General features: G+C 34.9%; 5 protein-coding genes across 6 annotated transcripts; 2 read left to right on the plus strand and 3 right to left on the minus strand.

Moving 5' to 3' along the window:
* Nucleotides 1-33183: 33183 nt before the first annotated feature.
* LOC144433647 (BBSome complex member BBS5-like) lies at nt 33184-43414 on the minus strand. The gene is made up of 8 exons (XM_078121991.1): nt 43277-43414; nt 42574-42656; nt 39023-39266; nt 38488-38623; nt 37724-37819; nt 36336-36398; nt 35727-35948; nt 33184-34438 (listed from the first exon to the last, which is right to left on the minus strand). Exons 1-8 carry the CDS (start codon nt 43333-43335, stop codon nt 34301-34303), a joined length of 1041 nt encoding a protein of 346 aa, XP_077978117.1. The 5' UTR covers nt 43336-43414; the 3' UTR covers nt 33184-34300.
* Nucleotides 43415-46709: 3295 nt separating this feature from the next.
* On the minus strand, nt 46710-53736 carry LOC144434254 (uncharacterized). Its single transcript, XM_078122707.1, has 3 exons — nt 53288-53736; nt 48924-49128; nt 46710-47296 (listed from the first exon to the last, which is right to left on the minus strand). The coding sequence occupies exons 1-3, from the start codon at nt 53468-53470 to the stop codon at nt 46710-46712; spliced, it is 975 nt and encodes a 324-aa protein (XP_077978833.1). The 5' UTR covers nt 53471-53736.
* Nucleotides 53737-80955: 27219 nt separating this feature from the next.
* LOC144433514 (ATP-dependent RNA helicase DHX8-like) lies at nt 80956-97735 on the minus strand. Its single transcript, XM_078121823.1, has 17 exons — nt 97392-97735; nt 96039-96292; nt 95474-95565; nt 94582-95062; nt 93720-94037; nt 93018-93203; nt 91185-91332; nt 90289-90467; nt 89464-89658; nt 88425-88821; nt 87689-87870; nt 86907-87047; nt 86127-86420; nt 85135-85263; nt 84268-84464; nt 83931-84110; nt 80956-83438 (listed from the first exon to the last, which is right to left on the minus strand). Exons 1-17 carry the CDS (start codon nt 97492-97494, stop codon nt 83216-83218), a joined length of 3699 nt encoding a protein of 1232 aa, XP_077977949.1. The 5' UTR covers nt 97495-97735; the 3' UTR covers nt 80956-83215.
* Nucleotides 97736-100848: 3113 nt separating this feature from the next.
* Nucleotides 100849-115615, plus strand: LOC144433801 (elongator complex protein 2-like). The gene is made up of 18 exons (XM_078122167.1): nt 100849-101004; nt 101805-101972; nt 102737-102986; nt 103302-103433; nt 103919-104089; nt 104709-104804; nt 105380-105480; nt 106056-106193; nt 106811-106966; nt 107179-107280; nt 107668-107757; nt 108155-108308; nt 109917-110047; nt 110483-110675; nt 111387-111508; nt 111980-112125; nt 112457-112558; nt 113990-115615. The coding sequence occupies exons 1-18, from the start codon at nt 100879-100881 to the stop codon at nt 114150-114152; spliced, it is 2541 nt and encodes an 846-aa protein (XP_077978293.1). The 5' UTR covers nt 100849-100878; the 3' UTR covers nt 114153-115615.
* Nucleotides 115616-116746: 1131 nt separating this feature from the next.
* Nucleotides 116747-210117, plus strand: LOC144433513 (E3 ubiquitin-protein ligase HECW2-like). Of its 2 annotated transcripts, XR_013480786.1 has the most exons (26): nt 116747-116815; nt 118189-118620; nt 156017-156124; nt 157335-157496; nt 157979-158148; nt 160908-161050; nt 164227-164330; nt 164446-166116; nt 182452-182592; nt 182992-183148; nt 184526-184602; nt 186634-186746; nt 187160-187345; nt 187928-188098; nt 188550-188640; nt 189205-189301; nt 190116-190199; nt 190591-190691; nt 191002-191122; nt 191683-191796; nt 192360-192512; nt 195167-195395; nt 197483-197744; nt 203622-203820; nt 204384-209000; nt 209133-210117. XR_013480786.1 is itself a non-coding variant. In XM_078121822.1 (25 exons), the coding sequence occupies exons 2-25, from the start codon at nt 118299-118301 to the stop codon at nt 204493-204495; spliced, it is 5088 nt and encodes a 1695-aa protein (XP_077977948.1). In that variant the 5' UTR covers nt 116747-116815; nt 118189-118298; the 3' UTR covers nt 204496-210117. The 2 variants fall into 2 exon arrangements, 1 of the variants encoding a protein (XP_077977948.1); XM_078121822.1 differs by having other exon boundaries at nt 204384-210117.
* Nucleotides 210118-210952: the final 835 nt, after the last annotated feature.

Below are 210952 nucleotides of genomic sequence, written 5' to 3' on the forward strand. Positions count from 1 at the left end.
GAGCAAGTGTGTGATTTCAAATACTTAGGGGTTTGGCTGGATTCGAAATTGAAATTTTCAACACATTTCCCAAACTTCTACTAAAATATCTCTAAAACTTGGTCTACTTTCTAGAATCTGACACTTTTTGCCGTTGGGACTTAGGAAGATGATGTTCAATACCTTAGTCCTTCCCTATTTCGATTATGCTGCGAATGTATGGTGTAATACGAATCAAAAGTATTTGAAGACACTAGAACTCCTCCATAAATGAGCTGGTCGACTGCTCCTCGAAGTTCCCCTTGATACCAGTACGGTTTGGGTTTATGAAAATTTGGGTTGGGTCAGCTGGCAACACTCGTCTACAAAGCCGTAACAGGTCATGCACCTAGTTGCCTCACTGAAATGTTCAGTCTTTCCAACCAAATTCATCTTCATAACAAAGCAAAGGTAACATATTCATCCCTAAAGTTAAAACTGAATATGGGAAACGGGCATTTCACACAGTGGCGCTGTTCTATGGAACAAGCCATAAGATCGGCTCCGAACCCATCAATTTTTTTTAAAGAGATCTGAAGAAATGTAGTCTGGTAATGTAATTGGATATATTTTTAAAGGACACTATACCCTGTAACTTTTGTGCTTGTTTGTCACTTTTCTGTTTGTTTTCCTATGTACATAATCTTGCGACAGGTTCCATTGGGAGAACAGTGTTTAAGCACTGAAATGGTGTCAGTATATGAAATAATGAATAAATAAATTACACAATGTGGATGCAATCGTATAATTAATGTACTAGTACTTGTAAAACAAAGGGTTCAGACACATGAAGTGGTGTAAACTAAAATTAATTATACTCCTCTGCAACTCTTCCCCATTGTTTCTACTGTGTGCTCTCATTTAGTGGACAGTTTTTCAGTTAACGGGACACTTTTTACACAAAGAAAGTGTCTGCATACCTTTAATCCATGAAAGGGATTAAATAACTGAGAACTACGTGTGAGTATAAAAACGGGTCCGAAATACTGTTCGTATTGGGACTGTAACTGTGTTTATACAGTGCGAGTCTTTGCCAGATTCGTGGATTTCACACTGAACTTTTGGGGAAAACATCGAATTATTTGACCGACACGAGAATAAGTTTTATTTGTTCAACTTCAATAGAGCATCTATCACCTAAACTAAACCCGTTAACTAACGGAACACCAAAGCCCGACATGAACCAACCCGCCAACACCTACTTGCCCGCACCCAATACCTCACACAATAACAACCAACACCTTCACACACACAGTACCAACCAACCAACACATAGACAATAATGATGATATTTCTATTGTCTGCACTCTATATAAACAGCACACCCAGAGAGTAGAAATCAGTTGTCTGATGATCGCACTATGCGTGAAACTCCGAGGTACAACCAAGAAAGAGTTCCAGAACTATCAAAACTATATATATATATGTGTGTGTGTGTGTGTGTGTGTGTGTGTGTGTGTGTGTGTGTGTGTGTGTGTGTGTGTGTGTGTGTGTGTGTGTGTGTGTGTGTGTGTGTGTGTGTGCGGGATGGGATATTTATAATGAATTTTGTAATTAACATGATAATGGATAAGAGGTTATGTAATAGGGCTGTAGATGACAAGGTTGACTCGATCTCTGGCATAAAAAATCCCTAAAAACTCGTCGTATAACTTCGTTATAGGACAAGTCCTCGGCCATTTGCTGTAAATAATAGGACACTTTTGGGTAAAGCTCCATTATTTTGTCCGAGGCGCATATTTTCAGTAAATGGCCTCTGGCCTCTTCATATAACTATCAAATAATTCCTGTGGATTAAAAGTGATAATACTATTCCAACCCACATGGCTTCAATGGAAATACCACATTTTGCGGTCTTCCCCACCCCACCCCACCCCACCCCACCCCACCCACCACCGTTCGACTAAACATAAAGAGTAGATAAATCGAGTTTAGGCTCCATCAATTCAATGCGTTGTTAGGCGTCCATGACAATCGCCAAAAAACCTACCAGGCAGATAGACAGACAGACAGACAGACAGACAGACAGACAGACAGACAGCGAAAAAACAAACTCGGAAATAAAATACAATAGTAGGATGTCACGTAAAATTAACTTTTCTGTGTAGACCACTGTGACAGCTTGTACGCTTAGCCTATTACAAGCATTATAAACACCGTGTGGCGCGATATTGCTCTTTGTGTCAAGCGTTCTGGCCTTATTACTATAGTATTGTGTTCTCTACAGCGCTTATCACTACATCACGACATAAGCCTGTGTATCCTCTGTAATAATTTGTATTGGTAGATTGTGTATATGTCACCAAAATAATTTATTTTAGGGAGCATTCACTGAGAATAACAAGAGGGAAGGGCCGGGAGGAATTAGGGGGTGGGGCACTTTTTTTACAAATTGGTCCTCGGGAGGGGGCCATATTTTAGAAAGTGGAAATTAGGGGATTCTACATTATTTCGTGATTTTAGCATAAAGGTAAACATAGGACAAAAAAAAACACGCTCATTAACATTCTTAAATTTTCCCGTTTTTATTCTCTTTCTTAGGAATTCGCCCCTATTTATATCATTTCGTGCTGAAGTTAAATTGCATTTTCTACGTATCTTCAGACTAAATAAGGTTTATATAAATAATACAATTCAGTTCGTCCGAATATTTCTATGCATTAAATAGTAATGTTTAAAACTCTGCCATTTTAATATTAACTCATGTCAATAAATAGTGACGTCACCATCTACTGCTAAGTATTGCTGTTATAACTTCCGTCATCTTGAAATTGACACAACTTATAAAAGCAATCCACTCGACAGAGATCTATTGTATCTCAGACCACTACAGATTCTATGGACCATCGTGTGTCTAACAATATGCCACACCATTATGTACATGTATGTGTTTCTGTGACTGTGTCTGTTCGTGTATGTGTTTAATTCCCTAACGACCCAAATACTCTTTCCTCGAACACCCAGGATTACCTCGTCTTTATTTAGCAGTCGCCAATGATGCGATTATAAACAGGCACTGATTTGATAAAGGGGAAAAATTGCGATGCGATGCGATGGGTATTTTCCTCAAGATTGCTTAAAGTTTTCTTCGTTTCTTTAAACTAATTTCTCCAGAAGTTGGTGTAATAACATCGGTTAGGTACATGGATACAGCATCACGCGCCTGTCTCTTTGCGAAAATCAAAGATACCCAACTGCTGTGCCTCCATCCAACGAATATTTTGGAATCTGTGTAAGAAATGTTTATGAATGAAAACATAACATACAAGTTGTTACTTTCTAAGTTGTACATTGCTTCCACTGGTCCAGGAAAGACACATCAATGTTTCAGATAGATATATGTCTTTTTAATATATCGCTTTTTTGTTTTCATTTTTCGTGATTATTTCTATATACTATACTGGTAAAGTCAATCACAGGAACACGGAGGAATTATTAAAATATAATTGTTCATGAATTTGTGAGACTTGAACATTGCTTGTGAGTCAAAACCATTAGCTGCTGATTGACTGACTGTGACTATCACCTCTACGTAAAACTGTACATATGTTATAAGACTTACGGGTGCAAATTTCCTGCTCTATCAAAGACCAATAATAGTTGTCATGTTTATATTTGTCTACATCCGGGTACTTTGGTTCCTTGATATCACTCGTACTGATAACATTCTGCACACCGCCATCTTTCAGAATTTTTAGAAATAACTGAAAAAAAAGATGACTGACTTGTGAATGTCTTTTTTGATCTTTGATGGAGTGTGTTATTGCATATATTTACATGATTATATTCTTTATAATTTTATTTTTATATTTGAGGGAGATTTGTGGTCGAGAACAACAAATATCAGCGCATGTACACTATGCCTTTCGATTTCGATGTTGTCACGTGACTCATGGCGCCGCCATGTTTAATTTGATCATGTGACCCAAGAGAAATGATTTCTTCCGCCTGATTTACACGTTGTAATTCACATTGTATGATCTTAAGAATTGATAAAGAAACAAAAAAATGAAAAAATAAAAAATAAACAGAAACATGATAAACAACAACCTTGGTTTTTAATACGAGGAGTAAGATATCAAAGTTAACAGTACATCTGCACACTACCAGTAAGCCTGCATGCCGTGCTAGCACTCGCTATCACTAGGAGTACTGCCCATTTGTTATTTAACTTTACTTCAACCCGTGGTAGGAGGATAATTAAAACAACAACAATAGCTATGTCATTTTCTTCAAATAATAACTATGTACAAATACTTCTTTTTATCATGATTTAATAACACGACTCACCTTAGAATAAAAAGGAATCGCAACATATATACACGCCATGTTGTTGTCTGACATTAACTTGCGTATGTCTTTTACACCCGCAATAGCAGTCTTTTCCAATTCGACCAAATATGCTGTTTTCTCTTCGTTACAATCACGAGGTGGCGCACAACTTGTGACAAAAGTGAAAAAAATATTTAATCTAATGTTAATGCACAACATTTTACAACCTATGTATTGGTAGTATAATTCACCATGAACATGTGCGTTCATAATGTAGAAAACTTGGTTTCGGTGAATAAACAAAACAATTGAAAATCATAATCATCACATAACGATGCCATCCTTCATCCCATTTTAGTGGCGCTTAATAAATATTCTATGAAAATAGAAAAAATGTGTCTCAATAACTCATTAATTTATAGCAAAAGGATCCCAATGCACAAGTAACTGTAGACAGGCTTATAGAATATAGAAAACAGAATCACAACTACAGATAGAATATTCTATTTATGTGTACTCCCCCAAGGTGACAGTAATCTTCTTGTTCACACCACGAGAGTTCCATGTATTCTGGTCACCAGCACCTAGTTTTTGTCTCGTAATTGTTATAATTGTATAAGATCTGTGATCGGATAAGCAAAGACATCCTAAAAAGGTGAAAATTTAAATTACCGTTCTGTCTAAATGAAAGAATCTATCTGAGGGAAAGTTTTGTACACATATACAAGATGGTATGAATATTTTGGCATGCATGTCATTCCTGTAACGAGAGGTAATTTTCATGATACAAAAGTTGTCCATTTGTTTTAGGTTCACAATGCTAAACCTGAATATTCTGTTATTTCACTTAGATCTTCTTCACATAGAGGAGATCAAGAGCCGTCTACAAATGTATCTTTTATTGGCTGTGTACATATTAAGCATATCAAATAAAAATACGACAGATGTGACAACGCCTTTTGGGTGGTCTAATAGTACTAATACTTTTAAAGACATGTTTTCTAACATTAAGACAGGATTTACTTATTGAATTGACCCGAAGTGCAATTCTCTATGTACAGAGGAATAAACCATTCATACATATTACTTTCTAAATTGAATGAATGAATGAATGAATGAATGAATGAATGAATGAATGAATGAATGAATGAATGAATCTGAACATTAAAAAAAAGCTAACGATCTTTATGATGAAATAAATTCAAAAGATTTGCATCTCCAAATTGCATATATTATACTGGTCAGAATTCGCCACGAATTAAAGTAACAGCTGGTTCTCATGGTCGTAAAGCCTTTAGCCTCTTTACGGCGGCGCTTAACAAACGTTATATTGGGAGCAGGCATGATCATATGAGTACAGTAAATAAAACATAATTTTGGAGTTATTTATGTAAACATACCCTTCCCCTGATTTATTTCTCCAATTAAGGGCAAGATATGGTCTACCATCGCAAAGTTCCTCCACAATCTGGTCAGCAGCTTTCTGTACTTCAGGAATCAATACGAGATGCTCAGTTACTACTCTCGACAAATTCGCGTCCAGTTCTTGAGATCCTCCATAGGGTGGTGTCCTCCACCAATTCGGTGTTAGAACGCCAAGACATCGTGTGGAATTGAAGTTGTCAAGAGTGTGAACCTTTCCACTTGAATGATCCGGAACAGGAATATTGATGAAATACTCGTTGCGATAATGTTCCTCCATTCTATCCCATACCTCTGGTCTTGATTTGAACCCCAACAGAACTTCGACTGTATGGTTACACGCACGAATGTATTCTTCAGGAGTGACAAAATCTGCAATCTGCTTAAGTTTATCTATATCAAAGGTCTCACTGGCAGGACGCCCAGTCTTTTGTCGATCTTCTTGATGGAATGACAATGGCCAAAAATATGGGAGCATGAGTGTTCTATTAGAGTAGATTGCACAAGCAATCGCTTTCCGGAATTGTCCGTATTGTACATTGGGACCAGTCAAATCATAGTGTACATATAGCAGGTATCGACGACCAGAGTCAGCAACATTGTCCTTTGTGGTTAGTTGAATATTCTATCAGACGAAAAACAAGTGAAAGAAAACACCAGAGTTAATGTTCACATTTTCCACATTCTCAGTATGACGAGTCTCACCGTAAAATGGTACAGTTACTTCAATAGTGTCGTGTAAGATGTCTTCATCATGTTGGGATTCAATGTTTAAATTTCGTGACAAATTGGGCTGTTGTCATACACTTTTGATGCGATATCTGTACTATTTTAACTTAAGCAAAAACACATCGCAGTTTTATAAGGTGGGTAGTCGATAACATAGTATACATTGTACATATACATCGAAATTAATGCTTTGAGCAACGTACCGTTTGTTCTCCCTTTTCCTTGTCAGTTTTAATTCCTTCTTGTCCCGTTTCGTCATGTTTCTTTGTAACCTCAATATCGCCATGGTCTTCTTCTTGCACTTTGGTTAGTTCTTTGTTTTTCTTTTCTGTCATTAACGTTGTAATTTTTTCATCAAGTTCTTTAACCTTAGCCGTTACTGCATCGTTTGAAAATATAAAATATCCAACTTTTCCAATGGTTTGTGTTTTCCATTCTGCCACCACGAGAATGACAAGTACTGCCATCAGTAGTACAGAAAACTTTGACCGTGTCCGTAGAAGAGTAAAGGACATCGTGAAAACCACTCGTTCAATTCACCAATATGAGTATAGCATGACACGTCTGATAATCAGATCATGCATACTTAGTGAAATTATATTACAAATATAACAGCTTGTTGTCCTCTCTATGATGGTCGTTTGAACCCCATGCAACTAAAAGAACGACTGGTTGATTGGCGTTAAGCTCATCAAATTTTTATTGGTTAGCACGTAAAGTAGTGGGTCATACAGTAACTGTACGGGTGTGAAACGTAAAACAAGACATGTTCATATCAATGTTTGACCCACCAACTAGAAATACATAGCAGTCATGTAACAGGGACAGTTGTCACTGCAATACATATAATAGACTTGGAAGTGAACTTTAGAGGTGTGAGACAGGGAGTATTTATGAGAATATTTCTGCAAGTTCAACACATGAACTTATGAAAACTGAAATACGTGAACTTGAGATAAGGCAATCACAGTAACAACTAGTGTTAGTGATAAAGTCTAGGTCAGGTAGATAGCAGGTGAAGCTAGTAGCTCTTGTCGAATGTTATCATGGGACAATGTTTTCTGGAATGTGAATGCTAAAAATGAAACAGTCCATGTATTAATGACTCGGCTGCAATCTCGCCTGGACTATTTCATAATACTTAAGATGGTAATCTGTATAAAGAAGTAGACATCAAATTGGGCAGACACTTCATAAAAAGGCTTGTATTTCCTAGTAAAATTACACAACAAATGTGACAGCTTGCTGCCCTCTCTAAGATGGCTGTTTGAACTCTCAGCTGGTGTTAAGCTCATCAAAGTTTTATTCTGTTGGCACATATGATACCTTCTTATCATAATTAATTTATGTAAAGTAGCGGGTTATACTTTACCGGTGTGAAACAGAAAACAAGGCATGTTCATTTCAATGTATTTCTAGTTATTGATGATGAAATGAATTTTATAATATTTTGTTTATGACGTTTTATGACTCGTGAGGTGTAGTGTCAGGCATTTATGTGATGGGATGCAATATAAAACTCTATCATCATCTTAAATAATACTATATACATAAGTACATACCAAGTGTAATCATTATCACATTATCACAAATACATTATACATTCGGGCAGCCATTTCATAAGAAGGCTTTATTAAGATTGATTGCACTATTGTTCATAGCTGGTATTGTTACTGTTATTGCGTGGTGTGTCTCATACTTCACTGCCAACTAAACTTGAGCCGATGCAAACTACTATGCACCTAATAACTATCCAAGTTTTCATGTTAATTCAAAAAGGTATCCTTTCCCTCTGAGTGTTTGCCCTAAAATTCCATTTTAAGACCTACTTGGTATATCAAACGATGATCACTAATTTCTTAAAGAATTCTACATCAGCTCTATAGACATCCCTTATATCAATCAAAAACTTTTTCAGACCAATACATCAAACAGGTTTAGAGTTGAGATTTTTTTACCTAAAGTCACATCTTTTCGGAACCAATTTGCATTGGCATCATTTTCTCTAGAAAATTCATCTTCTCAAGAATAATTCTTCATAAAGATATCCCAAGAAACATCCCCAATATATTTTCAGTTCAACCAGCTGATCTAGAGTTTAAGGTTTTGATCAACAATCACATCTTTGCAAACCAAATATGTACATCATCGACGTGGGTTATCCTCACCAAATTCCAAATTTTGACCTGTACCTCGAGTACTTTTTACCTTCCGTAATTACCGTTAAACCAATGTTTTGTTTGCTGCTATCGTTCTTCTTGACATTATCACTGTACACGATGTTACTAAATAGACATTTTCCTCCTATATATAACAATACATTGGTTTAACGGATAACACTTTCAAAACCCGTCATGCAAACCACAAACAATCCATCACTAATAAGAGATACCACAGATCAAGCTATCAATACATGTCTGGAACTTAAAGGGGAAAGGCCAAGAGTATAGCATTGACTGGTCATCAGAGCGCACATGTACTGTAAACGTGTCGATGTAGCTTTTAGCTTAGGAGCAATTTGCATAATTAATGTGGGTTTTTTTTGAAAATTCATTATCTTTTTAAGCTTCAAATTTCATATCTAAGCTTATAGTACTAAGCGGAAGTTCTGTTTGGGGATAATATTAGTTATAATATGAGTTATGTCATCAAAACAGTTCTGCGTGAAAATTGTTGGATGCATTGCTGTCGATGATGTCTGTCGAGTGTTACTCATGTATGAAGCGATTTGACCTGGTCTCTATTCGAGTTGTGGTTATACCATGTGCCATATCTATAATCCTACTATTCAAACGAGAGTTTTGTCTGGGAATATTTTGAGACTTGGTAGAATGGATTACAAAAATATTAGCGGAGTTCTGTTAACAAAACAGTCCAAAGTGAAATCAGTGTCGATGACGACTCGCTGTCGAACACTGCTCATATGATGCTATTTGGTTCAGTATATAATCGAGTTGTGATGTATGCCATATTTATAACCAATGCTGTGATTAGCGAGTAGTCAAAGGTCATACCCAATATTACATAGCCTACCATGGGCGAGCTCTCGTCTATAATACTAAGTGGGAGTTTAAAACGTGGCACATTCTGGCCAACCAAATCATCAATTTGAAATTGCAATACAGTGAATTGAAATTAGGCTAATTGTCACCATCCTCACAGACAATTATTAAACGTATTTCCACAACTTTCAATATCAGAATGAATTATTCCACATAGAAATATAGCTACAATATGTGACGAAATCATTTCAAATTTGACAATTAGCCTAATTTTAATTCACGCTTACACTATATAGCAATTTGAAATTTATTATTTGATTGGCCAGAATGTGCCATGGATTGAGTTTGTCCGGTGTATTTCCCAATTCGGCAGAATGGATTAGGAAAATTTCAGCCGAGTTATGTTCGCGTGACAGCTCTACATGAAATTTGTGGATCGCTTGTCGAGCGCTACTCATGAATGAAGCGATTTGACTTATTCGAGTTGTGCTTATGCCATATGCCAGTTTTTACCTAACGAAATATGTATATTCAATGCGAAGTATGGGTTATTTTCTAGTAGTTTCCTATAATTGACTCTCCAATTAAGGGATACATCATGTATCATAGCTATAGCTCAGAATTGTGCATTCCAACAATGTGTGTAGGAACAAAAACCGATGGATTCGTTCATTCAGTTTACATCTGACCGGTCGAAGACCCGCCACCGGGGGGGGGGGTCTATAATCTTAAGAGTCTATGATGGAGGTCTATGATCTGTTGAAGTAACTAATAAAAAATCCATTCTTTAAAACCTTATTGGCATGGCTCTGGTCTGACCATTTTCCCTTGAATAACCTCCCATCTAGACACTAAAAGTGTGTATGTCTATATATATGTTTATCAAACTCCCTTTCCTCGAGCACCCAGGACCTCACATCTTTATCTATAGCTACGAGTCGCTAGTGATGCGATTCGATTATCAACAGGCACTGATAAAGAAAAAAAAACGATGGGCATTTTCATCCTCAGGAAATCGTAACGTTTACTTCATTTCTTTAGAATAAGCTGTTGAGAGGTTGGTGTAATAACATCATCTAAGTACATGGATACGGCATCACGTAAACGTCTCTTTGGAAAAATCAAATCTATCCAACTGCTGTGTTTCCATCCAATGAATATTTTGGAACCTGTATAAGAAATGAATGAAAACACAACATGCAATATGTTACTATCTATGCTGTACATCGTTTCCACTGGTCCAGGAAAGACACATAGATGTTCAGATAGATATAGGTCTTTCTTTATATCGCCTTTTTTGTTTTTGATTATTTCTATATACTGCACTGATAAGAACTTGTCCTGTCGGCTATAAAGTCAATCACAGGAACAACGTTTAGATCACAACATGGAGGCATTATCAGAACATATTTTTTTTCATGAATTTGTGAGACCTGAACGCTGGCTGTGAGTTAAAGCCATTAGCTGGTTGACTGACTGTGACTACCCCCTCTACGTAAAACTATACATATGTAGTTGACTTACGGATGCAAATTTCCTGCTCTATCAACGACCAATAATAGTTGTCATGTTTATATTTGTCTACATCCGGGTACTTTGGTTTTTTGATATCAACCGTACTGATAACATTCGGCACGCCACCATCTCTCAAAATCTTTAGAAATAACTATAAATAAGAAGAAATTAGCTAGAATATATATCTGTGCACTTGCAGTCTGAATATTAGAGAATGTGATATGAGTTCTTGCAAGCTTATAATTTATCTCCTTTTTCTTATACATATATAATAGTGATATATATCACTAGGAGTACTGCCCATATATTATTTAACTTCAATTCTACTATAGCAGGTGGTTAATAAGAAATGAAATTATAAACTTTGTAGTTTGTTCAAATACTAAATTCGTAGTCATAATTCTTTTTTGTCATGATTTAATAATATGACTCACCTTAGAATAAAAAGGAATCGCAACATATATACACGCCATGTTGTTGTCTGACATTAACTTGCGTATGTCTTTTACACCCGCAACAGCAGTCTTTTCTAATTCGGCCAAATATGCTATTTGTTCTTCTCTACAACCGCGAGGTGGTGCACAACTTGTGAAAAAAAAGTGAAAAAAATATTTAATCTAATGTTAATTCACAACACTTTACAACCTATATTGTTAATGGTTGTATAATTCACCGTGAACATGTGCGTTCATAATATTATGTAGAAAACTTAGTTTTGGTGAATAAACAGAGCAATTGAAAATCATTATAATCGCATAATGATAGCATCCTTCATTCCAATTTTAGTAGCTCTAAGGTGTTTCCACAAACACTTCTGGAGGGGGTTGGGAGATTTTTTCTGTTGCGACCCCTAATTGTGTTGAAATACCCCCTCCGACCCCTCACGAATTGAAGTGCCACCCTCCTGGATTGCATATTGTTTTAAGGACCCCCCCCCCCTCCCCCCCCACACACACACACATCCATCCGTGCCCAATGCAACTCGGCGCAAACAAAAAAAAGAAACATGGAGAAATTGTTTTAAAACCATCCAACCACCCCATTTAAGAAAAACATTTTCCATTTGATACAAGATTGGCTATAATTCTAAAACATTTTGACAACACCCAACACATTGTTTTCCAGAGGGCATACAATGCCCTAAGGAAACAGATTGTGTGGGGATGACCCATAGGCCTGGGGACAACTGTTATATGTGATGTTGATCAAGTACGGACAACTCAATAAATGTCATGCGCCATTTACCTCAATTGCGAGCATATGTTGTCATACGTCATCATTTGTTGTATATATTTGTATATATTCATATATATAACCATATATATGTATATATTCATATATTTCTCATATTCTTGTCGCCTAATGCAAAATACTTAGTTGGAAAAAACAGAACTTAGCAATTTTCAGAATCATGTGTTCTTTCTCATGACACACATTAATACAGTTCAACAGACTGAGGGAAAGTTGTAGGCTAAGACAGTATAAACTGGTAAATGTCCGTTTGATATACCGCCTGTTATCATAAAGTGGTAGGGGTTTATTTGTGGTTTCACTGTTGCCATGGATCTCCTTATAGATCGCATGTAATATAGAACCTCATTACACCCTACAGCAATGATGTGGACCTCCTCATATGCATGTTTGTATGTACAATAGCTTCACATATCATAAAGAACGTCATTCTCAACCTCCTCACAGATCCGCAAACCATATGCACATACATCAAAGATTACACATTTACGTGAATTCGCTGGTTGACCTAGACATTAATATTCATCTAGGTTGCAGTTGTCAGGGGGGTAGTTGTCCTACGGGGGCAATTGTCCGGGGGCAGTTGTCCCGATACCCTTATAATCACAGTATTTTTTCAGGTACCCCCTCACATATTCCAAAACATTTCAAGTACCCCCCCCCCCCCCATTCTCCCGACCCTTTCCAGAGGTGTTTCTGAAAGCACTGTCTTAATAAATATTCGATGAAAACATTAAAACACGATATTGTATCTACCTGCAACCTACACTATGCATACATGTATATGCACGAACGATCATAAATGTGATTCAAATTATGGTGCAGGCGAAACACATAATCACGCCCACATCCAATACCTTTCCTTTGGAACATTGAAATGTGGTTATTTGAAATTTTAGACTAATTTACAGACATATTTCAAACATTTAGACGAGATTTACATATTGAATGGCCTTGACGTGTCGTACTTTATGTACACAGGAATAAGCTATTTATCTATACTTTCTAAAAGGAATGAACTATTCAAATGACAGAAAATGCACCAAAAAAGTCAACGATCGTTGTAATGAAATAAGTTCAAAATCACATCTTCAAATTGGTTACGTTACTTGTCAGAATTGGCCACGAATTAAAGTACCAGCTAGTGTTCATCGAAGTAAAATCATTAGCCTACGGTGCTTAACATACGTTCTAATTGGAGCCGGCATGATCTATAGTCAAAACGTTACATATTAAACATGACAACATGCGATAGTATCAGATACACATTACATTGAAACAATTACGTTTCTATATATGAAGTAGTGTACCAAATTACCAGCTAGTAAATATAACATAGCTTATAGCTATTAAACCTACGCTTCCCCTGATTTATTCCTCCAATTAAGGGCAAGATATGGTCTCCCATCGCAAACCGTCTGTGCAATTTGTTCAGCAGCTTTCTGTACTTCAGGAATCAATACGAGATGCTCAGTTACTACTCTCGACAAATTCGCGTCCAGTTCTTTAGATCCTCCATAGGGTGGCGGCCTCCACCACTTCGGTGTTAAAACTCCAAGACATCGTGTGGAACTGAAGTCATCAAGAGTCTGAACTTTTCCACTTGTATGCTCCGGAAACGAAATATTAATGGTATATATGTTACGATAATGTTGCTCCACTCTAGCCCATAAATCTGGTTTTGGTTTGGACACTAACAGAGCTTCGACTGTATGGTTACACGCACGAATGTATTCTTCAGGAGTGACAAAATCAACAATCTGCTTTAATTTATCCATATCAAAGGTGTCATTTACTAAACGACCAATCCTCTGCGGTCTTTGTTCCTGGTGAAATGCCAGGGGCCAAAAATATGGGAGCATAAGGGTTCTATTGGAGTAGATGGCACAAGCAATCGCTTTCTGGAACTGTCCGTATTGTACATTGGGACCTGTCAAATCATAGTGTACATATAGCAGATATCGACGACCAGAATCAGCAACATTGTCCTTTGTGGGTAGTTGAACATTCTGTCGAACAAAAACAATTGAACGAAATCCGAAATTATATTTCACTTTCTCAACATTCTGATCATCACACGTCTCACTGTAAATGATCGAATACAGTTACTAAAGTACAGATGTCCTTATCATGTAGGGATACAATGCATAGTTTTATTTCACAAATTGGAGTTTGTCTTCCCTTTATGACGCAATTCCTTATTTACTACTCTTAAACTTAATAAGAACACATACAGCGTAGTGTTATAGAGTATCTACTCAGTTAGCCAGTATATATTGTAAATGTATATCGAAATGTATGCATTAACCATTAAACAACGTACCGTTTCTTTTACTTTTTCCTGTTCAGTTTTAATTCCTTCTTGTCCCGTTTCTTCATGTTCTGATCTTTTGTTTGTATCCTCAGTATCACTATGGTCTCCTTCTTGCACTTTGGTTAGTTCTATATTTTTCTTTTCTGTCATTAACGTTGTAATTTGTTCATCGAGTTCTTTAACCTTAGCCGTTACTGCATCGTTTGAAAATATAAAATATCCAACTTTTCCAATGGTTTGTGTTTTCCATTCTGCCACCACGAGAATGACAAGTACTGCCATCAGTAGTACAGAAAACTTTGACCGTGGTCGTAGAGGAGTAAAGGACATCCTGAAAACCACTCGTTCAATACAAACCTTAAAACACCAATATGACACGTCCCATAATCAGAACATGCGCACTTCCTTGCAAAATCATGATACCAATATGACAGCTTGTTGCCCTCATATGATGGTAGTTTGAATTCTTTGCTCGTGTTTTTGTTAGTACATATGGCACCTTATCAAAATGTTATCTTTAGTCATAACAAAATATTGTTTGGTTCCGGTTATACCCGACCCTACATAGCTTTTCACTGCCGACTCTCAACTTTGTTACGTATTCGAGAAAAAAATCGCAAAAATAATAATAATTAATGGTTTATTAAAATTGTTCGTAGCAGTCATAGACTGAATTGCGACAACTTCACATAACTGATAAATTTAAAATATAGCAAACATTAAAACCTTTACATTTCATGTTAAGACAGAATCAAAATAACTTTACACAATTACAACTAACAAAAGGGCACGGCAACGGACACCCACGAAGACACTAACCACTGAACCATTTAAAATGCTTCTAACAAGTGTGTTTGTCATCATTCCATAGTTTAATCATGTAAGGAATTGCACTTTTAGCATATCTCTGTGTACGTATCCTGGTAGAGATAGTTGCCGAGAATTACGTAATTCAAGGCCGATTTCATCGCTACGTTCCTTAGTAAGCCAGTCACTGTGTAATCTAGACTTTTTGAGTGATTTCGCAAAGTTTAAACATATATTATCGCGTCTCTGTTTTATATCTACAATTTTACATGTCTCAAGTGCCTGATGATATGATACATAGGCCATACCCAATATTATTCTACAAGCCCTTTTCTGAATACGTTCTAATGAATCATGTTAACCCAGGATGCCATACAGGTACAGCATATTCCAATAAAGGTCGAATGTACCCGATATAAATTGTGATCAGATCACTTCTACTAAGGCCAAATCTCTTTAGTGAACTTAGCAAAAACAAACGGCCACTCGCACGCCTTGTAATGTCACTGATATGTATATCCCATTTCATGGTTTTAGCAATTTTGACTCCTAGTATATTGAGCACATCTGTCGATACAAGTTCTTGTCCAGCAAGTTGCAAAGACGTTGATGGCGGATGTTTCTTGACAAATGATACATCCATTGAATGGCATTTTGAAGGGTTGAGTGACATATTATTATCTTGTGACCACTTTTCAAATCGCTGCAGTTCAATTTGCATATTATTACAATCATTAACAGATGTATTCTCAATCATAGTCAAATCATCAACATATTTAAGAGCTAACATGTTTCTATCTATTGTTATACTCGCAGCGTCGTTGATCATGCATAGAAAAGTAGCTGGTCCTGTGAGTGTTCCTTGAGGAACTCCAACACTTAAACAGTTCCACTCGGAGAAGGTGTCTTGATATTTCACACATTGGGTTCTACCAGAGAGAAAGTCGGAAATCCATGGAATGATTGATGACCTTGCGCCTATGTTTAATAGTTTAGGTATTGCAACATTGTGATCAACTCGATCAAAGGCTTTACTAAAATCGGTGACCACTACGCGTGTTAGACTTTTGGGGTTTTCAGCATGTTTTAATATGCTATCAACCAGTTTGACCAAATAATGAGTGGTAGAGTGGCCTTTACGACTACCGAATTGGTTTACGTCAATATTTGGTTGAATATCATCCATCAGCCATTCAATAATGAAAGACTCTGCAACTTTAGCGAAATGATCTGCCAATGATATCGGTCTTAGTTTGTTCCAAATTGTGAGGTCTCACGAGAAATAGTGGATGCGGGACTGACATCAACTTAAAAAGACAAAATAAAACTGTTCTTCCAATCTAGATCTGTAATGACTGTACATCTGATAGGAAGAAATAAACAACGCAAAGACCAATTGGAGAACAATGGAACACCTGAACTGGACACTCGCACAGAAAAAAATATAATAAAATAAAAGAACTACATACCCCACCTATTCTAAAATTGATCGTAATCGGAACCACACTTTTTTATCACGCCTTATGTAAAGTAGTGGGTGATATTCCATTTAATAAGTGAAAGTAAATTACACCAACGGATTTCACATCGATCAATTACAATCCACTTTTTATTGAACGTTAATTCATTATGTACCCCCCTCCCAAGTGTTTACCCTAAAATTCCATTTTAAAATCTAATTGGCATATCAAACGATGATAACTAATTTCTTCAAGAATTCTACACCCTTTATATCTCAAGTTTTCAAACCAATACGTCCAGCAGTTTTAGAGTTTAGATTTTTGTACCAAAAATCACATCTTTTCGGAACCAATTTGCATATGAACAATAGGATCATCTTTCTAGAACATTCTTCATCAAGATATGTACGTCCCACTATATTTTCAGACCAACCAGGAGATCTAGAGTTTAAGTTTTTGATCAAAAAGCACACCTTTGTATACCCATCATCGATGTGGGTCATCCTCACGAAATTTCAGATTTCAACCTACCAAGTAAGGGCAGGTTATGTTATGCATTTGTCTGTCTGTCTGTCTGTCTGTCTGTCTGTCTGTATGTCTGTCGAAAACCGCGACATCGATTCCAATGAAACTTCAATATGATAATGACCAAAAACTAATCATTAAATGTTGGTAAATATCCAACGAACCACTAATTAATTATTTGGAGATAGGTGGATTTTAGTAATTAGGCTATATCTTAAGAATGCATACATACAACATTAACCATAACAAAGCTTACATGTCCTATAAAGTTTATTGATGTAAGTTTTAATGAGTAATTTGCTTTAATTATTGATTTTCAGTTATTAGCTATCTCTTAAGAATGCACACTTCACTTCAAATGCCATATAATTGACACATACATCAACCATAACAAAGTACAAATATCCTATGAACCATACTATTTAGGTTTAATGAATAATTGGGGTAATCAACTATTTTCGGCAATTAGGCAAAGTTTGTTGACACAACCTTTACTTATAATGAGTAATTTCCATAATTAATGATTTTCAGTTATTAAACTATATCTTAAGAATGCACACTTCACTTCACTTCAAATTCCATATAATTTGACACAGATCAACCATAGCGAAGCACACATATCCTATAAAGCCAGTCGGCATAGTATTTTAGCTTTAATGAGTATTTTACATAATTAATGATTTTCTTTTATTACACTGTCTGTTACGAACGCAAGGTTCAAATTTAATATAATTTGTCTATTCATTGTGATAACAAAGTGCACGTTTGCTATAGTTTTTTGATATTAGTAAGTCATTGCATAATTAATTACTTTTGATAATTAGGCTATATAAGTTGGTACATATATCAACCATAACAAAACACACGTGTTTGATGAAGTTTTTATACAGTTTTTAATTGTGATGTGTAATTTACATAAAAAATCATTTTTGATAATTAGGCAATATCTTTAGAATGCAACCTGTAAATTTCGATGGTTTAGTACATGGATTGATGGTCAAGAAGTGCATGTGTCCTTCAAAGCTCGTTGATGTAACCATTGTGTAGGGTATATGATGTAGCTTATTATCTTAATGTCTCTTTTACATAATTAATGGTTTTCGAGAAATCCTTAAAATCTCAACTATACAAGCTTCAAATTTTCTCATAGTTTCATATAATTGATTTACCAATTAAATGGTACATCATGTATGATGGTTATATAGCTCAGAATTTTGCATTCCAACAATGTGTGTAGGAACAAAAATCTATGATTTCGCCCTTATAGAAAATTTTAAGTTTACATCTGGTTAAACATAGACAAAGATCCAATGTTTATGGCTTAAGTTAATTCGAAACGAAAACAACTTTTTAGATCTTATTGGTATAACTTTGATCTGATAATTTTTCCTTGAACAACCTCTCAACTAGTCACTAAAAGTATATATGTCCGTGTTTAACTCCCTAACACCCTTTCCTCGAACACCCAGGACACCATATATTTAGCTATGAGTCGCCAGTGACACGATTATCAACAGATATATTGATAAAGAAAAAGAAAAATCCGCTAAGCACTTTAAAATTCTTCCTCAAAGTAGGTTTTCTTCATTTCTTTAGAATAAGTTGTTCAGAGGTCGGTGTAATAACATCGGCTAAGTACATGCTTACGGCATTACGTAAATATCTCTTTGCGAAAATCAAATCTATCCAACTGCTGTGCCTCCATCCAACGAATATTTTGGAATCTGTGTAAGAAATATTTATGAATGAAAACATAACATTCAAGTTCTTACTTTCTAAGTTGTACATTGTTTCCACTGGTCCAAGAAAGACATCAATGTTTCAGATAGACATATCCCTTTTTATATCGCCTTTTTGTTGTTATATTTTTCAGGATTATACTGTACTGAAAACAACATGTTGTGTTGGCTATAAAGTCAAAATTTCATCTATCAAAATGTAAAAACATCATAGGAACAACGTATCAACATGGAGGAATTATAAGGACATACTTGTTTTCATGAATTTGTGAGACCTGAACATTGCATTGAGTTAAAACCATTAGCTGCTTGACTGACACTGACCATCACCTCTACGTAAAACTGTACATATGTTATAAGACTTACGGATGCAAATTTCCTGCTCTATCAACGACCAATAATAGTTGTCACGTTTATATTTGTCCAAATCCGTCGGTCCCTTGATATCAACCGTACTGATAACATTCGGCACGCCACCGTCCTTTAAAATCTTTAAAAATAACTGGAAAAAAAGATGACTGAATTATGAACGACTTTTGGATTTTTGATGGAAAGTGATGTTACATTTATAAATGATCATAAATTTGACGATTTTTTATATCTGATGGAAATTAATGAGCGAGAACAAAATGTTGGCTAGAATATTTGTTACATTTATACATGATTATATTCTTTATATTTTTATTTTTGATGGAAATTTATGGCCGAGAACAACAAATTAGACAGTCTACGAATATCTGTGCATATGCATTCTGAATATTAGAGAAATGGATATGATATCAAGTTCTTGCAAGCTTACATATGTATTAGTAGGAGTACTGCCCACATTTTATTTCACTTCAACTCGTTGCAGGTGGATAATTAAAAATAAAACTATAACTTTGTCGTTCGGTTCAAATACTAAATTCACAGACATCAATAGTTAGAAATGAAACTATAACTTTGTCGTTCGGTTCAAATTAATAAATACATAGAGTGACGTATAATTCCTTTAATCATGACTTAATACAATGACTCACCTCAGAATAAAAAGGAACCGCAACATATATACACGCCATGTGGTTGTCGGACATTAACTTGCGGATGTTTTTCACACCCCCAATAGCAGTCTTTTCCAATTCGGCCAAATATGCTATTTGTTCTTTTTCACAACCGCGAGGTGGCGCACAACTTGTGACAAAAGTGAGAAAATATTTAATCTAATGCAACACTTTACAACCTATATTGTTAATGGTTGTATAATTCACCGTGAACATGTGCGTTCAAAATATTATGTAGAAAATTTAGTTTTGGAGAATAAACAGAGCAATTGCTTCCTTCATCCCAATTTCAGTGGCGCTTAATAAATATTCTATGAAAATATAAAAATTGTGTCTCAATAATTCATGAATTTATAGCAAAAAGGACCCAAAAGCACAAGTAACTGTAGACAGGCTTATAGAATATAGAAAACAGAATCATAACTACACATAGAATATTTTATGTAGGTGTAATCCCCAAAGGTGACGGTAATCTTGTTGTTCAGACATAGAACCTGCAATGCGTGATTGTTGTATTACAGTAACTCTGACGTGGTTCACATTATGGTGCAGGCAAAATACACATAATCACGCCCACATCCAAAACCTTACCTTAGGAACATTGAAATGTGGCTATTTGAAAATTCAGACTAATTTATAAACACGTTGAAAGATTTACATATTGAATTGCCACTTTATGTACACAGGAATAAACCGTTAAAGTTCTAAAATGAATAACCTATTCAAATGATAGAAAATGAACCAAAAAAGCCAACGATCGTTGTGATTAAATAAGTTTAAAAATGCATCTTCAAATTGGTTGTTACTTGGCAGAATTTGTCACGAATTAAAGTTCTGTACCAGGTGGTTCTCATCGTTGTATTAAAAATCATTAACCTCTTTACGGCGGTATTTAACTGACGTTGCATTCGGAACCGATCTGAAGTACCCGCTAGTAAATAAAACATAGCTTATAGCTAACCTACCCTTCCCCTGATTTATTTCTCCAATTAAGGGCAAGATAAGGCCTCCCATCGCAAAGCTTCTCTACAATCTGGTCAGCAACTTTCTGTACTTCAGGAATCAAAACGAGATGCTCAGTTACTACTCTCGTCAACGTCGCGTCCAAATGTCTGGATCCTCCATAGGGTGGCGGTCTCCACCACTTCGGTGTCAGGACACCAAGACATCGTGTGGAACTGAAGTCATCAAGAGTCTGAACCTTTGTAAACTCCGGAAACGAAATATTAATGGTATATATGTTACGATAATGTTGCTCCACCCTAGCCCATAAATCTGGTTTTGGTTTGGACACTAACAGAGTTTCGACTGTATGGTTACACGCACGAATGTATTCTTCAGGAGTGACAAAATCAGCAATCTGCTTCAGTTTATCCATATCAAAGGTGTCGTTGACTAAACGTCCAATACTACGTCGATCTTCTTGATGACTTGCAATTGGCCAAAACTTTGGGAGCATAAGGGTTCTATTGGAGTAAATGGCACAAGCAATCGCTTTCCGGAAGTGCCCGTATTGTACATTGGGACCTGTCAAATCATAGTGTACATAAAGCAGATATCGACGACCAGAATCAGCAACATTGTCCTTTGTGGCTACTTGAACATTCTGTCAGACGAAAAACAAGTGAAAGAAAAAGCGAAAATTAATGTCCACTTTCTCACCATTCTAAGCATCATACGTTTCACCAAATACAATTATAGTAGCACTCTCTTTATCATATAGGGAGGTGATGTCTCGTTTTATTTGACAAATTGGGGTGTTGTATGTCATACACTTTTGACGCAATGTGTTATTTACTATTTTACTACTTAGTAAGAACACATGTATGGTAGTGCTATAGGGTGGGTGGTAATCAAGTAGAAAGTATATACTGTAAACAGAAATTTTGACTTAAGCTTATTTTGCTCGAAAGCAAAGCGAAAAAACAACTAGTGAGTATGTCTTCTTGTATATCAACACAATCTACTAGTCTGGTTATTAGTCAAATGTAGTCTTTGAGAACTAGCTGAAGACTGTAAGGTCGCATTTTCTAGTGGCAAAAATATATAGGTTTACATTACTTGGTCAATGTATATTGAAAAAGCAACGTACCGTCTCTTTTACTTCTTTATGGTTAGTTTTCACTCCTTCTTGTCGCGCTTCTTCATTATCTGATCTTAAGTTTGTATCCTCAGTATCACCATGATGGTCTTCTTGCACTTTGGTTACACGAAGTTCTGTATTTTTCTTTTGTGGGTCTGTATTTTTCTTTTGTGTCATTAACGTTGAAATTTTGTTGTCGTGTTCTTTAACCTCGCCCATTACTGCTTGGTTTGTAGACATAAAAAATTCACCAACTTTTCCAATAGTTTGGGTTTTCCATTCTGCCACCACGATAATGACAAGTATGGCCATCAGTAGTACAGAAAACTTTGACCGCGGTCGTAAACGAGTAAAGGACATTGTGAAAACCACTCGTTCAATTCAAACCTTAAAACACCAATATGCATATAGTGTGACACGTCTGATATTATCAGAACATGCGCATTACCTAGTAAAATTATGTGACAAATATGACAGCTTGTTGCGCTGAATATATGATGGTTGTTTGATCCTTTCATCAAAGTTTTGTTTTGTTAGCCCATATGACACCTTCTTATCAAAATGTATTTATGTAGAGTAGTGGGTGATACTGTGCCAGTGTGAAACATAAACAAATGTACCCAGTTATAATGAAATGAATTTGTATATTTGTTTTTGTCAAGTCACGAGGTTTCAGGCATGTATGTGATGTAATGCAATACAAAACTAAGTCATCATCTTAAATAATACTGTATACATACATACATACATACATACATACATACATACATACATACATACATACATACATACATACATACATACATACATACAAATGTAAGTACATGCCAAGTGTAATCATTATCACGTTATCACATATACATTCGGGCAGCCATTTCATAAAAAGGCTTGGTGAAATTGGATTGCACTATTGCCCATAGCTGCTATTATTACTGTAATTGCCTAGCATGTCTCATACTTCACTTCCAACTAAATTTGGATCGATGCAGATCAATACATCCAGCAGTTTGGAAACAATTTACATCTAAACAATGGGATCATCTTGTCTAAAACAATTCTTCATCAAGACATCCCTAGAAACATCCCCACTATATATAAATGTTGAATACTAGTGATTCATAAAATAAAGCGTATTATCTTTGGATAAATACATGCATACTTAGTGATCGACTAATGTGTAAGTATGTCTGCTAACTCCCATAAGGCAACCCTGGACACACTGCTAGAGCAATTTGGGTAACAAAAAAGTTTCAGTTTGTTGTTTCTTGGCAATCAATGCAATTAATGTGACGTGAAATCAATTGTGACTCTCCAGAACCCAAAGTTTATGAAAATTCCTTAATATCCTGGCGTGATGTTCCCCTTTAAAAATATAAACTCCAAGTGTCAAATAACTTAGAGCACTCATTGATAATAACAAACTTCCTAAAAAATCTTGTCGTTATAGCATTTCTTTTGACGAGTCATTTTCATAATTGATTGTTGTTAGTATATAAATTAATCATAACAAAGTGCATGTGTCATATTCGTATAAATCTTGGCGATATTTTGATTTTAATTAAAACAAAGTGTATATTAATTATATTTACCAATTACAAGGTAAGGAATACAACATGTAGGACTTTCAAACATGAGAGATATTAGTACATTCTGGCATGACAGCATATTGTACAGATATAATATGGATATATTTTGCATATATCTAACTAATTTGCATAACTATATTTACATATTAAAGGACATATCATCATTGCAAGAATTTCATCAAATTTCTTGGATATATTGATATTGATATTGGCAATGCCATGAATTATATGTCTTAAGAATGTTGTGTGTGTGGCTTGCATATAACATCAATTAATTTACGTGATTAATCATATATACATATTAGGAGATTATTATTGATGTAACTTGCATAACATCAATTGATTTGCATATTTAATGAGATTTAAATATTAGATTATTGGTGAAGCTTGCATGTAACATTGATTAATTTCCACAATTAGTGAGATGTTCATATTAGGAGATTACTGATACTGCTTCCATGATCCATATAACATCAATTAATGTGCCTAATTAATGAGATTTACATATTACATATTGTTCCTCCATATTTCTGACAGGTACAATAATTATGTAATATGACAAATATTCAAGAACAAATATAAAACAAGGTCAACACAAGTTTAGTTATAATGATGCTTAACATCAAAAGATGATTAAAAAACAATTCCTGCATTTGTATTGTTTTGTGATAATTTTCTTTTGAATACTATGCCATATAGATATAATGACGCATAAATTATTTAAATATATCACCCTACTTAATGTTACCTAGGCTTATCTCCGATTGTTGTTCAGAATGTCATGACATGGTGGATAAATTTATAATACTTAGATATAGATGGGATGAATATAACTTGCATATTTTATTAGTAATTTGCAAGATTTATTCAATCTACATACCTATTAGCAGATACGTCTTCTATTGTTTCCAAGAATGTCATGAAATGTTTTGAATACACTGATAATACCATGAATGAGTGATTCGCCATATAGATAGGATGAATATCACTTGCATATCTACGAGTAGTTTGCATAATTATTTTTACTTACACAATTAACATAGACAAGAACTAATTAAATTTTGGTAAAGATCCATCGAACCATTAATCAGGTATTTGGAAATGGACGGTTTTTAGTAATTAGGCTATATCTTTAAGAATGCATACTTCAAATTCAATATAATTTGAGACAGCATTAAGCATAACAAAGCTTACATGTCCTATAAAGTTTGTTGATGTAAGTTTTAATGAGTAATTTGCCTTAAGTACTGATTTTCAGTTATTAGCTATCTCTTAAGAATGCACACTTCACTTCAAATGCCATATAATTTGACACATACATCAACCATAGCGAAGAACACATATCCTATAATGCCTGTCGGCACAGTTTTTTAGTTGTAATGAGTAATTTCCATAATTAATTATTTTCTTTTATTACACTGTCTCTTAAGAATGCAAGCTTCAAATTTCATATAATTTGTCTATTCATTGAGATAACAAAGTGCACGTTTGCTATAATTTTCTGATAGTAATAAAGTCATTGCATAATTAATTACTTTTGATAATTAGCCTTTATTTGGTACATATATAAACCATAACAAAACAGGCGTGTTTGATGAAGTTTTTATACAGTTTTTAATTGTGATGTGTAATTTACATAAATAATCATTTTTGATAATTAGGCAATATCTTTAGAATGCAACCTGTAAATTTCAATGGTTTAATACATGGATTGATAGTCAAGAAGTGCATGTGTCCTTCAAAGCTCGTTGATATAACCATTGCGTAGGGTCTATGATGTAGCTTATCATCTAATGTCTCATTTACATAATTAATGGTTTTCGAGAAATCTTTAAAATCTCAACTATACGAGCTTCAAATTTTCTCATAGTTTCATATAATTGATTTTCCAATCAAATGGCACATCATGTATGATGGCTATATAGCTCAGAATTTTTCATTCCAACAATGTGTGTAGGAACAAAAATCTATGATTTCGCCCTTATGGAAAATTTTAAGTTTACATCTCGTTAAACATAAACAAAACTCCAGTTTATGGCTTAAGTTAATTCCAAACGAAAACAACTTTTTAGATCTTATTGGTATAACTTTGATCTGATCGTTTTTCCTTGAGCAACCTCCCAACTACTCACTAAAAGTATATATGTCCGTGTTTAACTCCCTAACACCCTTTCCTCGAACACCCAGGACACCACATCTTTAGCTATGAGTCGCCAATGAGGCGATTATCAACAGATATTGATAAAGAAAAACAAAAATCCGCTAAGCACTTTCCTCCTCAAAGTAGGTTTTCTTCATTTCTTAAGAATAAGTTGTTCAGAGGTCGGTGTAATAACATCGGCTAAGTACATGCTTACGGCATTACGTAAATATCTCTTTGCGAAAATCAAATCTATCCAACTGCTGTGCCTCCATCCAACGAATATTTTGGAATCTGTATAAGAAATGTTTATGAATGAAAACATAACATACAAGTTGTTACTTTCTAAGTTGTACATTGTTTCCCCTTTTCCAAGAAAGACACATCAATGTTTCAGATAGATATATGCCTTTTTATATCGCCTTTTTGTTGTTATATTTTTCAGGATTATACTGTACTGAAAACAACATGTTGTGTTGGCTATAAAGTCAAAATTTCATCTATCAAAATGTAAAAACATCATAGGAACAACGTATCAACATGGAGGAATTATAAGGACATATTTGTTTTCATGAATTTGTCAAACCTGAACATTGCATGTGAGTTAAAACCATTAGCTGCTTGACTGACTGTGACTATCGCCTCTACGTAAAACTGTACATATGTTATAAGACTTACGGATGCAAATTTCCTGCTCTATCAACGACCAATAATAGTTGTCACGTTTATATTTGTCGAAATAACTTGGTCCCTTGATATCAACCGTACTGATAACATTCGGCACGCCACCGTCCTTTAAAATCTTTAAAAATAACTGACAGAGGAAAAAAAGGTGAATGAATTATGAACGACTTTTGGATTTTTGATGGAAAGTGTTGTTACATTTAGAAATTATCATCAATTTGACGATTTTATTTTTATATCTGATGAAAATTAATGAGCGAGAACAAAATATTACCTAGAATATTTGCTACATTTATACATGATTAAATTCTTGAGGAAAATTTATGGTCGAGAGCAACAAATTAGCTAGTTTAAGAATATCTGTGCATATGCAGTCTGAATATTAGAGAAGTGAATATGATGAGGTTTCTCCAAGCTTATGTCTCCTATGTATCAGTAGGGGTACTGCCCAAATATTATTTCACTTCAATTCGTTGCAGGTGGATAATTAAAAATGAAACTATAACTTTGTCGTTCGGTTCAAATACTAAATTCGCAGACATCAATAATTAGAAATGAAACTATAACTTTGTCGTTTGGTTCAAATTAATAAATACATAGAGTGACGTATAGTTATTTTCATTATGACTTAATAAAATGTCTCACCTTAGAATAAAAAGGAATCGCAACATATATACACGCCAAGTTGTTGTCGGACATCAACTTGCGTATGTCTTTTACACCCGCAATAGCAGTTTTTTCCAATTCCGCCAAATATGCTATTTGTTCTTCTTTACAAGGGCGAGGTGGTGCACAACTTATGAAAAAATTGAGAAAAACTTTAACCTAATGTTAATGCACAGCACTTTACAACCTATGCTGTCAATGCTAGTATAATAATTCACCGTGAACATGATTGTGCTTTCATATGTAGTTTAGTGAATAAACAGAGGAATTTAAAATCATAATCATCGTATAATGATGGCTTCCTTCATCCCAATTTTAGTGGCTCGTAATAAATATTCTATGAAAATATAAAAAGTGTGTTTCAATAACTCATTAATTTATAGCAAAATGGATCCAAAAGCACAAGTAACTGTAGACAGGCTTATAGACTATAGAAAACAGAATCACAACTACACATAGAATATTCGATGTAGGTGTAATCCCCCCCCCCCCCCAAGGGGACGGTAATCTTGTTGTTCAGAAATAGAACCTGCACTGTATGGTTGTTGTATTACAGTAACTCTAAAATCCGCGACACAAGGAAATATGAAACACGATACTGTGTCCAATTGCAACCTACACCTTACAAATGATAGAAAATGAACCAAAAAGCCAACGATCGTTGTTATGAAATAAGTCCAAAAATACATCTTCAACGTTACTTGTCAGAATTGGCCACGAATAAAGTACCAGCTAGTTCTCACCGTTGTAAAACCACTGGCCGGTATTTAACTGACGTTGCCTTCGGAGCCGATTTGAAGTACCCGCTAGTAAATAAAACATAGCTTATAGCTAACCTACCCTTCCCCTGATTTATTTCTCCAATTAAGGGCAAGATAAGGTCTCCCATCGCAAAGCTTCTCTACAATCTGGTCAGCAACTATCCGTGCTTCAGGAATCAAAACGAGATGTTCAGTTACTACTCTTGACAAATTCGCGTCCAGTTCTTTAGATCCTCCATAGGGTGGCGGCCTCCACCAATTCGGTGTTAGAACTCCAAGACATCGTGTGGAACTGAAATCATCAAGAGTCTGAAATTTTCCACTTGTATACTCCGGAAACGAAATATTAATAGTATATATGTTGCGATAATATTGCTCCACTCTATCCCACAAATCTGGTTTTGGTTTGGGCACTAACAGAACTTCGACTGTATGGTTACATGCACGAATGTATTCTTCAGGAGTGACAAAATCAGCAATCTGCTTCAGTTTATCCATATCAAAGGTGTCACTGACTAAACGTCTAATACTCTGAAAACTTTGCTGATGAGCTGCGATGGGCCAAAAATATGGAAGCATAAGGGTTCTATTGGAGTAAATGGCACAAGCAATCGCTTTCCGGAAGTGCCCGTATTGTACATTGGGACCTGTCAAATCATAGTGTACATAAAGCAGATATCGACGACCAGAATCAGCAACATTGTCCTTTGTGGTTAGTTGAACATTCTGTCAGACGAAAAACAAGTGAAAGAAAAAGCGAAAATTAATGTCCACTTTCTCACCATTCTAAGCATCATACTTTTCAACATTATAGTCGCACTGTCTTTATCATATATTGGGATGTGACGTCTAGTCTTATTTGACAAATTGGGGTGTTGTATGTCATGCACTGTTGACGCAATTTGTTATTTACTACTAACTTTACTACTTAGTAAGAACACATGTATGGTAGTGCTATAGGGTGGGTGGTAATCAAGTCGAAAGTATATACTGTAAACAGAAATTTTGACTTAAGTTTATTTCGCTCGAAAGCAAAGCGAAAAAAACAACTAGTGAGTATGTCTTCTTGTATATGAACACAATCTACTAGTCTGGTTATTAGTCAAATGTAGTCTTTGAGAACTAGCTGAAGACTGTAAGATCGCATTTTCTAGTGGCAAAAATATATAGGTTTACATTACTTGGTCAATGTAAATTGAAAAAGCAACGTACCGTCTCTTTTACTTCTTTATGGTTAGTTTTCACGCCTTCTTCATTATATGATCTTAAGTTTGTATCCTCAGTATCACCATGATGGTCTTCTTGCACTTTGGTTACACGAAGTTCTGTATTTTTCTTTTGTAGGTCTGTATTTTTCTTTTGTGTCATTAACGTTGAAATTTTTTCGTCGTGTTCTTTAACCTCGCCCATTACTGCTTGGTTTGTAAATATAGAAAAATCACCAACTTTTCCAATAGTTTGGGTTTTCCATTCTGCCACCACGATAATGACAAGTATGGCAATCAGTAGTACAGAAAATTTTGACCGCGGTCGTAAACGAGTAAAGGACATTGTGAAAACCACTCGTTCAATTCAAACCTGAACACACCAATATGCACATAACATGACACGTCTGATAATCAGAACATGCGCATTTAGTAAAATTATGTGACAAATATGACAGTTTGTTGCGCTGAATATATGATGGTTGTTTGATCCTTTCATCAAAGTTTTGTTTTGTTAGTCCATATGACACCTTCTTATCAAAATGTATTTATGTAAAGTAGTGGGTGATACTGTGCCAGTGTGAAACATAAAACAATGTATCCAGTTATGATGAAATGAATTTGTATATTTGTTTATGTCAAGTTATGGGGTTTCAGGCATGTATGTGATGTAATGCAATACAAAACGAGGTGGTCATCTTATAGTGACAGTATATACATAAGTACATACCGATTGCAATCATTATCACATTACCACATACACATATTATACATTCGGGCAGCCATTTCATAAAAAGGCTTGGTTAAATTGGATTGCACTATTGCCCATAGCTGCTATTATTACTGTAATTGCCTAGCATGTCTCATACTTCACTTCCAACTAAATTTGGATCGATGCAAACTAAAATGCCCCTGATAGGTGGCAGTGAATTTACACCAATTGATTTGATCTCATTTACTATCCAAATTTTATCAAACAACGTTTTAATTCATTAGGAATCCTTCCCTCTAAGTGTTTACCCTAAAATTCCATTTAAGACCTTTGGTATATCATAATGGTGATTATTAATTTCTTAAATAGGTCTACACATTATCTCAATCACGTGTTAAGATCAATACATCCAGCAGTTTTTAAGTTGAGATTTTGTACCAAAAATCACATCTGTTCGGAGCCACATATGAACAATAGAATCATCTTGTCTAAAACAATTATTCATCAAGACATCCCAAGAAACATCCCCACAATATTTTCATGTGTATGCATTAGATAAACGATGGATACTCATAATTCATAAAAGCTTATTATCTTTTGATAAATACATGAATATTTAGTGTTCGACTAATATGTATGTACGTCTGCTAACTCCCATAAGGCAAACCTGGACCCACACTGCTAGAGCAATTGGTGTAAATAAGTTTCAGTTTTGTTTTCTTGGCAATCAAATGCAATTAAAGTGACGTGAAATCAATAGGTGACTCTCCAGAACCCAAAGTTTATGAAAGTTCCTGTATATCCTGGCGTGATGATCCCCTTTAAAAATATAAACTTAAAATTTCAAATAACTTGGAGCGCTCATTGATAATAACAGAGCAAACTTCCTAAAAAATATTTTGTTGTAGCATTTATTTTAACGAGTCATTTTCATAATTGATTATTTTCAATGATTAATAGGCAATATCTTAAGAATACAAGGTTAAAATTTCATATAAGTTAGTTTATACATTAATGATAACAAAGTGCAAGTGTCCTATAAATCTTGGTGATATTGTGATTTTAATTAAAACAAAGTGTCTGTATATTAATTATATATACCAATTACAAGGTAAGGGATATAACATGTAGGGTTTTCAAACATGACTCACATGAGAGATATTAGTATAGTGGTGGCACCACAGCATATTGTACAGATATAATATGGATATATTTTGCATATATCTAACTAATTTGCATAACTATATTTACATATTAAAGGACATATCATCATTGCAAGAATTTCATCAAATTTCTTGGATATATTGATATTGATATTGGCAATGCCATGAATTATATGTCTTAAGAATATTGTGTGTGTGGCTTGCATATAACATCATTTAATTTACATGTCAATGAATGTTTACATATTAGGAGATTAGTATGGGCGTTGCCTGCATATAACATAAATTAATTTGCATGTTTAATGAGATTTAGATTATTGGTGTGGCTTGCATATAACATTAACTAATTTCCATAATTAATGAGATGTACATATTAGGAGATTATTGATACTGCTTCCATATAACATCAATTAATTTGCATAATCAATGAGATTTACATATTACATATTACTGATCCTCCATATTTCTGACAGGTACAGTCATTATATAATATGACACATTATGTAAGATGTGAATCTAATTATTTCAATTGCATATTGCTTTGCAAGATCCATATGAAACTCAAACTAACATTTAAAGAGCAAATTTAAAACAAAGTCAACACAGGTTTAGTTATAATGGTGCTTCACATCAAAAGATGATTTTAAAAAAACAATTCCTGCATTTGCATTGTTTTGAGATCATTTTCTTTTGAATACTATGCCATACAGATATAATGATGTATAAATGATTTAAATATATCACCCTACATAATGTTACCTACAAATTAGCAGGTTTATCTTCCATTGTTGTTCAGAATGTCATGATATGGTGGATATATTGATAGTACTATGACTGATTCATCTTATCGATAGGTGGAATATAACTTGCATATTTTATGAGTAATTTGCATAATTAATTCAATCTACCTATTAGCAGACATATCTTCTATTGTTTTCCAAATGCCATGCAGTGTGGTGTATACACTGATAATACCATGTATGAGTGATTCATCAAAAAAGATAGGATAAATAACTTGCATAATTATGAGGAATTTACATAATTAAATTTTATCTGCCAATTAGCAGACATATTTTCTACTTTCATTGTTGTTAAGAGTGTCATGAAGTGTGGTGAATATATTGATAGTGGGTGCTAAATGAATTTGCATCTTTTTAATTACATTCCTATTATGAAAGCTAGATTGTTCAGTCTTCATACCTTCACACTGTACAATTTACTGGCAATTTCACTGATGTACAGACAAAGTTTGCAGGAACAAGTAAAATGTTTTTTTGATCCTTATTGAAGTCATTCAAGATACCGGGTACATCATTTACAGATTACATTTATGAATTGTACTACCACATTTCCTCACATGATATAGTTTATTTCTGACTGCCTCCATAATCCATGATATTGCTGCTACATACTGAAACAACAACGCAAACTCCATATGTTCCGTTTTCTATATTTATTATTCAAATTATTGGGTTTATCCTATTTATTTTTCTTCACGTTATTTTTGAAAGGCATTCATGTGATTTGACCCTTTAAAGCCTGACCCCCTATATCTAGAGTGTGACTGCATAGAGCTACAGAAACAAAGGGTTAGTTTGTTCGGAAAGGCTAGATTGATAGGGTCACTGGTTTTTGGTTTGCTTTTGTTTGTTTTAACAGGAACAGGCCTCTTTTTAGTATTTAAAATGAAGCTGTTTTATAATTTGATAAATTCTGTTCTAACAACACTGCAGGGCCCTTGCCTGCCATATGATGCACACACATGCACATACATACATACATACATACATACAGCAACAATATATAAAAGGGTGGGCTTAAACTTCAACAAAGTCATTTGAATTTCACACTCAATGTCTATAGTATAAATCTGATTGTATCCACCCATTTTGGTTTATTACTTATATTAATTGGGCAAATTGTTTCTTTCATTCTTGTAGACAAGAGGTCATTATTGGCACCCCTCTTCACTTTGAGTGTGTCCCCATATTTGGTTAAATGCACAATTAATTCAGCCACCTCAAGTATTACATGGATGTCAATACAACATATTTTATTCAAAACAATTTATACTGTTTATTGACAGCTTCACACCATTACACATGACAAAATTATAAAGTCATTTTCTTGTGATATTTACAATACATTTCCATTAGGGCTATAAGCTTGATACATGTACACTCAAATAACATTACATTCTATATCAGTTTCTTGACCACTGTCACCATTGTTAACAGATATCAATACATTCTACATCAGTTTATTGACCACTATCACCATTTTTAAAAGTCGTGTAGTATGCAAGTTTGAGTCTAGAGAATTATTTGTTGGTCAAATTGTTTTACACTACATGAAACTCAACTGTATGATATGTATAGTCCTAATGTTACACCTATGTTGTAAAGACTGTCACAGAATTTATTATCTTTATCAATAAATTTATGAATGTCAACAATATACCTTGGGTGTGTGTGTGTGTGAGAGAGAGAGAGAGACAGAGACAGAGAGAGAGAGAATGCAATACTAAGGTTTGATGCTTCAATTTGCACTATATATATACACATAATTAGTGTAACAGGGGTAGACAGTGTTTCATTCTTTGCTTGGTATATTTTGTTTTGAAGGGTGATACCAGTGTAGAAAATAAATCCTGATAAAAATCAACTATGATTCCATTTAATATTATGAAAGGTTACATTTCCCAAAATATTGTTCCACTGTCACAGAATATGTACCTCAGAACTAAAGTCTGAAACTTTAAACTGTTACTTTATTCAAGAGAATCCAACCAATCCTCAGTTAAATTCCGGGGTCACCATTAGCATACATAATGGCTGCCAAATACTAGCTGTGCTAACGCTGTACAATGTATTGGGAGGGGTGGTGAGAATAAAAGATTGTCTGTTCCCTTGAAAACAAGATGGTGAACCTCTACATTTCTTTTTATTATTTCAGGACCTATCTGTCATATGGCAAAGTTTGGTGAAGTTTGAATAGTATTGATTTTCAAAAAAATTTGGCTCCCAAGGTGCATTGTACCTTAAAGTACAATGCATGTACATTGCATTTTGCTTTAACAGAACTAATAAATATTTTGACTATTGTCACCCCATCTTTTTGTTACATGACTGGTATAAAATTACTCTTTTAATGGTACATATACAGAGGCTAAGACTTTGAGGTAAAGAGTTCAGAATTTAGTACATTCAGGATGACTTGTGGTCAATGACTTCCCATAGTCCTGATAAGGTGAAACCATCTTTCAGCTTCTCTATTGCAAGTCCCAATTCTTCAGAATATACAGGTGGACGGTCTTTTTGTTTGTCTCCATCAGCAAAGTAGGCCTGTATGGGGGAAAAAATCACACTTTTTACTAAAATAGTAACTTCATCTTGTTTTCCACCATACTAAATCATGACATACACAGTATAGTAAATTAGCTCATTCTAAATGGATAAACATCATTTCTTACTGAAATCTTGGTAATATTTTATGTTCTTTTGACACTGATGTGGTACTTTCAACATAATATTTTGTTCTTTTGACACTGATGTGGTACTTTCAACATAATATTTTGTTCTTTTGATACTGATGTGGTACTTTCAATGTAATATTTTGTGTTCTTTTGACACTGATGTGGTATTTTCAACATAATATTTTATTTTATGTTCTTTTGACACTGATGTTACGTATACAGTGGTACTTTCAACACAATTTTATAATAATATACATACAACTATTTTTCTAATGACAATCAACTATTGGTGTTTTCTTAATCCCATTTTTCAAGTGAACTGTTATATCATATTTGGCATGTTAAATTACAGGAAGGTTCATCTCCAAAACACCAATACCTCCACATATGAGCACTCAATTTATTTGGGTTTTTCTGCACTCTAGTTGCCCAGATATTTCTAAATAGTTGAGAGCTAGCACTAATCTTACAAATGTAACCCTTATACCATCACATCAAAATACAATACAATGTTTGAATGAAATTACTTTTTGAATAACAAAAAAAAAACCTGTGCAAATCACTAGAGACTAGCAAATCTGCATATACACAAATATGGTTGATTTCAATAGCTCCTTTTAGGTAATACCCATTTCAGGAGAGTACCCAGTGTACCCACAACTTCCTACCTTTCACAATGATAATTGAGAAACAGCCACAACACAGATTAATAATTTGTTTATCTAGGGACTGCTAGGGAACCCCATCATCCTGATTATCAGTATGTACTTTGTACTTACTATTTGTCTTCATTCAGCCAAGAAAAATACGAGTGACCTTACAGGTGATGTGTTGTCACTACAAGTAACTAGACGAGTAGTCACAAACCCTTAAGGCCATAAGTGAATGAATGAATGAATGAATGAATGAATGAATGAATGAATGAATGAAGAAAAATTTGGGAGAGCAATATAACTATACTTATTCAAGCAATGGTTTACAAAAATTGGGAAAAAATAATGGGCCTTGATTCATATTTCAAGAAACACAGAACCAGTAACGTAGACACTAAATTGCCGTGATATAAATGACTCGGTATATATATCCATATTTTCTGTTCAAACCTGTATTGTGCATGGTATAATCAGTATTGTTCAATAAAACTGTCCTGTACTCACAGCAAAAGCATCTGATTGGTCATCATCATTCACAATCTCTACAGCATCAAAGACTGGTTCTACTGTTAGTTCTTCCAAATGTTGTGGTCTGTCTTCTGTCTCATATTCCACACCAAAGATTGGATTAGCACTGTAAACGCGATGTAGACTCTGGATTTCTTTCACTACTTCTTGGAGTTTCTCTACAGGATCTATTCTGAAGCCTAGTACATAACCACCACTCTATCAAAAAAAAAATAGTAACATAGAATTATCGACTTGAAATGTTCTATGGATTGACTATGTTTAACTTTTCTTGCATTTGTGGAACAATAATTTCAAAACTGTATGCTTTACCTTGAATGTTAATTCAAAAGTTCATTTTGTAAAATTGATAGCTGACCTGAAGGTCATGGTCAAAGCTCATGCATATCTGATAATATAAAATGTATTAATTTTTGCTTAATATTACTGCCATTTGGCCAAATTTATTCAGGTAGCAAAAGTGAGCTGCAATGTATCACCTTCAATCATATCAATCCACTCATTTTCTTTCACAGATTTCTCAGTTGCAAACAATCAACACTAAAGTCATTTTTTCAGCCAAAATTTGCATGGCATGAACCTTACCTGTACTGATGTTTCTAAGACTAAGGCCAGACCAAATTTGGAGTCTCGGATCTTTACAGTCCTCTAAAGACAAAAGAAAAATAAGCAGAACATTAACTTGAGCATTTATTTCACAAAGAATACAACTGATTCATCACTGCTTCCAACTTTGTCTGAAATAAGTGATATTAATAATAATGTGTATTTATAATTTGCCTTTTCTCCTGAGAGTTCAAGGCACTCACAATTATTACCCCTGGCATGGACCATGGTGACACAACAGCCCTTTTATACTTCCTCTACTCTCTGGTGAAAGAAGACTTCAGAAGTGGCTCCAGGCAGTAAACCTGTTTTACCTCACTTGCACAGTTACAGAGAATATAGTCTGTTACAAACAGACAACATACACATCAATCCAAGTTAATATTAATATCAAAATTGTTAATTTGACTTCAAAGTGAGTTCATATAATTCATTATACGTCACCTGTCACCAATCTCGCATTCTGATTGGTCGAGAGCCCTGCAGATACACAGGCGTATTTTTCACCAACAGCCGTATTTTTGCTTGTTGTATCACGTGATCACTGCACGTCCCCTTGTAAACAAATCTAGCAGACAACTAGAAATACAGCTATAACCAGCATTTCCAATGCCAAATTTGTTGTCAACCGAACAAAATATCACCGTTGTATAAATTGTAACAAGTCTTTGAACTGTACTTTTCATGTTACAGGGAAAAAGCCAAAAATTCCACACAGAACGGCGAAAGTCCAGTGACGGCGAACTCGCGGTCGTCACGCGATCGTAAACATGAATTCCTAAATTTATGAAGGATATGAAAATTACCACCACAGAGGGTGCAGTTTTTGCCTAACTAGAACAAGAAAGCATATCACGAACATTTTTGTACATTTAATGGAATACAGTACGCAAAACAAAGACGCACTCATTTTTCAGCTGATGGTTATAAGTTTGAAAATATCGCTGAGTGATATGCAAATAGTAAACAATACGTCATACTACTGAGCAAACGCGCACTCTGATTGGATGATAAAGTTAAGGCTGACGTGTAAACAACCGCATTGCAGTTATCGGAGTGGTGCATGATACTACGCTCAACAGTATAACGCGGAAGTGATTTTATTTTAAAATGAAACAGCATTTTTAGACATTCAAAAATTAATTCATCGTCGCAGGTGACGTATAAGTATGTTATTTGCCAAATACTGTTCCACATCTTGCTGCTCGAGTTAATTTTTCCGGTATAACGGCTCGCCTCCGGCTCTCCGTTATTACCGGAAAAATTACCTCTCGCAGCAAGATATGGAACGGTATTTGGCAAATAACATATACTTACATAGATAAACTTTCCAACAGCAGAGTGAAAGAAAGATGGCTAAAACTTACCATTTGTAAATATGGTACACTGACATTAAAGGTGTCATTCATATTTGCATGCCAAACCAATCGTACATTGGTTATGAAAAATGTTCCAAGGTTACCCTTACAATGAGAGAAAATGAAAATGAAGTTAGTCAACTTGTCTTTATCATTAACATATTTGGTTCTTTGTCTTCACTATATGTAGGTGTCTTTCTCTCTTATATTGAGATTTCTACTAATACTTTACTATCTATAGTGCTAGGAATCTAATGATTTAGGGCCAAATCACAGAAAAGTGAAAGTTACTGAATGTGACAGTGTCTTCAGGAAATGAGCTCTGACACTCTTCCTGTTAAAACACTGTAATACTGTCAAGTATTGTCACAGACAAGTAAGTTTACTCACTGTAACTCGAGACTACCGTTTGGACAATGGGAGAGGGCCCATTGCTCATCTGTGTCTCACTTGTCTGTGGTATTGTAAATATATTTATTTTTAGTAGCGTATGAAAATTTTGGGAGAATGGCAATTAAGGATGTGTGAGGCACACTTCAATTGGACAACAGTACATGGGGAAAGTAGACACTAAAAACTTTAACATTTACATTTAAGTAATGTAGCCAATCGGATCACTGTATTCAGTGCAACTGTTGTTGACACATTTCTCAACAGTGGCAAGTAGAAATATGACCACTCATAAAGGGGACTAATATCCATGGAAAATACTTTTTGCATGTATTCAGCTAAAATAAATCCAGTCCTGAAACACCTACACTTACAGTACTTACCTGGTCACTAGATAAATTCCATACACCATTGACTTTATCATATACTTGTTCCTGTGGTAGAAGTCTTAATTGTTTGTTGTTTATTAGTGCTCCTCTCAACTTTAAGTCACGGTACATCTTGGTTGTCTCGTAAGCACTAAATGGAAACATACAACATACACCATTAGTGTATTCTTAGTTGTCACTGAGCTGAGAATTCAAGCAAGTAAACAATAACTTATTGATTTGTGCACAATATACTCCGAGTCTCACTGCTACTTACATGGGTGCATCAGTTAGCTAGTCCATAGACAATAGAGATATGGCTAGTCACATCAGAACTGAAAACACATATAGTCAAACCTCGTTAGTATGAATACCTTGGGACTAGGTTATTCAGTTCGTTATATCTGTATTTCATTGTAACCGTACTGACACTGGGAGCACTCTTCAACATATCTCTCCTACAATGTAGGCTACTTTGTACATGTACAAGATATATGAATACTAATGGTATGGTGACAAGCTAACCAGTCACACACTGTATAAGACTTACCGATGCACTGCTATAACTGATGTAAATAGTCGAGGACTTCCTGGAACCAGGTTTGTGAATATGAACTCAAATCTGGTATTATTACATCTGGTAAGTATATACAAAGCCTCTGTCTGTCCACGTAACTTGGAATTAGCAACTCTTGTTGTGACATTAACAATACAATTGTAACCTACAGATAAGTTAACTCTTGGTAGGGTCTGTGAATGCCAAATAATTCTTAGGTTGGTGACCAATAAACGACCTGAAAATACAACAAATGAACAAGAAATTTAAATATTAAAACCAGAATGCTAAAACTCAGAAAAGGTCAATTATTGACTTTGGATTAAAATTCCAGTGGTCTCCCTAACACAAAGTGACACGGATACTAAACACTCTCATGGCAAAATGAAACCAATACTCCAAACTACAAAAAATGTATCTGTATGTTTCATTTTATGCAAAGATGATATCAAAACAGATACCAGACCCTAGGTCATGATCTTTTCCTTGACTTCAATCATGGACATTGGAGAGAAATGCCAAATACAAAAGGTGTTACAGGTCTCTGAGCCCCTTGGTAAAAAAAAAAATTCTGAGGAGAACACTCATAAAAACCTTAGGTCATTTGCTACTTTATCAGTACAAATATTTGTTTACTTTGTTTTAACTTTCTCATGAGTCTGTTAGAGTCAACATTTTTAGTAATTATCAATTATACTACCGGTAGTCTGTAAAATACAAGTCGTGCCAGGCCTCAAACTAGTCAAAGTCTAGGGTTGACTTGAGGCATGAGGGTGCCCCCGTCAAGGGGAACCTTATAGAATACAATTATCCATAAACATATATCAATTGTCAATCTGAAGGAAAAAATCCTGTTAATAATGTATGCTAATTTTGTATGGCATAAAAGTACATCAAAGACAGCTTGCCAAATCCACAGACTTTGATAAATAATTAGTCTTGATGTAGCATTTATTACATGTAGTTAAAATGGGGATAATCTATGGTGTGTTAACACTGATTATGATGACATACATACATACATTGTATGTAGGAAATCAAGGTTTGTCAATAGATAGTTATTAGAATTAGGAACGCATAGCCTTGTATCGGGTGATTCAATCAAACACACAACAAAACTGTGCATTACATGTAATGTAATGATTACATTGCCTTGTATGATCAGAAATGTATGTATATGTATATGTAATTGTATTGTACTACTTTTACTTGTGAGCTACATATACAATCGACTTTGAACAATGGTCAAGTTGACAACTTAAAAGAAACATGGAATGAACCAAAGTGTGTCCAGTATAAACATCCCTGTTCAATTACTTAGTTTTGGTGGTCTGTTGATACATGTATAATAAACACTTGTTTCCCATGATGCAAGAACCCAGCCATATGTATTCACAGACTGTAAAATACATCATGTCACTCACCCTCACTGTTGTGTGAGGGTGCCCCATCATGGTGTATCTTACAGACTAATGCATTCACAGCTCACAATTTTTAGTTAAATCATGTGACCTTTGTGAATTTGCTGCTCCATAAAAATAATCTCAAGGTGCATGATATGACAGAACCACAGGACACACGAAAGCAAGTGTGGGTATTTGCACGAAAGCTTGCCATGTTCTCTGCAGCCATACTTTCAAGAGCACAGCAAGAGAAAGTGCAACAGAAACACTGTAATATCAGCACAAGTTCAAAGTACCTACATCAGCACTGGAGTATAATGGAACTTTCTGTTATTACTGTGTTACGCTTACTGTATTAGATAATTAGACAATATTCAAATTATCGCACATGTTGTTTATCGATATTTTGTTCTTTTCAGGTACAGCTAATTCATTTAACTATATTCTATTTTTTAATTGTTAAGACAAGAATGCAAACATCTTTAATTGAACCATGGCCCTTTTACTTTATTTCAGTGTTTACGCCTATTTGGGTCATAGCAGCATTTACATACTTTAATCATTGTCTGTACCCACCTGCTGAGTTATAAGAAGCATCATATTGGGGGTATCCATAACCCATCAGTGCAGAGGATGCAGAAATATACCTTGTTCCTACATAAGTTGACGCGAATCAAGTAGGAAAGCAAGTTTTAGACAGCAAGGGAAATATCTTAAAACTAGCAATCATGAGATGACAGATTGAGGTGAAAATGAAACTTTTAGATTGCTTTAATGCTGCTTACAAATTTTACATAGCCTGTATTAAAGTTTAGATACGGGTTTATATATACATGTAGTAAGGGAAATGTCATGAAACATACATGTAGCAATCATAAGATGATAGATTGCATTGAAAATGTAATATTTATGTCACACCATGAAGACACTGTGATGTATGTAAATAAAAAATGCACTTGGCAATCCAAATTAGTGAGGTAACTTTTTGTGTTCTTTGAAAACTGGTACAAAAAAATGTATAGTTTCCCTTGGCACTGAAATGGTTTTCTTGATGCTGACAAATACAATTGAACAGTGGTATCTACTCTCATGTTTATAATCCTCAGGCTCTTTTTTACACTCAAAGATGATTTTAAGGTATAGGAATTTTTATTGTATTGTATTGTGTTTGTGTTTTTGTATATGGGATTGTTGGCCATCCACTCATGTGTATCCTGTGATAAAGTTTTAATAATCAAAACGGTAGTTCTCGGAATTTTGACATAAAATGATAAAGTACATGTACATTAAAAGTTATTGCCAATATTTAGTCTTGAACATCTACGATGTAGATAGTGTACATCTTAAAATACTAGGAATGCAAGGTGTGTGTGAATACTATCACACGGTATTGACATAACAGCTACAGTATGTGTGAACACTATCACTCTATGACATTAAGCAGCTATGTGTGAACCCTCGCATTATATGAAAATACAGCTATGTGGGAACACTATCACAGTTGTATGATGTAGTGATGTGTGAACACTATCACACTATAACATTAAGCAGCTGTGTGAACCCTCGCATTATATGAAAATACAGCTATGTGTGAACAATCACATTATTTGAAAATACAGCTATGTGTGAACAATCACATTATTTGAAAATACAGCTATGTGGGAACACTATCACAGTTGTATGATGTAATGATGTGTAAACACTATCACACTATGACATTAAGCGGCTATGTGTAAACACTCACATTATATGAAAATACAGCTATGTGTAAACACTCACATTATTAGAAAATACAGCTATGTGGGAACACTATCACAGTTGTATGATGTAGTGATGTGTAAACACTTCACTGTATGACATTATAGCTATATGTGAACACAGTGTGAACATGTGCACATGCTGCAGTTATGTGGGATGTGAACACTATCACACTGTATCACTGTATGACATTACAGTTATATGGGAACACTATTACACTCTATGGCATGACAGCTATGTGTGAACACATCAAACTGTAAAAAAAAAGTGTATGGACATTACAGCTATGTATGAACACCATCACACTGTATGATGTACAACTATATGTGAACACACACATGTACAATACTGTGTTAACAGTCAGTGACATATCTTAGTACCTACCTCTGTCTCCATTATTGCCTTTTGTATCTTCCACAGAATCCAATTTGTCTATAAGTGTTTCACCAGAACGAGTTTTCATCTGCCTAAAGTGAAGAAAAAAGATTAAATTGCACATGCCTTTATGAAATAAAACTCATCAGCAACTATTATATGTTCATATCTTTGTCTGTAGTGACAAGAGCCCTTTTATAACTCATACTTCCTTCACCTGGTCACAGTTATGAAACCCATCTATGATCTAAGAATAAAATATATCTATGGGGAACCCTGAGGCCTCCTAAACAAAAACATACAAAGTACGTTCAGGTAACGAGCATTACGTGTAAGTACATCATTATTCGGTATATCAGTATGTTAAATTTACACCACTACTAACAGAGACAGACACTTTTGTGGAATAATCAAGTAAATTTACTTTTGATTCAGAGCCTATGATTATGAATGTCCCCGTCGAGAATTGCTATAGTTAGTACGAGGATTTCAACCACAGTGTTACATTTCTTTCCTATATTTTGCGTTTTTACTCGCAATTCTGTTTACATAACTTGTTATAATTTATAAATACCAATTTTAGTTAAATGTGTACGTTTCTGTGGTAACTAACAGTGTTACTGTTAGTGAACCATTGATGTTGAATGGCTAGAAATTTTAGTCTGTGTGCAAATATAATGATATCAGATATAAAATTGAATCAATTACTTACTGGGGACTTATATCAAAACGGACATCTCTGTCCTCCCATAGTGCGTCAAACGTCGACATGGTATTGCAAACAGAAGACAATCACAAAGTAATAACATCAACAACATATATTCATCGAGTGTAGGTCGCCATCTTAGCCTGTCAAATATTTCCCAGCGTACATCACGAAGGCGCTGCCTCTTGAGGGCGCACTTGATAGACGTTTCATCGATGAGATCGAAAGCTAGGGATACAGCATATAGGATTATTTGCGAGGGGGAGGGGGTCGTTCCACTTGAAAATGTCAGTCAAAAATTTAGGATTACTATACACTGCAATAGCAGTCGCTTCTGCTTGTGTTTATAGACCATGTAGGATAAATCATATTGATATAGTGTGTGGAATGCTAAAATAAATGTGACTGCTTTATCACAAGTTTGTGTTTAATACATGTCATAACAATTTACATCAACGATGAAATTCAAATCTTACACAGAAGTTATGCAAAATTCACTCAGAACTTTATTGTCAAATATTAATCAGTAATATGAAAATTATGCAAATCAGTAATGGGACTGTTTATAGTTTTATATTGATAAAAAGAACAGAAAAAAATTACATTTCTATCAAGAAATTACGTATTGTGTCTTTAATCGACATTCTTGTATTTGCTGTTAAATCACATTAGGATTTCTGAATATCACAAACTCTATCCGTGACAAATCATCCTTAATATTTTGACATTGGGGTTTTTTGATTCCCAATACTTTAAAACTAATATGTACATATCCACTTCATAGTGATATTGTTGACAATATTGTACATTTATATTGTAAAAAAATTTAAAAAATAACCAAAACTTTACAGACAGATCATACTGTACATATTCAAAAATAAAACAATAATTTTAGTTATAAACCTGAAAACCATAGCTTCTGAACTATGGATGACACATTGTACATATCTGCTTCTGCAAAAGTTGAGTTTGGCGTATTTTCACCTCGCCGTAACTTTAACTAGAGTCCACCATTTTATACACTGTAAAAATGTAAACCTCAACTGACATCTCAAATTTCACAAAAAGATGAATTCTTATGTGCTTTAAATGACCATAGTAAAACGAGGCAAAGTCTTTGTGTAACGGTCCATTCCAGAATTTTCGGTAGAAATAGGGGTAATTTGACCCAGAAGTTGAAGCTGACCTGGTTTGACTGCACTGGTGACCTTCCCATGCATGCTTTCACAGCAAACAGAAAAACATGGGAGTGCAACGAAGTACAAAAAAGATTTTCAATTCTGATTGAGAATGAAATAGTGATGAGATCGTATGAATTTATCTCGGTGAATTCTCCAGCATGATTACCCGTTGATGGCGTGATGAGATCTTACGGCCAACACAGCATGCAATGTCAGGGGTTAAAAATTCTTGTCAAAATCTATTAGACCAGGACTAGTGGAAATTGAAATCTACTAGTCCTGCTTGGAAATCTACTATTTAGTTCCTTATAAAGTCTGTTTACGTATGTACGTGGTGGTGGTGGTGGGGGGGGGGGGGGGGGGTTAGTGAATTATTCTACTCGTCTAATTATCCAATAATGCAACCTAAATACTTTAATGCCATGCACTTATTTCAAAGTGTGGTGCCATTTCTATAACCAGGTATGAGGAGAGCTACATGCAAAGAAATTAAGCAATGACAGGTTCTATCACAATCTGATTAAAATCCGATGTAGATGTCGGCTAATCATTCATTGTTAATTTACCTCTGTATTTTTGCTTGAATTGACCTTCATGATACATGTTTACATTTTCGTCTTGATGGCCGCCTCTTTGCTCTATCAGTGCAATTCCACTGATTTTATATGTAACATTCCTGACATCTACTCTACAAATGAAATACACAGATACACTAACCCTACTGCAACTATTTTCTTTGTCCTCATTGACTAAATAACACAATTATTTATAACTATTTAACTGTTAAATTGTAATAAATTCTTTTATGACACGTTTCTTTGGTGGTACACAGTCAATTCATCATCATGACTGTCATCATTTCCAACAGCAATGCTATGAAATCCTCGGTCAGGCTATTTTTTGATGAATACAAAACAAATATCTTCATTGTTCTTTTTTATGCATATATGAAGACACATCGTTTAATTTTCCACTATTTTTACTAACTCATTAACTCATTCACTATTTTACTGACTCCTCAACTTATTCACCATTCTTAACCCCTATCCAATCACAGCATACCCAATCCCTAAATACACCACTAAAATGTTTCACAGATAGAAACATTACTTTTATTACAGACAAGGAAGGCTTTTATAAATAATCTATTTACTAAAGGTTATGTCTAAATGCTACAAATGCAACACTTATAGGCAATTATTGCATAGAAGCTTTAAAAAAAAAACTTTTTGGCAAATCGAGATGTATATGTACCTTAGGGACAATCGCACACATGTCATACAAGCTCAGTAAGTGAACTCTGTTCCCTTAGGGGGAGGGAGTCTGGCATCAATGCGATTGCTGAACTTCATTTTCGCACTTTTAACCAAACTTTCACGCCTTTAATGATAACAGCTTCTGTATTTACTACTGAGATGTTGATAAGTAGCTTCCCGTAGTATTTTGAGGTGTTTTACCATCATCTCAGTGAACAGGTTCATAAGGCTGGAACTTCATGTTTACTATCATGTTTTTACACATATCATGGTTTACATCGTATATAAATGTTTGATGTCACACTTGTAAACGTTTGTTTGTCCAACATTTTGCGATCATCCCTTAGAGTTATTAATTGATCAATATGCAGAAGTGCCTAACTTTCTAGAATACTATTGTCTTTAAATGCATTCTAATTCCTATTTTGAACACAAAAAACTAAGTTTGAATGTGGAAAAAAAATACTCTTCTCTGTACTTGAGATTATTTGTATAAGTATGTCTAATAGCAGTGTTAATTTTTGGGGTGACCTTTCTAATAAAAAACACTTGTTGCACACTATCAGCTGTATTAGGCCAAACCAAAAAAATGTGTGGTTCCAATAATGCCCAATTTCGAAATAGGGTGGGTAGGTAGAATTTTTTTCTTTTAAATCATCAATGTGATAGCACTTTCTGAACGATACACAGAAGACGTCGTGTGATACGCTGTATTCTGCCATGTTGTTTTTTATCATATGAGGCGATGACTTCTTAAATCTCACTATTTCTTCCGCGACTTTGCAATTTTTTTCAATTTTTCAATAATTTTTTTTTGATTTACCTAAAAAAAAAGTTTAAGGTCGGCAATGAAATACTAGGTTGAGTCAGGTTACCGGAACTAAACATTTTTTTTTTGGCTTTACAAACTTTCACAGTAATAACAGCATTTTGTTATGCATTATCAATACAATGAACAGAAGCTAATTTCTGGATCTAGTTGACAGTCTATATCTGTCATAACTAGATAATACTGGTAGGAAGAGAAGAACTGATTGACAGTATGGCTAATACTGCCAATAACACAATATCAATGAACACAATGTCAGCTGCTGAGATATCACAAATGACAGTCTTTGGGGTGCAATGTTGAGGTAAAATATCATCCATTTCTACACTCAATGAATAGTTTGCATTATTTGCATATTCACATGGACCACATGTTGATTTGTCTGGGCAGTGCTCTGCAGGGGTACACCAGCCGTAAACACCAATATAGTAATGTCCAGTGCGGAAGTTAGGATCAGATGGGTCAAGTGAAATAGTACGCCGTACTACTGATGCTAATTTCCATGAATGGTCTTTTATATTTGGCTTTGGAATGGACCACGATACCAACAACTCTGGCCACGAATAACTTGTTGGACATTTACTAGCATCCATGCAGTTTTCTAGTCTAACGTTAACTGACACACACTCTTTGGGAACACAGAAACGATAGTAATGGTAGCCTTCTGCCAGCAGAGTCCCTTGCACAGTTTGACCACTCACATCATCTAGTTCTGGGTGCTCAGTGGGGATACTCTCGACTAACAATGTAAATATGGAATCTGTATTATGAAGGAAAATGGAAAACATTGTTACATGATATAAATGTTGATCTACAAATATTACACAAACTTTATGAAGTACATAGAAACTAAAAAGTGTCACTGCGAATTCCATGATGTAGATAAGGGCCAGTAGCAGGCAAAAACAACTGGCTATACTTCACAATTTCTAGCCTGCCACTTTTTCAGGAATTTGTGTTTAAAAATTCTTTGTTTCAACCACTATATATCCACTATTGGGCAGATTCATGTTTCTCCCTTGCAGGTATTACAGCCTTTTCCAATTTGACTTGCTACTTTTAATATTAGCTACATCCCCGGTGATGGTGCTTTAGCTAGAGAAGCCCAGAACAGAATAAGAGAAACCAGGTACAACTGGATTATTTTCACTTATATTGCACCAAACATTTCACTGGGAAGTAATATAACTTAAATCTGGTAGATTTTACCTACTCACTTTTACTAACTACCTGCAGCAAAAACATTAACAGTATCAAATTTAAGTCAAGACATTGTTGATCAACAAACTTTACTTGACATTACTGTCAATATTTCACCATTTCTGTGTTATTTATTCTCGGTTATTTCCCATGACATTTGCATGACCTGACCAGACTTTGTGAATTAGAATCAGAATCAGAATGTGATGTTTATGTCAAGTATACACTAATGTTCTTTCAGTATATGACATGACACTATGTTGACCAAGTGGTCAGTTTTAGAATGCATAACTGTAGTGAGTTCATAGAGTTCATTTCAGGTTTTATGTTTTATGTTTGCAAGTCAGGATTAGGGTACGGTCTATTTGAAGAAGGTGCCCACATCTCTGACCCAGACCAATAACATCGAAAACAAACGAAAGTATATATGGTAGAACTAGAGGTAAATAAAGTAATCAAGCCATATTATATATCAGACTGAGGTTAGGTATTACACTGCAGTTAGGAATAGGGAATCAGTTAGACTCCCTAGTTTAAACTTGGGAATCAGTTAGACTCCCTAGTTTAAACCTGATTTATACTGTTGTAATGAGGGGACACAGTAGTCTAGTTCCTGTACAGTTATCGTTACGATTTACAACTCCACTCATATGTGGTTTAGTTAGAGACCGCGTTGGCAGCCAGACTATAGGGACACAGTTGTTCTATAGGCCCCATCAAAAAATGCAGATCTCTTAGAACAAGTAATGATCAAGTAGTATGAGGAAGTAATCTTTACAGTCTGAATGTGGGTGTTGTGGTCAAGGTTGTACCGTGGAAGGGCCCAACTCTATAGGAGGGCCTGCAAGTCATTCTACTGAGGTTCGCAAAACTCATATCCTGGCCATAATGGGTTTATCATCATATATACTATGTAGTGGCACAGAAACATCATTTGAATCCCATAACCACATGACTTGATTGTGAAACATTATTTTATGCTAACAAACATAAAGATATTGACAAAAAATGGAAACCGAATCACTGAGCGAACGGGTGTTGACAAACATGCTACTTACCGTATTTGGGAAAACGTGTGCCATGGAAATTGGATATGGAAAATTATTGCATGGGTTTGACGTGTGTTTTCCATTGAATTACATAGGAAGAGATACTGTGTATGTGATTATATTACTTATAGTACTTACTTTCGTCACCAGTATGCACCTCTTCACTGCAGAATGCATGTACACCAATATAGTATGTACCAGCTTCAAAATTAGGATCCCAGGTAGATATTGTCAGGTTCTCATGTCCCCAGTCGTAAGATGACCATGCTAGACTTCGTTCTGTGGGATACAAAACTGGATACCTAGACACATACAGATCTGGTTCACCTTGACTTCTAATGACCTTCAGAAAAAAAAATCAAAATGTAAACTTTTAGGTATTCAGCAAAAAACTGCAAAAAGTGTGACTGCTATGCTATGACTACTATGTCTGCATAAAGTACAATGTAGGTAGGTTGTAGGGTTGCTTCTTCATAATACACCAGAAATATCAAAGGTGCACTGAAAGACTGTGCGTATCAAACACATTCAAACACAAAGTTTACATTGGACAGTTTCACGTTTTTATAAACTTGACTCCCTAGAAGTTCAGTGAGGGTTTGGTGTTATTAAATGCAAGAAGAATCAAACTGAACGACACTTTTCACTTACAAACATGGCAAATTTAATGTAACCCTAACCAGGACTCAAACATCAACCCAAATGGCAAGAGGCCAGTGTTGGCCACATGCAACCCATATCTTTGGTGATTTGAATTATAATTTCAAAAATTCGGCATACATATTTGGGTCTCTTGACAAATGACAGGTCATTGAGTGTAGGTTGTACATGTCACTCACTGTCATGTCATGTCACTTTGTAATTATACTTTTCAGATTACACCATATACTTTGTTTTTGGTTCAGTGCATAAACAATATATTTGGAGTTCTTTCAAACCTTGTCACTTTTGTCATACAAAGGTCCCATGTTGGACACAATACAGAGTTAAAGACGAGTGTGACATGATTTCCTGTACATTGATTTGATAGCCTGTGTTTATCACTGATAGTGAAATGTTGAATGCAATTAACTCCTTTTGTCATTTTAAACACAATTTTAATCTATGCTCTGACTTTTTTTTAATGTACATGTATATCAATTTTTTTATTAATAAAAGCCCTTGCTGACAAAATTAAAACAATCTAAGACACATTCACATTTTAAACCCATCCTAGGATCATTCACCATTCATTTTAATTTCCATATTATTTGTCGTTGTTTTAATCTTCTTAGTGCCATGTCAATTGTTAACACATGTTAATCTTTTTAAGTGTTATCTTAATTTTTCCTCTTGCTTTTACATGTCACTTGTATTATCTTTGCAATGTTTTATTACATATATAATATCTTTCCAACAATCATTAGTTTTCAATTTTATTCATCTCTTATTTATGAGTGCACGTGGAAAACCAATTTCTAATATATAATATAAAATATTATTATGATTTTCAAGCTTTGATCAAATACATTTTTCAACTTCACAGGGACATTTGACAGATCAATTTTCCCCTTTTCAATGTTAGTAAAGAAATTCATTTATTGTTGTACTGTGAAAGAAAACTTACCACACTTTGGAGAGTTTATAGACCATGTTACATGTAAAAGAGTTTCTTTGTGTGAAAAATTTATAACTAGGAAAATCAACAAATTCTTCCTTCTCTAAAGAAGTTGACTCCCCTGCTAACATATTCAAAGGAGAATGCCACTCTAGGAATAAAGGGAAATTGTTGTAAATTATTCATATTCTTGAGTATGGAAAAAATACTGAATCAAGTCGTGTGGGAAATTATGTAAATTTTCTAGGCAACACAATGGAAGGCAGTTCATGAATATTCAATGTGCATGTGTTCCATACTCATGAATATGCAGTGTTCAACCATTCCAAATTTATGAGGTTAGCCCCCATGAAACAACACATGACCACTAATAAGGGTTGCCACTAAACAAAACATAACCAATAATCTTCACTTCGTATTTCTCAGCAATTGCTTATAAAGTGATGTAAAATCATAAAATGACTTTCTACGATCCAAAGTTTACAAACATGCCTTTATTTCCTGGACTGGCGTTCCCATTTATGAATAACTATATTTTTTAGTGTTTTCTGGCGATGGAAATCTGAACTGTAATGCTTGGTGTGAACATGTAACTTAATCTTTGTGACCCAAATAGCAACGACAAAATACAAATTACAATAAAATAGATCTGTAATAGTTTTTTATCATTTACTTGAGAGTTTAGAACTAAGATAAAGTAGTTCAAGGATCAAATATAGTTAAAGCAGTAGCTACTGCAAACAACTAGAAAGGAAAATAAGTTAAAAACATTCTCATTTATATCTGGGAAACAAAATATATCAAAAGATTAACACTGTCTAGACATATCAAATTGACATCAAGATGTTAATTTATGCTAATTTATGCTAATTTAAAAACATTCCATCTCGGACACCCACAATTCAATATTTAACCAAACAAATGATACAAATGTCAGACACTTATAGAGTACAAGTTTGTCACTTTATTTCATGACCTTAACCATTTTGATTGAGCTGCAGCCATATTTTCCATAAAATCTAACATTTTCTATCATAACTCAAAATAAAGTATATACCAGACATAAGTCATTAGAATGACATACTTTTCAAGGTGACATTCATATAATGCCAATAGAGTGTGCACACAAGGACATGCTAGGTGAGTTCTTTAAAATCACAACAGCGTAAACTGTTTCTTTTGTGTCAAAACAGAGGAAAACGCATACTAAAGTTGTTAACAGAGACAGTACAGTTTGATGACCCAGAGTTCCTTCAATCCTTGTGTGTTTGACCACAGACCCCCACCAATGGTTGGTGGAGGGTCTATGGTTTGACCATAGACAGTCATGGTTTGACCAATAAACAACTTGTTGGGGTCAAAAGGTCACACAGTATAGATGCTTTGACCTAAATGCATCCTTACAAAATAATAGAGTTAATTTTTCAAAGTTGTAATTTTGATGCAAGGATACAATCCCATAGCATGCACATCTCAAGGCCATTCACATTATTAGATCAACAGTGACTAAAAAAATAAACAAAATATGACAGATTTTGGCTTCAAACTTCACCTTCTCTAAAATCTTAAGTTGAATCATGCCAACTTTCTACGTCTCTATATTGTGATATTTCATTAATTTTTGTTTGTTCCATAAATACTTGACATTTTCAACTACATTACTGCAGTCTTTGTCAACAGACTCACTGACCATGACTGTTCCCCTTATTCAGAACATGTGATCTGACAGACATGTGAGCCTAACAATGCAGGGGGTCGACCTCTATATGTGCCTACTTCTCTATACAGTTAATGGAAATGGACACTCATGACTGACCCCTTATTCAAAACATGTGATCTGACAGACATGTGAGTCTAACAATGCAGGGGGTCGACTGGTAAATGCGCCTACTTCTCTATACAGTTAATGGGAAATGAAATTATTTGACCAGCTCTGAGCTCTCATCTGAATTATGAAAAGTTAGAAGAGAAGTATTATTTATCCTCATTTCACAAGAATTATATTTGTGTATACATTATACGGATAGAAAAGGTTTTTTCTTTTTTCTTAGTTCTTCAGGCGTGATTGTTCTCACACAAACAACCACACCCTTTTGAGAAAGTTTAAGGAAATGTTTCAAAGAGATATTTGCATTTGTTAGCCCAGTAACTTGGCTACTGATCCGGGTTGACAATGTCATTGACTAGACCACATATTAGGCCAGAATGTCAAGTCCGATAGCAAAGTCTCTGGGTTATTACATTGTTAGAAATGCCCCGTCCTGCGAAAACAGGTAAATCTATATTGAAATAATTGAACTAAAATTATGTTCAGCATTTCATAAAGATAAGTCTTTGCCCTTTATTTCAAAATTATGACTGACAAAAACAAACCAATGAACTGAGTAAAAGTAACGTTTAACTGACACACATAAATAGTTAATATTAAATCAATTTATACAGTGGAGAAGAAAATGCATGCATTCAGACATAATTCTCTCTAAATTTATTAAACTTGAACCGTTCAATTCAACGTAACAATATGATAACAATATGATGCAGAGATAATTTTAATTATGCTTGATGTAAAAATATTTGTATTTATTATTGAATTATACACTTCTCAACTAATCAACTCAAAAGTTTTTATCAAATTATCATAAATTGTACAAATACAAAAATCAAGTGGTTTTTCTTTTTTACATCAAGCATAATTAAAATTATCTCTCCATCATAAGTCGATGTTTTAAAATTGTACACTAAAATCAGATGATAAAACTTCAGCTAGTCTGTCATCATACAGTTCAACCGTCCAAATTGATATCAAATTGCCAAATACTATGCCGCGAGTATGCGACTCCATCCCCCTGTCACAATATGTCCCCATGCCCGCATGTCATCTGGTTGTTGTATCGGATATGCTTACCTGCACTCTGAGGTCTTTACAGGGGTCTGTCACTTCAACTTGAAAATACTTGAAGTAATCACACTCGACTTCGAATGGCCCATTTTCTTTGCCAACCTCTACGACAATGTGTTTTGGCTGCGATGTATCCCCTCCGACTGATACATATAATATTAATGACACGATCGCGATGATAATATTCATAATTTGATTTGCAAAATTATATCTCCTCGTTTTGACAATTACTTTACGAAAATTGACCAAACGTTTCAACTAGTAGTACAAGTAAGCTTTTGAAAATGAAGTCCCCTGTGCTGTGTTCGATGGTCCACTCAACTTACGAGAGAAGAAATCGTATGCGTACAATCAGTGGCATGTGCTAGCAGTCAGTACTGGCTGAGCTCTTGTACTTGTAATTTGTATATGTAACATGAGCAGTTACATGAGCTTGTAACATGTAAAACAGCAAACATGCGCGTCAGTGATTGACCTCGGAAATGACCTCTACTGCGGACCTCGCTCGCAATCGATCTCGGCAAGTTTTGTTCGTCTGCCATAGAGGGCGTCAGTATCGCTGCACATGTCAAATGTATAAATAATGGATCCGGCTGGATCCACGTGCACTGGCACAACAGTTGTAAATGTAAATGTATATTGTTTCCGCGCCTTTTCCATCGCAGCACCGATCCTATGGAATGAACTACCTTTTAAAATCACTCCTAATTGTTCTATTGAATCTTTTAAACACACCCTGAAAACCCATCTTTTTAAAGTTCATTATGGAGTGTAAGATTTTAATTTGTCTCTTCGCTTTGTATATGGCATTTTAATTTTTTTTTTTTTTTTTTTTGTATGACGCATTTTAATACTTTATTGTATGGCATTTGTTTAGTATTTTATTAATTGGTACCTTTTATATGCAATCCTTTTTATTGTGTAAAGAGCACCGAGACGTAGTGTAGTGTGCTTTTAAGAAATTAAATAATAATAGTAATAATAATAATATTGTAACCTGGAAAAGGTGACTTTTGCAAAATTCATGATTTTTGTAAATTCAGCAAATATGTTATATATAACTTATCGTTAAAATATTTTCATATATAACTTGATGGATATGTGACATGTATATGTTGTAAATTTACGGTAGGGAATATCAATTAACATAATTATACAAACGTTTAGGTGATTGTAGTTGCACAGAATACATAAGTAAATGAATTAACAGAAATCTCATTACACAAAGCTCATTTTTGGGGAAACATCACTTTATGTATGTTCACCACTGGGGGCGCTGTGCATTTATGAAAAAAACATTGTGTGTAATGCAATATATGGTTATTCAGCACTTTGCCCACTGGTCTTGAGTAGAAATTTGTAAAGATATAAAGGAGTTACACAAAACAGAACATCTCAAGACAAAAATACTATAACATAGCATGTGGTAGTAAACAGTAATCTAACAAGGTATACCATTCATTATCGACTTGGAATTTCAATGTCGAGTGTAAAAAGCGTGCAATTTTTCTCAAAGTCTGGATATTGTTTTCATACGTCTTGTAAACTTATCAAATTGTGGATGGTTACAGTAATACAATGGAATGAAGTTTTCTCCGATATCTGTATAAAATGTGCTACAGAGTAAGAAGTGAAATTCATCTTCGACTGACGTTTTACAGTAATTATAATATCTGTTCTCTCTTTGAGTGTTGTTGTGTCTACCTCATTCAATCTGCAAGTTGTGCTGAGAGATGGAATGTACACAGGACGTTGCGAAGGTGTGGTTCATCTAAATTTATAAGATAACTCTCAGTAGTAAATAGTGACTTAAAAGTACAAAGAGTCATCAGTTAAGGATGTTATGAACTATGAAATAATCAATTATCAAATGATAATCAAAACAACCATCTGTTGATTGTAGGATGCATACTTTTATTATATACTGACGCAAAAATTGAATACATCGATGCAGACAATAAAATATCTTTGAAAATGAAAGGCACGGTGGAATTATCTTTAAAGTGCAGTTTAAGTCATGATTCTTGTGTCTACTTTCTAAAAGCAATGGCTCTACAAATCTATAACTTTATAAATATATCAAATTCAAAATAATTAAGCATGATCAAACTAAAATCACAGTATAAACAAACAAATAACTATCTTGATGTGTCTGCTCAGTTTAGTTCATGATTATTCTTCAGTCTATGTTTTCACACAATTGTCCAAATATGGCAAAGATATCAAGGAAAGTGAGAGAACAGACTCACTAGTAGAGGACAGAACCTTACTGGTGCATATTGTACCATAATCTTGGTTGAGTACCTGCATAAAACATGATAAACTCAGGTGTCATTTTTTACTACCTTTTGAAAAGTTGTCATAATATCAAAGTGGCCATATGGATGACAAATTGGTATTTGTTTGGATTTTTCATTCTTAACACAATTAATTGTACTATATTTTCCTAAATAAGTTTGTAACTCAATCAATTACAAAAAGCTAAAACGTGTGTAAAAATAATTTCAACATTTTTTAATGTTTTGCAATTTATTGAGTTACAAACAAGAATTTAGTATACATTGTTTCACATTGTTTTTTTTAAAATATAAAAACACTGTGAAGTTATTTCATGAATTTGTTATCCATATGGCCACTTTAAACTACAGGTACACTTGATTCTGTATTATATAGACAAGTTAAATTAGTAAAATTTCAATTCAGACAGACAGACAGACAGACAGACAGACAGACAGAGACAGCAGGCAGGCAGGCATGCATGCATACATATACATACATACATACATACATACATACACACACACATACACACACACACATACATACACACACACACACACACACACACACACACACACACACACACACACATACATACATACATACATACATACATACATACATACATACATACATACATACATACATACATACATACATACAGGAATTCTGTTGACAACTGTCAGCTTTGCTGATAAAGCTAATAACGATGACTAAGTTTACTTGTAGTATTCGTGCCTTATCAGAAAAAAAAAATACAGTACTGGACTTGTCCCTTCATACCCTTCTCCTTTCCTGCAAATATGCTGATATGTGGAAAAAAAACATCAGAAAGAAAATAAGAAATAAATTCAAACTTTTTTTTCTACTTTTGTTGATTTTTAGTTTCCAGAAAAATAATATTATACAACATTTTATGGCAAGGTATATACAGATATGGTTCTTGTAAAGAATATTGTGACTATGTATTAAAACAACACAGGAATATCACTGAATACAAAAAAAAAATTTTTTAAATAAAACTTTGAATAAAAACCAATAAAAGAAAATTTCTACTTTCTGTATCAAATAAATCTTAGGAAAAGTAGAAAAGCTGTTGATTATCATAAAGCAAAACAACATCAAGCTTGAAATTCACATTTCTATCAAGTAGATATGATAATAAAATACTATACTGTTATATACAAAGGAAAAGCTTAGCGTAATGATGCCTGCTGTAATTCTAACTGTCGCTTTCTAAAGACTACATATAAAACAAAACATTTAGATATTTTGGCATAGTGACATTCCACTCTCCAAAATTTGTGTAAATGAAATCTACACTGTTATCAGATTGCTACGGATTATATACAAGGACAAGACATTAATTACATTGAAGTCAAAATAAGTTTAATTTGCATAGTTATTGGATTGCATGATATGGAAGAAAATACTTTTTTTGGTAAAAGATTTTTCTACAAGTATTTGCATAGACAACCTGTTCCCTGTAGAACTTTCTTTGTTGCACAGTAGACAACTTGACAGAGATTTAAGATGATGGAACAACAGAACTTTGTGCTCTTCAGTCAAACATTCTTGGAAGTCTGTGTCTGTATTTTTGGCATAGTTTAAAAATTGTGCCAGCAATGTGAATCTTTGTTCAACAAACGATTGACTTTGTATAAAAATTACTAGTATCACATACATGCTAAGGATAATATTGCTCCTGAGGTATGCATTGAACATATTTACAGTGATTGTCTATACCTTGTTATACAAATGCCTAAAGTTTAAATCTCTGAAAAAAATAGACTACCTTTTGTAAAAAAGTGCAGGATTTTAGTGAAAATGGGATTAAAGCTTTGATTGATTTATTTACTAAAAGTACATCTTGATATGTTAGGTCTGTGATTCCACTTAAAATGATATGTCATACGTTGTTGAGATATTATAATTATTAGTCCACTCAACTATATCTAAACAGAGTGATACATAGTCTGTAAGCATGGTAAGGTACACAGTGACACTGACAGGGCGCCCTCACACATCGGTGAAGAGAAGCAGTGAGGGTGGAGCAACATGACGTGATACACAACATGGACAAAAAACAGAGTCTAAAACCTGATAATCTCACACTGCATGTACTGCCTAAATAGGATTTCTATTCCTACCGACATGACTCTTGAACTTGATATTCACAATAACAACTCACAAGTATATGTACACTTAAACCAATTAAATCATTGGCTACAATTGCGTCAGTGCAGTAAGGCCTAAGGTCATATCTGCTATGCAATTGAATAAGCAGATACGACCTTACTGCACTGACATGACAACATATTATAACAAAGTAACTTAAAAATGGAAATTTTTCTGTTAGACAAATAAAATGATTGTCTGGCTCAGGACGGCTTGATAATGACAAAGTTGACATCATGTGATGCCTTTGTCCAGATATGCTCTCATAATATCATTGTCATAAAAATATGAAAACAATCTAAAACCAATGACAGATTTACAGAATATTAAATAGTATTGAAATTCAAAGTTCATCAGATTTTCACCATGTAAACAGGTATTCATGTAAGAATAAGATGTAGACGATATGTCAGAGCAAATCAGTATTAATACATCAAAATTACAACCCAAGAATTATGGAAAAATAATCTATGGGTATTGAAAAAATACTTCCATTTTTAAAAATGTTTAAGATATGACCATTGAAACAGTGTGTATACATCTCAGGAAAATAGATGATCTCTGATGTCTTATTTTCTAAATTTAGTTTCAAATTGATAGGTTGATAGGTTGCTTGGTAACCATATTGATTGAATTCCAACAACACCTTATATCAGTTCTGTATCTCAAATGTAATGTTGTCATTTCTGATGTATTACTGATCTCTAAAGAGGCAATTGTAAATCTTGCCAGTGTAAACTATTCAGGCATTCTTCCAAAGATGTATGCTATGATTTGAGTAGTCTTTGCCACTTTATACAGAGACTGCATGATGTCAGAATTTATTCTGGTTTATCATATCTTATCTATCTATCAAACTAATGTTATGTTATGCCAAACTCTAACTTTTCATGTATCAAGTTGTTTTCACTGTCAGTGATACCACGGTTTCAGTCTTTGTGTAAAACTCTGTGCGACTACCTGTCTCACTCTTATTAGACTTATTATCTTTATCATTTGCATTGACATCATTTTTGTTCTTTTCATCCTCTGAATCACTGGAATCTTCACTGTCATCAGAAGAAGAAGAAGAAGAAGAAGATGATGATGATGATGAGGATGCCTTTTCTTCATCCTGTTTCTCCGGTGATTTGTCTTCACTCTTTTCTTCATCAACTTCTGTTTTCACTTGACTTACTTTCAGCCAATCACTTACACCACTTGCTGGCCTAGATGAACCGTTCTCCTTCTCGTTATCTTCTTTAGCACTCTCATCTTCTTTAATGCTCTGTTTCTCTTCTTCCTCTTTCTCCTTCTCTTTCTTGTCATCAATATCTTTCTCCTCATCTTTCTTACTGGTTACACTTTCTTGCTCGCCTGTGCTTTCCTGCACTACTTCTCCATCACCAGTCTCCTTTTCTACATCCTTGACAGATGTCTTGCTTCCAGTCACCTTTTCTACATCCTTGACAGATGTCTTGCTTCCAGTCACCTTTTCTACATCCTTGACAGATGTCTTACTTCCAGTCACCTTTTCTACATCCTTGACAGATGTCTTACTTCCAGTCACCTTTTCTACATCCTTGACAGATGTCTTGCTTCCAGTCACCTTTTCTACATCCTTGACAGATGTCTTGCTTCCAGTGTGTCCAGTAGCCAGACCTGTGCAACCACCACTAATGTCAGTATCTTCAATACTGCCACTTTTGGTACTCTCTGTCTCTTTCAATGATGATGAATCCTGTCTATCTCCATCCTTGATACTGACACTCTCCTTAACTGATGAGCTATCATTGTCCTTTCCACTTTTCACACTGTTGTCTTCTTTAATAGACGAGGCATCATTTTTATCTTTAGTGGAAGAAGTGTCGTTACTTGCTTCAGCATTATCACTCTTTTCTGTTGGTGATACCTTTCCATCATCAGACTGCTTTGAACTGACACTTATCTGATTGTCTTCCTGTGAAGATTTTTTCTCATCATCTTCAGTTGAAGGAACCAAACTTGACCATGGTCCACTCTCAGTTTGGGGTTTGTCACTCTTCTCTGCTGGTGAGTCAGCTCCATCTCTGGACTGTGCAGAGCTCTCTGCTACTTGTTCACTGTCACCCTGTGTTGGTTTCCCCTCACTTCCAGCAGGAGTTGTCGATCTTGATGGACCTTGACTCTCATCCTTACCTTTCTCACTATCAGCAGGTTGTGACTGACCACTAGAAGCTGTCGTCTCAACCAACTTATTCCACGTTCCTCCACTTTGTGTCTCAGTTTTATCCTTGTCTTCATCAACCACGTCATCTTCATCTTCTTCAGATGAAGATGATGATGATGAGGATGATGAGTCCGAGCTATCACTGTCACTACTGCTGTCAGTTTCACTATCACTACTACTGTCATTCATAGGACTTGTAACATGTCGACTATTGTCAACATCTTCTTCCTCCTTTTCTTCTTTCTGTTTGTCTTGAACCTTTTCTCTATCCTCTTTGTCTTTCTCAAGCAGATTTCTAAACAGAAAACAGAATTACATCAAAATGAATGCCTTCATTTTCGTTTCTCTTATTTTGTGTGCATAATTCTTCTCAATAGACCTGTTGCCAGTTCCAAGATGCATCACGCATTTCCACCATACAATGCCATGCATTCTGTATGCACAGGAGGGGGTCGCACATGCTACCCAGGGAGATGGTGGTCACCTGACCACACCCTGGGTTCACTCGTAAAATCCTTCGCTGTTGTTGATCACATTTAGAATTTCTTCTATAAAATCACTCACAATTAAAGAGGTCAACATGTCTTTCCATCATTTCACGATGAAAATGTTATTGCAAATGTAATAAAGACAAAACAAGCCGAAAGGTAACAACATAGGCAACATTGTCTCACGCAATGCATCTTGGAACAGGAAAATCGTCTATTGCATATATTCTTATCATCATCATGTTTTGCAATTAGTTACATGTTCCTTTAGCCATCACACTGGCAAGTGTCATATTCTTCAAATGTTTTGAGATTGTTAATAGTCATATTAGTTTAGTAAAGGAAAATGTCCTCACATTTTTTTTTTTAAATCTCCTAGTAATCTCCCAAGGGCTTCAGCATTCACCCAACTGTTTTGCAACACTCAGTCAAGATATTAAAAGAACACACTTCTGTTTTGTTTTTTGAAATATTTTTTTCAAACAGCATGTTTACAAAAACACTATTTCTTGAAGTATTTGATCATAAGTCTTACCCTAGCCAGGTAGATACTCTAGGTTTTTCTCCAATGCCTCCTTTCTTTGCCTTCCTTTCCTCCTCTTCTTTGGTCTCCTTAGCCTTCCTATCCCTTATCTTGACAAACAAAACAGGGGGGAATATTTATAGCTGGTAATCATTCAAATGTAAGGTAATATAAAACAAGGATAATCATACTTTACAGAATGATTGAAATGCAATATAGTGTGTGTGTGTGTGTGTGTGTGTGTGTCTGTGTGTGTGTGTCTGTCTGTGTGTCTGTCTGTGTGTGTTGTGTGTGTGTCTGTGTGTGTGTATGTCTGTGTGTGTCTGTCTGTGTGTGTATGTGTGTGTGTCTCTCTCTGTGTGTGTGTGAGTGTGTGTGTGTGTGTGTGTGTGTGTGTGTGTGTGTGTGTGTGTGTGTGTGTGTGTGTGTGTGTGTGTGGACATGTATATTATGCATATTTATATCACCATAATATATGTAAATGATTTTGCTGAGCACAGTTGTATCATGACCATTTTCCTATTTCAACTGGGAAATCGTCCATCAAAAGTCATAACAATGTCTACATCGTTCTTATCTTACAACCCAACTCAAAATTTCAACCATCCCTAATATCTTTAATCAGTATACACTCTTACCTTCTTCTCTTCTTCATCTTTTTCTTTCTTATAAGCCTGGGCTGCTTTCCTATCATCTGTAATAAATGAAATAACAGTATATCACATCATAGACTGAAAGATACATCATTGTTTGCACTCCACACTCACATAATATACTACAATTCTCGGTATCCAATATAGAATATTACTGCCTAGGCACATCATAAAAATAACGAACATTCAATTTCTTGGTCAACACCATAATTTCCACTACACGCACTTCACATGTATTACTATACACGCGTGTGAGATAAGTCTACCTTCTTGTTTTAGTTCGACCCTCTAGCATGAGGCAAAAAGCTATTTGAGGTACCAAGAATTATTCTCTTGTACTGTACCCTCTCCTGGCAAGGTTTAACTAGGAGAATCAAGGATACCTAATCACACATATTTTTTATAGAAAAATAAACATCAACTCACCATGTTCAACAGCATAAGAAACTGCATGACCAGCATTGAGTATAGCACCTACATGCTTGGATAGTTGTGGGACTTTACCCTACAAAAACAAAACAAGTGGTGTTGTCTTCATATAGAATTGTTGTATTCAAATTATTAGAGTCAATAATAAAACAGAATCCCATGATGAATGAGTGTAAGTCTGGCGTACTTGGAGTATTTGTGTTTGCAGTGTTTTCTGCTGCACTTTCACTTGCTATGCTCATGAAAGTACTGCTGCAGAAAACACTGCAAGCACTTGTGCAAATTCCCCTGAGTACCCACACTGGTACTCACATGGCATAGGCTTCTGTTATTATTACATATGTTTATCTGAAACATCAAAATGTCTGTAAAAATGACACTATGCAATCACACACTTTTGTGTGGAACAAATAATTACATCCTCATTTACATATCATTTGCATGCAATAATGTTTTTGGTATTGCACTGCAGTGAAAATACCACTAGTAGTATGCGTGTGCACTGGTGCAAGTAATCTCTGGTACATATAAGTAATAACATAATGTGTATGATTCATGAATGTTTAACAATCAAGAACAATAGATGATACTCTCAAACTGGTATTACAAAAGACAACAGATGAGGAGACTGAACCCATAAAATCATCACTTATTCTCTGTATAAAATCCAAAGATGTCCACAGGACATACATATTGGGTAATTTCATAAATCCTTTTTATTTGTCACAAGCTGATGTTGCGGCAATATCGATATTGTTTATTACAACTATATATTATTATAAAAATATGAGTGAATAACTTCAAAACATGCAAAGTAACAAGAGTACCCAAAGCAAGCATTGGAATCAATGGGACATACAGTATTTAAATACTGACATGAGTAAGTATAATATCAAAGAAGCCTACCTTATCCAATCGATTGTCATCCTTACAACTTGGTCGGTACCGGAAATATTTATTAATTGTCTTTACATCTAAACTTTCCTGTCAAAAGAAATATATACTGACATTAGTAGTCACCACATGCTTAGAACCACTTGGGGAGTTGAGCTGTAGGATGTAAACATGATTACCATATTAAACATCATGAGTGGAGTCATGATGGGCGAATGATTAGAGTGGCCAGCTTGAAATCTGCAGGTTGCAGGTTCAAGCCCCATCGCTGCCATTTGTTTCTGAGTGGCTAAAGTCCTGGGCAAGATTTGAACCACGACGGTGCCTCAGTCCACCCAGCTGTATAATTGGGGACCTGGTAGGATAGAGGTTGCAATGTGAATGCTTTAATCCTATGCAATGGGTTGCAATGGATTGTATGCTCCCCAGGGAGTTGAGGAAGTATAAAGGGCTGTTGTGCCACTATAGATCCAAGCCAGGGTAATAATTGTACAGCACTTTGAACACAGAGTAGGAAAGCACTATATTATATATAAAAAACTAACATTATAATTATTATTATTATTATCACTCTGGGAAACCATACTGTAATTTTTAGGTTTGAATATAGGACCATTATTATAGCAAAATGCCAGGGGTGGTAGAGGGAAAATGCGGGCAAAATCCCCACTCAGCTGGATTCTAGGTTAGAATGAACTTTTGCTTAGAATCTCAATCCCAGTATAACTTGTTATATCTCTTTAATATTATCACTCAGTAAAATCATTTACAAGTTGAACAGCCGACTTCTAATAATTCAATCTCTACTAACACTGTGTATGATATATCAAAAGGTGCATGATGATTTATATTTAAATGGTAGTTGTTTATACAGAGATCAAAAGAAAATAAGTGAATGTCACTACTTACATACAGTTTATTTGCATTGTCTGTAAGCCTGCTCACTTCTGACTTCCTAACTAAACTTTTTGACTGTGTTTCTGTGTTAAATCGTGGAGAAATCAATGGTTGGTCCTTCTTCTTTTTCTTTGTGGTTTTCTTTGAGTTGCCTTTCTCATCACTCTCTTCCTCACATTGTTTGTCACCTTCCTCATCTTCTTTATCTCTGCATTCTTCCAACTTTGTTTCCTCATTTTGAGATTGTTCATTGGCATCCCTATCAGAATCTTTGATGGATTTCTTCTCCTTATCAGCTGCACATTGTTCTGAGTTTTGTTCTTCCATTGCATCTTGATCTGTCACTTTTTTGTCCTTCTCTGTTTCCCCATCTTTCTTTTTCTTAGATTTCTTACCCTTGTCATTCTCCCTTTTCTTGGACCTCTTTCTCTTTTCTGGTTTGTCAGCAGTGGCCAATAAATGTGCCATGTCATACCTTGCCTGATATAAATACACAACAAACAACAAAATAACAGACTGATACGAAAAATTTCAAAGTGGTCAAATGGATGAAGAATTGGTATTCATTTCAGAATTTTAATAAACAAAACAATTTTACTATGTTTTTCTACTTGAAAAAACAACAACATATAAAACAACATCGACCAAGGTCATGACTCATCTTTTTAATTCAATAAATTGCAAAGAAACCTTTAAAAAATGTGTAAAAGGTGTGTTATCGTATGCTTAGAAATTTATTTATAAACAAAAATCACAAATTTTTTATTACGATATTTTATAACATCTATGCTTCTAAATAAGTTAAAACACAGCCATGTCTGTGGTTAAAATAATCACATAATCATGGTTGCAATAGAACAGTCACTGTATGTACATTATTTGATAAATATCGTTGGAATAGAACTGATCAACTATATGCATATACATGTACAACCCATAACACCACAGTAAAGCATTTTCTGTATGTACCACAATCATTTATAGCATCCATACAGTGTAAAAGTGTACTGTTTCATTTGCTAATTGACCACATTGGAAAAACCAGCATGCTAGGCTTATAAATAAACCAATTGAAACAGTATACTTTTATACTTGATATGAATGCTGTCAACAGTGTAGTACATTAAGAAAGTGCTTTACTACAGTGTTTAATACTCATAATATTATGTGATAAAGCTAATAGTCTACATGCCAACGTGGTATCAAATCATCTCTATAACCCCTAATCTAAGAGAGATCAATGAAGTATAGCACTAGACTAACACCCATACACAAGTTTACACAGTATTCAATGGCTAACTAGGTTTGATTCAGTTTATAATACAAGATAATGTAATAATATCCAGCTATAAGCCTCAGGATTGTTGAGTCTCCAATCACAACAACTATGTTACTTATATGGTGTTGTAATATCCACAGAAAGTAACAACAATGAAATAGCTTGACCTATTACCTCAAGTCCTTATATGCTTTTTTGTATACTACTGGGTATGACTAGCATGCCTTTGGCAATTCCTTTTGGAAGTATTATGTGTACCAACTAAATGAAACAATATCTATTTGTTATCCATTTTTTTAATACAGTTACATACTTTAGCTAAAAAAAAAAGAAGACCTGTGCTATCCCCTACTTCTAACATATGTAACATGCTATGTACATAGGTATTAGTAGATGATTCACACTGAAACTTTCCTTCCATATTTTCTACATGATATGGAACTTCATAGCATAATGACTGCCAAAATTTCAATGCATTGGTTGTCATGGCAATAACTGTGTGGATAAATCAAATTTTTATATTGCGGTTTTGATATCCTCTAAATTGTAATAATTTCACTGCATCGTACTCAACTATATATGTTTGGCAAATGATAAATAAATGTTATGAAATTCAATAAATAAGAAAATAAATGTTAACTGTACTTGGTTGCCTTGGCAATAACGCTGTGGATAAATCAAATTTCTTGTTGTCATTTTGATATCTCTTTGGTCCATTGTTTCTTTTTTTATCATTTTATATCCTTAGAGGGTTTAGGTGTGTCAAATTATCATTACCTCTCTTTCCCCAAATATTTCTTTTGAATTTAATCATTCCACGACTATAAATAATTCAGGCCATTATCTCATGAAATTAGACTTCCTATTCCTAAATGTCCAATAAAAATAGATACAGCTACTTATCAATACACATTTAAGCTACAAAGGAATTCTTCTATTGTCAGAGGTCAAAGATGTTTGATCTTGGTAGTCAAAAGTTACTGATACACAGTGACACACCTTCGCAACTGTTACAATACACGGACTACCTGCCACAGTCATTATATTTTACATGTACTTAACCTGAAGAGCGTTACTGATTTGCCATAATACTCATCACAGATGACTAGGCTATTGTTAATGGAGACTTAGAAATGCATTTATGTGAAAGAATTATTTCTTTGATGCTTTCTCACTACAGTTTTGAATTTATTGTGACGAGTTGAGAATGTCTAAGTCTAGTTCCTATACCTGTTGATGTTCTTTACGATCTCTATCCTCTCCATGGGACTGGTGGAGATGATTGTAGTAATCATAACACATATAGGAAATTAGACTTAGAATGTCTATGATACCACAGCATAATCTGTTTCCTCTACTGATATATCAAACTCTCAATTTGACAACAGGGTTACTAGTTATGATGATTTTAACTTTGACTTTGACACTTGACCCTTAACATATCACTTTCACTGTGAAGATGAGGACGTATGGATGTCAGATATTGCAACGCCTGGAGCAGATTATTTGTTACAAAATAAATGACCCAAGTCATCCACCATACATCTATATCCCATTTCAATCTTCTGTCTTGTGCTACGTGAACACTACCGATTTATCTGTCTATGGTTGTAAATGATAAACAGAGAACAGGTATGAATAAATTCTGCCCCCAATTACTTTAGTAGTAGTATAGGTGTGTAGATATCTTACATACCATTCTGTTTGTTGTACAATGCCTACCAGCTCCCGCGGGATCAAAACCCACCTCCACTCTGTGCACATTCAGCATGTGCTCTCTGTATCAAAAACACAAAAACAATGAAAATCAGTCAATGAGTTGAATGACAACCTGGTACATAATATATCAACATTTTATAGCTAGAGTAAATTTTCTGGAAACTTTTTAAAAATAGTTCAGTTTTGCTAAATATACCATGTACTTGTAACTTATTAACGTGTTCCTAGTTCCCAGTGTAAACCACTGCTGAAGAGATGAAAATATTTTTTTTCAAATTTTGCTTAAAAATTTTCAACCTGGTATGTCATAATAATGGTTGCTAGAAAATTAAATTCTAAGATACATTTTAATATCAAAACATGATAAATCTTTGTTTAATATACCACAATTAAGGTCTCCCCCAAAAAAAGACTTGTTTCTGGTCAGGACATATTGTCTAAAGTGGTGTGACGACGCAATTTTTTTCAACAAACCTGTCACTCAATTTATTACATGTATTTATGGCAGTTATTTTCTTTTTATTTAGTACTTCAGAGAAAGTGTGTATGTGGGACAGATGTCATTTGCTTGTTCATGATTGGCTCTGCAGTTGTGTTCACTGAAGTAGGGAGGGTTATTTTTTGTTTTCCTCATTGATCTGCAGACTGCATGGGCTGGACAAACACGGAAAAAGAAAGACTGATGTGAGGGTATTTAAGTGATGTGCGCTCTCTGACCAGAAACAATTCTTCTTCTTTTTTCAGCCTAAATTTGAACTAAACAGCTAGATTTTCAGAATATGAAGTGGTTGACAAAACATTCATGTACCTAATTAAGATATGACATGAAATTTTATGCTCCAATTACAAATGATGACATGTCTCCTTTTTTCACAAATGAATTATTATATAATTTGTATCAGATCTAATTGAAAAAAAAAGTAATTTCCTATTATTTCATTTGTATAATATCTTAATTTTATTTATCATCCTCATTAAATTTATTATGTGTAATGATATATCATAATGATGTGATACATAATTTATCACATATAAAGTAGATTTTATTTTTAAATTTTTTTTTTAAATTTTTAATTTTGTGCGGAATAAATTTTCAATATTTCACATTTTCAGCAAATTTATTCAGTTTATGTATGTAACCATACCAACCATTGTATAAAATGGAATTACATTGAGAACATATTTTTTAAAATAATATTTAGTTATTTTCTAAAGCACCTTTTTATTTTTTAATATTCAAAAGCACTGTACCTACAATTGATTTCAAAAATGGTAAAACAAACAATATGCTTGGCAATATTCACACAGCTGATTGTGGGCTGAAACAAATATATGTATATGGAACACTGTGCACTGTGCACAACATATCCATTGACATACTTTATGTGGAATTGTTTGCTGAGTCAATAAGTTACAAGTTATGTATCCATGGCTTTCATTTTCTTTTGGTAAAGGATCTGACATTACTCTCTGCTTATGTTTGTTGTGTACACTAAAGACTGACTGATAAAAGGGTATGTCTGTGAGTACTTGTGTGTATAAATGTCGTGAGTCAGTCAGTGTGTATATATATATATATATATATATATATATATATATATATATATATATATATATATATATATATATATATATATATATATATATATATATATATATATATATATATATATCAAGCAAGATACACAGGAGCCGTTACACAGTGTTTCACGCTTTTGTGATCATCAGATGACTAATGGTATAGTTCTATGAAGTTTCTTGCTTGATACTGTGTATCTTATATGATACTGTTATTTACACCGCTCTACAATGTACATACATATGTATTGAACACTGTTTATTCCAGCATAGAGATATTACATATACTGAGTTTATATATATGTGTATATGTATACATGTGTGTGTATGTATGTATGTGTGTATGTATGTATGTATGTATGTATGTATGTATGTATGTATGTATGTATGTATGTATGTATGTATGTATGTATATAAAACCCAGAACACAGAAAACAATATGAGTGGTAATACATTGTCCTTCCAAATTCATTCTCGTTGAGTTAATTATCTATGGTGCTATTTTTATGTCAATGTGGTTAGGTAATTGCTGACAATCAATTAATGAGACCGTCCAATTTGAGGTTTAATCAATACCCTCACAACTTGTATCTTTACAATGGAACACTGTGCAAATGACACTCAAGTCAGTGTTTGGATAAATTTGCTCAAGTTAAAAACAAATTAATTTATCAAGTAGCTTTGTCGTTATCAAACAGTACCACTTTACATTTTCTATGTTTCTTCAAGAGTCCAAACAATACGGTGTCTTGCCATATATAGGTAAACCCTATTTGATCTTAAAATGTCATTTCATACAATGTATTGAAATTTACAATATACATGTATTTGTTTGGAGGCAGATATGTTCCATAGTGAAGAAAAAAAATTGAAACTGGTCTCTATGCGTGATTGAATGATTTTCTATCATAAGACATAACTGAGTTATCATTCATAAAATTAATATTTCAACGAAAGCTCGCTGAGGCAACAACAAAAGCACTTGCTTGTGTTATATTCTGAATATAATTCCTGTCCTTAGTCGAATTTCTTTTACGAATGCGTAATTGGACGGAATTCTTACAGCTGTAATACCCGATTCCTGGGCACGAATAACTGTGATTTGGCATTTGCAAATGTCAGTGGTGAAGCTTCCGTTACCGTACGTGTGTAGTTTGTTTCCTATGGTCTCCCGTGACATTAAAATACAATCTAAAATTCCTGGAGCAGAGCATATTGGTAAAAAAGGATGAAATGAATAGAGAGAATAACTGAGTTCATAAATTTGACAAAAGTTGTACTTACATTTTCCTTGTGACAGACTTTCCAACTCTTGTCGGGTCAGCCATCGTCTCGGGTTGCCTGGCGTCCGTTACCTTTCACTAATTACACTATAAATAATAATTACGATTGACCGAACTTTACTGCCATGCCACCGTTCAACTTACAAAGGCCTTAAGTTTTAGCGCTGTCACAGTTTCCTTTAGTCTCAACTCCTTTTTGAGGCAACAATTCTGTGTGTGCTGTTTGCTGTGACAGGTCACACAAGGGCTTCTTTAGCGACGGCCCCACGCTGAATAGGCCTTGTTGTCATGTAGAGTGGACACCCCAGCTGAACGGTAGGAATGAAGTATGCCTATCGCTGCTTGTGATATCAAACGGTTGTTTTGTTTGACGAATAAGATATTCTGTCAACAACATAGACACTCATATGTCATTAAAATCAAACTTTGATGAGAATAATTCACAAATTACTATGCCCACAAAGTTTCAAAGTTGTTTCCCAGGTTGAGGGGCTTATTTACTTCTCAGATCACGTACTTTACGAGAATATAGTACGAGATGAATAAAGTATGATTCTGTCGATCTACAAATTTGCTCAAATGAACTAGAATGACAAGTTAAACTTTTAAGAAGTTATTCATACCCCCTACTAGTTTCAGTGACATTTCTTTTCCTGATAATGTTAAAACTTTACTGTAGTCGCGTTGTCTTTGGTCACGTGATTTCAAAGGGCCAATTAAAACTACGTTTTACTTCCGGGAAATTTGAAAAGTTCGAAACCAGTCGATAGGAAGTACGTTTATATATGAGGTAATTATATGAAATTTTATTACGTTTTTACGGATCATTTACCTCAAACATATTTCTAAGCATTTACCAAATGTCAAGCTCTCAGAAAAACGACACAGGGAAGTTTTGATATCTTTTAGAAGACGGTGAGTAACTACTAGAGTCTAGTGCACTACAGTCTGAGGTTTAGTCCTGCCATGGAAGTATAACCCACTGCTTACGTACGGGACGTGATTTTGGAGAAGGAAAAGGGACATTGTCACAATCGAGTCCCGACTAGTCTGGATGACCAGACTGGTTTCTAACCCACGAAAGCAACTACAAAACGTTTATATTTTAATTAATTGTATTTCTAGTTAGTTTACTATTGTTTAGGCCAAATAAAAAAAGTTGTCTGGTTCCGGTTACCTCACCTACTAGATACCTAGCTTTTCACTCCGACCCTAGACTTTTTTTTACGTATTCGAGAAAAATAATAATAAAATCGTGAAGTCTCGCAAGAAATAGTGGTTGGGAAACTGACATCAAAGACAATAAAACTATTCTTCCAATCTGTAATGGCTGTACATCTGATAGGAAGATATAAACAACACAGACCATTTTGAAAACAACGGAAAACCTGAACTAGACATTCACACAGAAAAAAATTATATAATAAAATAAAATAAAAAATCTACCTACCCCACCTATTTTAAAATTGAATGTAATCGGAACCACACAATTTTTTTTATGCCTCATATGTTTTGTAGTTACATGTAGATATATTCTGGTATATCCTTGACCATATATTATGTTGTGTAAAATTTAATTTCAAGTCAAATAAAATATACTATACAGTAATTCTATACTATTAATATTATATATGTGTGTGTGTGTGTGTGTGTGTGTTTGTTTGTGTGTGTGTGTGTGTGTGTGTGTGTGTGTGTGTGTGTGTGTGTGTGTGTGTGTGTTCAATGCCAGATAAAAAATTGTTAGCATCATGAAAGTATGAAATTTTTGAAGGGAATAAATAAGACTGGTCGTCATTCACAAATTTCCAATGTTCATCGTTTTTGAAGATAAAGCTGTCCTTCAAAACTAAATTTACAAAGATGATGATTTTTTCTTTTTCGTTATTATAGCTTTGTATTTTGTGAATCACATACACCAAAACGATGGATAGTCGGAGACTCAATGACAGCATACACAGGATTAAACAGAAGATGAAAGAAAAGAGACTGAAACAGAAAAGATTAGGTTCCTCATCCTTTGATACGAGTACAAGTAGAAATAGATCCAGAAGATGTGAGTATTTGCCACTGAATTTGTTGGGTGGAGGGAGGGGGTGGGAGGCATGGAGTTGAAAAACTTTATCAACTGAATTACACCTAGGATGCAGACACATGATGTTAATATTGAATAACACTCTTTTGGGGAAGTATTCTACTGTAACTATACCAATTCATCAGATAATACACAAGATTACATTTATTTTTTGCAGAAGATTATAAATATGTAGACTGAAAGATTGTTTGTTGTGTGCTCTTCTTAATAAATAATTTGTATTAAAACATTGTTGGTTTTTTTAAGTGCTTTCCCATTTTGTGCTCAAAGTACTTTACAATTATTACCGCTGGTATGGATTTATAGCGGCACAACAGCCCTTTATACTTCCTCAACTCCCTGGGAAGCATACAATGAATCCATTACAGTTTCTATAAGCACATAGGATTAAAGCATTCACATTGCAACCTATATCCTACCAGGTCCCCAATTATACAGCTGGATTGATTGAGGCCAAATTGTGGTACAAAGCTTGCCCAAGGACTTTAGCCATTCAGAAACAAACGGCAGCACTGGGGCTCGAACCTGCAACCTGCAGCTTCCAAGCCAACCACTCTAAACATTCACTTGCAACATTTTGAAAGCCTTTATAACTTAATCATCAAGTGATGTAAATCTTATTTTGACTTTTTTTTTCTCTTACTTCAGTAAACACATCTTTCCGAAGCAAGACATTGTATCAAAACAACAAACAGCTGACAATTGTACTGGAACATACAAGAAAAGAAATGAAAGCTGCCCAATCAGCAAATCTCCATTTGTTAAGTGAACGTCAACAACTTTATGAACACATTAATTGTCTTCAGCAATTTGCAGACAAAAAGGCAGATGACATGAGCATTGAAATATCTGGCTGTGTTCAGGTATAAAATAACTCAGTTTTATTTCATTCATATCACCAACAGTATTTTGTCTGCACTAGATGAGTATTATTTTTTTCAATTAGACAACACACAACCAACAATATTACATTACTGAAAATTGTTATAATACAAATAATAAGACACTGTAAAGTATACCTAGACATTAATTTTATCTATAAATAGTACAGTAAGAGGTTGAAATCGTGATCTTAGGGGTACTGATACAAACCCCAAAATCAATTTGATAGTGTTAATTGTACCATGTGTACAGCTACACAACATGTTTACCCGCAGGTGATTCAATATTGTTCAGGTATAATAATATGAGTGTAAGTAATATATCTAACAAAAGCATCACTGGTATGCATGTTTTACCAGATTTCACACTTTGCTACCAGGTTTTCTGACGTAAGCAAAATCATTGCATTACCTGCCAATTCTTGCTACATGTTAATGATGGAAAAGAATAAACTAATAGTGGGATGATTCTAAATGTACATCCATATAATAATCATAGTCATTAGTCCCTAAAGAAGCACTTTCAGCATTCAAAATGGCTAAATACTGGTACATGTTGAAAATTAACACCTATGGATTGCTGTGTTTACAGAATCCAAACAACCAAGCCATTTGAGAGAGTGTGCAAGCCATTTTAAAATGGAAGTTTAACAAGAAATACTTGTATTAGATTACCTCATTAGCTGCATGACTGGAGTGTCGCCATGTACAATTGCTTCTGCTTCAGTGCTTTGCAAGCTAACTGATTATATGATTGTTTAGATGTGTAAAATCATGCAAGCATTCTAGAATTTGAATTTAAAAAAATGAAAGCTGACGTACATGCTCTAAGACATTCCAAAAAGTTCACATTTATCAATTTTCTTTTTTGATGACAGGTACGAATGCAGTCCATCAAAGAAGTACTCAATAAAATCAGTTATAGTCTACTTGGCACTGTAGACAAAATACAAGAAGCTCTCCAGATGTGTGATGAATTTCCTGACTCACTTCATAGAAGAAGTGGGAGTGTTTTCTCTGCTCTATCAGATGACAGCAACAGTAGAAATTCTTTTCCACAAAATGAAAGGTAAACACTTAAATTAATGTGTCATGTATTCATATACAATGTCATTTCTATTTCTTTCATTCTCATCTTGTGACAGTCTGTGTGATATCTTCATGTCATCCTTGCATCAAATCCCCAAAATTTAAGAAACCTATCACAAACATATAAGCCTATTTTGCTATGTTGTATCAGTAGCAATGCATTGTACAATGACAAGAAACTCGAAATGATCCGAAAACAGTGCAATCTTTAAGAAATCATAAACATATAATGGGATACAACTGGTGGATACATCACTACAACTTGTTGACTATAGCCTCCTGATGTCATCACATTTTTTCCTGCAAAACTTTTGTTTCAAAATGCATAATTTCAATATTCAAAATCTTTTATTTTTCTCTAGGCCAACAAACTATTTCAAAAGACCAACAGATATAGCAGAAACATTGACAACCTGTGTGAATGACTTATCAACAGCAACTACCCAGCTAACACAAGCCAATGGATTGGCAGAATCATCAAATCAAAAAAAATCCACTCCCCAGTCTCTGTCTGTCTCTCAAAGTGAAAACAATGCAGAACAGGCAGATCAACATGTAGAGCAGCAAAGTAAGGATTCTGGGCCAACTGAGGAACACAGTGGGGATGTTATAGAACCAGAGAACAAAGAAAAGGAAGATGAAGGTGAAACGTGTGTCATGTATGTGGGGGATACTGATGGTAACTGGAATGGCAATACTGAGATAGAAGAAGTGCCAGATTTGATTGATACAGAGCCAGTTGACATTCCAGAGAGTCCTGGTACTGAAGTCGGAGTTGGAAAGGATCTAAATGACACCAACATCCTCAGTCCACCAGTGGAAGTTGAGTCATTTGGTGCTCAGGCTAGCAAAGGTAAGATAGTAGACAATATATAGGAACACAGTGTGTTGATGTGCAAAAATATTTTTCACAAAAATTGTCAACAAATCATGAGAATCTGATCAATGGAAACCATAGTGATTGCAAAAAGATGCAAAAGGTGTAAAAAATGTTGTTATTGTACGTACAATAACAAACATTTTACACATTGTTTAATGTTTTGCAGTTTATTGAGTTATGAACATGGACTTGGTATATGTTATTTCACATTATATTTTCATGTAGAAAAACATAGTGAAGCTGTTTTATCAAATAAAAATCCAAAATAAATACCAAATTCTCATCCATTAGCCAAATGATCGTAAACTTGTCTTGTAAAAGTAAAACATGTATGTGGTTCAATTATTATTTTCTTTGTTTATGTCATCTACCTGTAGATGAGACCAGGAGACGAAGCAGTAGACTATTAGGAAGACAATCTAGAGATTCTTTGCTTAGATATGTTCACAATGATGAAGAAAATACTCAGTTAGGTGAAATAACAAGAAGTAAGCCAAGTAGGAGAACCATTGTCTTGTCTAAGAAGGATAATAATGTCAACGTACAAGACAGAGAACCAGACAAGAAAGTTGAGAGAAGAGAAACCTTTGTTGTTGATTCAAGTAAAACGACAAAGACTCCGAAGGCATCAGATGGTCCACGTCGAGTCACGTTTTCTAAGCACAGAAGAACAGTTGTGATTGACATAGAAGATAGTAGTACTGAGGCACTGTCCTCATATGATGAAGATGTGAATGAGGCAGAAAAAGAAGGCAGACCAAGGCTGCAAAGAAAAAGCAATAGATATAGGGTGAATAGAGATCAGAGCGGAACAGGTACAGAGGCAGAAATAACTGACGGTGTCTACACCAACAAAGAAAAATCACAAGAGAATGTGAAGAAAAAAGACAAGGCTAATAGAAAGAGTAGGGCAACAAGAATTCCTGTCAAAAAGTTGAAAAAATTGGTTGCAGAATATGACAAATTTATTGAAGGAAAGTCAAAGAAAGCAAATGATGTCATATTTGATTTCCAGGAAACAGCTGAGATTAATGAGGTGCCACAAATAACCAATGGTCCAAACATTAAAAGCAAGAAGACCAAGCCAGATAAGGAAAAGAAGAAAAATAGTAAGAGATGCGATATGTCCATCTTTGAATTGTCAATTGGTAATGATGTTACTCATCCTAAGTTTCCCCAGCCTAGACAGAAAGTTGTGTCATCCACAGGTACTGGTAGTTCATGCAGTCAGATAAATATAGACAATACTGATGAAATACTGATACCATACAAACATAATGAAAACATCACAAGTGTGGATTCACTGGACCAACCTGAAGAGGTACATATGAAGGGTCATGAAAAGAGAAAATCAGTCGCCAACAAAGAGACACAGAAGAAGAAGAAACATAGAAAGTCTAGAATAGTGAATGATGAATCCTCAGTTGAAAAATCTAGTGTGAAGGATTGTGAGATGATTGAAAAGAAGTCCGAGTGTGATCAAAATCATGCCACTGCTGAGATTGAAGTAATAAGTGATGAACAGATTGATGAAATTGTTGACAAAGAAGTCCACAGATTGTCATCTCAGCAGAAATCACTCGATGAAAAGGCGATGCCAACTCAGGAAATTTCATATGTAGAGATGATAGTGAACAAGAGAAGAAGACGACGACAACAACATGACTTTGTGCCTTATCAAGCAGCAAGTGAAGATGACGCTACAAAGGGAGTGAATGATGACACAGCTATGCAAGTTGATGGAGCACCCAGCTGTGATATTGTGGAAGTTTTAACAGCAACAGAACAAGATCAGTGGCTAGGAGATAAGAGAGATAGTGACAATGAGGAAAGTTTTGCAGAAAAGCAGACAAATTTTCCTAAATCACGTTCCAAGCAAAGAAAACAGAAAAATAAAGAACTTAAAAGAAAGAAGAGTAAGTCTAACTCTAATGCAGGTGATGGACCACAGTTAAATGAAGTTGTTTCTCTTAGAAGGGTGTCTGTAACACTGTCCCCTCTAAAGCAACAATGTAGTCAGGAAAAGACCACAGACAGTACCTGTGTTGATGTTAACTTGTCACCTCAAACCACAGAAGTGAGACGAGATTCCGAACATTTACAAAAACGGAAGACTCAAGACAACAAAAGCAATGCACTCACAGACGAAGATTCACCAGTGCCAGCAAAGAGAAGCAGACGAACTGCAGCCAAGAATATTTGCTTCAAAGAACCTGCACTTACAGGGTGAAGTATATTAACATTGTTATTAATTCTTTGTTATGAAAGGACATCACATTTGTAAGTTTTTTTAGAACTTACACAAGGAGAGGTATGATTCATCATTTATAATGATGAAATATCATCATGTTTACAAGCCATAAAAGAACCTTCATTATGTACACATGGCAGATAAAGTATTAGGGTCACCATTGCTTCTTTGTTATCATGAAATGACATCTCATTATTACGTTAAAGTCATGAAAGATCACTTACTGAATAGAAGAGCATTAGTTTTATCTTGCAAAAGTTTACTTGAAAGCCATTTTCATCCAGTGGGTTTCATATACTTTGTGACAAATGCCAGGTATGTGATAATTTGAATTTTGTGAATTTTGGACAAATTTCAGCCTACCGGTACAAACTACATGAACTATTAGGTCTACAACCTGTTTGTAGGAGCACACTAAGTTTGTTCAGTGTATGTCATTGAAGTTTTGCAGGCACTTTTAACAGAGGGACATTTTCACCAAACTCTGTGTCAGTTTCATCAAAGTGTACATGCTATTAAAAAGCACCAATAATGCAATCATTTGTTTATTTATTAACATATCATTTGAAGTCAGCCTTATGAATGTTTTTACAATTTCTTTTATTATTTATTTATCTTTTATTTCCTTTCCCATTTTCCCACTTTCCCACTTCAGGAAACTGCGTAGAGGTGATGACTACACCCTAGGATGGGGACTAAAAGCAAAGAAGAAAGCTAAGGGGTCAAAGGTTAGTTCATTGTAATACCTTGTACAATTATCATGTCAAAATCTGTTGAACTGCAATATTTGTCCAAATGAAAGTCATGTTTGTCTCACACTTGAATAACATGTAACTGTAGAAAACATCACTGGTGGTGGTGGGTGGGTGGGGGTGAATCCTTATCATCCCTTCCCATTGTGGATTAAGAGATGAGAAGAAAGCCCACAACAGCTGATTTTTAGTCTAGGATAACACAAAATACTGAATTTTTAATTCAATAACCACAAACTCTAACATCAAACCTTTTGCACAAGATCTCTTCCATCTTTCATCATTCTTTGCATTGAAATATTGTTTTTATGGTTTCCCAAATTGACTTCAAATCTTCGTCTATTTTCATGCTTGTTTTTTTTTATCATCTCTTATAGGATGATAGGCATGCACTGGATAACGTCACCAACACAGCAACATAAAGACAGTCACATTGATTGTATACCAATGCATGCATTGGATAAAGGTACTAAATCAGGAAGTCATGTCAGCAATATATACCTGTAACCAGCACTGCCAACAGGTCGAAGTGGAAAATTTGTGTATTTTTTTCATTTTGGAGTACATGTACCACAATAACTTTGTGTATATTTTTTTCTTTTTGGAGTACCACAATAATATATATGATATTGCTGCATTTTTACCAGTGCAATTTTGAGTCTGTATGATTTAGGAAACATCTATTTATCCAATTTGTAAATTGTCTAGTGGAGACGAGTAAATGTTTAGAGTAGTTCACAGTTTGCTTTTACATAACAAAGTTTTACAAAGTGCTATGGTTACCCGTTTTGAAGCAGGGTGACATGCATTCTTTCAAAAACATAGAATTTTTAGAATTTGAAAAGTGGAAGTCAAACAGACATGTTCAAAAGGCAATATTATCATCTCCATTTGACTTTAAAAGTTATAAACCATATTTAGTTGTTCTTCATTTAAATATATCAATAATAGCATTAATTTATGTAGACAACACTTTGACCAATGCCATTGATTGGTTCAAAAATGTTCTATGTAATGAATATGTAGAGTATGTAAATGAGCATCTCCTAATATGGTATATTGACTCAAATATGATGAGCCATACTTACTAGCCAGCAGTGATGGAAGCTTTAGCTGTTTCAATCATAGAAATGGGGATGGGTAACCAGCAGTGGTGGAGGATATACAAATGTGTTGATAGAAATGTGGGGTTAGGGGTGTATCACATAGTAATGGAGGCTATATGTGTGGTGATGGAAGGATGGGGTAGTCTGAGTAGACTTTTTAAAACAAATATTAGTTAGTTAAATCTTCTTAGTTTCAGTAATTTGTGAAAACTCATTACCGCTATTTAGAGGGTAGTGATTGAAACATTTGCAGATCATGACTTTGCCATGCAAATGGTGCCATTAGTTTTCAATAAGGTACTGTTAGTTCAACCATTTTGAGTATTTTTATATCAAAGATTTTACAGCACATTCACACTGCCAATCACTGACTTTGTTAGTTCAACCATTTTGAGTATGTTTATATCAAAGATTTTACTGCGCATTCACACTGCCAATTCCTGACTTGGTTCGTTCAACCATTTTGAGTATATTTATATCTATAATTTTACTGTGCATTCACAATGCCAATCCCCGACTTCGTTAGTTCAACCATTTTGAGTATATTTATATCAAAAGATTTTACTGCACATTCACACGGCCAATCACATTTCACCGAGGTATTTCAGACTTTGTTAGTTCAACCATTTTGATATGTCTATGTGTATGATTTCACTGTGCATTCACACTGCCAATCACATTGTTCAACTAACATAATACAACACTAGCGATGAGACTGTATCTTTTTGTACCTACCGGTAAAAATGTTGTTCTGTCTTGACATCATAGCTATGTCTACAGTACATTGACAGTGCTATGACATCCATGCAGCTTTGTGGTGCTATTGCTACAAAGATATAGTACTAGATGAGCTTGAGTGTAAATACCTCGGTGCACTTCACTTGCACTCTCTCGTTGTATGGTTCTGTCATATTATGTAGAACAAGCTACAAGTTATGAAAATGAAAGATGGATCATCACAACTTGATGGGGAATGTTGTTTTCAGAGAATGACATTATTCTGATTACAAAGACAGAAACTTGTGTTATATAAAGTGCCAGATGTACAGGAAGTAAAAACTTAACATTGAAAGATTCCTCACATACAACTACTCAGTTCCAATTTAGATAAAGATTATAAATGCCATATTTATGAACATACTGCCAAATTCATTAAGTTTAGCCTATGGACACACTGCCATTTCTAGAATCCGTCTCTTACTTTGTGTTTGTGTGTGTGTGTGTGTGTGTGTGTGTACACAATATTACCGGTATCCATACGCAGTACAGAAACAAGTTGAAATCGTGATTGCTGTTGAGGGTGCAGATCCAAAAAACAATTTTATTGATCGTGTATACAGCCACAAAATATATGTTTACCCACAGGTGATGCAACACTTCAATGTGTACGATATGACGAGCAAGTTATTGTACCTAACAAAACATTTTCAAAAATGAGTTCCAGTTGCAGCTAGTGCAGCTTTACAGGTTGAAATACCGGTATTCATGAAGGGCATTTTTTTTTAATTGCTTATTTTTTCATTCACATTGATTTTATAATGCTGTAATGACTTTATGAAAATTCAACCTAAGTCAATTCTCAAAAGATTCCATAGTTTCACTATTAAGATTCTTCGAACACTTTTGCTTGGAATTTGTATAAAGTGATGCATAGTCTGCCTTTGTGCAATTTTTTCAACAGGGTTTATTTTTAGTGGAAACAAACCGTGAAAATAAAGTATGTTACAATATTTTGATGTTATGTTGTCTCCGTACTTTATTTTTCAGGTATTGAATATTGTTACGTTTCCACTTATGATTTGTTGTACTTATCTTAGTATTTTCATTTTTATTGAAATACTCACAAAACATGTAAATCAAATATGATCTTAAAAGTAATTGCATGTAATGCCACTTCAGTTTCATCAGATTTTGCTTTTTAAAGAATGGCCTCACGAGTTGGGTATATTTGTAGCCTACCTGTAGACTTGAGAACGGCTATTGCTACACTATTTTGCCATCCTATCAACAATTCAAAATGTCAGTTAGGATTGTGGAATAGTGTAGCAATAGCTATTCTCAAGTCTACAGGCTAAGGCTAGTATATTTGTGTAGATGTCTGAAAACTGTTTATTCAGAAGCTTTGGTACAACAATCACCCTCAAACCTGTAGCTGTGTGCATCAAGACAAAGAGATATAAACTGGAGCTTAATGATCTCATATTCCTGAAAATTTTATTTCAAAACCAGTTACAGAAAGAAAGAAAGAAAAAGAAAAATGTTGTTATTCATAATTGTTGGTCAGATTGTGGTATTAATTTATAACGAAGTGTACTTTGCTTGTACAATACTGAGATTTAATAGGACAAATTCAAAAGCCACTATATATCTGTTTGTTTACTGTGACTTACACATACTGTTTATTTCAAAGTTTTGTATTTACATTACAATAATTGAATAATGCAGGAAGTTACATTTCTGTAATAATGGTCACTGTCTGGGTTTTTTTAATATGGCAAGCATTCTAAAAGATCACTTACAGAAATATGTAAAAACTATAAAGAACTGATTTGATCCAGAGTCAGACTCATAGATCTGCAGATTGATGGATTTATGAAAGAAACCCAGACATTGTTGTAGACTGTATGATCACTTCCATCTCAACTTGGTGGATCATACACATGATAAAATACCTATATTTAGAGTAGTATTTGTCAAACCATGGATACACAAAAGTAATATTGACACTTGCTGTTCTCACTCTCAATTGCCAACATCTCTTTCTAAGTAACTCTACAACCAACCAATAGAATAGGTATGAGAAGAGTGACATAATAATTTGCATTTGGGGCATCATAGCATGTCAGAAATTTCATGACACTCTTATGCCATTAAATTAAAATTTTTGGATGCCACATTCATAAACTGGAGGGCACTGGGTAGAGTTCATACTCCTGTCTGCAGTTCTCCAAACAAAATCCAAAGAATTGGGTGCCCTCACAGGTTGGAACTCGATGGCTGATGATGATACAACTTAAAATGAAATTTCTCTCAAATCCAAATCCAGAATTGGATCGCCACCAAAAACATTTATTAGATGTAATGAAAACATAACCTCTGTCTAATCTTGTTGGCGGTAGTCATTACTCAGCTGGCTCTAAGCTTGTCACTATTTATCCTTCACTAGAAATTAATTAAATCTGTTGGGCTGTGTTCGTTGAATGTACTTTAGACAACTTTGATATTTTAGCTCTTTGGTTATTCTAGTGAACTGTTCTCTCACATATATTGATTTTTTGAGGAATGACAGATATTCAAATACAAGTGTGTGTGAAAAATCAAAATACAGCTTGGCTTTTTAAATCCTGTTCAAGTGAATGAAGTAGGAAATAAGTAGTAAATTATCATTACCAGTGTTACCGTACATTCAATTTTGTCTGAAATGTTACACAGATAATATAATGACTGACAGTCACAGCACTCAAAAAGATAGATAATTCTGTAATAAAATAAACAAGTAAGTCTTTAAAAAAATAACAGTAAGAATGTGTTGGTACATCTTTGTTAAGGAAGATTTCCAATGATTGGAATATCACTGGAATATATTGATGTTACTTAAATAGCAGTGTGGAAAAACATACATAAAACAGTCCTCTAATATGTAAAGTTCACTTTAAAGGCTCACGCAGCGGCCATGAAGCAGCCACGTAGCGGCTCAATAACTAGTATGCATGCGCGTCCTATATACTATGCGATGTTTTTTGGGCAGTTTTACCCAAGGATGCATTGCGGTGCAATGACTAAGCATGCACGTTCTATATACTATGCACATTCTCCACACGGAGGGCGCTATGTACATTATCATCGTGAGGCAGCCAGTCAGAAATGAATCTACCCTGCGCTGGCTTTGCCTAGTTATGATATTATTTCAAGCACTGACTATATCAAAACAGAACTTTACATCTCAGAAGACTGTTTCACCTATGTGTTTCGACACCTCTTTTTTATAATAGTCCTAACAGCATTTATTCACTATATGATGTCAAATTGTATATGACATACAATACAAAGAGATTACAGTTGATGGCTATTTCAGTTTGATATTACAGACTCCTTAATTGTAAGTCATTTGCTGAAACAGTTTTTGTATTTATTCAATTTGCAATTATCATATCTTGAAGCCCATCTTTGCTAAATGTGGACTGCATCACAACTTCTTCAAAATCCATATTGAGTTTTAAAATGTACTGGTATACAATGGAGGTTATGTTAAAATGTATACACCAGTACAATGTAAGTGGTATAAAAACATTTCCAAATCCGTTTTCTCTCTTTGTATTTCTCTGCAGGATATCCAACCAAACTGTGACAGTTTACAATATCAAATAACTAATTTGTTATAACCTAGCCACATGTAATGTCTGTTTCAGTACTTTGTGCAAAGTCAAAATTCCTTGTGAAATTATCCTCCAATAAAGTAAAGTACACGATTGGCAGTTTTCACATCTATCCACATCAATTTCGTCTGTATCTCTGTCTGGAAATACGCCAGGCGTTTGGCTCTTCATATTTGTTGTACAGTGGTTCCAAACGTTGTTGTTTCTTCTGCTTGCTGAGTCTGGTAGGGTCAGCAAATTTGAAGAATGCTGGTGCATATTCCACTAACCATTTGTTGTCTATTTGAGTCACTTCTCTCATATACTCCTTGGTGGTCAATACCAGTTCATGATACACAACCCTGAACACAAACAAAGCAAGTGTTAGCATGGATGATGTTATGGCAACATTTGTATTTGTATAAAGTATAGCATATGTAGTGTAACCTCTTTACAACAAACTCAAAAGGAGACAGGAATAAATGTATGTTGTAGTGAAGGATGTACTTCATTTGCAATAGATAGTGGATGACATGAAAGAGTGTTTTTACAACAATGTTCACTTCAACGAGATTACAGTGTAATTAGCTTTGGACTTTCCTACACATACTATGAGCACTGTATAACTATTACTCCAGGCACAGGCCTACATCTGTATAATGTTATAGCCAGTCTTTCAACGTACTGTACAGCATGCAATCCTTGCTGCAATGGTTCCCGATTACACAGCTGGGTAAATCACAGCAAATGTATGTTTCAAATCTTACCCACAGACTTGTGCCAATACTAATGGTAGAGGTTGTAACGTATCACACTGTGATTCATATGAATTTGATGACCATATCTACACTCACCATTCTGGTTGTCTGTTAAACAATGCACTTGAAGGATGGATGTATACAACTTGGCTATCTACCAGAGTACGATAGCCCTCCTGAGGGTCCTTTTTAGCAGCATTACGAAAGAATCCACTACAGATAGCTTTCTGTACTCTGGCAGTGTTTTTACCACATGACACTACATCAAGTTTGTGCCTAGTAAAAATATAAATACAAAAATAGTTACTAATTGATCAATTTTTCTATCAACAGCAATATCATTTTACACAACTTGTAAACACCGTGCAGCACAGTTATATCTTTAACGGAAATGTACAATTAAAAATAATTTTTTGACATCACATTGACTTACCTATCCATTATACCTAACAATTGCTTTCTCACATCCTGAGCTCTACGCAGTGTTCTGGCTTGTACAAAATTTTCAAAACACCATGGATTAGAGAATTTGTTATTCTTCCAGGAGTTATAGACTGCCAGTAGAGTCAAATGGTCTCCTTCTAGCTGGTGAAACTTGGCTTTCCTTTGATCTGCCAAGGCTTGTTTATCCTGAAAATAACAAATAAAACAACTTTCAGAGTTTCACATTGACATATTAAGTTTTGCCTCTCTTCTATTCCTAAGGTACATTTCCTGTAATTTTTCCTTCCTTTCTAATAGACAATTTACTCATGAAAAATCTGTGTTTCTATCAAAGTTCCTCAGTTATTTTAACATGGTTCTTACCAAAATAATGTAGTAGTGTAAATCAAAATATAAGAGCTTTCCTATATTACCCCTTTGCTTTTAAACTGTAAACTTAAGATATTTTTACTACTAGAAACTTCTGCGATTTTTTAGTCTTCAGCTAGTTCTCAAACAAAGGCTAATTTTTACTAATTACCAGACTGGTACATTGTGTTTATGTTCAAGAAGGCATTTCAGTCACTACTTATTTTTGTGTTTTTGGTTTGCAGTAAAATGGTAAAAATAAGTCTTCAGTGAAAATTTCCAGGTTCACAGTATACCCACTTTGCAATATTACAGTCTCTGTGTCACTGAGCTTTTGAAATCTCAGACTGAACATTCATGACATACCGGGTATTGAGGATCGGTATCTAGCAAGAGATGTTGGAACAGCTTCATTATATTAAACTGGCATGTTGATAATTTGAATTTGAAATTTGACTCCCTAGTACGGTAGGCATTCTCATGTTACTCAGACAATAAGACTCCTTACCTTGGGTCTATAGAAGACATTCTGAACAGACAGCATAGATACAATGGTTAGAATTTCATCACTACAGGCTAGATGTACAGACATAATGAGGGTCTTGGATAACATGGGTTCCAGTGGAAATTCTGCCATCTGAAATTATAACAGAAACATGTAGTTACAGACAGTTTCAAAGTAAACATTTTATACATTACATTGTATTTCATCTTCTTTGTAGAAAGGAAGCAAGAAACTGTATTATTACAACTACAATAGGCATGTTTTTTTAAAAACTTTTTAAAAAGCATTGCAACAAACAACTATTTTACACTAAAGTTTTTAGATGGACAAAAAAGTACACTTACGAAGTAAAAAAATGACGGTACTACCAGTGTTGCAGCCAGCCTTTTGAAAGAGTGGGACATTTTGTGTCCCGAGACTTTCATTTTTCTTGGTTATCATAAATTTTTGGGGGACATTATGAAAAAAGTGCCAATGGCGTTGTAGCACAACTGTACAGTTTTTAAAAATATTTACCCACATGCTGATCCATGCTAGATATTTGCTGAATGATTATACAGTTGTCTATCCAACCCTGTTGTTATCTATGCAATATGTGCGATCATTTGGCTGTTGCTATAGGTGTGGTCATGTTGCTAAACAGATTTGCATACAATTTTAGTGTGGGTCATCTATGAGCAATCACTTCCAAAATTCTGGGTCAGTTCCAAAAATTGTGTGTCAAATGACCCAAAAAAAACCTCTGGCTGCAACACTGGGTACTACACATGGCCAGGACCAGTCACTGTAGTTTCACCAATTTCTACTCATGGAATACTTGGTACATTTGCAAATGTTTCAGAAAGTAAGAAAGAAGGCAGAATTTACTGTTGGTATTATGTACATGTATATTCTCCTTCCTAATCTGGTGAGTAAGCAGTCCTTAGAAACAAGAATGTTACCAAGTTTCTTTCCATTTTATACTTTATAAGAATTATACAGTTTGTGCTACCTACCCTTCTCCCTAATCTGGTGAGTAAGCCTTCATCATCTAATGAACTAAGGGAGTGTAACTGTTCCATGGCTGCAATCAATGTCTCTGTAGGTGGTGGGTCCATGAAATCGAATGACAGTAAATCATTAATTCCCATGGCTTTCAGTGACAATATTGTACTTGCTAAGTTTGTACGCTGGATTTCAGGCACTGCAGTCGTCAACATCTCATCTCGGTATGCTCTCTCTGTGTACAGTCTGTAACACTTCCCTGGACCTGTTCTACCAGCACGGCCTGACCTCTGCTTGGCTTGAGCCTGGTGGAGATGCAATTGTAAAGTAACATTCAATATGGATGTACATGTATCTGGTATGACAAACAGATATACTTAGCATCCAGCTAAGTTAAAGTTGTTAAATAGCTGCTTCCTTTCTTTCAATATAAACCCATAACACCAAAGTAAAGCATTTTCTGTATATACTACAATCATTTATAGCATCCATATCAAATGTAAAAGTATACTGTTTCCTTTGCTAATTGATCACATTATACAGACCACATGCTAGGCTTGTACTATAAATAAACAAATTGAAACAGTATACTTTCACACTTGATATGAATGCTATAAACAAGTGTAGCACATAGAGAAAGTGCTTCACTTCAGTGTTACTCCTTGTAAAGCTTCCCATAACACTGTATATAATGTAATAACATTTACAGTAGTACAATTCTCAGCCACATATAGAGCTTCCACTGCATTATATAACAAAGTCAACAACTATATATACAACACTGACTTTACCTGTGAGATCGGGGTTACTACCAACTGATCCATACCAGTTTTAGAGTTGTACACTTTCTGTTTTACAAAGCCAGGATCAACTACATAGTAGATACCATCAATAGTCAGTGAAGTCTCGGCAATGTTTGTAGCTATGACAACCTGGAAGTAAACATACATAAACTTATTAAGTACAATAATTTGAGTTTGGTTAAAAGCAAAGCACGATTGATATTACTCATAAACTTTAAATGCTGACCAGGCTAATTTACATGAAGTAAAAATGATTTATCTATCCTCATAAATATATGTCTTTTTTTATTTTTATTTAAAAAGATAGAATCAAAATATTAGCATATGCCAAACAATTGGCAATTACGCAACTCTTCCTACATTGAAAATTACCATAATGCCTAGTATACTAATACATTAAAAAAGCCCCCCCCCCCCCATATATAAACTGGGTTTAATGCCAATAAACAATTTGATCAAAATCTGATCATGTCTATATATGCCTTTCTGTCAAACTAAACAATATAATAGTTAATTTTGACATCACACATGCATAAATAAGGACTAAGGACTAAGGCTGAAAGCTAGGATTTATCCAAGTATTTTGGTGCAGCACAAAATCTCTAAACAATATGAATGCAATATATTTCCTATACACAGTTCGCTATCCAAATATACCCAATGCCCTACATAGCCAAAAATACCAGTACTATGTGGATTTATCGACAGTAATTCTTACCTTTCTACTACCAGGAGGAGCTAGCTGGGTCAAATATTTATCTAGTTCTTACCTTTCTACTACCAGGAGGAGCTGGATCAAATATTCTAGTTTGCATTTCACTAGGTAAAGCTGAGTAGACTGGCAATATAATCAGTTCTGGTACATCAGGACCAAGAGATTTCATACGTTCATACAGAATCTCACATCCTGTGTCAATTTCTTCCTGACCAGTTAAGAACACCAAGATATCACCTAGAAATCAAAACAGTTTGATTAACTTTTTATCTTTCCAGACACAGCAAACTAGCATGTATGTCAAGACCTGCATGTAAAGCATACTCCCCCTCCCCATGTAAAAGCCTGCATGTAAAGTAGACTCCCACCCCCCACCCCCCCACCCCTCCCCAGTTTGTCTCAAGAAAGGATCAACCTAAAACACCTTTCAAACTATGATTTTAATCATGTCAGTCAATTCAGTCAATGTCTATGATGCTTAAACATGAAAGTTTACAGGAAATGTTCGTAGAGTGAAGGAAATAATGAAAGGTAACTACCAAGGTCATTATCATGTGAAATGGTTGAATATTTTATATGTTCAAAATGAATGAAAAAATACCTATGTGGACAAAGCACGAGTAACAAATGTAATTATAGTAAACTTATCTGGTGGTGTTGGGTAAGTTATCAACATGAACAGAGCTACATAGGCTAAGAGGGGGACTATCTGTGACAGCTAACTTACCTGGTGATTCAGTGTAGGTATATTTAACACCACTAGAGGGCACTATAAGTGATACTCAACTTACCTGGTGGTTCAGTAAGATGAATCTGCATAACAGTAATCAAAGATGCATCTAAATAATCTGTCTCTGGTTCCTTGGTGTACAGAATCTCTACAGGATACGTCCTACCAGGAATAGTGAAAATAGGCGCCTCAAAGAAATACTGTGAGAATTTGACAGCATCTAATGTTGCCGAGGTTACAATCAGTTTGAGTTCTGGTCTCTTCTTGACTGCTTTCTTCATCAACCCAAACAAAACATCAGTATGGATAGTTCTTTCATGAGCTTCATCCAACATAATGACAGAATACTGACTGAGATCTGAGTCTATCAGACATTCTCTCAACAACATACCGTCTGTCATGTATTTGATTTTAGTTTCTGGACTGGTGCAGTCTTCAAAACGGATGGTGTAACCAACCTATCAAAATGTAAGACAAGAAGATTTACAGACTTAGGTTTTCATATTCAGTTGACACAAAGCTTTTAGTTTATATTTTTGAAATGGTAAAAATCTGGTAAAAAAGAAATGAACCTAAGATATGCAAATCAATCTGAGATGATAAATCACATGTTAATAAAACTTGGGTACAGGTGACAGCAATTTTCAGACTTAAGTTGTACGATTCTTGAAATAAGTGTATCATTAGTACTAGGGTACCACCCACCAGTATTACTAACAATAATTAGCTGTTATTCCCCCAATATTTTTCTTCGTTCAGCCAAGGAAAATAAGAGTGACCTAAGGGGCCTTTATCACTACTCATCTAGCGACTCATAGTGACAAACCTTAGGTCACAAGTATTTTCCAGCTGAATGAAGAAAAATATTGGAGAATAACAATTGAACCAGCACCGGTAATATCAAAGAAAAATTGGGGAAAGTAATGGCAATTTTGAACGTTTTGACTCATATTTCAAATACAGCAGAACCAGTGACGTAGACACTTTGTTATCACATAGAAAGACCAGAGTATATATTCCATATTTTTGTTCAACTTGGCTTATGCATGGTATAATAGTAATATACCATAGACCGATGGAGGGTCTATGAATATGCCTACCTCTTGTCCAAGTCTACAACCAAACTCCTCAGCAACTCTTTTGGCAACTGACATTGCAGCAACTCTTCTTGGTTGAGTACAGCCTATTTTACCTCGTATTGTATAACCTGCCTCAGCAATATACTGTGTGATTTGAGTGGTTTTACCACTACCAGTTTCACCAATGACTATTAGAATCTGGTTATCATGAATGGCCTGTTTGAGAATATATACAGAGGTTAAACACACAAACAAGTATTCTTATATGATCAATACTTGCAATATTAAGGAAGTAGTTTGATATGTCATCATACTTAATCAACTACCGATATAATGCATTAATGGATATGATGACCAGACAAGCTCTGCATTCTTTCAATCTAAGTTTATATTCTATCTAACATGTATAATTTCACAACTGTCAGTATAAATCTTGCAAATAATTCCCAAACAGGAATAAATATACAATAATAGATTTTAATTTGTATTTGTCAAAATTGACAATTCAATTTTAAGATAAATTGAATGAAATCAACAAACAAAGTTTAATGGGTACTGTGGAAACACTGTATATTTCAAGATTCTCTGGACTTAGCAGTACAGATAGACTGTAAGATACATCGTGATGTTTCGCCCTCACCGGCCTCCTCTCACACTAGGGGTTAGCCGATGTTTGAGGGCGCCCCGTCAAGGCGTACCTTACAGACTACAGTACAGAGTACAACTCAGAGATCATAAACCTAATGAGGTGACACACTGAGATCACATCATCCATTCATTCAATTGTCATTTATGAAATACTGTAGAGTTGTAAATTACTGAGAATGAATTTACTGTACTACTTACTTGCACCAGTTGTTCTTTTAGTCTGTATATTGGTAAACTCTGTCTCTGTTCAATGATAGACATCTTTGTCTTCTTACCAAATGAAGCCTTGTTACCACCGAATGCATGACGTTTCCATTCTGGCATGTCTGGTGTAGTAAGACCTATACCTCTCATCTGTGATCCTAACATACGGTCCGCTGTCAAAGAAAACACAACATTGGTGATGTTGATATTACATGTATTTATAAACATGTCTGATTACATCTCAAGTTAGACTGTAAGATAAGTTGTGTCGCTCTGCCTTCACCAGAGGGGTTGACTGATGTGTGAGGGCGCCCCGTCATGGTGTACCTTACAGACTAATCTCAGGTATGTCTCAGAAAAGATATGGATACAAAAGAAACTCATGTGTATAACACACTATAGTAAATATAACATGATAATACTACTCAAGGAAAAACATTTTATCATATCAGCAATGTATTCACTGAACTTGACTACGAACTTTGCTGTTTATATTTGACTACAAGATGGCAAATTTAGTTTGCTGTTTATGCAGTTGCTAGACTTCAGCGAGGCCAGGATTTGGAGAATTTGTTTTAAACTTCCTTCCACACCAGAACATACACCAGGCATACTTCATAAAGAACCATTCTGAATCATAAATCAATGATAAATAACATCAAGTATTAATTTACTAACTAAACATGTGAAATATTTACGTTCTGTGTATTACATAAAAACACTGGCATCATACAAGATTATCCACAGAAAATTACAAGACAGCGATGTAAAAGTTAATTTAAAATTGAATAAAATTAGATAACACCTAAATTTAGAAAATAAAGTCTTATACCACCAGACTAGTAGATACTTAGTATAATGCTGTCAAACACCTAATTTCAAAGACTTACTTTCTGGCATTGGATCAATCCAGCTGGTATTCATTCCTGTGGGAATAGAGTCGGCTTCTGCTCTCTCTGTGGCCTGTTTCATTTCTCTTCTCTCTTTAGACAATGCACTTGCCATCATAGCAGCTTTGGATAGCGTTCCATCAGGGTTCTACAGAACAAACAATAAATTATGATTCTATCAAAGTTCTCTAAAACAAACAAGAAATCAATGACAAACCCACAAGGGCAAACAGCTGACAATTATTGTAAAAAAACAAACATCAATGCAATGAATATTTCATTACTTGTGCACAACCTGTAGCATGATGTTTTTTTTAAGGATGGTGTTTGTTTTACATGAAAAGTTATTTTAAGACCCTTCACCTGGCAACGTGTACATGTCAGCAGCTAGTAACTGAGATCTCTTCACATATCTAGTACATGTACATAATACATACAATTGTGTCATTAAATTGATAAAGAGTCAAAGCAGGGTTCGTACACTTAAAGGAAAACAAAATTCCAGGACTTTCCAGGGGTTTTTCATCAGTTTTCCAGGGGTATTCATATTGATTTTGACCATTTTCCAGGGGTGTTGACACTAAAGTATATTTTTTGAATGACATCTAATTGTCTGATGTGAAATTAACAACGGTTCCCATAATATGTCACAAAACATTTTAAAGACAATCGACACTAAGCAAGACGTTGGTTTCAAAACCATGTTTGCACGCTAAGATTAACGGAGAAACCTCTCTCCTACCCCCTAAGTAGCCGTTTCGTCAAGCAGGTGCATTGATCGTGTAAGATTGAGTCGCAGCATTCGTCAGTCTAATTCAGACATATCCAGAAAATTAAATTAAAAACTAAAGTTTGTCCTCGTTATTGTATGGTTTGATGATACTAGATTTATAAGTCACCTAAAATGATTTTTTTTCTTCAAATTTTTAAATAAAAACGTCATTTAAGTAACGAAATTTCGAGCTATGAATAACTGAATACATTCATTGCTTGCGTCTCGATGTTTATGTACGGACGCCACGAGTTGCGGAACATCGTGATTTCTCAACTCAGCTTGACCACTGACGAATGTTACTGTACCGACAACATAAAACAGTAGTTTATTCTTTTAGAACATGTAACACAAATACCCATTTATCGACGACATAAAAGTCACAACCGTACTTCCACAACCCGGAAATTCAACTGCACTGCCTAGGTCCTAGTATTGTCATGCCTGAGCTTGTAGTATGTCGACTCATACGCCGAACTTGTATTGTAACAATTTCTAATCGTGGTTGATGATGCTTTGATACTCGCTACAATGTTACGATAATCTTGTTAACAGACCCCGACCGGGACTGTTACAGTGTTACAATATTATGTCCCTGAAATGACGACTGGGAGATGTATGGAGTAGCAATGAATATACCGTTATACACAAGATCAAAACAAACACTGCGGCGCCCATTCAACTAATCATATGCATGGTCTGTGGGGCGAAGTGTCTCGTGGAACGATCGTTTGACTGTCTGGGTTCAATCGGCGTGAATTTTGATTCACCACCGTGGCGAAAGACTTTGAAAATATTTTCGCCATTTCACATTTACGAGATTCAGAATCATACGAATGGGTGGCTCGAGCACAGACATGACGATCATCAATATTAATCGATCGATTGATCATGATCATTTTCCAGGGTTTTCCAGGGGTAGGGCGCATTTTTCCAGGGTTTTCCAGGGCTTTCCAGGGAGGGTTTGAAATTCCAGGGTTTTCCAGGGTTTTCCAGGACCGTGCGAACCCTGTCAAAGAAACTCTTTCTCCCTACACATATTTCCTTGCTAATGTAATTACCTTGACTATTCTGACAGGGCTCAAGTCTAAACTTTGTCTACCATGACCTTTCAAAAATGGTGGTTCTTCTTCTACCATTTCAATTTCTACCTCTTCATCAGAATTGTCCTCTTCCTTGGGTAGAAGTCCTGACTCTTCATCAAAGTCAGGTAACTCAGTTTTGTCAATACAACTTGCAGCCAACATCTACAGAGAAAGCAATGCTCAAATTTCAATAGATTGATACATCAATCCAAAGCTGGTGTACATTCAATGAACATAGTATGAACGCATCATGACATAGACACAATAGATCAGTGTTTTTATTATGAGATTGAAAAAGATAAATCTATCTGAACTATATCATGGATCCCAACCCAAAAATTATTGTACAAAAAATCAGAACAATTTCTGAATGTTGTAGAGATATGTCCATCTTTCAACAATGTAAAATCTAACAGATTCCTGCTATCTGTTACTGGGGCTGTGAGTTTATATTGTTTTTCCAAAAACAAAGAATGTATTGTAGAAGTAATTTCTCTTTATATTCACAACACCAAATCTCTGATTGAAGACTCTTGTAGCAGAGAGGTTGAAATCTAATATGATCTAAGTACAATTTGAGAGAAGTATAAGCCAAAACAATAGTTCCAACCAAGGTAGGTTTCCTTGTCTTCCCATTTCTAGGTTTCAGATGTTTTTTCAATAGAGTGAGTAACTTACCTGTTTGATTTCCCACTTTTCAGGAGACGTAAGTCTCTGTACTTTCCTGGTATTCAGCATAGAATCATCATCAGCCCTGACATTGACCAGTGGAATATTAGATGGTCTGTCAGGGTTACGGATCGCCTCTTCAGGATTAGGATGGTGTTCAGTAGCATTCCGTATACTGTTAGGGTTCAAATCCTCTCCTGTTACTTGGTCAACATCTCGCATTGAAAGACTTATTCTGTTACCAACCATTGACAGGACTTTGACCTTGACCTTTTGACCTTTGTGAACGACATCATTGACATCAGACACTCTACCTTCTCTTCTTAGCTATAATAACAAGACAATATACACTTTCAATGTCAACTCATTTCATATGGTCGAATTAAACATCGTAACTTTATGGGGGGGGGGGGGATTTTCACTCACATTTTGATTCAGTGATTGTGGACTTAGCACTCACTGAAACTAAATTTATCAATGACATTATGACTACTACTAAAGTATCACTTCTCACATATTATATTCTTGGGGTATTTTACAATACAACTCAAAATTTCGGACCACAGTAACTTGAACATGATGTACAGTATAACACTTAGCATATCTATATAGTGTTCAATGATATAATGCATCCTAGACTCTAAGATACATCATGTCGTTCTGCCCTCACCGGCCTCCTCTCATGAGGGGTTGACCGATGTGTGAGGGCGCCCCATCACAACATACCTTACAGACTAAATACATCCCTATTCAGACTGATACATCCCCTAAATGATAAATCAACATATTCATTTGATACCTAAACCATAGATATGTATATGTGCATTAATAGCTACAATTATACAGTCTATAACATTAGTTAGATTCTTACCTGTGAAATGTGAACTAATCCATCACATCTTTTCCGAAGTCCTTCAAGTTGAACAAAACAACCAAACTGCATGATACTAGCCACTTTGCCCTCATAGATATTTCCAAGTTCAGGATCTGGTGGTGGAGCCCTCTCTACAAATCTGTCACGATATTTTTCCTTGCCCTCTTTATTTCTGTCCCTATCTTTATCCTTATGTCTGTCTCTGTCTTTATCCCTATGTCTGTCTCTGTCTCTGTCTCTGTCTCTTTCCCTACTTCTGCTACGACTTCTGTCTCTATGTTTGTCTCTATGTCTCTCCCTGCTTCTTGATCTATCCCTCCTTTTCCTAGAATCTCTATCTCTATCTTTATCTCTATCTCTGTCATGGTGTCTTTCTTTCTTTTTGTCTCTGTGTTTTTCCCTTTCTCTGCTGTGACTTCTACTCCTACTACGATGTCTACTTTTCTTCTTGTCTTTGTCGGTTGTTTTTTCTTCTTTACTGTGAAGTCACAAAGTTATATATGATTATTTATCAAAATAAAAATTATAATGGAAACATTTGGTGAATATAGTTAAAACCTACATTGAGATCAGAAGTGGAAATCTTATATTTGAAAAGAACAATGTCATTTTTCCCCTTTTAAAACGCCATCATTGTGAATACTTGCATTACACTATACCATCATTAAAGCATTCCTGGTACAATCACTGTCAGAGTGCCCTCAAAGCCTATTTGACGCACCACTGATGCACACAATTTCTAGTGACACACCAAAATCTGGTGTTCACCTATCTCTTACTGTGTGGTGACTCATAAGAAATGCCATTTTTTCTCATTTTGACTCACATTAACAAAATTTGACTATCATTAGTGGGCACACTGATCACAGTGTAATCATATCATACTTACATGACTACTGGATCTGACACTTTTGTCATGAGAGCTTCCAGTTCATCCATTGCATCTTCTGCTACTTTTTCATCATCAACATCTAGCATAACCTATAGAAAGAAACAAAATCAGACACAGAAAGAAAAAAGTATGGAATCACAATTCGTATACAAGAATTGGAGCATATAGCAAACACAATGTCAAATCATAGATCTCGGAAGGGTTCACTCCACGGTCTATGGTCAAATCCACATTAATGTTACTAACATTTGAATGTCTCCTGTGAACAATTCTATTGTAAACTGTCTACTTAGTACTATAATTGCCCATCATAGTCAAGACACATTCACATGCTCCAAAAATAGTGTTCATCATTAAGAGTTGAAAGCTGATTACATCTGTCATTATGTCTCTTTGCTAAACAAGTGTCACTCTATGTACCTCTTTACAATTTCACTTCCATTGAACTAACCAGTACAGGGATGCTTTCATTCTTCTTTTCTGACAAATCATAAAAAAATAATCCTATAACTACAGAAGACTGTTCTTCTTTCTAGTTTCCATGGTAACACAATTAACTTACCTGGATACTTGGATCATCTGGCATACATAATCCTGGGAAAGCTTCTTTTTTCATCTCTGTCTTTGTTTTTGTTTCTGAAGTCGTGTTTGTATCATCATTTGAATCGTCCTCTGAGCGTTTAGGTTTCATACGCTGAATCAATCTTAATAAATTTGATATGAAAGAGTCAGGAAATTCAGCTTCATTTTCTTCTAAGGCAGCTTTAAAAGTTTCAAAAGTATCATTTTTCTCTGCCAGGTTAATGATGAATTCCGCTGTGGGTAAAAAAGAATACAAATATTACTGAATACAAATTTAATGTACAAATGTGTATGTTGCACTGTACAGAATGGCTAGATTACATATATTTGCAACTGAGATTTTAAAAATTGCACAAAAGTTATTCATTATAAATTCTTTACCTAGTTACCATGGAATAATGCTATTCCACTAATACCAAGTTCTGAAGGGTTGTCAGTTGACGAATTAACCATGGGGCAAGTTAACCATGGGGCAAGTTGACCATTGGACGATGTTGACCATGGGACAACGTTGACCATGGGGCAAGTTGACCGTGGGGCAAGTTGACCATGGGGCGAGTTGACCTTGGGGGGAGGCAAGCTGACCATGGGGAGAGTTGACCATGGGGCGAGTTGACCATGGGGCAAGTTGACCATGGGACGAGAGTCATGAGGTGGCCATCGGATGAATTGACCATGCACCTAACTGTCTGGGATGAGTTGGTTTGGGACAAGTTCAATTCCACCTATTCTGAAGTATACATGTACATATATGCTACTGCTAGTTGTGTCATATGGGTAGAATCAGAACAATTCCTTGTCTCATGATCCATCAATGTTTTTTACCCAGACCTAAGATCCTAAACTATAGAATTTGTTATTCTGAAGGAGATACGTTGACAAGACAAAATGAAAGCGCAGTCGATGCTAAAAACTTTGAACTGCTTGTATGTTATATTTTATAACCTATGTAAATCACTTGATCAGATCTATAATGATAATTATAGGTCCATAGATCTATGGTAACATTGGTTTAACTTTACACTATTACAGGGTTTAATTCATCAACAAGATTGCATAGTCTTTACATTTGTTTAAAGGTATATGTACTAAACTGTATACAGCAATAATTCAATACTGGCGTTAATATCAGTACAAAGTAAATCCTCAAAGAGCTACGGGAATTCTTGTTAACTCGAAAATACTAGTACCAAGTCCAAAATCGACATAATTTCACACCTGCACTGGCTCGTGGATTTTGCTTTTTACAAAACAACGCTTCACTATTGTTTGACACGATCACGACGATCTTGACCTTCAAGTTTCATTGTAGACTAAGCATTCCTCTACTTACCAAGATCTTTGTCATTTAATCCCAAATGATTATCTAATTCGGTACACACTTTTGAGACAAGAGACAAATGTTCCAACTTCTGCAACTCCTCAATTTCTTCCATAATGTTAGTAGAGTAACTATTCACAAAAAGAAAAACGTTCGACGGATACTCAAGACTTAACTGTCTTGAATATACATTATAACCCACTAAAATTCCGTGTACCGCGTATGTAATACTCTTTGGTTCTTTCTGCCGACTTTGGGTCCTCGTATTGTTGTTTTCGTTGACACAGATGTCGGTACGGACGACAGATTTCACGTAGATAAATCGTCAGTGTGTCGTCACACTTTCCAGAAGTGTATTTTCCCTTGAAAATGGGTCAGATTCCATAAAGCATGCGCAGAAGCGGCGCCAATTAAAGCGCCCTCGCGTGAAATATTATAATTGCTGTTGTTTTTCTCGGGGCGTGCATTCTGCTTCCGTTTATGTGACATGTGTACTAATGTCACCCGCCTTGGGACCCCCCCCCCCCCCCGTTCAGATTTGTCCATTTTACTATACATTCGAAAAATTATGATTTTGCAGAATACGCTACGCTCAGGGAGAAAAGCGGTTGCAAACTGTCTTTGTTCAGTTTCATTTAATTTCAAAGGGGAATTTTAACACTTTTGTATTTGTGTAATTTTTGAAATGCCTTTGACATAATTTACTTACAAAACTTGACTACTCCTACTATGGATTCAGAACTTCAAGTTAGGATATCGATCAGCCTGTTTACATCGCGATCTGTTTGCTTTTGCTTCACATACATACATACATACATACATACATACATACATACATACATACATACATACATACATACATACATACATACATACATACATACATACATACATACATACATACATACATACATACATACATACACACACACACACACACACACACACACATACATACATACATACATACATACATACATACATACATACATACATACATACATACATACATACATACATACATACATACATACATACATACATTTATCTACAGTCATCAATATATATATATATATATATATATATATATATATATATATATATATATATATATATATATATATATATATATATATATATATATATATATATATATATATATATATACATTTTGTGTATATATATAACACTAAACCAATGTATCGAATACAAAGATAGGGTTGAGTTGGATTGAAAGAAATAATAATGTTATTCAAATCACATATCGTGATCTAAACATCACGGTCACCGTCAACAAATTAGATTCGTGGAAATGAATGATATTTGTGGTGTCCCACAGGGATCAATTTTGGGACCTGTTTTATTATTGATTTACATAATTGACGTTCCAAATTCTTCCAAACTTTATGCAGACGACAAAAGCCTGTTTCATGCACTCCAAATAACTTGCATACTATTGTATATACAATATCTAATTAATATCTAAAGCCATATGCATCATACAGAAACAAAACATTGTACAATGTATTCGTCGCATTATTCCCCCATTACTTAATCTGTTTTCGTCATAATTAAAATATTGTCTATGCATTTCTATGATGGGATAGTTTTACCCAATATTCAGCTGTATATGTTTACTCCATAGGTAACGAGGTGATTTGTTATAATGACGTATGTGAACTTTGACCTCATAAAAGTCAACTAGTGTAATCATTGATAGCTAGGTTCTTCCTGTATACGTGGTGCATCGGAAGAACACACCATGCCACCGGTGATAGTGTGATATAGGGAGTCAGTCGGTAGTTTATACGTATCGTGCCAGTAACAGGTGGCATGGCATGGCAACCCTCTAACTGTCATCGTGTAGTGTAGTGTATACGTAAAGTCCACGGGAGAAAGAATGGATGATACGTTGGAAATTAGGCCATACAAACATGCAGACGCGGAAGCAGTGATGTATGTATGGTTTGAAACCGGAAAATCCACTGACCTATTGTCTGAGGAAGCGATGACCGATTTGTATCCGATCATGCGAGACAAGCTTTTGCCAAAATGGAAGAAACATGTCGCCATTATGGATCACAAAATCATTGGTTATGCCGCATTAGAAGGAAGTTTTGTGCAAGGACTGTTCGTGTTGCCTGAGTATCAGGGCAGAGGGATAGGTCGTCGTCTTTTAGATTGGGCTGCAGAGAAGAAAGGTCCTCTCAGTGTAACAGTATATACAGCGAATCTCAAAGCAAGACGATTTTACGAAAAATATGGTTTTGTTGAAGTTGAGGAACGAATCGATCCCCATATGGATATGATGGAAATTCTTATGGAAATGAAAAATGATAAATATAGTGACTGTAAATCAACTGACAGTTGCTCGTTATTCTATGTCTGAACAAAATCCAACGAAGAATGAATATGAATGAACAATATAGGAATGCGCGCAGAATTTGCGGCAAACATAACCAATCCTCCCACGTAAATGCGGAAATATACTAAGGGTCCGCATCCCTATCGCCATCAATGTGATTTCATTCACTTGAAAATTCGACCAGAATGTATGATATTCATATGCAATTATCATAAGATATGACATGAATTTATAAATTATATTTTCGTAATGTAAATTTTCTGACTTTTTTGTGTACATTGTCAGGTTATTATACGTAAGATCTTATGAATAAATAAATAACATTATGCAGTAAACAAGTGTGCTACAAGAGAATCGTTATTTGTGGACAATGATCAGCTTACATTTCAACCTTTCACGCACAGTGATGACAATAAATGGAATAAAAATAACGTTATACTTAACAAACATTTCTTGTTTAATTAAGATAATTTTTACCCATAAAAGGTAAAAAACAAAATGAGTCAACTGAAAGTTCGAATGGGACATTATCATTAGGCTGGTAGAAATCACAGGGGCGTGTAATATTTCATAGATTGTTGTTTTCTTATTGCTCAGAATGCCGTTTTCTTAGGAAAATATCGTACGAATCTTGCTGCTACAAATGTATCAATCTCTATACTACGAAGAAATATTAACATGTAGGAATATATAATCACAAGGTTGTTATATTTAGTCTGTAGACCTGGAAACAACAATCTATGAAATATTACACGCTCCTGTGGTAGAAATCTACTAAAGTTGTAGGCGTAAGCTAATGAGCACACTTTTTAAGTCAAGTTTCGGACGTTCTATAAAGACTGACAAAAAATTATGTACACATTCTAGCGAGGTTTTTGACAGATATAAACAACAACAACAACAACAACAACAACAACATCATCATCATCATCATCAACAACAACAACAAATATTGAAAAGGTCACGTTTTTATGCTTTTAGAAGAAAAAAAACACAATGAACAAAAGAAAACATGGATAATACAATTTCCTAAAAAGATTGCCACGTTTCTTTATTATGAAGCATTTCGTGCACACTTTCAGAAAGGTAATCTTTTCCGGTGTATTGAATTGTGGGAATTGATAGAGAAGCAAGATGGCGGCTGTTTCCACATGTTACATCAGTGCATCGAGCAACAGAACTCCACATTGTGCACACTGGGGGAGGAATGGATTGGTAGCATTTGGAAGTTGTAGATCTATAGCTGTGTATCAACCAAAGGTGAGAGATGAGTGTAGAATTTCTCAAAATAATATTTTTACTTGATAAGCGGCGTTCCCAGTCTGTGTCTGTCTGTCTGTCTGGCTGTGGCTGTGTGTGTGTGTGTGTGTAATATACGATGTATGTATGTATACGTATGTATGTATGTATGTATGTATGTATGTATGTATGTATGTATGTAATACATATATTGGTATACAGACAGACATACATACATACATACATACATACACATACATACATACATACATACATACATACATACATACATACATACATACATACATACATACATACATACATACATACACACTACACAGGCACTCGAATCAATGTGTGTGATTAAAAAAAAAAATATGTATGTAATTAACATACATATTTTTTTTTTAAATCATACACATTGATTTGAAACATATTATATGTCTCTGTCTGTATTTACATGTTTTATTATGGTCCATCTGTCTTTCCACTTGGATCCATGGCATACTCTGTCATCTTGTAGTATATGGTATAAACATTAATTTGCCATTCTGAAGCTGATTAGTTATTAATACATGTGTTGTGGTAGTAATACATTGACAACGATCTTGTAAGCATACACAGAATTGCTATCATTCACTTACAGAAAACTGGACACTTTCAACTCTGATGTCACATGTTCATTTTCAACTATTCAAACAATCCATTATTTTACATAATTCTGCCATATCATTCATCCAATCGTGTATACAAAATCTTTGATATGTTATTTGATTGTTTATGTGTAGTATGTAAAAGTTAGTGTTTCTTTCCCCTTACAGAGACAGAATGGAGCAGGAACCATACTTAGTATGTTAAATGGTCACAAAGATAGAGTGAACTGTGTCAAGTGGATTCAGTGTCCAGTACATTGCCATGGTGATGAAACAGAACTAGTATCGGGGTCAACAGATAATAATGTCATTGTTTGGAAGAAAGACAAGCATGAGGTAAGTATTATACTGAATTTAGTTAGGCTACATGTGTTTGCTGACCTACACAGTGATGTTAGCAGATTACCTTTCTAAGCCAATTTGACACACCACTGACACACACAATTTCCAGTTACACACCACAATTGGGTGTTCCCCTATCTCTTACTATGTGGTGAATCACAAGAAATGCCAGTTTTTCCCATTTTGACTGACAACAACAAAATTTAGCTATCGTTAGAGGGCACACTGGTTGTTGGTAAGGTTGGGGAACCATGGTAACAGAAAGGGGACACATGGTAAAACTGGCATAGTTTCCCGTACAGTGTACCATAATATTGGTGGGGAGCCCTGGTAAAATGACAAGGGAACTCAGGTATATTTTACCTGCTTACTGCCATTAACAAAAACACTGCTATATAGTATAATAATATACATGCAGAACATGAAACAAGAAACAATTTCAAAGTATAACTTTTAGGTAAACCATAGACATTGAAGACCAAAAGGATGGAAATATTGTTCATTAAAAAATATGTCGTCTACAGACACTTTTGTGAAAGTCAGGATTAAACTTTGGCCATAAAAAACATTTGCCTGGCATAACTTTTGAAAAAATTGGTACTGAACAAAGAATGATTCTATGTAAATCCTTACAAACTCTACTGATAAGATAGCACTTAATTGAGATAACCTACCTGGGGTCAATTATTGACCCTTTAAAGTTAAGTCTGAGACATTCAGTCACCTTTTATGTATATTTTTGTCCTTCTTGACACCAGTTTAAGCCAATTGCAAGTCTGAAGGGCCATAATAATGCAGTAACAGCCTTAGATGCTATTTACATACCTAATGATGAGGGAAAACTATCTGAGGTGCCAAGATGTCTCCTAGCAACTGCATCAGTAGATTCCACAGTGAAAATATGGCAAAGAGATGAAAGTGGAGAGGAGTTCAAATTAGTGCAAGATATATCATTTGGTAATGGGTTTTCACTGGATGTTGCTTTGTGTCTGCTACCAGGAACAACAGGTAAAGAATTGTGAAGCAAATGCACAATTGCATGATGTACAGACAGACAGACAGACAGACAGACAGACAGACAGACAGACACACATAGACAGACAAACAGGCACACACACACAGACACACACACACACACACACACACACACACACACACACACAGACAGACAGTGACATGTACACACACAAAGACCTAAGGTTCAAGAATATTGAGAGCTTTGCACATGCACACACAAACTCGTGCACATATGTATTATATGTACAGATAAAAATGAACACACACAACAACAAAAATGAATGTCCAATATGATTCTATTTTCAGTGCCCATCCTAGCACTAGGTGGTGATGATTGTAAAGTTAGCCTGTATGTCCTAGTGGATGGTCAGTTTGTCAAAGTTAACACATTACATGGTCATGAAGACTGGATCAGAGGATTGGAGTTGGCTGTTGATGGTAAGAGAGAAAAAAATACTTATTTCACTTCTCTCTTCTTTGTAGGAAATAAGTATACACAATGTAGTTAAAAACAACATGCTTCACATAAATGTATCCCATTTGTTTTGAAAAAAGCTCTGGTTGGAATCACCTCTATAATAGTACTGTCTGTAGAGAATCTAAATACACTAACATTTGAAATCAAACGACTACTTCAGTTGAGGTGGTTGTTAACAGAATGCATCTTTTTAAATTCTTCTTCGTAGAAGACCAAATATATCATCAGCTGTTTAACACACAAAACAACACTGTTACACTAATCTTTGTATCTGTCATAGATCCCCTTAAAATGGCAGTATGATCCAGGATTTGAGATATTTGATCATTCTTTGTCAAGTCACACTGCTTGTGGTAACTTTCCACGCTTGACATACAGACACCAACTTGTCATGAAAGCAGTAGGCAGTAACACCATGTATCAATGAGTTGTGTTTCTTTTTCAGACTCGGGGACTCTACTATTGGCGTCATGTTCACAAGATTGTTTCATCAGAATCTGGAAGATGACACAACGTGATCCAGACAGCACAAATATAACAACTCCTTCAGTGGACAGCCTAGCTGAAGATGAAGAGATTAAACTCAAAGAAAATACATTCTTGGTTAATCATGAAGGTCAGTGTAGAGGGGTCATTGAGTTTATAATTCTTGTTATCTTAAGTAGAATTTTACCACACCAAGGCACATCTATTTTGACCCACTAGCGTGATGTAAAATGCATTTGCAGTTCCTGAAAAATCACTAGGAAGTACTGGTTTATATGTAAAACACACAGGTGAATGTATAACTTGCCATAGAGGGCGCTATAACCTACATCAGTCAAACTTCCTACAGCTGTGTGAGTTTCTCACCTGACAAAATTCATGTATTCACATTCAGTTATAAATCAGATGGTAGTTCATAAACAGAGAGAGGATTACTCAGTAAGATTTGATATATCAGTGATATACTTGATTCAAATGATGTCATCTCATTTTGTATATGACTTGCTGTCCATATTCATGATATTACAGACATGGCAAGGGAGTGATTTTTTTATAGTTAAAACCAACATACATATTACAAATTTAGAAATACATGAACTGATGAGGTATACAAGAATAAGAAAATTGAATTTAGGCTTTTAATAATGTTATTATACTAATACACAATTACAAGACTAGGATACGTGGTGACAGTAGGCTGCAAATACAAATGTTGTAAATGTTTTATTCTGATCACTTTGATAAAATAGGTAAAGGTTTATGCTATGCAGTGTCGTTAGACTCCGTACTGACTGGCCATGATCATTGGGTATATGCTGTACATTGGCAACCACCATGTTTTAAAGGTAAGTATGATCACTGCATTACAGTGCAATGATAAAGTTGTCTTACAAGGTGTAGGAATGAATTGAACTACTCAAGATCACAGTGTCAATATACCCAGTAATGCTAAGGAAAATATGATAACCGTTGTCTAAACACTAATTCTCAGTACCTGCAATAGAATTCTACCATCTAGGTTTGTCATAAAAATAATGAACATTCAATTTCTTGGTCGACACCATAACTTATGCTCCACACACTCCACATGCATTACTGTAGGTGTGTGTGTGAGAACAAGTCAACCATCGTGTTCTATTTTGACCCTCTAGCATGAGGTAAAATGCTATTACAGGTACTGAGAATAAGTCAACCATCTTGCTCTATTTTGACCCTCTAGCATTATGTAAAAAGCTATTGCAGGTAGCGAGAATTACACTGTATGACTTGTCAGTTAAACTAACAGATTTTTTAAGAAAGAAACCAAGTCCATGTAAAATATGATTTCTGGTTTAATTAGTACGACCATGTACTTACAAAGATAAATGTTAGACAGTCAAACCTAAAATTGATTTCTCTGTATTTGTTGTCATGGCTACAGGTGATAAATCACATCAACCAATGAGACTGCTGTCTGCATCCATGGATAAAACTATGATACTATGGAAACAAGATGAAGAATCTGGAGTGTGGTTGGATCAGGTTGGTTGAGTAACTATTATAATCATTTGTATGTCACAGTCTTAGTGTGTAAAGGATCACTAAGCCACTATTGATATATCTTGCAGTTCATACACATGTAATCTGGAGAATTGTGGAGATTACATTTTGTAGTTTAGATATAGGCACCCTGCCTCAGAAATTCCTGGCCCCTACCTCACACAAAGAACAAGTTAGATGCATTCAGAATGCATTTATATATTTTATAAACATGAAACCTAATTCTTCTGTCTGGAGTAGTGTCAGCAAGATGATCTTAGATTTAGGTAAACTCACTACCCTTTTTGTAGGTAGTACATTGTGCTTTCCCTCCAAATGATGCTTTCAATGAGAAGGCCATGCTTTTAGTTGCAGACTACAACAAACATTAAATCTGTGTTATCTTCTGACAATATCACCAAAGGTTTGCACAGCTTGAGACAGTTGAAGCTTGGACAAAACTCACTATTACGCTCAAAACATCAACATTTCAAATATGAGTATCTTCATTTTGGCAGAGAACCACTACATAATCAGTGAAAGATCTCATCTTGTATACTTATGTGATTATTACGCAGGTTAGAGTAGGTGAGGTTGGTGGTAACACACTGGGTTTGTATGGATGTCAGATGAGTCCTGATGGTCAGTGTATTCTAGCCCATGGATACCAAGGTGCATTTCATCTATGGCAATGTAAGAAGACAGAGGATGATAAGGTAAATATCTAACTACCCAAGGTGTAAGACGCTACGATGAAATATTACCTCCTTTGCTAATACACATACAGTAAAAAGTCTACATGGGAGTCCCACTTTTTTACTTCATGCCAAATTTATGTTTAATCTGTATGTTTTCCAATCTACTTGTAGGTATTAGACTATTTTGTTAATAATAAAACTGGTGTAAGACAGTTTCTCAAAGGTTACTGAGTTATTTTTATGGATTTGCAAATACAAAAACAACAACAAAATAATAAATGTACAGTCTTATAGCACTAAGTTTTACTGACATAAAATAACTTGACAGTTTCAACTAGATAAATTTTACAAACGATATCACATGACACTGATAACAGGATCTCTTTCAATAACTCAGTGATATCTAGATCAAATTTGAATTCGAAATTCAAAGTGATAATTTAGGCTATTAAAGCTGACAAAAGTATGAAATTGTCCAAATTTTTCAGTTTAAAGAAAACTTTCAACTTACTGTAATAAGTTACAACATTGCAGTTACAACTGTCTGTTAGAGTTTTACAATCTACGTTGTTCCCATAACGTGTACTTGAGGTACCATTGAAGCATACTGATGGTAACTTTTTCCTACTCTCTAGCTGTTGGACCATTGGTCACCGGTAGCAACAGTGAGTGGCCATTTTGACTCAGTTCAAGACATAGCCTGGGACCCAGTTAGTGGTGAATATTTAATGAGCGTTAGTTTGGACCAGACAACAAGACTACATGGCCCATGGAAGAGAGAAGGCTATAAGGTAAAAGTCAATTCTTACTCTTCAATCTTACAATAAATTTTGTCATGAGTGAAAAATTTGAACATGAGGAAAGATTATTGTTTAAATCATAGTAAACTCTCAATAGATATGTTTTAAGAGTAAGATTATTATGAAAAGTAAAAAAATGCGGTGTAGTATTCCTATTTTGAAAGTTGTTACATATTTTATTTTTGTGTTTCTTTCTTCCACAGACATCGTGGCATGAGATTGCTAGACCTCAAGTTCATGGCTATGATATGTATTGTTTAGCTATGCTTGGAAGATACACATTAGTATCAGGAGCAGATGAAAAAGTAAGGTTCAATACAGGGAGAGTTCAGAGTTCAAAGTTCATCTAATGCTATAGTTTTACAAACTGCAATATTAAGTTACAGCTTCATGACTCCTTAAGCTTATTACCTTCAGATAAATAATCATCAATATGTATTGTTCATCTAATACATATGCAAGTCTGTTAACTCCCATGAGGCAATGCTGGAACACTGCTAGGACAAGTCAATTAATGTGAAGCAACTTTCAACTTTTGTGTTTTTTGGCAATCATCATGTGAAATTCATGTGATGTAAAATCATGAAGTGACTCTCCAAAGCCCAAAGTTTATGAAAATGCCTTCATTCTGTTGAATGGAATTCCTAATTAATTCTAACTAATTAAGATGTAAATGATGTTTTTGCTGACAGGTTTTGAGAGTATTTGAAGCACCAAAGAATTTTGTACAAAATTTTGGACAACTCTGTGATGTAGACATCAAAGAAGACTTAAAGAGAAGGGTTAGTAGGAATTGTTATTGAGATTTTCAGAGTGACCTTGACATTGAAATCATGCTGAATTTGTAATTTTTTGTGCACGAAGTAAGATTTAACAATTATGATATTTCAGCATTTTCATGTAGACATGTTTTGATTTTATTATGTTGATATTAAACATACACGGTATGTAAGCTTTACTCAACTAACTTTTATTCTAACAGTTCACAGCTATACAGATACATACATAGATGTGGTTTTCTTTGTGTTCGTGAAAAACGCAATTATATGTATTCAAACATTGTAATAATAATTTGACTTTCCTATTGAATTCATTGTGTATGTTGCTTGTCTCAGTTTACAAACCGAAAAAAAAGTAATATGTTGTATGTTGCATATTTAATTACTGACATATTCATAGGAGACAGAAGAGATCCCAGAAGGAGCCAGTGTTCCTGCACTGGGATTATCAAATAAAGCTATCTTCCAGGGAGATATAAATCCACAATGTGAACGAGAAATCCATCCAAAACAACAATATCCAGAGCTCTACTTCCAACCACTCCGTATGAAAGGTGAGATGATTGGTTACAGTGACTGACCTAAACAATACAATGTGATGATTTCAACCAATAGTAGACTGTCTTAGATTTCATTATGTTAAACTTGAAGAGTGTGAAATTGTACAATGTGTAGGAGTTTGAAAGTGGCGTTGCATGGGATTAGAACTTGATTTAAACCAAGGTTTTGGTATTAACACCTTTTCCCCCATCAGGCATATTAGGCAACATATCTTATTACTGTATATGTGGCAGCTTTCTGGTGTCAAGTTACATCATTCTTGTAATCTGGTTTGTGTTTGGTTTTGTTGACTTGCCAAACATGTGCTATATATCTAAGGTTCAAATGAAATTTGAAAGTTACATCAACTTTCATGTAAAATGCTTTGTAGAAGAGACTCACTAGTACTTGGTTAACATCAAAAGAGGAATTATATTATATCATGCTACTTTGTGCCATTCTGATTGGACAATAACTGTGGTAAAATCCCATTTTACCACGGCTGGTAGTGGTAAAATGGAACCCTAAACTAGCATATGAATAGTACATACAAGCTGAATGTGGAAACCAAAAGGGGGGTGTGGGGGGGGGGGGGGGGGGGGGGGGGGGGGGGAGTTGACCATTAGGAAAATATGGTGTTTAAAGCAAATAAATAAATAAACAATATGTAATATATCAAACCCAGCTAGCCAGGGGACCGTGTAGAACGGCATGAGTCCATGTTTTGTGTTCATGCAGTGTGTGTGTGGGTGACATGAACGTATCCACTCATCAAAATATGCTCATTCCCGATCTATTACCGACGATCTTTTTCTGTACGTGCGAATTCGCCTTTTCAGGCATCTAAATAACCACAGAATCACATTTAGAAGAAATAGACACATATTTTGATATAATATGATAGCAATAACCCCCGCGAAGGCGGGTATACACTCAAATTTGGTACAATTTGCTCCATATAGCACTCGCCATTCAGCTCGTGCTATATGTCGCAAATTGTACCAAAATCTTGTGTATACCCGCCTTCGGTGGGGGTTATATGTTGTAAGAGAAGACTCAATTTTCCCACTCTCTTTTATATACATGCTGAAATCACTAAAGAAGAAGATTTGAAAGAAGTTACCTTTTAAACATATACCACATAAACATACATACTTCTACAGTAGAACACAACACAACACAACACAACACAACACAACACAACACAACACATTTTACATCATACACATACATACTTGCACAACGAATCCAATCTTATTAAAATCTGGCAGTTAGTCTTTCATTTTAACCTGTTTACCTACCTCGCTTTTACTTGAATTTTTCTTTACATTCATTGTTTACATTTGTCTTTAGGGTCATTCTTTATATTTGATCAAAACCATTTTTTACAAACATCTGTGTAATGACTCTAATTATCAGTTTTAAATAAAAAATATACTCTTGATTCGTTTAATTATATGAGTTGTAATAGTGAAATAAACAAGTTTACTTTCACATAACATAGTCTTTACAACAACAACAACAACAACAACAACAACAACAAGATTAGTTAGTAGAAATGATATCAGTGTTTTTCTGATTTCAAATTCATAATGTTGAAATTCTGATATTTGTCTCATCAGAACCACCAACTGAAGAGCATTTACTGCAAAACACACTGTGGCCTGAAGTACAGAAACTGTATGGACATGGGTATGAGATATTCTGTGTAGCTACACATCCAGATGGCCATCTCATTGCATCAGCCTGCAAGGTAAGTCCAGTACGGAAACTGTATCGACATGGGTATGAGATATTCTGTGTAGCCACACATCCAGATGGCCATCTCATTGCATCAGCCTGCAAGGTAAGTCCAGTACGGAAACTGTATCAATATGGGTCTGAGATATTCTGTGTAGCCACACATCCAGATGGCCATCTTATTGCATCAGCCTGCAAGGTAAATACAAAAACTGCATGGGCCTGCACTGTATAGGTATAGGCATAGGCATAGACATGAGTATGAAAACTCTCTGTAACTTCACGTCCAGCCAGCCATCTTATAGTAGTCTGCAAGGTAAGTATCTTTGTGATAAAGATAGGGTACAAAAAATTAAAAAAACACCTTCTTTTTCTTCATGATAACAATATAACAGACAGTAAATTATCTTAGCTATGTTGACAATTGTATATTGATTCTTTGATGTAGGCCTCTAAAGCTGAATATGCAGCCATCATATTATGGGATACAAAAAGTTGGAGACAGGTGACGTCCCTGATGTCTCACTCATTGACAGTAACACAGTTAGCATTCTCACATAGTGGACAGCATCTACTGGCTGTGTCAAGGGACAGAACATGGTCATTATTCAAAGAAAGAGACTCTACTCAATCTGATGCAGGTATTGTCTTATTCATCTCTTCACAAATTACCAAGATTTAGTATCAATTTTGTCTAATGTCAAGAAAAGTTTTAAGATCATGATCTAAAGGGGAACAGCACTCCAGGAAGTAAAGGCATTTTTGTAAACTTTGGGACTATTTATCTGAAGGTAATAAGCACATAGGAGTCATGAATAGTTAACGTTCATCTAATACATATGTATGTCTTCCAACTCCCATGATGCATTGCATGATCACTGCTAAGACAGTAGATATGAAACATGTTTCAATTTGGTGTTCCTTTGCATTTACATGAAATTCATGTGATGTGAAATCATGAAATGACTCCCAAGAACTCATGAAAATGCCTTTATTTCCTGGCATGATGTTACTCTTTAAAGCCATGGTTCAGCAATTGATTTCACCATTGACTGATGACCTGAATGTTTCCAGTGATAAAGATAGAATTCAGTTATTCACATGACTTGATCTCCTAAAAAGGAAATGATTTGCCATATATGGTCATAGGTATTTGAATATTATGCAAATTACAGAACAGTTTTGATATTTCTCACCCCCAACGTTTGAAAAAGTAAGGAGTCATACAGCTTGGATTAAACATCCTTGATAAATCAAGACTGGAACGGTACAGAATGAAAAGTATATCGCAGAGAGTTTGACTGCTTTGTTTTAATGTACTTAGTGTCTCGATTCATTTTATTTAAATCCAGATCCAGCATACGCAATCATTGCATATACAGACAAGAAAACATCTGTACACAGTCGTATTATTTGGTCATGTGCTTGGTCACATGATGACAAGTACTTTGCTACTGCATCTAGAGATAAGAAGGTAAGTCTGATGATGTTCACTTAAAAAGATAACCCTTTTAAAAGATGAAGCCCTGTCCATTTATTTTTCCATCTCCAAATCAGCTTACATGCATGACGTCAGCTATACTACTATTATATGGAAAATTTCCTGTATGTGCTATTTCTGTACTTGCAATTTAACTCTATATTAGGCACAACCTTAACATAAGATAAATCAGACAATCATGGAAGTCAAATCCAAAATACCCCTGATGCAAGACATTATATCAGTAAAATATTACGAATATTACGAGTTACGAACATAGACCGTAAAATGGGAAGAGGTAGAAAAGCAAAAGAGATAAGTGCAGTGAACACTGAACATATTGTATTTCATACCATTGCTTGAAAGAAATATGCCTAAGAGAGAAGTGATTCCTTTATTTCGGTCAGTAAATATTTGAAAAAATCTTAATTAATTGATTGATTATGGTATTGCAATTGTACACAGGTTGTTGTCTGGGGTCAAAGGTCAGAAGATGGTGGTAATCCTGCATCATGTTGCCTTGGTAACTACAAAGCACTGTCATCAGCCATGGATGTAGGTGATGCAGCCACTGCTGTGGACTTTGCTCCTGTCAGGACCAGCGAGGAAAGGTATGATTTTAGATGTAATTCACTTTGACAATAGTTCATTTGTGTTTTGGAAACTTGTATAAGACAATGATTTTGTCATTATTATTATTTTCCTTCAGAAGAAAGAAGAATGTCGTAAGAATTTTGTAGGTAGCAAAGTTTCTGAATTTGAAATAAGTCTTGAATCATTACACTGTGATTTTAATGGTGAGTTTGACATTTCATTAACTAACTAGTTTTGTAGAAACGATTCTTTACTGATATATATACTGACTCTTTACAGCTCACACGTACCAGCATTCAACTCCTCAAAATATTTTTATTTGATCAATATTTTAATCTTTAATTTCAGTTATTTACTTGCTGTTGGCAAAGAATCTGGTTCAATAAGTATTTACAGCTGGAATCCCAGCCAACCAAGTCAATGGCATTCGTGTATAAACTTCAATCATATGTATCCTTTTGTTGTGATAATAGACCCTTCTAGTAAACATCGCCCTCTAGCAGTACTGTGTAGAAGTATGTATGGAAGTGGATCAAAGATGAATGTCAGTAACTATAGCAACATTTCCTGTGTAGACCTTCAAAACTTATTATTAAAATTTTCTTCAAATAGATGAGTTGATTTCTAAAGTTGAGAACATACATCTTACACAAACCCAGTAAGAGAGCCCCCACACTACCTGTTTTGGAAATATCTATTAATCTCAAAAAATGTCTCCACTTTATTGCAAGTTTTATATATTTGTTGGTACATATGTTACACTACAAGTGCCAACATCAGACCATTGACGAATGGAACCTGTTACAAACAGGGAAAGTAAACAACTGAATTGGATTAATAACACTTGGCACGGCATGTTGGAAGTACAGAGACAGGTATTACATTTCATCATTTGATAAGAACAGTTATATGGCCTCTCTACATAACAGTTCACATTGACAAACAAATGAGAAGTTCCCCTGGCATTTCTTGTACACATAAGAGGCCATAAAACTGTTCTTATCAAACCATGAAATGGAATACAATTCTGTGCTGTTCCAACCTGCTGTGTCAGGTGCTATTATCCAATTCATTTGTTTACTCTCCTTATTTGTAACAGGTTCCGGTCATCAACGATCTGATGTCTGGTCTGATGTCGATAGTTGTACCATGTTTCTTCCAATATTTCTGGAGGTGAACTAAAACTAGAATTCATGTAGTGTAAAGTGCAATGACTGGCCTTGAATCAGTAGCCACAACAAAGCTAACACCAGATAACAAGTACAATAAAAAGTAATAATGTATGTGTCAAAGTGTTTAGTAAAGCCATTCACAGGTATCTAATGTTTTGATTTATGTGTCTGTGGGTATTTCATCTCAGTCCATAGCTATTTGAATCCTTAAACTATGTTTGCTGTTTGTAAATATCACATCATAGACATATACATGCCTTTTACTGTAAAATGTTACTAGCACATTATTAGCAGCTGTTGGCTGAAATGTAGCAAACAAAGACAGGCACAAATTTTGAAGAGAGGCCAAAAATAGAATTCATGTCCTGCCACGGTTGCCAGTAAATTTTACTTTGTTTAGTCATTTTTACAGATGTCATCTTTTCAGATCAAATAATGCACATAAAAGTGAGTATTCTATGTATCTCGAATTATCAGTGATTATCAGTGCGTGCATGCATGCATGTATGTATGTATGTATATATGTATAGAAGTTTTGTTCTTGATTTTGAGTAAAAAGTAAAAACATACCAAAAATGCAAATACAAAAACTTGATAATGTGGCTAAAAAATGATTTTATGTGCGTGATTCTGAGGATAAATGTCTTGCCTAATATAATTGTATAATTAAGTGTACAGAATGATGCACTTTCCTTACATCGTAAATCAGTATTTCACACACATTGACAGTGAAGAGACTTCGATGGCGTCAATTATGTACAGGGAGGAAAGGAGAAGACAACCCAGAGTCAACAACCAGTCCATTACAGCTTGCCAGCTGTAGTGCAGATCACAGTGTTAGGATATTTAATATTGACATTGCAAAACTCTGATAGAAAAGGAAGTGACCCCAAATAACGAATTCTGTTCATACATTGTCTGAACTCTCAACTGGCTTCAAGAAAATGGAGGCACATGAGTGGTGTAACTGTCGATGGGCCAGAGACGTAGCTATCTGGCTTGGCTAGACTGTCAACTTTGTGTCAACACAGACATGCTTACATTTTGTAAAGATTCAAGGACAAAATGCTGCTGTAGCCATGTCACGGTTTTCACGTCAGTATGATCAGTCACCACGGAGACAAGAAAACAAGTCATCAAAAGTACAGATTTTGCAGTAGAGTATTTCTGGAATGAGAGAGACATTTACTGCTCTTTTGCAGCTAGTGATAGGAGTTTTATCCTCCAAAGCACATTCTATTTATGTGGACATTTGATACCTAATAATCTAATTGAAAATGTTTAGAGAAAAATGTATACGAAACAAGAATATCAGCCGATGTTGGTTGTAGTCTGTGGACTATCTGGAGACTTATAGCTACTAGTACTATTTAGAAATCCCTAGAGATGATAAACTTTGTCGACATGGAAAATATTCATATTTAAGCACAGGAAAGGTGAATCCTTTGGAAATACAGGAAAGGTGAATCCTTTGGAAACAAAGGAAAGGTGAATTAGAAACTGGTTTTCCTTGAAGGTGTTAGAATACTGTAAACCTTGATATTTTCACTACTAAAATGCTTTGCTATTTTACAGTTTTCAACTCATTCTAAAAGACAAATTTTTACTAATTACCAGACAATTGCATAGTGTTCATGTACAAGAAAGCATTTTAGTCACTTCGTATTTTTGCATTTTTGTTTTCCAGCAAAATAAGCAATAATAAGTCTTTAGCAAAAATGTCCAGGTTTACAGTATTTGTAGTCTATCCATGATAGGTGAGAATAGTCAAAATCCACATACGACTAGAGACTAGGTACTAGGTAAGAATATTCCTGTCAATTCAAGAGAATACTGGACTGGCTGCAATCAAAAAACAGTCCTGCAAAACAAGTAACCTGCTTCATGCAAATTTATGTTAATCAAGTCATATAAACTGATACATTGTGTCATAAACATTACACCTTTACATTTCAGGTGTACCCTTGACATGTCAGAAACAGGAATGATTTATAGGAGAGATGAATTCTGACAGTTTGCATATGAGCAACTGAGTAAACTTGTTTGCACATGTGAAAGTATTCAGTATTTACTCAAATACAGTGATTGGTACATGGAGCTTCATTAAATTTAACAACCCAACTTGACCCAGTCTGTCAGCTTTCTATGTATGTGTCAAACAAACGTCATTAAAAGTACTGTCAGTGTTCATGTTTCTGCTTGTGTGTTATGTACTGAGTGAATGATATTTTCTTGCAGCGATACACAATTTCCATCGAAAAAGTCGTTCTATGTCTCACCTATCATGGTGTTTCCATAGTCGAATTAACAACCATTCCATTCACAGCCTACCTGTACAGGACTATGCTATTACACCTTTTCAGCTCTACTAAATATCATTTTGATTTTTTTTTTTTCAATTTTCGCTCAACCTCCAAGCAGAATTCAAAAAAAATGTAGCTGGAATAATGTAAAACACTTGCTTGTATGTGGTACACACTTGTAGTGCTTGGGAGTTGTAAATAAAATGGAAAACTTGGTAATATATTACTTTGAGGACCAAATCATTCTGCTTGGAAAGTACCAATATATAGATGAAAAGTAAAGTCTTCTTTTAAAATTTAGATATTGATAGATCCAAAGATATTCATCATCTTGGTTTCATGATATATATAAAGGTTATTTTATCACAAGAAGTCAATTGATTCGAGATGAAATATTGGACTAGGTAACATTTCTTGTTTGTGATTCGAGATGAAATATTGGACTAGGTAACATTTCCTGCTTGTAATGTATATAATAGAGAGACAGACAGACAGACAGACAGAGAGTTTACCATGTCATCATGTAAATATGAAAAACGTAGTTTGTTGTGCCCATTTGGTATATGATCTAATATGTGTTACCATAGGAAAAACATGGTGGGAAAAAGTAAAGCAAACTTTGCATATACAAAATCTCACAGTATATGCATCTCAAACTATCCCCCAAGGTCATTGATTTTCCTTACATTTCTGATAGTAAACTTTATGGGGGGGGGGGGGGACTGTCACTAAAAAAAATATACCGGTATATATATATATACTGAGATGATACTGCAAATTTTATCGAGAGCCAACTTCCCATTACGACAACAAAAAAAGTTTATTTCCGCTTTGTGCGTCATTTTCAGCATTTTTTTATATTTTTATTTTACATACTTATTTGCCAGAAGTCGAAAAGAGAAAAAAAAAATTCATGACATTTAGTGAGGAAAGATACACCGGCAATGAAAAGTAAAAAATAATGTTGAACTCCTGGCCGGACCATAAATGTAGTTCCGTATTTAGATCCCTTTTATGTTTAACAAAAGGAAGACGACAGTGATTTCTATTTCTTAGAAATGCATGCGTCATCCTTGTTGTTTCTTGGGCTGTGTATCCTGAGATTGCTTGTCCGATATGTGCGTACCCATAATGCAACGTAGTATAGTAATTATTCAAAATGGCGACGAACCAAAGAGTTCATAAGCAGTAATTTCTCCGTCTGAAGTTTTTACAAAAAGCACGAATATTTGGTGAGTATGATAGATGCTGAAATGTGTACTGTTCACATATGATTGTTACAGGTTTTTCCTAATTTTTTATTACACTGGTTTATTTTATTCTCACAAAATATCACTTCCTTCGTAATAATTTACATGTACTGCGAGGATAGTGTAACATGGGTTTGACTCGCGTACGCTCACTTCGACTTCGAACCGACCGTGATCAAGAGCGTTTTGATGTAGCTTCTGATTTCAGTCGCATGAGTACCACGTAGACTAAGCTTACATGTAAGGGCGTTTTATGATAGCACAGCATGTCTTCCTTTATCTTTACTGGCTTTTAACGATGATTTGAGATTGATTGCTAACAAAATAATCTTGGATTCTCACTTCTGTGTTGTGATTTCGTCTACTTGTGCTTGCTGTGGACAGTGAATTATCAATACGAACTCTGCAATAGATGAAGTTTACGATGAAGACATTAAAAAAATTTAAAAAAATCATCGGCCTAAAATCATAGACTAGAGTGGTCGCGAGAACGGTTGGCACGTGTATATGTTTATACAGAGATTAAAGTTCCTTTCGCTGTATTATTGTATAGCGGTACGTAAACTTCAAAACACCTCCAGACCACAGTGTCCAAACTCAGGGGGTAGTATAATAGTCATTCGTAATTAGCACATCAATAAGAAAATCACTTGAATGACGATAACAATAGAATAACCATGAAAGATAGATTGGGGCTGATGAAGGCACAACAATAGAGTTGCAAAACAAACAATTTGAGTACCGCCGCTGAGTACAGGATGTATTTCGTAATGGTGTAGTGATACCGATCATTAGTCATGGCATAAACCACAAAAAAGGGAAACACCAACGTTCCATGATGTAAGCGAAGGAGAGTGTACATGCTACCTACTTCCGATCAGGATGTAGATATGTAACTGCATAGTTATACTCAGCTGTATCGATAAGAGCTACTTGGGTAGGAATATTTTACGTTTATTTTGCCACTTTAGTATAAAGTACACCAGAAGAGCAGTGATTTATTGCATGAGAAATGTGTAGTATGATTAGCTACCAGTTATAAATATTAAAATGATTGTTTTAGTACAAGTACAGTGGTGCTGTGAGTAAAATACAAAAGTCACATTGGAGGGTTAGGAACGCAATTGTAAAAGAAAATGTGAGACTGTTAAAAATGGCTGGAATCTGTGGTGATTTTACACCTGTGGCATAATAAATTGACTGTCATGTAGGACACGTGATTGTAAGATTACCTTTCTGTAACAAAGTTGAAGAAATGGAATACTTTAATCAAATGCACATAAATTACATTTGTTTCAAAGCATGTGTCGAATGATATCGCAGTCCTAAATTAGAAAACTTCCAATTTTTTTCAGATACACACATTGGAATAATTTGTTGTGGACATTTTTTCTATCATCTCTGTGATCAATATAATGATTTTTGTGTACCAAATTCTGAGAACCTGCACCAGCCAGCCTTTCTCATGATAAGGGAGATAGCAAACAAGCGCCTTGTTGCAGAACCAAGAATGGCCACAGTTGCCAGTCGCAGCAACCGAAATATACAAAATTTACATCTACCACAAAGGTATAGTGTGGCTCCCACAATCCCAGGACTTTCGCGTCTAAGTGTACACGATCGTTCAAACAGCGATTCCAATCTCGCTCATCGAAGTCTACAAAGCCGGTCCAGTTTAACTGTTAGTCGATATGAGTACACAGTTGGAATTGGAGACAGTCTTATTGTGTATTGGGATGTAAAAGAAGAGGTTGGAGCTAATGACTGGATAGGTCTATTTCCAATAAGTAAGTATCATGTCAATATATATGGATTATGCCTTGATAACAGCTTACTACTTCGCAATAAAGGTTGGTGCTAATGATTGGATAGGTCAATTCCTAATAAGTAAGTATCAAGTCAATATATATGGATGTGCTGTGAAAACAGCTTCCAATTTCAAAATAAAGGTTGGTGCTGACAACTGGATGGGTCTATTTCCGATGAAGTTAGTATATCAATATGCCTTGATAACAGCTTCCTATTTCACAATAAAGGTTGGTACTAACGACAGATAGGTCTATTCCCAATATTACCATGTGAATTTATTGGTATGCCTTGATAAACAGCTTCCTTTTTTCAAAATAAAGATTCTGTCCTAAGTAGTTGGTGTTGTAGTTACACAATATGATACTTAACTCCAATACACATGACTCAGCACTGTCAGGAAGGCAAGTATGCAACCTGCCACACAGGATGGATTGTTATTGATTATATAAACCTGTAGACTATTGAATGAACTTCTGTAAACCATGACCAAAAGTGCATCCAGGGAGGTGACCCAGGTTCACACATATCTCAGCAGGCTATCTGCAGGAAGGCCTTTGTAAAACTGTTTTGTGTAATTACATCTTTGTGAGAAAATATTGTCAATCAGCATAGGTACAAGTGCTAAAACAACAAATTGACAGTAACAGTAGTTTGCAATAACTTGAAATACTTACATCGTTCACTAGAGTTAGGTGAACAAATAAGGGGGGGGGGGGGTGCCAACATGGTCTGAAAGATTCAATGAAGGATAACAGTAAACTAGACCACTCTTTGATAATCAAAATATGTCCTTAAATTAATTCATTAATAAGCACACATATAGTTGCCATGGTTTAAATAACAAATAAAGTGAAGATTGCAAAACTTAAATATACTAAAAAAAATGTTACTGAAATAAAAAGGCTCTGGTCTTGAAATTCTCAACCTTTCCATCTTCCCATTACATTTAGACTTGATGAACTCCTTCAGTGAGCAGATAGTTTATTACCTACTGGGTCACAGTGTTGATGCTGATTGAAATGAAAGATTGAATTGTTTACCAAGTATGCAGTAAAGGGCAATGTCCACCGATGACATCATCAGTCAACTGTAATCTTATCCACCCACTGCACTTCTACAATGGATTCTGATATATAGAGCAAAACCATTGCATTTATGATTGTATTGAGATCATTGTAAAAGTGTTTTGTTGTGTTTATACTCCATCAACAAACTCTGCTATATTGAATATTTTCACTATACTGAATATTTTTCCATTATAAACTCTCCTTCTACAGATATGAGTGTTTATCATGAACTGATAACAGAGCTTGTCCTTGCCTCACAACATTTACTACGAAATCATACAAATTTGCTTAATAACAGCATCAGATTTGGAAGGTGGGAAACCATTGTTTGAAGCCATAAAAGCTTGTTTACTTCTAAGTATAGGAGTGCTGATCATTGTATGCTCCAGTAATTCTGATATACCATGGGCCAAGCCTATAACTAGGTTACTGACAAATTTTTGTAAAGACCCATGATTCAATGCCAGGTTCTCACTGCAATAGTGTTATCTTATCAGTGGAGACACGACGTGACCATTCAAAAGGTTCAGCATTAACTTTTTCTATAGCTCTTTGTTTTCTTCATCAAAATTTGAATCCTAATCCTACCTGGTTCTTCAAAAATGAATGTAATAATCTATAAATTTTTAAATACACAAAACCCAGCTCTGCAGATAAGCTTGAATTGACTACCATAGATGGAGTTTACAGAGTTCAGGGCCACCTTGTTTATGCAATAATATAACTGTTTCTCCCACTAACATCATTATTCTCCAGTCTTTGTATTGATTTTTGTGCGTGCATGTTATGTTGAAAACATCCATTGGGAAGAGATGAAATCTATACTCCGTACTTTGACAATAAGTCCCCATAAAAAGTATCAAAACAATGTAATACATGAAATATAAGGTTTCACTTTCTGTCAGCTTGTAGAAATACTATTGCTATCTTAAACCACTAGTTTGCTTCTCTAGTGATATGTACACACTCATCAACAGATAATGAAAAATAAATAAATAAATTACAGGTTATGAATCCCAACTTTCATGATGACAAACTACAACATGTAGTGAATTTATGGTGTAACTTGTAGTCCATAACCCTTTCATGGCTCCATACAGTTCTTTTACTAAAATTTACATAAAAGGGTAAAGGGGAACAGAATACATTCTGTGCAAAATGATTAGTTATATGTAGTCCACCTAAACCTAATCTGGATGCCAACTGTGGTCTCTATGAGTGAAGATATTAATTTTAACAATACTGTATAGTAACTACACTAACCAACACCCTGCACCTCTTTAAAAAAACACTTGCCATCTGCATAAGTCCATGTCTGGGTGATGTGAGTGCACACATGGCTGGAAAGTATTGTTTGCCAGAACATATACTGTCAAGCCAGAATGTTGGGTCAGATAGCCAAGACTAGGCTAACACTAGTCTAGAGACAAGCCGTTTGATATGAATCTGAAGATCATGTTTTTCCAAGTGATCAGATTCAAAACCTAGTGGCTAGTCTCTAAGGGATGTTCAGATGGAAACCCAGTGGCTAGTCAATCTCTAGACTAGGCTTACACATCATGGATTATTGTATCATAGCCCTGCTTGCAGATGGTGCATGCGTTTCACTCACACCGTCCTGTGAAAACCAATGTAACTCACCTATTTCAAGCGTGCCAACAAAATTCTTTCACACCTATTACAAAAGAATTACATACCCAGCAATCAAATATTAGCAATAGATCAAATACATGTATGTATTCATTTTACATCTCTTTGATGATTGTAGTCGCTGGTAAGATCACAAAAAGTGTTGAAATCGGAACTTTTCCAGTTCTAACTATAATTTGAAATGTCCCACCTTACAAATGCGACCATATTTGATTGCAACATCCAATATGACATCATATATATACGCAAGGAGAAAATCCTGAAATTACGGTTGAACTTGTGATTTCGGGATGTAGCCACGGTGACTTAATATTACTAAATAGTCGATTTGTTGCTAATATTTGACCACTGGGTGTGTTAATTCTTATTTTGTTTTTCACTAAAAGCAGGAGTTACCTGCTTTGTGTGTATATTTTTGTGAGTGTTGGACTTGACTGATATAATGATTTCCAGAAGAGTATTCTTCTTGTTGAAAAAATACCAGTGAGTGAAAGTAAATAGATGAAAAGCACCGGAAGTGTAAGATGGACACTGTTTAGCTTACATGTATACATCCTGTTTATTATAATACATGGTGTCAGCATGTAAAATGAACTAAGCTAGTTTACATGAAGCAAGCAAAGTTTGCTATACAGAAAGTACATGTGATGGGTCAGCACGTAAGTGTGCTAAGTTAGTTTACATAAAGGTTGCATGGTTCACTATAGAATTTAGAAAGTATGTGATGTCAGTAGACAATGAAGTGGTGATTACCAGATGTCTTCAACCACTTTGCTATAATTTAAACCTATTCCTAATCAGTCTGTCTTGTATTTACTTTCATATTGAACACAAACCTGCCAGTGTTGCATAGACTCAATTAAACTAACAGGGAGCTGGTAACTAGATGCCCTTGTAAATTCTTATAGATTTGTACAGTGTTGTAGAATAGCCTGTAGGTAGGGTGATAACCTCTCTGATCTGGAAATATCCAGTAAAGCATACCATACATACTGTAACACCACAGACATATAGTGAAATCATACAACTTTCAACTTTCATGTATATACTTTATGTACATATACTAGTAATGTAATGACACTATGCTTGATTATACGCCAGAGGTCCAATAGCCCAACAAAATATTTGTATTTTAGCAGTATACCGGTAAATCACAACATAACATATTATAACATACCATACATACTGTATTGTTTATTAGCTGTAGATACACCGTATGAATCTGGTGCATAGATAACCAGATATAGTAAATCATATTTAGTGTGTGCACATGTTCATAAATTATGCACAAACTGAGTGGTAAAGTCTTTACAAATGTAATTCCACTAGACTGCTGCTGATGCTACATTGCACTGAACGGAAATTTATTGCCTGTGTTGGTCATTATATTGGCAGTGCCATACCATACATACTGTACTGTCATACAACTTTGTAGGACATGTAGTCAGATAGCAAAACCATATGTAATTTAGTATTCATCACCACTTTTGGTAGACTATGTTGCATGCAAATAATTTGACATGTTTTTCAATGATTCAATTCAAATATAGCAAATGAATGTCAAATATTACTCAACAACATATATACCTTAAAGCAGTTTACAGTAAATTCACATGCAGTAATCTTGCCAAGGTTGGAAATAGTTTGTAAATCTTCCCAAACCTTCATAAATTTATGAAAAAACAAGTGATAATGGAAACACAGTTTGAAAACCCCAAAATCATGAAATTCTAGTGAAACTTGCATATTTCATATCTTTACAGTACACTATGTATTGAAACTTGAATAGAAAGCCGTGGGGAATGCAAGCACTTTTACCTGCTTTCACTCTGTTTAGCCTACTAATCATCATTTATATTTTGTGAACGTCTACACTTTTGCATATATATAAGTGGTAAAAGATTCAATTTCAGTAGCTTGCAGAATCAACAAAATGAAAATTTTTATGACCGAAGCTATTTGTACATTGCCGGAGGTTATACTGCAATACATGTTGTGGGTGAGTGTATGTGGGTTTATGCATGATACTTGACCTAAATACAGAACACTGTAATGACACATCTACACTCTCACACAGTGTGTAACTTTCTTGCATTTATAGACCCATTCTCAATGACTATCTAGGGTGATTCCCATACAGATAAAACGAATGAGTCAGAATGCTATCTAGGTCTAATGTATTGACTGTTTAAGTTCTTAGACATTAAATATTTAAAAGACTTGGACACAAAATTTAATAAATCTTTATATATATGAATTATTTATGAATTTAATATTTAGTTTGTATACCTTAGACACTTTAGTTCAATGCTACTGCAAGTCATCACTGGACCATGACTGGAAACATCCATCAATCATATACATGTACATGAATACAAACAAAACGAGTGTGATGTTTGAGAGTAATAATACACAGCAAAACACAAGTATCAGTATTTCAAAATGGAAAGAAAACAAAAACTCCAGCATGTTTGAAACAGTACTAGTGGTCAGTATTTGTCTTGTGTGCCTGCAGGTGTTTCAATGTTTTAATTTATGATCAATTATGATATTGCCCCCTTAATGTTCTGTGACACATGAACTTGAGATGGAACAGGAAGGTTACAAATTTTCATTGAAATTCACTCCCCATGATCAATATTCCTCAGTTTGTTTCAGATGTTTAAACTTTAGATTTGATTGAGAAGGACATAGCCACAGCCTTTGATGTACTTACAAGGTACAGCCAGGGACAAACAAGCATTTAAAAACAGGAAAAGTAAATAAATGAACTGGATTAATAACTCTTGCCACATAATGTTGGAACCACAAATAAGAGACTTGTATTCTATGTTATGGTTTGATCAGATCAGTTTTATGGCCACCTATATAATAGTTCAAATTCACAAACAATTTTCAAGTTCCACCAGCATTTCATGTACTCAGCCATAAAACTTTTCATATTGAACCATGAGATGTAATACAAGCCTCTGTTGTTCCAACCTGCTGTGCCAAGTGTCATTAATCCAATTCATTTATTTACTTCCAGGATTTACTTTTCCTGTTTGTAACAAGTTATGTTTGTAAATGCTTGCTTGTCACTGGTTGTAGTAAATATTGTTGTAATAGTGCAGGGTATTGTAGAGATCAAATTCCTGCAATATAAAGCATTCTAATTTAAGGAGCAATGTACAGAAATAAAGGGACATAATTTTCAATTATATCTTTTTGGAAGGCGTGTGATTCCATTTTATTTTATCATAAGTTGGAAATTCATTCTGCAGCTATTTCAGTTGTAATGAAAATATGGTAAAAGTATATTTGTTTTCTGTAGAAAACTCATAATGTCTGGATTTATGGACTTGGCGTCTGCATGTACATGTAAGGTAGTCAGAGTTAGCTACATAACACTTTAACAGCACCACAGCTACTCACACACTGATAGCATCCCTTAAACCATTTGACATGTATCTGTGAAAGGATCACTATCAGGCAAGTCTAGTTGCTACAGCGTCAGTGATAAATGGCTTCCCTTGTCGGAAACTGCTAAGCAGGCGATTCATAACATGGCCATTACCACATAATTGTATTGATGAAGAATTGGCAACAGAAGCAGAAGGATACAAAATTGAACATGACAACATGACAATGAATTTATTGTAAACTTGTCAACATTGGCAATGAATTTATAGTAAACTTGTCGACATCGACAGCACTGAAATACAATATTGATATTGAATGTCACATCACCTTCAATAAATTATCATTATCAAGGTTAACAGCTAATGGATCATATTCACAATAAAAAGGTGTGAAAAGTGATATTAGTTTTTTCATCCCTAATTGAATACAGAATGAAATATGATGCTCTTGTTAATAATGCTGTGAAATTATTAGATGTTATTCCCCAAGATTTTTCTTCATTCAGCCAAGGAAAATACAAGTGACCTAAGGGGGCCTTTGTCACTTTGAGTCGCTAGATGAGTAGTGACAACCCTTAGGTCACGAGTATTTTCTAGCTGAATGAAGAAAAAATATTGGAGAATAACATAATTATACCAGCACCAGTAAATATCAAAGAAAAATCAGGGAAAGTAATAGCAATTTTGAATGTTTTGACTCATATTTCGAACACAGCAGAACCAGTGATGTAGACACGTGTTGTTGTGACATAGATACACATTGTCATGATGTAGAATGACCAGAGTATATATTCCATACTTTTTGTTCAACTTGGCTGTGCATGGTATACATGCAATCATCACTATCTTTATCTTTGAGTGAAGATAAACAATAGATAATGGCATAATATATTTGCAATGTATGGACTCTGGTATTTCGAGCTGCAAATGCTAAATGTCAGAAAATTTTCCCCCCGGAGATTCAGACTCTGGTCACCATATTAAAAAAAAAAGGCTCCCCGAAGTCTGCAGTGGCAGCAGTAAATAGAACTATTACACACCATAATATCGCTAACTATCCCCTTATTACTCAGATGCCATGTTCTCTGGAGCTATACGAAATCCTGAAAGGGAATACTGATTATTGGTTGCAATACAATACTGTAGGCTTTGTGGATGTTTGTAGTAACTACTGTAACAGTGAAATTAGAAACCTGTGTTCCATCATACAATTTACCTGGCTTACTGCTACAGCTAGTACATAAAAAAAGAAGTGTTTTCCTTGGATTGACAGAAATGCTTCAAGGTACACTGATTGTCAAGATTAGCATTAAAAGCCATAAGTTATTCCGTAAAGCCATTATTTCAAATATTCATGCATAGTAGATGGTAGATATTAGCTCAGCTGTTGATTTAGCCTCCCAATCAATACTCTATAGACATGCACCTGAAGACATGGTAGTTGACAGGTGATATATGTATTTGAAGAAAAAAATTACAATTTCTCTCTTGAGAAAGTATGTATGCTTGTATAAAGCATAGCAATGAATTTGCTGTGAATATTTGTTGTTAATATGAAATATTTGAAAGTAAATTTTGTAAATTTGAAAATGAATATATGAAAGCAAATTTGTTATGAATATGAAATATTTTATAGTAGATTTGATGAGAATATGAAATATTGGAAAGTGGATTTCATTTGATGTGAATATGAAATATTTGAAAATGAAATAGTTGTTAATATGAAATATTTGAAAGTGAATATGATGTAAATATGAAATATTTGAAAGTGAATTTGATGTGAAAAATGAAATATTTGAAAGTGAATTTGTTGTCAATATGATAGTGGGGCTGTTGTCAAAATGAAATATTTGAAACAATGAAAGTGAATTTGCTGCCTGTGAATTCAAATATTTGAAAGCATATTTGATGTGAATATGAAATATTTGAAAGCATGTTTGTTGTGAAGATGAAATATTTTCAAAGTGAATTTGTTGTGAATATGAAATATTTGAAAATGAATAGTTGTGAATATGAAATATTTAAAAGTGAATTAGTTGTGAATATGAAATATTTGAAAGTGAATTTGTTATATGAAATAATGAATGTGAAATATATGAGCATAAATTCTTGTTGATATAACGTATGCCTTAAGTTTCATAGTAAAGTTGTTGTGAATATGAAACATATATTTGAAAAGTGAATAGGAATTGGGAGGTTTCACTTTGTAGATATCCCTGTTTATACAAGAAAATGTCAGTTTTACTTCTCTTTAGTCTTGCATACATGTATCATTTACAAAAGCAGTACAAATTACAATTCAGATTACTGCATATATATATATATATATATATATATATATATATATATATATATATATATATATATATATATATATATATATATATATATATATATATATATATATTAAATATTCATTCCCTTCTCAAATAAAAAATAACATGAAAGATGTATTTTCTGATTTAAAAAATGGAGAAGGGTTGAATTTTCAAAACAAAGTTATGAAGACAAAATCTTTTAGATTTCTTTCAAGGTTTTTCAGATGGTAAAATGTAAAGTCAAGATCTGTATCAGTATAGCCTGGAATCCATGCGAATGGGCGTTTTGAATTTTGTTACTAGCATGGAATCTATGCTGAATGGGGGTTTTGAATTTGTTATTTCCCCATCACAGGGAAATCAGAATTCAAAATCCCTATTCACCTGGATTCTAAGCTAGTATCATTCAGTAGTACTTAGTGTATACATATAGTATTACTATGAAAATCAGTTGCATATAGTACTTCTCCCTTTGTTGAATGACTACACAACTATCCACTAATGGTATATTTTAATTTTTATATGCAATACTCACAAAAATGTTCACCTAATTATTCATTGGACTAAATTTTTAAGCTATAATTTGTATTCTTTGGTCATAGTTGATGCCCATCTCAATACTTACGTGTGGATTAGGGCGATCAGAAAGCTAGATCAGAAGTGTGTCTGACTGTACTGTGTACCCTGATGAGTTTATGAGATAGAAAGGTCAAAATGTCACTGACTGCTATGTTGTTGCATGCTTGCATACTGAAATTATTGGCTTGTCTCTTGTTGACTGTAGTGTATGTTAGCTGTGTGTTAGCTAGGTCAGTGCCTCATCTTAGATGTCAAATTGTCTCTTGTCAGAAACAGTTGAAATTGTACATGAAAATGAATGCTTTCATCGATCTGTTTATCATTTCAACTCCTTATCATGTACTTTGTATAGAGATATTTACCAGCTTTAACTAATACTGACTAGCTGGATGAAAACCTTATACACTGTGAGTGTCTAATTCTAATCATAAAAAAAGTTAGTACATCCAAAACCTCAATCCTTTACATGATACAGCTTAGAGTTTTATCATACACAATGTATATACTTTTACCTACAGCTAGTACAGGCTCACATAAAAATATTTGGCAAGATATACATGGGCAAGAGTATTGGTGTGTCAAGAATATTAGCATGTTAGTGTTAGTGTGTCATGTTTTCAATGTACATGTAGATCACTATGACCTGAAGATGTTGGTTGGTGATGTGTAGTTTTCAATGTACTTGTACACAAGAACAAACATGGTTGGTGATTGACATGTACTATGTACATGTACTCTGTAAGATTGTTGTTGTGTATACTCCTGTAGGTTTAATATGGTAACAGGAGTGCAAACAACAACAAATCTTTGAGTCTAGGCATCATGTGAATTACAATTTACATGTACACATACATGTACAAGTTGGTTTGAGAGGTAGTGCAGTCCTGCTTGCAGACGGAGCAATTTAGGAGTTGATTCTGACCTTGTTTCTTTCCTTTGTATGCAGACAATGTTAGGGACTTGACAGAAATTACAGGGGCGAGCCAGTGGTTTTTTTTTTTTGGGGGGGAGGGTCACTATTTTTCATGCATGGATGAGGGGAGGGTTAACATGTATTGTGCACGAAGGTGAACGATTTCCATGCATCAAACTTTTTAAAAACACAGACCTTCTCCCTTCCACCCCCCCCCCCCCTGTAATTTCAGTCCAGTCCCTTAGAAATGACTCCTGATTTTAATACTCTGTCTGCAGCAGGACTAAGTGGTAGTATGGCCAGTCTATATAAGATTCTGTGATTTCATGTCACTTCTCACTAAATGATGGATTGTAATGTAGATAGGGTAGTGATAGTGTCATAGTTATGGTAACACATACAAGTTGGTCAAGTGATGTCCTGTAGTGTATTCATGTACTTTCCAGTGTACATGTATAAGAATATGTTATTTGTTGAATTCAAACTGTGAGCTACTTGAATTCTATTCTACCCAAAGAGAATGGAAAGAATACAGCTGGCACAAATGGACAAAGTATTTAATACATTTGTGTATTTCTATTGACCTCAGATACATTTGTACATGTAAAAATATATTACAAACAGATTTATTCTTTGTTTAGTCTATGATGAAGCCTACACTACAATTATTTATTCATGATTAGTAAATCAGCACAGACACTTTCACCTACTAGGCATCACATTACCAATTTGTCACATTTTCAATTTCAAACATGCTATCAATTTTCAGATATAGAGACACGGGTATTATTGTTCGACCGACATGCACATCCCTAAATTTCACAACTGATGAAAATTACTCATAAATTTTAAAATTGTAAATGTGTTCTCTATGTTATATCTTCAGTACATGAATACTTCTTTTTACAATTTATCAAGCCCCCAGTACATGCATTCACTGTGAACAGCTCTTCAAATGGCAAATAACAAGGATCAGATTTCTTAACTGTAAAGGTCAAAGGTTAAATGTGAAAACAAGGAAGATGAATTATTATGAAAACAAAACATTAACAATTATTAGCATAAAATATGTAAACTGTTGTTATTAAAAAAAGATAAAAAAATTATTAGCATATTACCAGGAATAGTAGTAATAATATGTCAACTTTTATTATTAATTTATATGGTATATAAGCTCAGTGAGTGAATATTATATTTCAGTGAGCTATATAAATTGTAGTCTGTAAGATGCAGACTTTCATGCCACGCTATCAGCCCATACTCACAAGAAGCCTGATAGGGCTGAACAACATGATACATGTATATCTTATAGTCTATATAAATTGAAGAAATCATCTTAGAAATATCACATTCTCGCAAACAAGAGCTGTTATTTCTTCCTCTACACTTTGAAATAAAAGGACGGCTTGTTAAGAACGGTGTTGTAAACAGGCCGTGGTTTGCGACGCGACGATGAAATATCATGAATTGTGAACACAGGATTATTTAGGATTAAACTCATATATGTGCACAGATGTTGAAGATAAATTTGTAAAATATTGTGTTACTGTGGTAGCAGCTAGCACAGTATTTTGAGTTAGGAATATTGAACAGGACATGATTTAGAGAGTTTTGTATTACAGTGATGAACCAATAGTATACATTGATACTAATGTACTTAGTATCTAGTACAGAAACATGTCTGTCTGAAGTGGTTAGAGAAAATCACAGAATGTGAACACCTATACATACGTCATCGCTCGGTAATACCATGAAATATTGTTGAAGTATTGCTCATTAAACGCTGTAGAAATACAAAATACTATATCCTCTCCAATGTCAATAAGCCATATCTGAATGAAGGGATTTTCAAACCCATTACATCATAGAAAACGATTTCCGGACACAAAACCATGTCTGAAGTTTTTTACAAACAGTAGAATAAAATATGTGTCATTTAGACAGTAAAATTAATCATTTGAAGAAAGTGTCTGTTAAAAGGACTAAAATAGCCAGTTATCGGAGAAAGTAGCCTGCGGGTCAAACAAAGTAGAAATTACAATGTATGCTGCAGATAAGATTTAAACTGCACAACTGTCAGTATAGGGTCTGAGTTCAACTTATTAACATACACTTCTTGTACTTGCCCGTATTAATAATGCATCACCAGTGTAATAATAGGCTTTTAGTCATCAGTATAGTGGCAAAGAAATCCTTTTAGTGCTATGTCACGTTTGATTATAAGGTATCCTCTCTATAGGCTATACCCAATATTAGAACTGTAATTTTCTGCTATCATGCACTGCTTTTTTTTTTCAAAAGGCATTGATTTTCTGCAGGCACTTGAACTGCATTTTCTGTGGTTTTCATTTGTTTGAAAGGATGGTTCTCTTTGATATGTGGATATAATGTAAGAATAATGGCTGCATGATTTATGTCGTAAATTGAAATAGTTACCCCAAATGATGACAATAAAGACAGTAACTGTTGGTTAGAAAATGAAGACAGTAAAAATAATATAGATTTGAAAATGAAGATAGGAAAACTGGTATAGATTTAGAAATGAAGATATTTTTTTTTAAATGGATAACCCTAGGTTAACCGCAGTGGAAGAAAACCACTGAACTGACAGAGGTACATGTAAGATAAAATGTTCCTCTTACAATTTTCCCAACTTCAAGCCAACCTCAAGAAATTCAGCCATCACAATGCAAAATTATACAAAATTACCCACACTTTCCGTATTGTGGCTAGATTTGAATTCAAAATGGCTGCCAACTTCTTATGTTACCTGTGATATAATACCGAAAATAAATATTACTGTATTATTGTAAATTATCCAACAAATTATCATGTATCTGGCAGAGGATCTTACTAAAGATTTATTGTATGTGTTATTATTGCAATGGTTGAAAGGGTGATAGTCTGTATATAAACATCAATAATGAATAAGTACAAAAAACGGCTATGAACATCCAGACAATTGTAATTTCACTCATTTATTGCAGCTTACAAATTATGTCCTTTGGATGTGGCATTTGATGTGTAAAATGTAGGTAGGTACATCAGAATTATGTACTGTGTATACATGTAGTCCAAATGATGAATTGTGTATCATAGAACATTTTCAAAACAGTTATTGCAGTTGTATAAATTATGATGTGATAAATAGTGCCTTACAAATGCAAATACATTAAAAGCATAAATGGTATAAGCAACACAGAAAACATGTACTGCGCACAGCATGCTTCTATCTCTCAATTTTTGTGGTGTAATATCCTAATCCTAAATGGTTTTCTTCTAGATAATCATACGTTCCAGCTGTGCAGTGATTCATCCAAAACAAGTCATGTATAGAAAATTAGAGTGCCGTACTTCCAATGAGTTATGTCATGGAAAATACTAAAGAGTGGAATCATTTGTTAGGGAAAGTGAGCAAAGTATACCGCTGCTGCATATTATGTGTGTAATAATACATACAATAGGCCAACTAGTACTTTAAGTAGCCTCATTCAGTTTATTGGCTGCAATAGTGGGAGATTTGAATTTCAATCAGAACTGATAAAGTTGATTGCAATGACCAATCAAGCCTTGTGGAAGTATACCTTTTGCTTGAGACCAGTGTGACATCCAGATATTTCTGTGTGATATTAAGGCCAAGAGATGTCATGGAATTTCAAATCTAGAGATCCTCCACTGAAAATAATTTGAAAACCAATGACGAGTCTCCAAGGCTACATTTGTATTTTGATGACTGAAGTAAAAAAAAATGATCAAGTTCGGCAAGACTGTTTTCTCATTCTGTAGCCAATACACAGCCAGCAAATGTAGGTAATCTGTACACATAAATGCAAGACATCAACTCACTTGCTTGTTTTTTATCATCAAAGTTTATGTCATCAATAAAATACCTCAATACATGAAAGCAATAAGCATTTGACTCATCATAAAGACTATTGCTGGATAGTACATGTACATGTTGGCTATAGCAGTTTGTCTGGAACGTCTTCCGACAATCAAATACCGACTATTTTATGTAAACTATCAATATCGTTATAACTTATAGTGCAAAGGGAATAGACAAATGTTATACCCTCATGGTCCATGCAATAATTGTGACAGAAAACAGGATCAAATTTTTGTTGTTTGATGGCTACAATCAGAATACCGTTCACTATAATAGCTCTGAATATCAAATACATGACATTTGGGTTTGCCTAACACGTTGAGTGGTTTGTCTAACAACTGAACTTACAACGATGTATGTTACTATTAAAAGGAAAACCATACAATATAGGAGAATGGACTAAACTGAGACAAATTTACAAAACCAAAGAGAAATGTGAGAGGGCATATACATGTATGGCTTCATGATATGCATATGCACTTTGGATACTCTGTATAAATCAAGATTTAAAAGGTCTGCGGGAGTGATGAATTATTATCACTGAGAATACAGCAAGGATGATATATTCGTATAATTCATGGTTTTAGAATCAAATCAGTTCATAATAGGTGCACCATCCGTAGAAAGAGTTTATAGTACATGTATAATAACTATGATATGATGGCACCATGTGATGGATGAGTCACTGCAATTTTCATAATTTCTTACAGTCACTGAAAGTCTATAGTCTACATGTAGGTGCTATTCATGGCTTCAAATCTCAAGATCTCTCTTTGAGAAGAGATTTGAAGCCACAGATAGCTACTAGACTAAACAACCAACACTCCAATACCACTGCCTACTACTGCTAGAATCAAATACTTGGTTCATTAAGTCAGTAATGTTTATACAGGAAGTCAGAAATTCATACCTGTAAGAAGCAAGCAAGGGTAGACCAATCACAGACATGCCCTTACATCACTAAATTATTCAAACCAAATATCCCTGGATCAGCCATTGATTAATGTCTATACACTGTACATACAGTGTGAAGAAAGTCTGAAATTGTGTGAGGATATTAGAAATTGGTGAGTCAAATATAAAATAGGAGACACATCAATAATGACAATTTACAAAGCAAATAATTTCTATAAATTAAAAATGACCAAATGTAAAATAGAAATGTCATAATAAATGAACCATGGTAAGAGCAACACATTCACATGTTCTGAACATTACAAATAATTCATCATTTCAGATAACAAGATAGTTTTCCTCTAGCAGTTCATGACATTTGAAATATTTGTACTTAAAAAGATTATTTCTATCAAAACTTTGAACTTTCACATTTTGCTCAAAATGAGACTCGCCTTTTAAAAAATTGTTCACAGATAGAATAATTTAGTGTATTCAAAGTGTATCATCTGTGGTATATATGATAACGCTTAACATCTCTTTTTGTTGTCTTTTCTCTCTTATAAATGTCATTTTCGGTAGTGGAAAACACTAATATTTTGTATATATTCTTGTGGCACTGAAAATATTGCAGCCATTTTGACATTAATTTTAAGTATAAGAAAATATTGCAACCATATTGATGCATCCTCTCATCAAATACATTCACTATAAATGTCCATCAGAGATTCATTATTCAAGAGACATGTAGAGTGGATAAGCCAAATGGGAATAAAGTGCTTTTATAGATCTGGGCTGTCATAATAGCGGATTGGGGATTTCCCTCACATTACAGGATTATGGTTATAAAGTAAACCTTCGCGTTGTTGTTGAAAGAAAGATTATCGATCACCATGGCAACGTACATAAAAAAAGTGATGTCTACTTTGAAATTTGTTATAAGCCTTGTATTCTAAGTTTGGTTTGGAGACGATTAATGGTATGCTTTCACAAATTGTCTCAACTTTGTAATCTAAAACTACAATGTGGGTGTGAATTTTACAACTTGCACTGTGAGGAAGTGATTGCATACATGTAGATACTGGCAATTTACATTAATGCATGGCAAACATAGGAAATGAAAATAGTCTGTTTTCCAAATTTAAATACTGATGAGGGAAGGAACACATAAATGTATACAGCTTTGCATATAATTCTATATAACATTTCAAAGAAAACTCAATAAGATATAAAAAAAACATGAAATAGACTGATGTATTTACTGTAAGCATTTCAATAAATAACACACAATGTATGTGTTGTTACTTTATAAATTGAAATCAGGAAGGATATTAATATGCAGTGCCTTTGGCTTATTGGAGGATGGGGAGGGGATGGTAGATAGGCATCATCTTTAGGCCTATCAGAGAAGAGAGAAGACGTTATGTATTGTTATAGGCCTATCAGTTAGGGAGAGGGGAATATGCATTGTTATAGCCCTATCAGTTAGGGACAAGGGGTGATATGTAAATAGGCCTTTCAGTGAGGGAGAATGGAAATGAATTGTTATAGACCTATCAGTGAGTCAGGGAGAGGGGGTTATGCATTGTTATAGACCTATCAGTGAGGGAGAGGGTGCTATGCATTGTTATAGACCTATCAGTGAAGGAGAGGGGGATATGCATAGTTATAAACCTATCAGTGAGGGAGAGGGGATATGCATTGTTATAGACCTATCTGTGAAGGAAATGGGAAATATGCATAGTTATAGACCTATCAGTGAGGGAGAGGGGATATGCATTGTTATAGACCTATCAGTGAAGGAAATGGGAGATATGCATAGTTATAGACCTATCAGTGAAGGAGAGGGGGATATGCATAGTTATAAACCTATCAGTGAGGGAGAGGGGATATGCATTGTTATAGACCTATCAGTGAAGGAAATGGGAAATATGCATTGTTATAGACCTATCAGTGAGGGAGAGGGGGATATGCATTGTTATAGAGGTATCAGTGAAGGAAATGGGAAATATGCATTGTTATAGACCTATCAGTGAGGGAGAGGGGATATGCATTGTTATAGACCTATCAGTGAAGGAAATGGGAGATATGCATAGTTATAGACCTATCAGTGAGGGAGAGGGGATATGCATTGTTATAGACCTATCAGTGAAGGAAATGGGAAATATGCATTGTTATAGACCTATCAGTGAGGGAGAGGGGGATATGCATTGTTATAGAGGTATCAGTTCGGGAGAGGGGGATATGCATCGTTATAGACTTATCAGTTAGGGAGAGGAGGTTATGCATCGTTGTACATGTTGGCCTATCAGTGAGAGTATATAGAGGCGATATGTAAATCAGTGAGGGAAAAGGGAATGATTCATCTTAAGCCTGTCAAAAAGTGGGATGAGGAGGATTATGCTTTGTTGTAGATCTATCAGTTAGGGAGAGTCAATATACACTACTAGTTTAGTGTGAGTGATTTGTTCAGAACAGATTAGTTTGATAGTGTCTTCACATTTACCCAGTATTTGCCTCTCACACATCAAACAACTCATCAGACCAAAATTATTATGTTACACAGCCACTTGAAGTATAGTACAGTACTAAATGGGTCATATGTAGACTGTCGACAGTCGCTCGTGCCTTTTTTTCCCCTACGTATTATCTAAACTTAAGCGTTGCCGCGCTCCAATCCGGCGCAATACTACTTATAATCGCTTACTGATATCGAGGGCCGAAGGCCCGAGCTTCGGCCCTCGATCTCTCAGGCCTTCAGCCCTCGATATCAGTATGCGATTATAGTAGTGTTGTGCTGGGAAACACGGAAAAAAAGGCGCAAGTGACTGTCGACAGTCTAGGTCATATGGTGTACTGACACCATAATAATAATGTATGCTATTCTTATAAACTGATAAATAATGTCTATCAAGTCTTCAGCAATTTTGATTGTAAAATATATCACATAACCATAGTAACGAGTTTCATCTTAGTCGCTTAACATATCTCTATGCCAAGTATAAAGTTATTATACAGCTCCAGATACTTGTACAATTACCATTTATGATTTCCCAGCCTGTAGACTAGTCGCCCTCCTCAAGGAAATGAAAAGATGAAAGTGATCCATCAACATGAACACAATAGCAAGCACCAGGATATGAATGCAGTGAACAAACAAATCAGTTATACAAATCACACAGTTTATTAATGGAAATAGAATCTTGTATTGTCTGACAAGTTATTGAGGCTTATGACAATTACTGAACATAAACTGGTTAATAATGCATAATACGTGCAATTATGATTGATTCTTGTGTGGGGTCAAAGGTCAAAATATAATATAACGTATTGGATTCTTATTATTAATAGTTTAACAGTGAGACTGATAGTGTGTGTAATTTGTCATTCTCGCAAACCAGAGCTGTTATTTCTTCCGCTACGCTTCGAACCAGTGGGATAGCATGTTAAGAACGGTGCCGTAAAACAGACCGTGGTTTGCGACGATGGTAATTTGCGTGCAGGGTAGGAAGAGTGATAATAAAACTGAAAAAAACTTTCATGTAAAGATTACATTATAGTATATGGGTTAGATATATAATTAGGGGTGTGAGTTCCTGAAAGTTAGTAATGAAATGAAACATAGCTTTAGAAATATGAGTGTGATTTCATGATACTGCTACTTCAGGGATTGAATGGACATCAAACACTGTATAATCTGATATCAAAAGCTGTACAAAACTTGTAAGCCAATATGCCAGTACTCTAGTTTAGATGCAATCCATGGCATCAAATCTCAAGATTCAATGCCACTGATAGCATCTAGCAGACTACCAGTACACTGGGTTACATTTGAGGTAAGAAAACAAATACATCACAAATCATTGCAGTCTACACGCTCAATAACAACACTGCACCATCTATAGATGTGAGAACAGAATCAAATTATGCATACATCATGGTCTATGGTTTAAGAAATAATCATCAGATTGTGAAAGTTTCCTGTAATTTGATCATAAGATTACTGCAATCTGTGGTTACATTTGGCATGTGACAGTTAAATAGGTCAGCATGTGAGTACAGTGAATAAATGTTGGCATACCACTGACTGAACTTTAATATCAAAGGGTAAATACTTACCCTCATACAGGTCAGACCTGCATGTAGGGCCAGTAAATTTCACCATTTTATGTAGTGATGGAGATAAATTGATGTCTGTTTAGCATGATAACTACGTGTACACTAAATTTTATGCTTTCTGATATAAAGATATTGGTGGTTATTTATAGTACACTTGACAAATACTATATTTGAACAAAACTCTGTATGACGTGATCTGATTTAGAATAGATGCAAATGAATGTCATGCATTCTAAAATTTAGACTACACTGAGTAGAGCATGTTGGTTATTTTTAGCAGCTGAGTATGACGTAGCTCACACACTTGTCTTGGTGTTACTATCTCAAGAAGCTCTGTACTGGTGTAGACAGCTACAAATATATATAGTATTAGTAACACCAAGACATGTCTCTGGGCGAGGTGCAACAGTCTCATGAAACATATGTTGGAACAAAAAGTGTATGACAATTAACTTTATTGGGATAGCAACATATTTCATGAATTCAAAATTTGTGAATTGGAAGTTATTTTTTAGATGTTTGAATACAGTTCATGTTACATGATTTACTAGTATTATAGTCTGGAAGCCAATGTTGTAATGAATCATTTCTAACCCCTATAAAGAGAGATCTTAAGATTTGAAGATTTGATGAAGATAGCACTAGACTAGTTCAATTATACTTGTCGTGATTCTGTGATATACCTCAAGCTATCCCAACCACAGTGCTGGCTTGTTTAGCTTGGCTATCCCAACCACAATGTGCTGGCTTGGTTAGCTTGGCTATCCCAACCACAGTGCTGGCTTGGTTAAGCTTGGCTATCCCAACCACAATGTGCTGGCTTGGTTAGCTTGGCTATCCCAACCACTGTGCTGGCTTGTTTAGCTTGGCTATCCCAACCACTGTGCTGGCTTGTTTAGCTTGGCTATCCCAACCACAATGTGCTGGCTTGGTTAGCTTGGCTATCCCAACCACAGTGCTGGCTTGGTTAAGCTTGGCTATCCCAACCACTGTGCTGGCTTGTTTAGCTTGGCTATCCCAACCACTGTGCTGGCTTGTTTAGCTTGGCTATCCCAACCAATGAGCTGGCTTGGTTAGCTTGGCTATCCCAACCACTGTGCTGGCTTGTTTAGCTTGGCTATCCCAACCAATGAGCTGGCTTGGTTAGCTTGGCTATCCCAACCACTGTGCTGGCTTGTTTAGCTTGGCTATCCCAACCACTGTGCTGGCTTGTTTAGCTTGGCTATCCCAACCACAATGTGCTGGCTTGGTTAGCTTGGCTATCCCAACCACAGTGCTGGCTTGGTTAAGCTTGGCTATCCCAACCACTGTGCTGGCTTGTTTAGCTTGGCTATCCCAACCACTGTGCTGGCTTGTTTAGCTTGGCTATCCCAACCAATGAGCTGGCTTGGTTAGCTTGGCTATCCCAACCACTGTGCTGGCTTGTTTAGCTTGGCTATCCCAACCAATGAGCTGGCTTGGTTAGCTTGGCTATCCCAACCACTGTGCTGGCTTGTTTAGCTTGGCTATTCCAACCACTGTGCTGGCTTGGTTATCTTGGCTATTCCAGCCAATGTGCTGGCTTGGTTAGCTTGGCTATCCCAACCACTGTGCTGGCTTGTTTAGCTTGGCTATCCCAACCAATGTGCTGGCTTGGTTAGCTTGGCTATCCCAACCACTGTGCTGGCTTGTGTAGCTTGGCTATTCCAACCACTGTGCTGGCTTGGTTATCTTGGCTATTCCAGCCAATGTGCTGGCTTGGTTAGCTTGGCTATTCCAGCCACTGTGCACTGCTGGCTTTCTTAGCTTGAGATAGTCATAAAACTATGACTTATCTTAGCTAGAGCAGATTAGGATAGTTGCTGCAAATTTCATGACTTCAAATTTAAAAGGTGGGAGTTAATATAACAGTTTGTGTGCCAGTCTTGCTACCTGTAGACTTTAAGGACTGATGCTACACTATTTCAGCTAGCCTACATGTAGACTTGAAGGACTGATGCTACACTCTTTCAGCTGTCGTAACTGCCATTTTGATTTTTTTTTTAATTTTTGCTCGTCCATGCTAAAATTCAAAAACTCAAAATGGCAGTATCTAGTATGATAGCTGAAATAGTATATTATCATTAGTCCTTCAAGTCTACAGGTAGGCTAGTGCCAATCACAATGATGGAATTAAATTTCTATGTGACAAGATAAGAAAATTGTAATATATGACAATTTTTTAAAAATTTAGAAATTGATACTTATTTTGTGTTTAAAATAAGATGATAACGTAGTACTAATATGGATTACCTTGGTATGAGTCATAATTTAGCAGAAATTATAAATTTTCAGATGCTGTTTTAAATTGACAATGTTGTGCAAACGTACATGAATGATGAAGTTGCATGTTGCATGTATGATGATGTGGGTGTTTGTGAATGAAATCTGTAACTACTGTAATATAATAAATATTAGAATTCAGAAATTAGTGTTTATTTTAGTTGTGAGTTATATCATGATGAAGATTGTGTTATGACAGGTCTATGTGGCCAGATAAGAATAGCCACGATGAATTTTATGAATTCACCAGTCTATTGAGATATCAATGGTATTAAAAGTAGCTATTTTTAACAGCGTACCATGGAGTTTATTCAGTCACAGGGGTAGGATTTATTTGACACATCAATTGCTAGTTTAATAAACAGTAAAGTAATGTGGTGGATTGCATGTCTTGCTTGCTGTCTGGAACTGTGACCTTTGCCCTTTTGAAGTGTTTGCATCATTTCGAAAGTGCAAGCTGAGTGAGGGCTCCCTTCACCTTGGCTATTAGTATTAGCCATGCCTTTCTACTAGTATTTCCTACTCCACAATATGTGATTTATGAATTTGTGTAAAAAGACAGAGAAAATAAATCAAGTTTATTGATTACTATAGTAACTCTTCTCCTGTATTACCTGTGTGATATTCTGTCATTTTTCCCCAGTATGGAACACAGTAAAAACTGACAACTCTGAAATACATTACTGAATACATATTTGCTTCTGGCAATCCAATGTTGGCTGCCCTAGATTCCTATATATTCAATCTCAGCTAGTAAGAGATCTTATAACTATGTCTTATGAATGGTAATAAGATTTTACTCATTAGGTAAACTGCATAAAAACATGCCCCAGGCCTACTAAAAACTAGTGTATTTTCCAAGCTGTGGCCTTGTTTTAATGAAACACATTACCCTTCTATGGTTGCATGGCAATGGACTTTTATCATCTATACAGCCTTGTAACGTGAAACTCTTTGAGTAGTGGTCTAATTTGATAATCTGAATCATATAGAAAACTAAATCTATTAGGTTGGTTTCACGTCAGAGTCCATTGCTGTTTCAATTTATCACTATACTCTAGGTGAATAGTGTTTACTATGAGTGTACACCTGCCAATCTAAAGCAACGTACTAGATAAAGTTGAGATGTGATGATTGCAACTTGAACTATCTAGTATGAATTCAAAACATTTGTGAAGACATACATTGTAAATTTCATCAATTTGTTCTTTTACTGTAATTATCAGTATTAAAAAACTATCAAATAATTACTGAAATTAATATACTTAAAAAGAAAGCAATTTGAATAGTGGTTTTCAAATGATGAAGATGTTGATTTACCATTCATGTAGTGTTTACTACAAGTAATACACATCTTATACATATACTTACAATGTGAGCCCTTGTGTATTCTATATATTGCACTCACTGGACTAAACTGCTTTGCGTACAGTTTGAATATGGACCAACATTGACTAGGGTTGTCCACTTTACCAGATTGTTCAGATTGTTCTGATAATTGACCTATGCATACATGAAGCCAATCAGGCTTGCCTGAAAATGAAGGGATAAATATACATGTACTGCATATGGGGAGTGGGGGTGGAGGGTGGGATACAAGAAATAAAGATAAAATGCAAACTTGAAATACTTGAAAAGCCTGGTGCTTGAATCCCATGTTCTCCTGTCAGTAGAGCTATAATGTTTAGATGAGATCACTCGTTTGTTCCGCACCAACTTTTTCTTTAGCCTTGTGAGACAACCCAACAGTTTAATCCAAATTCACCATGGGCCATTAACAATTACTCAATAAACTTCAATATGGCCACCAAGATCAATTGACCAATCACAAGACTTGTATTTCCCCCATCAGAATTCATCATATTTTATCAAAGGAAATCATTCGTATAGTAATGCTGTCACATGGACATCACAAGGCCAATATTTTCCCCACCAGAATTCATCACATTTTATCATAGGAAATCATTGGTATAAATTTTCATGCTGTCACACCAAGGTCAATTGACCAATCAGAAGGCCAGTATTGTCCTCACCAGAATTCATTGGCCTAGGGACGTTGTGACTGAAAAGTTGCATTTTAACTTTACAACTTTGTAATGTTGCTTCTGACATTCAAAGCAAGACAGAACAAACATTTATACTTGAGTAGACTGTCGACAGTCATTCGTGCCTTTTTTGCTACTTTTCATCTAAAACAAAGTCGTCACCTCGCTCCGTAGCACTGAATACTTATGCGTACTGATAGGAACTGCAATTGCCGAAGATTGCCGAAGGCACGAACTGTGAGTGCCGAAGGCTCATGCCGCCAGCACTCGCTGATTAGTATGCGGTTATAGTATTGCTCTGGATCGGAGCGAGGCAATGACTTTAGTTTTAGATAAAACGTAGCAAAAAAGGCACAAACGACTGTCGACAGTCTAATACTTGAGTTTCTGTACAAAATACTACAGACCAGTCTGTTTGTCCTTAAGAGCTCCCTATTTCTAATTTATATTCATAATCAATATATTTCTATTCATCAAACATTTATGGATGTCTCCTTGAAAAACAAAACACTGGTAAGTGTACATGTCGTGTTGATTATTGTCATTACCAACATTGCATGAAGCACTCAAGTTATAAATGTTTGCATGTAATAGAGTTTTAGTTTCTCAGTATCAAGGTGTCATCTATATATGGGAAGAAGGAAGCATCATGTGGAGTTAATGAGATGACGTTGTCCAGTTGCCTCTGATGTTAACCAACTATGTTGTACTCTGTATAGTCACTTGGTTCTCACAACTTTGAAAGTTGGTGTGAGCTACATCTAGCAAAAAGGTTGCATTGTGTGGGATTTATGTTATCAGTGTCTTGTCGAACTGATAGTAAGTGACTTTCCTAAATAGGTTGGTGTTGAAGGTCTGGACATACATGTACATATCAGCTTAAACATTCACAGGAATTGTGTTATTTGCTGTAGACAGTGACTATTTTATTTCCTTCGTGAGCGACTACATAGTGTTGTGTGTATACACATGTTGCTGGTTTTCAACGGATAAGAAATGTAAGTGAACATCAGGAATCTTCTGTCAGTACCAGGACGTGTGTTGGCCAGTCTGTGTATGGACTCCTGACTTTAAGCCTGTCTAAGCGTGCAGCTGTTATCTATATATTGTCTGTGTCACTCTTTGTATTTGAGAATGTGTATGGCGATGGGATACAGTAATAGTTTTGCAGAGAGCATGCAACAGCTGGAAATTATTGAACTACAACAAGACAACCAACAACATAGAAGTATGGTAAATTTGAGTCCTTGCCAACATTTAGATCAAGGTAAAATTCATTTGAAATACTCTCTGACTGCCTTACTGGTTGACTCCCCAATAACCCCGCTGACTGCTACATGTACTCTTGTTGTTTCTCCTATCTAGCTATCTCTCACTTTCTCAACCTCTTTTTATGAATTTCTCATTTCCACCTTATCACTATCAGTCACTGTTCAGTGCTGTATATCACCCTGACACCCTTTCTTTCAAGGTGGTTGTACAACACTGTTCTATCACTGTGTGATTATTACCGTCTTTCACTTCTTCACCACGACTACCTTTCTCTCTTTGTCCTGCTTCTCTGTGTGCTTGCCTGTGTCTGTCTGTCTTCTGTCTGTATGTCTGTCTGTCTGTCTGTCTGCCTGTCTGTGTGACTGTCTCTCTGTCTCTTTCCTGTTCACCTTCTCCTTCTTTCTTTACACTACTTGACACATAGTTTCTTTATCTAGTTTAAATGTTCCTTTCCTTCAAGGAGAAAGCTGGTGATTTTAATATCTAACACTTACTATTATTTACTATTAACAGATATGTTTCCATTCCTGATTCACATATGAACTTTAACAAAGATGATAAGTTTATCAACAATGAAAAAGAAACTTTTGTCACACATGGCACTGATTCTCTAGGAAATTTTGCAGACATAACTGGCTTGCATCAGTCACATCCTTACAAGCTTTTATACAACTAAATTGAGGAGTAAAATGATGACTCCTGTAGACCTCGGAACCAGCTGTTTCTATTCTATCAGTTGCCTTCAATGGCAGACATGAAACCTTCAGTTTAAATTTAGAAATGGTTTTAGAAGAACTCTCTAATTACTATAGAATGCCCAGGGATATTTGGATGGTTCATGTGGTGATAATGATGTCAGATACAGCCTTGGGGTTTATTTTGAATCATTTACTGTGGATTGTTTATTTGTCAAAGATATTAAACTGTAATGTTAATAGCTGTCAACACTTTAGGTGATAGAAAAATAAAGAACAAATTAGGAGATGTCTCAGATTATCACTTGAGGTTTGCAGGCATTTAGTGTTTTCAGTAAAGTGGCCATATGGATGAGGATTGTGTATTTTGGATTTTTAATTTATAAAACACCTTTATCATGGCTTCCTACTTGAATATTCAAAGTGAAACAACATATGCCAAATTCTTGTTTGTATCTCAATAAATTACAAAAGATTAATAAATGTGTAAAAATTTTGTTATTGTAAGTACGATAACAAACTTTTTAACACATTTTTTTATCTTTTTACAATGTAATGACTTACAAACACAGACTTGGTCAATGTTGTTTCCATTGAATTTCCAAGTAGAAAGTCATGATACAATTGTTTTATAAATCAAAATTCCAAAATAAATACCAATAAAGACCAAAACCACCATCCCTTTATTTCAACAAAATTCATCAATATTTTTCTACATGGTGATTTACTTACAAGAACTATGGTAGTATTACGATAATTTCTGTTTAACAGTTGTCACAAAAGTTTGGGGTAACAATACAGTCATCAAATTTTTGGCATCTGAAGATCAATACATCACACATTTTATTAACATGAGCACCCTACCCCCAAGCAAAATCTAAATTATCACCTTCAGAATGTCAAAGTTAAAACATACTGTAACTACATGTACTTCTCACTTATTCTGCACTGTGTTTGCTGGCATGTATTACCAGCTGTTCAGACATATATTGATAGAGATAGTTACATTGACAAATCAATTATTGGTGAAATAACTGTTGTAGACCATCCCTGGGTATACAGCAGCTTCTTGAGACATGTAATACTACACAGACAAGTCTCTTTGCTACTGTTCACCATGTATCAGTGTCTGTCAAAAAACTACAAAGAAAAATAGCAATGGCATGATGAAACAAAAAAGTTGTAAAATTATTTTATTTCCATCTACACTTCTTCAAAAGGCATCAGATAACCCTTGCCTACATTGAAACTATGAAATGACATTATTTCAAATTTAATAATTGGAAAAGTAAATATCCTCTACTGCACTAAATTATTTAGATATCCTCATGCATACATGAAATATTAATATATTTACCTATATAGCATCCTTTCAATGTCACAAATGTATCCTTTATGATCTCATCTGGACATGGTGGTGATTTTATAGCTTCCCTTTTATAGACTATCAAGTGAAATAAAAATTGCCTTGTAAGCTTTCCTTAATTAAAATACAGTTATCTTGTTTGCTTCTTCAGGCAATGTATTAACACTGGTAATTAATTTGTTACACTGAAGTGTAAGAAAAATGTTGCCCATTCTTTCAATTCTAAAGGAAAGAATAACATTTAATCAGAGTCATGACAATGTACACACTAAGTGTACAGGTATATCACTTCCAAAAGAGTCGTAGTACACTAAACATACAGCTATATCGTTTCCAAAAGAGTTGTAGTACACTAAACATACATGTATATCACTTCCAAAAGTCGTAGTACACTAAACATACAGGTATATCGCTTCAAAAAGAGTTGTAGTACACTAAACATACAGGTATATCGCTTCAAAAAGAGTTGTAGTACACTAAACATACAGGTAGGTATATCGCTTCAAAAAGAGTCGTAGTACACTAAACATACAGGTATATCGCTTCAAAAAGAGTTGTAGTACACTAAACACACTGATACAGGTATATCACTTCCAAAAGTCGTAGTACACTAAACATACAGGTATATCACTTCCAAAAGTTGTAGTACACTAAACATACAGGTATATCACTTCTAAAAGAGTCGTAGTACACTGAACATACATGTATATCACTTCCAAAAGTCGTAGTACACTAAACATACATGTATATCACTTCCAAAAGTCGTAGTACACTAAACATACAGGTATATCACTTCTAAAAGAGTCGTAGTACACTAAACATACATGTATATCACTTCCAAAAGTCGTAATACACTAAACATACATGTATATCACTTCCAAAAGTCGTAGTACACTAAACATACATGTATATCACTTCTAAAAGAGTCGTAGTACACTCTAACATACATGTATATCACTTCCAAAAGTCGTAGTACACTAAACATACATGTATATCGTTTCCAAAAGAGTTGTAGTACACTAAACATACATGTTGTATATCGTTTCCAAACGAGTTGTAGTACACTAAACATACAGGTATATAATTTCCAGAGTCATACTTTTTCCATGGGAATATCTGATGAGATTATAAAACTACAAAGAACATGTGATGTGATACATATCAAAGCAGTGAGGATGTTGATAACTGGTGTATATTGATACGCTTGGTTTATATTAAGTTCACTATGATAAATTGAATTGAGTTGATAGTACCTGTATTAACAAAGAGTAACTTGATCCAATACCTGTTACTTAATGTGATAACATCTTGATTAAAATCATGGATGACATCGTCTTTTACATCTATGGTATAGAATGTAAAGATTGTTTCAATTGCTGGAGATTATCAACATGTAGTCAAGTATGAATATGTTTCTCATCTTCTTTATCTTTGTGCTCCCTAAAGACAACTCGATCAGATCTTCTTCCTACATCCACATCCTAAAGACACCATTTGTCACTAAGAAGCTCAGCAAGCATTCCTTTTCTTGCACTGCTCCTTCAATTTGGCACAGTCTTCCACATGGTCTTCATCACTCTCACTCTAAGTCTTCCTTCCGCTCTGCCCTTAAAACTTACATATTTCAATCGTGACTCTCACTCACTCACTTACACACTTCTTGCTACATCCTTCCATGTTTTCAAATTCTTTCTGTTTCCTTTTCACTAAGAAGCTCGGCAAGCGTTCCTTTTCTTGCACTGCTCCTTCAATTTGGAACAGTCTTCCACATGGTCTTCATCACTCTCACTCTAAGTCTTCCTTCCACTCTGCCCTGAAAACTTACCTATTTCAATCATAACTCTCACTCACTTACTTACACACTTCTTGCTACATCCTTCCATGTTTTCAAATTCTTCATGTTTCCTTTTCATTTTGTTAGTACATTTTGTAGTTCTGTGTCTGCACCTGGAGCCCTTCGGAGAACAGGCACATTATGAATTCACTTTATTATTATTACTGTAAATATGTCATCAGAAAAAAAATACAAGTACAAGTACATACACTAGTGTTTTTTGGTCTGTTTTTTTATTCAGATGTACATTTATCTATTACAAATTACAATCTATATCATTAAACATTGACCAAACTTATAGTTATACTGGCTAACACAGTTTCCTTTATTTCAGTATAACGTAGACATGTTGATCACGATAACAAAATGATACATGTATTACTGTTTGAGGCAAAACCCGTGCCTATATACGTACTTCTATTTTGAGCTGTTTGTTAAGATAGTATTTCTCAGCCATATACGTGTACCTTCAGGCTTTGAAAAGATATGCTTCATACTGGCACTTTCATTAAAAAAGAATCATTATCTCGGAGTATCATCCCTAAAGGAATCAGAGATATTTCTAGTATCGAAACCTTAAAAGTCAGTGCATTTTTCTTTAGGACAGAAGTCTTCTCATTTTGGGGGGATTTATGTAGCTGAAAAATAAGAGCTATTGCTGTATTGCACTAACCTTACAAGAATCATCATATATTTGTATGGTCCTAGAATTCATAATATAACTCTCACATACACCATCATATATTTGTTTGGTCCTAGAATTCTTAATATCACTCTCACGTATACACCATCATCATATATTTGTATGGTCCTAGAATTCCTAATATCACTCTCACATACACCATCATCATATATTTGTATTGTCCTAGAATTCCTAATATCACTCTCACATACACCATCATCATATATTTGTATTGTCCTAGAATTCCTAATATCACTCTCACATACACCATCATCATATATTTGTATGGTCCTAGAATTCCTAATATCACTCTCACATACACCATCATCATATATTTGTATGGTCCTAGAATTCTTAATATCACTCTCACATATACACCATCATCATATATTTGTATGGTCCTAGAATTCTTGATATCACTCTCACATACACCAGCTTATACCTTATATATGATGTGCAAATTACAGTACTTGCAGTGATTTCTTTGCCAGGATAATTCTTTGCTACGGCAGTTATAAGCTTCTTACATAATGATATTCTATGAGTAATGGATGTCAGTAATTTGTTACACATGATTTAAGATAGCTTAAAAGGTCAATGCATAGATATTTATATATATAGTGCTAAGTCCTACCTATATCTAGATTTCTTTGGCCCCAGACATTTGATCTGATGTTTGCCTGAATGGAATCCATACTGTCCAGGTCTACATCAGTATTATACACTTTCAACACTGGCTATGTCTAAGTACATTTATGTAAATGTGTAGCTTTAGATCCATGTTCTATCAAAGACATTTGACAGTAAGTAGTAGTGTAGAACAGGACATTATAGAATTCAGAATACAGTCAGGCCCATATGATGTGTGACACGTGATATAAAGCCCTTTCACCAAAGAACAGGATATAGAATGGAATTTCCAGGGTACAGTGTGTGCTAATCCTTGCTAATTAAGGATATTTTATTACATGTATTTAGAACTGGATAGAATAGATTTTCCAGGTTACTCAGCGTGTGAATCAATAACATATTTACAGACATTTCGCTACTAGAACATGACTGCATGGATTCCAGGTTATAGCTACATGTTGTTGTATGCATCATGTATCGATGGTACTCACATCTTTACTTCGCAGTTTAAATAGATATATAAAAGATATAAAAGTTTTGTACGACATAGACTTTGGTACTGTGGCTGTGGTAGTACAAAGTATACTGTGGTTTCTTAGTTCAAGAACATTCCTTGTATCTCAATGCCTGTACAAATGTTGAGTTCCTACCTTTGTACCAGACAGTGATATTCTGATATTAGCAATCTATGCATTGTACACAATTCCAGACTGCGATAATGGTTAAAACTAAATTCCTGTATTGTATTGGTTTCTATGCCTCCAATTCCTACCTGTGTCTGATATAGGGGGGGGGGGGGGGGGGGGGGGATGTAATGTTAGCTCTGTTTAATAGCTCTATCTAGTTTATTCTGCACTTCATTGAGGACCTCATGATAGACCATCATTCTCCATTTATTTGTGGTATTACAAAGACATGTATAGCCCTGATCTTTTCTCTCAGACTAATTTCTGCAAATGGTGGCTAGCAGAGACTACACATTTTAATGCTGATATTGGTCAATGAATACTCTACATCTGAGTGCAGTGCTGACTCAGAATCTCAGCATGATACAGAATGAATATCAAAGTTATTAACCACGTATATAATTTTTCCTAATTCTTTTCATTAGTTTTAAAAACTCATTTCACTTGATTAATTATGTTTGTTGTATTTAAAACAATATATATATAAAAAAATAAGATTAGCTGATACACTCCAGTCATAGCTAGTGAAATGAGCATAACTTTGAGATTATAAATTACTGACTACATATTTGTGGTTCGAGACTATGTGAATCAGTGTGGAGAGATTTAACTATTAAAAAAGCATATCACCATCACGTTTGAATGAGTTTCAATAGACTTTCAGTATCAACTATCATAATCATCAACTAAACTCTAAGAGGTAATTCAAGTAAACCACTTGCAAATTGGCTGTTATAATTTGACAGTGATCAAGTGATTGATGAAACTATATAAGTGTCACTCTGTAGAGTACATTTATATAGTTTAAATTGACACTGCTTGCCTCCTTATGTACTCAAGTACTAAAAACACACCAGCAATCAAAATGAGTTATTACTACAAATTACTGTTTAGTGTATTTCACTGTAGGTATTTTATCATAGTGTCATTCCTATGTAGGTGTTGCTGTAAAACTTTAGATATTTTCACTACTACAAAACTTTGCGATTTTACAATCTTCAGCAAGTTCTCAAACTTCCAAAGAGCAATTTCCTCTAATTACCAGACTGGTTATATTGTGTTCATGTGCAAGAAGGCATTTTAGTCAGTACTTATTTATGTGTTTGTGTTGTCCAGCGGAATTAACGAGGATACGTCTTTAGCGAAAATTTCCACATTTACAGTATTATAATCAGTATGGTGTTTGGGTAAGTCTTGTAATATATGCCTGAAACACTTTCAAGTATAAGTTTAAGTGACTCATGATGAAAAGTCTTCCATAGGTTGACATGGACTTTTATCATGTTTGATTAAAATGGTCGTCATGGCAATTGTGAATTTTCAAGATAATTTGCCACTGGGGATATTGATTGTTCTGTTAATGTTCCAGCTGATCTTGCAGGTATATTGTATAAAAAGAATATCTAGCTAGTCATAGTTTTCAGCCAAGTTATCTCTTGTTAGATTCTTTGCAGAATATTTGTTGAGATAAGCAGTAATGTGCTGTCATAGTTCATTCTGTAAAAATGATATATATGTCTTGAAACCATGTTATGTATTGTCATTTTCACATCACTAAATGCGAAAGTATCTTGATACATACATTACCATAGTTGAGACGTTGTAAAATTATGTAGAAGAATCCTGCCTGTCATACCCAGCTACATCTACATCATACATGTACATTTATAGCCACTCACCCAAAGTTGATGTGTGGATCCTACAGATAGGCATAACACCCTGTATAGCCCCACACTGATACTTTTATATGTACATAAACCTAGCCTGGAGTCCATGTGGATGGGATTTTGAATTCATTATTTCCCAAAATCAAAATCCCCAATCGCCTCTATTCTAGGCTTACATGAACCACACAAATTTAGCTGAGCAAGAGTTACACATTGTTGACTTTCAATTTAACTAATGCATTGGACTTGTCCAAAGATGAGCGCTATCATGCTATCTTGTGTGATTCCATAGTAATTATAGAATGGTGAAGTAAAATCTTGTGCTTAAGGCACCATATGCACGTACATGTATCCCTTATCAGATTTGTAGAGATGGTTTCATTAACTACATGTACAAAGAAAAGCAGGTACATGTATATACTAGAACACCTCAGGGAGACAAATAAGTACCCCAACTTCATGGTCATGGTCAAGTGAGATAACCAAGGCTTTTCCAAGACTAATGAAAATATTTGTGTGTCAGACTATATGATAAATCTGAGTTGTAAGTCCAGTATGATATACTATATGTGGTGTGGGCTACTTTGTATGTCTCATTATACTATGCACAAGCCAAGTTGAAGAAAAATATATGGAATTTATACCCTGGTCGATCTACGTCACGACAACACACATCTATGTCAAGACAATGTGTGTCGGCGTCACTAGTTCTGCTGCATTCAAAATCAGTCAAAACATACAAAATTACCATTACTTTCCCCCCGATTTTTCTTTGATATTACTGGTGCTGGTAAAATTATGTTATTTTTCCAATATTTTCCTTCATTCAGTTGGAAAATACTCATGACCTGAGGGCTTTGTCGCTACTCGTCTAGCGACTCGTGACAAAGTCCCCTTAGGTCATAACTACATTTTGTATTTTCATATTTTCCTTGAGAAAAGTACTGGGGAATAACATCTAATCACCTACTACAGTAATGTGGACTAATTTCACTGTACCTATCCATCTACTATAATGACATTGTTGTATTCCTGCCTACAGTAATGATTTATATTCTGTTGTGGTCATAAACTCACTTTAATACATTATAACAACTAGCTCTTATAATTTTATTGGACAATATATATCACTTCTTGTTTACCTTGAAAATGTTGCCAGGCAAGGTCATGGACACTTACAATTAGATCTAATTACATTAATTTAACACTTGCAGGCATGGGTCATGTTCACATTTGTTTAATGATATAAAATGTTTTATATGGTATAGCATATAAACATGTCATCTATCTGTTATTGGAAAATATATTATTATATCACTTGTTTACCCTTGGCAAGTTGAAATTAATCTAATTTATTTTTTGTGAGAATGTTATGGACAGACATTACAACAACTATTAATTTAAGTATTGTAGGTAGAGATAATATTAAGTGTTTAATATGGGTGTAGAAATATGTCATCTAAAGTCTTGTAAATACAAAACTGTTCATATTAGATTTGTTAAGAAATGAGGTACATGTATGTAGGCTTTGAAAAAAGTGCCAAATAGTTAGAGAGTAGCCAATACAAAACTAGTCCGTCTTCAGCCACTTAGAACTATATTTAGTAGTTCTGTGGTGTTCTGTTTGCAAGGAGTATCAAAATACCTACATTGTAATTACTAAAATGGGAAGAAATGACTTGAAGGGTTACTTTTATATTTGATAAATCCAACATCCATCTATAAAACATGATATCCAATTCTATACCATTACTTTTCTGTCTTCAACAAAAATGATTTAAAAATATCGAACAGGGGTTGTACTTGTACTTGTAAAGGGGTGACAATCCTACTGATAGAGATTGGGAGATCTGGAAATATTTTAGATAAAATACCGGATATCACTTGTACATTGCAAGTACAGAAAATGGGAAATAGAATGCAGACGTCAGCTGTTAAACAGACTTAAAGGATTGATTTACACTGGTTTATATTTCTTTTATTGTGTATGTCAATGAATTCTATTTTTCATATTTCACACTTTATAAAAAATATATTGATATTAACCCTTTGGGTGACATTGTACTTTTAGTGTGTTGATTACGTAGAATTACCAGAAAGTTGGTAAACGGTGAACAGCACCATAGTGGATGGAATGAAATAAATAATAGACAACTGATTCTGAAACCAAAAATGGATCATTTCAGTGGCATGGGTGAAGGAGAAACTAACAAATATTTTTCTATTGCCACACTTTTAAGTTTTGCTTCCCATATTGCTTACATACCTTTGGGTAATAAAAACATGTTAATCTCAAAAATCACTTTCAATCATGCTGTTTTACCCTGAAATATTCAAAACTTTACCATACATGTGCATCTACATGTAGCTGCTATTTAGAGGATATTTCATTTTCTGTATGCTATAAACAATGAAACAACAAAAAACATCCTTGAAGTGTTAATAGAAATCACTTCAAAATATTAAATATTGAAATTATGTGGTTGTATAAAATACAAGGGATGTAGAAATTCCATTAGCCAAATGGGGTATATGTTTCTATAAATATGTAGAAATGGAAACCATGGTAACACTATAGGAAATATGGTGAAAGAAGACATACAAATGTATTCATTTTCAGGATTGTACATTGAAAAAATGATATTTGATTGATTGTGCCATGTACTTGTTGTGTGTGTTTATTTATAAGACATTGCCAATAGAATCCATTAAATTTTCTGTCTTGTCTTACATGACTATCTCATTTTGCAAGTTGTCAAGGAAAGGAGGGGTTCAATAATGCAGCAATCTTTACCAGCCTAGAGACTTGGTTATCTGGTTCAACGACATCATCAAACCAGATAGCCAAGTATCATGTGTGTCGTAGTCTAGTTCCTATACTGTACGGTATCAGTACAATTTACACCTCCACCCATAGTCTAGCCCCCTGGTATCGTTACCATTTACACCTCCACTCACAGTGTTAATATTTACACCTCCACTCACAGTGGTTTCATTTGAGATCATGTTGGCATCCAGACTATAAGTATCTGAGCTAAAATTTTACACTATCTTTGAATAAAATAATCTGAGCAGACAGAGACCATCTATGGCACTAATAACAAAGAAGTTCATCATATTTCTATTTGATGTCTGTTAGACCTCAAATGATGTAGAAAGATAAGTGTATAGCACCCATTAATACATTACTGCTGTACAGGGTTATTCACAACATTCAAGTACAAATTACTATAATGTAATGAGTAGAGTTGCATAAATTAATACATAAGTCAATTTGTGTATACAATGCAGGTTACCATAGTAACAGATTTATACCATCTATAATGTGCATTAGCATTAGTAAGTTATGACCGCTTAAGTTAAATGTTATAGTGGGCATCCAATCTATATGCTACTTAAGATGTATATGATATAATATAAGTATTGAAATTAGATTTATTTGTATACATGTCATGTTTGGTGATTTAATGAATTTGTAAATTGCATAACCTTTTTAAATTTATAATACAATCATTATCTAAGAATAGGTTAACGAGTCTTGACATGTGAACAAATGATTATAATTTATAGCATAACATAATTAGGTGTTGTGATTTTACATATGTAATTTTGCCAACCATTACATAATGTACAACTCAACTAAAATAGTATAAAATCACTAACAACAAAGTCCTGTTGTCTTTACCTGGTCAGCTGTTAGTGTTACAGTGTGTCTGTGTCTGTGTATGTGCATAAATGTGTGTGTGTGTGTGTGTGTGTGTGTGTGTGTGTGTGTGTGTGCATGTGTGTGTGTGTGTGTGTGTGTGTGTGTGTGTGTGTGTGTGTATGTGTGTGTGTGTGTGTGAGAGAGAGGGGAGGCTCCGTTAAAATGTATTCATGTAAGTTTATGTTTACTTGTAAATTGAGCAATTAGTCACCCACATTTAATGAACTGGATAAGATCTTAGAAAAAATCGAAGTATCTCACACCTGGAATGACTCTATGTGTGTATGTGTGGCTATGTCTATGTCTGTATCTGTGTCTGCATCTGTGTCTGTCTGTGTCTGTGTCTGTGTCTGTGTCTGTGTCTGTGTCTGCATCTGCGTCTGTGTCTGTGTCTGCATCTGTGTCTGTGTCTGCGTCTGCGTCTGTGTCTGTGTCTGTGTCTGCGTCTGTGTCTGTGTCTGTGTCTGTGTATTTGTATGTTGGGTTGGGAGGAGGAAAGGCTGCATGTAATGATAATATATTCAGTTTTAAGTTATGTGTACTGTGAATTCCCAATAAAGACTGGATGAACCTATCTAGAAAATGTTAATAGTTCAAAAAGGGACTGACTCTGTGACCCTTCTTATTACATCACTTCAGACTGTAATTAGACGCTATAAATTAAGATCTTAAAAACATAGCCATTCTAGTAATTGAGCAGTCAGTCACGTACAAGTAATAAAATGGAGAGGATCTTGTGAACCGTGTGTAGTATAAGTATTTATGCTCACAGGGTTTTTCTTATGGGTACCATACTGTCGTGTTTAATGTGTCAGTAGAGAAAGTGCGCCCTCAGTGGTGTAAACCTGCATTACTTTTGTGATGTAACCCACACAGGTAATGATTGTTATATTTACAAACAATAATTTCATGAATTATTCTAGGCTAGTAGTGATGTGACATTGAGAATGTTGAGCCATGTCAACTACATATAGTAACAGAATACAAATGTATCTGATTTCATCAAGTGAATGAGCAATTAATTGAGTTATCAGAGTCAGAAATCTAAAGTTTAAAAGTATGTTTACTGTGAGCCTCCAGGGAAACCGATATATGTATATCAAGATTAATACTCACGTGTAGGTTTTTTCCACGTATATACGCATATGTTTTGCTCTACAAAAGTATGTGTTATCATTAGTTGCTCAGGGATTACATTTTTACATACATTTGAAGTACAGTGTGTTTTGTGCACCTCAATCATATTTAAAATGGTGTTAAAATAAATTTACCTACAAGAGAAAAAAATAAGGTATGGCGGCTCAGCACTGAACATATTTTGTAATTCTGTACTTTGAGTCGTTATTTTAATTCGTACAACAGTGTTAAAAAATATTAGCAATGCACTAAAGAGATTCTAACCCCTTCACCCGCCACTTCTCTCCACAGAATCATTTGTATTGCCTGCAGTTGCCCATCACCAATTTCTGATTTGTGTCATGATTTCATAGAATACTAAGTTATAGAATCTTCTAATATCACCTTTTTTCATGGAAAAGATAGACCAATCCATACTCCCATATTGTTGAAATCTGCAATGTTGTCACATTTAATTTGCTGATGATGCCTTAAAACGTACATTATATTAAACCTTACTCATGATTTCCCTTTTTATCATTAATAGGTGAAAATAATGCGACAGAATTCTGGGATTACAAGAACCGTGGTATCCATGGACACCATAAAGGTCAAGTAGTCTGGGTCATCGACCCTGAACCTCACTTCTGTCAACGTAAGTACCACAATTGTTATCTGTCAATTCTAATATAAAAATATTTTCTGGTAAATGTCAGTATGCATTACACTTCCCCTGCTATGAGGCCACATGAAAAAAATAGTTTGTTTCTTGATAACCCAACTGACCCTAGTTTTAGCTTCTGACTCTAAACATTTTGTACATGCAAAAAGGTAAAATTATGACAATTTACTTCTATTTCCCTGTAGATTTTCTTGCCAAAGTATCTTTGGTTACTTTTTAAAAAATCACATTTCAGAGAGAAATTATGTGATTTCAGCCTATAACAGCACAGTCTGCACATTGTGTATGCCTACTTCTGAATCACATAAATGTCTTCATTTACTTCTTTTACACCTCATCAACTGTTATGTAAGGATTGTGACCAATGAGTATCTTGTCCTTGGGTTGAAGTAATTGAAAAAAAAAATAAAAAAATAAAAAAATAAAATCTCGACCTACCTAACCTATTTTCTGAAGTCATGTTATCGGAAACAAACATTTTTTTTTATTTTTGCCTTACAAATATTCTCTGGCAAATCTCAGTGTTCACTTTCACAGCTAAATAAAATAAAATGAAATGAAATTAAGGGATGTACTAGAAAAGATAGAATCTGTAACTCTGCTGTGTGTATGGCTTTGTCAAGGTCAATAGTCTAAAACAGTGGACTTGGTGTACCTGAGAAGATTGCAGTGATAGGACTTTGGGATGAACTATTTTTTTCTTTCTGTTTCTCATTATCCAACCGACCCAAATTTTCAGCTCCAACATCAAAATTAAAAAAAAAATATTTGCACCTGCCCTTAATTTTTTGTGGAACAGCACCCTCTCTGGCAAGAATAAGCAAGTGTCTGGACTGTTGATGTCACCTACAGTCATGGTGGCGATGACGACACTTGTTCACAAAGTGCATTTCTTTCATGACAGAAGTCATTCAAATAGGATGGTTGAGAACATGCCAATTGATTAGAGAAGCTGGGAAAGGGCGTGTTACCAGGAATCCAATAAAAAGAAGATAGAGAGGAAGAAAAGGGAGAGACAGAGAAATATGGAGATAATTTTGCCATGTTGCCAGTTGCCATGAAAAAGTAATGAGAAAAGAAAAAAAATAGGATCACCCTAATATCAAGTCATTACATTTCCTATCATATATACTAATTGATGAGTTATTTATATTTCCAACGCCCTGTCTATTTTTTCATCTAGCTGTAACCAAGGTATGTTTTAAATATTACCATGGTGCAACTGGAGCACTACGTGCTGTCACACCAGCCATTACTGTCAAGAACCCAAGGGCTTCCACACAAACACTGGAACAGCTACAGAACCAGGTGGATAATACTCGCTTGGTACAGATTACAATATCTGGTAAGCAGTAGATGCCATAATGTCAGAATTTATATCTGATATGTAAACTTTTCAAACAAATAATGTATATAAACGCCTTCCAGTTGTAGCATTTTACAATTATAAAGAATTGACGATATCCCTGTTTATGTAGATTGCAGTATCCGAGTAAGCTGTACTGGCTAAGGTTGTTTGCTTATTGCTGATGCATTCACATGGACCATTTGATAAATACTGCCAGTAGGAGTTATAGACAGTTTTAAAGATACGTACTTGATTGGTGAGAGGAGGCTTATGAGGACGGAACGACACATCGTATCTTACAGTCTAATATTACATATGGTATACTAAAACTTTGGTTTTGGTGTCTTCTTTTTCACATTTGAAACACTGTCTTTGAGAAGTGTTGCAAATGTGTACATGTATATGAAGTTTTGATATCCGTGTAGAATATACTCAGATTTCAATAATTTTATGCCAAACTGTTTCAACTATTTCTCTAGAAATGTATGCAAGGTCTTTGAAGAAAGGAATGTTCTTCAATCCTGATCCCTATATCAAATTATCAATTCAGCCTGGAAAACGAGCCAGCTTTCCTACTTTACCACATCATGGCCAGGCTTGTAGGACAACAATTGCTGAAAATACGACTAATCCAGCATGGGAAGGCCAGGTAAGGGAAACTGTCATTGTCTCTCTGTGTCTGACAATTTTACCATTGCTGTGTTTTCTTTTGTAATTTTTACTCTATATCACATTTACAGACTATATGTACACCAATCTCTATATATAGTTGTTCCAATGAGGCAATATACCACAGTGTTCAAGTAATTCAGTACTGAATGAATATTAACAGGAATTGTGTGCGTGCGCGCGTGTGTGTGTGTGTGTGTGTGTGTGTGTGTGTGTGTGTGTGTGTGTGTGTGTGTCTATGTATCTATGTTTCTATATATGTGTGTTGTTGGGGAGGGGTATTCAATATGGTGAAAATAGTTTTGTAATGAAAAGTAACTATTACAGTATAGTTATACCAAAACATGTTAACACTGTTTCAAAGAAACAGCAATTTCTAACTTTGTATTGCTCAAATAACATGCCACAATCTACATTGCATTTTGTTTTAAAACTAAAAGTATAAGTAGACCTCTGCAATGTAGATTCAGAAATCCCAAGTCCTGATAATATCAGATGGTTTGGTACACAGAGTTAGATGTTGATACTATAGAAGTAATTTAAGCCTGGAGCAAACTCTATGTCTGCATGTGTATGTGCATGATTTGCAGTATGTACATGTAATTGCTAGTGACTTCAGCTTACTTAGTAACCAATCACTATCCTGTACAGTTATATAGGCAAACAAAAAGCATTGATATCCTTGGAGCCAACACGACTGGGTTTGTCTCCCCAGCAGGCACATTGAAATTATATCTAGCTTCCTACGTGATTAAGAGAGTTTAATATTATGAGGAACTGGAGGCGAAGTACAGCATTCTGAGAATATAAATTTCTACCAGTATGAGGCATAAAGTGTATATGAAAGAGAACAGTAGTTGTTATAGTAGTGATTTTTTACAATGTATGACAGAAGTAGTAACAAGAATGTGGTCAAGTTTGTAAGCAAATCAGAAGACATCACAATGAATGTAGTAAAGATAAAATAGCTGTAACTGGTGGTTAGTAAAGATACAATAGCTATAACTGATGGTGGAGTGTATTTGAGGACAATTTTGTAACAACTTACTCTTGGTGTTGTACCTGTACTTCTTGAAGTATTTTGAATCTCTGATATAAATACACAGTTTCAGATATAAACACCATGAAAAATAAAGTGCAGACCCAGTATTTTTCATCATAATTATATTGTTATAAGAGTTTGACTGGCATTTACCTAGTATGCAAAATGTGTTAGAGAAGGAAGGTAGGGATTGAAAGGTCATGATAAGGTCATACATGAAGATGACTTTTGATAGATGATGTAGTGTGTAGACTAATTAGGTGTTAAGGGTTCCATCTTAACAGGCAATATGTGGAGATGTGTCCAGGATGAATTAATTTACTGAACTGCAGTTATTATCAAAGTAAACTGACAAGCCACACATGATGGATGTTAGACAGACCTTGAGAAAACGTCAAATATGTTGATTTTTTTTGACATGTATAGCTTGATATCTGTGCCATCGTGAATGGCACAGATTTACATCTAATCAAATTTAACAAACTGTATTGTGAAATCAGTATGGGTTAAAATATAAAAATGACTCAGAAATTACTGTAAACCCAAGATATTTTTGCTACCAAGTACTAGAAAATTTTGCAATTTTAAAGTCTTCAGCTAGTTCTCAAAGACTAACTTTATTTAATTACCTGACAGATACTAATTATCAGACTGGTACGTTGTGTTTGTGTACAACAGGACATTTTAGTCACTATTTATGTTTGCGTTTTAGTTTTCCAGCGAAATAAGCAAAAATAAGACTTTAGTGAAAATTTCCAGGTTTACAGTTAATATATTTCCGTTATAACTTCTGTTCATTTAATAAAATATGAATTTGAAACTTGTTCCCAAAAAAGTAATTTTGAGATTGATCTTTTAAATACATAAAGATAGTTACTTGTTAATTCTAATTAATTTTGTAAGTGTTAATGATGAAGCAGAGTTTCAAAAAAGTAATGAGTGTTATTTCTCCATTTTACATCATGTTTATTTAATTTGCATCTAAATCTTCATCATGTGATTCATTTGAAATGTGGCTGAGCCTGATTTATTATTTGAGTTCTGGCAATATTAATATTATGGGATATTCAATTGGTCTTTGAAATTGGAGTCAAATGTTTGATCAAATAGAATTGTATAAAGTGACAAGTCTTTGCCATTTCCTCACATTATTCAAAAAAAACCTGATAAGTTTCATTCACAGAGATTAATTAGAGAGATGATTGTAGTGGATTTGATGCAGTGTACATGTCTTAATCAAGTCAATAAATTGAATCATTTCACTTGTAGTGACAATAAACATCCATTAGACTATCAGTTGGACGTGATCTCTTTATGAGATCATTCTTCTTGCTTTCTTTCTCTGTCAATCTGCACGCAGTATAGACATTGAGACAAGAATTGTCACATTCACAGATCACACGAAACAGAGACCTTGAGACGAGAGTAGTGACGTTCACAGGTCACCGCTTCGCACTGAACCTGTTTTATTTCATCAGCTTATTAGTATTCTGCTCATCTAAGGACAGTACCTGTAGCACGCATGTGAAATTCCTTGTCAGTCACTTTGTTAATGTGGAGCTTGTAGCACAAGTCTAGGGCCTACACAGGGAAATTTACAAGTATTGACGGTGACGGTGCCTAGCGTATCAAGATGTTGTTGTGTATCATGGATGAAAGCTTTACACTCAGACAACCCATCTGTGGATCTCTTGTAGGACTTTCAATTCCAGGCTCTGCCCACGGATGTCCTAGAAATGGAGGTGAAAGACAAGTTTGTCAAGAGTAGGCCCATCATCAGTAGATTCCTAGGCAAATTAACCATTCCAGTACAAAGGCTGCTAGAAAGAGTTCATCTCGGGTGAGTCAATCAGTTTATTATATGCAGCAGATGATATCTGCCTTCACTTAACAAGTTGATAACATATTCAGATTTGTGGTAGGTATGAAAAACACAATATTTGAATAGATGTATTAACAGTAAGATAGATATTTGATGATCTCATCTTTTCATTCAGTCCATTATTTTGTCAAAACTCCTTTCCTATGTTCAGTTGTCAGAAATGTAATTGAGTTCCCTTTTCCTTTGTTTGCTTTGACTCCCATCCACTTTTGTACAAATACATGTACATCATACACAGCTATACAAATACACACACACACACACACACACACACACACACACACACACACACACACACATGCATACACACACACAGACACACACACACACACACACACACACACACACACACATAAATATACTCTTTCACAGACACAGAACACAAAGATATAATGTTAAGCATCGTAATGAATGTTCATTTCATGGTCATTTCAACTGCTGATGAAGCTTATCTAATAGCCTATTATACGCAACTCATCATTAGTCATTATCAGTGTCAAAGTAGTTACTGTAATGTGTCTCACAGCTGATCTTTGGCCTTGAATAATTTCACAATCTAACCATCAGGTAGGCATATACATATTCAATTTTATATATATCATGAAGTATATGCTCCATATTTTCATGTTTAACTGTTTAAATTTGGCTTGATATTCTACCTAATGAATTATTACAATCCACACAGAAGTAAAAGGGTGTGTCGTGGCAAAGCTAGACATCAGCCAAGTAGAAGCAATCAGCTGACACACACACATACATCGTATACTAATCATACTTTGCAGCTAGGTAATTCACTGGCTTCTAGTTATCCATACCAATTTGATATCACATTCACATCCATTTTACAGAAGTGCTGGCTATCATGCCAACTCCCTCGGGACAGAAAATGAATGCTGCATACCCAATACACTTCAGTGTAATCCCTTAGGGAATATCCCGAGTTGATAAATTACACCTTACCACACTAATATACCTGACTTTAACACTGTTTTACCAAGAAATAATCAGTCATGACTGCTAACATAAATTTTAGACAGGAATGTATGAGTGATAGGTGACACTGTAACTAAAATTGCCTGCCTGAAATTACCAATAAATGGTGGGCGTGCGTACAAGACTTTGATCTATTAAAACAAGTCAACTGCTGCAATCAGAATGGTTCTTGCAACATTTACAGGTGACAATCTAGCTGGCATATAGGAATACATGGATCATTCTAGTTAAATTTATCGCCTGTAGGAAAGTTATATTATATAAATTTGCTATGGTGCTTGCTAACATAGCTCACAATTCAGAAGAATCAATTTACTAGTTTTATAAATGTTGCATATTAAAAAGCTTCACAGCATGAAATACCTTTTATCTGGTGAATCTTCATCAAACATATCCAGACCATGTAGGTACATAATATATGTAACTGTATCTGAATTATTATTGACATACATAGATACATACATACATACATACATACATACATACATACATACATACATACATACACACAGGCATGCACACACGCACGCACACATATAGGTGGATAGATGACACAGGTGACGATTGACTATAATTTCAGGTGATATTGTAGTATAAATGTATATCAAATCAGAGAGACATAAATTTGTGCAAGAAATTGATGAAACAGATGGTACATTTGAAAGACATGTGTACATGGGTATTCCATTGGTGAGACTAGGACATAGGTGGATAGATGACATCGTTGAAGATTGACTGTAATTCAGGTGTAGGTGTAAATGTATATCAAATCAGAGACAGACAAGCTTGCTTTGAAATGCTGACTCATGTAATGTGATTGCATTAAAGACTATTTAGTCAATGTATAATCTAATACAGATACTAGAAAGATTTTTAGTTGTGGTACTATAGGAGATCCCAAGATACCAAGTAAACGTCAGTGCGATTTAGTAACACTGCATTCATTTCACTGTCCATCACCATCACTCTATACAACTCATGAAACATACACACACTCTAGACAAGTTAGAATGAACAAAAACGCTAATGAAAAGTTGTCACCAAATGTACCCGTTATAAAAGTCGTATTGTTTGGTAAATTACTATCCCAAATGGTAATGACACAAGTAATTTAGGATACAGTTCTTGAAGATTGAAACCTTTACTGACTTATTGTCAAATAATCAAACAGTTTTATACTCGGTATCCCTTATGATTAGATGCAGTGTGCAGAACTGTGGCCATTCATAATTAGGATTTAGCTTAGGGAAGGAATACAGTATTTCAACTATAGGCTAGGTTCCAATTCTATGTAGATTTTCACACTCGAAAGGAAAGTTAATCTTAATGATTGAAAGCAGTGTGCAGAACTGTGACTATTCATCGATAGCAATCAGAGGTTAGAGGGAATACAGTCTTTAGGCAGTGCCTTCGATTTCAATAGAGATTTATAGTCATGAATAATGCAAATAGTTGCAGTCTTCCTACACTGTGCTTGTATCCTATTCCGGTTGTTCATAAATTTTCAATGAATATTTAAACTGTAGGAAATAGAGTGAGACATATTGAGTGATCAGAGTCCATGGAATGTTGGGTTTAGTCTGTTCTGTGCAATATTACCAAATTTCCTCCTTTGTTTACAAGGACCCCCTAACCCTAGCACATACATTTGTACACTACCCAAATAATATTACCAGTAGATGAGATAATAGAATTTACATGTAAGTCGGTGGTTTTTGTAGAGCAGATAGCTATTGAAGATATTGGGTTGTCAGTGGCTGAGTGGTTACCACCTCCTCTTACCACTGCAGTTGGGGTTCGAACCCATTCAGGGTTTGATTAAATTTGACTCTACCATACAACACAGGTTTTCCCCGGGTACTCCGGTTTCCTCCTACACTAACACTGAACCAAAGGAGCCTTTAAATGGGACTACCTCCATTGGTTATCCGATAACTAAAAAAAAACATTTGAAACACACAATGAAGAAACACACAACGAAGAAACACACAACATGGAGATACAGTTTTAATTCTGATACTGTAACAACTTTCTTTGGATGCAGTTCAAATCATACCAGGATTCTCATCTGTCAGACAAGTAGGTATTACTTAAAATTTACATATTATGACTTTACATTGTTTCTGATTCTGTTTTTGAAGGGATCATGTGTTGAGCTATAGCCTGATGAAGAGAAGCCCAGTGGACAATATTAGTGGTCAGCTAGTGTTCAGAGTGGAGGTAGAAAGACAGAGAGATGATGAAAGTAAGTTGATACAAACTTTGTTATTAGGAACATCTTGTAAACAATACTATAATTGGCCAGTTGGAAGATGACAAGATTGAGTCATTTAATTTGTTTTCTGTCATTTTTTTTACAGGTGTACGTTCAGTCTCTCCGGCATCACAAGCTGATGAACGGAGACAGCTCTTGAGAAGATCACTGTCTGAACCAGGTAGTCCAGGTAGTAGATTTGCTGACTCTCAGCCTAATGGACCTTTTGAAAATGATATCTCTGTCGCTAACACTCAACCTGTTGCAATAAATAACAATACAAATAACCGTAGAGTAGCTGAAGTAATTAACACTCATGCTGCAGTCAGGAGAACTTGTTCTGGGCCGCCAAGGACTGATGTCGGTGGTGCTGGTGATGGTGGTGGTGGTGGTGGTGGTAGAAGGGGCATGATGAAGCAAAATGCTGCACCACTAACACCTACACACCCGGGAAATCACCAAAGAACTCTCAGCGATGAGGATCTTACCCAGGCCACTGAGGAGCTAACAAGGAATACTCCACATAGTATAGCTGATGTGCAAAGTATATCATGTTCATATTCCCAGAACTCAGGTGGGGGAGAAGGCAGGAACAGATCTGGCAGTAGATCCTCTATCAATTCAAATAGAAATGCTAGCCCTCGGAGTTCACAGAGACGACCACATTTGTCACCGTTATCACATGCAGTGTCACAGACCTCAGAAGGAGGGACACAGACTTCACCCAATTTAAATACAAGTCCATCAAACAGTTTATCAAATGGACCATTTGCATCATCCAATTCATCAAGATCACCAGTAGCAGGCACATCTCCACCTCAGTTAGTATCTTTACAAGTAGCTAATCGATCACCAGCACCCCCATCACCTGGATCTACCAACCGCTCACCTAGTATATTGATCTCGCCACCGACAGCACAAAGAGATGTGTTTGTGTTTCCAACTACTGCAGCAACAATGGCAGTAACAACAACATCAACAACTACAGCATCAAGTGGCAATAATAGTGTCTCAGGAGCAGATAATAGTAATACTTCAATGAATAGTGATAGTGTGGCTGTCTTGAGCAGTCCCAGCAATATCTATGGTGAAAACCCACCTGTGTGCCAGGGGGATGGATCATTTGACAACAGCCATAGGAACACCGAAAATACTACCAACAACCCAAGCACAAGTTTGCAAACAGACATAGAAAACGAACTGAGATTTAGGCAAAATGGCAGGAGGGGTAGTAACTCCTCTACAACAGGATCTAGCCGCAGACTGTCAGGATCTAGCTCACCACAACAAAGACGGGCATCCACCAACTCGGAGCCGTACTCTGGTTTATCTTCAGAGCAGTCAAGTGTGCGACGACTGTCAGCCGATAATTCACCTTCTCAGGTAAGGAATAGTAGAGGTATATCAAGAGAGTCAAGCCCTGGTAGGTCACCGCCAGGCTCAGGACGAAGACAAAGACTAGGTGCAACATCTGAGAGACTAGACAGCAGTAGCCTTATGCAGCTACACATGCAGTCAGCTGTAGACCAAGCAGAGTCTGTTAATACTAATCATTCAGCACCCACTGCAGCTGCTGCAGTTACTACCACAGAGGAAACTGGTGCCACTGCTGCTGTAACAGGTGCTGAAGGGCCAGCAGCAAGCGGTGGGATGTCTGTTCAAACATCAACATTATCAACTAACAGTGCATCCACAGCATCATCTAGTACATCAACAGCATCCAGTCCTACAACTGGCAGAATTTGGGAAAGGAGAGTCAATCGAAACTCTAGATCAGGTAAGGGAGATTTTTCATAAGTTTTACCTCTTTTATTGACAGAATATTGCATCTCTGTGTAAGGAAATAATAGAATCAACCACATGACTTAAAGTTTAACCCTGAATGTCTTTTCTTTCAATATTAACAGTAATTTGTCACCTCAAATGATGAATTTGCCAGTTTTAAATGTGACAATAATAACGTACTTGTGAAGTTATTTGGGAGAAATGACAGATACTAGAATTAAAATAATTAAAATAACACTTCAATTGAGCTGTTATCACCTATATTAGTGGAGCAGATAACAGGTGGTATAATTCAAAGCATGAAACTTTGTATAAATGTTGGACATTTGAAAATCCAAGATGGCGGCCATTTTCCAATATGGCCGCCAAATTGACCTTACAAAAGTATAGTTTTGGCCTATTGATTGAACTTTGAGTCAATTAATATGTTTTTAAATATGATAAAAACCGATTATGTATGGCTTGACCATCTCAGTTATCTCTTTGTTCTCATTTGTGTAATCAATGATAAAAAAATCAAAATATATAAAGTAAGTAGGCACTCAAGTTTTGCAATAACGAGGAAAAATAAGGTATATGCCTTCCTCTTGAATCAATAAAAGAATAAACTAATTTTTAAAAATCTACGTCAAAGTTTTCCAAATAATCCAGGGCTGGAAAATTCATTGACAGAATCCAAGGATGTTTAACACCAACAGTGTAAAAGACAACAGGGGTTCCTTGTATAGTTGTCATCAATGCAACATGATATGATATGATACCCTGGGATTTACAAGTGATACAATCCTAGATACTGTTCATTGACATCACAGCGTGTCAATAAACTTGGATGGACCAGTCCATCTTTGTAAAATGTGAAATATTCGTAGTATTATAATCGGCAAGGACAAATCAGTAGCTCATATGAGTTGTGAATCACCTGAAATTAAACTTTAGTTTACATGTACAGTGTGGTTGACCAATATGAGGTTAGTCTAGCAGTGCTATCTGTGCATCGATCACAAGATCTCGCTTTACTATTCAGGATGAAGTGATGACTTGATACCTCATGTATAAGCATATCTAGACCAATATGAGGGACAAGTATTAATGTTAATCATTGTCATTGTGTTGCTTGTACAACCAACATCATAGGTTTACCAGGGCTAGAAGAAGTAGTCATTTGAAATATCCATTAGACTAGTCATATGTGTTGAATCTCAGTACATTTAGTCTTGTGAGAAAACATGACTATTAGTTGAAATTGCCTGTTGCAAAACAAGCATGATGAAAATGAGAAAAAAAGACAAAGATTGACAATCAACCATTACCAAGATGGCAGCTTGGTACAAGTTTTGTGCAGACAAAATATTCTTTGCACATTTTTGTGCAGACAAAATATTCTTTGCACATTTTTGTGTTGTTATTCTTCTATTAACCACTGTGACTTAAAGATAGATACCATTTTACAATTAAATGAAAGGAAGAATGCAGAGTGATGATTGATGTATATCTACTCTAACATTTAACCAGGGACATAGATTTGACATACTGTCTCTCAGTTTGAATTGTATTACTATACTATAGAATGTGGGCCACTAGCATTGTGAATTTTTGTTTTCAAGAAAGACAGGTGCACTTCTCTTTTCATTTTAAGTAGCCTGTTTTAAGTGTTTACATCGCACATCCATGGATAGTATCAGTGTGAACCCATTAAATTAGCTATGCCCTCAAAGGCCATTATCAGAATGCCTGATTGTAGAAATTTTCATAATTTAGGCTATATGTTAAATTATGTTGTTAACTCATGTGAGTAATGAGTGTACCACTCCCCATTGTGACCAATCAGTGAATATACATTTACATAATGACTTCATTTAAATAAAGTCAAGTAGTCTGATGTAGCATTATCACTCCCCATTGTGAAAATCAGTTTTAGTGTACATTTACATAATGACTTCATTTGGATATAGTCACATAGATTAACATAGCGTTATCACGCCCCATTGTGACCAATCAGTTTTAGTGTACATTTACCTAGTGACTTCATTTGAATATAGTCAAGTAGTCTGATGTAGCATTATCACTCCCCATTGTAACCAATCAGTTTGAGTGTACATTTACATAATGACGTCATTTGAATATAGTCAAGTAGTCTGATGTAGCATTATCACTCCCCATTGTAACCAATCAGTTTGAGTGTACATTTACATAATGACGTCATTTGAATATAGTCAAGTAGTCTGATGTAGCGTTATCACTCCCCATTGTGACCAGTCAGTGACTGTACATTTACATAATGACGTCATTTGAATATAGTCAAGTAGTCTGATGTAGCATTATCACTCCCCGTTGTAACCAATCAGTTTGACTGTACATTTACATAATGATGTCATTTGAATATAGTCAAGTAGTCTGATGTAGCATTATCACTCCCCATTGTAACCAATCAGTTTGACTGTACATTTACATAATGACTTCATTTGAATATAGTCAAATAGTATGAAACGTATGAAGTGGTAAAGTTTAACATTTCTGGTAAATTCTGATAAAGAAACAATCAAATAATTTTCCCATATAAATTTTTAGTACAAGTTAGATGTGATGTGCACCTCATATTAAGCATATACAGTTCATCTACCCCTGGGATTAGTAATCCTAGTAAATGGCTATCTGGTCAATGCTCTGAAATAAACAAAGACTAGGGAATGAAAATAAGATACCTGGCATTTCTTTGTAATTAAAATACAATATGTCCAGTTTAATATTATTCATAAAACGTTTATCATACAGACATAATGTATACACTTTATGTCTGTCCTAAGATTTTAGTGTGTAATACGCAACAGGAAGCCACTCAAGAGCACTACGTCATGTATACAACAGATGAATGACATATTATACAGAGAGATTTTGTGAAATGTAATATTTAAGACGTGCACATGTGAGGGGCAATAGCATGATGGGCAATGCCCCAACATAACTGAATTCTGTAGCTTATAGGGGAAGGTCAGAGAAGTTATTCAACCTCTAAAAAAAGTTGAAGTTGTCTCCCCCCACCAACTGTGAAAGGTTAGGCTGAACTACATATAATATAAAACAGCTGACATTTCAACTTGATGAATAGGCTTGTCAGAGTACTACATGTGTAGAAGTAATGAGGACATTGTAACTTGATCATTTGTACAATACTTGCAGACTTAGTAGGTGAACGTGATTGAAATGGGAACGAGTGATTGTCCTGCAATGCATGGAATGGCTACACTTATGTTTAATTTAATTGTACTTGCATAAAATGAAGTTGGCTTCAAGTAGCCATGTAATGTATGCTATTGTTCCTTAATAGCCCCTGTATCCGTTGCATAGAATATCAATATTTGGATGAAAATCAAAGAATGTTTTTGAATAAAATTTAGCCATGGCTTCAGAAGGAAAGAATAAAAAGCTGTTAGTCTACAATGTACTATACATGTATATCTATCAAAGTTGTTACTAAAACAACTAAATGGCAGAAATGTCCTGTTAAAATTGATATTTTGTTTGCTTTATCATAACGCCATCACAATCATCACAGATGTACATTTTAAGGTGAATTTGTGATTGTAATAAAAATGATTGTAGAATCTTGTAACTGTTCACTGAAAATGGTTGTAGTCTGATCCCACACCACCTCAGTCAGTGTAGATTGATCAGTGTTGTAACAGTTCACTGAAAATGGTTGTAGTTTGATCCCACACCACCCTTGTCAGTGAACTGCTTGTAGCTTAGCTTATCCTTCACAACTTCCACTCAGTAGAGTTACAGTAACTAATTCCCCTAATCATGGGATCATGATGTAACTAATTCCATATATCAAATTGTAAACCTGGCAACATTTATCATTTAAACTCATAAACATAAGATCATACACATATATCATGTTCTCATAGGAAGTCATATCACAGGAAGTCCTTTAAGCATAACATAAATAGTGTGTGTGAAAATGAAACTTTTTGACAGATTTAGTGACTAGCATTTAATTCATCAACTACAAGGGGGGTTTATGGTTTGACAAGACTTCTTACAAAATGAACTCTGCTCTAGATCACTATTACTGTAAATCTTGTTCGGTTGTGCAACAATTAAGGACAAGATTTTCACAAGAATTCTTAGAAAGGGACTCCTTGATCTGACTCCAGCCCACCAAGTGTGGTAAACTGTGCTAGGACTAGGCTTTGACAAAACTTCATAGCAATGAATAAGTAAACTGACTCAAGAGACCACTAAGATTGGTCAATTGTTTATCAAGGGCTAGATACTGATTCACAAGAATTCTTAGAAATGGACTCCATAATCTGTCTCCAGCCCATCAAGTTTAGTCAATGCTACATCAAGGACTAGACTAATAGCAAGACTTCTTAGAAATGGGGACTGCCTTATTGATTCTAGCCCACTAAATGTGGTCAACTGTTGATGAAGGACAAGATTTTCACAAGAATTCTTAGAAATAGTGTTTATTTTAAACTGATTCTAGCCCACTTTGTCTGTAAGATAGAACATGCAGTGCAATGCCTATCAGCAGTACTGTACCCACGACTAAGTTTGGTAAATTGTACAACAAGGGCTAGATTTTGATAGGACTGCATAGGAATGGACTGTCTTAATATGTCTGTAGCTCACCACGTTTGTCATGTGAGTCAATCTTAGCAATGAACCATCTTACACTAACTCCAGCCAACTAAGATTGTTCATTTTAAAAATGAGTCACCACCTACATTAAAGCAAATAAATATGATTACCATCTCAAGAACAAGTCCAATAAAGCAGGTGTTAACTCATTTATCTTCAAATTCATTTTTTCCGAAATGCGTTGAAATACCAACTCCTCAGAGTTAATGATAATATACAATGTGAATCATGAATGAATGCTTCAGAAATCTTGGATTATTTATGCAAATCATATGCATATAACTGGTATCATTTGCATAAATTATCATTTCACTCGTGGATGTTTGTCCACTTTCTTTCCTCACTGAAATATTATGTTTTATTGTTTGAAAAATGAATACGATGGTACATACTGGTAAGTTATCTCTTGTAGACACACTTACTTGTGTATACATCCATCCTTCCTGTGTTTCTGTGATGTACTATTTTTAGACCAATACTTTCATTACTTTTGGAAACTGTTGCTAATTTTGATCCAGCACCATATAGGAATAGGAAGTCTAATGTTGTAGAATGTGACCAAAAGAGAAACAGTCGTGACTTCCTCCAGACTCCAGTAGATCATGACACTCACAGTCTCAGTTCTGTTGTAGGCATATTTATTTACTAATACTATGTTAAAATTGTTGTGGTCGCCACTCTCAGCCTAGCCTGGAATCCATGTGGATTTGTTATTTTCCCAACAAAATATGGGAAAATCGAAATTCAAAATCTCCAATCACCTGGATTCTAGGCTCGTTCTCAGCCAGAGACCATGCTACATACTGGTGGCCAACCTTGCTTATACACAAGATGGTCCTAAAATAAGATCAAGTGATCAAATTTGACCATGGAATGAACTTATACATGTAACTTTTCCTCTTGGACTGACACTGCAAACATATGTTGCCAATGTTAGGTTACCACCAATTATCTATATCCAGACGACCACAGGGTCATATATTATTGCGTAGATTGATGTTTTCCTAAGGAAAATATCACACGAATCCTGCTACCTACTATAAATGTATCAATCTTTATACTAGAAGATATAGTATTCTTTCCTTTAGAGGTAGGGAAATATATTCTCATCAAAACGCTGTTATATTTAGCTGGTAGACAAGAAATACAGCAATCTAAGAAATACTACATGGCCCTATGACCCAGACTAACTACCAGAGAATACTTGTACTGTTACTAGGCTGGTACTATACACTGATTATGTGGATAGGATAGATTGTCACAGAATTCAAAGTAGAGACAGTCACAGTCTGTCACATAAACAACTCCATCACAGCAATGGATACTGTTATAATTCCAGACTAAGAATCACCTTCTTAATATACTGCACATGAAAGTACATGTACTTTTCAGTCAGATACTGTCTGTGAGATTACAAGCAGGATTAGGCGTAACACTTAAACAGCTTCACTTGTCACAATTTATTTTGAAATATTTCACAAACACGACAGAACTGCAGTCATAATAAGTATTATATCTCATGCAAAACAAGTTGCTGAATGTGAAGTCAACAAAATAGATTTACTGTAATCTCATTCTAGATCAAGACAAATGTCATTGGAGTTTGAAAAGACTCAAGTCCTTGTCTACTAAATTATGGTTTTGTTGTGAAGCAAGGTTCAATCCAACTATAAAATGATGGCGCCACTACAAGCACATCCTGGGGAATGTAAATGAGTTTGTATTAAAGTCAGCAAGTTTACTAAATTATGTTACAAAAACAGTAACATTTTCTTACGGTTTGACAAATTTGGCTGTCACAAAGTACATGTATTATTGTATACCCTACCCCTACCCTAATTACATGCAAATGTTCTGCATCTATATGAAAAAAGTCCAACAAATGAAACATATTTTAAAAATCAAAGTGTAATATTTTGATTCTTGGGTAGTTGTACATAAGCACTTGTATACTAGTATTCTCAATTACATGTTGTCAGATTCTCATCACACTTTTGATTAGAGGCTAAGTTTCCAATTTCAGAATTTCACATTAGTGTTATCTTATCAGTAGAGTCATGAGGATTACATGGTATTTTATTCTTTCTTCTGGATCAACTTTTCCTGTAGCTCTGTCACACAACTGTTTTTCACACCTAGATGTTAATCCTAATCCTGTATATTGTTAGATTCAGGGTAAGCCACAGGGGGCAGTAAGCATGTAATTGATTGATTGATCGGATCAATCGATCGATTGATTGATTTATTGATTGATTTATTATTTGGTTGAATGATTGATTGATTGAATGATCAATTTTTGTGGTGCAATATAACTTATTTTGTGTGTGATATTGATCAATTCACTCATTGAGTTTTAAAACTATTTTTTTTCTTTCCCTGGCTACTTTGCTCTCAGCTATATCTCAGACCACTAAAAGTCTGAGGCTGCATGTAATTCTCTCTTTTCTTTATTAACTAAATAAAGATGCCTTGTCCATTCTTAAGTCTTCTCCTCTTATATAAATTAAAACACCCCAAATCTTATAAACTTATAATTGGATGAGAGATCAGTTACCACGAAAATTTGCTTTGTGTGTAATCTTCTGGGAGATTATCATACTGGACAAACATTTGATGATGCATAAACTAGTTTATCGATCAATCATTCAACCAAATAATAAATCAATCAATAAATCAATTGATCAATCAATTGATCGATCAATCAATTACGTGCTTGCTGCCCCCTGTGGGTAAACATCACTATATAGGTCATATTTCAATCATAAAATTGAAAAACAAAAACAGACATAAACATATTTGAAATCATTGTTTACATACATTTGACTTTGCTGTGACCTTGTCATTGTAGACATGGACTGACATAAATCATTTTCTAATGAGAATTGTGAGAATATTGAATGTCCAGCAAAATAAGGTCAGAGTGTCAATTTTCAATTTAATTGAAAAAGTTGTAATATTAGATAATACATTGAGTGATATGAGTATCAACACCATGCATAGCCCATGAGACAACATATAGCATTACTTGTAAGCAAGCTATGGCATCTGTATTTTGTGTCATTCAAAGGCCAGTCAACTTTACACCATCAACTAAAAACCTTCAATTTATGAATCACGATATTGTCTCAATGTCAAAAAAATCATGCAAAACAGGCATAGTTATCAGTAGACATGGCTCAGAAAGTCTGGGATGACCACTTTGTAAATAAATACTAGTTTTACAGTCAGAAATCCCTGAATATAGCAATTAAGATGACTCATCCTTCCGCCAAGTATTTGGGGGTTATAGGAAGGAATAGAGACTAAACCTTGGCATTTAGCCCCTCATGTGTACACTCATCACACAACATATAAAACAGATCATGTGCTGAAAGAAAAAAATGTTGATGTCACACGACTTTTGTGGCAACTACAAGGTACACTAAATGATAAAGAGAGCTTGTAAAATGAAGAACAGTACATAGTATGCTGTAAATGAGATTTTGTATTGTTGGGTGTACTGTTAGACTTTGAGGTCATGTTTACACACGTTGACCAATGTTTGCTTTGAAGTCACCCGGTGTGTCTGTGCTGCTCAGATCTTTGCCTGCTCGTTAGGTTGTAAATGTACCATATACAACAGATAGTCACTCGGTATGTCTGTGTTGCTCAGATTTGTGCCTATCCATCAGGTTGTAAATGTAACACATCAAATTTATTATCATTGATCAGAGTGATATATAAAAGATGTATGATCAGGAATTGTACGTGACCTGTAGTTTTCACATTTCTGTCACTTTGTGTGTCATGTTCTAATTATGGAACTCTTATGAGTCATCAAGTTACGACTGTGATATATAACAGTGCAGTTTTTCAGCATTTTTTTTTCTGTTTTTCACTATTTTTCCATATTTCTCAATCTTCACAAATAGTAAGTCACAATTTTTATATTAATTAAACAAATCAAAAGTAATAACATTGAAAACGTTTATATATACAAGTCTATTTTTCTTATATCGTATATTTTTCTTCGTTCAGCCAAGGAAAATACGAGGGGCCTTTGTCACTACAAGTCGCTAGACGACTAAGTGACAACCCTTAGGTCACGAGTATTTTTCAGCTGAATGAAGAAAAATATTGGAGAATAACATACTTATACCAGTGCCAGTGATATCAAAAATAAATTGGGGTAATTTTGAATGTTTTGAGTTGTAATTCGAACTCAACAGACCTTAGTGATGCAGATACTTGTTGTCGTGACGTTAACATGCTTTGGAATGACCTGGGTATAAATTCTATATGTTTTTGTTCAACTTTTCCTATGCATGATATAACATGGCATATTGACAAGACATTGTTGCTACATGTTATATTTTTCATACAATATTGTCTTGTTAACCAGCATCTCTCCTCATAAACCATGGAATGATTGACTAGTGTCTTACAATGGAGCATGGTTCCCGTCAATGCAGAAAGTTTGTCATTAGTTTTGGAGAAGTGAAAGTAATTCTTGGCATCATGCTAGGCTATAAAACCTAGTAAGTTTCACGACATAGGAAACTAATATTGAGTCTACCCAAACATGGGAAGTCAGCATTTAGTCTGACCCAAACCATGGGAAGTCACGTTTTGGTAAGATAAGGAGAATCTGAAATTAGGACATCACATATCCTGAAAGACCCTGTTACGTGTGGCTTTTATGTCATCATCCTGTTTTGGTATTTGGATTCAAATTTTTTTTTTTTAAATAAATTTTAGCAATCTACTAGTATCATTTTCATTGTTTTCACCTACACAAATTTTTGTTTTTTAATTCTTTTAAGTTTAATGACTTTTTGGAAGAAATAAAATTTTGAAAAAAAAATCATTGTAGGTTACTCAAATGTTTTAATTTGTAAGACTTTTTTGATTTTTTTTTTCAAACATGTTGAGAGGCGAGATTGTGAAAAGAAGTATTTTTCTGCCATATTGTAAGGCCCTGTCTAATAAATCATGGTGTAAAATATGATAACCTAACATACTATAAATAACTGTTGTTATCAAAGCTGTATTTGAAGTTTGTTTGTAGTTCTGTCAACACCCATTCACCTTTTACCTACTATTCACCAATTGCAATAATATAAAAAAAATATCAAACAATAAATCATTATGGGTTTTCAACTGACAAAAAACTTGTGAAGAAATGCAAGATATTGCTACTTTGATCAGAAAATGTACAAAAAAGAAGGGTTTTAGTTTTAAATATTGCTAAGTGTTGCCCTTGTGAGTGCTTTACTTTATTGACATCATAAATTTTGCAATATAGAACCTGATTTAACAAGGCCACCACACTTAAGTCTGCTAAGGGTGAGAATTTATGAATACACCAGAGACCATACCTCAGTTGAAGTGTCAATGCCCAGCAAAATGCAAATATTTTGGGGCAACGGGGTCACCACTTCAGGATGAGTGGCGTAATCAATCATAGTGCCTGGTTAGGGAGTTGTGTCTAGTGACATCATCGCAGGAAGTTCCCTTAGGTGAGTGAGTTGATCGGTCTGACAGGAACCATTCATAACAGTGTAGTAAGACAGGCAAGCAAGTACACCAGGATGATGTTGCTTATGGAAGCCCATCAACACCCTGCTCCGTATATGATACGCAGGAACAAAAGAAAGGAACAAGCAAACCTTCAAACTAGTTCAAGTATTTCTACTAACGGAGGTAAAGAAAAATTAAGTACTCTTTCTCAATATTCATTTTTTTGAAGATTTTATGAACAAAGAGATGTGTGTGTGTGTAAAGTGGGTGTGTTGGTTTACACTATATACACACCCCTATATATACTGTGATGATGTCGTTACCAACATTAATATCACAACGTACAATACAGGAAGTTGAAGTAAAATACTTAGTATTATTTTGAATTTAGACTTTTATGGCCATTTTGGGATGTTCTTCTGGTAACGGAAAATACCTGTATTGTTACATGATTTGGATCATTGATTTCGCCATACTATTACTTTGTTTCAAACTGTACTCTTCCGAGAACAGGTAAAGTCTATTTTTGTATGAAGATACTTGATATATTAGTCTTGAGGTATATACTTCATATATGGATGTCTTACATAACTTCTTCCAAGAACCAATAAAATTGAGAGTTGTATATTCCAACTTATGTCATATCATACTGTGGTCTAGTCACTATCGTCGTTGAAATGAAGCCGTTACGTAGCAGGTTAAGAGGTATCATTTATCATAATCATTTATTTGTTTTTCATTCATATTTTTATGATATAATTCATGCTGTGAAGTTAGATTCATGAATACAGTTTGTTGTTTATATTTATGGTTTTTGTTTTTTTGTTAAAATGTGATGCCAATCTGATTTTTCAATAGATTCTAAATTTACTCTAGAAAATTCAATCATAATGTTTTGTTTTTGTTTTTGTTGTATTAATATTTATGACAAAAAATAACAAATCATTATTTGTTTCTGACAGATTAATATCCCTATTTTTTCAGTCCATCATTTGTGTTGACAATAGAGTTGTTATGTTTTGCTGAAGCCTTAGGTTAAGTACTGAAACAGATTAACATTTACAATTACTTTGTCATTGGTGATTGTTAAGTTTTAAGTAATCTGAAATTGTTGTATCATTTTATGAGTGTATGCCTGTTCATGCAACTGTCAGATGTTATCACTTGGTTTGTATTTGTTTTGTTTTTTCACAATTGAAAGGTTTTGATAGCACTGACTTGTTAATATTTCTTTGTCATAACTTCTCACTTGGTAATCATAACCATGTTTTGGATATTTTGTTTATTTCATTTTCACACTTCATGTCAATGAAATTAGTGTTAGTACTCAAAGAAACGAATTCTATGTTTTTAAGATCAACAATTAAACTGAGTGAAAATGGTCCTACCTGATATATATTAGATTTTACATATTAAAAATTTTTAATTTTTTAATTTATGGTAATAGAAAAATTCCAATCATAACATTACAATAATGAAATATTTACATACATTGACAGTGATTATTGTGGTTTTTTTTGAAAACTTTGACCATTTTACAAAATGTAATTTTTAGTGGGAATGTCAGTCCTCTATTGTATTTCATGGTCATCACAGTAGATAATACAAACATAATTACTTCTAAATAAGTCATGTGGTATACCACAACCTTGTATGTTATCATGTTATTTTACCCAGCTGCTAATTAATCTAGAGGCTATCAATTTTGTTTCAATTTTTTATATACCGCATTGGCATCCAGAGACTACTGATATATAATGTTTGATTATGTGCATTCAGTGGAAACATACAAATTGAAACAGATCACTCAGGTCAGATAAAGTACACAGAGATATGAAAAATCTGACCCAATTTTTATTTTAAATTATCTCTGAAGATTCTATGTGAAATACAGTATTCACAGTACAAAACTATGCTTCAAGTTCAAATGATAGACTGTGTACTCAAGCACATGATGGGACATAATGATATTTAATGATTTAGGATATTAATATTTCAATTAGTTTTTGATATTACAACTATGAAACAATGTGTTTTTAGAGCAATATTTGAATTGTGTAGAAATTCAATTATTTTTTCTTAAGTTGAGCTATGAACTCATTTCAGTGTAATATTGTATGTAACGTATAATTTGGTCTAACTATGTTACATTTGTCAATATCCAAAATGTATGGATATCATTTTCCTTGTAGAGGAAAGCCAACACTGGACTGGACTGATATTTATTGATATAAAATTGTGAAAATATACCATCTGCCAATAATCAAATACATAATGAAATATTATACATTTTTATTGTTGACACATTATGATATCGCTTCTTAGTAAACTATGTGGACACAGCCGTTTCAGTCATTAAGCTATGCCTAATGGGACTACTGCTATCCAGTACTTGCCAGGAGGGCAATGACACATCTCAGCTGTATAGAAGTGATACTATGTCATTAGAAAGCAATTCAAAGTCACTTATCCGAGACAGTGAATATTTAGTGAGATTAAAATATCTATTAAAGCTAAAGTTGAGTACACTACTAGTCATGATACATGTAACAGTTCTAGTAATAGATAATAGTAATTAGATCTGATAATCGTGATTTGGCGTTGTAGGATCCGTTACTCATTGACAGTATGGGATATCACTTCAGTGATGACTCACCAGTCAGCACATGATGTACGGTACCAGTGTGTGTACAAACCCTAAACTACGTCTCTCTCTCAGGAGGGTTCATGTATCCGGAAGTGTTTCCTGACAGGTTTTTGCGACATAAATATTCCCAGAAATGGAAATGTAAAGATGATACCAATTTTTATAAACTGTTTTGATAAAGTTGTTCTAAATTTAGAATGTTACATCTTGAATTGTGATGTTGGATGTAAAATATCCTGATATTGGACATGTGTCATTTTTGAGAAACAAAATATTTTGATCATAAAGTTTCCTGTGTTTTTTGCTGCAAGGATATATTTTTGCCGTAACTTTTAATCATGTCAATCTGTGTATATTACATTTATATCAAGTGTAGTTTTGTTCCCCATCTTTCCTCAGATTCTCGCCATAAGAAAGCAACATTTCAGTAATTCCCCCCCAAAAAACAAACAAACCACTTTTGCATCTTTTGACATGATTAATGTGTCATATGAGTGTTACACATATATGCACCCTAACTATGTTTGACTATTAAATTTCACAACACATTTTACATGATTAAAAAGGACAGACATCATCAAACAAATACTGAAAACCTTACAGACATCAAACAAATACTGAAAACCTGTATGTATTTCATAGAATTCTAGATTTTAAGTGTGATTACTATAACAATGCATATGACTTGATTTTCTGAAAAGTGAATATCTTGACCACTAGTAGATGTAATATCATAAAGCTAGCCATTATCTGCTGCAGTTCATCATAAACCATGTAATGGTCAGCATACACTGTGGTTTCCTATCAGGCATTGTTTCATACAATGTACCTACAGAAAAACAGTACACTGAACAGTTACCCTTAAATTATCAACACAGAGACTGAGCTATCTGGCTTGACAGCATCATTCACCTGAATCAGTATGTCAAATCAGATAGCCAAGTCTCTCAGCTGTCAAATATCATCAACAAAGTCTCACCAAAACTAGTATATGACCCACATTTTTTTTCCAGAATTGTTTGCACATCTCAATTTATTTTAGACAGGAAGAATGGAATTAATGTGTATGATTAAATTAATGTCAAACTTTCCTGTAAAGTGATCAAATTTGATATTTTTGAGAGAAATTTTAGTGTGGATATAGTGCATGACTGGCAATAATGGATGTCAAGACTGTTATGAAGAATCTCAGTAGCACACAGCTGTACTGCAAGATATCAAACTTTACGTAATCGATTTATTTTGACATTCAGTGGATAGACAAACTTTACGTAATCGATGTATTTTGAGATTCAGTGGATAGACACATCTGATCTGCGGTAGTGGGAGTTGGGAGTTGGTAGCCTCAGTACTTGTGAAGAATCTAGCACACAGTTGTACTGCAAGATACCAAACTTAGTGGGAGTTGGGAGTTGGGAGCGATGGCCACCTCAGTACTTATGTAGAATCTAGCACACAGTTGTACTGCAAGATATCAAACTTTTATCATAGATTTATTTCAGTACTTGTGAAGAATTTAGCATACAATTGTCCTGCAAGACATAACTTTTTATCATTGATATATTTGAGTACTTTGTGACAGATATGTATAGATAGTTGAAGAGTATGTGACATCAATGTAAATAGACAGGTGTGCAATACTAGATAACCTGTCCACATTATGGTATGTGTGGTTTGTCATTTCATATAAATCTTAAAGATGTGATATCTCAAGTATGATGATACAGGTTCAGGCAATATGTGGTGTGTTTACTGGTACTAGAATGATAGGAGTTATAGATTTGAATGATAGTATTGTAGATAACTAGATAATAGTATAAAATGCAGTTCAATGCATATGTCATCATGATATCATGAATAAACGAATTTACTATATTTTGGCTCTTTTGTCTAAAAATGTATCATGATGACATCATCGATAAATGAAGTTATACTAATTTGCATATTTTACACAAATTATGACATCAGTAACTGAAGTTTTACTAATTTGCATATTTCACACAAATTATGACATCAGTAAGAAAAGTTATGCTAATTTGCATATTTCACACAATCATGACATCAATAACTGAATTGATACTAATTTGCATATTTTTTTAATGCAGCCGACATCATGATGTTATCATGTGCACATACATAGCCACATCTTTGATGTATCTGTGTCAGCAGTTGAACTCATTTCTGTAGTTGACATGGTACTTTATAGATTTTTATCAAAGATGACAAAACTGTTGATGTAAAATTAGGGCAAACAAGTAATGATATGAAAAGTTGGTCAGATCAATACGCTTCATTTCATAGATTTGTTTCACATCCTGAAATGAGATTATTAGGTTGTAATGGTTTGTGTGGAGATTATTTTGAGATTGTCTTTTGCAAACAAGCCACATAATTTGGTAACTTGATGTTCGTTATATTTAAGTCAATAGATAGTTAAACAGATAAAATCTAGTCATCAAGTAGACATCACCAGGTGTAGAGATAGATGGTTTGCTATGTTAATACAGAAGTTGAACTAAGTAACCTTTTTTTGTGGAAAACTGGGTTAGTTTTGGGTGGGGTGGTAGTTTGCACAAGAACAACGCAACTGTATTTCATCATAGTTCTGACAGGAAGACAGCCATGTCATTCATATTTGTAAATTTATACGTACTCAAGCACGTACCTGAACACCTGCCCACTAGAATAAATCTACGATAGAAATAAACGGGACCTATTATTTACAAAAATATTCTCCAATGTGAAAATCTGTAACTGCTTTAAAATTAACTTTCATGGTATATATTACATGAAGTACGAGTATTATTTATGACCAGATGCTGTGCAGGAAATTTTACAATGTCAGGGAAAACTTTTTTTTTATGATTTCCATATATGGATTATTTTGCATTAATTCTAAGTCCCTGGTTACTTATCAAACAGACTTATCAGTTTTGTAAACTCAAACGAAATGAGGAAGTGTGAAAAACTCTAGATCATGGAAAAAACCGTTCTCTATCAACCCACTCTTTAGTGCAGTCACCAGATACTTACTAGACTTCTCTGTCATTTAGGTGTCAAATATATATATATATAGGCGTATTATGTGATTTTTGTCACATTACAAGATGGTGATTGTGAAGGACGCAACATCAGGTGTAGTGATTCTAACTTTTTTTTCACTACTGGAAAAGATATGTAGCTTTATGTATACGTTCCATACTATCAAAGAAACATCTTACAGTGGTTTTATCAGGTCTTACGGAGTGATTTTGTGAAAAAGTACTCAGTTCAATACAGCGGCAAAGTAATGCAGAAGTAAAGTATCTCAAAATGGGATTATTGGTTTGATAGAACATGGGATTGCCAGCAGACAGGATTACAGGAACGACATTTCTAATTCTTTTCATCTCACAGAATGTTCTTTTTCTACCTTTTCCACAGGAACTAACTGTAGAATGATCGATCACAACCATTAGTATTGAATATTTCACCAGTATAGTATCAGTCATATTTCATCTGTTTATTAAACTTCCACATATTTTTGTTACACAGGTACCAGCTCTCAAATATTGGGTTCCTCCCAGTCCACGTCAACAGACAGTGACGATGCATTGCTACCACCACCAGTCCATAGTGACAGAATCACCTACCAGAGAGTTGAACTACCACCAGGACATGAACCACTACCTTCAAGTATGTTACATGTGTATAAATCTCATGGCCTATTCATTGCTTTCACCCAACATTCAGCCAAAAAACTGGTTCAAATTTAGCAAAATGCAGAGAAATCTCAAAGCACTTTACAATTAATTATTACTCCTGGTACACAGTGGCCCTTTTATACTTCCTTACAATCCATTGCAGTCTTTATAAGCACAAAGGATTGAATCATTCAAATTGCTACCTCTATCCTACCAGGTCCCCAATTATAACGTTTGGTTGTCTGAAGGACAATAGTGGTTCAAATCTTGCGCAAGATCTGTAGCCATTCAGAAACAAACGACAGCAGTGAAGTAAAGTAAACAGTCTTATAAGCTTCAGCAAAATTGTGTCTAAAACAGTCTTAACATTCATTTCTGTAATTTTCATCAGATTGGGAAGCTAGAATAGATCAGTATGGAAGAATATTTTATATAGACCATGTAAACCGAATTACAACATGGAGTAAACCACAGGGAGGTGGAAGAGAACTTTTAAAACGACAACAGTCACTAGAATCAGAACAAAGCCGAGAACAACTAGATAGAAGGTAGGTAGATATATGTACACTGTCATGTAACAGTTATACCTCATACTGTCTTTTAGTAAAGAGTACAGACTAAATATACTTCCATCTTTCTGTGTAATTTAATTACTAGACTGACGATAATGATATGTGGCAATATTTAGCAACACACTACTCTGTCTACAGGATGGATCTGTGACTCTGCTGCTCTTGACAGTGAGTGAGTGAGTGTAGAGGAGTTACAGATCCATCCAGTAGACAGGTTAAGAACCTATACACATATCAGTTCATGTTATAATTTTGGTCTTTCCACTTTATAAATTTGGTTTTCCATGTTATAAATTTTAATGGTCTTCCCATTGTCATTTCAAAGTAGTTAGAAGTGTACCAGTATGTGTAAGGTTTCTCATAATACGTTTGTAACGGTAAAGCAGCTGTTACAAAGTGACAAAATCTGACCTTTACCCTAGTGAAGAGTCATGTGACATGACGTCAATATTAACTAGGGTAGTTAGTCTCTTCCTGCAGCGTTCGTTGCTGCTATCACGTTTACATGTGCTACACCTGACAACCAGGCGTCATACATACATATACCTTGAAATATGGTATCGAAGGAAGTTAAATACGGAAACCATTACGTTATCTCTAAGTACAACAATACAGTTTGTATATAGATTTAATTTTATACAGACATACTTAACAGATAAAAATCATTTTTTGTGTATCAGATTTATTGCGTTCTGGGTCAGAGGTAACAGAGTAGTAAATTGGATGTCAAAACATCAAACAGTATGAAAGATCAAGAGTTTGAAATTAACATACTGAAAATAACAGTGAAATGTTTGAAATAAACTTGAAAAAAATTCAATAGATTCATCACTTGAAATTGATGATTAAACACAAACAAGGAACATTAGATGAAAGACAGACTCGCAAACTGTTCTATTCTTGGAATGTGACAAAGAGGAAGATTAATATTTCTAAAAAATGAATGTCGCTTTGCTGTGTAACCACTGTCAGACAACTATTTTGAATATGACAATTATAAATGGAAGTAAATATTGAGACAATTTGACCTTGTCAGAATTACTATGTGGTGACATTTTACAGTGACATGTTTTCAATCTCTGATGTGAAACTAACAGTACATTTACCTAGGAAATTTGTGTGATGTAATAAACATATCACGTAGGCTTAGACATGGGATTACTGACCCAAAGTCGGGGTTTGTGCATAATGATCAGATCATAACCTGCCTGATGTGAGGAGAAAACATCCTGTTTTCATAGAAACACTGGCAAGATTACATGTGTATCTTAAGACATGTATTAAATATAACTTTTAGGAAGAATGCAAAGCAGCATTTCTGAATATCATTATCTTGTATCGTCATGGTAACAGGTATCAAAGTATTAGAAGAACCTTAGAAAGAGATGTAGATGCAGCCTCAGTTACTGAAGAATGTCAAGGTGCTACAGGTAAGATAATCTGAAAGATAGTAGTGTAGATCATCTGAGACAGAACGTGGGGTTTTACATGGTTGCATACGCAGTAAACAGAATATGACATGATTCTTTATGATTTGTATTCTCAGATATTAGCTCTTTCAATGCAGGCACCTGTGCATGGTTTTTGTGATATTTTTGACATTTTTGAAACATAGAAGTGCCACTGATGAGTTTCCAAATTTCTACTTTCATAGAAAAGCCGACTGATCCAATTATATTGTATCTGAAATGCAGGAGTATTTTAAATCATAAACATTTCATTTCATGAACCCTAGAAATTCAGTTGTGCAATCCCTTATGACTAATTCTTAACTTTTAGTATTACTTGACTCCCCATAGTCACAGCTTCTTTGTACAAAGTTGACCACACTTCCATTAATTCTAAATGAGATAATGATTTATATTAATTTATATTTCATGTAATTACTAGATAATGATAATTGATATCAGTTCAATGTACTGTTTCTGACCTTCTTACTGCAGCCATCTTGCACTCTATTCACTATTCACTGTCAGACATACTCTGTACAAAGGTCACAATACGTAGGGTCTAGACCCCAGTATTTTTCATCCTTGTATTTGCCGAGTGTTACAAAAGTCACTATCTTACTTCTTATATGCATCCCTAATCCTGCCATGGCCACCGTCTTGTACGTAGAATTGACCAGAAGAGGGATGCATACACCCCAGTATTTTCATTCTTGCATTTACCATAGACCCTCCACCAGTGGAAGGTCTATGCATTTACCAAGTATTACCAATGTCAGTGTTACTCCTATACATAAACCCAATTATTTTCTACCTTGTATTTGCTGAATATTATATTACTATAGTCACTGTCTATATCACCAATTGCTTAATTCTTTCTCATATGTGTTTAATGTTACTACAACTCACCACTATATGTATAGCCAGTTTACTGTGCTTTTGAGATACATCATTAGCTGGTCATACGTCTTAGCCCTTGTGTTGATTGCAAGGCCTGGCTAGGAGGTACGACCAGCTAATGATGTATCTCAGCATCGCAATAAACAGGCCATACTATGTAGGAACACAAGATAAAGTCAAAAGAACGCAAAATTTCAGCAGTTTTGATTATTTCTATTTTGGTTTGAAATTCTAGTAGTAGCGTTTTCAATGTTACAAAATTTGACCCAATTCTGAAATTATTCCATTTCCAAATTAGTCATAAACAGAAAATGATTAAAGAGTTAACTTAATTTTGACGACAAGAACATCATTAAAGACAAAATTGTTATACTTTAATGATATTATTTGCACCAAATTCAATTAACCTTCAATTTCAATGACTAAACTTGAGTCATATTTTAAACATAGTTCACACAGAGTGATACTGACCTTGTGTGCAGTGAAGGGTAATTCAGTGCCAAGGACACAATGTAAGCCTTCAATGTTACCAAATATAGAGTACTGTGATAGTAAAGATGATTATCCCCACGTTCTGTCAAGTTGTCTATTTTTAGAGTTAATAGTTTTCCCCCTATTTTTGTGGGGGGGGGGGGTGTCTTCATAAACTTATGAGTGTCTACATTGGGATTTACTCATAACTTATATCATTACTTCTTGAAGTCAACTGTATCTGCCGAACGTGAATTATATTCAGTTTGTTAAAATATCTATGGGTATTTGACAAATTAAAACCTATTTTACATTTAAACTTCTATTTATTTGTGTATAAACAAAAGGTAGAGAGAGGATTCTAAGAGTAAAGAGAACCATTTGGCTGAATTCAAATTCTAGCAGTTCTAAATGTTGATATGTGAATCAATTGTTGTTTTAAGCAAATCATTAAAGGGACCACCACTCTCAGGAAGTAGAGATATTTTCATAAATTATGGCTTCTGGAGAGTTGTTTCATGATTTTACATCACCTACAATTATTAAAGGTCAGTAGCTTGTGTGAAGAGGAAATGGAAATGTCACTATTAAAGTTTGTATATATAGTGTATGTAACAGTATGTGTGATTGGTGTTTCAACAGGTGGAAGTGACATCACTGAAAGTGTACCTGCAGACAGGGGATCACTAATCCACACACCTGCCGTCAAGTTTCTTACCAGAGCTGATTTCTTTGCTGTACTCCATGAAAACACAGTAAGTCTATGTTGTTACAAGTACAAAGTTTATGTCATAGTATGCCTAGGAAAACTGAGTATAATGATTTGATGCAAATAGGTAGGTTGATGTTTTCATTGGTGAATTTCATGCATATATTTATTACTTGGCAGATGTAAATAGATAGCTGTACCAATGAGAGAAGTTTATTCAGTCATGTGATATAGACTACAAGGAACTACAGAATTGAACCACTTTGCTATAATTTGATTGGGCCATGATATGAATGAAGATAGCTTCCATTTTGTTACTAAGTAACAGTATAGGACATATTGTTGTATGTCAAGATTAGTGTTTTTGAACAAAAGTTAAGCATTTTTTCCACCAGGAATTGAACATTTGAGTCACTCCCAAAAGTTCTCATTTTTCCTTTTAATGTTTCATCTTTTCAGGAAGCAAGTCAACAGTATGCCAGGAATTCATCCCTCAAACACATGGTGAACAAAATTAGGCGTGACCCATCACAGTTTGAACATTACCAACATAACAGAGATTTAGTATCAATACTCAACCATTTTGCTGACACATCACAGGACTTACCAAGGGGTTGGGAAGTTAAATATGACAGAGCAGGAAAGGTAAGAAAAAGAACAAACAAATTGGAGGGGGGGGGGACTGTGTTGATCATTCTCTAGTGTATGAGCACACGTCTCTTTTCAAATAAGTCTCTACCTCTGACTTCTTGAGTATGCCCCTCTCGGACAACTCTAACCTCATCCTCAGACTCTACAAACGTACTATTCTCTCACTCTTCTGAAAAGGTCATAAAAGTTAAATGTTTTGTAGCCTGGAATCCATGCAGATGGGGGATCTGAATTCATTATTTCCCCAACACCAAAATTTAAAATCTCCAATCACCTGGATTCTAGTCTAAATGTCTTGAATAACTGATATTGATTATAAATCTATAGACATGGAATAAAGAGAGATTAGATTTTTTGACAATGATATGAAATAATACACTTAATTTAAAAAAAAACACTATGTAGTCAGTTTGTGGTTGACTTGGGAGATATATAGTGCCTCAAATATATCCAATGACAACATAGTCAAATTGGCAATTTTGATGTCTCTTTACTTTTGAAATTAATAACATCTCTTTAATATAGACATTTTATTCCTTCTTGTGGTTACATATATATTTCCTGTTTGAATTTCAGGCATTTTTTATAGACCATAACAATAGAAGTACTACATTTATGGACCCCAGATTACCCTTCAAACCACCCTTAGGTCATGTGATGGATAGTATGAATATGTTACAAGTGCCATCATCTCGAACAAGAAGTAGAAGTGCAGGTGAAGATGATATAAGGAATTCATATCAGTTGGTAAGTTGGTCTGAGATAATCAAGAACTAGGAGCACTGTAGCAAACTATGGAAATTCTTACTTGTGATCATGGTCACACACAGACTGTTGGTAGGTTTTTTTGCCGGTAGCAAGTACATAGCACACTGCGACAAGTTTTTTGCTGCAGTCGTCGAACATGACCAGGATGACATCACTTCAAAATGGCAGCACCAACAAATTTCATGTAATGATTCTGCTTATTTTACAGCGCCACCGAAAGTGATATTACAAGGCATCTATTCAAAGAACATGGTGTTGTTCCTGGCCTCTATCTTATGTATAACAAATATAACATGGACACTATAACACAATGAATACAAACATTTACAGTTTACATGAAGTCGGTTCATATTAACATTTGGAAATACTTTGTTGGTGTACCTTTACCTGCATTTAACTAATTATCATTTTCTGACCTGTATGTTTGCAGACTGGTGGTCACAGGGGGGCGCCACCTATTCGACCTAGGCCAGTAGACACTCTAACCCATTCCAGATCAGGTCCAGCACCAGTACCTACAGGTAAGGTCATACGTCAAAGGTCACACAACCAGAAACACACATCAGGAGTGAAATTGTACATGACTGCACAGAATGTACCAAAGTCATATAAAATTATACACTTAAGTTTAAACCATAGTGTATGCTAAAATTGTATGCTAAATTGATCAGAATGTTCAGAATGCGGTGTATTTGATTACTTTGTACAATCATCTCTGACTATTAAATGTACAGTAATGGTCAATTTTTACTTCTGTCATTGCGTTAAAGCTTGCTTGGTTTTTAGTACATTGAAATGATGGAAAGACATGTTGACCACTTTAATTGTGAGTGTGTTTGTAGCACAAAGACTAAAATGCCATCAATGACAGGGAGGGATTTTACTGGTAAACACAGAGTATTATCAGGTGACAACCATCCCCCTGAGTAAGTACATGCAAACCCCTCTCCACATACAAAATACATGGTATGGTATTGAGAGACACACGCTGCAGCTTAAGATCGGCAACAGGTCTACTCACACTTTACATTTTCTGTTTAACATTCACATGTTATATATACTATATCTGTTGTTTATAATTACAGCTTACAATGAGAAAGTAGTAGCATTTCTACGGCAACCAAATATTTTGGATATCCTTAGAGAAAGGCAGTCAGCACTTGGTTCTAATACGTTACTCAAGTAAGTAATCAGAAAATTGTAAGTAGTTGTGCAAAATGGATGTGAGTTTTTGAATGGACAGTGTTGAAGGCTTGCTGATACAAATTTAACTGTAAGAAAGAATTGAAACCCTTTGATTAGCAATATCTGTGAATCAATCGATTAGACACAAAGATTGTTGTATACCACAAAAATTCAAAAAAATATGTAACATAAACATTATGACCAGGTATTTATTGCAAAAATAATGAAATTGAAGTGAATGAGTCTCAGACCTGATTTCATCTGGAAACAATTGCCTCAAAACCTGATATAAGTGTAAATAGACTGTTGATTCACTGTGATGTTGTTACCCTTTTCAGGCTTGTCACACGGGCCAAGATGCATACTGCCCTCTAGTGGCAGGTTATAACAATCGCATTACATTTGTTTACATTTTGGGAAATGTTGTATTCAGGATTCCCAAAAGCTTTACAGTTGATGATGTAGTTTGATGGATTATTATTTAACACGCTGTTTCTAATGATACACAGATTTGTTAATTTTCTGTTCCAGGTTAGGATTTGTGAACTAATATGATATGTACATCAGCTGTATGTACATGTGTATGTAATGTCAACCATGATACTGAGCTAATCTTTACTTCGTATCAGTTTTCTTCAAACTTCACATCTCAGTAACCATGTCCGGTCCTCTTCATGTATAATGTCATTTCCCGCATTGGCAACACTCCTTATGTAAATACATGAATGACATTTGACCTCCTTAAAAAATGTTCAATGGTAATATCATGATGTCCACATACATTTGATGATGTTTTTCACTCTTCTTACAGAAATAAAATAAATCAAATTAGAATAGAGGGTGTAGACATGCTGGACAGACTTTCCAATGATATAGATCTCATCATACTCCTCAGGTAAGTCTTTATTTGTCAGTAAGTCTCATTATACTCCTTAAGTGAGTCTTTATTTGTACCAGCCAACTGTCAGTCATATGTAGTTGTAGAGATTCTGTGAATGTGTTCGATTGATGTTACACAAGTCTGTACTGGGTAGTCTGTACTGTAGAGCAGTTTCACCCAAAAAGTTGACTAGCGCCCTCTAGTGGTAAATGTTATAAAACAATAAACGTGTAACATTTACATCAGAGAGATTGTTCAGAGAGGAGGAATCCTTGCTATGACTATAGCTATGTGATCACAGTGTGCTTATTTAACAAACAGTATCTTAGTGTTTTGACAATAGTAATCTATTCATAGTGTTTTTAATTAACATACAGTGTGTTACTATCTTTTTTGTTCCTGCTAGTTTATTTGAGGAGGATATCATGACATACGTACCAACTGTTGCACATCCAAGTGCAGCCTCACCTAGGGGGTCACCACAACACTCACCTCAAGCATCTCCAGGTAAGGACTCATTTCTCAATTACATATACATTTACACTCATACACACACACACACACACACACACACACATACATACACACACTAACACATATGTACACACACACACATTTACACACGCACACACACACACTCACACATACACATATGTACACTCACACACACACACATACATACACACCCTAACACATGTACACTCACACGCACACATGAGCATTTACACATCACACAGACACATTAAAAAAGATTTCTTCTTATTCAAATGGATCCTGTACTTGACATATCACTGATAAATCTTCCCCATATATCCAGGTCTATCCCGGGCTAATGCTAGAGCTCCTGCTCCATATAGAAGAGATTTTGAAGCCAAACTCAGGAATTTCCACCGGAAGATGGAATCCAAGGGATACGGACAAGGACCCGGCAAACTTAAGTAAGTATTTTGTGAAATGTTAAAATAATAGATCATTCTATTAAATATCTAAATTGTTCTGAATGATTGAACCACATATGTTCAAAAGTCCGATCAAGTTCCTTGTATTCAACAGTAAAAATTTCTTGGTAGTGGATATATATTATTTGATTATTGTGATTTGCAGAAGAAGATATCTGTCCATCATTTCAGTAATATGACAGAACCCCATGACGTGCGAGTGCAAGTGTGGCGTACTCGGGGTATTTGCACAAGTACTTGCAGTACACTCATGAAAGTGCAGCAGAAAACACTGCAAGCACGAGTGCAAATACCCCTGACTAGTGACACTTGAACTCACACGTCATGGGGTTCTGTTGTTATTATATATGTTTATCCAAAACAACAAATTTCCACAATTGCACCTCATTTGCATAACATTTGCATGCAAGTGTGCAATAATGTATCCAGGTATCACACAGCAGTGCAAATACCACTTATATGCGCATGCAATAATCTGTGGTACATATGTAATACTATTTTATCTGACAAGTTTTAATTTTATTTTATTCTTTGTTCAGACTCAACATGAGGAGGGATCATTTACTAGAGGATGCCTTCAATAAAATAATGGCAACTCCCAAGAGAGATTTACAGAAGAATAAATTGTATATATCATTTGTTGGAGAAGAAGGGTAAGATATATCATACATTTAACTAATGTATTACTAGTATGTCTTGTAACATGACCTCAGATCTGTGCTCAGAAGATTGCCAAACACACGCTGAGGTAAACAGTACCGCTGGTGTGCAGTTCCAGGCTTTGAAAGTGCCTGTGGCACTATGCGACCTATGGTCACTTCTAAAGGTATCAGAATTGCCCGAGAGTCTAGCTAAGCAAGACTAGTGATACAGTAGCTTGGAGAAGAAGTACACTTTTATCACTCCATCTTGTTTTAGTACACCTGTGTCATATGTCTCCATTCCGTAGTAGATATTCTGTTAGATGTGTCCGAATATGTTTTAGATTTGATATACTTTAGATCTCTTGAAATTCAATGATTTAGTAACTTCATAGTACAAAGTATCAATAATATCAAAACATAACTAAGAGAATACACATATTATGTGGATGTTAGAGTAAAGCATTCTGCCAACACCAGAGGGCAGGGCAGTATATGTTGTAGCCATTCAATTTGGAAGAGTTTTCTTTGCAAAGGATTCACTAACGGAACATATTTTTGTGTCCTCCTTCCAGGTTGGATTATGGTGGCCCATCAAGAGAATTTTTCTTTCTTTTATCAAGAGAATTATTTAACCCCTATTATGGTCTGTTTGAGTATTCTGCCAATGATACCTATACAGTACAGATTAGTCCCATGTCTGCATTCGTAGATAACCAACTTGAATGGTAAGTGATAGGAAAGTGCATGTAAAAACAAAAGATCACGGAATCAAACTTTGAGGGCGCTCTGTAAGTGACGATGAAAACGTGAAAACAAAAGATTGATCAGTTTGACTATGAGGGCGCTCTACATATTTCCTGCAATGGTACGCAGGTTCTAACATCTAACTCTTCTACATGTAATAATCAGGGTGATATTTCTATTGACTAGTATAGTCAGTTATTTAATGTCTAAAATTAATGCCTAGATTGTTGTGAAGATGAAAGATCAAGTGTTAATAAACAACAACAAAAGTGAAAAACCATTTCCATTACTGCTATTATACCACTAATATAGTTTTAAAGTATTCAGAAAATGAAGAATTTTTCTGTAACAGTACAGTACATAAATGGGTCAAAACTTAGTTGTTTTTATTTAAAATTTGTTTTTCACCATGACTGCAACTGTATGGCAATGTCAGAGTCATCCTTCAATTCAGTATGCATTCCACAAAATTTTCACTTGGCCTACTTTCTTTGACATCATTTATGAAACACTATCACCAAAGTGTGAACTATGCACAGTTGATTGTGAGAACACGTTTGACTCTCATTCTAAAATTATCCAAGGACAGAAACTGGCAAGTGTGGATAGCAATTACATAACAGTACACAGAATAGGACTCATAGGAGGAGATGACCAGTCTTCATATGGAATGTAGAACAAGAGAAATACAGCATGTGATCTCAGTCAGATTGTGTAAATGACCCTGACTATTCTGTTCATAAACAAAGACAGATCATAGACATACTAGCCAGGAATCACACTTTAAGTATACTTGACAGATGACAGACTTGTGTCACTCATGGGAATCCTTGCTGTCATGTACAGAAGTTGAACTGTCAGCATGGATTCCACACTGTCCTGTTCTAATGCAACCACAGAATACAAGTTGTCTTAATAACTATCATGGATTCATGTTGTCCTGTTCTACATAGTCTAGTTGCTATCCTTGCCTCAAATCTCAAGATCTCTCTTCACTGATCTTCTTGAGAAGAGATTCAAATCCATGGACACCCTCAAGACTATGTATACTCCAGTAACAAGTGGGCCTGTAAAGACACACCGATTGGATTTTTGTAGTTCTATTCAGTGGCAGATATGTCCATGTTTATGCAATATCTAGGTTTCTTTGAGGTTCATTTATCAGCATTAAGGAAATCTAAAGGATATGTATAAAAATGATCCTAAATAAACAAAAATTCAACTCTCCTTACAGCACACGATTAAACTATGAGATCCTGTGTACGTGACTTATAAAACAGTACACAGTACCCAGAATAGTATCCTTGCTTAGAATGTAAACAAAGGAAATGATGTTTTTAGCTTTTTGCACTCAGAGAAGGGAGTTAAAAGTTTAGCACTTGGAACAGATGATATCAATACATTAGTTTTATTGGTTTGTTTGGTGTAGTGATTAATTTTATTAGTTTAGTCAGTTGATAGATTCATTTTATTAGTCTCTCTGGTCATATTATCATTACCACTATAAATGTTACTTGTACCATTGTGTGGACTTATATAAAGTTGGTCTCAGATTCAGCCTCATATTCAAAAAATCACAACAACACCAGACAAAAGCAGTCAACGAAGAAATAATAATGTTGAGGCTACAGGAAATGCTCCCCCTTCACACTCACTTGATGGGAAAGGAGGTGTCTCAGCTTGTACAGGAAAGAAATACTAGTACTTGAAAATCAGAGATAATAGCTTGTTGTCAAGATATTTAGGGGAGGTCAAAATTCATCTGATGTGTTTGTTGGTAGGCACACTATTCTGATGATGTATCTGCATTGCTGTAGTTTAAAAAGATTTTAGTCTTATTTAAAAGGCTGTAGAAGTAATATTTTACGATAGGTGAGAAGTAAGACATTTCCTATAATCCCTACGGTATAATTTCTTGTTTGACAGCTTTCGTTGGGTGTCATCGTGATTTTCCCTATATGAGACTGAATCTGAGGTTCAATATGTAAGACTAGCCTCATATTTTCCTCCAATGTGAATCTGATTTTGAATCTGAGACTAACTTTATACTCTGTATTTTGTGGTTGAATGGGTGGTCAATGTCTTTATACTGCGGTAGTGTTCCATAATCTAGTATTACAGTAAAACAATCATAAAACTCTCACAAGACTTCCCATTAGTTCTTCTCCCTATCTCTGACCCAGACATCCACAATTGTGGTAAACATTGACACAAGTATGTAAACCATAAAATTAGTCTGTTCATATCTCAGTAGTGCAAATGAATTTGTATCAAGTATAGTAGTATTAGTATCTTACAGATTACTTATGTTGCAATGATAACCATTAAAAAAAATTCTCTAATCACATTTCACCTAGGCCCAGAAAAATGCTCCAACTATGGATTCCTTTTTCTAGATATTTTAAATCTTGTTCCTTGTTATGCATACAAATTTGAAGTTAAATGTAAAAAGTTTTAGAAACTGACACCCAAAGTTGATTCCATCTTAGTCTAGTCCTTGTACAGTATAGTTACAACAATGTACACCTCCACTCACAGAGACATCCAGACTAATTCCATCTTTGTTTTAATCAAGTCTACATTCGGATGTCAGTCGTGCCACATATTAAAATGAACATTTGTGTATTTCTTGTAGGTTCAGATTTTGCGGTCGTGTTATTGGTCTCACAATAGTTCACCAGTACCTGCTAGATGCATTCTTTACAAGACCATTCTACAAGGCATTATTACGACGTCCATGTACACTCAGTGATTTGGAGTATCTAGATGCTGAGTTTCATCAAAGTTTACAATGGGTGAAAGACAACGACATCACTGATGTATTAGACCTGACATTTACAGTGGATGAAGAAGTCTTTGGACAGGTCAGATTCACACTCATACGTGCAAAACTTTATAATCTTATTCAAGGCCACAAAGTTTCCAATTATCAGATCACATTGATGAAAGACAAACTAATTTACTGTCAGTGAATGGTATATCTTAAGGTGTAATAGCAGAAAGCTATGATACAAAGCAGAGACTGTGTACTGATATACGACAAGATTAGGTTGAAGGACAGTCAGCTGCAGTGAATGAAGTCAACCACATCAACTTGTCAAATCGGTATTCACTACCTAAGCTGTAAAAAAAAAAAACACCATGCAATACATCCATCTAACACCCACTCTGATTACCAGAAAATTACCTACAATTTATTAGCAAGGGTTCTGGTGGCAAGGACATGTTTTTTCCTATCCGGTGACCCAACACTATGACTTAATGTAACTAGAAATAAGAACACATCCTAAGTATGTACTGTTTACAGATTTCTTACAAGAAGTCTGAGAAGAAGTCAAGAAAACAACAAGTAAAACAAATGATTGGTGAATCTAAACAGAGTCATCGGCTTTGACTTCACTTCACTTCACTTCACTTCAGAGTAATGGTATTAAACAAAGACACATGCCATGCATGGAGTATTTCACTCCAGTTTTAATGGCCTTTATAAAAAAGGAACAAAATTACTGAAGCAAAGAGCATTTATGTCCACTGCAGAACATGATACCAGTATAAGATACACATTATGGTCCATGTGCCTATTTTATAAGTATAGCCACGTTACAGCCCATGTGGATATTTTATTACCCCATCAAAGCTAAAAAGGTTTGCCTAACTTGTTTACTTTTGTAGACTTGTACTGGTGTGTGATTTGCGTCACTACAAAACTGCTTTGTCACACTTTATTTGCCACTGTTATATATTTACGTAAGTTAGCTGGAATAGGTTGTGTATTGACTGAGGTTAAGAAGTTATCAAGTGCAATGACTTCAAGGCACTCCCACCATTGTTTTGTCGGTCACTTTCTTTACACACAAACAAACCATGCACTAACATTAACCTTGAAATTGTAAATAGAAAACGATCTTGTACGTGCAATACCATACACCCCCATTCCATCACTGCATGCTTGATTCACCAAGCATTTAATTTTAGTAATACCTATTATACCAAAGTTAGCTTTGAACTTGATATGCTTGGTTCACCATGCAGTAAGTTATAATAATACCTATTATACCAAAGTTAGCTTTGAACTTGACATGCTTGGTTCACCATGCAGTAAGTTATAATAATACCTATTATCCAAAGTTGGTTGTGAACTTGACATATAGCTGTCCCATTAACATAATATTGTTGTGCGGCAAACTCAGGTAAAAAAGTGGAAAGCACTTGTTTAAAATTCCAAGGGCTTCTACGTGTATCAAAACAAGAAAGCAGTGGTTCACATTTGAAGTTAAAGGTTTTTACTGTACAGATTTTATCACAAGAATCTTCCATGACAGAAATGTTAATGTCCTTCTAAAGTTCAGAAACTTGCGACGTAAAAGTTTGCAATAGGCAGTCCTTATTTTCAAATTGTTGAGATCATACGTACATGTCTGAAGGCAGTCTGATGATCAACATTATAATTTGATCAGAGACTTGGCCATCTGGTGTGAAAATGATGTTCAACAGTGAAACCAGTAAGCAGTACGGTATGTCGAATCAGGTGTACATACCTTGCTTGGTCTCAGCTGGGATGTTTGTCTTGGTCATACCGTACTATATCAAGAAGCTCTCTAACAAATTTGTTTGAGAGGTTCTTGAGATAATAACACCAAGACAGGTCTCTGTTCAGCTGACTGAAGAAAAATATTGTGGAATAGTATAATTATACCATCGCCAGTAATATTTTTAAAAAAATCAGGGAAAGTAATGGTAATTTTGAGAGTTTTGATTCATATTTCAAACACAGCAGAACCAACGACTTAGAAATGTGTTGTCATGATGTAGAAACATGCTGTCATGATGTAGAACGACCAGAGTATATATTCCATGTTTTTTTGTTGAACCTGGCTAGTGCACGGTATAATTGTCAATGTAATCTCTATAAGTGAATAATTACAAAAATTATTTTTTGTGTGTGTTGTAGCTGACGGAAAGAGAGCTGAAAACCAATGGTAAAAACATTCCAGTGACTGAGAAGAATAAAAAAGAGTACATTGAACGGATGGTGAAGTGGAGGATAGAAAGAGGAGTATCAGAACAAACAGACAGTCTGATGAGAGGTTTCTATGAAGTGATGGACAATAGACTTATATCAGTATTTGATGCTAGGGAACTAGAACTTGTCATTGCTGGTATAGCTGAAGTGGATGTCGGTGATTGGAGAAAACACTCAGAATATAGATCAGGTAAGCAGAGAAATTGGTATCTATGCTTTCCTAGTAAATATCAATTATCATGGAAATGTCCTGAGATGAACATGTTCCAGGGTAATCAGAAAGTGTTTACTAAGGACATGGAAAGACCTGGAGTGTCTTGAAATAGACATGGTTCCAGGCTATCCGTGGAATGACATGAAATGCCCTGAAATGGACACAATTCCTGGCTATCAGTGGAAAGACCAGAAGTGTTTTGAAATTGAAAAATGGACATGGTCTGGATTAGTAAGAAGGGTTTATCAAATAGAGAAGACATGTTTAGTAGAGATCAAGTCTAGAGCATAGATGAATTCTGTCTGAATATACTCTCTTTAAGTCCAAACTTATTTGAGAATCCTACGATGTCTGTCAGTACACAATATCATATTGTGTACGATTCACAAATAATGCCCCAGATAACAGCATGGGGTCCTATTACTGTATGAAGACTACAATGTACAAAGTACTAGAACTAGTGTATGTGTCTACAATTGGTTGAATACAAGTACAGATGAAGGGAGGCATTTATGGGCATGCAGTTACCCTTCTATTGTTGGTTTGTCAATTTGTGGGAGTGTAGCTGAAGAAGATTCATGTTTTGCAAACAATATATGTTGTATTGAATAACTTGGATTCAATTCTAATGAATTATCAAGATAATTCAGTCATACAAAGATTTAAAACTTTACTGTAAACTTGTATCCCTACCATTCTCCGATATTCTTCCTCTCTTTTCTACATGCCAACTCAAGTAAACTAACACAAGAATCAGACAGTAAACATTTTGCTACAAGTTTTTTAGCACAACTGAACTTGTTCAGTAGTGCTATAGGGATCACCCGGCGTCTGTCTGTCTGTCTGTGTGTGTGGATGTGTGTGTGTGTGTGTGTGTGTAAACAACGTAAAGTCAAAAACCGCTGAACCGATTGCCACGATATTTGGTGGGTCCATTACTTTGGGTGTCTAGTTGGAAAATTGTTCAAATCAAAATGATCGCATCACAGGTATGTGATTTGGGTCAAAAAATGTGATTTTTGGTCAAAAAACTTAAACTCAGAAACTACTGGGCAGATTGGTGCGAAATTTGGTGGGAACATTCTTAAGGGGGTGTAAAGTAAGATTTGTTCATGACGGGATGATTCCATCAGTGATATGCAAATTAGGGCTAAAAATGTGTCTTTTTGGTTAAAAATCTATAATTCTAAAACTACTGAGCAGATTGGGCTGAAATTTAATGGGAATGTATCTAGGGATGTATGGACGAAGAAATATTAAGCATACCATGATTCCATGAGTGATATGCAAATTAGGTGTAAAAATGTTCATTTTTGGTCAAAAACTTATATCTCAAAAAGTACTTGGTCAATTAGTCTGAAACTTGGCGAGATGTTTCTGAAACTGTTATTCTGCAGATTTTCTTAAAAACATTTTGACAAAATTGGCCCTAGCAACCACGACCACGCCCATAGCAACAGCCAAACGGTGGTGTATTTCACAAAGATAACAACAGGGTTTAATAGATAATTGAATAAACATCCAAAAAATGTATGTAAATTTGCATAGCAACAAGACCACGCCCATAACAACAGCCAAATAATCACGTATATTGCAAAGATAACAACAGGAATAGAAAGACAGATGAATAAACATTCAAAAAATGTATGCAAATACCCTAGTAACCATGACCACGCCCATAGCAACAGCCAAACGGTGGTGTATTTCACAAAGATAACAACAGGGTTTAATAGACAATTGAATAAACATTCAAAAAAATGTATGTAAATTTTCCTAGCAACAAGACCACGCCCATAGCAACAGCCAAATGATCACGTATATATTGCAAAGACAATATCAGGAATTCATACACAAGTGAACAAAAACATTCACAAATGTATGCAAATATATCTAACAACATGACCACGCCCATAGCAACAGCCAAATGATAGCATTTATTGTAAAGATAGCAACATGGTTGGATAGGCAACTGGATAGTTATTCAGCAAATAAACACCTATTGTTAGCATAGACTAGCATATGGATAAACATTTTTAAAAACTGCAGTTGTGCTACAACGCCATTGGCGGTATTTTTAAAAATGCTGTCTGATAAAGTAAGACGTATTTAAAGGTCTGGTCAGATTAGGATGAAAATTTAGGTGTAAAAAGAGTTGTCTGGCTGAGATATAATAAAAGTTGGTCCTGGATACAAGAATGATCCCAAATAATCTGGTGGCTCCACTGATATAATAACACTATTGTGATGACCATGGGGTTGAAACATGGCCCTTTAACTTTATGGTTTACCCTAATATCAAATCAAGCTAACGATATTGTGATGACCCTGGGATTGAAACGTAGCCCTTTAACTTTATGGTTTACCCTAATATCAAATCAAGCTAACGATATTGTGATGACCCTGGGATTGAAACGTAGCCCTTTAACTTTATGGTTTACCCTAATATCAAATCAAGCTAACACTATTGTGATGACCTTGGGATTGAAACGTGCCCCTTTAACTTTATGGTTTACCCAAATATCAAATCAAGCTGTTTTGTGTTCAGCTGAGCAAGCGTCAGTTTCAAGTTCAAGTGGGAAGAGATTATGGAACAAGTACTAACATAAATGAGCAAAACACAAGTCTCAAGTGCAAGTTCAATGCCCAAGTAGCCAGAAATTATTAGACGCTTTATATCAGAGCACAAGTCAGTCCAAGTTCAAGTCCTGAGAGAGAAGTGATTATGGGATTACCTTCAGGCATTTGTACTTGACCCTTACTTCTTTAGTTTGGAATGTACGTCACAACGTCGTCACAACATTACTGAAATCACTATTGTTACTACATCACCAAATTTAGTAATGTTGCTATTAAGCCATCAACATGTGTATTAGTCGTACTTGACCTGATTATCTGGGTTCACCTGTGGATTGAGTCTACAACTATCATACTAATAACAGTAAAACTATAACACTGGTACGGTGCCAGACTGTCTACGTGATGGATAAACTCTTCAGTACAGGTGCTTAGACCACCATTATAAAAAAAATATTGATCTTGGCCTTGATGTCACAACCAATTTCCTGCCAAATGTAGAGAAATAAACACACATTGATGCTCTAGCACAACATGTATTGTGTTACCAAGGTTTCATGTAGATTATTCAGGTCGTTTTGGTAACTTCTTTAGGTCGCTTCGGTAGATTCTTCGGGTCACTCCGGTAGAGTTTGTAGGGTCTGTTCTGTCAAGGTTGTTGTTAAGAGGTTGCCAAGGATTTATCATTTGAGTCTATAATTGGATTAAAACTCACAACCATTGTGAAATGAAGGTATCGTTTGCCCACAAAAAATAACTAAAGAAGTGTAAAGTAGGCTAGCAACTAAAGAGGGTGGTACTGGCCTTTAACTTGTGTATTGAATTAGACGGTACACTGACAATGGTGTTGTGGAAAACAAGATTTCAGTTTTAAGATTCAATCACAAACAAATCCTTGAAAGAAAAAAAACAGTCTTTTGTATCAACATTGAATAGAATGCTAGTAGAAGTTGTCGGCTACATCAAACATGTCGATAAACTAAGAACTAATTTTAAAAAGTTGTTAATCTTCCCTAATGAAAAGACATAAATCACAATTCAATACACCTGAATTCTTATTTTACAGTCTTTTAGAGAGTGAGTCTATTCACCTGAGTACTTGATTGATTGTAATTGATGACATCACTAAATACTTGGTTTACAGAAAGTATCGCAATTACACAATATTTTAATCCTAATTTCATAATCCTAATTCATAATTTTATAGTCTTATCCTTATAAATTGACCTACATGATCTCATTAGGATTACAAACTGTGTATTTTTATATTGAGGAGACTGAAAGTACTCTGTACCAAATGTTAGTTTGTAAATTAGTATCTGGTTGACTGGCTGGTATTATGTCAAGCCAGAATGTCAAGTCAGATAGCCAAGTCTCTAGGCTATACTGTCAAGCCAGTATGTCAAGTCAGATAGCCAAGTCTCTGGGCTATACTGTCAAGCCAGTATGTCAAGTCAGATAGCCAAGTCTCTGGGCTATACTGTCAAGCCAGTATGTCAAGTCAGATAGCCAAGTCTCTGGGCTATACTGTCAAGCCAGTATGTCAAGTCAGATAGCCAAGTCTCTGGGCTATACTGTCAAGCCAGTATGTCAAGTCAGATAGCCAAGTCTCTGGGCTATACTGTCAAGCCAGTATGTCAAGTCAGATAGCCAAGTCTCTGGGCTATACTGTCAATTCAGTATGTCAAGTCAGATAGCCAAGTCTCTGGGCTAAACTGTCAAGCCAGAATGTCAAGTCAGATAGCCAAGTCTCTGGGCTATACTGTCAAGCCAGTATGTCAAGTCAGATAGCCAAGTCTCTGGGCTATACTGTCAAGCCAGTATGTCAAGTCAGATAGCCAAGTCTCTGGGCTATGCTGTCAAGCCAGTATGTCAAGTCAGATAGCCAAGTCTCTGGGCTATATTGTCAAGTCAGATAGCCAAGTCTCTGGACTAATTGACTGCTGAAACAATGAACCCAGTTATATTTAGTTCAATACTATAAAACACACATGCTTTTCGGTGTGGTTGTATCATATGTTTACGTCTGACCAGATTTATAGTGTAGAAAATAAAGTAGTTATGAGATGTTCGTGTTTTCTGTCGTATAAAAAAACAGCAGTGTTATTGTACTAGGTTGTAAAGTTAGGGATGTTATAACTTACAAGTTTATTACTTGAACTGTTAACCAGTGAATGCATTGCAGGTCATCTCTTAGCATGAAATAAATCAGACAGTTCTCAAAAGAACCCACAATAATGACAAGTCACTTGTATAGTGACTGACAATACAACAATTTGTCAGTGTTATATTGTCCATGACATTAACTTACTGAGTACAAATGTACTAGGTTTAGAAGTAATAGGTAGTGTCTCTCTCTCTACTAACTATTTATTACTGAATCTATTTACTGTTAGTCCAGATCCCAACATGGTTTCTGTGAGTGGTGGTGTTAATGGTAACGATACTGTATAGGAACTAGATTGATTCACTGTATTGAGATCTTCAATGTCAGATATACTGCCTTTGTGATCTAAACCCCAGAGTTTGAATCCCACAGTTTTTAGATGACTAATATCTTACCAGTGGAGTCATATAAGTTTGAATAAAGGTCATTCGTTTGTTCAGAACTAACTTATTCTATAGCTTTGCTAGACAACAGTATTTGTCACACAAATGTTAATCCTGATCTGACATGAGCCTTTAAGTACCCAATAAATGAGTCAGTACACAAGAGTTATTTTGGTCAGATTTTAACTTAGATGGTATAACCATTAAAAGTACAAAATGACAACTACAGTGAACAATATAGATGATCAAACCGTATTTGTAGAAATAGTGTGTGTGTGTGTGTGTGTGTGTGTGTGTGTGTGTGTGTGTGTGTGTGTGTGTTTGTGTGTGTGTGTGTGTGTGTGTGTGTGTTTGTGTGTGTGTGTGTGTGTGTGTGTGTGTGGGTGTGAGTGAAGGGGGGGTTAATAATGTCAATCATTGTGATAGTCTTCTTTATAGGTGTACTATCTGTACAATCCCAGGTGGGTTTGTTGAAAGCAGAAATAATTTAGAAAAAAACACCCATATCCATACTAAGTTATTTGTATGTACAGATAGCTACAACCTTATGCATGCCCCATTGGAAATAATGTCATATAACTTAAAGAGTGTAATGAAACCTGATTACAGCTATATGTACCACATTTTATTCCTTCGTATTTTCATGAATAGTTTCCTATCTCCTGTCTTCACTATTCTCAACACAACATACTGTGGCTAATTACCCTTGTTGTTTTTGTTTATTTTTAGGTTACCATGACAAACACCCTGTCATCCAGTGGTTCTGGCAAGCTGTGGAGAGGTTTGATAATGAAAGAAGACTGAGACTCATACAGTTTGTAACTGGTACATCTAGTATACCTTATGAAGGCTTTGCAGCACTGAGGGGTAGCAACGGTCCAAGGAAATTCTGTATAGAGAAGTGGGGTAAAATCAGCAGTCTACCCAGGTAAGACAACATTGTCTGAGATGCGTGTGTGTGGTATGCTTTTGTGTTCGAGTAATTAAATGTTGTCTGCAATCTAAGAAGTCCTCAAGGCATACTCGGAAATACAATATGACAACACGAATACCAGACTGTTGTTTATTTTAAGGTACCTGTAAAAAAAAATAATATATAACTTTTAGAAATTTCTGGAAGTTCACAAAAGAAATACCTCAAGCCAAAATCTTACTATACTGAATGGGGGAAATCCGATTCACCTGAAATGTTGTCATGTTTGCCAACGTTTTTCATTTGTTATGAAATTCAAATAAGCAAAGATCTTACTCTGAAAGTAATGATTTGTTCAAAAATGATATGTTGAGCAGTATAACCTGCATTATGTTGACAGTTGGGCTTAACAAGTTTATAGTTACCAAGTGTTTTGATAGTGTCAACACTTCATTGACTCTAGGGTCCTCATAGCTATAATTATCAATTCACTAGTCCCCATTCTAACAGTTGATATGAAAGCAAAACTACTAATACATGTTGATTGATTGCACTGTTTGTGTTTTGTTTGGTCGTAGGGCTCACACCTGTTTCAATAGATTGGACCTACCACCATACACATCCTATGCAATGCTACTAGAAAAACTTATCACTGCAGTCGAAGAAACAAGTACTTTTGGTATTGAATAACGGGTGCACATCGTTTCGGTGTCATGTATTCCCTGTATCAAAATGGAATGTGCCATAAACACCCATGTAGACATTACATGGAAGAAGTGTCCTCATCTAGAGGAGAGTCAACCATCCACATTGGATGAACGACGAACATCATGAACACCTGATTTTGGACTAGTTCTTCCTGTCCATCAATGGTATAAGCCACCAATGAACAAGCTGCTGTCACAAGTTCAGCACAAGGAAGCAACCATCTTCATCACAGAGGGGTGTCAAGTCACAAGTCTGAAATCTTTTGTATTTATTTGTATGTATCATTGAACACTTAGACCATGGAGTCATATTTATTGGAGCAATATGTTATACATACTCAACTCATAACACTCACCAACTTTTTAAGTTATACACATTGGACAGAATTTTTTTGTGATAACAAGCGAACAATGCCCTTTCTATACAATACATATCCCCCAAACAGAAAGCTTTATCGATGTAACAATGCTAAAATGAATCCGTCAAGGGTTGATAGCAATATGAATGATAGCTATTAAATGTGTGGGAATTATGCCAAAAATCTCTGTTAAGGTACGCAGATAAAAGAAAACTATGTATTGGAGAGTCTGTTTTACATAGCAAGACGTGTTGAAATATAAGTACTAGTTAGTGTTGACGTGCAAAAACACAGAAAAGGGAGGATCTTTGTCACTTTAATATCAAAAGAGGAAACAATACTTGGAAGATGATATTGTGGGTTTCTTTGTCATCTGATAACTTACCTGTCACTAAACAAAGTATGAAATAGTGAAATTGTGATATTAGTGCAAGGTACAATGAGAGACAGCCCTGAAGCGTAAAGTCATTGCACGGTTAATCTACGTAGAGAACTTCCTACCATCGTAATGAATGGAAGACATGATGTGACAAATGGAATGATATATGGCTGAGAGCATTAGTTGAGGGCAGTTCACAGTGACTACAAGTCATTCATAACAAAAGTGTCATCGTCACCAAATCATAACCATGTCAGGAATCCACAGTTCATTCATTTGAAATACATTGACCTGCATTCTGTGTATATTTCATATCACTTAAATTTTTCGCACATTCTTGCAAGGAAACTCATATTAGATAAACAGACACAATACAGCCTCAATAAATTTAGGATCAATACTTGTCGTTGCATGTCACTGTTCAGTAACTCTATTATACTATGTGTGCCATGAACTGTATAAAATGTAACACACATGGTACTTGACGTCAGTGAATTGTACAGAGATTAGGTCTATACAAGGTTCTTGTGTCACATAGAGACACTGTGGTTATCAAAACCATAAGACCTAGAACTAGAAGTATGTCAGAGATGTGTGATGTCATGGTTTGTGGTCATCCTAAGTCTAAAGGGGAAAGGTTGGCCAGGATAGTTAGTTCCTGTATTGCCCTGCCAGCGGTGTCCATTCTTTCAACTATTATTTTCTTTGATGTAGACTGTTTTGTTGGAGTATCCAGGGGGTTTAACACATCCTGGAAACTTGTGAATAGAAACGAAGAGCTTTAGTTGTCTTCCTGTCAGCTAGCCATCAATTATACAGGAAACCTATCCCTAACTTTACCGTATGGTCTTCAATTTAGTCCAATTTTTTCTTTCAAAAATTCGATACAAATTGTGCCCCTTGTCGAGATAGATTATATACCTCAGCTTTACCTTCATTCTTCAATTTAGCCTAACTTCTTCATTTGTTGATTCTAAACAAATTTGGCACCCTATGAGAAAAAGCATTGCCAATGACATCAAGTTTTTTTTCATTCATAAATTCAACACAAACTTTGCCCTTGTTTAGAGACGACATTACCTGAATGTAAGAAACCAGTTTCAAAACAATGAGAACGTACTAGAGTGAATCATACACACTTTGTGTATTTTAGGATATGCCGTACATTTACTTCCATAGTAACTGAAATCATCTTCTGACAAATTGTGTCATTGTGAGGCAGTATTACACATATATAAACCAAGTTATTTTTAATAATACAAATTTTTTATTTCTGTTATTTAACTTAACTGAACCAAACAACAACAACAACAAATGAACTAAAAGCAGTACATAACCTACGATCTGTACAACTTTGCTATCAATTATCAATTTGTCTGATAGTTCCAGCCGATTACACATCAAAAAGAGAAACCCTATTGCAGACATATTACATGTCAATATGGCTTTCCTGACAGACAGCACTGTCAACAATATAAATGTCAAATACTATTTATTTTGACCTAGTTTATATATATCCTGTTAGTCACATATAATTCATAACTATTACACACCTGTATTTGTTTTTTTAGGCGCTTGATAAATATTCTGACCACCTGTGTTTTTTACACAACATGCAAATGAATTATACATGGTATCATGTGATTGGAGATTGTTATACAATGAGTAGTGTGGTTGGCTTGCAGGCCAGGCCAAATTTGATTGGATAAATATATTAAAGTAACTATCGGTATATGAGATAGTTAATTTGTTTGGGACAGTATGGTTGTAAATGATGATGAATTACTACAGCATTATTGTCAAAGTTTTGAAAGTAAATGATTCTACAACAATGGCGGAATCCATTATAAACTATAACATTATTGACACAATGAATTTTCAATTTTTTTGTTCAATTTTTTTTGTCAAGTGTACATTTAGCAGAATGAGGCTGTGTATTTTATCTGTAAGTCATTTTTTTTGTAAATAAATTATGACTTTGATTTATTATTATTATTATTATAACGGAAACATATTTTCCCAAAATCTAATCACTTTCCTTAACTGAAGGATTATTTTATAATACTGAGATGAATTCCTAATTTCTAACTCAACAATACTCTCATTAATTGTGATGTTTGACTGAGATATATCATTTCAGCATTTCTACCCCGACTTTGCTCTCAGTATTTCAAGTAATCCAGACCTCAATACCTCCAAACATCCAGTGCACAATCCTAGGCCAGTTACTATTTATGTGAAGTATATCAATCAGTATTGTTGTCAAATGCAAATTATTGACCTCAGATTTGGCACTGTATACTTCAGAACAGTGTTATGTATATGACAGAACCCCATAACACGCAAGTGCAGTTGTGGTGTACTCTGGGTATTTGCATTTGTGCTTGCGGGCTTGCACTTTCATGTGCACAAGGCAAAAGAAAATGCCGCAGAAAACACCACAAGCACCCCAGAGGTATCCACACTGGAACTTGCACATTGTGGGGTTCTTTGTTTATCTGAAAAATTAGAATCCTGTAGGAAACGATCTGATGACACAAATTTCATGTACAAGGAATGACTGTGGCCTAATTTGCATATCATTTGCATACAGGTATGCAATAAAGTTTTCAGTATTGCACTGCAGTGAAAATACAACTAGCATATGCACACACCTGTGCAAGTAATCACTAGTGCATATGTATTAATACATTATTCATTTCACCATATTTTACCATATAGTTGATTAAGTATATGGCAATCTTATCCTAAATTACATTTTATCATAGAGATTTATCATCACATTTCCCCTTCAATCAAAATGAAAGAAAGCATTCAGGTGAAATTAGTAAGCAGTCATTAATAAATTGACTGTCATACTAGTCATAGTAAATACCTGGGGAATGAAAGTACACCAGGTGTTATTCATTTCTGACCTTATCACATCTGTGGGCATCAATTATCAAGACTGGGTTGACAACATATAGGTCCCATTGGAGTACTTAAAATAAAAACAGGTGTCTGTGTCATTGTCACTTTATCATCCATGTCGTCGGGTTTGTTTAGATGTGGGTAAACACAACAATACTTATACAAAATTTGATACAAGCTCAGGCCACCAATCTTGGTGGTCTGAGATGCAAGTACATCCAAAGTCCAGTGAATAACTTGACTATTGTAGTCACTGCAAGCATAGAATGGATAGTTATACAGAAACAAGGTGACACTTAAACTAAGTGATGATTAATAAGTATTCATATGCATGTGTATGTGACACCTCGTTTTCTGTGATTTGCCAATCAACTGAGGTTTTTATACACCTCTTCATTTGTGTGTGAATGTGACACCTGGTTACATGTGATTTGCCAATCAATTCTGGAGTTACATCTCTTCATTTGCATGTTAATGTGAAGTCTTGCAGTACATGATTGGCTTAGTAGCTGTGACAAATTTTGATTCTGTATATCTCTTCATGTGACACCTGGCCATCAATGATTTGCCAATCAACTCTGGAGTTTAATACATCTCTTCATTGCATATTAATATAAAGGCTTGCTGCATATGATTGGCCTAGTAGCTGTGACACAACTCTTCATTAGCATGTTAATATGAAGGCTTGCTGCATATGATTGGCCTAGTAGCTCTGACACAACTCTTCATTTGCATGTTAATATGAAGGCTTGCTGCATATGATTGGCCTAGTAGCTGTGACACAACTCTTCATTAGCATGTTAATATGAAGGCTTGCTGCATATGATTGGCCTAGTAGCTGTGACACAACTCTTCATTAGCATGTTAATATGAAGGCTTGCTGCATATGATTGGCCTAGTAGCTCTGACACAACTCTTCATTTGCATGTTAATATGAAGGCTTGCTGCATATGATTGGCCTAGTAGTAGTAGCTGACACAACTCTTCATTTGCATGTTAATATGAAGGCTTGCTGCATATGATTGGCCTAGTAGTAGTAGCTGACACAACTCTTCATTTCCATGTCAATATCATATCTCATTATGTAGATATGTAGTTGCTATCCAATCACAACTCTTCTGTACAGCTGACTATCACTTTTCTTTGAGCCATATCTTTTTCGAAAGATAAATTTCGTTTTAAAATATCAAATCTGTTTTGAGATAATTAGCTTTGCATACTTTGCAGCTGAATCATGTACTTAGTAAACTGAAGAAATGGAAGTATACCCATCATATACTGTACTCATGTATATTAAAACGATCAATCACTATCGTTGTAACAAAAACCTTACCTCTCTGCAAACACGCTCAAATTGCAATTTTTCTGTAAACATTTAAATACAGATTGACAAGACCTAACTTGCAATGTCCTGTCACATGTTACTGGGGGGGGGGGGGGTATTAAATGAAGAAATGGGGGAAACTGTACATGCTGTTGAAAGCTATACAGTACAAACATTCTTCAAAAATGCAAATAATGTCATATCAGTATGTATATAATTTTTCAGTACAAAAAATAACATTGTCTTTGAAAACTTTTATCAAAATGAATGTAATGTAGTACTTGCTATTTTCAGCCATTGGAAATAGTTGCTTTTAGCTATGAATCCCCCTAGATGTAGCATAAATAGAGAGCATATGTAAAATACCCAGATCACATATTGTATAGCTAGAGAGGGGGGGGGGTCAAATTTTGAAATGAAACCTTAGATAAAATACCCTTGTAATATATAATTGTAGGGAAGTTTATTCGTAGATTTTGCTGGAACAATGTTAATGGGCTTTCTTTTCTAAATTGTGATCGTTATAAAAACTTGATGTGAATTTTTTTAATGGAAATGATGTAAAGAAAAAACTATGCAGATCTTGCAGTTCAGTCGATGTGAATTTACTTTTCTTTAAATTTTGTATTTGTTCTGTCTTCATTTTGCAAATAAATGAACTTATCATTCTCAGATTAAGGCATTTGTTTGATGTGTGTGTGCGTGTGTGTGTGTGTGTGTATGTATGTATCTATGTATGTATGTATCTATGTGTATGTATGTATGTATGTATCATGTATGTATGTATCTATGTATGTATGTATGTATGTATGTATCTATGTATGTATGTGTGTGTGTATGTATGTATTTATGTATTTATGTATGTATGTATATATGTGTGTGTGTATGTGTGTATTATGTATGTATGTATGTATGTGTGTGTGTGTGTGTGCATATGTATGTGTACATTTCTATGTCGACAGACCTTGTTCCATAAATAACTCAAGAATTGTTGTTCTGCATGTCATGAATTTTTTAGATTTAATAAAGATCAGGTTATATTTTTACAGATAGTATGAGGGATCACTTGAACACATGTCTTGAATGAAGAAGGCTATAGATATAGACTGCGTATTGATAAGGAAAATCTATATCATATTACGTGAACTCTTGCCAAATATTTCAACCACGAACCATTGATTTTCTATAGTGAAATGTTAAGCTATATATTCTGGTATAAGAAATAGAAACTATGGCGTAGTGGTATTTGTGTAGGCGGGGTATTGTGTAGACTACTGGTCACTGTACACACGGTTGGTAACTTCACTATCTAGAACCTCGGAACGTGTTTGGTGGTCTGAGCCGGAACCACACGTACACACACACCACATCATCAGAAATTAATCTAGGAACTGTTACTTTTAGTGATAAAGTTTGCATTTGGGAGCAATCATAATTTATTGAATAAATTGTCCATCATTAAGAACGC

The sequence above is a fragment of the Glandiceps talaboti genome, chromosome 4 (genome assembly GCF_964340395.1).
Source record: "Glandiceps talaboti chromosome 4, keGlaTala1.1, whole genome shotgun sequence".
In the NCBI taxonomy this organism is placed as follows: domain Eukaryota; kingdom Metazoa; phylum Hemichordata; class Enteropneusta; family Spengelidae; genus Glandiceps; species Glandiceps talaboti.

Coding starts and splice junctions, on each gene's coding strand:
- LOC144433801 (XM_078122167.1), top strand. CDS start 100,879: ATGGCGGCTGTTTCCACATGTTACATCAGTGCATCGAGCAACAGAACT. Junction 102,987..103,301: donor TCTGCTACCAGGAACAACAG/GTAAAGAATTGT, acceptor TTCTATTTTCAG/TGCCCATCCTAGCACTAGGT. Junction 108,309..109,916: donor CCAACCACTCCGTATGAAAG/GTGAGATGATTG, acceptor TTGTCTCATCAG/AACCACCAACTGAAGAGCAT.
- LOC144433514 (XM_078121823.1), bottom strand. CDS start 97,494: ATGGAAGAAATTGAGGAGTTGCAGAAGTTGGAACATTTGTCTCTTGTC. Junction 95,063..95,473: donor GTGTCAGATCCAGTAGTCAT/GTAAGTATGATA, acceptor GTGACTTCACAG/TAAAGAAGAAAAAACAACCG. Junction 91,333..93,017: donor GCCCTGTCAGAATAGTCAAG/GTAATTACATTA, acceptor TTTGTTCTGTAG/AACCCTGATGGAACGCTATC.
- LOC144434254 (XM_078122707.1), bottom strand. CDS start 53,470: ATGAATATTATCATCGCGATCGTGTCATTAATATTATATGTATCAGTC. Junction 49,129..53,287: donor GTAAAGACCTCAGAGTGCAG/GTAAGCATATCC, acceptor TTTTTTCTGAAG/GTCATTAGAAGTCAAGGTGA. Junction 47,297..48,923: donor GGTGCATACTGGTGACGAAA/GTAAGTACTATA, acceptor TTCATAATACAG/ATTCCATATTTACATTGTTA.
- LOC144433647 (XM_078121991.1), bottom strand. CDS start 43,335: ATGTCGACGTTTGACGCACTATGGGAGGACAGAGATGTCCGTTTTGAT. Junction 37,820..38,487: donor GGAATTTATCTAGTGACCAG/GTAAGTACTGTA, acceptor TCTCATTGTAAG/GGTAACCTTGGAACATTTTT. Junction 34,439..35,726: donor ACCAATCAGATGCTTTTGCT/GTGAGTACAGGA, acceptor TCCCCCATACAG/GCCTACTTTGCTGATGGAGA.
- LOC144433513 (XM_078121822.1), top strand. CDS start 118,299: ATGATAAGGGAGATAGCAAACAAGCGCCTTGTTGCAGAACCAAGAATG. Junction 190,692..191,001: donor CTCACCTCAAGCATCTCCAG/GTAAGGACTCAT, acceptor CCATATATCCAG/GTCTATCCCGGGCTAATGCT. Junction 191,123..191,682: donor CAAGGACCCGGCAAACTTAA/GTAAGTATTTTG, acceptor TTCTTTGTTCAG/ACTCAACATGAGGAGGGATC.